The sequence below is a fragment of the Gavia stellata genome, chromosome Z (genome assembly GCF_030936135.1).
Source record: "Gavia stellata isolate bGavSte3 chromosome Z, bGavSte3.hap2, whole genome shotgun sequence".
NCBI classification, from domain to species: Eukaryota; Metazoa; Chordata; class Aves; order Gaviiformes; family Gaviidae; genus Gavia; species Gavia stellata.
In genome coordinates this window covers 29,474,893-29,763,250 of record NC_082637.1, presented here as the reverse complement: position 1 = coordinate 29,763,250, position 288,358 = coordinate 29,474,893, and the positions used below count along the sequence as shown (strand labels likewise).

The 288,358-nt window shown below is 41.8% G+C and overlaps 3 protein-coding genes across 3 annotated transcripts; 2 read left to right on the top strand and 1 right to left on the bottom strand.

Moving 5' to 3' along the window:
- The first annotated feature begins 114,387 nt into the window (after positions 1-114,387).
- MAP1B (microtubule associated protein 1B) lies at positions 114,388-186,771 on the top strand. The gene is made up of 8 exons (XM_059833346.1): positions 114,388-114,565; positions 119,380-119,481; positions 164,477-164,559; positions 168,540-168,680; positions 173,018-178,363; positions 178,415-179,660; positions 181,780-182,018; positions 186,152-186,771. The coding sequence occupies exons 1-8, from the start codon at positions 114,388-114,390 to the stop codon at positions 186,305-186,307; spliced, it is 7,491 nt and encodes a 2,496-aa protein (XP_059689329.1). The 3' UTR covers positions 186,308-186,771.
- Positions 186,772-198,826: 12,055 nt separating this feature from the next.
- MRPS27 (mitochondrial ribosomal protein S27) lies at positions 198,827-247,253 on the bottom strand. The gene is made up of 11 exons (XM_059833593.1): positions 247,175-247,253; positions 245,075-245,152; positions 238,360-238,430; positions 236,343-236,401; positions 214,364-214,478; positions 213,771-213,849; positions 212,341-212,456; positions 209,377-209,479; positions 206,985-207,127; positions 203,443-203,589; positions 198,827-199,251 (listed from the first exon to the last, which is right to left on the bottom strand). The coding sequence occupies exons 1-11, from the start codon at positions 247,236-247,238 to the stop codon at positions 199,012-199,014; spliced, it is 1,215 nt and encodes a 404-aa protein (XP_059689576.1). The 5' UTR covers positions 247,239-247,253; the 3' UTR covers positions 198,827-199,011.
- Positions 247,237-263,634, top strand: PTCD2 (pentatricopeptide repeat domain 2). Its single transcript, XM_059833592.1, is given in 11 exon segments — positions 247,237-247,308; positions 247,310-247,430; positions 249,553-249,645; positions 251,991-252,120; positions 252,946-253,075; positions 254,521-254,599; positions 255,793-255,884; positions 259,102-259,215; positions 260,772-260,846; positions 261,645-261,758; positions 263,092-263,634. Coding segments are annotated over 11 exon segments (1,245 nt in total). The 3' UTR covers positions 263,317-263,634.
- The last annotated feature ends 24,724 nt before the right edge of the window (positions 263,635-288,358 follow it).

Here is a 288,358-nt window from a genome sequence, read left to right as displayed (position 1 = left end):
TCTTTTTTAAATTGCATGCTTTCCTGGTGATGGACCTACAGCCCTGGAGTTTAGCTATGTTCAACTTCTGTGGCTCAATCCAGCTCTGGATTTTTGCTTCAGAAAACTCAGAAGTGCCAGTCTTTCACTGACACCTGTGGATATAAGGCAGAATTGCACACAGGCTCTCACTGGAAGTCAGCAGCTTCAGCTCCCAGAGTTGCTGGATGAGAGTATCCAGCCTCTCAAAGACTTTTGCCTGAGGAGGACTCAGTTCTATGCAAGGTTCATGGCACTGCAATGATTAAGGCAAAGTGGCACGTGTTAACCTGCAAGATTAACATTTGTCAGTCTTCCACTCTTTCCCAGTGGAGAATTCTCTGTGCAAAGTGATTTAGGGTTTTTGATTTTTCCAGGTGCACACCTAGCCATGTGTTTTACAAGACCAAAAGCAGGGCAAAGCAGTAGTTGGAGCAGAAAGGCACGAGGCACCGCTGCCCATGAGCAAGCTGTCTGGCCTACCTGTGGCTTTGCTGCTGAGCAGGACAGAGGGGTGGGAAGAGGGGACACCTCATGGTTCCCACTCTGCGTTGATACTCCAGTACTGCCAAAATAGCTGTAACACTGCTAACATCCCGCCCTAGACCTCCTTAGGCTAACACAGGCTCACACTTTAGCACAGGCTGAGGCACAGACTTCATCATGTACCTTTGCGTGCAGCATAAACTTTTAAAGGTTTGTTTTGCTGGTACTTATAGGTGTGGAAAGACTTTTGCTGACATACAGGATTCTGAGAACGTTACTGGCTTCTTGAAGGGAAGCTGCTGTTTGTATGAAAACTTTGATATGGAACTAGGATAAATTGACCTTAAACTAGGATGATTTCAGTGCCAAATATATGTATTTTGATAAGGCCTATCATGCACTGCCACGTTCATGGAGAAACTAATAGGAGTTAATGTATAGATAGCAGAACAGGGTCATTATAAGAGAATTAAAAGAAAGGAAAAGAACCAGCCATCACTGTCCTGTCTCTCCCACCGATGAGGGCCACCCCTGGTCATGGACTTGCTGGAGTCAAATGAGTAAGTGAGCGGGTGCATTAATCACTGATGTAAGGTATCATCTCTTACGTCTTAACTGTGTTTTGCTATACTTGTATATAGCATATGCTCATTAAGAAACGTTTCTCATTTCCTTGCCTCTGTCCTCTGTGGTCGTCTTGATTATTGTGACAAAACAACAGCTCTTGTAAGATCAGTTTTGCCCCTGATGCAAAGCTCTGCACTAAAATTAGCTCCAGCTGAAGCCGAACCTAGGAAGAGGGTGGCAGTCATTTGACAATCATTTGGGTTCAGATTGATTAACGGCAGGAATACCTTTCCCTGTCTTGGGAGTACCCTCTCCCCGTCCTTCTTGCACAGTGATTTGTGTGCTTTATTGAAGGTTTGATTTGTAAACTCTTTATCGCAAAGTTTCATAGTGCAATGGGTTTTGAACGAGCTGGTTACTATCTGATATGTGGGGCTTCTGCTGCACAGCTGCTACACAGCTGGACAAACGAACTTTTTGAAACCATTTTCTAAGCATTGAAGTGACCTTTGTGGTCTTTAGGAAACAAGTAGTGTCTGATCTATAGCAATACTGGAGATAAGAGGAAAAGAAAGTTGTTTTGCATTGCTGAGGGATCTCCTTGGGAACACTAAAGATTAAACAAAGAGGTTTGCTTAATGGTGGGGCCTTGCTACCTTACTGACAGAGAGCCATGCACCTTCATGACTTTCGATAGATAAGGGTCTGTGAGCAGCCCTCTAGCAGGGAAGACTTGGGAGAGGGAAAATCTCTTGGTGGTAGGACTCTCTTTGCTTGCAATTGTCATGATAAACCCTGATCACACACTTTGTTAATTTTTTTCTTAAAACCTACTTCAAGACCCTGAACTAGATACAGACCTCTCTTGCAGGAGCTCTTCCTATTTGGCAGTGCTGGCACCTTTTTTTGCATGCTGTTCCAGTGTTATATCAGTAACTCCCACTGAAGGGCAGCACTAGCTTGCTCATGTAATTCTGCCATGAGTACTTAAAATGCCAAGTATTAAATTAAGTGTTCACAATAAAACCATTCAAATGTTACACTGCTCTGAGCTAATTTGGACATCTCCCCAGGACTTTATAGATACATGCTGAATTTACACTTTTGTGGTTACATTGAAGTAACCTATTATCATAATGACAGTAATCACCCTGAATACTGAGTATGTTAGAAACAACAATAGAAGACACAGAGCATAAAGTGATATCTTTCTCCTTAAATAAGGGCTCTTGTTGTAAACCTGTGCTGTGGAAACTACCGCTAATCTTCTCTGATACCTGTGGTTTATATGTAACATCTTTGTACGTGGGTGGTGTAGTCCTTGTACACATTTCATACAGTTCACACCAGACACCAGGGGCAGCAAATGCAGTGATAATACTCCTCGATTAAGGTTCCAAAAGAATGTCAATAGACATATGGGTCTATGGTTTATAGCTTAAGAAGAAGGCATTCCTCAGTCCTTTGTGTGATCTGTACGCACACAGAGTTGATGGAACCAAAACTTACCATTTTGTGCGCTTGTGGTCATTTGTGCTCAATGCAGAAAAATTCCTTTGTCTTTCCAACCCTTATTTATAGGAATCAGCCCAAGGATATCAAAGGCCAGAGTTTACCACCTCTGGTTATGCTAAAGAATTTTAGAGCAGTACCCCCTGATATCACTAGTGCCCTCCTATTCCATACGAATTTCTCATTTAGCTTGAATAACACCGTGAGGTGGGGTAGCTCTTCGCTGCGATACCTCTGCTCAGATTGCAATATTGAGATACACTTTCATGCCCTTTACGTAACAGAGCTGCCACATTCAGCAGCTCAGGAGCCTTATTTGGACTCCATTACTGATTTCAGGTAATAAAACAATCTGGAATTAATTCTGTGTCTGACAAATTTTGCCTCTGAAGTTAGACAACGAAAGAAGTCAAAGGGAATCGTAAGTCTAGTTTGTCTGGAATCACATCAAAACTGCAGCTTATCACTGCTGGAAGATCGCCAAATAAGCAGTGCTGCCATTTTGTAAGTAGTTAGGTTGCATGTTAGAAGTGGTCGTTGCTGAACTGATTGTTACCAGCAGCACACAGGCCTATTGAATCTAACACTTCATTTAAAAATATGTTTTAATAATTAGCCCTTTTAAGCCACTTTAAAGTGCCTCCTTGGTATTATGACTACCTAAATATGTTTTCTCAAATAGTAATTGCAAACTGAATAATTGCTAGAAGCATATAATGCATAGAAGCATCGCTGATATGCAGTTGATACCCATTAGGACAAAATGGAGTTACAGGTATTTCTGCTGCCACTAAATTAAGTAACAACACATGTTTCTGGAGCTATTAAAGCTCCTTTGCAAAATCTGATGGTTTGGGTAGCCATTCTTCTTTTGCGCTTTTAAATCTCAGCGGAGTAAGGAATGCAATTTTAATGCTGATTGCTCGATAAAGCCTGCACAGAAAAGGAAATGGATATTTTAAAGAAAGCTGATTTTTCCTCTTATCCAGGACATGACTGATGGTTAGGAAGATGAAGCAAACATCATAATAAGCCCCAATTACTTTAATGCACAAAGAGCTGTCATAGTTAATTATTCTTCATGTCTCATACAGCTGGAATATAATTACTGTTTTCTGACCTAAGCATTGCTGTGGGTAGCACACTGAAACATCTACTCTACGAGTTTTAGTCATTCAAAGGGTGTAAGAGATGGTAAGGTAATGTTGAGAAGACATTAGTTCTGTGAGAGGATTGGGTGACACAACTTCAGGTCAAGCACTATCTGCACTTCTGGTCATGGTGACCTTGTAAAGGGAGTCGAGGCTGTGGAAAACAAAGACCAAAAGGAATAACTTGAGGTACTGGCATGTGAGGCTAAAAAGAAAAGCTCTTTGAGCTCTGCATACCACACAGCAGTATCTCAGGTGTTGGGGACTGTGGTAGGGTCATGGAGGAGAGTGAAGGGGGGAGTCAGGCTGGAGAGGGGTTATTAACGGGGGGCTTGAAAAAGGAAAAGGCAGAGGTGGTTGGGATGGAAGGAGGTGTTTTAGCAACTTTAGCAGTTTCAGCAGTGTGTATGTAAGAGTGCCTGAAGATGAACAAAGGAGAAAGAAAGAAAGAGGAGCACAGCCAGAGAGCCATGGAGATCAAGGAGCTCCCTGCCCACAGCCCCAGGCTGAGCTCTGACCACGGTGAGAGCAAGCAGCAAGTTAACTTCTGGTCTGTTACAGCTTGAAGATGGTATTTTTCTTGGAATCAAGCAGCTGCCAAATCCAGTCAACAAGATGTTTTTTCTTAAAATACAAACAGCCCCTCCCAACCCCCCCCCAAAATAAAAATCTACATGTTGTCTTACCCCTCCCCATCAGCCCTACAGTTTGTCTTGTGGCTGTTGACTGAAGAGCTGACAACAGAGGGGCTGAGCCCTGCTGTGTCTGGATGCTGCTGGTGTGCCTTTGTCCCAAAGAGGTTGAGCACGTGCTGATGGGACATCGCATTGAAGCACAACTGGTGCTCGCTTCAGTGCATGTCAGGGGAGACTACAGAGGATGGCTTGGGAATCAAGTCAGAAAAATGCCCTGGGGCAATGTGGGGAACCAGACGGAGGAGTTGGAGCCACAGCAGACTTCAGGCTGGAGAACACCAGGGGTCTGCGATCCAACCCCTGTGCAAAGCACATCAGTGGGTTGCTCCAGACCTCTCCACGGATGGACATTTCACAGCTTCTTTGGGCAACCTGTTCTGGCGTTTGACCAAATGTGATCTGGGGAAACTGCTGTAATAAAGGCCAGCTAGAGGAGAAGCAGAATTTTCTGGAGCTGCAGAGCTTTAGGTTAGAGATTGATCTCAAGTGCAAACTGAGATCAAATCCCAGAGTGACCTAACTCTGTGGGTTTCTGAATGCAGCATTTTGAATTTGGTCTAATTCTTGTTCTGACCTTTCTAAAGATCTCTGCATCTATAGATGCCCTAAGAAAGAAAACTGACCCACTGGCATGTCTGTGTGTTACTTAACTGGGCACTTGCACTGCAAAACATGAGTAGGTGGTGACGTTGAAAAATGGACATTTTTGAAAGGTTACCTACCATATTGCCTGTGCTGCACTGTTGTTTAGTGGGCACTGTTGTAATTCACCTGTGCTTTTAAAGAAGCTTAAGTAAAAGAAAGAGCTACAAAGGAGATGAGGGTGAAATGATGCCCATTTTGAGAAGACTGTTGGTACCTAATTTTGTCTATCAAGTGCCAAAGAGGGCATGGGTGTGTATTACTGTCATTTCCATGAGACATCAGGCGTTTGCGAGGAAAAATACAACTAATTGTTCAAGGGGTGTAAGGGTGGGAAGTCCCCAGCGTAGGTGCCATGGTGGAATGTGGCTGTTGCTCACGCCAGCCAGGAGTGTGTTGGCCCAGGAAGCCATCCTGGGCCCATGCGAAGGGGAGGTGGGAGGTGAGGGCTACCTGTGCTCAGTGATTTTCAATGCACTTGCCCACTTGTGTGATCAGCGAAGGCACAGAGAATGCAAACAGAAAGTCTTTAGAACAGCTATGTCCCAAAAGTTGCCTAGTGAGCTTTTTCATCTCCTCTTGAAAATTATGATCACTGGTATTACAACCAGGTTTTTTCTTTTTTTTCTTTCTTTTAAGGGATCACAGTGGAAACATCTGAAAAAGCTGGAGGAATCCAATCCCTGTGGCATTTACAACAGAGGGAGCAGTGCATACAGCTGATGCAGAGAAGCCACAGCTCTCATCTGTTCTAAGTTAAACATGGGAAGAGGCCCATGTTCATAACCCACTGTTAAAATTAGCAGGATTTCTTTTGAAGGGGGTGCTGAGCCATTGATGGCTCTGAGTGCAAGATGAGGGTTTTTTTCATACGTGGTTTTTTCATACGTGTCTAGTCATACAACTACTTCTTTATGAATCCCTTGCTTAAGATCTGACAGCCTGCTTGGTACTATATGGAAAGTACAAGAAAGGCAGTCCTTTCTCCAAAAGGCTTATAAATTAAGTGCCCAGGTTTTTTCTCAGGGTGTTTCCCCACTGAGGCATGCAAAAGCAGGACGAGGTCAATACTGGTGTAGAGAAAGCACAAGCTGCGTTGAAACACCCCAGAGCTGTTTTTCCGTCCGGAACCACATCTCCTTCGCCTGGCAGCCTCACGGGGTGGCCCCATCCCTGGAGAAACTCACTGTTTCCTGGGTTTGGCTGAGCTGGAAGCTGCACAAATTACGGTGTTTTGCGCTCTGCCTGTTTTGCTGCTCCTGATGTGGGGCCGGAATAGGAATCATGGATATAGATGAAAATAGTCAACCTTTAAAATCAAACTCCCTGAAAGTCAGCAGTAATTAGAAGTTGGCATTGAAAAGGCAGGTTTGGGTGAATTAAAATATGTTTCTTCTCATCTCAGAGAACACTTCACCTGAGTGAGTCCTCTGTTAGGGCCCAGGCATGGGATAATGCATCCAAATTTGCCTCTCCTGGATGGTGAGACTGAGACAACTGAGTTCAGCTGGGAGGTAAAAAGCCTAAAGGGGGATTTACTTGCTGTTTCCAGGTGCCTAATGGGGGGTTATGGAGGAGACGGAGCTAGAGTCTTTTCCAAGATATAAAGGTAAAAGGACACAATTTGCAACAAGGGAAATTCTGAGCAGATATTAGGAAAGAGTTCCTCATGATGACAACAGTTACACTGAAACAGGTTGTTGAGGGATGCTGTGGGGTCTCTGTCCTTGAAGATATGCAAAACCTGACTGGGTGAGGCCATGAACAACCTCATTTAATTTTGGTGTCAACTCTGTTTTGATCAGGGGCTTGGATTAGAGACCTCCATGCTTTTCTTTCAATCTACAAGACTAATAAATCTGTGAGGTAAATTGATAAGTTAGGATAAATTATTCTATGAGATCCTTAGAGTCCCAGAGATGATATTACTTTTCAGAGATGAAAATAAATCAGCCAGTTACTACAGAATATGGGAAAGCATGTTTGATGAGACTCCTCTCAGGCAAAGGCTTAAGGGAAGCCTGTTTTATCTCCAGCACATCCTCTCCCTAAATATTCTTCTCATGTCAAACTCTTGCAAATAAAGCAGTATGTGTATTTGTGGGGTGACTACAATGACTGTTGATATGTTTAATGATGCACAACATAGCACGATATATTGTAATTATCTATCCTGAACAAATATAAGCAAGCTCTGCAATAACAATTGATGGTGAATATGTTATTTGATTGTATCTATTTTTATATAATGATACACATCCTTGATAAGCTGAGCAAGAAGCCAAGAGATTGTGCATCTAATATTGTCTCCTGTGAGCAAACCCCTTGCTGCTGTGCTCCTGTGCCACTTCTGAAAACATCTGTGATACTGGAAGTAGTCTGAGAGACATGATCCCTTCCCAATGGGGCTGTCGGTGGCACTGCAGTGTCTGGTTGCAATGGTGACCTGTTAGGATCCTTTTTTTATTTGGATTTCATTGTATGTGCCAAATGAAGCTGTCTTTGCTGTGTACACTTCTCCTGCAACACAGTGATCTAGCATAAATATGTATGTATTGCGGTCTCTAAGGGTTGGGAATCACTATTCATTTTCCCTTCGGGCTATGGTAAATCTGCAGGAATATGCTCTGAGGTTGGCAGCTCCCTTCATGTTAGTCATGCCTGGTGATTCTTGTCTGAGCAGGATGATCAGGACTTGCCCCCAGGCTATATAGCCACAGCCCCAGCCACCCCAGGACAAGGCCCGTAAGAAGTGGAGGAGGTGAAGGTGTTAGCCTCCCCTGCTATCCTCCTTCCAGAGACACCCCTTGTGGGCATTAGGTGATGAATATTATCTCCCCATGGAGAAATGGTGAGGCTTGGCAATGCCAGTGTCTGCATGACAGACAGCTGTGTCCCTTGCCAGGCGCTGGCAGCAATGCAAACAAGGGGTCAGACTAAGCGCATCGACTTAAAATCTTAACTTCAATATTTAATCAACATTTCCAAAGTTTCTTGGATCCTTACGAGACTTTTTCCCTTTCTGTTGAGCATCAGCCAGTATTGTTATTGGGCAGATGCCAAAGCCCTTGGCTTTAAAGTTTGTAAGTCTGAACCACATTAGCTTTTTTCCAAGTTTTATGTCTTGATCTCTGATAACAAATATCCTATTCACTTCTGAGATGGAAATAGCAAGTCTTGACAGAACTCCTCAGATTTTATCCATGCAAGTGTGTGTCTGTGCACATACCCTGCAGCCAATTTGCTTGAAACTCAAGTCCAAGAAATGCACCAAGATTTGAAATCAGTGCTTGCAATAAAAAAATCTCTTTAACAAAAATAAAAAATACCCTTATCAGATGATATTAAATAATACATCTATGGCTGATTGCTGGGAAGGGTGGCTTACAGCTACAGCAAGTGTGACAAATGGGAAAAAGAAAATGGTGGAGTGAAAGTTGAGTAAAAGGATCAAAAAAAAAATTGGTAAAGAAGGGGCTGGCACTAAGCAGTGAGACTTTAGAAAGGCTTGGGGTGAATGCCACTAGAAATCTCCCTAATGAACACAACACCCGGGTCTGGACAGAAAAGGTTACAGGACAGAAATCCAGAAAGAGTGCTTGGAGGGTTTGCCCTGCTGATGTAATGGTATGTCTGACATCAGGCAAGCCACAGTCTTGCACTCCTGGTTAGAGGAGTGAAAAACACCAGGAAGTTATCACACTTGCTTAGAGATCCTTGCTTAAAGAACACTGCTTAAGGGAAAAGTCACAGGTATTCTGTATTGCCATATTGGCATGGGCGGTATGGCAGATACGGCATATTTGATTTGCTAAGACAAGTACGGTTTCATTGCCTCTTCTGATTTCTTTTGGGAGAAAATATGTGTTAGAAGCATTATTTGGAAAAGACAAATGTCTGAAGGAGCAATGAGGAAATCCAGATACTTTGTGAAGTTTTAGTTTGTTGTAAAAAGCTTCTTCTCATTCCCGCTCTGTTTTCTAATTCAGACGCTGAAACCCTGCAAACGGAGCAACTTGCACACACAGCAGTGAGTGCATGGCCTTGACCGCTCCTGTTTGCTCAAGCCACTGCTTGTCTTATCTCAGGTGCACGGACACCCGAAGGAGGTGGACACGTGGCCCTGCTCTTCTCACGCTCATCCCAGGGGGGAAATTCATAAGTAGTGACCAGGAAAACTTTTTCCAGGTTAGTGCATTCCTGCCCAGTCCTTGTCAGGAGATGTCTGTTATGGGCTTACTTGAAAAATATCATTAAACACCAAATCAACCAAACAAAACCAACCCTTTCCTAAATAAGAACATGTCTTACTAAAGCAGACATGCTTCAGCTGGCAGCATCATCTGGGTGACGTGTTCCACCTTGATCAACAGAGGGCACGATTCCCATTAAAATCACCCTGACTCGTCATTTAAATGAGGCCCAGGCAAATCTTAGCTGATAACGCTCTGAGCCTTCAGGTCTTAAAGAGAAAAGCATCTGCTGCTGCTGGTCCCCCACCCAGTGTCTAGGCGGTTTTGGGTGGGCATTTTGTATGTTGCAAGGGGATTTGTGCATGTATTAGCATAAATGGGCATTATCCAGGCTAATTTCCCAGAAACTGGTGAGGCAATAGGTCTCCGGTTTTTTAAACTGATTGTTGGAACCTGACACCAAAAGTCCTTTTAAATGTAGCCTGTCGAAACTCCCCAGCCACCTTTTTTTTCTTTCCTGATGGTTGCCGTGCCTGTGTTCTTTATGGCAGCATCAACAAAGCATTGCTTTTATAAACTTCAGCCTTGGTCAGTACGTTGCTTGATTTTAGACTGATCCTTCTGCTTCAGTAGTTATTTGATAGTAGCCAGGGCTCATGGTTTGCTGTTATAATCCTTGCCGTTATCTCCCCCCCAGCAGGTCTCACCATCTGCTTTAGCTCTGCTGCCTGAGGCACTAAAGTTCCTTCTCGGTCTCTCTCTCTCTCTTTAAAAATTGTATTGTTCCCTTTATTTCTCTAGTCAAGGAGGAGAAGCTAGCTGATTTCAGAAGCAGGACAGGTCTTGCCAGCCTTTGTAGCTTCAGCTGTAGGTTTGGGCTCTTTGATTTAGGTCCATCTCCCATTGTAAAATGACAGTGGTGCTGTGGGCACACCAAGAAGCAGCTGAGTGCCACATGGCTGTTACTGAGCTTGAGGCAGGCAGGAAGGTCCCTGCCAGTGCAGAGAGGGGGGGTGGAGGTTTCTTTTCCCTCTCCCCATCCTATTGCTCAGGGTGGATGATGAACAGGGAAAGATGCAGGGACAGCTCAGCCCTGCTGCCTGTGTTTTGGAGAAGCTACAGAGAAACTCTTGGCACTGATTGGCACGTAGAAATGTGCAAGATGGTACACTAAATGTATCATTGCCTGCACCAGCTCCTGGCAAGGAATATGCTTTATAAGAGAACCGCAGCAGCAGAGTCCTTTTTTAAGGCTTCTCAGCATGACCCAAGAGGACACAGTGGTTCTGCATATAGGCAGTGGCAAAGCACGACAGGCTGGCAAACTCTGAAGACCTGTTATCCAAAGAGACTCAGCGGGGTAGTAGGAGCCCAGCCGTGGCTTTCAGCGATTGCTGTTGTCTTGGGCATCTGGCTATGGCCACTGGTAATGCAAAACAGAGGCTGGTGGAAGCTATGTGTCACCAAGATCTGTCATGGAGGAGGCCTGAGATGTGACTCTCATTCTGAAAACGTATGTCAAAAAATAAAGGAACAATCCTGTAAATGATTTCCTCACGCTTGTGCTTTCTTTTGCTCTTCTGGGTAGAGTAGGTGGTCTCTCCCATCTTAGAGTTCATTACTCAAAACTCTAAGCAAAAAGTAATAGCTTAAAAGACAGTGAGCAAAAAGCAAGAGTTGTGTGCCCAGTGTTACAGACTGCTCTGTACCTGGGTGGGAAACAACCGTGTCTCACAGTGGGCTCCCAGTTCCTGACTTAGGTACTGCTGAAATAGGAATATCCTAAAACATAATGTTTAGACATTGAAGCACTTAGTGTTTTAAACCTTGCACTAACTTCCCCATTCACCCCTTACACTACAGCTCTCCTTGAACAGGCAGCAGTGGTGGAGAATGTCACACTCTGATCCAATTAATGTTCCCTTGAGAGCCTTTAGAAGGCAGATCCTCAGTTGGTATAGGTCAGAGTGGCTTGCAGGCGCTGACATCTTGAGATTCCCTTTCCACTGAGACTAATTAGATAGTTCATGGGAGTAAGTCGCATGTTTTGCTGCGTGGGGTGATGTCTGTGCTGCTTTTGGTAAGAGGAAGCTCTGGAAGAAGCTGATGGCTGGGAACACCAGGCTGGTCTGGCCTTACACCCTCCCAGTGTGCGTGGAAACCCTTTTGGCTTCTGCAGAGTCCAGAAGTGAAGCTCCCCAAGTAATGCAATCATGAATGTTTCCACTTCGCTGCCTTTGAGGCTTGCTATGGGCTCAGAGGTTTCCAACCGACCCGTGAGAGGAAGGATAAACCACAGATTCTGTGTGAGTCCACTCTCTCCTTGGTCTCTTCTGATTTGCTAAGGTGGTCAGAGAAGGGGAAGGTTAAAACAGTCTCACTGCCTGGAAGCTATCTGAAACCAGGAATGAGCCGAAGTCTCCAAGTTGGGAATTTTACGGGGTAGCTGACAGGCTGACCAAAGGCAGGCTCAAATAAAGCCTGCACATTAAGAAGCTTTTAGAGAGAGAAATCTTGGGCTGACAGGAACAATACATTGTAAAAATCAAGCACTAATACATTTTTTATCTATTTGAAGCTTGTTGTGCATGTAAGAAGAAAGAAGAAACGGTAGCATCTGAGATATTGATGAGTTCATAGCTGGTTTTATTTTAACTGCTGTAACAGCTGGTGATAGATTATGCCATTTTAACCAAGAGCATCCTTCCGTAGAAAAGTGGTGGTTTTCTTTGATGTTTATTGTCCTTTGGGGTTAGAGTTAGTTGAGGTTTACTCTTTGTGTTGCATATTATATTCTTTTCTGGTTTGATTGGCATTTTGCTGAGTCACAGCTTTGTTTTTAATTTCCCAGTGACTCAGGCGCTGGCAGCAGTCGTGTGGGCATATGCACTGCAGTGCCGGGCAGCAGTGCAGATCAAAATACAAGGGGCACAGCAGCAACAAAAGAACAGCTTGTGCTTGGCTGTAGTGTTTGGATTTGGCTATGGTGAGCTTCTGATTACTGGGTTGTAGGGAATAACAACAGAGGAGAAAAGCCCCCAACATCAAAGGCCCTCCTTCCCTTCCTCCAGAAAGATATTTTACCTGTAAAAATTCAATTTTCAATTAGTTGTAACAGAAACCTCTGAGGAAAACAAATTGATCTATTGATATAGTGTGCTTCTGCCAGGAGGGAGCATCTTTTCTAAAATGCCATTAGACCTAAAGCAGAAAAGGAAGGCCTCAATTTCTGCTTTAACTTTAGAGAAAGCAAATAAGGCAACTGCTACATCAGGTGTAGTCTTTGCCAAGCTGTTTGCTGATAAATGAGGGGAGATGTTCTAATGTCATGATTCAGTAACTCTCTCAAACATCATACTGTCCATGATTTAAGTGAAGAAGTCTGTAGGAACATGGTCATTGCAATTTTGCTGACTCAAGTCCTCCATGTTCCAGGGTCAAAAGTGAGTTGCTAAATTCAATTCTGACTAAGCTTTTCCAAGACATCCCCTTCAGGGACATATTTTGAAAATTCAGGCTGGGAAAAAGATGAGTGACTGTGGCTGTGATTGCTGTGGCAGTGACATCACGGCTGGCCCACTGGAAGCCATCTCATGGAGGGTGGAGGGAAAAAAGCCTGTCATGTAAGGTTTGCATAGGAAAATGTCCCTATGTCTATAAAATTCATAAATTAATGAACTATGTCTACTGGCGACAAGCAGTGTTGTATCAGAAAGAGCAGAGCGCTTTGTGTCCTGCACAGCAGATGTGGAGTACAATGTTCTCCTCTTGCAACCTTCTGCCTGCCTGCTTTTGACCGTGAGTGCACAGTTTTGCATTTCAAAAGATACCAGCTAAAGAAAAATTTGTGGAAACACTCAAGAAGTAATGTTTGCAGAAGGTAAATCTTACTGATTCTCCCATCTGGGAGAATGATCAAGATGCCAGCTGACCAGCCCAAAGCCCAGAAGCCAGATCCACAGCTGTAATTTAGCGCCTATTGAGCTCTCTTTGAGGTAAACACAGGGCAATATTTTCTACCAGTTCTAGTTCTCAGGACCCAGTCATTGCCCAGTACAGTGTCTTGAACTGCTGTCGCTGTGCAACTAGTGCAGCATCTTCTGTTTCAAAGGCAGGTATTTATTCCATGGGGTTTAGGAGGAAAGTGGGAACATGCCACCTGAGCATAACTGATGCAGCAAAAGGTCTGCACGGACCTGGAGATGCTCTGAGACAACAATTTGCAGGTATCCCACGTATCCCAGCTATCCCAGGCCTCCCAGCAGGGTGTTAATGGGAGAAGAGACATGGGAAGCATTCACGGATGAGAGAGCATGCTGTTGGTGGAGCCTGTGGGGTTGCAGTCTGCCTTGGGGAGGAAGGGCCATGTACCCCAGCCACAGAAAAGGGATACCTGATGCTTCTGGGGGCACGAAAGGGATCATGGCCTGACCCCTTCACTTTGGAGAGGGGATTTCATGTTCCTGCTGTGGACTGATTGAATTCAGACTATGTCTGCCCTGGGTGCCGAATAAGGAAGGTCCAGAGACGAGGATGGTGTGTCAGATACACCCCCCACATTGAGTGTGATGGGGTGAATGCATATATTTTATATGTCATTAGCTTTAAGGTGAATTATTAATCCTTCCTCGCTCTGTGTTCCAAAGTGCATCTTAGCAAGGTATACTTTCTGCATTCCAAAATGAAAATTCAGTCATTGCAATTTTCAGATTATTGTTTAAAATGGTACCTTGATGGAGTACAAATGGTACAAAGATCTTAAAAGTTGCGTATACAAACTCCTGTGTTTCTCAGCCTACAATATTATTGATATAAATAAATGGTACCTAGCCTGCCGGCCTTGAATTGGCAGCATCATTTTCTGCAAAATAAAAAATAGGTAAGAATAGAGCAAGATTAGCCAGTTTCAATTGCTAATTCAGTTTTGTAATCTGCAGTCAGGTCTGAGATTGAATATATGATGGAATGAAATCACTTTCCAATTCCCTGCTTGACTATAAAGTGTTTCCAGACAAATACTTTCTTGACTATAGAACAAATTGTATAGTTTGCTGAAGCAAACTCCGGGCTCCAACTTTTTCTTCAAGAAATGCATTGTTTGTATATGTCAGTGCATGTAAGATCAGATTTTTCTAACTGACCTGATATTCAGAAGTAAATTGTAATAGATGATAAGTATGTTTAGCCTTTCAGCAGCAGGATGTAGGCATAATTGTTTTGTGAGAGGATGCTTTGGTATTTGTGTATGTTCACATTTGACAAAATTAATTTTTTATAAGTCTGAAACCATTTTGGCAGATGAAGAAAAGTGAATCAGAATTTGTTGTAGTCTTTAGAATCAAATTATGACTATCTATGGTGTATTTTGCTGCATAATTTAGTATCTGAACTGAACAATTATCTAGAAGAAAATTTCACCCCAGTTTCTATTAATATTTAAATGGAAAGTTTGTTCATGTTATGTTCCAAAATAATCTGCAAAAGACAATATGTTGTCAAGGTTCAAACTGTTTGGCTGTAGCGTACTTTTTGCAGATACAAAAGATCATAATGCAGTTCTCCTGTCTCAGAAAAAACCCTTGGATTATTTATTTTTGAATTCTGTAATAAGAAACAGCTAGGAAAAAACTTGGTTACTTCCAGGGTTTCAGACAACTGTGCCCATAGAGACAATTATGTGCACCTGAGCCAAGTCTCCAGTTTTATCCGCAGCTGGAAGAGGGAGTACTATATGACAGGCAATATGTGAAATTTTTGTGTTATCAAAATGTGTCATACACCTATGTGCAAATCTTGAAAAAAATTAATTTATCACCAAGGGAATGACTATGAATAGCATTATAATCTACTCTTTCTGCTTTATTCACTTTGCCGTATTCTGAATTTTCACATTTAGCAACAACCCATTCACAAGCTTTGCTAGAAGCTAGACTGGAATGTCTTTTATGATCTGCTCTATTTGCATGGTGCCTTATAGTTGACCAGTTACAGGAAAGCCTTACGGTAGTTATTATCTTCATAGATCTGTGCAGAACCACTTCTCTGCTCCTTCCAGGAAATGTAGTATCTCCTTTAAAGAGTTTGGTTTGAACTGCTATGGCATATTAGTGACTGTCACACTCAAGATGTACACGCAGATCACTTGATCACTTGAAAATATATAAATAGAACTTATGTTTAACCTTCGGTCATTGTCACTCTCTCTGCTCTCTACATCCATCATACCAGACTAATACTGGCTTAATGCAAGCAGTATTTAGTTCGGGATAAATGTATGGGATATAACTAGCCTGAGATGCCAAAAGGTGGAATTATATAGGTTAGTCCTCAGGGATTTATTTTAGGCAGTCAGCAACTATTTGGAAAATACTTTTCTGATGTTGGGGTTTCGGAGATTGAAGTTATTTCTATACAAAGTATGCCCTCAGTTACTTGTGACCCCAGCACCATCCTGGTGCTTGCCAGAGACCTCCACACAAACTGGAAGCCGGCTCCCTCTGCCCCCAAATTAATTTGTCTTTGCAGCCCAGCAGTACAACAGCAATGTAACAGGACAGCGGTGCAATGCGGTGAGCCCCTGTGGCTCCAGCTCTCCTCTCCTTTCGGGCTGCTGCACCTGGGCAAACGTTTGCACCAACCTCTGGGAAAATGTTTCCCCAAAAGCTTGCGAGGCTGCTGGAAGCAGCTGGCTGCAGCAGTGTTCACAGTCCTGCCCAGCACCCTCTGAGTCATTTCAACTGAGTGCCCATATCCACAAGCCCCTGGTACTCACCTTGCCACCAGTGACCCATCCCAGAAGTCATCTTCTCTGCATACTTTTTCATTATGAGTATCACAGGTGTGAAAGCAGAGGTACCATGTTTTAATAGACAAAATCACAAATATGAAGTTTTAATTTCAGATGTGCAATTTAGCTCTGCTCTGGGAATCAATTTCTTATCAGTGAAAATTTTTCATCTTGAGAAATAAATCAAATAAATAGGAAACAATCACGCAAGATAGGGGACGACTTATTTGCTAATTGAAGCTTAAGGTTTGCCACCAGCATCCTTCAAACTGACCTTTTGTCAGTTGATGGCAAATATATCTCTGTTTCCATACGTAACAATCATCAGTGCTGCTGTAGAAAACAATCTGCCTTTCAGGCTCCCCTATATGGACATCCCACAAAATGAACTTTAAATGAAGGCACAACTGTATGCAATCAGAGCAAAGGTTTAAACTCTTGATGACCAAGTTGTAAAGACAGTTGCAACAGATAAGCGGCAAATAATAAAATGCAGTGCAGGTACTTCATTAATTTCCTCAAAGAATTTCCCTTCCCTTCCCTCTCCTCCAACAGCCTTTAGTAATTTTAGGGGTCTCACCTCAGCAATCCCTGTTGCTGTGTTTTCCCCACTATTGCAGCATGATGGAAGTTGCAACCTTCCCGAGGCAGACAACAGCAAAGCTCTTGTGGATTCTGGCACCAGGAGGACCAGCACTGCAGCTGGGTAGTGCTTGGTATCACAACTGTACGTGGCCCATTGTCCAAACCAGCACAAATTCTGCACCACAGCACAAATTCCGCACCACAGCACTAATGGGAAAAAAATGATATCCACGAAGGAGTCAGTTTAATGAATAAAGAGGAGCTGAATGGCTTGAAATGTGTAAAATCCATGCACTACCAGTTCAAGAATGGAAACTGAAAATAGAGATTCTTTTTTTTTCAAACTTACCTACAAATACTTCAGGCCAGGAAGACTCGGAACTGAGAGAAGTTTTGTGTTTTAAATGTAACATTAATGCCTTCAAATGGAGTTTTGGGGTGGTTTACTTTGTGAAATTTAAAACCAGCTATGCTAAGCATGGAGTAAAATAAGTAAGCAATATTTTCTGTGATAATTATGCCTGTACAGAAATAACATTCTGCAAAAGTTTAAAGGTCTTATAAATATTTGATTTATGCAAGAACACTAATTAATGCTTTGAATGGTAGAAGTATTGAATGAAGCACTGGGAATTGTTTATGAAGTCTTTATACAGAGGACTATATACTCAGCATGAGCGTTTTTGCGTCATCTGGTACATTAATAAATGCGTTCTGTTCTGGGTGAACTAATCTGTTCATTATCCATTTTGCCACTAGGATTTCATTACTTCGGTGTTAAATTGTCAAGTATCAAAGAAAGTGTAATTTTTGTTATTGCACATTTTTCAAATTTCTGCAGAACTGAAGATTGAAGCACAACGAATGCTCTCACACATTCCCTGTCATTCACATGGCCAAGGCAAGGATCTTGTAACAACTACATTGATAATAACATGAATTACCATATGATTACCTAGTTAAGCCACTAAAGTAGCTTCAGTTGAAATGGATGTTTCACTGTTGACTGATAACTTTAAAATAACTCCCTTGTTAGGGGACCACATTCTGGGATGGACAAAGGAAGGAGAATTTATTGGTTGACTATATGGTTACTAATCCAAGCTGGTTAAATATGTAAAAAAAAATCAGTTTCTTTAAGCAGAATCTAAGTTGGTTTTGCATTCCTTTTTAACGTACTTGCTTGGAATAGGAGCTTGGGAATTGCCATAGTGGATGAAGTTGTCAATCTAATCCAGTATTCAGCGATGACTGAAGAAGCTTTGAGACACAAATCAAAAGGTCCTGAAATGGGCAATCATAAATTAACCAGTCCAGAAGAGAAGTTTCTTTATAGTCCCATTTGATGGGAAGTTGTCATGTGCCCTGAATAATGGAAGCTTATAACATTGCCAAAACTCATGGCTCTTTAAATTAAATGTTTTACTGTAACTGCAGCTTTTATCTTCGTTCACAATGTGCTTCAGTTATTCTTTTGGATCTTGCAAAGCTGTTTCTTTTAATGGTGGAGGAATATGTAGCTCCTGGATAATGCCTTTTTCCAGTAATTTTCAAAGCAGTTCCAAAGAAGGTCACTATAATTGAAATAGTCTCCTTTTTAAACTTAAGCTGTGTAATGAGTTTTGTAAGTTAAACTGTGCTTAAGAAATGGTTTCACAATTTAAAGTGTGCCATTCTTCATCTAAGCATATGGGGGAATAAGGAGAAAATCTTATCCTGCTTTCTTTTTAGTCTTCCTTTGGTTCTTTCTTATGACCCATCACTTGTTTTCCATTATGTTTCCTGAGCTTTTCATCATGGCCAGGTAGATCCCAGCAGTGTCGCACTGTTTCTCAGCCTGGCCCCGAGACACCCTACAGCTGCAAACCGTGGGTCTGGCAAGTGTCCCCTGAGCTAAGCATCTGCGCTTTGGGCTTTCCTGTTGTTTGGTGATAGCTGGACATGGAGCAGGAGTGTGTGTTATCCCCCCTATTCTGTGACCATCCGATGAGCTTTCGGGTCTGTGCTCAGGGGATCAGCTGGGCAACTCACAACCATTCGGGCATTGCACTGGCAACACCGTCTTCCCTCTTCCCAGCTCCAGCAGTCCCACTGGTCCGTTGAGCAGAGGTCCTCGTGATGCGGGCAGAGACATCCAGACTGTGAGGCTTGGAGATGGGCTGCCATGGCGTCTGTCTGATGGTCCTAAGCAGCACTGTTTGTCTCTGAAAACAGAGGTTATGCTCTGCACTGCAGATGTGCAGGGATTATGTTAATGTATTGCCAGAGTGTTGGGAAAATGTTTTTGAAATTATTAGATGAATGAATTTACTCAATCTGAGCAATCTGAGTCTAAACCTTGCCATGACCAAAGCAATGATTTGGGCTCATTAGCCAGATGAAACAGAGCAAAACAATTTTGAATGCCATACAGTCATTGCAAACGCTTTGTGAGAACAAAGACCATTTGCAGAACTTACTTCAGGATTTATTTCTGAGTAACACATATTTCACATGAGTCCTGGACTTCTTGTTGACCGCATTAAAAAAGGTGGTATTTGTGAATCACTTAGCTGTATGATTTAGGTATTTCCAGCCTGAAGGTGTTCCCCAATACGTTCTTCTTCCTCCTGTTTTCCTGGTACGATAAAACTTTGGTGACAGGTGTCAAACAATTATATATTCCCATCAAACACAGCTTCGCGTTTCTCAGTTCTTCTGTGTTACTGAGTTGTATATTTAGTTTTTCAGTATCTTACTTGCCCTCAGGGAAAGTAAAAGCTCTCACCTTGCATTTTAAAGTAAATCTGAAAGTGAAATGGTTTGCAGTACGTGGGATCAGGTGCGCTGCTGTGATGAGATGCAGTCTGTAAAGGGACCACATTTACTATGGACGTGTGGGTCTTGGTTCAGTGAAATGCTTAAATGTATGCCCCGCTTTGAACCTCCTGGACGTGTTTGGCTGTGCCAGGCTGTGGGATCTGGGCTGCCAGTGCTGCTGCTGGTCAGTACACACACCGACCCGGCAGAGATCCAGCAGTGAGCCGCAGGAGAGGAGACATCTTGCATTGCCCGTGTTGGGGAGGCAGCAGCTCCTGTACCCTGGCTCAGCCTGCCCCATCCCCGAACATTTAGTGCAGATGTCGTTCCCTGGCCAGCACCTGTCCTTGGGGTCCATGGGTGCTACTGGAGCCACAAACCATGAGCAGCAAGAAGGGCCACTGAGGCAATGCCTCACCTTTGCTGGTGCAAAGGCATCATGCCTGATTATGCAGCGAGAGGTGTGTTTTATTTGCCCCCCACAGCCTTGCTGGAGGAGTGCAAGTCTGTGCATTAAAATAACAATAATAAGAGCATGACACTGTTTTCCCATTGATAAAAGTGCTGAATTAGGCAACGTATGAATGAAAGGGGCAGTGCTGAAGAAAGAAATCTTGCGAGGAATCAGTGCTCTGCCCTGACAGCAATCAGATGGTTAACTTGTATTATATTTCATTCTCCAGACAACTCTGCTCCAGCACTGTAATTCTGACTTAATGTCTGGTATCTAATGCTTTATTCATTTTGAATTTTTTCAGTCCCTTCAGTGCAAATGACCAGCTATCACTGGGGAAAAATAGAAAATTCTTTCTGTTGCCTCACACACTTCATTAACCTTCCCTCTGCCCTCTGACACTTCTGCTTCTAAAAAATGTCTTTCTGAGGCTTCATTGCCATGTCAGGCTTTTTTTTTTCCCTTTTCTGGAGACAAAGGTGTATTTAAAATACGACACTCCCAAAATGTGTGTGCTCAAGCATGTCCAGCCAACAGATGACAGGCACCGCGGGCCCATGGCATGACAGTTTGGGAGATCATTGAGATGTAGTAGCCAAGTTTAAATCAAGCAATTATCTGCAACTGTAGCCTTGTGTGTGGGTACCAGAAATTACTTCTATACCTGAGGCTAAGCATAAAAACTCTGCGATGGGCCAGATTTCAGAAAGACAGTCTTCTTCCCTGCCTCTCATTTCCTTTTTCTTTATCCTTGAGAAAGGCAATGCTTAAGAACAGAGATAAAGGGAAGAAAAGTGGGCCAGATACTACAGTGCCCTCTGAGGTGAAGGCCTAATCATATGGTTTCTGTCTGTCTAAATGTCCTCATTATCAATCCGTTGTTGAAGGCAGCAAATACAGAGGGAAGTAAGAGGATGATTGATTTACATGAAGAAGGTTAATATGGGTCACTGCACTTGACAGGATAAAAATACAGTAACTTTGGATGTCTGAAAGCATCAATGGAAACAATAACCAAGCACAACAAACTTGTCAGCGAAAACCTCCCTCCCTGCCTGTGGTGGGAAGCCTGTGTGTTGCTGCTATGGGAAGTATGTCCAAAACGCAGTGGAGTGCATGTGGGGCTGATGGTCCCACGTACGGCACTGTGGCTCCTTCTGGGGAGGAGGCCCATGGAAGAGGCTAGGTGTCTGGCCTCCTTGTTGGCCCAGAATGAAGACATTATTTGCGTGGCAATGTGGAGCTTCAAAAATTATGAAAATAAACTTCAGTTTGGGAAAACAGTGGTACCGTTTTCATACGGCCAATGCATAAATGGCTCCCCATGGTTCTGCAGTGATATGCTAACTTCATTCCCCAGCTGCTGTTTGAATGTCCTCGAGACAAGAGCCTGCTGCGTCATTCACCTCCTTCCTCTGCCAGCCCTAGCATCACGCCACAATGGTGGACCTGGTGAGACCACGCGAACCATCCCCATCCCAAGCCTGCTGCCACTGCTGGTGGCTCCAGCAAGGGACTGCATCAGAGGCCACACATCAGGGTCCTTAAACTGGCAGGGAAGTTGTGGGAATAGAGCAGGACCAGAGAGAGCCTGTGCTTTTACAGCAAAAGTGCTGCTGAAAGGTGTGGTGATTGGGGTGAAAACATTATTTTTGCAGATGATAAAGAAAGAGCATTCCTCCTCTACCCCTGGAGCATCTGCCCAGAGTCCTGGGTAAACTGGAGCCTTGGCCTCACAGGTGTGCATGGGTGGACACCAGATCTCTTCTGGTTTTGCTCTAATCTCATGGTGAATGCTCTGGTCCTCCATTTCAGTTAGGACAGGTCAAAGATGGGAAGCTCTGTGCTGGGGCACCACCCTTGGCACTACCATGGTTGACCCAAAACCCAGCGCTCGTTCCTGAGCAAGAGAGATTTTAAAATTTCATGGAGGACAGAGAAGACAACACTTGTGTTGAGATGTCTCTGAGGCCATGTGTAAAGCCCTCTTCCTCCCAGCAGTAGCCTGCAGAAAGGCAGCTGTCATCCTCTGCTCGCTATAATTTCTCAGCAGCCTCCAAGTGCTATTTCTGGCCACCCTCTTTACGTTGCGCAGGTGTCAATACTCCTGTATTTCACTTCCTATTGCCATCTGCCCAGGAGCAATGCCCAGCATTACAAACGTGGAGAAACTTTTGCTGGGGCTAGGTATGGATAACAGGGTATGATGGTCTTTTATGGAGGTAGGAGATTATATAGGCAAACAGTAATGACATATTAGCCTCCAATACCAGGATAAGGGTGCCTTTGTCCATTTGTACATAATTCCTTCTGGCTGCCACTTATGAAAGAGATGCAAATTTTACTTTTGCAGCTGTCACTGAGCATGAGACATCACTGCTATAGTGCCACAGGGTAAGGCATCACTAGCCTGTCTCCTCAGAAATATTGAATCATAATGCAGGGGCACAAAATCTGTAATTATAAGTACCTTGGTTTCCCTGGATGCTTCTGTACTGATTTGGTCCACTGCTATTTCCTTCCTCAGAAAAGCAACCTGTACAACACAAGTTGGACCATTGCAAAATACAGCTGTAAAAGAAGAGATGCCAATATGAAATGTCCATAGGGAAAGGAACGTTTACTCCCTAGTGGTTCCCTCCTTCACCCTAACGTGATCCAAATGCATGATGCCATCTCGATCAAGTGTTACGTCTGGAGCAGGGAAGATCTTTCATTTTGATTAAACTAGTCTTAGCAGAGATTGTTGCTTACTGTTTTGTCTTCACTGATTAGTTCATGTTTGCTGCTGCTCAGTTCTGCAATCCCACTCTTCTTAGTCCCTGAACCTTCTAACATCTCTGAGGGAAAAGCTCCAGCATGCAGTGCAAAGACCCCAGTGCCCCTTGTGAGTTAACTTCTGAATGTTTTGGAGCAGCTGGAATATTTGACCTATTTGGGGTCACAGATAATGCATGGTACCTGGGGATGGGGCAAGGAAAGGCAATATTGGAAGCTTGCACACGTAACTTACATTGAGGGGTTATTAGCTTTGTGGGAAACAAACTGTAGTATAGCTGTGGGATATGAATATTAGATTTCTTGACTAGGGAAAGGCTTTCTGTCTCCCAGTTGTTCACTGTTTCAAAACTGGAACCTGCTCACAAGTATTAAGCATGAAAGCGAAGGTGAGTGGTGATGCAGGGGGGTGACAAAGGGTTACAACAGGTATGAGAAGATAGAGACACCCTCAGGTTTCTTTCTGAACATGCTGACTGTAAGGCGATTTAGAAGGTTGAATTACCTGAGTTATTTTTATCTGGTTTTTACAGGATTTCTCTTCCGGGGCCGAGCATCCAAGCAAGCGGGAAGCGCTTATGGGCGGGGACCGTCTTGCCCAGAAACGATCTCGTGCTTCAGCTGCGCTGTGGTCTGCGCTCCCTCCGAGCGCAGCACTTTGCAAACCGAGCCCTTGGTGAAGCCTGGCAGGGAAAACGCTCAGCATACGGTGTGTTTGCTTTGGGAACTTGGCGGGGGAGGGGGTTGCACATGGGTCCACAGATGAAAGCACAGGCCACCAGTGAAAGGTTTCTACAGTAACTAGCGGGGAGCTGCGGCTGCTCCACAGTCCCCTGGCACGTCTTCCAGTCCAGTTTTAATTGGCTGCAGCGTGAATTTGAATTCTGCTTTTCCGACGTTCATTATGTGGATAATAGATGCACACACAGTCTGTCCTCATACAACAAAGACGGCGCGGAGCTAATTTACAAGCGCTTGTGAAAACTCCAAGGTCAGCGGCCTTATTAAAACAAAAGCCCCAAAACTGCTGGGTGTACCTTGCTGCAGTGAACCTGATTATTGCTGATATTCACCCACTTTAACACAAGCTGACTTTTGCCTTCCTTCTTCAACGTACATCTTTCTGTAAGGGAAACACTGCCATAGCATCACACGAGCACTTTCCAAATGCTTAGCCTACACAAAAATATGTGGGTTTTATTTCAGGCTTTAACCTATCCTTTCATACAGTTATTCTTTCAGTCTTTGAGTATATTTTCCCCACGGCAACGTATTTGTTTCATTTCTTTCTTTCAGCAGCTGGGTTATTCGTACTTCTGTTTTTAATTGCAAAAGTCAATACAGCGGGCCAAATTCAGCTGTGGTGTAACTGTATTGAAGTAAATGTATTTATTTATGTGCAGCATTGCCACATTTTTATATTGCTTTTCAATATTAAATATTAATGCATGTACCTGGCACATTGATTTAAAGGGCACTGCAGCAGTTAAATGTTCGTCTATGAGATTAAAGTCATTACTGTCCAGACTGGGTGACATTGGAGAAGCATTGCTGCTACCCTCACCAGAATCCTTGGCAATTGCAATGCCATTTGTCAGACACTGGGACAAAAAACTGTAAAACAAACAAACAAAACTCAACAAACAGCAGTGTGAATAAATGCAGCTTTCCTCACGCTCTGGCACTTGTTATGTATGTGTAACTACCGATAGGAATGGGGGAGGAAATCGAAACTGTGAGCCACATATGGACAGAAATATACATTTTCATACATATAATGCCATTCTTCAATGTACCTTTTTACTTTTGTTGCACTTCTCAGTGACCCTACCTGATTTTATAATCTGCAGAAAAAGAATTGCATAGGCAGCCATTTACAATTTGGAGAAACCTGCGTGTTGACGCGAGGATTTTTTCCCCACCGTGTGTTTTGTGAAGGGCTGCATGTGAGATGCTTGAGCCCAACCCCTTGCTTTACTGCAGCTTCGCCGGGTGCTCAGCAAGCCCCGCTCCCCCGGGGAGCACGCAGGTCCAAGGCCAGCAGCCTTTCCAAGGGCTGTTCTGCAAGGCCCAGTATTTGTTCTCCCTGTCTGGGTGGCAGACCCTGAAGCTGAAAGGTAAAAAGGTGTTAATTCCTCAGCAAAATGCTGCGGCAGTGTTGGCAGCTCTGGGTGCAGCCACCGTGGGGGAGCGATGTCCCCGTCCCCTGTGCCAGCTCTGGGGTCCTGAAATATTTCCTCTGTCAGACTGTGACAATGCCAGTAAATTGTCACCAGCGTGAATTATTTCTGAGACGCTTGGCAGCTTTCTGATGCCGGCACTTGTATCAGTAATAGTGATGTTGTCATTGGCATCAGAAATCAATATTATTGTGGGCTGCTTGTTTGTGATTATCAGTAAAGTGTCTGGGTGCGTCTCAAGTGTTAGGGCTTAGCCCATCAGTATCAACAGAGTGCTCCTCAGGGACTGCTGGACTCAGTCCATAAGCTACCGGTACAATAAACCTGCAGGTATATTTTTTGGTTTCCAGGCCTAGCAAGCTTGTGGAATAAACAGTTGGCTTAAAGCAGTCCTTTAAGAGTGTTGTCAAAACATCATTTAGCACTTTACCACTATCTGTTCTGCAAGAAAAAAAAATGCATGGCTGCGTTTGTCAGCAAAGCTTGTTTTTCTACTGAGTTGCCCAAGATACAGGGTTCCTTTATACAGCTCAGCTGTATGGGAGTGAGCTGCCAGGGCCCTGCAGCCTGTGTGGTAACGTGCAGAGAGCCCGAATCCTGTTCTCACAAGTGGCAAGATCTGAGGCTCAGGCCATTAAACCTGCACCTGATGGCTTGTGATGGGTGGTGTTGGGTAAAGTCACTTTTGCAGCTCAAAAAACCCCAGGGTAAGTAGGCATATATCTCTATGGAGTTTCTCTCTAGTAATTTCTCCCCAGGGTTTTGTATGTGAAATACATTTGTGCTGTTGACAGAATATAAAGATGTGAAATGTCCTCTGGTTGTATGCTGTGTGAGGTGGTAGGAAAAAAAATTTTTTCTGCCTCACTTGCTTTTAATGCTGTGCTTTTCTTTTGCTTTCTCTGCATTGCCGTATTTTGTCTACATCCAGTTTCCAAAGAGAAAGAGTATATTTATATTTTCTTCTGTGATGAATAAAAAACCAAGAGCCAAAGCTCCCTATCACAGAGACACTAATTTATACCAGATGGATAGATTTACAGGAAGACAGGAGGTTTACTATGCACAAAATATGGGACTGTCACAGCTTGTGCTCCATAAGAAAGGAACTGGTCTACAGATGACATGCTAGATACTGCAGTTAAATAACAGAAAATGTTTTTAAAGTTTGGTGCGGATGGCTGACCAATTAAACCAGTTCTGTTGCTCTCTGAAAGGCTGACAGGGAGACCACAGCATGTTTCACTGGCCAAATTGCTTGACGTTCTTTAAAGACAGAATTTGCTACTTCCCTTTTTGGTTATATGCCTGCATACTGTGATATAGTTATATATAAGATATTTTTCAGCTGTTCCTCCAGAAGGATATATGCAGCAAAGCTTCTGAAATGGATGAAGACAAATAAGATTTTTTGCATACTTACGCATGAAAAGCTTGGTATCCAACCTGTGCTGAATCCTGTGCATGCATTTACCTTGTTGCATCCATGTGCTTTTATTTGTGTGTTCAGTTACATGGACAACACACATATATGCAAACATCCACTTTTCTGTGTGGATATAGGGCAATATTCACATTATGCTGCCAGTATAGCCTCAATGTATTGCCTAATTCATCAGTGTAGGGTATAAATTTCATAATTTCTTGGGTAGGTTTTCTGCACAAGAGTGTATAAAAAGAAACCCTAGTTAGACTGCTAGGAAGGGCTTCGCCCTGTATAGCATTACTTTTGTTTCAGCAGTTTTTAGAATGGCAATAACAGCTTTGCTTGCTATTAGTGGCTTCATCTGAGAGGCTCTGAGCTTTTTAAAATCAATTACATTTATAAACAACGCATCAATTACAATACTCGCGTTTTGCTGCAGGACATAAAACAGCTCAGAGAGGTCAGGCTCTTGCCCGCAGTCTCGGATCAATGCAGTGACCTAGGGCTGAACCAAGCTGGAGATTTCTGACCCTCAGGCCATTTTTTCAGCCATTAAACCTTTTAGTCCGCATAAACTGGGACTTAAGCAAATGCTACCAGATGGAAAACAGAGGCGTTTTTGAAAAGAAAGGAAGGGGAGGCCTGGAGTAAAGTGGTAACCTGCACCTTCAGACACCTGCAGGTTCAAACTGCTGTTTCATGACCAATTTTCTACATCACTGTGAGCAAGGCACTGATGGCAGTATTTTCGAAAAGCACCTGCATTTCCATTTTCAAAAGAGCTGGCTTCAATGGGACAAGGCCCTATTTATGAAGGATGTAACTCTTTGCGTTTAAATTTGCTGTCTAAGTTGAAGCTTGGTGCATGATATTGCCTTGTAACTGAGGGTTTTCTATGCCTCAGTTCCTCTGGTTGTAGAAGAGGACTAAGTGATGGCACAGTATTGCGAGTGTCATCAGATGCCGTGGCGACGGTGATAGCCTATGCATCTTAGGCAGGGAAAAGAACATTGTGAGCTCTCGGGAGACAGGTAGCTGACACTGTTCGTCGTACTATATTGGCTGTGATGAACGTTCTTGATGAGAATTTCTGTGCTGTTGACTTACAGATGATACAAGGTGAGTTGGTACCATTTGAGCACAGTAGTTTCCCACATACCAGCCTAACAAACAGGCTGAGGATTCACCAAAGCACTGGTCTTATTCAAAGAAACTATGGTCTCAAATGTGCTTGCTGTGGCAAATGTGTGGCTTGATTTCCCACGTTGCCGTATAAGGCAGGCAATAGCTACTGAAGAAGCCCCTGCTTCGGCCTTCATCTTCACCTCAAAGGTATAAGGCTTGCAATCCGTCTATACCTTGGTCTACTTTACTGGTCTAGTAGCACTGCAAGACCAAGGAAACAAAGTGACTGTTTTCTCGGTTGCACCTCAGCCCTTCCTGAACCACCCAAAAAATCAATGTGACTTTATTGTCCTTTGCTGCTGCTGCATTGCATGGCACGTCTTCCTGAGGCCATAGAAATTTCTGAATCATCAACATGTAATGCAAAGCGGTTCATAAAATATTGTATTTCTAAAGCACGTGCATGAGATGGGCTTCCAGTCTAGGATTTCACATGTATTTAGAATGGGAGAGTTCTGTATATCCATAAAGAGCTCACTGTCCAGCTCCCAGCTGTCCCATGGATTTTCTGGGTGACCTGGGGAAAGCCAAGTATGCTCAGAAATCTTCCGTGAGCTTGAGTCTCACACTGAACAGGGAAATCTGTGCTTAAGTGCAGTGGTGTGTGTTTGAAGTTAGGCATGCTTGGGCATTAACCTCACACACTTTCTCTCTTCCAAGAGAAAACATTACAGCAAATCCCCTCCTATATAAAACTTTCCTCACCCTTGCAGAAAAGCAGCACGAAGCTAATTGGGTCTAAGTTTATGATCCATACTGGTGAGATACATAAGGAGTTGTGCAGGCACCTTTACCAAGGTAATATTCACGTTGAACCTATAGGGGAGTTGCTGTGAAAAGGAATGGGGAGCTTAGCTGCCCCCAGGCTTGGTCCAGAACCTGCTGGACAGACTTGCATGGAATGCGGGTACCACCCCACAACCCCTGTCTACCCCATTGGATGGATGTCCTTACTCTATGCCATGTATCAGCACGCAGCCTTTGGGTTTCTGTTGTTATCTGACACATGTTCTGGTGCCTCACATGGTGGTGCTGTCCATGTCTCCCAGAGGAGCGCACCATCTTTTCCTGGAAGTCATTTAGCAGCGTGATTGTGGGGATCTGCTGAACTGGGCTGTGTCTTCTGTGGTATGGCAGTTTGGAAGCTTTGCAGCTGGTAAGGAAGATGCTCACAGCAGAGCCTGTACCTGTTTGTCTTTCAGAGGTTCCCACTGTGAGCTCAGCAGTTGCCTAATCAGATACTTTAAGAAAAAATGTAGTATTTGGATTTCACTCATTTTCAAAGGCTCAGTGTGTTTTATAACATTGCCTGAGTCTCTGCAGATTGACAAAATGGCAGCAATTGGTTTCAGGGGACATAGGGTGAACTTGGCTTCTGCATCCTGTCTTTGGATGAGTTGTTCCAATGTCAGGAAAGCCAGACAGTCGCCTTGAAGAGTTAAGATTTTAGGAGGGATGTAACGCATGCTGCAGTGTCTCACTGTAAATAATTCACAAAATGTCAGCTGGTGTCAAGAAATGGAAACCTTTTGAACACAACTCAGATGATCAGTCATGTATTTGCTTCCAAAGCAAGGCTGGAGTTATGCAGGAACAACACAATGTGCATTAAATATGCAGACCTTATAAACTGCTTGTTCTCAGACATAAAATTGAAGAACACTGCCCTCCTTTTTCCTTTTGCCTTCAAGCAAATCCTCTGGCAGAACTTCCCGCTTTGGTATCACACACTGTTGGCAAAATCCTGGAGCTGTGAAAATCTGAAAGTGCAGAAAAAATAAAATCAAAGGCTGCAAAAACACATGAAAGTGACTGTTTAAACCTTCTGCCTGGTTTTCAGAGCAATGCTGCCAGGCACCGTCTCCCACCTCTGCCTTTCACCCAAGTGAAGAATTCCTTATCTTTTTTTATACCTGGGACAAGAAATCAGCTCCCTGCTCTCAGGCCTCTGCTTTCTCTCTTGGGTGCCCTGTAGCTGAGTGCTCCAGATGACTTGGGGCTGCAGCAGCAAGAGAGAGGGCAGTGCGTTTTCCCACAGCCGGGACTCAGCAGCCGAAGAACATGGGGAATGTCTCTGCAATCAGCATAAATGCAGAATTGATCTGGTTTGTAATATTGCCACTTAGATGTTCAGCATATTTTACCAACCGTATCCACACCAATTACTAATTCTTAAGCCTTGTCTTCCCTGCATGTCTCTGAAAACTGTCAGCCCTCCAAATGGCTGGTACTGTAGGGGCTGGGCAGCGGATTTCATTCTGCCTCTTGATACCCCTTCGACGCCGAAGTAAAAATATATTTTAAAAACATGTATTATTTTCTCCCTTTCAATATCAGGGGACAGTGGCAACTTGGTGAAGTAAGGACCATAATGTAAGGCAATTTTGAAGTACTGGCGGAAGAAGGAATACTTTCGGTGAAGCCCCAGCAATCCCAACGTAGAAGTGGGTTTTATCAGGTCTTTATTATGTGTCTGCCACCTGCTCTGATAATATACTGCTGTACATTATTTATGCATTCAATTTCTGGAAATTCTTCAAAAGGTTTTCCTATAACTGGAGCCGAGTGCTTATTGCCCAGAAGGGAAAAACTTGAACCCACTCCTGGGCCGAGCTCTGTCTCTGCAGCGTGCTTCGTGCCAGCTGCTGCGAGACTAGCCCAAGGCTGCGCCAGTGTTTGCCCCGGTCCTCCAGTGCCTGCCTTCACCCGGGGATGGGGGCACTGCCATTGCCCTCCTCCCCTGAAAGGACAGGCATGTGGGGGCTCCAAGGCCAGGTAGAGAAGCTGTGAGATCCTTTGGCCCATCTTGGACCTTGCATTGTAAATGAGTAATTGTAAATGAGCTGCCTGGGAGGAAAAAGGATCACTGACTTACTGACCCACTCATTCGGTGTTAGCAAATACTTGCCATAAGGACGATGCATAGAGTGATGCTTTGTCCTGAGAAAATGGGCCAATTCTGCTTGTCTGGAAAATAGAAAATATGTTTGACAAGAGGATCCTCTGTCTAGGCTGAGCCGCTAGCACTCAGGAAGCTGTTGCAGCCTGGAGAGGCTGTGTTTCCCCTGTCCTGGCCGGCTGGAGATCGTGCAGGAGGGACCCACGATGTGGGGGGCTGGCTCTGCAGCCTTGCCCGGGGGTCCTGGGGCAAACAGAGAGCAGCCGAGGCAGAAACAAAACTCTTCTGATGGCTTCTAATGTGACTTGAAAGGTGCTATTTCTCAGAAGGAGGTGATGCCAAATACTCCCTACAAGACATGTAACACCCTTGTGGGTGTGGGTGAGGGTGAGGATGGCAGCACTGGCAGACTCAGGGGAAGTCAAGAGACCAAAGAGGGTACCTGGGACTTGGAGCATCGCTGCCTGCCTCAGGCGAGGAGCAGGAGCCATGCCATCCCCACGCGCCCTCACAGCTTTTTAAGAAAGCGTAGACTGGTGCGAGAGTGCGTGTGCTGCATCTGCAGCAGCAGCTGCAGGCCTAATGGTGTTATGGTACCAGAAGATGTTGCTCAACAATACGCTGCATTATTTACAGCTTTTTTGTAAGGCCCGATACCACTCTGATCAATGGGTATCAAGCAAAATTGCAGAAACTCCTTCAGGGAAAAAAAAGAAGGATCTGCATAGAAGCGTATAGGTAAGTATGATGGAGCTGGCAGTAATTTCAGCAGAGTTTCTCAGAAACTAAATGTTACTGGATTAAACTCTTATTCCAATTAAATGTCTGGTAGGAACTGCCAGACCCAAATCTGATTCAGAAGAAATTTGAAATGTTTAATTCATGTATAGATTTAATAGTAAAGAAGGAGTAGGGAGAGGATTTTATTGTGCCTTTTGTTTCTAGTTATCAGAAAAGCACCAAATCCCCAAGAGCTACAGTCTGTGTAAAATCAGTTGCATTTCTGTATCTGTGTGATACATAATTGCCCATCTGGAAGAGACATTACCTTCTATGTAGGTGCTGTCAAGGTAACAGACATATAATCGTTCCTTATTTTTTTACAAATGACCTTTTGATTTCACTTGAAAATTTGGCTCATTATGTTCAAAATGGAAAATATGGAATGATACTATTTTTGGATATTTGGTTTAATAGAACAAACTAATAGGTAGAAGACAAAACATTTTATGGACTCACACTGGGGAAGGTTTCCTCACTGTTTCAGAAACGTATCAGAAAATTTGCTTAAACCCCTGAATTTGACACATAGCTATTTTCTTGCATTAACAGCGTAATGATTTTCCATTTGCAAATGTCTGTTAGAGCAAAGCAGCATTTAGATCGTATTCCAATTTTTTGCAGTTTGGGAGGCCAAACAGATTTTGTGATTTGACATTTGCTTCTAAAACCATTTGCTTTAATTTGCTCTTACCTCAAGCTCTACCTGTTAATCTTTTCATAAACTAGCAAATGATCTGCAGTCGCTAGGCGTGGTGGGACCAATATTAAATCCATTACACATCAGCGACCCTTTTCCAGTTTTTACATGAGTATTTGTTAATAAATATTGGTTGTAGACTAGAGGAAAGGCACATCACAGTGACTGCAGTAAGGAACAAGCTGGCACCAAAAAGCACTGGTGTACTCTTCAGTGCCCTACACCGTCTCACACTTGGGCCGATAGAGAAAAGGCCCTGGAGACCACCCTACTGCCATATGAGTGGGCTTAACGCTGGGCACTTAGTGACTTAATGCTTAATCTTTACAAAAGCTTGAGCTTTTAAAATTCCCACTTGTCTTGAAGGCTGAAGACAGACAAACGAGAGAAATTTTTGCTGTGCAACTGGTCTGTAGCAAGACACTACAGTGCCACGAAATCCCTCTCCTACTTTGCTCTCCTTCCTTTTTGTGCTTTCCTGACCCTTCTCTTTCTCACCTGCCCGAACTGTGTTCTTCCTCCTGCCCTTAGGCAGCACTGTCTTATTTTCACCCTGTTGCTGAGTCCATCATCACCCTTCCTTTGCTGTCCTGGTGCAGCGTGGCGTATTTGCCCTTATCTGATGTATGTCTTGCTTTTTTCTTGCTGTGGTTTTGCTGGGGTCCCTGCTGTGGTTTTTTATCACCTTGCTCTACATGTGTGCAGCCTTCACCATGTTACGGTTGGAGTATGCTGTGGGATGCTTAGTAATTCCTCAAAAGCACTGCAAGTTTATCTGAAGGAGTAGAGTCCTGGGGTGCATTAATTGAGGGCAGTGTGTGATGCGTAGGCGCGTGTCTTCTGAAGGATGAATATTTTCATGGATAAATGAGAATGATCAGTGCTCACAGAGTGTATATTCCTGTCTGGGGTTTTCTCTGAATGTTTTAGTTTCTCAATTTGTATTCTGTTAATTTTTCTAACCTAATTCTGTGCATTAGGTTCATTGCAAAGAGCAGCGACATTAATAAACATTGACCTTCAAGCTAATTTTTTTCTCCCAGCTTTTCACAGGCTTTTGCCTGATTTCCCACTCTGTTGCTCTCTACCTGTCACTAACTGGTGCCCATCTGCCCTGCAACTGGATGGAGAAAGTAAATTATGGGTTATTTAGCAGAATGGGGCATGCTCGCGGTGACATGGGCTTGGAGCAGGATCTGCCTCCATTCACTGGGTCATAGGATTATGCCACGGGAATCGGCCTGGGAGGAGCTGGCCTGCAAAGGGTGATGATGGCAAGGCAAAGCGTTATGGGCTTCATAAAATCAGGTAGCCAGTTTAGCAGACAAACAGACAAACACTCACTTACAATCAGTTAAAAAACTTGGCAGACCTGTGATGATGAAGATGGTTATAAATAAAAGTCAGAAAGGGATCTTAGCTTTTCCCCTCCCATTTTATAAAGAGTCATAGGACAGAAAATCCACAAGCAAATGCATGGAGATCAAAAATCTTTTCTATCAGAGGTACCCTAAAATTAGCCTTAGGACTGAATATTCTTTGGCTGTTTTCTGTATATTGATATATTGCCTCCAGTCCTGTGGCTTGATCCAAGAGCTAATGTTTTATCAATATTAAGCAACAACGGAAAAAGTCTACAAGGAAGACTCTGCATTTGCTTACTGGGACCCAAATATCCTTCAAATGCGAGTATCTGGCAGATGATGATCACCTATCACTTTCTTCACCTCCTTGAGACAGTAATACTAGGTACATCAATCTTCTAGTACTTTTTCCAGCCAGTGTCACTGTTTTGAATCCATTTCAGTATAGACTGTAGCTGGCTGACATTGGAATACTTGTTCTTTCAGTTAAATGCAGAATTTTGAGGTCACAGGAAGTTTTTGCATGTGCCTGTGTTGCTTACACATAGCACAAAACATGGAACAAATATGAGAAAAACGTATCTCTCAGTCTGAAGTCTTTTTGACATGCATAGAGTGGAAGATCTGTAATGTGAGATTTCTAATGCAGCTCCTCATATAACTAATCCCCTTTCAGAAACAGAGGGGTTTGGAAAGACTGTGATACCTAGGTTAATGAAAACCTAATAGGAAGCTTGTGTTCATGAAGACCCTCCATGGAGTACAGACCATCTGTCATGGCAAAGCATGACCAGGGATAGTTAGAAATTTTCATCCTAGGATTTTCATTTCTGCTTAATAGAGATACAGTAAAGTGGTTTTGTTTTGAAAGATTTTTTTGTAAGGGAAGATATTATTTTCACACAATAAAAGAAAATGGAAATGGATAGTACTTGATCTGTCTTCCTATACCATTTTTGCATCTGTTTAATGTATTGGTATTAGATTTTATTCATAAATTAAGTTTCAGAATTACAAGAAATGTGGAAAAAAGATGCAGACTCTGCATCTAACTTATATGGGGCCTGGATTGATTGCTAGTGATTGATTTAATTTCTTTGGTAATCTTAATTTGGATTCATTATTTATGTGCCTATCTAATTTAGAAATGTGAATAATTCAGTTTAGAGGACTACTCACATATTTAAAGTTAGTCTTGTGCCAAGGTATCATATAGAACTGAGGCCATAATTTTAAAACTGTGACCTAGGATTTTTTCTCATTAAAAAAGTATTTTCAGTGGGGATATAAAATGTCGCAAAGAACTTCTTGATTTCCACCATTTGAACTACATATAAAAGTCTGAAACAGGATTGTTGCTTTTACTTACAAAGGCTTTCTCCAAGAATTTGTTCTTGTATCATTTTGTTAGAATGTAAAATTGCTAGAATGTACCAAGGAAATGAAGCTCCAGTATTTCTGTATTGCCAGAAATGAAGAAAATGAGATATTCAATTAAAAGAAAAGCCAATTTTTTTGAGCAGTGGGAGACAGAAGAAGGTTTACATAAGCGTCCAAACTGACCATCCAAAGTTCCTGAGACATGCATTTATTAGGATGTAGCAAAGTGCCATTTTATTCATGCAATCTCATTATTTTCCTTTGGCTAGTTTCCAAGGGGGTTGTAATGATAGAGCCCAGGCCTGGGTCCATAGCGTGCTGTTCTATCCATTTCCTGGGTTATATCCATAATAAATCAAATAATAGTGATGTCAGGTTTTGTTAGATGTGTTGTTTTAAATCACAAGCATCAAATAACAAAAACTAGCATTTTAGTAATATAATTCAGTAGTCCATTCTGCAAATTGATACCTAAACTTGCACCTATGAGACCTAAAAATTCATGTTATTCTGCTACCTGCTTAGTTTGCACAGAAACACTGTCTGCACTTGTAACACAGATATTTTTATATTCACACATAGGCACAAGATAAACAATATTTTCATAATTCATTACTTTGCTCAATTGATAACACGATATTGAGGAATTATTCTAAACTAAGTGACCACGTGACTATGACCTTGAAGTATTTTTCTCATTAAAATAGCTGCTATTGCTAACAAAATCTCTGTATTTTGAAATATTTCTTCATTATTTGCAGTTGCTGACAGCTGTCTTCAGGCTGATCTTGAAGTACTCTTTTAAGCTCTTAGTGGTTGAGGAAGTGTGTGGGGTTGGATATAACCACATCTGTCAAAGACCTGAAATTTCAAAGCTGATGACTACCTTTTTATAGCACTAGAAGAACTGCAGAAGTACAAGTTACAGATATGTGACTGTATTTATTACAAAGTTTCTGTTCAGCAAGAGCTTACTGTTTTCTTCGACGTTTTATTCCCAAGATACTATAAGTTGTATTAGTAGCCTGGTCATTAATTGAAACTAAATGCTGTCAGATGTTAAAACTGCCGCTCTATTTTAATCACTGCCTGCAGTTCTTCCTTGCTCAGTTGGTTTTGCTTTGTCTGCTTTCACAAATTCAAACAGTTGTTTTTTGCTTTATCCCTTTCAGGTCATGTTTGCAAAAAATTATATGGTACATTGACTTATCTTGTCTCCCTGGCATTAACAAATGAACTTTCAAATACCACCCCTTTGTGTTTCTCAAATAAAATTTTAATAGCCCAAATTGCAGGAAGAAATAGAAATCGTAGTGCAGTCCTGCCTCGGTCACCTCCTACAGAGCGTTTCAGCCACACGCATGGTGCCCCTGGATGCATCTTTGAGAAATGATCACTCTTTATGTGTATTGGGTTTGTATGGCAAGGTTTTGGAAGTGGGGGGGCTACAGGGGTGGCTTCTGTGAGAAGCTGCTAGAAGCTTCCCCCATGTCCGATAAAGCCAATGCCAGCCGGCTCCAAGATGGACCCACCGCTGGCCAAGGCCGAGCAAATCAGCGATGGTGGTAGCGCCTCTGTGATAACATATTTAAGAAGGGGAAAAACCTGCTGCCCAACAGCAGCCAGAGGAGAGAAGTGAGAATATGTGAAAGAAACAACTCTGCAGACACCAAGGTCAGTGAAGAGGGAGGGGCAGGAGATTCCCCTGCAGCCTGTGGTGAAGACCATGGTGAGGAAGGCTGTCCCTCTGCAGCACGTGGAGGTTGACGGTGGAGCAGATATCCACCTGCAACCTGTGGAGGTCCATGGTGGAGCAGATATCCACCTGCAGCACATGGAGGTTGAGGGTGGAGCAGATATCCACCTGCAGCCCGTGGAGGACCCCACGCCAGAGCAGGTGGGTGCACCTGAAGGAGGCTGTGATCCTGTGGGAAGCCCACGCTGGAGCAGACTCCTTTCAGGACCTGTGAACCCATGGAGAGAGGACCCCACGCTGGAGCAGGTTTGCTGGCAGGACTTGTGACTCCGTGGGGAAGCAGTCTGTTCCTGAAGGACTGCACCCTGTGGAAAGGACCCAGACTGGAGCAGTGCATGAAGAACTGTAGCCCATGGGAAGGACTTATGTTGGAGAAGTTCGTGGAGGACTGTCTCCTGTGGGAGGAACCCCATGCTGGAGCAGTGGAAGAGTGTGGGGAGGAAGGCGTGATGAGCTGACTCATCAACCAGAGACGACGGGTGATGAGCTGACTGCAACCCCCATTCCCCATCGTCCTGCACTGCTTGCAGGGAGGAGGTAGAGAATTTGGGAGTGAAGTCGAGCCTAGGAAGAAAGGTGGGGTAGGGGAAAGGCATTTTAAGATTTGGGCTTGTTTCTCATTACCCTACTCTGACTTTTGATTAGTAATAAATTAAACTAATTTCCCCAAGTCGAGTCTGTTTTGCCCGTGACAGTAACTGGTGAGTGACCTCCCTGTCCTTATCTTGACCCATGAGCCTTTTGTTGTATTTTCTCTCCCCTGTCCAGCTGAGGAAGGCGAGTGACAGAGCTTTGGTGGGCATCTGGTGTCCAGCCAGGGTCAACCCACCACATTATGTTAAGCATGATCTCTGCTGTTCAGGTGGAGGCTGTGGGGAGGTGCTGGGTTTTGGGGAGGGGGTGTGCTCCGGGGGGCAGTCAAGCAGCCTTTGTAGAGTCTCTCAGGGCACAGGTGCTTCTGCCCTTTCTGCACGGAGGGCATCTACTGCCGGTGTTTTTATTGCCATAGTCCCAAGCACCATCAGGGGGTTAGCACTCCCCGATGAGATTTGACTTGCTAATTCTTTCTGATTTTGTGTCAAGCTTGGGATATCTTGTGCAGTGACATTTATTGGCTGGGTGGGTAGGTTTAAAAAACGAATTGCTGATTACATTTACTGCAGCATCGGCAGGAGACTGCAGAACATATCTGAGTTGTGCAAAAGCTTGTGAGTGTTTCTGCTGAAATCCAGACCAAATATGGGTTGTTTCACCCATATCCAATTGGAGGTGAATCAGAAGACAGAGTCTGGATCCAAACGCATCCATGAAGTTACCCAAAGTCCAGAGACAAAGATCTGCAACTGCAAAACTCATTGTTTCAGAGTGAGGTAAAGAGAAAACAGGTTCAAAAAACTCTAGCATAGCAATGTTCAGGAAGTTTTGAGATTCAGGTGTGAACTACATAACTGAAGTACATTTCTGTTTCTGATAATGCTGCTTTATTTCACAGCAGTGTTCACAGTACATGTCCACTGTATGCTGATGGCGGTGGTGAGCTTTCCTGCCATTACATGTGTCAGTGTTTGCTTTCAGATGGCACACAAAAAACACAGACAGTCCAGTGTGGGGCTGTTATCCTCTTTCTTGGTGTGAATCCTGACTTCATGTATTCCCTTACAATTGGCAGTCAGAAAAAAGGGAAAAATATGATGAATGGCTGATAAATAAAAGACTGTATTCTTTCTTTTAAAGCAGAAAACTTCATTGCCTGCTTTTCCTTGTAAATAACAAGATAATCACATGGAGATAGATAATAACTGTCTTATTACTAGGACCTCACATTGTGCCCTAGACATTTTGATAGCAGGAGCCTCCCGTCAGGATCAGCTGCTGCTCCTTTGTCTTCACCCCCCGCAGCTCCTGCTCCTGCCAAGCAGCTGAAATCCCAGTGCACAGAGGGGCCGAGGCTGCTCCCCACCTGACATCCCTGCCGAGCATCTGGGTGCCTTCACCCGCAGGCTGGCAGCTCTGCCGGCATGCAGTCACTGGGAAGAACTGGCAGAGGAAAGTTTCCTGATCTTCAAAAAGCAGATGAGGAACAATGCCGTTGCCCATTCCTCAGCTGCCCCTTCCAGGCTGGGATGTACTGGTGAACCAGGAGCACAACGGGTGATGGGAGTGTGCTGGAAGTGCCCACATTGTTTCCCTTGTGTCCATTGCACTATGGTAGCAGCAGTAAATCTCAGCAGAGCTTTGGTTTTGGCTTTGGGGTCTTTTATTTTGATATTTGCTCTAACATGTTTGCTACCTGAGCCAACTACCAGCCATTTTTTGGCAAGGCGTGTAATGATTGAATGACATGACATCTTCAGAAATCCCTGGAAATATATTCTCATTACTGTAGTAATTAATGTTTATGCCCCAGTGGACAACAATTCTGCATTTGCCAATTTATCAATCAGCTCTTTTTTAATCTGATTATTGCAGGTTCTGTGATACAATACCAATATTCAACACTGCAACATCCTTGCTATTCGATCTGCAAGCTTCTACTATGTAGTTAACTTTACCTACAGCGTCACTGTGATGTTTTGTCTTTGAGTTACTAATGTGTACTTAAAGCCTATATGCAAGCACAGATAAGGTTACCTGTGGAAATAATTGCAAAGTAGGGAAAGGGAGGAAGAAAGACATAGTACTTGCAGAAGGAATTGAGCTAAGGGTGGTAAAATACTCCACTCATCTCTTAGGTCCATAGAAGCCATGTAGTTGTTGTTGCACTGCTGGTAGAATAGCCAGCCCTGGCATGAATATTGCAATTGAAGCCCCACTGTTACAAAAAATAAATTCAGTTCGTGTTTATCACTGTTTTGCATTCACGTGATGGTCTATCTTTCTCCTATTAAATCTACAGACTGAAGCACTTACTGTAAACAGTCTCATCTAATGTCATCCATGTGCCAGGCTTTCTTGCTTTATAACTTAAATGGACAACTTCTATTGTCACAGTGGAAATCAGTCCTTCATTATTTACAAATTTTTTGGGAGTTGTGCCAATCTTCTGCGTGAAAGAAGTCTACGTAGGATAAATAAAAGACTACAGAGATTCAGCAAGGCAGTTGTTACACTGGTTAATATTTGAACAAATTAATGATAAATATTTGAACAAATAAATGAAGAAATACCAAGGAAAGTTATTAGGAGGTGAAGGCATTAAGATACCACTGGTACCCGTGTGTAAAAGCCAGCCTGCTGGAACTGTAAAAGCTTCTGAAAACTGCCTTCTGCAGACGTTACCATAGGAAACATTGTCTGGGAGTGGCTGAGCTTCTTTCTGTACACATCTCTTGTTTCTGTCTTGATGCAGATACTCTGGGAGCAAATGAGTCAGCACTAGTATAAACTCTGACAAATTGCTCGTGAGTTTGGGTGCCACAAGTTGTCCAACCCCACATGTTGCAGAAGTCTGATTTCACATAGGGTAGGTACGTGATGAGTCCAAAAGACAGATCTTTTTAAGAAAGACACCCAAAACAACACATCCTCCTAGATGACCAAGGTGAATGTTCTCTATTTTCTCAGAAGGGTCAGGCATGGACATGACCATCCTCATGAGACAAGATCCATCCAACATCAGTGCCACAGAGGTTCACACAGCTGGGGGAGTGGGGTCCTGCCACACTGCCAGGCAGCATTGCTTTTCTGCAGCACAAGGTGTTATGGCTACTGCAGGGTCAGCTGAGTGATGGAAGGCAGATTTAAGAATGCCACAAATGGTATGACAGCCAAAAAAAAGAACACAGCCATTCTCCTGCTGAACTGCAATGCACTCTTATCCTGGGAGCTCTGTGTACCCATGTGATTAATAGTTGGGTGCTACAGCTATCATGTAGATCACATACCTTCCTTCTGTATTGTCATGTAAGTTGCAGAGTGACAGGCCTTTGGCACTGGCATATGACCTGCCGCCTTGACAGCTGCCGAGTCTGACAGTCCTGAGTCATGTCTGGCTGTGCCCAGCCACTGATTCTGTGGTGTGCACAGAAGAGCTGTGACTTCTTCTGATGAGGCCAATGGTGCATCATTGCCATGTCACAGCACTGCATTTTTTTGCCCCAGGCTGTTTACATATATGTAAATAACTTGAGAGCACCATTTTGAAGATGACTACCTGCAGCAGCTCTTTCTCTGTCTGTTCAGGCACTGAGATGGAAAACTTCTCTGTTAGAGAAAATTTGCTGTGATGTAGCATCTCAAGTTGGTGGGGTTTCCTTCTAGAACAGCATGTTGATGGCTGCTGGTACACATGACTGATTGGCCTGGGTGTCAAGAGTACATGGCTCTCAGTGCATGTAACAAGCCTGTGTGGTATTGCTGCTTACAACATATCCCTCATCATTCCTCATGCACCTTACACCCTGAGCTAGGGATTGCTGTATTTACCTGCATCCAACCTAGCCAGAGAATAGCCTTCTACTTTTAATGGTCTGAAAAATGAGGCACTTAAGTTAAGATCCAGCAGCTCAATTCCAAGAGAGACTGTAAAGAGCTTGCATGTCCTCGGGTGAGAGACTTGCTCTCCTCTGCTTCAATGCTTGTTTGCAAAGTGAAGCCTAGTATGTTTCTATGCCCCAAGAGGATTATAAGGGTGTATGTGAGGCACTTGGAAGCTATTGTCTTGGGAATCAGTTAAAGAAATCTTCCAGCAGCCCACTTGAGACCCAGATGTGATGAGTTGTGCTGCACAGAGACATGGGGATGTATTAAGGGTGCAAGGAGTTCCTGGTGGGATCAGGCTGGCAGCCCCCTGCCCTGAAGTCTGACTCCTGCCACAGCAGTGGGATAGGTTTTTTGGGGCACAAATGTAAGCCCCAGCCCTCCCTGAGACCTATTTGCCTCCTACAACTCTACAGCCATAGCTCTTGCATTAGATATGTTGGTGAATACATCTCTGAGCAGTTCTGTCCAGATCCATTTGTAGAACTGTAGTCTATGCATTAATCTAAACCATTTCTGACCATACTGATGCCATCTGCCCCAGACCCCTGTGACAGCAAATTACAGAAGTTACTAATTGCTGGCTAGAGAAGGACTGTATTTTATATGGTTTAGGTTTACCTCCTACTGATTTAATTGCATGCCCCTTAATTGTCTGACTGCAGGATTTAGTGAACAGTGGTTCCCCATTCAGCTTACCCTTTCACTGTTTTGGAAACACAGCTCATATTCCCCTCAGCCTTCTCCCTCAAGGGTTGCAGCCTTCCCGGTCTCCCCTCATAGACAGCTGCACCATCCCCTTACTTGCTGTATTCATCTTTCTCTGTACTTCCCCCAGCTACTGAACCTCCTTGAGACGCTGAAAACCGCTGTGCAGAGCTGTCAAGAAGTGGGTGCACAAGCGTTTCATATAGCAGCAAAACCGCACCTTCTCCCTTAGTGTCAGCACACTTCCCTATGATGACCTGTGTTTTTGTTGGCTATTTTAGCTCCCCTGGAACACTGAGCCAAAGATTTCAGGGGGCTGCCCATGGAGACTTCAAGACCTCTTGCCTGAATAGTAACTGCCAGTCCCAGGTTCACTATCATGTAGACATGGTTCAGATCTACTACCTTACAATTACCCACATGGATGCCCATCTGCCCACACATTAATTTGCCTAAAGTCATTCTGGAGCATCTCACCATCGGCACAGCCAGTGACTGACTGAAGGAGCTCAGCTGCCATCGACAAACCTAAGTATTTCACTGTTCAACTCATTCTGTAGGTCACTAAAGAAAGTGTTGAATAAAAATTATTCCAGCGCCTTCCTCCATGGGTTACCACCACTGACTCTTCTCCATCCCAAGGTGTGAGATTAGGCCCTGCACTTTGCTTCTTATCCTTCAACCAGCTTTCAATCCTTAGAAGGGCATTTCCTCCCACCCTGGCAACACGGCTTCTTTAATAACCTTTGATGTGAAATCCTGTCAAAGGCTTTTTGAAAACCCAAATATAAGGTGTCCTCTGGATTCCCTTTATCCACAAGGTTACCAGCACCCTTGAGAAGCCAGCCAAGCGTGGCATGGCTGCCTGAGACCCCTCTGCAGCACGAGGCTGTGCAGGCAGCCTGCCTGGCACACAGGCTGCTCTCGGGGAAAAGTCGTGCTGCAGTGGGACCTCTGCACCACAAAACCAGGCACCAGAAAGCAAGCACCTCCCAGCCAAACCAGCCTCTGGCAACCTGAGTGGGGTTGAAGTCAAGCTGCTGATAAATCCTTTCTGCCCCTTCTGCGGTTGGCCCCAGGCATCTTCTAGGAGGCACAGCAGCTATCTGGTCTTCTTGGTGCTGCTCAGAAGGTGTTTTTGCAAAGGTACACGGTCCTCTCCTAAAGATGCCTGGGCAAGCAGGAAGCACAGGGTGGAGTTTCCCAACTGGGCATGCCAGTTGGGTTGTCTCATATCTCACATGGAGGAACTGAGATGGCTGGTGAGCGCTCCATGATCAAGACCCAGCTAGGAAATCCTAGTCAATGCTTTCATTTTCAGACCTTCATTTTGTCTGTCTTTCTACTTCAACCAGTACTGTGGGCACTTCAGTTTAATTTTTCATTTTTTTTCAGCAGCTTATGCTAACTGAAGCATATAATGGAAGGGCTTTGCAAGACTTTCTAACCTGCTCATTCAGTGTTTCAGCCAGCACAAGAAACACAGTTTCCTTAAAGCTCCGGAATGTCCCTTGGGCATAGGTCAAAAATGTCTAAGGTGTCTGGGATGCTTTTCCTAGAATTTTTTTTTCTCTCTGCCTGATAACATCTTGTTCGTTGCTGAAAACACATCTCCTAATCAAACCATTTTCCTTACAGCCACTGGTCTCCCCGATCAGGTAATTCTGTTTATCAGGCGATCTTCCTTGCTGCCTCTGAGGATTTGGGGTGGGGAAACTGCTTTGCGCATCACTGCCACAAGAACCTGGACGTCCACCAAACTCAGCATGCTGTAGGTGGAGCAGGTCTGAAATTTGAAAAGGAGAGCATCTGTGCTCCCAGTGCTCAGCTAGAAGGTAGGCCAAGAATCACCAGGTCACCTCTCTTCTTCCCTCTTTTAATCTAAGCAAATGAAAGGAAACATGAAAGCAAATTTGTCAAGCAATGGTGTGTGAATTCTGCAAGCTTTGCCGATACTTGCTCTTCTCACCCCGGTTAATTCAGCTGAGGAAAACCACCTGAACTTGAAAATGAGTCTTGCCCAATGTGTTGGCATTAGTCCAACGGCCATGGAGTTTTGCTGACTCCACAGTCCTGGTGACACCAAGGGTTTATCACTGTAGTCCAAGAGGTGTTTCCTTGTGTTATTGCATTGTTTTATGTTTGGGAAGGTTTAAACATGTACTTATTCTTATTTGGAATAGCTGTGTTTATTCTGCTTTGCAAAGAATTTGTGACGGTGGCCGTGGCTTTCCGACCCGTGTTTGCGGGTACAGGCGTTTCTGTTGCTTGCAGTGACATCACCAAATGAGATCAGCATGTCCTTAACGTGGAACCTGTAATTACAGGGTTGCTTCAGATTGCCCACAGAGCAATGCTGCCCTGGCCATGCTTACTTATGATCACCTTGTTGTCGGCAATGGAAAGCTGCATTTAAAGTACAATAAATGAGTGTCTATTTCTGCAGTATAAAACTCATTAGAAGTCTGTAAAGAAACCCTTGCTATCCTTGTTTCAAAATCAAGGATACTCATTTGCAAATGTGGTATTTTCTGTTATAGCAAGAGGTTCCATGTTATCTACTGATTCACTGTCTAAAGACATTTCCAAAAGGTTTAGGCTTTTGCTAGTGGGCTGGTGACTTGGAGTCTCCATAAAGCCAATCCCAGCTGCACCCACACCTGAGCAAAAGGTTTTTCTGAAGATGGAGGGTACGAATGTGCTTCTGAGGCCTGTTTCCCCATGGACATTGATTTTGTGATGTGCCCCATTTTGTACTAACAGCAGTGGCATGTTGGGCACAAGCAACCACAGCTGCAGCAAGAGGGAATGTCTGTAAACCGCAGGAGTGGTGCTGGTGGTGATAGACTAAAACCTCTCTGAAACATACTGTCGCAATGGGCTCTGCTCCCTCCGAAGAGAGGTCAGCAGGGAAGTAGAAAAGATTGAAGAGTTTGCCATGCATCTCCAAAGTGTGCAGAAATCTGATCCCATGAAGGCTGCAGTTGTTTTGGCTGGATTGAGAAATGCACATATGCATAATTGCAGAGCAAACTCTAGCTGTTTTAAAAGATACTGAAATGCAATGGTCTTGTGAAAGGCCTGATACAAAACAGATGAATGAGACAGTCATAGTAGATGAGGAATGAATGAAACCACAGACAGCAGCAGCAGCAGCAGGGCTTTTGCAAAAAGCTACAGCAATATCTTTTAAACTGTCTTCACTGGACTGCTAGAAGAGCGATAGCCCTAAAAGTGTGCAGATGTAAAATTTGCATGGAAATTTTCAGCAAGCCATTCAATAGCTGTACCATGTTGCAAATAGGCTGTTCCTTTATGTTCAGACTTGTGGCTCGCTCACACAACACTGAAGGTTACCAGGTGCCCCACAGGAGATGCCCCTGCACCCCTGTGTCTCACCGCTAGGCAAATGGCAAAGGCTACCAGGGTTGCCCCCGGGGACTTCCAGCATCTGGTGCCAATTGGATAAAGTATATGGGAGCTTTTGGTTGTGGCCACATCTACACTGACACACAGACGTGCCAGGGCTGGGCAGCACATGGAGAGGGCAGACGTGCTTTTGTCTCTGTCACTTCTGAACTTCAGCAAGTTTTAACCTTTCCACTCCAGCTCAGAAGCAAGTCCCATATTGTAACACCTCAATCTGGGGTAATGTGGGAATGAACCAAGTTGGGATGTCTGATTTCTGTCTGTGTGGAAGGGCACTGATGCTGTGCCTGGGCAATAGACACAGACCTTTGTGCTGGTGCATTCTTTTCCCCCCAGCTTTTCCTGGGGTGCTCTACAATCTCAGGAATTCCGGCTATGTCTTGGCCTTTGTGCAATGAGTTGGGTGGTTAAGCATCCCTTGACTGTACCAGGAACTCTTGCATGGCTAAGGAGGGGAGCAGCACTGACCCTACCAAGCACTCCTATTACCCAACTCAAGGTGGATAACAAGAGCAGGAATAATCAGTCATCCCCTGACAGCCTTGGAACATCCCTTACCTGGACCGTAGCCCAAGTGGAACAGTACCAGTGTTACTGGAATTCCAGTAACTTTCCAGTAACTTGCTGATGACTAAAGCCAATCATCTTATGAACCTATAAACAGCGGTTCAAAGTGAGACCCTTTGAGCTCTCCTGCACCACAGCAGGCTGCGACCAGCATCTCCCTCTGAGTGGGATGCCTCTCAGAGTTTCACGAACTCTTCAGTTTGTGAAATTTGGAGGACTGCCACCGAAAGCTGGTGACGGGACCTGGGCTGAAACCCTCTCCTCCTCAAGGCTCAACCCTTGCCTGTTGAGAAATGCTGAGACATTGAAGTGAGTATTTTCACAGCACTCAAGGGGAATTTTTAACAAGTACCTTTGTACATATAGCTAGGTCTTTGTGTCTGTGTGCGTGTGTGCGTGAATCATTTGAATACTCGATAGCAAGTATAATACTATCATTCCAAACCTGTAATCAAGCCACTGTTGTGACTGTAGTACATTCTATTAACTCGCTTTATAAATCTTAAGACCAATCCATGATTAAGTGTTGCTAAGATCTTATGATTTACCTTAAACTGTGAATGAACTTTAGATGGCTGCTAAATACATGTAATCCTTTAGATATAAACTGTTCTCGAAGTCTGAGACTAGGATTAGACCTAGCCGCACCTAGACTCCTCTCTGAGAAGGAGTTTAGAAAGCAAAGGGGTCTCCTCTGAATCTTGTGACACAACGGGAGGGTCTTCCCTACTCTTTGTGTTTCCTCCACTAGACATAAACAGTTGTCCAAGTCTGGGACTAGGAGCAGACCTAGCCGGTCTCCTCTGAACCTCGTGACTCAACAGGAGGATTTCTTTGTTCCTTGTAACCTTTTCCTTTCCCTTGTATGTGAACCATTGACGAAGTCTGAGACTAAGTCTGAATTCAGCCGCACCTAAACTCCCCTTGGAGAAGTTTAGAAAGGAAGGGGGTCCATTCTGAACCTCGTGACTCAACAGGAGGGTCTTCTTTACCCTTTTGTTTCTCCAGTCTCTCTGTAGAAACCAAATCTAATTTGATTTTCCTTTGTGTGTTTTAGTAAGTAATAGAGTGAACCTTGCCATCGAATTCTGTTGTCACATTTTTTTATAAACTTCTACAAAAATCACTTTTGCCAATACCCTTCACAGTGATTCTTTAAGCGGTCTAAGCCACTCATTCACAACAACCTCTCAGCTTTAAATGCTGCTGGTTGCCCATTCTTCACCTTCAGATATTTAAGCAATAAAATGTAATTCAAGCTTGAATCCATATATGACAGGTGAGATAAAGAAAATGAAAGATGTCCTTCATCATTCTAGTAAATCAGATCTGACCCAGGACTACAAATATTGAAATAATCAAAAAAGATGTCCCTAAAGTCTTTTGGCAGATAAGGATGACAATTTGGCTCAACTGCTTTGTGTATGATTACAGTAAGCACAGTACACTGTGGTGCTGTATTCATGAGCATGTCTGCAGAACTGAGAAGTTTTACAAGGCCAATCGCAAATGACATCCATTTGAAAATTCATACCCAAATGTTCCCTATTTCCAGTTCCAGACTCATGATTAGTTAATAACCTGTTCTAAAGTTTGCTCTTCAGGCAGGGGAAGGAAGCCAGACCCTGTCACTACTGCGATCAGTCACATCCTGGGAAATGAATGGCTTAACATAGACAGATCTTGAACCCCTGAAGTGGAGCTGAATTTGCCCAGAGCCCTGACGCCCCAGGTCAGAGACAAAGAGTGTGACAGTCTCCCTCCCTTCATCCCGAATAGCGACACCGTGCAGGCTGCGGGCAGTGGAAGTGCCTCCTGAAATCAAATGGAAATGAAGCGAAGGCAACAGGTGATGGAGATTTGCTGTTAAGCAAGAGGTGGGCACCTGCTATGCTCTCTGACTAATGACTGTGCTGAAGGAAAATGTATCCTGAGTTGCCGGAGGCTGAATTTACAACTTCCCAGGAAGGTCTCAGGCTTCAGAGAAGCAGGATTTGGTGGAAGTCAGGGACCAAATGCTCCTGCAGGACTGCAGAGCATTAGTGACCTTCACTGGTGCCTTGGGGACAGAGCATGGGAGAGAGACCTTTAGGCTGTTCTCTCCTTTAGAAACCGTGTTTACCATCACCTGAATCTTCAAGTGAAAAAGAATGTATGTCCTTTTTTGTTTTGAAACATATTCTTGTTTTACAGCAATATTAATTTCAGTAAAAAAGGTAAAACATACATAATGTCTGAAATACAAATGGAAAAGCTGTTCAGTGATGGAAACGGAAAATGTTTCAGTTGACCTAGATCAAAATCGCTTCTGGAGTTCCAGTTTGTGGAAACTTGTGAGATTTTAATTTTTCGCTTGGAAAACTCTACAGCATCACTAAAGGTTTAAGAGACTGGAGGAACTACTCCCTGTCCCACTGTCCTAGGATCCCATCCACCTAAGAGCAGAGGTAGTTCTGGAACCATGTGGTGTGACATGCGTGACATGCCCAGAGCCTCCTCCTCCAGCAAACAGGATGGAGAAGCAGCGCAGCTTGCCCTGCAAGCATTCCCCTCGTTTCTGTGCTGATCTGTTCAGTAACAATGCCAGTGTGCAGCCAGGGAAGAGAGAGTGTATTGCCTTTACCTGTTTCCACAGCACCTCAGAGCAGAATCTAAGTATGTGAAGCCTCCTTGCATTTTGATATATATAAAACTGTATTTGATAGGAAGGACACCCATAACTACCTTTACAAGACAGAAGAGAACCAATTGAAATTCAACCTTTTTCTTTCTGGTTTACCACAGGTGGCAAGATTTGTGCTACATAGAAACACTGCAAACCGGAGCTGCTCCTTTGTTTGGTAGATTAACTTATGTGGGAAGTGGATTTTGACTGCACCCAGTCTGACACTGGCAAAACAACAGGCTGTTTGTTTAACAAGACTAAACCCATGTCTGTTTTCCTGCCCAAAAATATCTCTCACAACTTATCTTGTGACTGAGGTCAGCCTCAGATAACTGAGTCCTTGTCTGTGGCCTGCTATGGCATGAGTGAACAGCCAGGGAGGAAGGTTTGCATTTATTCCCTAGGTTCACACCAGGCTCCCTGTGGCCTGTGCAAAGCAAGAAACGTGTTATGTGTCTCCAAACCCCATGGAGAAATTCTGCACTACTCTTATTTGCCTAAGGCCCCACTTCATTTCAAACATCACTCGCACTGACTTCAACAAAAAAAAAACCACGGGAAGCCTATAGCTCTTGCATTTTAACAGTGCTGCATTACCACAGGGTTATTATAAGCACAGTAAAAAATGAGGCACCAGCAAAATACATGGGTTGCTTTACAGTTCTGCAGCCACTATAACCTGAATGGAGATAATATTTTTTCATGTTGCAATAGCAATAACAGTATAGAATAAGTCGATGTATGGAACTTGGATCCTGTTTAAAGAAATCACATTGTAGGTCACTGTAGCATACTTTGCCTAACTACATAAAGTTTGCAAACTTAGACCAGGATTGTAAGTAACTTAGAGCAGTACTGTAAGTCTTTGGAAGCTTGAAAATAGCTTGAAAGACTACTGAAGTTTTGGATCTCCATGCATTTCTTACCCTTAGTATCATACCCAGTCATCTAGTTTAATGGCAGTCATGTGTTGCTATGCCTTTGAGGTAGTCACCAAAGACATTGTCTGGTATGCTTTAGCTGACCGTACATTTGTATTGGCATCTGGAAGTAACTGTGGAGAAAAGACATCTTGAAGCTGATCAATAAACAGGAGGAGTCTCTTCCTAAGCAAGTTGTGTCTTGGCATGTAGCATAAAGGGTGGTGGCTGGAGAGGTCTTTGCCTCAATTAGCCCTCTCTAGTTGCAGCTGGATTTAAAATAATTGCAACAGAGATGCTCTGACATACCTTAAACTCCTCGCCTCATTCACGTCTGCAGGTGGCTAAATGGCATCTGCATTTTGCTCACTATGAAGGAAATACGGCTGCAATCTACCACTGGCATAATTGGCATGGCTCCCTTGGCTCTTGCAGAGGTACTGGGAGGATGCAGTCCGTGGGACCTAGACAGGCTGATTTTTCAGTTGAATGTGATTGAACTGCAACTTGAATTAGTGATGTCACGTTTTCTGAAACACAGGTACAGTGCTGTGCTACATTCAGTGCTCAATATCAAGCAGTGCATGACAGTTCCTATGAATAGAATAAATGCTAATCTTCTGCTAACTAGCACATGTTCATGCAATATGTTTGCCATACTTTATGAATTAGTTTGGTCCAGCTTCTGATGTCCTCATTTTTTTAATGATGTAATGGTCACTCAGACAAGGCTGGAAACTTTTCCGAGGAGATGGGGGTTTATTAAAAAGGGGCAAGGCTGTTCCTGGGATTTAAAGGGAAATCTAGAGCTCAGGTCACTCCCTTTCATTTCAGAAAAAAGCAAGTGTTGTCTTCTAGGAAGCTATTTCTACCTGCTTTTTCAACCAACATTTCTTTTGCACAGCAACTGTTGAACAAACAACTTTAAATCCTGCACAAGATGAAAATTGCTCTGAGATTATTTGAAGACCTCTGCTCCAGAATTTGCTCAAAAAAAAGGCTATTGAAAATTATATAAAGGCCTCAGGATTTGACCCCTCATTTCTTAATGCATTGGAAATGGTCAGCAGCGAATCTTCGATGAATGAAAGGGAATGTTTCAAATCCCCCTCATTACTATTCACAGGCAGTTTGGAAAGATAAGTACACAGCGGCTTGCTGTCCAGAAGGGCACATGCCCTTATTTCTCTTGCAAATTTGCCCAGGGAGCATTTCACAGGACACCAGCCTGAATTATATTGCTCCTGACAGTGATGTCAGAATGAGCAAATGCTGAGGTCATCTACAAGAAATGCTGCCAGCATGGTACAGCAGTCTTAGGTGTGAGGACCGATAGTTTCCCTGTCTTAAGAAAAACTAAAGACAGCAGAATAACTGCCTTTCAGCTGCACAGTCTGATTTCATGAGCCTTTGCCTCTGGGTGCCAACAGGCAGGGCTCCCTGAACACCTGCCTGGGTCCGGGGCTGCCTCCTCCAGGCACTGCCAAAGGAGCCAGCTGCCTGTGGGGACAAGTGGCAGGGATGGGGGCAGCCTCCGGCCCCCGGCAAGGCTGTCTACAGCCCTGCTGCCTGCGCTGCCTCTCCCGGACTTCCCTCCTGATCACTGTTGATGCCTTATGTCTGCAGGAATCAGACCCACAGTGGCCTGCTTCGTTTTTTTCTGTTATTTCCTACGTATTCCGTCTCCCCTGAATTTCAAAGAAATACCTGCTTTGATCCTTCTATGACACGGGGCCCCGCTCTGTAAGCGGCCACCAATAAACATGAAGTTTGCCATTCGGGCCAGACCTCAGTCACTTTAAAATCTCCTCTTCGCAACATCATACTCCATACTTTGCCACATTGCTGGTGGCAAACAGCTTACAGACACTGCGCATCCATACGTAGCTGGTATTGCAATACTCAAAGCTCAGTAAAGCAAAAGCTAGGTGAGGCTGAGCATCTGGGTGGAGGTGTATGGTCATGGGGACAGAGCTGGCTGCAAACTGACTGGTTCCCATCAGGCGATGGCTGCTTCAAAAAGCAGGGTGCCTTGGCAGAGAGGGGCATGATTTCTCTGAAGCCAGACAGGAGAAGACCCATGGTAGAGCAGGAGCTCCAGCAGCGTCCTCCTCTCAGTTTCAGCTACTGCAGAGCAATGGAGGCGAGGCACCGTGTGAGAAGAGAGAAGGGGTTTTAATCCCATCTTCCCCACCTCTGCCTGGTTTCATTCACCACCAGGGTCACTTCTGACTCAAGCACTGTGTCGTGGTTTAGTCCCAGCCGGCAACTAAGCACCACACAGCCGCTCACTCACTCCCCCCAGGTGGGATGGGCAGAGAATTGGAAGAGTAAAAGCGAGAAAACTCGTGGGTTGAGATAAAGACAGTTTAATAGGTGAAGCAAAAGCCACGCATGCAAGCAAAGCAAAACAAGGAATTCACTCACCACTTCCCATTGGCAGGCAGGTGTTCAGCCATCTCCAGGAAAGCAGGGCTCCATCATGCGTAACGGTTACTTGGGAAGACAAACGCCATCACTCTGAATGTCCCCCCCTTCCTTCTTCTTCCCCCAGCTTTATACGCTGAGCATGATGTCATATGGTATGGAATATCCCTTTGGTCAGCTGGGGTCAGCTGTCCCGGCTGTGTCCCCTCCCAACTCCTTGTGCACCCCCAGCCTACTCGCTGGTGGGGCGGTGTGAGGAGCAGAAAAGGCCTTGGTGCTGTGTGAGCCCTGCTCAGCAGTGACTAAAACATCCCTGTCCTATCAACACTGTTTTCACCACAAATGGAAAACACAGCCCCATACTAGCTAGTATGAAGAAAATTAACTCTACCCCAGCCAAAACCAGCACAAACCACCATGTGGTACTCAGTGTTGGCAAGGAGCTGCTGACATGAAGATGAACCATCAAATTGTTGCCCTCTGCTGCTGCCTGCTCGCCCGTCTCTATTTCACTGTTTCTTTCCCCCGCCGGTCAGGGTGAGGGTCAGTGGGAAGTGCAGCCCCCCTGGCTGGGGAAGGTGTTGTGAAGGACAGCCATACAGCAAGCTCATCTTTTCTGCGCAGCTGGCCTACTTGGGAAGGGTGGGTGTGTACATTGCATTTGGGTGGGGTTTTTTCGTTATCCCAGAAAGGAGAGGAATTTTCATCATAACTGCAAAGCTCAACTCTCTACTGACAAAGGGAGAGGGGTGGATCGGTTGTCCTTGTGGAAAGTGGGTGGTAAACATTGCTGGCAGCCGCTAACTGCAGTGAAAATGCTCAGCATCTCCAATTGACCTGCTTTGCATGTCTCAGATTGCGTTCCCCAAAACCTGCAGCATAGAAATTTCGACTGCCAACTCCAGTGAACCCAGTTATACTGCTTCCAATATTTTTTCAGAGTTACTTTTTATACTGGAGAGATCTTGTCTGCTTCCTGTAGTTCTTTGCTTTCCAGCCTCTCCAGCATTTCCTTGCTGCTTCCATAGCACCAGGGCTAAATTAATCCTTGTTCCACCTAATGCAAAGCTGGTCCCTGAGCACACCTGTGTCTCTCCCTGCTTCTGTTGCGCAGTCCTGGGTCACAGCAGGGCGCTGCTATTTTGCTGTAGGGGAAAGTTAAAAGCTTTGCCCTCCCTAGTGAGTCTAGCATTGCCTGCTGTGAGTTTGAGATCTACCTAGGGATGCTCTGAAGGCAGAACTCCTCACGTATGGCATTTACAAGTAATAACAAAAATGTCTTTAGGGAAAATAATTGCTAAAATTTGTAAAAGAAACAAGAGTGGATGCATTTCGAGGTTTGTGCATAGTGCTATCAGACGTGTGAGAGCAACATAGATTTAGGGACCAAAGCCTGCTCTGGCCTGGTGAGATTAGGTATCTGTATCAGCGAAGGAGGAACAGCACCTAGCTCAGGACATGCGGTCTGCAGTACTCTGCAGACTCTGCAGTTGAGAAAGGGTTTTACTAGCTGAGCTAAGCAGCACAGTGCTGTGACCACTCTGGTAAAAAGACACAAACTAAGCCATTTGTGTGTCTACACCGGAGCACCCAGTATGCAGTGCTGGGACTTGCTTTTCTGGAGCTGTAAACTGCTCTGCCAGCAGTTGTCCCACTGGTGTCCTCTGCCAGAAGCCACTCACTGCCTCCATCCTCAGTTGAACTAACAGGAACAGGCATGGTAATATTCTGCTTTACATGGGGATTTTTTTTCTGCCTTTGACAAGAAAACAGCACTACAGTATTGAGTATCCTCTCTAAATTTAGTACAAGGACCTGGAGCACTAGTGCATTACAGCTCTTTGAACTGAGTCAAGTCATGTAATAGAAGATTCATGCCAAACTGAAGCCGCTGTTGAAGTAGAAGAATTGAGTGGAATAAATATCCCCATATACTGGGGAACTCAAAGCCACTGTCTTCCATTCTTCATGTTAGAGGTAAATGCAGAAATTCACAGAGAAAAATATGCTGTCCATGCGTATCTAATGTGCTGTTGAACTGTTTTGTACACTGTTTTGAATTCATGAATGTAGAAAAGTGAGACCAGAGAAAGATAACCACTTTTTTTTTTTTCTGTTGATAAGATACGACCAGCAGCTCCTTGTTCCTCACAGCATTGTGGGTCACCTATGACCTTCAGCCAAGGTCAGGCTCTCTGCTACCTGCTGTACAAACACATAGTAAGTAACAGCATCTGTTCTGATAAATTTACAGTGTAAATAAAGAAGTTCAGTAAAGAATTTAGAATGAGAGCATAATTTTACAGCTGGCTATCTGAGGCGCAGAGGAATTAAGTTATTTGCCTGAGGTCACATCCCAAGTCAGCTGGAAGGTGAGGACTTGCTGCAGCTCTTGGAGGTACACATACAGATCCTCTGGAGTGCACCCAAAGAGAGCAACTGGCCTGTTTTGCTGCATCTTCAGTCCCTACTGTACTTTGTGATTGTATGTGTGGAAACTGTTTATCAAACACATAATTTTATAAGTACTGTTAACAGTATAGGGTTAGTTGTTTGTGGGTTGTTTGTTGTTTTTTTTTTCCATTTGCATGCTGAACTGTAGTGTGTGAAAGCAAAACTCTTGGTTTTGCTTTTACAGCCCAGAGATCATTAGCAATGTGAAGTCAGATTTTATTTCTGTAGGTAACTGTGATGAGTTTGGAGTTATTGCTGAATCTCAAGATCTACTTACAGTCTTTTTGTTCACTGTTACCAGCCCACAACCAGGACCTTGCAGGTTAGTAGAGGACTGCCCCGTGGAGTTGCTGGGTCTCCTAAACCTGCAAAGTGTGCATGGCACTTCACAAGCCGTCCACCCCTTGCCGACACATTTGCCACCTTCTGAGTGTGGAGCAGTCTGTGTTCAGTTTCCTGGGGACAAATGAAAGAGAGAAAAGACTAAGTGTGCTGCTTTCTATCAAAAAGGGTCAAAACTTATGCTGACAATCACAGAAATAGGTATAAAAACAAGGAGCTTCATTAGGATTGTACTCACCAAGAAGGGTCTTCCCCACCGCCCGGTCTACAGGTGGCTGTCTGCCGGAGGAAATCCAGGGGGCGCCATACCCGGGGGGCAGGCAGGGGTAGCACTATGTCGCTCATGCTGCATTGCCTCCAAACCAGCTCCCTTTTCTCACAATAGAATTTCTCATTCCTATTTTCCTACCCAGTGGTTGTGCTGGCTGGATGCTGGGACGGGCATATCTGCTTCTTGTATTTAGGTTTGCTCTGTGTGGTTTGCTTTGTGCTTTGCTTTGCTTATACCTCTTATTTCTCCCTGGCCTCTCCTAGCACTATCATCTGATGATAAAGATCTCATTTGTACATTTGATAATTTCTTTTATAAACTCTACCGGTTTCATTCTTATACAAACTTCACATAAAGATGTAATGTGAAATAACTGATGGTGAGTTTGCTTAGCTGCTGCATACATGGTGCTCATCTTACAGGGAGGCTTCTTCTGGGGCTGTGTCCCAGCACAGAGATTATACACGGCAACAAATTTTTTGTGGAAACATTTCTGTTCAGTGTGGAAGACTATTTCTGAAGCATCTCTGTAACACCCTGACTATAAACTCTACTTGTGAGGCTAATATTTCTCTCCCTCCTTGCCAAGCCTGGAGACCTGCTGCCACAAATGAGTCTGTGTAGCAACAGTGCAGCAAAGCTTGGACCGACGATTACACAGGTTGGTAATCTTTTCCAAAATGGCATAAACTCAAAGCTAACACTACCATGTAGCCCCTAAGGACCTTGGTCTTCTGGGGAGTGGGGTGGGTTGCTAGCACAATTGCTTTCCCTTTCTCTCTTCTTGATGACTTCTCTTCAAAATTAACTCCTTTATTCTGGATATTCAATAAGCGAGGCTGATAGCAATCCTTCTTGCATGATGGACTTGATGATCTTAAAGGTCTTTTCCAGCACAAAGGATTCTATGATTCTATGTTATGCTACCAGTCAATGTCATTGTCTACAAAAGGAACAGGTTCAATAACTTCTCTCCCCTCCACCATGTGTTGATTAAAGAAAGGGGATAAATGATCTGACTCCATCTGGTGTGGATGTTGCTTCTGTTTTTGATTCAGGATCACCGTGTCTGTAAGACCAGTACAAATCTTTTAGGCAGTAAGTGCAAAAAAATGGACCACTTCAAAGCCCCTGTTGCAGTTCACCTTGGCTCTGTAGAGGATTATATGATGTGTGAGCGAGTTCCTTTGGATCCAAGATGAAGCCATCTTCTACAAAAGTGCCTATGTCTCAGGTCCTATTTCAATGTTGACGTGTACTGATTTTCTTCACCCTCATTGCTTCACTGTTACCGCTTTGGCATACCCAATTTTTTGCACCGATGTATGTCACGAAGTATTTTACTTAGTGGTATTATTAATATTAATTTATAATTGTATTCTAGAAACAGTAGGCATTCCCAGACATCTAGCAGAGGCCAACTCTGATCTAGAAAAGCTGCCAGGTTAAGGGAAGAAAGTCAAGTTTATGACACCAGGCAAACAATGCCCTCACTTAGCAGATCATATATGTAGTTGACACGTGGAAACAAATTACAACTCACAAAGAGTTATAAAGCAGGCATGTTTATTGCGGTGCTGGGTGCAAGGGGATTTCTCCTCAAAGCTTGCACACCGGGTTAAAATCATGACAGGTATTTAAAACAGTTAACAAAGTTAGTTATGCCTACTGGTTCTACCCCTTAATTAACTATTGGTTAGTATTTTTCTTACTTCATCTTAAAGTTACAGTTCTCTTTTAATTCACCATGCATGCTCAGAGACTAGGGGGCTTAATTGGGCTGGGGGCTTTTCTAGCTAGGAGGTGTGTTCCTTAGCATTATAAATGGATTATAATGAGACAAGTTAATTCTAGGGCACTGTTTTGGCAGTCCATTCTATTTTTTAAGATTCATCCTTGTGTTAATCATTATTGCTAGTTAGCAGAGAGTTAGTGAAGACAGTCTTTATCTCTAATATGTCTAAGTGCCAGGTGCAGTTGTTATGAAGCATCTTCTTTACATTCTTCTAATTCTTCTTACTTGCTTTTAACACTTGTTTTTCAAGATGTCCTGTAATATAGTGTTTGAGCTGGCACATTTCATGAACGTGTTCAGCTGTATAGAAATACCTGTGTGTGCTGAATGGCATATACACATTGGCATAGGCACAGCAGCTAACACTACAGAAGTGTGCATTTCAGAGAGTCTTAAAATTCACAATCTTACTGAAAACTAATCCTGCATTTCAGTCTGGATTTAGTAAATAAAGTGTTAGTCTGGCAGAATGGTAATGGTGAGTAGGCTTCCTGCTCATAAAAATGGGTGTATTTCGGTGAATTATATATTAAACATTCCAGTTTATGGGATAAATACTAAACTATCAATCCTTTTGGCCCCACAAAGATCAAGAAAGAAAGATATTGCTGTCTGCTTTTCTAGATTGGCTTGGAGAAAGGTGCCAAATCAGAGAAAATGTATGTGTCAGAAACATATATATTACATATATTCATAAGAATTGATAGAATTTTTATATTCCGTCTGTGTGACATGTACTTACTTAATAAACCATATATTTTGTACCTGATATGGCATTTAAGAAATGTGTTAAGACATGTGTAAGTACCTGTGTAAGCTGGATGACACTCATTCACATCTATATAAACACGCATACACAGAGCTAGGTAGATAGATATAATATGGCAGAATGACTGCAGTGGCAAACTGTTACAGAAATATCCAATGCACAATGTGAAACAAAGTAAAAATGTAAATGAGACATTTTAGGAAAATCATGAATGCCTTCTATTTCTGCCTTTGGAAGTTGAATGCTGCCTTGCTCTGGGTCTGTTTTTCCCAAAGGTTAGCAAAGTACTAATTACAAAGTGTGAGGAACAATCAATTTCCTAACAGAATTTATTTTGAAACCATTTTTAGTCTGAGCCTCCTGTCCACTGTCTCCACTATTTACCCTCTTCAGTATTGTCCCTTCATGTTTTTTGGAAACAGTCTTTTAAAACCTAGAAAAGTTTCGGCGAAAGAAACCCATTCAGAGAAAGGGTATTTCTGAAGTAGTAAAACAGTGTAACATTTCTGTTCAAAGAAATACACAACTGAATCAATCAATAGGGGATGAAAAGCATGGCAAAAATAGCCTAAAAAGAAAAACTGTCAGGGGTTAAGCCCATCCTTATTCAGTTAGGTAGCAGATTTTGGTGACTGAAACAGGAGCAGGAACAGGCCCAGTAAATCAAATCATGATGGTGAATGAAGGAAATATCTAGGTCTACAGATTGTAGGTGACATTTTTAGCCTGAAATGAATTTTCTAGCCTGGAAAAGCTCTCCCACAAAATCTCTAAGTTTAAAAAGTGATAACATTTTGCAAGCAGACTAATAAATCTTTTAAAAAGGTTTTTTTGATAGGCCATAGAATATAAAGTGAGGTTAATGAATCAGAGGCCAGTCTGGTCTCATGAAGGATGTTACCTGTGTCAGATGTCACCTGGGCATCAGGGGAAGGTTGAGTTCTCCAGGGACAGCAAGCGCACACTCAGTAAGAGGAAGAAACTGCAGGTCTTTGAATCCTAATCCTAATTAAAATACTGAATGCTATAATAATTTACCTGTTATTGCTAACAATGGTTACTGAAGGCAGGAGATGTGGCAATTCACATGTGATGTGGAAAATGATAAGTACGAGAGAGGAAAACCCCCAGGACATACGTACAGTTACACAACAGGGAAAAGACATGTACAAAGCAGATCATGCTATACCAAGGTTTATAAGCAAAGCTGTGGAAATAACTGAAGATATGGAGCAAGACACTTTTAAGATATGAATAAATTAATTATTGAAGACACATGCTAAAAGATGACAGGATAATATCACAAAGCTTTCAATTATCTACACTTTATTGCACTGAATCTGTAAGCAATGTGTCACAATTTGTCTCATATTGCGACTGCGTAGAGAGAGCAACCACGGGAATAACGCCACCAGCAATTTGTCTCCCATCAAATTTATGGTCATATAGATCCAATTCCTCATTTACAAGTGAGATTTCACACAGGAACGACTTACTGAAAAGTTACCTGCTGGGAAAATAGCTTCATGATCACTGGTCTGAGCATGAATAGGCATAGCAGGCAGCTAAAAGGGTGTCGTTCAGAAATATCCTTTATTATTAAAAGAAAACAAGGTTTATGCAATCTTTGTCATTGTGAAACATGGTACTGTTTATCTGGCTTCTTATTTTTAAGTAGTATCCTGATAGCTTGTTAGGTATACTTCATTCTGTTGAATTGGGCTATGATTTCGTGGACTCTGACAAAATGTCTGATTTTTTTTCCACTGATGGCTCTCACACGTGCGCTTTCTCTCTCCCCCCCGTACACTTTGAGGTAAACCCTACATAATTGCAGTATGCCAGCAATGTTTGGCTTTGCACAGAGAGCGGCATATCTCATTTGTGTTAAGGAGATACACCCACTGCAATCATTTGTATTTTACCGGTATACTTATGCATATGTTTAGAGTAGACCAGAGAGAATGTTTTATTCATTATAGAGAAATCAGAGCCCAGATGTGATGTTTCAGTTCTTGCCTGAAGTCATGGTGTGTCTGTTGGCTATTTGCTTCTAGCAAGGTGGATGCTTGCCTGGGGGCAAACGTGCCTGAAAGTCAGCACCTGCAGGTATTCCCACTCTCGTCCTTTGCTCCTTACCAGGTCTCAGGCCCCAGCCCTTCCATCCACTGAAAGTATTTTGGGGATCATGTGGCTTTACTGTCCTCATGGAGGCACCGTACCTTAAGCGTGCCCCTTGCACCTTGGCACATCTTTATCCAGGAATCCCAGATGGGAGTGCTTGTTCTTTCTTTGATAAAACAGAAATTGAGGCTTCTAGTTGAAAGTCTAGCAACAAAAGAGTACTAGTAAGATAAAATTTAAATCACAATTCTAGCTTAAATTTAAAATGTGTTTAACAGTCTATTAATTAATGCTTGGCAATGCATGGAGGGTGTTGGACGCTATGGCTGTGTGAGACGCTACGCACTGTTGCTCTTCTATAAGTCCATGAGCAAGCTGCTCCCTGGCCTGACAGCATGACGCCTATCATAGGAGCTAAAAGGCTGTGATTATACATATAGATCGGTAAAGCCATGATTTTTGAGAGGTAACCAGCACAGTATAAAGTCCACACCTGATACGAAAATGACGCTGATGACAGACTGAGTAACAACTTCCTTTGCACTAGCACATTGCATCTTCTAACTTGAAAATGTTGTGAATTCAGGTTGAAGGTTTTACAAAAATATTGAGCGCTTATATGGAACTCTCTTTTAGGGAAAGTGGCAAGTCCTACAATTTTTTTTTACCATACCAGAATCACAAAATTTTAAATGCACTTGTGCACTTAATTCATAAAAAACCCAGCCTAAAACTATTTTTAAAAGCCCCAATATATTTTATTCTGTACTAAACGTGCACTTAATTCAAGCAAACGATCCCTTTCTTCCATGCAGCAGAGAACAGGGATTCAGCCTGCAGGGCTCACCACCTTTTGCGAGCAGCTCTTGGTGTGCCCGCAGCAAGGGAAGTCCATGCTGCCGTCAGATGTGTCCCTATTTCCTGTAACAGGCGACAGTGGAAGCCCCTGAACGTGGGCTGTGACTTGTGGGTATCCCTTCCTCATTGCTGCCCCAGTTTTCTTTTCTTTCATGTTTTCCAGTGTCCTTTCCTTAGGAACAAATGGATTTCTTTAATAAGCACTGGTTTTAGGGAGTCTGTTGTAGCCTCCTCAAAGAGGCTGGAGCCCTGACTTACAGAGGTAGCGACAAGCCCTAATTCATCCTCAATGACCAAGGTACATTGGTCTTTTAGAAAGGAAGTTACAATCTAAATTTAGCTGAAGTAAACAGGAAAAATTATCTGAAGAACCTGCTTAAATGGTGCAAACTCATTTTCTGAACTGTGTGAAGTCTTACTGACATGTCTGGGAGAAAAGAAACCACCAAGATGAGACTCTGAATGTGAAACAGTCATGCTGAGTATTACATTTCATTCAGAAAGTTGCAAACGCATGAAGATGAGTTTCAAGTGAAAACACCTTTCTTTCCACCTTGAAAACATTTCTGGTGAACTGATAAACTCAACGTGTGCAAGTACCTAGTGAATGTTTGCATATGCATGTGCACCCCCCCACACACACACTCGCTCAAAGAATTACCTGACAGCCTTTCATTTCCGACAGGTAATATCAGAATGGATACAGAGCAATTATGACATGCTCACATCTGGCAGGCAGGTCCAGGCAGCTGACATCACATCCACATTTTGCTGGAATGAGGAATGAAGGAAGTGATTTTTTCTGTCTCGATGAATTGCTTTTTGACGGGGAGGCTTTTCTCCAGTGGGGGTGTGGGCTCAGTCCATAACACCTAGCACGAGTGCATGCCTAAAAAATACTGTCAAAGATTTTATGTCTTGCTGCTGGTGCTTAGGTCTTCCATACACACAAATACTGTGATTACATGTCATTTGAATAGCACCTGTACATCAGTCAGGGCTGCTGTTTCTGCCAGGCAACCACAAAGGTCAATCAGCAATGCACAGGAATTGCACAATTATCATAGGAATCTTCATGAGCTCTTGCTGAAGATAATGAAATACTATGATCTTTTCCTATCATGTGCACCATATTATTTGCAGAGATGCTGGCATTTTGCAAACTTGTAAGCATGTCCAATGCCAACTCACGCATGCGATCGCCTAGCTCTGCCTTTGAGAACGGCAGCCTCCTGCACCTTCAGCAACCCTGGGATTAAGCGTTTCAAACAGTGCTTTCCAAGCTCCCTCTATTCTCCTCCAAAGCTCCCAGACTCTGCGACTGAAATCATTCACCAGTTAGGGATCGTTCACTAGAGAAATATATAAATGCCTTTTCTACACAAAATCTTTAAAAACAATTGTAGGTGGTATTTTTGCTTCAGCTATGGATTGTAATTCCCATGCCCTTGTAGTTTGGACTCCCTTGAGCACTGTCTGGCTGAAGGATTTTGGTTTTTAGAAGTCATGTCAATGCATGCTCCACGATTATTTAAAAATACAGTGGAAAGATAGCTGTGAATGGTTTTATCTGTGATTCTCACAAGTCTTAGAGGACTGTGTACATTCCCACACTCCTTATCAATCCTGTAAAGACAGTTTGTTGTCTTTGTCCCGTGTCTGGTGAAATTTGGGAAGAAAGCAGGTGGCAGCAGCACAAACATGCTTGTCAGCAAATACTGCTTGCATGAAAATAACTCTTAATCCTGCTAAATATCTTCCTTTCTCTCAGATTTTTCCTACTGTGCTTTCCAGTGGGCACTAAATGATGAAGGCACCCCGTGTACTGGTAGCATGGCCAGTGCACCACAGGGAGTGATGACCTCCCTCTCCACAGCCCTGGCTGAGGCTGCGGCTGGGGTGCTGTGCAGGGGGTTTAGCCCCCTGTTCAAGAGGGATGTAAGGAGCCTGGCGAGGTTCCTCCAGCAGAGACCCTCTGAGACTTCAGGTCCTAAGGGACACGGAGAGGCTGAGGGAGCTGGGCTTTCTTGGTCTGCAAGGAGGACTCTAAAGTACAGTCTAAAAGTTGCCGGCTGTTGTGCAAGCAGTGACTGCCAAGGTGGTGGGGCTGAGAGTGTTGGGGCAGCGGCAGCCGGTGAGATGAGGCCACAGCGCTGCAGCTTGAGAGCTCGGACCGGGAACCCTACTCACTAGGAGGTGGTGCAGCACTGGCACAGACCCCCACAGAGGGGTCTCTCTCCTCGGAGGCTTTCAAGGCTTGGCTAGGCAAAGCCCCAGCAGCCTGTCAGAGAGCTGGAGAAAGTCCTGCCTCAAGTGGGAGGTTAGAGAAAAGATCTCCAGGGTGCCATCCCAGAGCACACTTCTGTGATTCTCTGATATTTGAACCTACAAGCCATGCCGTTGTGCTTCAGACCTTAAATGCTCAAAATATTTTGCTGCCTTATAAATTCACGCATGTTTTCTGCTTGTTGCTCTGCAGTCCTCGGTGCAGGAGGAGTACAGCAAACTGACCCGCTGCCCCTCCGCAGGACTGCATGCGTTCAAATAGATGTCCCGGACAGAGAGGCTTTCTGGGGGTGAGGTTTGCTGTTCGTGCAAGGCTCACTCTCTCTGATCTGCCAGCTCGTAGTTGTGGAGCTGGATTTTAGCACTTCAAATGCAGCTGAAGACAAATCACGGATACAGCGTGGGTGCAATTTTTGCTTTGGAGCAATAACTTATCTGAAGCAGCTGGATGTCTCAGCAGCAGAATTCAAGGCCTTGCTTTTTCAATCTGAGAGTTCGTGCAGCTGTGAGACAAGGGCAACAGGCCTGAGTTTCTCAAGCAGGCTTGAGTCCTTTGTGTGGACTAGGAAAGAATATTTCCCCAAGAGAGCAAGTAAAGAGGATATTGTGAAATAGCGGAGAAGCATGTAGTAGGCTTTCTGCCTCTCTTTAACTTCACAAAACCATGTTTACTCAAGTATTCTGAGGTCCAGAAATTAACCTACAGGGAAAGTGATGAACCGAGACCACACTGACCCACAGGTTGAAATACCTCAAATACAAGTACAGGAGTATCTATATGTCTATTTAAATCTGTCTGTTTATCTGTTAATCATCTTACAATGATACTTTCATAGCAACATCGGAATTACATCTGAAATCAGTCCGCCTAATGCCTGCACCTTGACTGCTAAAAATCACTCTCACTTCAATCAGTCAGCTTTTGCAACTGCCACTGGCATCAGCCACTTAACAAAGACAAGCCATGGTGGTTATCCGCATGTGAATCTCTCCATCCAGGCATTTGTTCATTTACTTTCATAATTTTTATGGCTTTTTTGTCATGGGAAAGTCCTCTGTTAAGACATGTTAGCTAAACTTATGATGACAAAGGAAATGTGTAAGTAATCCCCAATGGGCAACATTTCAGCTTCCACTGTAAAAAGGGATTAATTCAATTACATTAAATATATGGCATACAAGAAGAGGGGTTAGGGTCAGTGACAGGAACAAAGTGGCAGGAGGTAGTCTTTTATTAGCATAGCAGTGGTGAGACAGAGGACAAAATCTATGTCGAAGACATAGGAAGTAAAAAACAACCCTTCAGACAAGTATTTGGGACTGACCTACCTTTAAGATTGTTGCTGTGTAACCTTCGAAGTGATTTATAATCACTTAAGAATCTCCCATCTTACTTAGCTTCTATTTTTGATGCTGCTTTTCAGTTACTTCCTAAACTGATGTGGTGGTTTGCTGCCCTTCTTGTTTGCCAGTGTTGCCAGTCTATCTCCTCTTTATCATACTGTGTTTTCTTGATAATTGTTAATAAACATTAATGTTTCAAATTAGATCCAAGTAACCCACTGACTTCCATCTTTTGCAGTAGGAGTAGATTCACATCCAGTACTTTTTTCTAAGGCTTAACCTTAAAACCTACCTCACAATGGAAAGCAACAATAACCCATCATGATTGAAATCTATGCATTTTCTCATGCATAACACATGTGAACTTTTGCAATTCCACCTGCATTTAAGCACCTAACTATCATCACAAATCTTACCCAGTCCTGCAGGAAATGCCAGAAGAAAGAAAAAAGATCCTTTTCCCATACTTTATCTCTGCTAATATAGTCAGCCATTTCTCTTGCCTTTTTCATCCTTGTTATTAGCTCTGACATGAACTGTTAGAAAATTCTAGACTGCTGCTTAGAACTCACACCTTTCTCAGAAAAATTGTCCTTTCACAGGCTAACACATGTGGATTCACAGCATCAGGCTTTTGCTACAAAATTTACTTCAATTTCCCATTGCAAAGTAAGAAGTATCCCAGATGTGACCATAAGGACACCTCAGCTTTAACCTTGTTTTTACCCTAAGTTATTCTTTACCCATCAGATAATTTTCTCTCTAGCTTTTGATTACACTTCTTGTCCACAGCTACCTTGAGAGCAGGAGTTGACATACTCTTTTTGCAGGGATGTGATTGAAATGAGACACCTGCAGTTTCTGCATAGTGTGTGCTCTTAAGATGGAATTTCAGTATGTGCAAAAAATACTGTCTCAGTTGAGGGGTATGGAAAAAACTCCCTGTCTTTTTAAGTGGATGGCTATTTTAGCTCTGACTGCTGTCACTAAAAGGGTCCAGCAAATGTGTCTCTAAAAATACGGAGATTATTTTTCAGCTATAAATAGACTCTTTGAGAAATGAATACAAACCTCAGAGATATTTTAGCGGTTGCAGACACATGTAATGGCTTGCCCCATGGTAGATGCAAGGCACCTTGCACTTAGAGCAAGAGGTAAGAATGTGCAGCTGGGTGATGGATAACCACTGATGAGCTGCATGTTCAGCCCTTTGCCCAGTATTGTTTGTCTGGGTATCTGGCCTGAGTCTTGAATACAATACAGCTACAAGCTTCCAGTTAAAGATGTCATGAAGGCAGGGGCAAACTGACATCCGTCATGTCAGCCCAGCTGGTAGGCTGGTGAAGGCCAACTCCACCAGGCCAAGAGGGTTCAGGCCCATGGTCCACCCACCCTTGCAAAACCTACAGGAAAGTCTGGGGGATGCACAAGGGCAGTGCTTGTCCCTTGCCCTGTGAGGTCTCCTTTACAGCAGAGGTCAAATAAATAAACCGGTCACAACCTGAACTGTATTTGTCATCTCTGCCGTGGTTTAGAACATGCACAAATTTTCATAAGCATGTATCTGGCAAGGTAATGACCAGTATTATCTCTCGAGCATGACACAGTCCCCAGACAATGACAGCTTAGTATTTGTTCATTTCCTTTTTATTTCTCTAACAACAACAACAACAAAACCACCAAGGAACTAATAATGCTCCTCATTAGCAAAACTGAAACAACCAAAATTCCAAAAATGCCCATTGAAGTGGTCTGCTATTTTTACAGAAAATGAAGATGTGCCAGAAACTCCTGAAAGTGCATGAGGGACTTTGCTAAAACTTGTTGATTTACGTGGAAAGCACTGAAATGGCAGAGTCTTACAAACACCTCAGATCGATACTGAGCTTGGCTTGCCGAAGCCCACAAAGGATGCTGGGCTGGAAATCAGGAGCCACTGACTTGCCTGTCTCTTGCTAAACTGCTAGCTCATGTCTTTCTATTAATGTCGGTAGTATTTTTAGAAATGCTCCATGTTACTTTTTTCACTTACCCATTCAAATGTACTTGTTTTCTCTTGACCTATTGGCTGAACTGTAGTTATTCTTTTCATCTTTTACAGCAAAAGTGACTGACTTGTGGAGATGCATCATTCCTCTTGATGTCTCCTGACTGTAAACTAAGGGCAGGCTACCATAAAAACAGCACCTGCTGTCCTTGCTTCTGTTTATCACTGTTTCTTAGTCCTTGCTTCTGTTTATCAGTGTTTCTTAATTCTCAACTTTTACTAGGCCAATTAATTTTCCATGTTTCGTCTGGTGCAGTTTGTTGAGAGAGGATGTTTTGTACTTACAAAGATTTTAATTAAAGGCTAGCTCAAATACCAGGTTTTAACAGCCTCTAGAACGCAATTTACAATATGCTGATCTGTCTGATGTGGCTAATCACGCTGTGGGCTAACTAGCGCCGTGACGGGTGCAATGCTAGCGGGGGCACGATGGGAGAGACTGGAGCTGCGCCCCTGCATAGGGAACCCATTTTGCTCTGCGGTGCTGGGAGGAGCACAGCTCTTTCACACAGTTTTGCTCAGGGTAGAAGCCAGTGCTGTGAAAGATCAGATTACAGTGAGCCTCACAGCTTAGCCTGATGCCTGTGGAAGACAGAGGTTTCTTCCCTGAACCGGCTGGGAATTTTTTTCAGCAAACCCTCCCCTTTTTTATGAACTTCTGATGGATTGCCAAAACTGCAGCTTTCATGGGGAAGGGGCAGTTTCCCTTAGTTTCTGGATTGAAGACACTACTGCTATGTCCACTTGGAAATGAGATCATGATGTTGTACTAGATCTGTTAAAGCATAAAAACCCAGGAGCAATCCAGAAAACAAACTGAATTACTAGGACAGAGGACAGGAAGAATATACTTGTGATGCTATGTAAATCCCTGGTGTGCCCACGTACCGGATGATCTGTGCAATTCTGTTTCTGTGTCTCAAAGGGGACATGGCAGATGTCAGAAAAGCCCAGTCACAGGCAGGGGATGACCAGAGGCAAGGCACAGCCTGTGCCCAAGGAATGAGAGGGGTTTACCTTGGAGCAGAGCTGACAGGGTGTAGGTGAGAGGGCCCTGTAGACACCCGAGAGCAGCAGGTGCATGGGGAGAGGAACAACAGCTCAGTGCCTTTTCCATCACGTGCTGTGCCACAGGGACACGGATCTTCACCCGACCTGTGGCTGAGTCGGGGAACTCCTGAGCACAGCATACAGTAGGTGCTAAAATCCCACAGCTATGTAGAAGGCACTGAGCTTCTCAAAGCAAAAGCCACTGGGAGCTGCTAATTACAAACCCAACTGCCCTGGCTGAGGAAGTCCTGGGCTGCCGGCTGCTGACGGGGCAGCATTCAGGGGCAGCTTCACAACACACTTGCTCTGCCCTGCCCCAGGCACCGCCTTTTAGCAGCTGCCGGTGATGGGACACAAGGTGAGATGAAGATTTGGTCTAACCTGGTACAGCACTTCCTATGCAATAACTTCTTGAAATTCCTTACCTGCTTTGTTTTGATGCCTCCTCAGCAGGAAGTGTAAGTTTTCTAGCGAGAAAGGTTTTGTTTCAAAGAACAAGGCAGGTTCAAAGGACAAAAATAAATAATTGCTGATATCTCAATGAATTGTTTAAGAAATATTCTTTGCACATGTTTCTTCAGTTTCAGGGAGATGCTTTGTAACCCAGCTGAGCAGGGCTGTGTGAGATGCTCAGTCAGGCATGTTGGAGGTTTCTCAAGTCCTAAACACTTATGTTTTAAAAGTCTATTAAAAACTGTTTGAGCACTTCTTAGTAAGAAAGGTTTCTGCACAAAGGACTATAGTTTGCTTCAATGCGAAATGAAAATAAACAATTCTCCCTTTAAAGAGCTCTGCTTTTTCAATGCACATACCTTTTTCTACATGCACCGGAACTGCTACTGGCTGAACTGCCCCTCAGACATACAAATATAAAACATACCAAGCATTAAACCAACAATTGTGTAAACTGGAGAATACAAGGTTTATATTCTTCTCAAAAAGTTGAACTTACAGGATACCCAGTCAAGAATTTTGCACTGATTGACTGTAAAAGATAAAAGATACAAATGCCAAAATGGGAAATCCTGTATGCCCATAGAATCAAAACTTTTTCTGAAACTCAGCATGCACAGAGGAGGTAAGGCTCTAACTGCTGTTACACTGAGGTAAAAGAGAGTTTACTATAAAGAATGTTAATGACGCTATCAAGGGTGCAACCTCATAAACCCATGTCAGGCTACCTTTGTGGCAATGGGCACAGCTCAGGGTCTGAGATGAAGCGCAGTTAGGGAAGACTGTTGGAAGCGGCTGTGGGTACCTATAAACTGTAACTTGCTAGATTCAGCTAAAGCATCTCTCAAACTGGTAAGAGAGGACACAGAGACAGGATCACATGCTCATATCCTTATCAACATGTTGCCTACTGGCCTTGTTCAAGGAGGCTGCTACAGAGTTATTTTCCGTTAGGAAAAATCCTGAGGGAGTGTAAGCAGGGTAAACAGCACCTGCCTCACCAAGGCGATGGACAAGGCAATCCCTGTGGAGTACAGCCTGCAATTAAAAGCCTCTGTGACTAGTGAAGGGGAACAGAAATTGGACTATAAACTGCCTCCTGTCATCCATCTATAGAAAGCATCCTGCTTTCACAGATTACAAGAAACAGGGCCACCCGTCTTTTAATTGCTGAAGGATACTGCATGGCTTTTAACTGCAGGGATGTGAACAGTTGAGGCTGTTGTTTCTCACCCACCCAGGGTAGGCTCTGGTGGGAATCAGTCCCATGATGACTGTAGCACAGGTCACTTGGTAAGGTATGGAGATGACCTAGGAGCCCAACTAACAAACCTCCTGGGATTTACCGCAGTGAGGTTGTCTGTGGAAGAATCTTCTGCAAACGCCATCCAGGTTTGAATGTGCAGATCAATGATGAAAATTTTGGTGGTGGATGGCGGGATTCACTGCTACTGTGAGGGCTGGTGGCCAGCTGCCCAGAGAAGCACAAGGCTATGGTCTGGTCAATGAGATTTATGGTTTTACATGACACCCTTCTGAACTGAAGACAGATAGTTGCCAATTGCAAAAGGAAGGTGAAACGCCCTCCTTCCTAATGGAGGTGGAATTTTCTTCTGATAACATTTTGCAAGAAATAATGATGCATGAACAGACATTTTCTAGACAACTCTCCCGAGCACTTGCCTGCTCTTTCGTGAGCTATGCAGAACATTTTGTTACTCTAGTTAATTACTGAGTCCCAACAGTGTTTCATGTTTACATGCAAGCAGTCTTTGCTCTGCAGAGCTGATGGGTTTATATATGGACAGTGCAAACATTCATCTTCCCTAGTGAAGTAGGACACTCAGCTGTAATGCTTCCTAGGTACGCTCTGTGACTGGGCCCATAGTTCTGGTAACTGCTACAGTCTTCTGGTTATCTACAATATCCCTTGTTGCTTGTATTCTAAGCCGCTGTTTCTCCCTTTGTTTGCTGGTTAAACCTTATCTTTTTTCTCACATAGCTCTTGCTTTGAAACTCTTCTTTTTTTGTCCTCTGTGCTTTTTTTTTTTTTTTTTTTTAACAGCACTGGACAATTTCTAGTTTCTTATCCCAGGCATTGACTGTACTTTCCTTTTTATGGATTTTCATGGTATTTGTTATGTTAGGTTTTTTGGAAGTTCTGTGCTAAGCTCTCACCTTGCCAGAAGTCCCTGCTGGCAAGACTCCTATTGGAAACACTCCAGATCCTTGAAGGAACATGGCTTTGTCCAACAAGAGTCCACCTACTCCTGGTGGCCACACAGCAGGGACAAGTTGTGCTTAAGGATTTGCATACTGGAGCCTTCATCACACTGCACATCACTAAGATGTTTGGGGAAAAGGAATAAAACTGGGATGATGAAGAAGGACAGTGATAAGGAGCAGAAGATGAAGCAGAGCTCATAGGTGATAATGTCTGGTAGCATTAGAGCATGAATGAGGGAAGAGGTAACAAATAAGGGAGCATATGGAGATGGACTGATGTCTTTGCAGCAGCTGGGTGCTGCCAGGGCAAACAGGACCCAAGGGACCACAGCAGCAGCTGCTGGCCATGGGGGGCAGGTGGCCTCAGGGGAGGAGGAAAGTGGCGGAGCTGTGCAATGCCCTTGGCCTAAGGCCCCAGTGGGGAGGGTGCTCTTTCCCAGACCTCTCACTGCCTTTGGATGCCTTTCCGAGGCTTGCTGGTTTGGTCTTTCTCCTGGTGGCATTTCTGTTCACTGCCTGCACTGGTTTCCAGGGGGTTGGTCACCACATCTCTTCTTATGGTGCAACAGAGGCTAGCAGCTTGCCCCAAGGATGTGCAGCTCTCTTCAGGCTGGTTCCTGGCACTGCCAACCACGGGGACTGGGCAGCCTGTCCTGTGGAAGCACTGCGCCGTGCCTGGCCCCTCTCATAGCCCTCCCTGGGCACCGGCACTGGCATCTCTTGGAGAGAGGTGGGTTACATGGATCTTTAAGTCAGACCTGCAGTGGCTGCTGTTATGGTTTTGTAACTAGGCCATAGGGGTTAACAGAGTTATTCCTACCTCCAAAGCTTAACTCCTGACACATCTTTAAAGAAAGACAAGGAGTTTTGATTTAAAACACTGAGGTGAGAGCATTGGCCTAGAAAATTGCTCTATTGGTTAATTACATTTACTGATTTTTAAAAAGGAACTTTGTTTTACTATGAATTCATCTGGCTTCTGATTCTAGCCATTTGATCTTGTTGGGTCTCTGTCTGCTAGTAGTTGTCACCTCTACTCCTGGACAGGGAGCAAGTCACCTCTTAACCCTTCTTTGGCTAAACTGACTAGACAGTTCTTCTTTGGCAAATAGCTTTTCCTGGGCTTCCCATCATTCTCCTTGTTTTCCTCTGAGCAATTTTCAATGCTGCAGTGTGTCCATGATGGAGGCTCCCGGCAGAGGTGTGGGCTTCCATAGGGGCTGTGCAAATGCCATGTACAGCCACAGGGTAACACCTCCCTACTTCTTCTGGTCATAGTCCTGTGCTTACCACTTAGTTAGGCACTCTGGCAGGGCAGGGTCAGTGAGTTAACCTGCTTGACTCTGAACCTTTTTGAACCCTGGCTTTCCAAAGCATGACTCTCTTTGTGTGTCCTATTGCTTTCACTCCTACATGCATATCTACAGACGTAATGCAACATATTAATATGAAGTTGCCTTACCATTGGCATACAGATCTGACAGGAGTCATGACCTGATCTATTCACCATTCCACCAGTTCCGCCTCATCTTCCAACTTTTCCAGCTCTATGTTTGTCATCATCTAGAGGAAAATACATCAAATAGCACTGGACTGTGAACAGACTCCTTTGGCCCACCAGAAATGCCTCCATTTATCATCTATCTTTGTAACTTTGAGATCTAACAGCAGGCAGACATCTGAATATGGGTCTGCCAAGGTGATACACAAAGGTATCTTCTGGCCAATTTCGTACTGGTGGGTAGGGTTTATCCAGTGTCTGACTCAAAACTGGACTGAAAACGCTGCTGAAGTAATGCTTGGTAGAGATCCAGGATCTGTGTACTTCATAATTCATTCCAGTCTTCAGACCATGGCCAGTCCCCTGTGGCTGATTAACAGTAATTTTCCAGGAGTTAAACTACGAAGTACGTTATGAAGGCACACTTTAAAAAAAAAAAAAGGAAAAATCCCCAAATCAAAAATGGAGAAACCAAAACCCCGAAAAGGGCCCTTCCTGAAGTTGGTAGCAGCAGGGTGAGAGCTGTGGTGCTCTAAGGAAGAGATGAACACAGAAATGCAAGCTTGCTAGGCTTGTGTCTCTTTGCAGGACAGAGACACAAATTAGGCCAGCTGTTGCCAGCTCCGTGGGGTGGGTTTGTTGGTTTGGTTGTTTTTACGCCTACTGATCTGAGCTCCTTGCCCAGCTCCTGGAACTGCTGCCACCCAGGTATCTGGGGCCAGGAGGGGCGGTTAGTGGTGTCCCCTCTGCCCTCCGGCCCCATGATGTGGTCGTGAAGCGCCCAGCCCAGCCCCAGGCAGGCATCTCCTTCTGCCTGCTGCTCTCTGCACTGGGCACAGAGGGTGCAGAGGGCAGCCTGAAACTTTTCCTGAAAGTAAAGGCTTGGTAGCTCTGGCAGAGCTAAGCAGGCAAAAGTCTGCTTTGAGGCAAGAAGGGCAGCTGGCACACCAGAGAGTTTCAAGATAGAGAGGGGCTGGGAAAGATAAACAGGTAGCAATATGGGTGGGGACAGTAGCACCTGAGGATGAGCAAAGGTGCTGGAGCCTGTGTGATGAAGCAGCAGGACATGGGGCTGAGGGAGCCGGCCTGGGGTTGGTGGAAGAGGTTGTTTTGAGCTGGAGGCTGTGCTGAAGGAGTGGAAAACATCCAGAGCATCTCGTGAAATAATCCCACACCGGAATACGTAATGCTTTTATTCATGCAAATGTCCCAAGAAGCACTTGACAGAAAAAAGGCATTCACTGCGGGAAAGAGGGAGTCCAGGCAGCACATACTTCAGCCAAAAGTCCTCCATCCTTTCAGTGGGGAGAAATAAAAGAAAAACTAGACCTGGGTACTGAGAGGTGAGCATTTGAACAAAGGGGAAGTTCAATGGGTTTGTGCCATTGAATGATTTTTATCTTCTCAGCTTTATTGTGGTGAAGATAATAAAATAGAAATAGGTCACTGTGGTTTGGAGGTGAATGACCACTGGGAGGTTACATATACTGTGTTTTTCTTAACGAATTTACTGAGAACTTCACTGACTCTAGGTATTTTGCACGTATCAGTGCTTTTTGTGAGGCCTTATCTTTTATGTGACAGCTCAATTATCTATAAAGTCAATGCAAACAGCTAAGGCTTTTTTCTCTGTAGAAATTTAGTTTCAAATTACTGGTCATCAAACTGGGACCTGCTGGACTTTTGTGTATGTAATGTCTTCACATCTCCTTCTTCTCAATGACCTGTGGATTGACTGCTTAAATACACATATTTTTGTCTTCTCTTTTTTTTACACCTATCCTGCAACCTGAGTTCTTCCACAGTGATAAGAACTCATATTGCTGCTAAAATGAAGCTCAAACAGTCTGATATGATTGTTCATTTATCACTTGTGGAAATTAATTTCCAAATAAAGCCTTGTATATTGTCATCCATTCAATGGTGAAAAAGCAAACCTGAAGAAATAATAGTTTTTTTTAAAAAAAAAAACAGTACACAAACCCACACAACAAAGCGCACCTATTTATTGTGGCGTGTTTCCTAAAGGCAGCAAAAAATACAAATGTTTCATTAAAAAGATATTCCGTATCTCAGAGGCAGCATAAATAACCATATGATGTGGCAGTTTCTATAGTGACTACTCGCTTTCCTTTGAAAGCTCGCTAAGAAGTCAGACAAAATCAGAGCAACTGGCTGAGGTGTTGTGTAATTATTTCCCCCCGCCCTCCCAAAAAAATACTGAATACACAGATTTTCTACCCTTGAACTGGAAGTGCCCCTCCCTGCGAAAGAGCCTTTGTTGCATGGTAGGAAGAAGGGGGAGTCTTCAGAAGCAGCTCAGCAGTGGTGTGGAGAGCAGAAAATTAGTCAACTAGCTGAACTGGCTTCTGGCTGTAGTCTGGCATTTGGCTGGCTCTAGCGGGACCCTTGTGTGGTACCACTGCCCACAAGGCATGCCATCCCTGCCTCTGAGGCATTGCAGCTGTCTCAGCATCTCTGTCGTTGGAGGCAAATCACGAAGAAGAATAATGTAAAGAACATTAACTGAAGCACAATGTTACATTTGGGCTTCCTGTAAACCTCTGGGCTGTGCTGTGGGGTGACACAGAGCACAGTTATGGACCTTGGGATAGAGATACATGCTGGTAGTTTCAAGGAAAAAGAAAAGAAAAGCTGTTTGTTTTTTTTTTTTCCTTGAAGCCCTTTGTTCTTTTCCAGCATCTTTGCCCTACTTTAACTTGATCAGGGTTTAACAGCAACACATTTTTGCTTTGTGATATCAGCACTTTATGGCAGAGCACTGAGTGAAATCACGTGCTTGATTCCTGCTGTAAGTTTTCAGCTGATTTTTCTGAATGCCTTGTTGAGCACTAATTCCTAGAGAATGAAGAATCAGAGACAGGCTCAGCAGAAGTTTAATTTTTTTTTTCCCTTGAGGCTGCTCCTACTATATTAGTAGTGTCTCCCTTGACATTGTCTCTCAGCGCTTCAAGAGCTGCCAGACAATCCCCCATGGCTAACTGACAAGACGTGGGTATAAGAGCCTTAGTCATGGGGAAAAACACCAAACCACTCAATGTCTACAGAAATATGACTCACCTGACAGCAGGCTGCAACAACATTGAGTTTAACCTCACCTCTAAAGCAATACTGATCCAAATATGTCCTGGCTAGTTCTGAGTAAATAATTCAGTGGTGCATGTTTTACTTGATTTGTTTCAGCTCTCCTGCTTACAGAATGGTGGTGAGACAACGCTGATTTCCTATCCTTGAGTTTCTCAGTAAAATTTCCCCCTTCTTCCTGAACTCTGGTTTTATGGCAAATATTTTGCTGTGAGAATTCAGTGCTTAAGACTGGAGGCACATTGACTAGAGCATCGATCACATGGTGTTGCTCTGTTGTGTTTTGGATTTCATGCCTTTTCTCTATGGATATAGCTTGTGATCAAATGCCTGGGAGATGCTTCTGTTCGGAGACGGGTGTTTCGAGTATCAAACCTGTGAATTTAAAATTTGCTCTCTGCAGGTACCATGGGAATAAAGTGAAATTGCACCAATAATCATGGGAAATGAGCACAAAAGGGCAGAGTGTATTTCAAGGAATAATCAGAGAAAAACATGTGCATACCTTTGCTAGTGGCACTTTAAAAGATAAGTTGGCACACTGATCGTGAACTGTTCTTGTGGTAATTAGTTTTATTGTTGCTGAATGATGTTCTGCTAAAACTGAGTACAATTATGCTGTGCCTTTGGAAGGACAGTCCAGTTTTTGATGTATTAATATTCCAATACACAGTAAGACAAAACCTTTGAAAAGGAAAAAGGGATGCTGCAGGGTGGATTTTTGGCAAGAGAAGCATCATCAAAATTGTTGCTGCTCTTAACATACAATGCACTTAGATAATGTTTTAATTAAAAAAAGAAGTGTGCTGTATCAGTAGATCTTAACTGCCTTTGAATTGAGGAGTTTGAGTTGTGGATGAGATTATGATCTCAGTAACTCATCTTCAGCCTGATGTGGTATTTTGCTTCTGCATCTGTGACGAAACCAGCTGTTCTAGACACACTTCATAAAGAAGCACCATAAATTAGCATGATGTCCACACATGAATACTGAAGAAAGGGTGACAAGCTGGTAAAAATGGTAGTTGCAGCAGTGCTTCAGAAATTAGAAAAGCTGATTTTAATGTCTGACTCTGCCACAGACTTTCTCTGAGACTTTAAACAGACCCTTGAATCCTGGTCAACATGACGGATTCTTGGTGCATGGTCTGAGCTGCAATACTCTCACTGATGTAGCAGTCCATAGGGCTGGGTCCAAAGTTAGGCCAACATAAGGTGCTATATACTGCAATTGCTTATTGCCCTCTCAGGGGGGAATATACTTTATGGGTACGAACAATAGTGTTCATGGCTGGGATTCTCAGTATTTCTCAAAGTTGACCTCATTTTCTTCTGTGGGATCAGAATCAAGGCAATGCGAGCTAGCTTTGAAAATGTAGCCTTACAATGTCATTTCAACATTATGGCTAGCATTAACTGGTTTGTTTGCAACAGCAACAGAAAATGCCATCCGCATAATTCCGCAACTTCTATATTGTCATTATAAAGATGTTCAAAGAATATAAATAAATAATTTCATACCAATGTTTGTTGGTTTACTACCTGCCAGGGTTTGTTTACAGATTGTAAATGGATATGTGAGAGAAGAAGTCAGCCATGTGATTTACTGAAATGTTTATCACCTCAGCTGATTTTACTTGAGCACAGATGCATTTGTGAGATTTACATGCAGGCTGGAGAGGAGCTTGGAGAGACCTTGCATTTTTTTTCAAGATGCGCAGGCAGGCTTTTATGTGAAACAAGAGTGTTTGTTTTAGAAATCACCTTCCTAATACGTATCCAGTCTTCTCAGGAGACAAAAGCAGCGACAGACCTTGCTGCTGTGACTCATTTGATGGCTTTGTAAACCCATGCTCTCTGCTGCATGGGAGCAAGGTGCCACTTCAGCATTTTCTGCACCTGTAAGGAGTGGGGTTTCCCAGCTTGTTTCCTCCTTGGTCTCAGCCTGAGTCTCTCTCACACAGTGTAGTGCTCTGTCACCCACCAGTGCCCACGCAAGTAGTGGACTGGGCTAGTTTTTCTCCTGGTATTTGAGCCTGGCCATGCTGACGACAAACGCATCCACACATTTCTAACACCTAGGGGAGGAGTGTTGGCGACTTTAAACCCTCGCATCTCCCTAGGTCTAGGGTCTGCTTTGTTCCACCCCAGGTAATGCCTTATCCATTGCATTTTCACATCTTTCATGCTTCATTTTGTAAGTACAAGTGCTTGCTTTCAATGAAAGCTCCCTTGTTTCCGTGGTGCAGAACTGAGTTTTGAATCGCTAACAAGGTTTTGTCATCAGCTGAAATCAGAAGAAATAAAAATGGTAACAGGATTTTTCAACTTACTAAATGCACCTTTGCAGGTTGCCCTGTGCAAATATGTCCCTTTACAGGGCAGAATAAGGTTGCAGTGAACTTACAGGCAGGTCAGATGGGATGCAAAACAGGCAGCACTTGCTTCAGGCAAGGGCAGGAGAAGGTTGTATACACGGTCTTGACTGATCTATATCTGGTGGGGAGAGGAAAGTTCATTAAAAGAGCACTTTCCTGAGCCGCAGGTGAGCCGTTGGGGCCCCTCTGAGCTAATTGCTGTGCCCTGTTGTATGTCACGAGGAGGAGCCTGAAGCCTGAGGGTCATCAAATGATAAACTGGTAAGAGACAACAGCCACACTCACTGCTATGAAAGCTCCCACCTCAGCAAAATCTTACTTGTTGCAGAGAATAGCCTGCACCAAAATCTGAGATGTGAGTGTTTGTGAGTGCAGAGGAAATATGGAACCAAAGGTTGTGGCTAGCCCATCAGTAGGAGTGTAGGAAGTAGCATACAGGACCAGCCTGCAGGTACAGTACCCAAAGATGTCATGTCCCAAAGCTCTCTTTCCTGAAGTATTACAAGAAACTCTGATATATCTGGCATTAAAGAAATACCCAGTATTATAAGAAACTGCTTGCAATGACATTTGCATCATGTGAGAGGTTAAAATGCCCTGCCCACAAAACCAGTTAATTTTTAGCATTGGAAAACACTTGTGTTCCAAACAAGAAAGCAGAAGTATTTGTCTTGCATTAGATGGAAAGATGCAGTAGCTGAAAATATCCTGGTATCAAAAGAGCGAGTTCCCAAATTGTTAATGAGTCATGATTTGTCTCAGCCTATAATACTTCCAAAAACTGTTTACACACTGAATTAGCAAGGAAGTTTTATAGCTAACTCTGGCTCGCTGTAGATACTTTTACTTTTTTAACAATGAAAAAAATATTTTTCTGTGTTGTTGAAGATACTAAAAACCTGATGGGACATGCTCTGGGGCAACCTGCTGCCCCTGACCCTGCTGGGGCAGAGGGTGGGACTAGAGGATTTCCAGAGGTGCCAGCCAGTCCCCACAATTTTGTGATTTTTTTTTCCCTAATGCTAAAGCTGCTATTGATTCCCCCCCTACCCCTGCAGAAATAAACAGATTTGATAGGTGCATCTGTCATTTGGTTTTAGTGAGCAATTATCAATTAAATAGAAAATTTAAAGAGGCACAAATAGGATTTTAAATTTAAAAATATAGGGACTGGAAAGAAAACCAAGGCTGAAAACAGTAGGTTAAAGCAAAAAGACCTGAAATGAGATTATTCATTCATTGAAAAACACATCAGAATATTCTAACAGTAAGTCAAGGGAAACTGAGGCAGCCCAGGATGGGACCAGGTTGCTAAAGCTGAGGCCAGAGCTTTTTTTAAAAGAAGGCAATGCTCCCATGTAGACAGAGGGCATCCCACTGAGCCCCAGTGGGGTGCTGCAAGCCATCTGCTTTGTCTCCATCTCAAGCTTTGAGATACTGACCCAACTGTCCAGTTCATTCTTTTTCATTGGCTTGTCAGACTGGCCACTTCCACATATGGGGGAAAACCCTGACAGCAGGTCATGGCTAGAGGTCCAGGGCAGATTGACCTACTGGTCCTTGAAGCGGCAAAGCTGCTGTTGGATGCAGGGGTCCTTCCTTCAGTAAAGGCATTGGTGGGATGGCTGGGGGAAGGGAGAGTGAGTCCCACCAGGCCATCAGTTAGCATGAGTTAATTGTACTGTTGCTCTGCTGCTGCTAATGCTCAATTAGCACTTGTTGGAACTATATACTATGCTAGACCTTAGCCCAGGTGATAAAGGCAACCAAAATTAAAATTAAACATTGCTTTTAGTTCAACATTTTCAGTTGTCAAAAGAAATGTACCATTCTTCACAGGTAGGTGCTGATTATAGGACTACCAAAGGAGTAAATGGAGTAAGATTTATAAGCAATTATCCTGATTGTTAGAGAGGCAAATGCTCACTGAGCCACTTCTGAAGTCACCGGGACCAAAGGAACAGGAGTTAAATATATAACTCTTCTTGCCAATGGAATGGGAGATCTGTAATTTTCCTTAAGTGTGTTAAAAGACAAGTGGCTTTGACAGTCTTGATTAAAATCCTACCCTGAAGCAAAAAGGTAGGGTTCAGACACTTGAGTTGGTGATTTCACCCTGACCAATCTCTCTGTAAGGCCACCAGTTCTTTTATCCTTTCTCAGTTACACAGGACACTTTGGCTGCAGTAGCCACGTGAGAAATGTCCTTGCATGAATGCTCTGTACGGTGAAAAGCTGCAGAACTGTAATAGTTGTAGTAACTGTAGTGAAACTTCATCTTCACTTGTTGGAAATAGATCCATGCCCTGGAATAAATGCTACATGGGATGAAATTTCCAGCTGTCCATGACAAAACAGCCAGCAACAAGTCTAATGCAGCAATGTCTTGCAGTGAGATTTTGTTGTGACCAGATGTACACAGTAGTGATTTTATAATGAAAAATATGCAGGAAGAGGACAAAAATCAAAATGGCACTCTGTTGTTCTTGATGTCTGAAGGATGTTTGCAAGAAAAAAAAAAAATCCTTTGTGGGAATTAAATTAGAAAACACTGACAAGCATCATTAAATTTTAACACTTAACCCTAATAAAAAGGAGAATGCTAAAGGAAATTGAGCAAGTGATTGATGCAGGGCTGGTACACCTCAGTTTTATTAAGGCAGTGAGATGACTGGTAAGCCTGAAATGCTCTGTCAATGCTACTTGAATTAACTTGCCAACTCCAGCCCTTCTCTTGCTCCTGCAGCTGTGCCAAGTCCAGTAGCCAGAGTGTGGATGCTGCTGCCATGGGAAGAAGCAATGCTGGTGGGTGCTTTGAGGACTTGGTTTGTGACCATTCCTCCTGCAAGGCAAGATGTCCTGCTTCCCTCTGAAGAGGGTGGTGGGAAGTGGAGGGGAGGCAGTGAAAATGCTCTTCTGTTCAGATAGCAAGATTTATTGATTCTCGAGAATATTGCATTTTACAGTGATCTACCTTTTCCAGTTAATGCAACTTGAATCTGAACCTGGAAAATTTATGATTGCTTTTTAGATCAATACAAGCCTGCTCAGAAGCACATTGTTTACGCAGTGACCAAAAAAAGGAGGAAAGACAAGGTTAGGTATTTCAGCCACAGAGAAAGGAACAATAAATATGCTTTGAAGATGAAGCCTAATTTTGCTACGAGGTGATCCAGCTGTTGGAGACTCCAAGAAGAGATCACAAAATATAGCACAGTCTACAAGTAATCTTGTTTAACTGCAAACAAAAATTTTGAGCGAGGACAGCACTGAAATAATACCCTTTACCAAAAAAAAAAAAAAAAAAGGCATCTCATCTCTTTCAAACAGTGTCAGAAGCAACCTGCACAGTTTTCTACGAGAAGGCAAGCATTGGCCCTAAAAGCACAGTTGAGTTCTAAGGATGGATTTTCTGCATAAGCCTGCAGTTTACACATTTCAGAAATCTGGTCTGCTACTGTGATCTCAATCCTTCTTTGTTAATGGGCCAGATTAGGTAACTTGTCTAGGTCTGTACCAGACTTCCCTTCATCCTTGAGGCTGCATCTCAGGATCTGAGAGGTAAGAATACATGTCCATGTAAGACAAGTTTTATCATAATTGTCTATTATGTTTTGGGGTGGGGTGGTTTTTTTGGGGGTGTGTGTTTAGATCAGACCATTGCCTGAGATAGCCTGCCGAGGCAAATGAGAACTCATATGAACAGCTTGAAGAGTCCTGAAGGCTCCAAACATTTTTTAGTTCAATTATTTTGTTTTAACAGGGTGCCATATTACAGCCATAAAAATAAATGCACTCCAATGGGAAATACTGCAGTATAGGAGTAATGATTACATATGGTAACACTCCATGGTATCTAATACCAGATGGAGTTGCCTGAACAATGGTGTGTGATCAACAAATTTTTGAGCAGTATTCTTTCTTAATCTTCTTTTTTTTTTTTTCCTTTTCCTTTCATAGCGATAATGATGGGCATCGAAATTTTGAATATCTCTTATCAAGGGTGTAAAATCAAGTGACACCCTCTTGCTACTCCTCCCTCTCCCCACTCCCCACCCCAGCTTAATCTTGATGCACTGGTGTTGCTCTGAGCCTCCAATAAACTCTGGTAGGCATGAATTGCATGTTTTACTAGGATGCAAACTTAACTTTCAGTTGCATGGACCACACATAAATGACACTGTCAACTTCTTCACCGTGGTTCCTGATTTTTTTTTTTATTTTTTTTTCAGAAACGTGTTCCAAACATACCTATCACAGAATCTCAAAGCCCTCTGCCTCCAAACCTTCAGGTTTGGTAAAAATGATGTTGTTGTTCTGACCAGTGCCAAGGTCATTAGAACTTGTGTGAGTTGTCAATACTTGGCATATAGCTAGCAGGAGAGCCTAAGAACCAGCTCAGTAGCCATGTAAATAAAAGGTGTGTGCCACTGACCTCATTACCCATTTTTTGTGTTTCAGCCCTTTGCCACTCTGAAGGCTGTGCCCATTTAGGGGAAGCCACCACAAGGTTTCTGTTCTGCTGCACCCAGAAAAACAAAGATACCAATCTGTGGCCCGTGATGGGGGCAGCTGCACGTGGCCTTGTCACTGCACACTTCCAGAGCATTTCCAGTGGGGTGGGGGGCAGCAGGCAGAAGATTGGCTTAACCTGTGGTTGACCTCCACGAATTATTTAATCCAGTGTTGGCTTCCACCTAAAATCCTGGAAAACTGTGCAGTCTCCTAAATGGCGCTCTCAGGTAGAACGTCCTTAGCTCCAAGTCTGGGTGTGAAGAGGCTTTTGTTAGGGGAATATCTGCAGCAACGGCATACACACACAAGCAGCCTCATATCCATCCTATCCTCCTCCTGGTAAGCATGTTAAACCCTTCCCCTTGTCAGGGGTACTGGTGCAGAGCTCACCCTGCTCTGCTCTGAACACAAGACGTGTGCATTTCTTAAACTGAGAGCATCCTTTGGGTTGCTGGGAAACAATGCAGATGTAAGATCCTGAGTGGCTGGGGTTTAATGAATTACTGAAATAAAAGCAAAATGGCTTTTTGCCTCTGTTTTGTAACATGCGATGCGCCAGTGCTGCGGTCAGGTCCTTGCCGCCAAACACTGCTGAGTTCTGGAAGTCACCCAGTCCCCGTTTGGCTTCTGAAAAGCTTTGTTCAAGCACCTAGGATCCACTGAGGAGGAATGTGAGTTGCATGAGCAGTAAAGATATGAAAAAAAGAACAGAAATACTTTTAGAAAACTGGAAAGTCAACAAAGAAATGTGTTAGGGAAGCATCAAGATGTCCGTTCCCAACAGGCCTTTGCTTTTATTTTGGTGTTTGAAATGTGCTTGGCCTTCCAAAGGAAAGTTAGAGTCCTCCAGAATAAACTTCTACTCTCAGGCAGTTTATGGTTTTCCATCACTGCTTTCCCGATACAGCTGCAGTGGATTGCAAAGCATTTCACAGATTCCAAGCCCCTGTGATTCAACCCTTTCGCCTGACAGTCTGCAGACAAATGCGTTCATTTTCAATAAAGGTCATAAGCTAAAGGGAAGCAGGAGGGCTATAAAATGAAAATGTATGCTATCTGAAACACTGTGACAGAAACAATATAGAGCAGATATTGGTAATGCAATGTAAACATCGGATGCAAGGCCAGTAACAAAGCTAGAAAAGCAGCATTTCAGCTAGCAAAACCCTGAAAGAAGAACTGGAATCATCGGAAAGAGTTTTAAGCTTGTCTTCCTCTGTCTTGCCCTGACGGTTTGAAATTTCAGCAGCAGGGGTCCTTGTTTAGAAAAGACATCTTTCATGTCCATGCTGCCAGGGACAGTGAAAGGCATCACACACTTTTTCCATGGCCACTTTGAACGGTGAGGCACATCAGAAGGGAAGGTGTAGCAAGGACCTTTGTGAAAGTAACGGTGAAATGATGTGGGATAATAGGTAGTGAGCTGGAAATGGGCTTGCAGGCCACTCTCTGCAGAGCCGGATCTGCTTTCATTTGTTGCTGCTTTGTCCTGGAGGGGCATGTCCCCAGGGAAATGTCGCGCGCGCGCGCGCATGTGTGTGTGTGTGTCTGTCTGTCTGTGTCTGTGTGTCTGTCTCTGTCTGTGTCTGTGTGTGTGTGTGTGTGTGTGTGTCTGTGTGTGTGTCTGTGTGTGTGTGTCTGTGTGTCTGTGTGTCTGTGTCTGTGTCTGTGTGTGTGTCTGTGTCTGTGTGTCTGTGTGTGTGTGTCTGTGTGTGTGTGTGTGTGTGTCTGTGTGTGTCTGTGTCTGTGTCTGTGTGTCTGTGTGTGTCTGTGTGTGTCTGTGTGTGTCTGTGTGCGTGCGTGCGTGTGTGTGTGTGTAGATCCTGGTTGGTGGCCCCAATTGTGATTCTGGATGCTCACTTGCCAAGTTTAGAGTTTATTTAATGTTTGATCTAGAGGTTGGCCACAACAACCCCAGGCAACGCTACAGGCTTGGGGACGAGTGGCTGGAAAGCTCCCCTGCAGAAAAGGACCTGGGGGTGTTGATTGACAGCCGTCTGAATATGAGCCAGCAGTGTGCCCAGGTGGCCAAGAAGGCCAACGGCATCCTGGCCTGTATCAGAAATAGTGTGGCCAGCAGGAGCAGGGAGGTGATCGTGCCCCTGTACTCGGTGCTGGTGAGGCCGCACCTCGAATACAGAGTTCAGTTTTGGGTCCCTCCCTACAAGAAAGACATTGAGGTGCTGGAGTGTGTCCAGAGAAGGGCGACGAAGCTTGTGAGGGGTCTGGAGCACAAGTCTTATAAGGAGCAGCTGCAGGAACTGGGGTTGTTCAGCCTGGAGAAGAGGAGGCTGAGGGGAGACCTTATCGCTCTCTACAACTACCTGAAAGGAGGTTGTAGAGAGGTGGGTGTTGGTCTCTTCTCCCAAGTGACTAGTGACGGGACAAGAGGAAATGGCCTCAAGTTGCGCCAGGGGAGGTTCAGACTGGATATTAGGAAAAAGTTCTTTACTGAGAGAGTGGTGAAACACTGGAACAGGCTGCCCAGGGAGGTAGTGGAGTCACCCTCCCTGGAGGTATTCAAGGAGCGTGTAGATATGGCATTGTGGGATGTGGCTTGATGGGCATGGTGCTGTGTGGTGTGGGTGGGTTGTTTTGGTGTGGGTTGTGGTGTGTTTTGTGGTTTGTGGGTGGTTTTGTTGTTTTTTTTAATGGTTGGACTTGATGATCTTACAGGTCTTTTCCAACCTTAGTGATTCTGTGATTCTGTGATTCTGTTATTTGCTGCTTATTAACGGTTAGACACTATGAGGTGAGTATTTGGACTCAGTTGCAAAAGGTTAGTGTAGGATTATTAATTGTCCTTGGTTTGTAAAAAAAAATTGGTAAATTTTCAATTTTATCTCTCCAAATGAACGGTAATTGCATCTGCTCTGTTTCAGTTGGGATTAGTAACACTCTGTGATTTCATCCAAAATAAATCTTAAATAGCTTCACTCTCTCAGTGCTTAAATGATTGCCCAGTTTCAGTTGTGTCACTCATTGCTCATATTTTGGATGAAAACAGAGCCTCCCCCTCTTCTTATTTTTGTACATTCCTGCCTCCGAATTTGAGCTGGTGAGTGGTAGAAGTCAAAATGCTGGTGAGATTAAAACTGATGTTTGAGTTCACCTGTGCATATGCTGAACCTTCCTTTATTTCTGCTTTCAGAATTAGCATTTCTGTATGTGTGCAAAGGCTAACTAGGAAGTATCTAACAATGAATGTATGAATTTGAATGAATGAATATCCACTTGCACGCAAAAATACATGCCTGTATGTTTCACGTACAGTTTTAGAGGCAGGAGTTTAAAAACTAGTACTGAAAATAGAACTTTAAAGAAGGCAGAAGTGACAGGAGGCTGGAGGCAACTTGATGTGATGACTATAAAGAATCACAGAATCTCACAGAATCACAGAATCACTAAGATTGGAAAAGATCTGTAAGATCATTAAGTCCAACCATAAACTAACTGCAGAGCTGTCATGAAACAACATCTATGGTACCAACGTTGACTTGCGTAAGGGTGAGCAATAGCAAAATTACTATGGGTGGTTCATTGGGCAGTGAATTTCAAGTTTTTAGTGCTATGTCAGTTATGGAATATACTATTACATGGCCAAAGAGGGAGTGATATGAACAGTGATTAAATCTTATGACCCTTTAAGCAAATTCAGTATTAGAGATGCAAGCCAAATCTGTCACTGAGTGTTACGCTAATCTCCCATTGAATTCTGTGGCAGTTCCACTTTCAGGGTGATGGCAAATGGCCAAGGGCTCTGAGGCAGGTGGCAGTGTCCCAAAAAATATTAGAAATGGAAAAACAAAAATATTTTGTTATCAAGCAACTTTAGGCATTTTGGGATTCAAATCCTGCTGCTATCTTTTAATGGGTCTTTGTGAGGGTTACTCTAGGAAGTTACTTCATCTTCAGTTTTAAGATTCCCCAACAATGGAAAGCAAGCAAACCTGAGAGTCTCCAAAGATTCTGGTAGATGACACTAAATACATTGATGGAAAAAGAGCCCAGAACATCGGAAGTTAAGTACAATGCTTTTGAAATGAGAGGGGGAGAGTATCTGAGAAAACTTTAGAGGTCAGGGCAGGCAATAGGACTCATCTTCTTGTCACTCCATCCAGGCAGTGTTTGAGCGCTGCCTGGGCAGTGTCTTCTCTGAAGCCCTACAGTATGAATGCCCTTACCTGCAGCAACAGGCTTAAGAGCCTCCCTTTTCATTAATCCGTTTTTGCATCTTGTCCTGAGATGCTATTTATCTGTTGATTTTGTTTCATGCAAGTAGGGCCTCCATTGCCCTGATTAGCTGATTTTGTAGAGCTCAAGGGCTCCTCCCATGCGGCGCTAGGGCAGAGGGTGCCATTTTGTTACAGATCCACCTTGACTTGCAGTTTCCTGTTTCTTGCATTGCTCCTGAGGGCTGTGTTGCTGATTATTTAAATGTCCTCTCATTAGCAAATGTCTTCTTGTGTTGAGCAAGCAGATACCAGCTTTATTAAACAAAATTTCCTCTACAAATTTTGGCAATTAGAAAGTCATTAGAAAGCATAAACAGCAAAAAGTAAGTTTAAAAGCTCATTTAGCAAAATGGAAATATTAAAATAATCATTAAAAAATGAGAAGAGGTTTGATCAATTTTGAAAGTCCCTGATTCATCACAAATGTTTTTGTGCTCACATTCTCCCTACAGTAAGCATGCAAAGTAATAGATAGTGGTTGGAGATGACAGTGTAGACAGTATCTAAGGCTGTTAAAAAAAATGCATGTTGGAAGCATCTGGTTAGCAAAGAAAAAAGGAAAAAGAGAGGAAAGCAGCATTGAGAGGATATGAAAGATGGATTGAACAAGGTAAAAATCAAACACAGCAAGACAGAAGAAAGCAGCAGAGGTGGGGAAGGTGGCATTTACAAAACCCAAACCTGAGGCTTTTCTGAAGGCAGGGGCCATCTAGGAGGCTGCTGGAGTCAAGAAGGGCGTCCCTGCATTCTATCACTGAGCTCACCTGTGTATTTATAAGCAAGTGATGGACTCTGCTCCTCTCCGGCTGTTAAGCGATGAGCAAGGGGACCAGCTCCCAACGCTCAGCCGAAATCCACACAGGCCTGCGCAGGTATTGCATCCCCTGTAGTCTTTCGGAAGGAGGACCATTAACAAACCATTGTACAGGACATAGCCATTTCAGCCAAATGCATCAGGCAAATTCTCACTCCTTTGTGAAACCCAGTGCTATCTTGAACATGCAGGTCAGGACGAGGCAGGTGGTGAGTTAAACTGTGCACAGCTAATCTACCTGAACACATGCTCAGGTTATCCCTGCTTTATCCTCCTCCCCATGCATCTATTTGTTTGGGGCAATTGTTTAATTCTATTGTTGGTGGAAAAACATTGGCCTTGAATACTGCATAGTTCATGCTTTTATAGGAAGAGCCAAGACTGAGCCAGAGAAAGACATTTTAATCTGTCTAAAGTAGTCACTGTTTTTCCCTTTCAGATTTCTGTAGCACCCAGCACCAAGCTGTTCACCCTGGATTTGGGCTAGAGGGTAATGATGTAACACAAATTGATAATGACAATAATGATAAAGTATCCCTGAGTGTAGATGAATCAAAACTGAATTATACAACAAAAAAATAAAAAAGAAAGATTTTCCAAGGAAAACATACACTTCTAGCCAGGTGGAATAAATATGGGCTTGTGACCTCCGTTGAGTGTGCCTTTGCTCTATATAGCACAATGTGCTTGTTTCTTACATTGAGAAACTGTATCTTTATCCTGGCAGACTTTCTTGAAGACTGGGGAATTAGGAGTTTTATGACTTCAGTGTAGCTATGAAAGTAAGGTGAACTTCACTGGGAATTTTTGTTTCCAGCCCCTTTGCAGTGTTTCAGGGATGAATTCTCTGCTGCATCTGAGCTTTCCCAGGACATTGGGTGGGCAACTTCCACAGACATATACACACTAGACTGGGAGCTGGTCAGGTCCAGCCTCTTGTCCCAAAAAACCCCAGGCAAGCACTGCCTGGAGGTGTTACTCAGATTTCCAAACTCCCACTGGCCCCCTGGGTGCACATCCAGGGAGCCCACAATATACCATGCATCAGGCATCACTCAGTATTCATGCCTGATACTCTATTGTTGCCACGGGTGGAGCTTCAGCAGGGATCCTGTGGGGAAGAAAGGCTATTGTCCAGCCTGGCTGCAGCTGCGGGATGAAGGCAAGGGGGATGGGCAGGGGGCTGCGTGGCCACTGGGGTCTTCCCGTGCTCCCAGACATGTGTGAGGCTAGTGTGCATGGGTGTCTGGCAACACAGCACACGTTTCCATACCTCTCCCTCCTCATCCAGTAGAACAAAGGACGTGCCTGGCTTCAGGCATGTAGCCACTCAGAGGGTGGGGAAAAAGGGATATCCTTGGAAGGCTGCAGAATAAAATGTGTCTAATACAGAAGATCAATGTGCAGTGGGAAAAAAGTGCATATACGACTGCTATTTCCTTATCTTTAGAACCACACTGCAAATGTTTTAAGTTAGTATACTACATACAAGATCCAGGCAAATGAGCTCGCTTCTGATTTTTTTTTTTTTTTTTTTTGTAAATGAGATAATTTCTGTGCTATAGAAGCCGCTTTGAAGAGAATCAAACTGTATATAAAAGGCTGGTACATGTTTCATTTTAATATGTTATCCTATTCTATATTTACAGTAGCTTCACATACAGCAGGCAGGATGCTGATCTCATTTCTACCAGTACAAATCCAGAATTACTCCACTGGCTTTGATGTCAACACATGTCAATGAGAATCTGACAGTGCAGTGTGCTCATTTATTTACCAGCTGTCACCTATTAATTGTTAGTCGCATGCTCCTAAGATATTGCTTAACCTTAAGAGCAGCAGGGCCATCGTAGTCAATCCTATGGCCTTGGGCCCAGGTTTTGCACATGTGCAATGTCATGTATATGCAGCAGTACCTCTGATGGGACTTATGTGCCTATGCAGAGCTGCCCTGTGATCTTCTCAGCGAGAGCTGGTTCAGGGTAGCTTGTCAAGCTGAGCTGCTCTACCCATACCAGGCTCATCGACACTGCCTGCTGTGGGCGATGCAGCTAGCATCAGAGCAAAAGCTAGGCACTTTCTGTAGGGCAAGCTTCAAACTGTTGGTTTTCTTTTTTTTATGGGGTATGCACGGAGATGAGATGGCACTGAGTAGAAAAGGCTCCTTACCAAAGAAGAAGTTATTTTAACATAGCAAACAGCTAAATGCATGTTATCTTGCCTGATGGTTCAAAAGGCCATTCTTGTCTGAAGCCCTTAAATTCTGAAGGGCAGGGATCAGTCAGCTCTTCAGAAATCTCTAAGTCACTTCAGAGCCCTTGAGACCCCCTTTTTAAAAATCCTCGCAGATGGGTTTTCTCTGCCCCGTATCCTAAACTTTGCTGCACCACTTCTGGCAGCTCAACATAGCCTCAGGATAGCAACACAAAGTGGAAACTCTGCACAGTTTCTTATTTCATGAATATGAATTTGACAAGCTGTGTAAATATTAGGATCAAAATCAGCCCCATCATGATTCCTCCATGAATTTTCTGACCTGACTGCTAGTAAAGTTTGTCTGTGTGCACAATTAAATAACACCGGCTCAAGGGATGGGATTAATAAATTAGTATAGATCACTGTGATGTCTTTTGAAAGCAGTGCCCGGTCTCACACTGATGCGATTGGCTCTGGACAATAAGACAGTGGCAACATTTTTTCTGACAGAAGAAAGACTGCTCTGTAATTCTGCTCCTGGTGTTTCATTCTGGTGCATCCAAATGCCCACCAGCCTCCTCCTGCATCCGCTAAAAAGCAAGTTTTTTGTACATAAATGAACAAATAAAAGATCTAGCCAGTATTTTGGAATCCAAACATTTATGTTATTTTCTGTTACTTTAATGCAGAAGCATGGCACAGAAGCTGTAGCTGCCATGAATCAGTGTGTCACTACTGTGATACGAAGCATATGTGTCTGCTTTGAAAGAAAGCACCATTCCTTTATACTTTTTTTCCTTTTGGCAGTTGTAACATTTAAAAAACCATAATTTTTTATACCACATGCATTAAATATGAAAGGTAAACACCATTTATCAGTAAACCACAATATGATTTTCCATTTTGACAGCCAAAGAATATCTCTTATTTATAGGAAGATCTCTGTATGCATCTAACTTTTTTTGTTATTGCATTCCCAGCATTGCCAGCTGAGGCAGGAATGTGAACCCCAGTGAAATGAAGATGATGGTTTTGGCAAATCAAGTGAAAGTCTTTGCTACATTGGTACTGAATAAGAAATCATACCATTGAAGAGTTTGTGTTAATGGGGTACTTTTGAGTGAGGGAAAGCAAAGTCCATAAGGTAATGATTAAAGAAATAAGGAAAAAGCACAAAGTTATCATCAAAAATGAACAAATAGTGAGCCTTCACCACATCTGTGAACTATTTGTTGTGTGAATTGACAAGCACCACATATACCAACTCCAGAACATGTATGCAAGAAAGTGCTAAATGACATGCAAAAATGCAAGTAAAATGACAATGCAAAGGCCGTGATGCTATCTTAAAAGGAAAGAAAAAAGGGACCTATAAAGGCAGGAGTATGGAACTGTTCCTTTCCAGGACCATACCCAGATCATAAGCTCATGACTGCAGGGTATAAAAATCAAAGTTGCAAGGAGTGACATGCCACAACCGTAAGAAATCCAATCATCAGCCTCCTGGGATATCATTAAACTGATTGAGGACAAGATCAAAATGGTCTGGATAGTCATTTTCAGAGTTATCCTGATGACATCCATCCAACAGCTCCAGCATCACCTAGGTTGCAAATTAAAGGGGAGCTGTCAAAAAACATCTTATGGAATCTTAGACCATTATTTTGTGTTAAAAGCCTATACTTAAAGTAAACTTTATGTCGCATAATTTTTTCAAATGTTGGATGCTGTTGTACACACATATCAAGCATGCAGACAGCCTTAAACCATATCTTACCTCAGCCATCACCAGCATATCCCATTTTTTTTTCGTTTCAGAGGAAGACAGGGAATAATGAATATGATGGGTTTAAGTGAAGGCAAAATGATACCCATGGCATATGCCACTTGTTTGGTAAATGCAAAAGAAGGATTGGAATATTTCTTCTATATGTATATTGCTACTGTAGTATAAATTCTATATTCTATTCTATAAATACATCAGCAACAAAAAGAGGGCTAGAAGAGAATCTCCATCCTTTATTGGATGCGGTGGGAAACATAGTCATAAAGGATGAGGAAAAAGGCTGAGGTACTTAATGCCTTCTTTGCCTCAGTCTTTAATAGTAAGACCAGTTGTTCTCCGGGTACCCAGCCCCCTGAGCTGGAAGGCAGAGATGAGAAGCAGAATGAAGACCCCATAATCCAAAGGGAAACAGTTAGTGACCTTCTACACACACAGGTCTCTGGGGACAGATGGGATCCATCCAAGGGTACTGAGGGAGCTGGCAGAAGTGCTCAGCAAGACACTTTCCATCATTTATCAGCAGTCCTGGCTAACTGGGGAGGCCCCAGTTGACTGGAGGTTTGCAAATGTGATGCCCATCTACAAGAAGGGCTGGAAGGAGGATCAGGGAAACTACAGGCCTGTCAGCCTGACCTTGGTGCCAGGGAAGGTTATGGAGCAGATCATCTTGAGTGCCATCATGTGGCACATACAGGACAACCAGGCAATCTGGCCCATTCGGCATGGGTTTATGAAAGGCAGGTCCTGCCTGACTAACCTGATCTTCCACGACCAGACGACTCGCTTAGTGGATGAGGGAAAGGCTGTGGATGTTGTCTACCTGGACTTTATCAAAGCCTTTGACACTGTTTCCCACAGTATTCTCCTGGAGAAGCGGGTGGCTCATGGCTTAGACAGGTGCACTCTTCACTGGGTAAAAACCTGGCTGGATGGCCGAGCCCAGAGAGTTGTGGTGAATGGGGTGAAATCCAGTTGGTGGTCGGTCATAAGCAGAGTCCCCCAGGGCTCAGTTTTGGAGTCAGTTCTGTTTACTGTCTTTATCAATGATCTGGATGAGGGGATTGAGTGCTCCCTCAGTAAGTTTGCAGATGACACCAAGTTGGGTAGGAGTGTTGATCTGGATAGGAGGATAGGAAGGCTCTGCAGAGGGATCTGGACAGGCTGGATCGATGGGCCCAGGCTGTGAGGTTCAGCAAGGCCAAGTGCCTGGTCCTGCACTTCGGCCACAACAACCCCACACAACGCTACAGGCTTGGGGACAAGTGGCTGGAAAGCTGCCCAGCGGAAAAGGACCTGGGGGAGTTGATTGACAGCCGGCTGAAGAAGAGCCAGCAGTGTGCCCAGATGGGCATCCTGGCTTGTATCAGAAATAGTGTGGCCAGCGGCAGTAGGGAGGTGATCATGCCCCTGTACTTGGCACTGGTGAGGCCACACCTCAAACACTGTGTTCAGTTTTGGGCCCCTCACTACAAGAAAGACATGGAGGTGCTGGAGCGTGTCCAGAGAAGGGCGACAAAGCTGGTGAGGGGTCTGGAGCACAAGTCTTATGAGGAGCAGCTGAGGGAACTGGGGTTGTTCAGTGTGGAGAAGAGGAGGCTGAGGGGAGGCCTTATCGCTCTCTACAACTACCTGAAAGGAGGTTGTAGTGAGGTGGGTGCTGGTCTCTTTTCCCAAGTGACAAGTGATAGAAAGGAGAAAATGGCCTCAAGTTGTGCCAGGGGAGGTTTAGACTGGATATTTGGAAAAATTTCTTCACCGAAAGGGTTGTCAAGCATTTGAACAGGCTGTCCAGGGAAGTGTTTGAGTCACCATCCCTGGAGTAATTTAAAAGAGGTGTAGATGTGGCACTTACTTAGGGACATGGTTTAGTGGTGGACTTGACATTATTAGGCTAACAGTTGGACTTGATGATCTTAAAGATCTTTTGCAACTTAAACGATTCTATTATTCTATGTATTTTCCAGTTTCAAGTACCAGCAGTGAGAGGTAGACTACTGAATCACTCTTCTGGATATCATGTGTCCTGATTACCAAATACTGTGCTTGGGTAAGGGATTACAAAGGTATACATTGGGTATCATACTGGAAAATAGAAGGGAACAAACATGCTTTCAAAACAATATAGAGACCATTCCGGTCATTTATCTCATAAAAAACATTTCAATTAATGTCCCTTTGCAACGTCCCTTCCAAACCATTTCCATCTGAAGCAGAATAATTCCATTGATCACCATGCCATTGCTCTTATTTTCACTAATGGACCTGTGGCTAGCTCTGGTCCAATCTATAGTTGTACTTACCCAAGCCTGCAAGAACTGTTTCAGAAGCTCAAAGCTGTTATTTGACCAGTTGATTCTTAGCCAAAAGTTGATTCATCAAAGTGGTTGCTGTGCTTTGATTAGGAAAAAATAAGACCCAGTAACTGAAACATTCCAGGATGAGAGATCAGAGTTAAAGATATTATTCATTCTTTTTTGGGGATGATAGTGTCCATGACAGTACCAAAAAGGCTGTATGGCTCTTACTTTATGTCTGTTCTCATTCTCCTGTTTTGGCAGAATTTGGCCCTTGGTTATCCATTAAATTCAAGAGGCTACAGCAGCATTACCAAAGAGAGATATTTGGCCCCAAACAGATAGGGTATTCCTAAGTGAAGGGGTTTGGGGGTTTATGTACTTATTCATTTTGGGGGTGCATGGATTTGAGACTTTTTTGCTTGTTGGGGGGTTGCATGTAATCCACAACTTTGGCTTGAATATTCTTTATTGTTGCTTATTAGCCTATGAAGCCATGCAATGTCAAAGCTGTGCAGTGCCTCCTTAGGTACAGAGTGAGGTTCAGGTCCCATCTTGGGGCTGTTCATGTGAGGTAGTCCAAGAGCGATGATATTGTTGTGTGCATTGTACAGGCTGTGTGCTTCATCAAGGACATGTTATAATGATTCTTTCTGTATTAGCTGCAATAATCTAAATAAAGCCATTCAGACTAAAAGCATGTGTGAGCTGTGAAGATGCATAATACTGGGTTTCATGGAATAACGTAACAGTGTTGGGCTGGAATTTCCAATGCAAGTGGGGACTGTCGAAAAGTAGAGAGTAAACTGTTTTCAGTGAAGTAGTGCAATAAACCATGAGAATTGTTCTAGCTATAGAGCAAACAAGGAGCAAACTTTACTATCAGGCTCTGCGAATGTTCTTTGTCAAAACCCACATAGTTTGAATTACCAGACGAGCCTCTTTTTATGGTAAGCCTGATGTCAGGATTGCTTTGATTTTTCTCATGTGTTGAAATAAACAGACAATATTCCTGGCTGCTAGTGACTACGAGGGAGCTATAAGCTCCTTGAATAAGCCTCAAAAAGCCCTTTGGCCAAGTTCTGCTTTAGAAAAATACACTGAATTAAAAAATTGGAAGGAAAAAAAAAAGAATTTTAAAGTTTATTTTAATTTGGTAATCTTTAGTCTTTCCTTAAAATTTCAGCTAATTAGTTGGCTTTTAAGATTTCTGCATTGCTCTGAATGTGGTATTTCTGTTCTCACACTTACTGGTGACCTTACCCTTAAAGTTACCCTTACATCTATTTTGTCATCTTGACTCTCTGCTATGTTCAGGAGTAACCTGGGGGCTACTTGTCCAGTCTCAGATCCCTTCAACAGTCTGATGGAGATGATAGAATTTACCACTGTTGTAACACTTCTCAGAGTGTTTTACCAATGGTGAATTAAACTAGCAGCACTGAAAATGATGACATTTGAAAAATCCAAGAGAAAGGGCTGAAGAAATCGGCTCTTGCGGGAGAAAATCTGTAAGTCATGGCAAAGTGTTTTCTCATTTAAAGTATAGGATATTGGGAATTTAATTATCATCTAGGATTCACCTAAATGCATTTATCTTAACAGCTCATTTCACAGGGGTGGGTATGTGATCTTTGTATGGAGATGGATTTTAGGTTGGTCCCTGTGTGATAAATATAGTGCAGGAAAAGCGGGTGGGAGACAATGGCAATCTGTAGTTCATCAACCATTTCTATTTTTCAGGACTACAAAAACAGTGATTCCCTCTATTGTGCCTCAGAAAAAGCTGAAGCTTGACTTCTTGTTTCACCTTTTAGGCCGTAAATGGATGCTGACAGTAATCAGCAGACAGTGGGTGGCTTCTGAGCATGCCTAGTGGGGAGGCTTGTTTTTTCCAAAGCACAGTTTCTATCTTGAGGAGAGGAGGGACCTGAGTTGTGCTGCATCACTCTCCTTGCAATCTGTTCTGGCACAAGTCCCTGTGCTGTGCAAGGGAGTTCAGCCATCCTCCAGCATTCCCTTCAGATAAGTGTTAGGACTAACGAAGACTGAACGCACTACAGCAGAAAGAGGTGGAAATATTTGCATGCTTTTAGGAGGCGAAAGATGAAAATATTTTAATATATAGCCCCTTGTTTTGTACAAGACTGATGCTGGAATGCAATACTAACCTATTTTCATAGCAAGGTACACGTGAGAAACCTCAAGGTCCCCCATATCGCTGGTCCAGATAAAATGTGAGAAAAGAAATGATACAAAGGAAATTTTAAGTGCTGTTGTTTGAGACAAGCAATCTTCCTTGCCTGCATCAAAGAGACTACTCTTCGTCTAGCTTAGCTGATTGTAAGCTTTGCTTTATCATCACTCCAGTTGGATGGTGTCCTAGAGCTAAAAGCCTGAAACTTCCAGAGAAGGAGCACATTTGGCAGCAATTGCTGATGGTATAACACCTATCAGGGCAACTTGCTTCTGAGCAATCAAACTGGAAATTTCTTCAGAACCTGGTGGTGCAGACTGTGCTTGTCTTCTGCAGCCACCTGCAGAGGTCTGGTTGTAAACCAGCTTTGGAGCCCATCGCACCACCAAGGAGAGTAGCACAGTGGGAAAATCTTCACTTGTCTTCTTTTTTTCCACTCTGTTCCCCATTTATGATTTGTGGAAAACTTTTTGGATGGCGCTTTCCCTTGGCTTACAACAGCAAATTAAAGCTTAAAGCAGCAGGTTTGCTGTGTTTGTCTGTGCTCTCCAGTGTTACACACCATGCCAAATGTTCTGATAACAAGGAGAAGGCACGGCAGCAGTATAGTCACAGGCTACGTTTCTTCTAAGCTGCCAAGGAAGCAAAAGAGGCAGCGCAGCTATTCAGGGCAGGTCCAAAGCTGGGAAAAGGGGAGCTGTGATACCTCCACTTATCTTGTGCAGCTCTGCTTTTGGAAACAGTTCGCAAGCCTCTGGTGATGGTGTTACTATAGAGACAATGCCCTGTGCCACTCGCCCTTTCACTGCAGTCAGCAACTTGCATGAATAAAGTCTGCCAAAAGATTTCTGCTAAGTTTTTTCTCTAAAATGCAAGGTTTATATGACATGTAAATATACATTCAGACACTCTCCATAATAATCGTTACACAGAAATTTTGCAGGTTCCTGATTTTGCAAAGCAGAATGTCAGCTCTGTTTGAATTTTTTCTTTCACAAGATTGGTTTAAATGACAGGTTAATACTGTACTCCCCCAACCTGTGTATGGGTTCACAAGTCTCTGCCTGCAGCACTTACTTATTTTTACCATGGCCCAATTATTGATCACAGTTATGCTGATTTTTTTTTCTCCAGGTGATTATTTTACTAAGTGCTACATCGAGTACAATACAAGCAAACCAACAGACCATATGGTCACAAGTAAGAAACCAAATGGCATCTTCTGTCCCCAGCTGGTCCCTCTGCTGTAATCTACCTGACCAAAGCACGTGCAAGAGCAAGCCATTGTTAGACGGCTACATAAGCTGGACTGCCGCTCAGCCAGGCAACCAAAATTATCATTGCATGTTACGAATTCCCTACTGTGTCACAGCGAATTGCAGAGACTCGTGGAATTTGAGCTGTATTTCCTGCCGGGTTTTGAAGGGCGTAGGACTGGAGTGATCACACAGTCTGTCTGTCTGTCTGTCTGTCTCTCGGCTTCCCTCTTTCCTCATCCCTGTGACTTCTGGACTTATGGACAGGTTTCAAGTAAGTTTGAGAGAGCAGATGATGTCGCAAATACAATTAAGTTCTTGCACATATTATACACATCAGTGGCAGGGTAGAGAGAGACAAATTAGCATGCCTATTTCAGAGAAAGGCAGCAAAATGTGATTATTATACCCTGTTTGGTAGTAATCTGTGGCTAGCCTGTGGCTGTATCCTGCTCAGCTGTATGTGTAACACTTGGCTAAACTCAGTAGGTGTACTCAGGTGGCAGTACCACAGAAAACATAGCGAGGGAAAGCCAGGCTCATTGTAGTAGGATTGAAATAAAGGAGGCAAAAGATGCCAACAAGGGCTGAAATCATCCTTCTTTGAATATTTGGCAACTTGTAAAAGAAAGTGCCTGCTCCTCCAATCCTGTGAACATGAGACTCTGCTTTCATTTAACAACAGTTTCTAGCTTACATGTTTTTTGAGAAAAACTTAGAATCAAGACCGATGAGTTTCAAAAGGCAAATTAAAAAAATACAAATACAATGAACTTCAAAAGTTTCTCTTTTAAAACCTCATAATATTTAAAAAAATCTTTTGTTCTGGGGTGAGAGGAGAGAACATATTCCTAATGCCGCAAATACACTTGTTTTAACTTCTTAAGACAAGATCTTTAGCTAATCCTCTGTCTAGTACAGCAATCAAACTGTTTGCCCATTTACTTCCTTGAGCTGAAACCTCCTATCCTGTGTGCTGCTCTACAAGTAGAATAGTTGACATCCAAGGAGCTGAGAAGAAAAATTTAAAGCAAGTTGTGAGCTTGTTTTTTCAGACAATGTGTTTCTTCTCAAAAAAAAAAAAAAAAAGTCTACTGGGTTGGTGGGAAAGTAAGTCAATAAAACTTACACATAAAATACTGGCATAATGCTTATGGTTACCAAATACTGTATATAGATGTAATAATTAACTAAAAGATGAGCAATTTTGGCTCTAGAGGTAGAAACAATATTTTACTATATTTAAGCTTCATTTAACTTCATGTTTGGAAAAAATATTTTTCTTGTATGTGGGCTGCTTTTAAGTTACAAATTTTAAAAACTTTTCCAGTTTTTATAGTGTGTTAGACTGAAGTTGCTGAAAAGTGTATGTCTTTTTTACGGATTTTATGTATTCTTAGAAACAAAAAGCCATAAAAGCAAAGTTCATAAAAGCTTAGAATCAGTGAAAAAAAGTTCACTTTTAATATTATTATTGCAGTGTGAAGTTCTCATTAATAACTTGAAGACAGTTGAGTCAGATTCCCAAAACACTGCAGGTGCACAAACCCCATAGACACAAACCTGTTCCCCTTTTCACTGATAATCCCTTCACAGCTATGGTCGTGCAGAGGTTTGTCAGTGACTGCCCATACTGCAGGTTGGGCTTTCCTTGAGCCTCACTGACCATGCAGATAGTTAAGCACACAGAGAATATGTTAGAAGACCAGGGCTTCAGTCAGCAACTAAGTACTTTTATATTTTATTAGATTATGTGTCAAACATCAGGGAGGCTGTATACCAAATGGAGGACAATTGCAAAATGCTTCGATGCTTGGGTTGAATATGTGACCAAGAAGGTGTTGGGACTCGTGAAGGTTCAAAAGTTGCTCTACACTTCAGTTGCACAGAATTGTCTAATGAGTAGGAATTTATATTTATCTACATTTTATATGGGAATTATCTTAGAGTCATAGAATCATAGAATTATTTAGGTTGGAAAAGACCTCTAAGATCATTGAGTCCAACCGTAAACGTAACACTGCCAAGTCCACCACTAAATCATGTCCCTAAGTAAGTGCCACATCTACACCTCTTTTAAATTACTCCAGGGATGGTGACTCAAACACTTCCCTAGGCAGCCTGTTCAAATGCTTGACAACCCTTTCGGTGAAGAAATTTTTCCAAATATCCAGTCTAAACCTCCCCTGGCACAACTTGAGGCCATTTCCTTTTGCCCTATCACTTGTTACTTGGGAAAAGAGACCAGCACCCACCTCTCTACAACCCCCTTTCAGGTAGTTGTAGAGAGCGATAAGGTCTCCCCTCAGCCTCCTCTTCTCCAGGCTGAACAACCCCAGTTCCCTCAGCTGCTCCTCATAAGACTTGTGCTCCAGACCCCTCACCAGCTTCATTGCTCTTCTCTGGACACACTCCAGCACCTCCATGTCTTTCTTGTAGGGAGGGGCCCAAACCTGAACACAGTGTTTGAGGTGCGGCCTCACCAGCACCAAGTACAGGGGCATGATCACCTCCCTGCTCCTGCTGGCCACACTATTTCTGATACAGGCCAGGATGCCATTGGCCTTCTTGGCCACCTGGGCACACTGCTGGCTCATCTTCAGCCGGCTGTCAATCAACACCCCCACGTTCTTTTCCGCTGGGCAGCTTTCCAGCCACTCGTCCCCAAGCCTGTAGCGTTGTGTGGGGCTGTTGTGACCCAAGTGCAGGACCCGGCACTTGGCCTTGTTGAACCTCATACAATTGGCCTGGGCCCATCGATCCAGCCTGTCCAGATCCCTCTGCAGAGCATTCCTACCCTCAAGCAGATCAACACTCCCGCCCAATTTGGTGTCATCTGCAAACTGCTGAGAGTGCACTCGACCCCCTTGTCCAGATCATTGATAAAGGCATTAAACAGAACTAACCCCAATGCTGAGCCCTTGGGAACACCACTTGTGACCAGCCACCAACTGGATTTAACTCCATTCACCACAACTCTTTGGGCCTGGCCGTCCAGCCAGTTTTTTACCCAGCGAAGACTATGCCTGTCCAAGCCATGAGCAGCCAGTTTCTCTAGAATAATGCTGTGGGAAACACCTTCAAGAAAAAAATCTTGATTTACTATACAATCCTCTGTGCATCTATGGCATACCTATTATTGATCAGTTACTTAGTCTGTGTTCATTTAAACCTGTATAACAGAGTTACAAGACTCCAAGGACAAAAAAACATTAGAGAATATAATGCAGGGAGGCAACAATATTGGCAGTGGGGTATGTTAGATGCCTGGACTTTTCTGCTTTCAGTGTCTATAACAGAAATACACGTTGGCATATGTACAGCCAGGATTTTTTTTTTTTTTTTTTAAATAGGTGTCTCCAGTAAGATTCCTTTGCCTATAGTATACCAGTGGGGAAACTCCACTTAAAAATTAGATTATGCTTTAAATACAGATATGGGTCTCTAGCTTCAGGAGCACATCTTTCAAAATCTGTGCTTTCATGCTCACAGAATTTGACATAGGCCTGACTTGCATCAGTTTATAGCAATATATTCAGAAAACATGATCCTTTTTAGACTGACATGAAAGCACAGTAAACCCTCTTGGTGCACACATGTCTGTGGGTGTCCACACACATACTTGCATTTGCAGATACTCACCATTTTCCTTGTCCTGTGCATGAGGCTCAGAGCATGGGAGCAGGTGTCAAGCTGAGGTTGCAGCCAAATGCCATCTCTTCACAAAGCTGCTGGCTCCTGCCTCGTCAAGGATTGCATGTGCAGACCCATGGGACAACAGGCTGATCGGCGAGGTTGGCCCCATCTGTCCCAGGGCTGGAGAGAGCTGGGGACACTGCCTGGAATCCAAACCCTTACATAAAACAGGTGAAATATTCCCAGGAAATACAACCACACTGCTTGGCTATTTGTGACTATGCCTGAATACAGCCCTATTAGTCTGAGACTGCATATGAATTAAACTTGGTACATATAGCCTGACATTTATTAATATTGTACTGTGACCTTGGAATATGTAACTATATTAGGACCTGCCAGCAGGACTCTCAGGATAGAAATAATGAAGAAAAATGATGCAATGAGGATGAAAGACCTGCCCACAAACTCTTAGGAATTTGTTCAAAGATGACTTGGTGATCCAAAGGGCTTGGCTTGACCTCCTGTGAAGTTCAGAAAATAGGTGATGAACGGCGGGTAAGGAGCAGAAAACTGCCAAGACAAAACTTTGCTATGTAAAAAGTGACTAATTTGCAAGAGTTGTTTGGAAGCTCTTTCAGGAATTAGCTTGTCTAGAGGTTTTTCTCTTCTTTTATATCCTGCTCTGTTCCTACCATCAGATTGATCAATACATTGTTTTAAGGAATCTACCATATTCACCATCACACACAGACTCACAAAGGAAATAACGTCAATACTGGACCCAGGCAGGCCTCCTGGGTAAGGATGATCACTGGTCTCATTTGGCACTTAGCATAAAAATGGGAAAAGAGCATGATGGGTTTTCTGAAGGGATAACATTGTAGAAAGGAGAAGAAGCTGAGGTGCAGCTATTTGCCCAGCCATGAACACTGTTAATTTATGAAACACCCCCATTCCAATTTTAGTTAGAAATATTTTTAAAGAAAATAAACCTAGTTTGTAACTGGTGCATAGAATTTTGTGTTAATGCATTTACTGAATTTGCATTCTGAAGTGTAGAAAAAGTTATACAAAATGATGTTCGAGAGGCAGCACTCAAGGTAAAACTGCTTATAGGCCCTTGACTTATCAATTTTCCTTCAAACACCTTACTGGACAGTACTTGTAAGCATCCAAATAATGGCATTATTAATGATTTTGTACTGTGACTCACTGGTTCATTGTACAGATCTGGAGAGAGCTGAAAGTTTACTAAAGTCCCATTGAGCTTTTTTCGTTGAGAAAGTAAAAACGCATGGCACAATCTGCCCCTCTTCTGGACTAACTTTGCTTTTCATGCTCCAAGGCAAAGATTTTTAGAAATCCATCATAATTTGTGTACTAGTCGGTACATATTCACTGTAGGCATTTATATCAAAGACTGTTGTTAGAAGGCTTTTCTTTCTCACCTTCCAGTATAGTCAACGCAGTGGAGGGCAGGGGAGCTCTTGCAGAGTTTGATTCAACTCCCTGACCTCCGCAATTGCAAATAAGACTTAAGTAACCTGCCTTGCTACTCGGGTTGTCCTATGCACCGTAATGATGTCAGAGTGGTGGTGCAGATCCCACCTTGTAAACAGGAGGAACTAAACTGCAGTGCTGGTATGTCTGTGGGAAATAATTTTTATTGAAGAGATATGAATGCAGTAATGAATTATTCAGTCATTGTTTGAACATTTGAGGTACCTTCCATTATTCCATTAAATTTCAGTTTCAATACCAGTGAAATTTATTTGATAGAAACCAAACCTTTTATAGAATGACCTGCCTTACAAAATGTCTGTGACCTGCGTGTGTTGCTAGAGAACTATGTGATAGCTGGCGAGAACAAATCCAAATCAATATTATAGGATGAGGTTATGGGTCAGCATCTACCAATATGACACAGACACAGAGGAAAAAAGGCAAAGTAAATGAGCATTCTTTCATCTAAAGTATACATCAATGTTTGTTCCCTCAGGGCATCCTGACAATCAATGAATATTTCAAGAAGCAAAATCAGGAGGTTCATCTCCAGTCGTTTCATTAGCTACCTTTTTGTTTGGACAGTTAAGTTTAGATGAAACTCAGCAATGAGACCACTGAACAAGTGACAAAGTGTTCATTCACTTCAGCTGGGCTTCCTTTACACACCAATGGTGGATATTCAGTATCTTCGAAGAACCTGTGAGTTGTTTTCAGCTGAGCACCCAAAAATACTTTAGCCTTCATTTGAAATTAGTAACCCAGTCACTTTCCACATACAGTATAAAATTTTAATGTTATAAACCGAAGTTACTGCAGTTAATTTTTTAGGCATCTAATTTAGTGTCCTGAATGGAAAAGTTCAGCATCCTCAGTACCCACTGCAATGAACAGAGGAAAAGGGGCACTCCCATGGAGTGCTGCTCACAGCACCCCAGTTAGGGTCCTGCTCTGAACACCATCTCGTCCTCTCCTGATGATACAGGGAGCAGACAGAGATTTCCTTCCTAAACTAGAAACACAAGTTTGGTGTCATTCTTAGAGAGCATGACTGTTCCCAATATTCACGGTGCAGTTTTCAAACTTAACTTGTAATGGCTATTGTGAGGAAATCCTGATGTGATAATTAGCCAATGCACATATATGCAGCGTAAGTAGTAATGCACCAGGGCAGACTGTTATGTTATTAAGGCTGCAATGAAGACAAGAGATGTAGTTATTGTGCTGTGGACCAGAGAAATGCTACACATTTTAACCTGCTAGTACCCTGAAGCTGTAAAACAACCAGGCCTCAATTCTCATCCCATTAAAACAACTGAGATTTTTGCGGTGACTTCATTATGCCCCAGATTATACGCAGTGTGAGCTAAGGCTTGGAAAGGTGCACAAACAAATTTGAAAATCAAAGCAATAATTGATTAAACTGAACATCAGAGGAAGAAGTGTCCATATTGAGGATATCCCATTTTCTGGAAATATAACCTTTTAGGACAGGTTAAGCCTACTGAATGCAAAAATCTTAAGTATTTTAAAAAAAAAAAGACTAGAAGCTATTCAGATCAATTTACACATTGTTTCAGCCCTTATGAAATGTTGAGCACACATTTAAATCATGTGGCTTATGCACACCTTATTCCTTAGGCATACCCTACACTTACCCAAGGACGCTGCCTTATTTCTGGCCCTTCCTCCAAACTTGAAACACCTGCAGTTTCAGCTTATAATAACACCCACAGCTGCAATTTGGGGCTCTTCTTGGGGACTAAGGGCCTATTGTTATGCCTTGGGCCATGTGTTTATCCCCATCAGCCATTAAACCAACAGCAATATTCACCCCTGATCATTATTACTTAAGTCAATATCAGTCTAGTTACTCAGCAGATGAGCTCTTACCAGGGTGATTAGGATGTGATAACTGTATAGTTGCAAGCAAATCAGATCATTCCCTACCCCTATCCATGATATGTGTAAAAATAATTCTTCCAAGTGGTTCAAAGCAGTTGGCCGTGTGCCTAACAACTCACCTAGGCATTCTGGGATTGCATAATAAAATACTACTTGTCATGTCTTACTGCTTAATTATTGTTATCGGCTTCCAGAATTTCAGTAAACTGCGTAATAAGGTTATACTAAGCCAGAGGCATTGTATCACAAGTACAAAGAGAGCTATACTACTATATTTTACTGCATATACTATTACCCCAACACAGTAAACTTTTCAGTCTCTTACTTTTTCCAAGTGAAAAAAAACCCCACAGTTTACAGTAGACTTTTCTTCAGTGTCCCTGGATCTTAAATTCTCTAAGAACGATAAACTCTCTGATATGATAAACTCCCTTTATTAATATTATCACAGCATGCTTAAAACTTATCTGTAGACTAGATGAGGAGACCCCTTAGGCTAGGAGACAGCAAAAGGGAAAGCGAAAGAATGATTATCCTCTCTTATTATGAAATCTCACCTTCACTCATTTGCATAGTGACAACATCTCCCTGCTTTTTGAATCAATGTCATCAAAACCATAAATGTTCAAGGTAAAAATACCACAATCAACTGAGTAACATTAGCAGAAAATTCCTTAAAAGCAAAATATACATGTAGGAAGTCAAGCAGAAGAAAACAAATGTAAACAAAAATCCAGAGAAGAAATACCTCTGTTTTGCTGTCCTCTAAGAACTTACATCTACCTTTTCTTCTGTGTATTTCAAACAGCTTTCCAAAACCAAGCAAATCTGCAGTTTAGAAATGAGAAAACAGAAGGATAATGAAGGTCAAATACATGATTTAATATAAATACATCTATGTGACAAATGTAAAATACATTATTTCCCTTGGTAGGTGGGCTCCTCTCATTCTTTCAGAATTACATGAGCTTACTATCCTCACTAAGATAAGTTTTTATTCATTTTTACAGCCTTTAGCAGCAGAGAACAAATTCAGACCTTGGAAGATGAGCTGGATTTTATTCTGGTTTATTTATCATAAAAAGAACTGTTAATTAAATTCTCAGTGCAAAATATCACTGTAGATGCATCAACCCAAAATAACCCAGCTTGGCTTTCAGTGTTTATTAGATTCTGGTGTATGTTTTCCTGCTCATGCTCAGGAAAAAGTAGGAAAAGAAAACAAAACCCTAAAAAAAGCTTTTAAATGGAAATTTGTCTAGAAGCCACTGGAAAACAATTCTCATGGAATGAAAATTTTAGAGGCTATCCCTGGTCAGACAGCAAGGCAACACGAAGTTGGAGATAGGTTAGATGCCCCTGATTAGTCTTTGCTCACTTGCTGCTGGTGCAATAGTGGATGGACCAGCCAAGTCACCAGTGGCACAATGCAGAGATAGAGGGAGGCAGGGGTCTGCAAGCAATCTTGAGAAATTTCTCCCCAAAGATGTGGAGTTCAGAGAGATCACAGTGCACTCAGTCTGGAAAATGCTTACTCATGGGAGCATCCCATTAGCTTTTGGAGTTAGAGCCAGAGCATGTTGGCAGTGCTTGAAAAGAAGTCGAAGAGGAGCACGCTGTACAGCAATTCTGCAACGTGATGATGTACCTCTGCTTTGGACCAATAGTCCTGTTGGTTATAGCAGGGGTTTTAGTGTGGGGTTTTACTGTGGTCTGTAGGTGCACGGGAATCTGCAGGTGCCCTCTCAGGAGCTGTAGAAGGCAGCTCAGAAAATCTAGTCTGTTGTCAATAAGTTTAAATTCTCACTGTGGCAGTCTGCACCTCTGCAGGCCAGCCCATAGATTTGATAAAGGCTGAAATTGGATTAAAATCTTGAAGAGTTGTTTGCTCAGTCTGAAAATCCTGGAGCCGGTTGGTGAGTGCAGTCAGTATCAGTCCCCTTTCATAAGTGCCCAGAGGAGAAAATGAGAGCTGTTGCAGGGATCCTGAGAGTCAGGAGACGCCAAAGGTGCTGATTGCATGGCCGGTGCTCTGCTCCATGGGGAATGCAGATGACCATCGCTGCAAGAAATTGTTCTGCTTGTCTGAGGGGATGAAGTGACTCTTTTGGCCAGTGCCCACCTTGACTTACCCTTTGTGCAATGCCTTGGATTTTGCAGGGTTGAGGCTGAAGGGGAACTGTGCCAGAATCAACCCTCTCCTCCTTTTTTCCCCCAAATGATGAATACCCGTCCCACATCTGGAACACTGATTCTCGAGAAGAGTGCATGGGAACAGAAGTGATCAGGTTTAATGTTTGTTTAGATTCCTACTACATCTGTCCAAATCTCTTCCTACAGCTGCCCATCATTTATTCATGTAATTACTTTCCAAATTCAATGACAATGCCATGGCCCTCTTGCCAGTTACCTCTCTACTTTTAGTCTATTTTTCCCCCAGTGCCCACAGCCTGAAAGCAGGTACTAATAGGTATTATGACAGAAAGTTGCACAGTATCTGGGGCATCTTTCTCAGCCAAAATAAACATGACTCTCTCTTGATTTAATGTTGTTCTTAGTCAGAAACTTTTCCTCTTAAAAATATTTCACAGTCCTTGATGCTTACCCCTTTTCAGTGCTGGATGCTAGCAGAACATGGGCTTTGCCAGTCAGCAATGCCCTTCAGAGCCAGACCAGCACGCTAGCCACCTAACTTGAGTTTCTGAAAAGACAATGGCAAAAAAGCTTATCTTCAACCCTGATCATGCTTGGAGCATAAAACCAAAACCTAGACTTCAGAGAATATTTCTGAGGGAGAAAATAGCTCTTTATCCATTTTGTTATAACTTCACCAATGTCATTTGTACTTTGTCTCTCAATCTTTTCTTCTTGTATTCATGACTCTCCTCAGTACTTTGCACCGTAAGGTGGTTTTAGCATTTTTTTTCTAGGTATAGTTTTATTGGTCCTGCTACCACTGTCTTAATTTAGTTTTCTATAAAAGTGGCCATGGACAGCTGCTTTATACTCCCCACTGATATTGTTAATATCAAATGAGATTGAGACACTAATTGAACCCAAGGAAAATCCTGTGGTCAAACTGGAAGCCTGAGCTTTGAGATGTCGGAAAATGAAAAGGTAATCAGAGACTCTTCTGGAGATAAGCGAAACTTTTCATTGAATGAACCATCTACAATGATTTTAATGCTGTTAAAAATAGAACATGTGAATGCAGAAATATAACAACAAATAATTTTATGGCCCATGGGTCATAAAGAGTTGGTTGGGTGCTTTTTCTCAATGATGACGAAAACCACTGTGACTGAACTTAGCCAGTGCAAATCCTCCAAAGAAAACATGTGGTGCCTGTGGTAAGGATGTCCAGATAAATAACACTGTTTCCTCAATTTATGCTAAACCTATATCTTATTACAGAGTTGACACATTATGGTTTGCGGAACTGGGATTTTCTCACTGAAACATGAAAAAACAGCTCTGACCACATGTTGCTAAAATCCAGAGCCTTTGTATTGCCCAAAAATGGATATTACATTCTGTCTGTGCAATGTAATTCTATGACTTTGCTTGGGAAGGATATATTCGTTCACATCTTTTCACAAAACTGACTGCAACTGCAGCATACTGTGTGTTATCCCAGAAATAGCTGCATTTCAGTGCTGGAAAATATTATTCCTGTATCTAAAAAGTTGTAGTTGCAGAATTACTGGGAGGAGAAAGAGGCTTTACATACATCATGAACATGATATAAATACCTATTATTGTGCCACACGATAATATAATAGCTGCTATCTCAAAAGTGTGTATGCAGGGTGACTGCAGTAAAATACGTCAGATCTGGCTAATATATATCTTGCCTTCCTTGAGTTTTGAAGACTAAACCATGACCTTTTAAATGTGGAATTCGAAAGGTTATTGGAACCAGCATAAAAAGAAGTTGGGAAAAAAACACAACCAAAGAAGCTCAAGCTATCTTGGGTAAACTGAATGGAATATTTGGAAAAGAACATTAAAAATAATGCCCCTTTTCTGCATTTTGAAATTTGCTTGGTAATGGATCTATATTTTTGCATTGGAAATCATACTTTTCAGCAGTGGCTCTACCATTGTTGCTTTACTGCCTTTGCAAGTAAAGAAGAACAAAACTTCTCTGTCTTTCAGAAATATGATAACAGCACTCTAGCATTACCCAAAGAAGTTATCATGCAACATCTGGCAAATAGGATACCTGACACAAATCAGGACAATTCTTGGAGAGAAATCATGGCAGACCCTTACCTGTCCCATGGCATGGTTCCAACTCCACAAGGACTCTTGGGGCACTGTTGTGGCAGGACCAGTAGAGACTCCCATGGGTGCCAGGCAAACGTTGACAGTGACCCCCTGTATATCAGAATGCACAGTGGTGGTGGTCTCTGCCCACTCGCAAAACAGGGGCTCTTTAGCAAGATGCTCAGCTTGCTGCCCTCTCTGGGCAGCCCTGCTGCACGCTCTCCACTCAGGCCATTCACTAAATTCTGCAGTGTGACCCTTAGTCAGCACATCCCAACCTACTGCAAAATACTGATGACTAGGACTGACTTATTAAATTAAAGAGCAGATAAAGTAGAAAGAAAGAAAAGTTCAGAGGAAAAACATCCTTAAATCATCTTTACTTTGTATCAGCCTATTGGAGTGCATGGAGCAGACAGATAAATAGTAGACAGAAACCAAAGCGAAGCCAAAAAAAAGCCAAAATGATGCTGCAAAATTGTACAAATAGTAATGTTGCTATTAAGGCACAACAGGAAGTGCAAGGACGTGGAAAGGAAGCAAATGCTCAGTCTTGTAGGTGGTCTGAATGAACAACTCTGGAATTTGTTTTGAGAGACATGTAAAATGAAGTTAACTGTTCCTACTGTTTATTCTGTAAGAGTATCAAGTTCCATGCAAAAAGTGTGAGTTTTTGTTGTAGTTGAAATGGTTAAAGAACTGGATTATTGTGGGAGTAAGACTAAAGGGTACATCAGTAGAATGACTAAAACCTGTCTAGGCAATATCAGAGTCACAAATTATTCTCATAGGAATAGGCCACATTTCATTGTAACTTACTACTCATATTTAGGTGAAATCCAGAGTCTCTGAAAAAGAACTAGAATGAAAGACCCCATCAAGACCCTTGCAGACATGTAGTTTGCATGCATGAAAAATCCTGGGCAAGGGTGCAAAATGATGCATCACCCTGGTTGCAGCTATGAAATATGTGAAATCACTGGGGCCTTGAAGAGCTGGGATGTTCCTAGTGCAGGATCGTGGTCTGCTGGATCTCTGCAGTAGGCAGATCCAGCAGTTCCACAGTTTCCATGTCCAGAAGCCTGTCAGTGCACTCTAGGAAATATTGCTTGCCTGGATTTCTTGCTTCCTATTCTCTATGCAGTAGCAATATGCCATTTCTATTGTAGTGTGCTCAAGAGAACACGAGAATGGGCCCTTGTAAAATAGTAATAATCAGTTTTAAATTCAACAGAACTAGCAGAGCCAGGCAACCTCTGCAAAGTATTTTAAGGCATGTCTTAAAGCTAGATGAGAATATCATGTAAAATATCTGCCTGCTGTTGGGTTCTCAGAGGCAGCTTTAGATGATGCAGCCTGGGGGGCGGGGGGGAACCAAAAAAGATGCTAGAGGACCTCCATGTGCTTTTGCCACCTGAGTAGCTAGGATGCAGCAGTGTGTGACCCAACAGCCCATCGAAATTTTTCTCCTCTGTGCTTGCAGTGAGTTGCAAGACTAACACCTGGCATACAAGACAGCTGATGGTCTTCCAGCGGGGCTGTGGACAGGGTGTGTTGCCAGGGCAGAGAGGTTTCAGGCAGCCTGCGCCCAGACTGAACGTAGGTGGTACAGCAGCCAACACCACCTTGCGGGAACTCTCAGCTTCCAGCTACCCCCCCAAATTAAGCAGATGGTAGTGCACATACAGTCATGCAAAACCTGTGGCTTGATTTGCCCCACCTCTTAAGTTAAGAGAGAGCTCTAAAAATGGCTTGAAAGGAAGTGTATGTTGAGCCTCTGGACTGCAGAGCTCCTCAGGTTGGTGTGATAGGAGATAAATTGCATCTTGTCCCTAGAAGCCAAATGTAATTCTGTAACTTGCAGTCCTTCAACAAGAATGAAAAACCTGCAGAACCCACTTCCTGAAGTCCAAACTATACCCCGTATCAACAGACCATTCTCTCTCTCTTGTTCAGAAGGGTTCAAAACTGCTCAAAGGAAGCTCAAAACTACTGCCTGATGCCCATTCACATTGCCTTACCATTGTTTTTGCTGCTGCTGCTGTTTTAATTATACATCCAGCTTTGCGGTACAATGGGTGTCATTGCTTTCAATGTCTTTCTTATCATTTATTCCTGAATTTTAAGTGTCATCCTAATTGGTAAACAGGATCTAATTACTTAAATCTGCTCTATTTTCTCTCCAACAGTGGAGAACCAGTAATTTTATTTTCATGCAAAACTATGTGGTTTTTCATAGCAAATTTCAGCATGTTTATTCAAAATCATTAACTACAAATTTGTCTTTTTTTAATAGTCAGGAGTAAATTCCTTTTTTTTCATTTCATTCTCACTGAAATGAAATGAAGTATTTTTCCTTTTTTTACTTCTCACTTCTTTTTCCACCAAACAAAAAGACGGAAATTACTCTGATAAAAAAATAATTAACTTTTTCCATTGGGAACTAAAGCAAAACATTACTTGGTGTTATTTTTCTCTCACTCCAAGAGAGAAAGTTGAAAGTGAGAGAAAATGTTATTTTTAAAAGCAATAGTGTTTCTTTCCTCACTTTTTTGAATTTAGTATTTAGGTCCCCCTTTTCTATGGGGAAGTGACAGGAGTGGGAAACAGCTGAAATACCGACTGAAATGGGTATTTCACCACAAGCAAATAAAAACTTTCTTTGTTTTGCTGTTTAAAAAGTAATCATTAGAATTGGAGTAGTACAATTTAAAATACTTGAAATGAATGTCAGACAAGTAGTTTTTATTTTGTGTGTAGTTAAATGTAAAGCTTGCCATCTTAAGAAGTAAAGTGAGTATTTCCCCTCGTAAAGAATCTCTGTGGGAGTCCAAGTCCCTGGCTGCTCACTCAGGTACAGCTCTCTCTGGTGCCTCTGGCCTTTGCCATATCACTGCTGCAGGAGATGCTCCTCCAGCAGTGCCAGCTTGAGGATGTTGGGGATGAGGACGCCTCCCTGCCTAAAAAAATGGGGCAAGGCAAGAGGAGTTGTCTTTATGAACCACACGGATGGGTTCTTGCAGGGACATGCAGGGCTCCTGACTAATCATGTCATGGCCAGTGGCTGCAGGATGACACTGGGGTCAGGGCGACCTGCTGACGGCCCCTCTGTGCCTGCGCTGCTGCTGCGTGCTCTGCTGAGTTGCCCTAAAGGAGCAACGCACAGAGGAGACTCTGGGAGGTACCATGTGGGGATGGTGAAGCTGCTGACTGCAGGAAATGGGGAACATGGGGTCACGCATGGGGGAGTGGGAGTATTGGGAGTGACAGTAGGTCACGTTGGGAAGGCACCATGTGAGGCGCAAAATATAATGGGTATTATTTGCTATAATATTGGTGGCATATTCTTGACTTCATCATGCATCAGGAAACACATTTTCACTGCGAGGGTGACAGAGCACTGGCACAGGTTGCCCAGAGAGGTGGTGGAGTCTCTGTCCATGGAGATACTCAAACCCGACCGAACACAGCTCTGAGCAACCTACTGTAGGTGGCCCTTCTTGAGCAGGGGCATTAGACAAGATGACCTCCAGAGGTCCCTTCCAACCTCAGCCATTCTGTGATTCTGTCACCTCTGGTGTAGGCTGGCAAAGCTTCATCTATAAATTAAGTTATGCCTTACTGCCTCTTCTTATGAAAGCCTACCCGCTTTAGGAACCTGCTTCACGACACATTGTGCAGTCCTCAGATTGACATTTCTCTCAGTGAAGACAGCCTTCTGAACCACTTCACTTTCAGTAAAGTTCTTAAATTGGTCTGAAGTAATGCACATGGGTATGTATTTCTTTTATGCTAGGGGTGACATTTGGCCTCGGACAAAGGGCCAGCCTAAAGGTTTGTGCATCACTGAAACCTCATTTAAAACTTGAAGATAGGACTTGAACGAAACCTGAATATTAGTGGGTAACAAATGGCACACACCACCAAGAACTATATGCTAGTTTTAGACTGCAAGTGCTTTATTTAAAACTGCCTGTTTACTTTAAAAAATACCAGATCCACAAGAAAAATACAGCTTTACATGTAATGTTTGACTATATTCAATTGGAGGACACCAATTTGGTATTGAATATACTAAAGGAACAAAACCAAACCAAAACAAAGCAAACAAAACCCAGAGAGCAGCAGGTATCAATCATTGTCTCTTTAAAACATCAAGACATATTTCATAGTCCCCATGAGTTTTGCTGTTTCTTCTACTGAAGTGGTGTATCTATGCAATTTAGCTGCAGCTAGGAAGCTGGTATCACTTTCGAACAGTAAGGGTCACATGGCACTTGGTCAGCTTTATACAGCACATCTCCACATTTCACCCAGCAGCGGATCTGTTGATATGCTCCATATTGCAGAATATAAACGGGTTTCCAGATAGGGAAAGGTGATGACAAACACAACTACCTGAGTGAGATCCTGACAGGGCAAGTCACAGTGTGAACACTGACCATGGAGCTGGGAACCTGCAGCTTCCTCAGAGACACATCCAGGAGGTTAAAACATCTTTTCTTGTCTAACTTCCATCTCAGATGAAGCAGCATATGCTTGTGAATAGATGAGGGCAGAGGTCTGCATCCCTTGAAGAGTTTGGCGCAAGACCATTTTCTTCCAAAGGCAGCCTCTTGTCCGTAGGGCTTTAATGTGTGACACATCTCCCATCACAAGACAGTTGGACTGTAACAGTTCACCTTTTATCAAACCATGTTCTAGCTGCATATTATTTTACAGCAGAATATAAAAGAGAGGACTACCTCAGCAGGCTATTTCAAACATATCTGTATTACCTACCTGTATGCAAGCATTTTCTTCTTTGATATAAGATATTCTTTTCACCTCTTACTTTTCAAATTCACAGGCATTTTTCCAGTTAGGTATGTCTTAATTTTTTCTTAAAATAAGAAAGTGCTCAAAGGCACATATAATGCATTTTAAGTACTGGTGTGCATTTCTCAGAGTAATGCATTTAACATGTTGTGCTTGTGAGGCAAGTAATTGTTTTACCTTCATGTCCCGGAACCACTACCAGCCTATTCTGCAACCAGTTAGCAAGTCCCCTTGGCAAGCCCCTTCCATGGTCCAGAGACCAGCTGCTCTTGTCGATGACTGAAATAAAGGCATATCCCAAAGCTACATATTGCAGTGGGAGAAGCCACAAGCTGGCTTTCTCCAGTGGGCACCATGTGGCAAGTCTTGAGGGTATCTATAATCAGAATAGATTATTTGGGTGGAGGTCATATAGGACATGGCCACAGGGGAGCGGACATTTTTCCTAGGTAGCCATCTATACTACCCCATGGAAACTGCCAGGATCAGCGAGGAAACACCAAAGTCACAGCTGGGCTCAGACGAATGGGGATACCCAAAGAGCAACACTCTGTATCTATGAATACCTTGCCAACTTTTGCTAGTTCTTCTGCATCTATGCCATTGCATTTGTTCTATCGGCACTGTCAGCTCTAGTGAAGAATGGGCACCATTGCTCTTTACCACTGTGTCATCTCAGCCACCTGACATGGCTGTAAAAATGCTTGTCTGCACTCTACAACCTTCAGACTAATGACAGCTCAGAAAATAATCTACTTTGGATGCAACATCCAAACACATCACGCCGTATTAGGCAACGGTCTCAGTGCTGTATTTATGCAGAGGAATTATTCATATTAAAAACATTAGGTGCTATAAGCAGATACAGTATTATGGACCAGCACCTACAACAATGGTGTTTCAATCTTTGTGGCCACCTCTAGGCAAGTGAGACAAATAACTTATCAGTGACAACCTGAAATGCATGTTAATTAGAATGAGTCCAGTGTGCCCTGGAACAAAGTACATATTCTAAGAAAACAGGACGGATGTTATCAGTTCATCCAGGCGAGCACTCTGTGTTTCTATGCAGCAGGCAGAGAATTTGGGCAGTCAGTACTGGAAGGAGCTGCACACAGAGGAAGTGTCTTCTCAGCCAGGGACCAGAGGATATCTTAAAAACCGGGCTATAGAAGTTTATATCCTTTCCTAGGTCACAGTGAGATTTCTCCCACATCACTTTAGCCATATAAACAAGAGGCTTAGCGTAAACCAGTGCCTTGCTTCTGTCAGAACAGCTCAGAGGCTGATTTATCTGACTGCTCTATCCCATTTTAGGAGGGGATAAAACACTTTTAGGAGGTGACTGGGTTTCTCTCTTGAGTGGGTCTCAGTGAGTATTGGGGAGCAGATGTCTAACTGTTATGTGGAGAGGAATGAAACCTTTGTTTTTGTAATTGTAGATGTTTTCCAATAGCATTGCTCCCTGGAGCTGCTTGAGCCCAGTCAAAATCAGTTACCCAAAGCTCTTTGAACTTCTGGAGCCTTAAGAGTATGGGTTTGAGCAGCTTGTCCAAACCCAGCGCTTTTCTGGCATAAGTCATACAGCCGTGGGTCTTGAATATGTGCAGAAAGGCTATGCTTGAAGCATCTTATTAAGTGAACTTCTTTTAAATGAAAAAAGGCAGCAAGAATACTTAGATTGCTGGCTGGGGGGGGGGTGGGGGTGGGCAGTATGACTCAAAATTTGCTTCAGTGCTACAGCGAGATGCAGGAGACAGGACCCTTGGCCTTGGACAGTGGAACTGCTTTTTCATCCCTCGGCGCCAGGGGTGCAGCTGGAGCCCCGATGCCGGCTTTCCCCGATGAGCTCCCCAGGTCTGCCAGGGCATCACCTGCGGCTCCTCGCCGCCGTGCTTCAAGGCTGGGAGGCCTGGAGGGCCTCGGGGAGCCGAGGCAGCGGACCCAGACCCCGGGGCTGCCCAGCCCGGCAGGGTGACGCCCCGGAAGGACACGGGAGCAAGGGACGCGGGATGACCGAGGGGCGCGGGACCTGCGCCGGCCGGGGCAGCGCGGGCCCAGGGGTCCCGCCGCGGGGCCGGGAGCCGGGCCCGGGGCGCACCCCTTGGCGTCCCCTCGGGGCGTTGTTCGCCCCCCGCGTCCTTCCTGCTTCCGGGGGCCGCGGCGGGGAGGATTTGCCGCAGATGACATCAGCTGTGGATGCTGGAAACGCGGCGGCGGCGGCGCGGGGATGCGCCGGCTCCCCCCCTTCCTCCTCCTCCTCCTCCTCGCCAGGTCCCTGCCCTGCACCGTCTCCGTATAAAAGCGCCGCCGCCTCCCCGCCCGCCCTCACTCCCTCCCTGCCCGCCTGCGGAGCCGCCGCTGAGCGGCCCTTCTCCCCTCAGCGCCCCGGAGCCGCGGGGCGGAGCGGAGCGGGGCGGCGACCATGGCCACCGTGGTGGTGGAAGTGGACTCGGAGCCCTCCTGCAGCATCCCCAACCCCACCTCCCCCTCGCCTAGCCTTTCTCACCGCTTCCTGGACAGCAAGTTTTACCTGCTGGTGGTCATCGGCGAGCTGGTGACCGAGGAGCACCTGCGGCGGGCCATCGCCAACATCGAGCGAGGTGAGGCGGCGGAGAGCGGGGACGCCGCAGGCAGCGCCGCGGCACCGCCCGCCGGCGCCTTCCCCCTCCTCGGACGCGGATGGGGCTCACCCCCCACCACCACACCCGCCCCACGCAGGGCACGGGCACACGAGCCGCCAAGCCGCGGCCTCAGCTCTTTATTCCACGAGGGTCCCGCCGCAGCCCCCCCATCCTCCCCCGGTGGGGTGCGGGCGCTGCGGAGCAACGGCTGCGGGCCGGGCGCCGCTGCCGCCCGCGCAGAGAGCCGCAGCGGGCGGGTCGCCTGACGAGCCAGCCCGGCAGCGAACCCCCTGCCCGCCATTGCTGGGGCGGAGGGTCCGGGTCCGGGGCGGCAGCCCAGCGCCCGCGGCGCCGCTGCCGCCGCCGAGCCCGTCTGCCCGGAGACACCGGCGGGTGGGCGTGGCGCAGTCCGCACTGCGGTCCCTATGGCAGCCCGGAGCGGACAAAGGGCGGCCGCGGCGCCGGCGGCAAACACGGCTGGGGATGGGGATGGGGATGGGGATAGGGACAGGGACGAGTTGGGCTGGGGCTGGGGCTGCGGCTGTGGGGCGGCTGCTCCCCGCAAACCCCCGTCCCCTGCCGCCAAACCAAGCCGGCGGGATGCGGGGCGTTTTCCTCCTCGGCGGCAAAGGCTGCCCGAGCGGGAGCGCAGCCGTGCCTTTGTGTCTAACTTTGGGCGGTGAGACTTTTCTCTTGGCTGGAGAATTCTTCAGGACCCAAGCTTTATATGCGTATATATGTATATTTCAATAAAGAAAAAAACATGTGGGTAACAAAGCTAATACCTGAGTGCTCAGCCTCATTATTGTCTGTCTACGGGTTGCTTTGACTCGCTGTTTATTTGTCCTTTTCTTAAGACGGTGATACAGGAGGGTATTGCAAGTGAAATGACAGTTTTGTAAGTTCTGGATGTGTTTTCTGATACAATAGATTGCAGTGTACATGCAGAGGGGAAAAAAAGCCCCGTTGCAGTAATAGTGATATGAAGCACAAAGAAAATTATTGCCAGACCCTATAGTTTGTTAAACTCAATTGATACCTGATTTTGTAACATATATTTTTGTTCTGGGCTGGTGAAAGCAGAGGTTTCAAAAACCTGCCATTGTTAGAGGGGAGGAGGAGACCCTGGAACCGGGAACTGGTAGCAGCCTTGTCATGTAGGTGTGGTTCAGCAGTCCAGCTAGGAGTTCGTTTGTCTCTATTGTTGCTTTCTCAAGCATTGTTGCTTTACTTGCCTATTTATCTTGATTCTTTTTCACAACTATTTGTGGTAAAGGGATGCCAGCTGAAGTTAACCAGCTTCACCATGACCTGTTCATTTTTATTGCTACCATTGTCTCCTAGGGAGAACTACTGAGGCAGATGCTTTGTCATTCAGAGTCTCTTCAGCATTGCACTTTCCTAATTCTATCTAATTTTCGGTTGTGTCAGAAGTGAATTGGCTGCATTTTAATTAAATTATTAAAAATTATAGAGCAAATGGATAAAACTTCTGCCCTCAAGACAGCTGATGTCATCCTTCCTCTGAAGAAATGCTCCTCAGTCTCTTCTTGAATCTTCTATTGTACAGTTGCTGCTGCATAGCTCTGTTGCTGCTACCTCCTGCCACTAAGCATAACACCCACTTACAGTTTTAGATGTTCAGAGGGAACGCTTTGGCCTTTTTATTCATCATTTTGGATTAGAAGTCGCCTTGCTGCTCCTGGTATCAGCTGATCTGATTGAGATTTTGCCTGCTAGGAAAAAACCTTGATCGAATTTTGAGGTGCATTGTTCTGGATGAGTACACTGGGAGTCTGAATCTCTATCTCCGTGAGGCAAATATGGGCTCGACTAATCTTTTTCTCTTTGCAAGTGTGCTGTAGTCTGGAAGAACCCACTTCTTTTAACCTTTATTCTCAACAGACCCTTAAATGCGTTTTGGGTTCTTGATAACTCTGCCTCACTGTCCTCTCTGGTACATCTCCTGAGTACCATCACTGAAAACTGTGGGTTCATGCGCCAAACTGCAGAGCAACGTGTCAAAGAAAACATCTGCTGATAACACATCAGTGGCGTGATACTACGCAACCTGGTGGAATGCAGAGTCATTTCTTAATATATCATGAAGAAGGAATGGCATGGTGAGATGCATTTTCAGTAATTACATTTGGGATGTGACTTTGCTAATGGGGCAATCCTCCAACCCACTGTCCACCAAAAAGAAGAGGGGAGTGAAGAGAAAGCTTCAAGATTTTTCCACTGATTTGGCGTATGCTACTGGGTGTGCCCTGCCTGTTATCTGATTAGTCCTGTGTCTAGTGGCATTGCACTCCTAAGACTGCAGAAAGAAAGAAACGGCTCCAGTTCAGCCATGCTTCCAGTAGTTACGTCCATGCTGTACATCATTGGACTGACCTTGGATTTTAGTTCCAGATTTACCTCTGTTCTACTCAAACTTGATTTGGTTATATAAAGTATATAATAAATTTTGCTACTTTATAATGTGCATGTGTAATTTTTGCATCCAGACTGCTGAATCATGCAGCTGCAGATTTGGGATGTTCTATCCAAATCCCAGCTTCAGCTTCTAGGACTGCTGTGTGCATGGGATGTTTAGGTTTTGGGGTTTTTTGCTATTTATTTTGCATTGAGTCCTGTATTTTGGACATTGCCTGGCTCAGCAGTCTTGACTATGCCTAATCAGAATCTTATTCCTACAGCAAATTTGGATTCACGACAAAAGCAGCTAGGAATGGTGGACAGGCCCTGACATTAGCAGCATTGCTGAATCATAGTCCATATTGCTTAGCTGACCTCCAGAAAGCTTTGTAGTCTTGCCACACAAGCTGGCTGTCAGAGGCCAGCGAGCTGTTTATCTTCTAGCTTCTTGAAGTTCAGCACTCATTTATTCAACGTACTTCAGCTTCATGATCGATGTCGGTTTACTAGTCATAGTTTTCATATGCACTGTACATGCATGGTATTATATCATCTTTACTTTCTTGCTCTTAAATATTCCAACACCTGGAAAACATTAAGGCCTGCTGAGTTGTATTTGTCTGCCAAAACTACGCCCCAAAAATGCACCATATGGCCAAGGGATTTTTGAGAAATGAAAATAAGGAGACTTGCAGAAGAGACTCACTGCTTATGCCTCTGAACAATGATACATCAATCAGGAAGTGGAGGTGGCTGGTTATAGCTCAGTTATTTTTCTCTTGAGTAGTTATGAAACACACAGGCAATACTGTATTTTCAAATTTTTTTAGAGTTTCAAATGGCAGCTACTTAATAGCTGGTAGCATATGCCAGTAGTAAGCATGCTTCTGCCTGGACTGGGATGCTGACAAGGAAAAGCCCTGCATGAATTCTCCCTGAAGAGGCTTCAGGCTCTTGAAATGCAGATGTTCATATTTGCATGGAGAACATACCCAGAGCTGCAATGGGAGACCAGCACTGCAGATCTTGTTTCTCTGCAGTTCCCTCTCTTAGTTTTCCTCCTCCTCCTCCAGCCCTACAACATGGCTTCTGCCAACAGGAGTCCTGACGTTTCTGCTGCCTTGAGAGACAATATAGCATGGGAGGTGGCGTTGACAGTAACGTTCACAGCCTGAAACCCTGACAGAGTTACCAGCAACAGTGTTAGTGCTAGTCTCATGGTGACGGTTGGCCACACACCTCTTCAGCATCTCCTCGAGAAACCCCAAAGTGATTTAACTCAACAACTTAATGCAAAGGCATGGTCAGGCATGTGGGGAGGGGTCACCAGACACTTCCTCACTTGCAGTCCCTTCTGCGTTTGCCAGCTAATTTGTGTAAGTCTAATGAATTCTTTTAGGAAAATAAAACACTGTAATGTTGGTGTTCAAAATTGCAGCAGTGCCTGGACTTACCTGTAGTGCAACTGTGTGCTCATTATTTTTCAAAACTAAAAGATTTTTCAGAACATTTCAAAACAAGAAAATTACAGAAAAATGTTAAGCATGTTCTCCTGGATTTTTTTTGTTTTTTTATTTAGTCATCACATTTCTTGTGGAAGAAAACTATAAATTTGTCTTTTGGCTGCATCATCATCAAATTTCATTCCTTAAACATATTTTGGAATAATACATTTTTTTTAATCATATATGTGCCAAGTGCCTCACTTTCTAAGTAGCTGGGGGGAAAAAACAGTATGGAATAGAGATGTGCTGTTTTTAAAAGAAAAAAGATCAAACATAGCATTTTTAAAATCTCAAAACTAGAATTTTGATACTTCATAAATAAAAGATCACTTAAATTGTAATTTAAAATACGGGATGCTTCAAAGCTTTTGAATGAGGAAGTTAGCAATTTAATACTTTGTATTTAAATATTAATTTGCAACATGCTAGGTGATGCTGTCTTGTTTTTTTTTTTTTTTCCTCAGAGGGACAAGTACACTGGTCCTGCAATGTGACTAAAGTGTCCTCTGAGTGATTCACTCTTTCAGTTTCGTAAATCAGTGTATTGCTATTTTAAAGTCAATTCAGGGACATCAGTAACTTCTTGTAATGTAACTACTAGGATGTGGGACCAGCAGTCCTGACGCTGGGGCCTTAAAGGATAGTCACCCTTTGGAAAGGCAGATGTCCTCTTGCTTGTGACCAATTCCCGTCCAGAGTGCTTCTGAGCACTCAGCACTTTTCAAGGCACACAGCTTGGAAAGGAAGAGCAGTTGAGTTTGGAATTTAGAAATGTGCAAATATCATGAATGCAAATGGAGAAGTAATCAGTTAAAAATTCCAGTGCTCATGTATCAAGCTAGATGTGTTTTGTGTTTTGAATTTTAGGAATCCGATCATGGGACACAAACTTGATTGAATGCAACTTGGATCAAGAACTGAAGCTTTTTGTGTCTCGCCATTCAGCTCGATTCTCCCCTGAAGTTCGAGGTGAGTTTTTGGAAGTGTTTGACAAAGGTTTTTTCCTTTGTTTTTTTAAGAGCAGAATTAATAAATACACTCTGGAATTGTATGGCCCACCTTCCTTTGTGGTTCTTTACAATGAAGAATTTTTTTCCTTTATTTTAAAATATGGCTTGAAAATTATAATTTTTTTTAACTTTATCACAACTTAACTTTAAAATAATCAACCTTTTAGGTTAGCTTCATGTGTATCACCATGATTATTTTGGTAGTAGGGCCACATTAAAGCTAAGTAAAACTCACTTTTTGACTGAACAGTTTGCTAATGTAGCACCAATCTAGTAGTCCCAGAGACTGAAGCTTATTGTGGTAGGTAAAGCACATACAAAAAAATAACCTGAAAGGTTAGCTCTACAGTTTGATAGAGCCAGAGATGGTGTCACTGCTGTTACGCAAGCGTGGCTCAAGCCCTGTGTTTCTTTCCAAAGGGGCTTGGACTTTTCTCTTTCTTGGTATGAAAAATTAAGGTGTGGAGGGTCTACTTTGACTCACAGGAACTTGGCTTGTATGAGGAAATTAAAATTTATAGGACTCATAGGACTAAATCTCTCTTGCTGCCTTTTCTTCAAGCCTGTCCTTCCTTTAGAGGATTCATACAATAAAACAAAACAAAAAAAATCCGGTTTTGTGAAGTGTAAAATTTGGTTTTGTTCTGGTTGCATGGGAATCAAGTGTTTGGTAAGTTTTCTAACATCTCATTACTTTAACACAAATGCTGGGTGAGCATGGGTGAAATTAATCATGGTTTTCATGTAAAAATAGATAACCTTCTCAAAGGAGTAGAGGTTGCTTTCCTTGGTGAAATCGTTGTGGCCACATGCACATTGACTAGTGCAACCTACTACTGATGAGTGTTATAAACTCCAGCTTCAGGAACACCTCTTAAGTGTGGTGAAAAAGGGCTATGAAATGTTGTATCATGCTACTACATCACATTCCTAGGGTCAGTTGCTATACACTGTTGACAAAGAGATCCTGATGTCTTGCTAGCATGACAGCATTGACCTGATGGTTTTGAATAATGTACCAAAATGTCTAATTCTTCCTCTTGCAGCATAGGTTATAGCAGATTGTGCCATATCTCTCCATATCTATAGAGAGTAAAATATTGCCAGAGTTAAGAAAAAAGAAAATACACCTCTGATTCTTCCCCTGGTTTGAAAATCAACAGAAGCAATACAACAATACTCAGTGTGAAGATTTAGAGTCAAGGCATGTAGTTCCTGATCTGCATGGAAGTAAACTCAGGCCTGGAATATGTATCTTTCATTTCAGTTTAAATGTCATGAAGCCAATTCAACTTCTCAGTGACACTAGTTGCTTTGTTTTACAGAGAGGGTATTCTAAGAAGTGAAATTAGCAGAATTTATCTTTAAGGAATACAAGATGCAATGCATCCCATTTTTAACATGTATGTGTTACTTTAAAACTTCAGGGAGAAAAAAGATCCTGCGCTTCTCCTTTAGCAAAAATATTCGAACATGTCTCATACTTTTTGCTGTCTTGTTTAGATGATACATCCTGACACCATTGCATGAATTAAAATAAAGCAAATATTCTGCTTTCATATGATAAATAAAATAAGATTATGCACCCCTTTTTTCAACAGATAGATTATAGAATCCTCTAGGAATTTTTCTCAAGGAATTGTATTTTTGGTTGATTTTTTTATCTTGTTTGTCTAGACTTGCCTGTTTAGTCTGTCATTGTGTTGAATTACAGCTTAATTGCATGTGACTGGAATTCATCAGCATCTCTATGACAAGCAGTAATGAATGTGTTTTTCAGCACTGCTCAATCTTTAAACAATAAACTGCCAAAATCTATGTTGAAAGAGCAGTAAGGGAGCCTGAAACTTGGATAAAGGGAACATCCAGGAATAAAGCTAGCCCTCTTGTCCTATTTCTTGTCTGAAATTTTGTGGGGAAGCCCACTGGCACCTCCAGAATCTCGTTGCACGGATCAGAGGATCATTTATTTTAGTTTCTCTCTGTGGTTCTCTGATGTCTAATCTGCATGAGGCTCCTTTGTATCCTCTCCACTGTTTGGTAGGGAGAAGGGTTTTTGTTGCCATTTGTTAATAAAATTTCAGAATGTTTGATTTCTGGTAAAACACACAAATGTTGAATTTTGAGTGTTTAACCAGTGAAATGGCCGATGTTTGTACTAAAGACATGATTGTAAATACGTATCTCCTTATGGTCCCAAACTCAGAAATTCTGTGGAATTTGGGTAACTAGGTGACCTTTTGTCCAAGGAAAGTATTCATCCAAGGTGACGGGGTAGTCTGTGGGACGTAATTAAACAGCCTTTTTTTCAGCCCTTTGAGACTGAACTCTTTGTGCGGCTCACATATAGGGACAGTTTACTCTTGAGTAAGAGTAGAGTCCTCTAGTGTGTCTGCGTAGCTCCTAGTCTAGTCAGGTCTGACTGCTGACTGAAGCCTGTTTGATTATAATGTTTAATTATGGTAATTGTAGTGCTGGTTCCGTAGATGCTTGTATGCTTCTCAAAGCAGCTTAAGGATATGCACAGCAGCAATGTGAAGGGTACGACTCTTTCTCCAAAAGGAAGCTTGGAGGAAATGGGGCCAACACCATATACCTGTGATCTCGAAGGAGAGACATGCAAGGGAATATATCTGTCAAAGCATTCATGTGTTTTTACTTGAGGAATTTGAGGTCTAATCATTCTCCCTGTGTAGTGAATAGCAGTGTACATATTGATACTGCAGGGAGCATGATCGGATCCCAACACTCCTTTTGTGTTCTTTTCAAGGGAACGGGCTGTCACAGTGGTATTTGTACATACTATATTCAGCTGCTGGGCGATTTATGGATGATTTATGGTTCCTGAAAAACAGGATTCAGAATGGAAATGCCAGCAGATCTTTTCTGATACCTTGTAAAGTAGCTGAGTTAGCAGACTCCTTAATACCAAATTTTGCAGAGATGGTGTTGTCAGGTGCTGGTGAAAAATGAGTAACAGAGCTTATTAACTGGTTGCCAAGACAACAGGCAACATGACTTAAAATGGGTACTCCAGCACTTGCCTCTGTTTTCTCTGTCGTGTACTGATAACTTCCATCTTATGTTAACATCACAAGGACAAAAAATTCAAACAATGAATTGTAACATGTACATGCTAGAAAAGGAACTGTGTATCTGGTAGTGAGGCAGAGCAAGTGGAGAGTCTTGGAAAGAGCTCTGTTGGAATTGCAGCTGTGCCTACTAATCTTTTCTTAATTAAAAAAAAAGTTAAGTTTTAGCTGCATGAAGCAGCTTCACAAAAGACCAAGGAACTGGGTTTTGGGGTGGGGGTGTGGGAGGGTGAAGCCATTGAGGACCTTTCTGCAAGGCTTCCACATCTACTGTTTTGTCTCTCAGCTTCCACCTGGGGACACTTGACTGTTGCACTGGTGCATATTCAAGCCCCTGTCTAGATGAAATCGGTTTTATTTAAATAGCTGTTCAGTAGCTAGTGACCCCTAACCTTCTAAGAAATACTGCTCAAGCAATGCACTGTGGCTACTTTGTACTTTGTCCTGTTGCGAAGAACGCGTATCTGTGGAAGATGTGTTTCCTATCCAAGCAGTACCAGGAGGTATCCAGTTGCCCATAAGTCAGCAATTGGTGACTGCACTGGCTTAAGTGAGTCCTTCCTTACCTGTGCTCATGACTTTATCTTTGTCAGCCTGCCTGCGGCCAGGCAAAGATGCAAGACATCTTTGGTGTCTCCTCAGCAGCCACCTGCATCATCATCAGCAGTGAGCTTGCTTCCTTCAGGCTTCCTAAAGAAGGTCATTGTTCACTGAAACTGTCATTATCCCAAACAGCCTTAACAGCTTTCATTCTGAAACTTACCGTTTCAAAAGTTACTGTTTAGGACTGTTAGTATCCTGTGGAGAATTTTTGGATCTGGGAATTTTGGTCATCAGTGCCCACAGCTCCATACTTTGCCAAAGTGGTGTATAGTCCCATTGCCTTTGTCAAAGCAGATCTAAACCCAGTTAATATCACACCTAGTAGCTTGCAGCGTGAGCTTGTAGAGTCGCTGATAAAATCCTAAACACGGTTTTAGTGCTGTCTTACTGAAAACTGCAGTTCGTCAAAATTTGTCAAGTAAGAGGACGTGGGTACTTAAGCAAAACCTATCAGTTAAAATGAAAGAAAGGGAAAAGAGCCAAGAAGTCAAGATGGGATTTCTCAGCTGGTATCAGAGCACCGTCACTAAGTGCCTAGGAATTAATTTGGCTTAAAATCTCAAGTAGTTTAGTATGCACATTTAGGGACATCCTATAAATATGATTCTTCAGCTATTACAGACTGTGATAGCTGGAATAGCTATCGAGTGGAGTAATTTTCGCTCGTTACATGTTTGGAGAGGTTAATTTTAGTTGGCTGCCAGACTTGTTTTGTGTCTCGAAGTATTTGTGCCTTGGAAGAAAGAAAATGGAGGCAGAATAGGGCTTGAATAGGGAATTGAGCTGACTCACACTGCTGCGGCTGTGAATGGTGTCCCTGCAGGGTGTTGCTGCCCGTGGTCCAGGGCTTCAGTGGTGGGGCTGCCTGGCCTCACACCGCCTGGTAGGGTGTGAGTGTCCTCGTGGGGGCAATCGGCTGGGGGGCATGCACAGCGCTCCCATCCGCTTGCGAGCTTTTTTTGTGGGGGATGCTAGGGTTTTGGTGGCTCAGAAGAGGATTACAGTGTAACAGCCTATGTGTTCGGATACATGAATTGCCAAAGCCTTCCTTTCTTAGTGCTAATCAAAATTCCAGAGATGGGCTAATAAGTGACTTTATCTTTTTTTCAGTGAATAAATTGTTGCACTTATGTGACAATCATCCTGGCACTGACTTCCATTTCTGCTTTTTTAGGCATAATCTCAAAGACAATTAGCATGAATTTACATTGCTGCCAAAACACCAGTACCTGCTGATGCTAAGCTGTTAGCATGAATCAGCAAAATGACTGAGAGGTTATTTTTAAATGCCTTATGTCACAAGTACATACAATGAGTTCAGTGGTCTTAGAATAGCCTGTATTTTATGGGAACAGGTTTTTGACCTGTGTGAGGCAGCTACCAGAGGCATGGGATTAAGTTAGTAGTGAATAATGACAGAATTTTAACTCCATTATGAAATTTGAATCCCCATTCCTCTTTATTAGAATAATAATTCAGCATACCTAATGGTATATTTACAAGGGTTATTGTGTTAAGGGTTATTTGACAAAAACTTACAGAATTATAATTCTTAATTTGTCTCTTATGAGACTCCTCAATCTTTCTTTCCTAACATTTTGTCTGTGTGGGACGTCTAAAACTGAAGACTTATACAATATTTTATTTTTGACCTTTGCCCAGTATCATTTATAGATGACCTGCCTCTCATCTCTTCCATCATGGACTTATGATAAATGTGTAACTAGAATATCATTGCCACTTTTTTAATCTAGTTTCTGGTTGTCATGGGCAACATTTTTCTCATACCTGTTTTTCTTAATTTTGTTAAGACTTAACTTTTTTAATTGCCTGGATTTTCTATTACTTTCTTGTACAGTTTATCAATCACTTGAAGGTAATATTAAATGTTTGTAATTGGACTTTATAATGAGAAAAAGACTTGATCCAAAGGCCACGAAAATAATTGGACTGGACTTTGGATTAGAGGAAATAATATCTAGTATTTTTAAGGTAGAAGAAAGACAAAATTTTCACATAGCGAGGGAGAAAGTGAACATTTTAACTTCTTTCTTGCCAGATAAAAATGGTGCTTTGTTTGCAGTGAGTTGCCTACCACTGTATTCAGTAATAGGACCAGACTGAGGGAATAAGAGTTGAGACACTCCTTGTCTCTAGACTGAGTGGAATGGGGAGCACGTGTTCATCCCTTTGCCAACTGTAGAATCAGAGTCGCCATTGTGGCTGCTGCTATCAGCCTTGCAACAGCATGAGGAGCTCTGGCTGTCATCTGCCTTGTAGAAACAAACACAGGAGATGCCATAGTACTGGCCACAGATCCAGGTGCTCCTGTCTGTAGACTGCTGGGAGTATCCTATAGTACCTCACAGTCCCTATTAGTAGGTAGGGAAGATACGCACTTTAGACAGAAATAGTCATAAATAGAAAGCTGGATAGTTCTGTAACAGTGGCCCATGCTTTTGCATCAAACCCCCCGATGGTCCCACCAAAAAGACGTGATGGTTACTTCTGGCTTGTAGTGGTTGGTGGCAATCTGTTTCTAGAGTGGAGAAGAAACGCCAGTGCTCCTGATGACCTGGGTTTGCATGCTGTCTGTGTGTGCAGCACAGACTCATAAATGTAAGGACATAACTCTTCTGGTTCCTGGCTTTTCTACTGGTTGGAATTAGTCTCTTCATGATTCAAAACTAGTTGCTGATACAAGACAAAATTAAGTTAAAAAAAAATTGTATCAAAATAATAACTAATTCAGAAACAAAATTATGTGAATTTCAGTATTATTTGATGTTGCAGCTTCATGTATTTTGGTACTTGAGAGCTTCTCTGTAGTGGTGAGATGAGTCACTGTCCTATGTCCCTATGTCCCCATCTCCTGCATAGCTGTATGTGGGAGATTCTGCCCATCAGAACTCTGGGAAGCTTAGGGTTTTATTTAAAACAAAAAACCCCAAAACCCACAAAAAACCCCCGAAATAAAAAACTTTTCCAATGAGATAAGCCCTATTCTTAGGTTATGTAATCTTTCAGTGATTCTAATGAGCTACGGAGACTTTCACGTGGAAGTCAACTCCCCCCTACCAAAGTCAGCCTTTGGAAGCTGACCCAGTTTCATGGCAGTTCTGTAGCTCTTCTGGAGAAAAGACTGATCCCAGCTTCAGCTACCATGTCCTGAGTCACAAATAAGCTTTTCTAGGACTTGTAAGGTCTTTATGGCAGATTGTGTTCCCCCCTACCCCTGAGAGACTAGAAAGAGCAAAAGCAAGAAAACTCATGGGTCAAGATAAAGATGATTTAATAGGTGAAGGAAAGAGGAAAAAAACAACAAGCAAAGCAGATGAAATCTGTCACCACCTCACACAGGCAGACTAATGCCCAGCCAGACTCTGAACAACAGTCACCTTGGAAACTAAAAACCCCACTTTCTTCCTCTACTCCAGCTTTTGTTGCTGAGCATTATATTATATGGGATGGAACATCCCTTTGGCCAACTTGTGTTAGCTGTCCCAGCTTTGGCTCCTCTCAGACTCTTGTCCACCTCCAGCCTACTCGCTGGCGGGCAGAGTGGGCCAAAAGAAAGCCTTGATGCTGTGCAGGCACGCACTGCTCAGTAATAGCCAAAACATTGGTATGTTATCAACACTGTTCTAGTCATAAATCCAATATACAGCACCTTACCAGCTGCTGTGGAGAAAGTTAAGTCCACCCCAGTCAGAGTCAGTAAACTCTTCTAGAAAGGGTTGTTTCTTAATATTCATATGTGTATCCATTAACAAGAGCAGGACTCCAGTCTTGGATAAGTCCTTTCAAAATACCATCAGGAAAGGACTTAAGTTTCCTGGATCACTGTAAGTGAGGCAATTGGCATCATGAAAACTGTCCTGGACATATGGCACAGACAAGACAGACTAGAAAAATATTAAAACAAGGAAGAGGGAAACCTTGCTTTCATCTTTTTGTGTTCAAGTTATGTTTTTTTGCTGGCACCATTGTTGAACTTCTGGGAATAAATATGGGATGACATCTGACAGACCCCTAAGAACAGAGCCCAGCTAGAGGGGTCTTGCTTCTGATCTTGGGCCTTTGAAACATCCAGCTCACATCCTGGCATGAGTATTATGGCCATCCAGCATACTTTCTTAACCTCAGGCTGTGTCCTGAGGTTTTGTTGGTCTTCCAGAACCTGCCCAGAGTTTAGACAAACTAAAAAAAAAAAGGAATAAAAAATTATTTTCATGTGACCGATACTTTAAACAGATACAGAAGGCAATGCCTTCAAGATTATCTCTGGATAGGATTTAACGCTGGTTGCAAGCTAATAATTTAATGTCATTACTCATAATCAGTTTTCTAGCACTATTGAATTTTTCAAACTTATCATTACTAGCTGCAAAGCTCAGATTCTAAAAGTTCATTAAACTTGGAAGATTGGAATATTTTTCAGTACTAATTGATCCAATACTACATTTCCTAGCAACTTCATAAATTTTAATCTTTCTGTCCACTTTTTCAATAACTGTATTACAGAATGCCATTCTTTTTACATTTCAATCCACTACATAAAAAAAAAAGCTTCAAATGGTCTTTTGTTTGTTTTTTATTGTGTCCTACAACGTGACTTGCTGGATCAAATGAAAAACATACCACCTTTCAACATAACATATGGAAGACATGGAAGTCACCAAAAAGAAATCCAAATGGAGATGGTGTATTATTTAAAATTAAAGGATATGCTTCTTTGGTCATAGCACTGTCTCAACTGCATAAATAGTTTGGCTGCACCAATTGTATTCCTGAAGAGTCCCTAGTGGGAATAGTTGCTCTGCACCTAACAGCCCTCTATACCTATTAAAGCCTGTAATTACAACAAGAATTACAATTTGTCTCCGGCTTAGGTGGGATAATGTCATTGTATGTCAAGTAGGGGATTATCATGTGGAAGGAGACCTTGCCGACATCCTCATTTTGTGTTGAACAGGAGGATCTGATAGTATTAATCTGTTAGGAGGAGCTGTTGAGTGGGGGAAACCCATTTACTGGTATATGCTAATGGGTGTGGGTCTTCCACAACCATTTATAGACAGTGATCACAGGAAAGAGAAGATGCAAAGCATTCAGATTTCCTTAAACAGTATAGACTTACTATTCAGTCCATTAAACAGTATGATACAATCATGCATTAGAGCTGTACTTACCTAAAAAGGTATAGTTTTGACTTCTGGATTGTTTTGTGGCCTGTGTGCTCTGTTTGTAATTAAATTGGTTTAAACTCAAAGCAAATTCCAGGAGAAGGAATCAGTTTCTTGTAGAGAATCTGGAAGAAACTTAAAGATTTACTTTATTTTACAGGTCCCTACTTTTTTTTAGTTTCACACAGCATGTTATATATTTGCAGAGTTGATGCTACTCTAACTTTCAGTCCATTCCTAACTTGAGTCTTTTTCCCTGCTGATGTTGGAGACAGCTGGGCATCTATGAAATTACCTGTGTCCTACTGTGTTTTTCAGGCTTTCTTAGAGGGCTGTGAGAATCAAATGAGCTTTTAACACAGTGCCTGCTGCTTTCCAGGGGGGTAGTAGTTAGTATGGTATGTTCAGCTCAGGGCAATGTTTTGGTCCTGGCATGGTAACACTTTCTCCCTTCTTATCTTGACTTGTAGTCACAAAAAAGCAGGGATGACTTTAAAAGAAGGGCCCACTCTAAAAGCTTTCTTTAGCTATCGGAAGTGAAAGAGCGGTGATGCAAGGCAGCCCTATGTGGAGCTACTCTACTTTCGGCCGGGCCCAAAGGGTTGTGGTGAATGAAGTTAAATCCAGTTGGCAGCCGGTCACAAGTGGTGTTCCCCATGGCTCAGTATTGGGGCCAGTTCTGTTTAATATCTTTATCAATGATCTGGACGAGGGGATCGAGTGCACCCTCAGTAAGTTTGCAGATGACACCAAGTTGGGCAGGAGTGTTGATCTGCTTGAGGGTAGGAAGGCTCTGCAGAGGGATCTGGACAGGCTGGATCGATGGGCCCAGGCCAATTGTATGAGGTTCAACAAGGCCAAGTGCCGGGTCCTGCACTTGGGTCACAACAACCCCATGCAACGCTACAGGCTTGGGGACGAGTGGCTGGAAAGCTGCCCAGCGGAAAAGGACCTGGGGGTGTTCGTCGACAGCTGGTTGAGCCAGCAGTGTGTCCAGGTGGCCAAGAAGGCCAATGGCATCCTGGCCTGTATCAGAAATAGTGTGGCCAGCAGGAGCAGGGAGGTGATCGTGCCTCTGTACTCGGCTCTGGTAAGGCCGCACCTTGAATCCTGTGTTCAGTTTTGGGCCCCTCACTCCAAGAAGGATATTGAGGTGCTGGAGCGTGTCCAGAGAAGGGCAACAAAACTGGTGAGGGGTCTGGAACACAAGTCTTATGAGGAGCGGTTGAGAGAGCTGGGGTTGTTCAGCCTGGAGAAGAGGAGGCTGAGGGGAGACCTTATCGCTCTCTACAACTACCTGAAAGGAGGTTGTAGAGAGGTGGGTCCTGGTCTCTTTTCCCAAGTAACAAGTGATAGGACAAGAGGAAACCGTCTCAAGTTGTGCCAGGGGAGGTTTAGACTGGATATTAGGAAAAATTTCTTCACTGAAGGGGTTGTCAGATATTTGAACAGGCTGCCCAGGGAGGCATCACCATCCCTGGAGGTATTTAAAAGAGGTGTAGATGTGGCACTTACGGACGTGGTTTAGTGGTGGACTTAGCAGGGTTAGGTTTACGGTTGGACTTGATGAAGTTAAAGGTCTTTTCCAACCTAAATGATTCTATGATTCTACTCTACCAGCTCCAGATGAGCTGCTACCTCTACCAAGGACAGTGTAGCCCCATGCAGGTGCAGTCCCAGACTTCAGTCCCTGGGAGCAGAATGATCTCATTAGTGATGGGCCTCTCAGAAGACCATCAAAAGGGTCTCATCACCTCAGTATTTAGCTTTGCCACAGCTCTGAGTTGGCAGGGCTCTGACTGCCGTGTTTCAGAGACAGATTTGTTGTCTCTGCAAGGGCAGTTTTTGCATGGACAAAGCATAGCTCAAAGGCTTTATTATGTGACACGTGTCCAAAACTATTTTTCCCATTTTCCTGATTTATTTTTTTATTTCTTCAGCTTATTTTAAACATTGTATCCTATTCACTTCTGGTTTCCTAAAATGAGTGAAATGCTGAGTTTTTATATTAGCAGATGTTTTCAAGACTGCAGAGAAGCTTGTGTTCATTCTAGATGACACTTACTTTTCTTCCTTTCCCCATCCTGTTCCTCCTGCAGTCTTCCTATGTGTCCAGTAAGTCACAGTAATTTAGTGGTAAAATGTGAATGGCATCTTTTCAGTACTGGCACTTCCAGGATTGCTGCCTTTCTCGGAGCCACACCACAGCTAACAACAAAGGAATGTTTACTTTTTTAAGAGATGAGTTTAGAAAAAGCTGTGGTCAGGGATGTCTCTGTTGATGAATGATGTTTTGTAGTTTTTCCTCCTTCTACTGCTGGCTTCAACATTAAATATGTTGAAGTGCACTTCTGGCGCTTCCAACTTCATTGTTGGTTTTCCTTTTGAGCAGATTGCTGTCTCTTTGTCAGTGACTGTTACCTTAATCTAGGCAATGATCAAATTAAATTTAGATCAAAATCATAGAATCATAGAATAATTTGGGTTGGAAAGGACCTTAAAGATTATCTAGTTCCAATGCCCCTGTCATGGGCAGGGACATCTTCCACTAGAACAGGTTGCTCAAAGCCCCATCCAGCCTGGTCTTGAACACTTCCACGGTTGAGGCAAGGCCTTGCTGAACCCCACCAAATATTAGTCCCTGTATTATTCCATGTCTGTGATTTACTTGCAAAGATGGGACACTCTCAGAGAATATTAGGTCAATATTAGACCAACAGTTTTTTGTTAAATAGTCTAGGTAGCCTGGTTGTTGGCTAGGTGTGGACTGGACACAATAAAAAATCTCATCAATAAACATTGGGGGGAAAAAAAAAGGAGATGTGTTCAAACCAGTGGAGATGGTTCTCAAACCAGCAAAGATGTAGCTTATGTGGATCTGCTTTGCCATAGTACTATGAGAAGAGTTACTGCTTTGTAAGTGGCGTTAACAGGACAGATATTCTCCACTGAGATGACTATTTGTGATCAAATCACAAATTGGCTGCGTAAAGCTTGGAGTCATGGTTGCTATAGCTGACGGCACAATAACAAACAGATTCACTGCTGATTTTGATGCTTCTTCAGATTTCAGTGTCAAAGGTTTAGACACTGAATATTCTCACCAAATATTTGAAGAACTCTTGAGAGTAATTTTTGAGATCCTGTGAAGTAAGAGGAAGCATAGCAAAGTACGAGCAATCTCACTCTTGCAGCTCTATTCATATTTTGTCATTATCTCTGATGTCTTTTAAATTGTTACTATTTTCAAACATTATCCTTTTCCAGTACAAAATTAAGTTGTAGTAATGTACTACAGGTTCAAAACTCATTCCACCAAAGTTTCTACATAAAATTCAGCATCATATCATGCAGTTACAGCTACTTGATTTAAAAAACTTGAAACGAGCAATTGAAAAAAACCCCAGAACCAAACAAACTAACAACCCACATCATGTTTTCTTACCCTTTCCCATTTTTGGAAATCGCCTGCCGTGGAATTACGCTCCCTCGTGCTTTTTGGCCAGTAGATGGCATTCTCAATGCCCATACTCACTGCCGTGCAGTAAACGAGCACATACTAAAGTCAGTAGGAATACTTCTGCACTGTTTTTAGGTCATAGTACTTAACATGAGACATATGTTTCTATTTTGCTCTGAGATCTTGCTTGAAGTTTAAATTTCAGACAATTCAGCTCTGTTAACTGTGAAGGACAAATCCCTCAATGTGAAACGAGCTCAGCCAACTTCAGATCTCTCATAGCCAACGGAGAAAAAGCAGAGTACAGCTCGTGGAGGGCGGGAGCTGTCTCAGTTTGAAGACCACAGATAGTGATCATTTATGAAAATGCTTAACATTACATTAACTGTGCAGAGCCAGGAGGGAGAAAAGCAAGACCATTATACATCCAGCTATATTTGTGCATAAATTGACACATGCTGTAGATACAGCTGAGGAAGTCAGCCTTACAGATCATGTAGTCTCTGTATTTTAACGGTGTCTCTAACAGACCTGAGCTTCCCCTGTTTTGAAGTTGCAGTATAACCATACCAAGATATATAGTAGTGCCTCCTTTCCCATGCTGAATTTACAGCACAGCATGGATTAAGGGACCTGAGACCTAAGCAAGTAGACTCTGACTCACTTGTCAACTTTAGTATATCTCAGGTTTTTTCCCCTGTCTCAGTCTGTGCTATGACTCTCTGTTAGGAATATAGGAATACAATAGCATGTAGTTTGACCAAGCATTTCAGTATTGTCTGTCTAAAAATACTTGTTCATACAAATTAAATCCCAGTGTGGCCTTTTGCCTTTCTTAGGGATGGGAAAAAAGAAAAAAAAAATCATGGCTTTTTAAATGACTGTAGAACACATCATGCATCCTCAACCAAGAGACCTGAAGTTTAGTCCTTCACTTTGCCCCTGAACTACATAAATACTGACTGTGGCTGTCACACACAGATGCTGTGGACAATCCTTGATCTGGATTATTCAGTTGCAGGGACATAATGACATTTAATTCTTTTTGTCTTGCTTCAGCTTCCCGTCGGGGACTGCTCTGCCAAGTGTGCTAGTAGGGAATCTAATGTCAGTGATTTATGCAGCGTGGTCTTCATTAGAATTCAAAATGAGGCCACCAGCTCTTTTCAAATAAGCTACCAGCCAGATGTTAGAAAGTGATCACTACAGGGATCACTCAGCTTGATTTGAAAGTAACACTAAAGATGGAAAGCAGAGATTAGCCATTCTCCAATTTGTGTAACTCCTTCAGATTTCTGAGTCATATTAAAAAAAACAAAAGTGAGGACCATTTTATAAAACTGAATACCTGCATACAGCTGCATGGGCAAAACCTTTTGATATATGCAGATACTGGTAAATGGACATTCAAATACTTTTCAGTTGATTTAATTGTGGGCAAAGTAGCAGGGCTCTGGATACTCGCTGGGATCAGCTGTCTGTTACCACTTATTAAAAAAAAACAACTCAAACAACAAACAAAAAACCAAAAATGCCCAAAAACATACCCAGGAGTTTATCTTAATTTGTGATTACTACATCACTTTGACAAATGCTGCCTTTAACAAGTGTAAATTATGAGTAATTTTACTGAAAACAAAAGAGTCTCTCCAGATCTATCCCATTATATGTTATGGCAGCATTGGAATGCTGTTGAAGACTTGCCATTTGTAGATACCATCTATAGACATTTGAAGGGAAATGGTTGCGGGGAGCTGGTGTGTAGTTTGTAACAGGGTTCCACATAAAGTGAAATGCAGCACTGCTGGGTTGCTGTGGCACCACTCGAAATAAAGCCCAGCAATTCTCTTCTACGGTTTCCTTGTGCGCCTGGGCAGTGCTGGAGCTGGCATTAAATCGGCTGACTTCCATTAGACCTAAACCTTTGTAGGAAGCTGAGAGTGCAAAGCACAAGCCAAGATGGTGAAATATTGTCTACCATCTCTAACAGAGCTCCATGTCAAGTGGGAGTGAAATGCTTTTGAGCGCTGCCACGTGCCTGTGGAAATGTGTGCTTTATTATTACTGAAATGTTCTTGGCAGTCCTAAATCCAGGAATGCTTACAGGGTAAAAGTTAAAATGCCATGGGGAGATGAAGTAAATGACATTTTGATTACCCCTCCAAGTTTGGCTTAGTGACTGACACAACCTTCAAATCCTGGGGGAAGAGAAGTGGCAAGGAGTAGTCTTTTGCCTTTTGTCACCTCTGCTATGCCATCCCTGCCTCTGCACAGCTGCTTATCTCATGGGTGAGGGTTAATTAGAAGACTTTCAGGCTAAAGTTGTGGAAGGGAATTTAAATTGCATCTGTATGGATTACAATCTGGTGGAGTTCATTAGCATGCAGGCGGAGTTCATGCGTCTCTCTGCCTTTCTTCCCAGAGCTCATGACTTCCAGGCATTTCCACACTCCAGCAGATCTGTTGTGCTTGGCCCGCATTTTCGTGTTAGCACAGTTTAATTAGGCAAGGAGAGATTGCTGTGTCTCCAGAATAATCTATGGATACAATAGATCAATATTTATTACAAAGATTCTTTCAAATAAATGTCTGCTCTTTTAGACAGGTTTGCTTATTGAGACGCTCTAGAGCCATTTAAGAAACAATTAAATCCTCTCTGGTGTGAAGCAGAATATTAAAAAGGATTAACACTGACAGACCATGTATTCTTTCTAGTTTCAGCTGCATTCCTATGCGTTGCTATTCTCATCTGATACGTAGGTTTGATAGAGGCAGTTGGATTCAGGGACCACTGCCCATCCCTTGCAGCAGTGTAGAGTGCAAGGGAGGATGTAAAATGGGTCAAGGCATTGGCTAAAAATGATGAAGTCCAAACAGAAATATGTAGCTATAGAGGAATATGTAGCTATAGATGAATATACAACCGCTGTGCTGGAAAGAACTTTCAATAGCTTAATTCCATAAAATTTATCCTGGTTATCCAAATTTGATGTGAAAGGCGAGCATGAAGTGGTCCAGTTTTCTAAACATTCATGTGAGTAGGCAGGTTTACAGTGGCCATCCTGTAAATGCCACATGAGGAGAGTTTGCATGATCAGGTCATTGTTGATCTTTTTTTTTCCCTGATTTTTCTTTTTTTTTTCAAATTAATTTTAGTGTTCTGTGCAAGGGAAGCAGTTTTCCCTTTAGGGAGCATGTTGGAATAATATGCAAAATCCGCTCATTTGTGAGGATTCATAAAGGACCTGAAACAGAAGCCATAAATCAAAACTTTTCAATGGAAAAAGTCAAGGTGAAAGACTTTGTGATGTCAACTAATAAGGAATTATACAATTTGTACAGAAAGCAAACATTTCCCTAAGTTTTGTGCAATTTGGATTTATTTACATGGTTGAGTTTGCTACTCATGTTATTGTGCATATTGCTTATATATAACTTCATTTAATATATGTTTATAATACTATCTATTATAAATATTCCTATTTTTAAATTTGCATTTTTCAGGTTAATGTCTTACGAACTACACAGTAATGTAACTTTGTAGAAGTGTAACCATCTCAGAAAAATGCAGTAAGCATCACAGTCACCAAGTTAAAAAGTATTCTCAGACTGGCAAATACAGCTGATTTGACTAGTTCAGCGTAAATGAACCTCCTTTTTATTTGATGGAGTCTTCAAATATAGACTGAATTTGTAGCAAGAAAAGCCTTGTATGTGAAATTGCTGCTTTTGGAAATCAGTCAGAGTTTTGCTCTTGATCCCAGTGAAGGCAGGAACAATTATTTATTATTCCTGTTCTCCTCAGGTAAGTACTTTTTTCTTAAGTTAAGAAAGAATACTTGTGCATTTGCACAACTTAGAACTACCATCAGACATAGATAGATCAGTTGATTAACATCTAGTAAGAGTTCTCCTTTTAGTGTAACTCCCTTAGAAAATTAAGTGTGCCAGTCCTAAAATGTATCATGGTTCATACGGAGAAAAGAAAAATAATGCAACTCTGCCTATCATGCAAGACAGTGGAAGCTTCCAATGGAAATCTAATGGCAATCTTTACATTTCTTTGTCAAGAGAAAATATTAAAACTCACAGAATTTCTTTTCCCAAAAAAGAGAAAATAAATTAAATACTGACTTATTTTAATCTTTGGGGTAAAAAATGCAACTATATTGGTGTCACGTTCCTTAAGCATCCCCCTGCATTGTTTTTTTCAAATGATGATGATCCTTAAAAGTGTACTTGAGTTGTGTTCATTTAATACTGGCTGGGTTAAATGTCTCACCAATGCTGACACTTTGTCATTCTAATGAAGTACAATTCATGAGTGTCTGTAATTACACAGCCTGTGTGCAATCAGCAAGATCTCTGAAGGGAGTGTATCGCATCTAAAATAACATTTTCTTCATTGCATAGTCTAATTTCACCTGACATTTTGCCAGCCATGGCACAAGCATTCTGCAGGAAGCAGCAGAGTATCTCTGGTCTCCTTTAGACAAAAGAAGGTGGAAAATTAAGTTATAAATCTTCTTCAAATTATGTTAATGAAATATTACATCATGTAGATGGACCTGCTGTAGATCTTAGATATTTCTTTTATTGTTTTAGTGATTTGCTCTATTTGTTATGCATGAAAAATGCTTTTGATAATCCATGTTGATCATACTTGCTAATGAACCAATGCCTACAATTATTGCATTTAAGGATATATCTTCAGAACATACAATGTTAGAGGGTTGATAATGAGCACAGCAGTAGCTGAAGACACTGATTAATTTAATCAGGGTTATTTTGCCTGCTGCCAAAGTATAGGAGGATGGATGCTACTACTGGAAAATGGTGGAGCATTTAACCTGTGGCTATGTATTTAGGGAAAAAATCAATTCAGTCAGTCTGTTTCAGAACATTGGTAATGCAAAATGCTTTCTCCATTATAAAGGCAGTAGGTATTTACTACCTTGTTCAGATCAATTTATTATGAAGCAGCATGACACTTTGTACTGTGAATCTTAATAATGCCCGGAGGCATTCACATGAAAATTGCTCATTTAATTTTCACTGGATTGCTTTTCTCATTTAAACAACAATAATAACATAAAGTTAAATGGAGAGCTCCAATAGTTTGCAAAGGTCCTTTCCCAATATTCTCAACCTAATTTTGAAAGATGAATCTTCTAAAATACAACTCAGATTTCAAAGAAAATTTATTTTCTTTTATTTTTTTGGGCCTTATGTGGAAAGCTGAGTATTTGTTACTAGTTCTATTAGTTCAGCCAAAGCAGCGTGCTTGTCACCAAAGGATACAGGCCATTTTTTAAGCCAAAACTTCTGTCAACCCAGCTGATTGAAAGAAAATGGGTAATAAACACAACCTGCACTATGTCAGTGAATTCCATTGTCAAAAAAAGGGGCCCAGCGCAACACTTACATCTATGTGGTGGGAAACCAGACACCTAAAAGACGTACTTTGTCATTGAGATGGATATTGCTAATGGAATTACCTGTGAGAGCGTTGTCTGCCAGATGATGAATAGACCAGCACTAGCACAGCCTCTCAGAGGCTGCAGATACCATCCTCTGAGGCAGAGGAGGAGTGATGTCTTAGTGACAGCAGCTCTCAGGAGAGGAACAATAGGGAATGAGGAATATATCAAGGGGAAGGTCAGTGGTAAACAGACAGACTGGATGGCTTTTACTCACCTTCTATGAAATCTCTGGATGTCCCCCATGGCCATAAAAGAATAAAATGCCAGAAATTTACAGTCATTATATCGTTCACTAATATGTGGGCTGAAAGAATGTCTTTCAATTCCTTTAGATTTACTTATGTCCAGTTTTCCAATATTTTCATGTCAAAACACCATCAAGAATTTTTTTTTTTTTTTTTTTTGGTGGCTGCTGCTAGCAGAAGCTCTGAAGAGAGAGGGAGGGATTTTTTGCTTCCTTTTCTAGCCTTTAGCATTCTCTTTCCAGCAAAATGTTCTCAGTCACCTCCCTGTGGGGCAGGGGCTGTGGTCTGCTCAGACCTCTTGCGGTACCTGATCACGAACCTTCTGCCAGGCTCAAGCACTTAATGAGAATGGCCAACCGCCTAAGATGGGGTTGGCCAGACACCCTTCAGTTTACACAGCTACCAGCTGCTTTCTTGATCTCTCAGTGGTAAGTACAGATCACAGAAGCCAAAGCTGATGCAGGCATTAAAATGAGAGCCAAGTTTGCCCACTGCTTTTCTGCATTTTCTGATTGAACATCATCCAGGTAAGGCTTCAAGAAAAGAGCTCCAGAATCACTCTGGATGTTATAGAAAAGGCTTGGATTTGTTTCTTGTGCCAGCTTTGTTCTGAGATAGCTTTTAAAAGAAGACCACCCCAAAGTGCTAGACTTGGTACATCCATCCACCCTGTGGCCAGCCGTAGAAGAGAATTGGGCTAATGCTGACTGAGAAGAAGAGGAGAAGCAGGTGATGAGGGAAACTAGAGGTAACTTTCTTTTCCGGGATATTACGCAGAGGCTCACTGAGGGGGCTTTATTCCTTACGAGGGAAAATGGTTTTTTGGTTATATCAAACTGCAATGTAACTAGTATTGTCTTCATTTTAGTTTTATTTTAAAAAGCTATTTAAAAAAATATGTTGAGTCTAGACCTTTAAAAAGCTTGTTATTTCCCTTATATCAGCCCAAGGGAAATCTTGCTGTTTCCAAAGTAATACAATTTTTTCCCTGGAGGCAATAGTTATTAATAGCCTATACTGAAATTCAGACCTGGAAATTGCTTTTGTGTTCTCATGAAAAAAAATCAGTGCAGTACATACTCTATGTTACATGTGCTCTTCAAACATCATTTTCAGGTTAATCAGTGCTAAAGGACAATTCTTATAAAGCTTAAACCTTTAAAATTTTACTAGGTGAGTGGCTCTTCACTAGTCGGACAACCTGTTCAGACCAGTCATCAGCGTAATAATATTTGAGGGTAGAGATAATTCACTACTGTGTTTCTCTATAGTTGTTTTTTTTGTTACCCCATTCCTTTGCTAAGAGCTCCCTTCTACTGTACCTGATAATTGGGGATAAATGGCAGCAAATCTTGACATGGTCACATACTTCAGAACTTTAAATGGTCAGTTTAATTATGAAGAAATCTGCATTTGTTAACAAAGTAATAAAATGCAGAAATAGGGAATAAGTCCCCAGGTGGGAAACCATACATGCTACTACTAATCTTGCACAGGAGTGCTTACTCTGCACAAATAGGTAGCCGTTTATATGTGTATGTATAATTTGCATAAACATTGTAAAAGCCAAAGTTGACACAAGAGGCTTTGAAAAATTATTTTAATATAAATTTTTCTTTCCCTTCCTCATTAATGAAACATAAAAGATGGGAAGCCAAGCCTTCCCTCTGTGCCTCATTTAAACAGATTTCCATTCTGAATTTCTGAAGAAAGAACACTGAGAATATTGTCATTAATATCAGAGGAACTCAGTATAGTCTATGCGTTATGAAATATGACTAGTCAGTGCTGCTACAAGCTGTTATACCTACAGATAAATCTGCTGATGTCACATCGGTTATATGGCCCATATGGCTATGGGGACCACAGTGTAGTGCACGCTAACAGAAATGAAGGCATACAGGGGAGTTGATCCCCCTGTGGAGCATCCAGGTGTGCCCTTGTTCTGGATGCAGGAGTCGGGGACCCCGGGTGCCTATGGTGTGTGCTTGTCCTCTTGGAAACCCTTGGTACTCCCAGACTGTCGGATCTGTCTCCCGGCAGCTGCCAACCTAGTTCCTCTTCGGTGGAGAAGGATCCCCAGTCTGCAGTGCTCTCTATCTGTGCTACTCTTTCTCAACGCTTCCTTGGACTCTCTCATATGTTTCTTATGTTACTCTACTTCCTTTGTGGGTTTCCCATTTAGTTAGACTCTAAGCCTGTCAGCACAGGAAATATATAGTTTTCATAAAAGAAAAGACCACCAGATTATTATAAAGGCCAGAACTAGATGATTCAGAGAAAAAATTTAAGCTGAGGGAGATGATTTTAAATGAGAGTTTGTCTTTTCTTTATTTGTAGAAGAAACAAAAACAATCTGGGCTCTAGAAATGTAACTAAAACCCCATGGTTTTGTGAACTTTCATTACTCATTTAAAAACAGTGCAATAGACTTTTATCTTCCCATGCTTTTTTCTGAGGGAAGCAAATTACAATTGTCAAATTATAAATCACTCAAAACCAATAGCTTATGAAAAAAAACCCGAAAACATCTGATTTGTATCTATACTCCTGGGCCATTCCTCTGATGAGGTTACAACCTAGCTTTGACAGGTATACTACAAAGGATCTTATACTGTCAGATGAATTCTGAGTAGAAATATACCCAGATCCTGAGATGAAATGCAAGAAAACAATTTTTTGTCGGGAAATTACATTATGGTTGTATCTCATTCTGTCAACTTCCTTTGCTAGACGATGTCACATATATAGACATGGATCCAGACATTGTCCTACACTTGTTCCTACTCCACACAGAAAGTAGAGATGGCAGCTTATAATAGGTCTACATGCAAGTCTCACTAAAACTATTTGATGTATTATTATAAAAGGTAGCCAGGATTTTTTAGAAGAATCATGCAGTAATATGATACACAGTGAACATGAGATAACAGTGCAAGAAGCTCAAGCCTTGTTTCAAGAGAACACTTAAAGAATTCTTAAATCTTTCTTTGATTAGGAAGGTGCTGAAGTGTAAGCCTTAGTTTTAAGCCTTAAGCTGCAATGTTCAAAACCACAAAGGTATGCAAAAAGATCCATTTTCCACGCATCAAGTCCCTAGGCTTTAAAGGATAGAATTTTAATGTTTTCTCCATTGCTGCCAAGTGATCAATCTGAAGTTAATAGCTATTACTACTGTCATTGTTAACTTTATTAATTTTCTACTGTATTATCACTGAGCTGAACTAGTCAAATTAGACAGACAGTACTTAATTTTGTATCTTCAGCTGAAGACATCAATGTGGATTTGGTGCTCTGCAAGTAGGGAGTGTGAGATGAGAGTCCCTAAGGACCAAATGCCACTGCTAGTTTGAATAGGTGATTAAAAACTATCTTTTATATTAATGGAAAGGGAAACTTGTACACCATAATGTATTTCAGATCTTCCAATTCAAAGATGTTTGCACAGTCTCTAATTTGGGGGGGCTTTGTTTTTACATGTCTTCAAACAGGATGGGAAATCAGATTTCTTTTCCTTTTTCAAGTACTTGCACTCTGATGTACTAAAATGCTATTACCTTGTAACTTAAAAGTCCTTTTCAGAGGTAGTGAAAGATCCGTGATCAGAAGCTCAAGGCTTTGGAGGCCTTGTGTGTCTTACTAACTGTAAGGTCCTTTCCACTCCTCTTCAGACTCCCAAGCAGCAGTGGCATGAGTAGAGTGGTCATCCTTGGTCTTGTGCTGACAGCTGCCCATGCGAGGTCTGACTGCATTGAAAATTCACACTCCAGCTGGAAAGTCTGTTGGCTCCTTCACAGATTGTCCCTGGGGTCTGGCTGGCACCAGAAGCAGCATGTCCTCACACATCCCTCAACCCATCCAGAACTACGCCAGACCTCAAATAGTGGCAGGTGGTATCCTGGAGATAACTGACCAGTGCTCTCTTCTCTTCAAGGAGGTATTTCATGCCCTAGAAGGTCTTTTCTTCTGGCTAATCTCATGGGAAAAATCAGGCCTGGTGATTTTTAGAATAAATGTTGGTGATGCTAAATAATATTTTATTTATGCTGCAGATAAAATGTCTTTGTATTTCTGGAGTCCCTTGCTCTATTGGTACCTTGGACTTTGTAGCTCTGCTTTAGTATGTAGGAGAACAGTTACTGACCGTAAATACAATGAGACCGAATGATATATTTTCGTTGACCAAAACCACATGAAAAGTACAGAAACAGTGAGGAGTATTTTTAACTATCTCTAGTCTTAAAAGTTGTCCAAGGTCTTTTCTTAAGTGGCTTTTCTGGAAGGCTGAGCAGCAGCGCAGATAACTTTCTTACAGTAATGGTAATAGCAAAGATATGTAATGTAGAAAAATAGCAGAATGAAAACTGAGGTTTTGTTTCCTTAAAAATTACTAACGTTCCCAGTGGTTTCATCCCACTTGTTTTATTCTCCCTCAGAATAACACTTATGAATAATAATACTTATGAATATATTCTTAATCCAAGATATGATTTCTATGGCAAATCTAAATCTTGCTTATTTAACTTTAGAAATAATAAATTTGTGTCAATGTGTGCTCTCGTAAGCCAAATATGGGTGTAAATATGTTTCCATTTCAATCAATTATTTGGAAAATGCTACCTTCAGGCTGTTCCCAGTCTAGAAATATTACAGCTGTCACTATCCAAGGACTTGAATCGTTGTGTGCTCCATTGCAAGGTGCAAGTATATAAACTGAAAGGAAGGCTTAAACCATCAGGAAGATATTGGATCTCTTTTTGTTATCTCAGCCCTCTGCAAAATATGTTAAATGTTCCTATTTCTGTAAATCACATTTCACCTATTAGTAATAGCCAGACAGAAGAGAGCATCTTCTCCTTTGTTAAGGTCAGCTGGAAAAAGAAAACAAGAAATGGGAGAACATACAAAAATGGAAAATTGAAATGGAAAAATGTCTTGAATTCTTTAACTCAAGCTTTTTCCTTCTGATGTTTCCCCCAAGCCTTAGGGCAAAGGCAGGTGCCCTTGGCTGGTTGTTAGGGCAAGAAAAAGCCACTTGAAAGTCAAATTCACTCTGCAGTCAGTGTTCATTGAACCTTTGATAGGACAAGTAAGGAAAAAAGACTGTTAATATACATTTATGGTATTTTTCTTTTTTCACTGAATCGGATGACTTCTCCTCTCCCAGATATCACTCTCTTCATCTGGGCCTCATGTCTCTTACTTGAACTGACACTGCGTATAAGATGCTTGAGGCTTCTGCCAAGCCAGCTCTCTTCCATGCCTGGAGCAGCTGCTTATCCTTATGTTTCTGGTATGCTGCTGCTACACCAGCACATTAAAACATTACAAGCAATTTATTAAATATTAGAACTGAAGCAGTTGATTTTAAATCACTCTGTGTAGGAATTGTTGCCTTTTTTCTCTATTGACACTCAAGGCATCTGAGAACTAGACTAATTACTAGTTGCTAGTAGCACTTGAGATGTCGCTGCAAGAAGTTGAGAGATGTGAGAAGACAACAGTATTTACCCTTAGGGACGAGGGTAGAAGTCTGACCAGGCAGCTTGTTTATATTTAGCAAAGCCCTTTCTTTGCTCTTCTAGAATATTTATTATGCATTTATTTTTGTGTCAGTTGATAAGCTGTGTGCTGTGGAACAGGAGATCACAAAAGACAGGCATGAATATACTCAAACATGCTAGGAGGTAAGAGAGGGAAGTGAAATAACTTTTCTTTTCATCTTTCACTTGTCCTTAAGTTGTCACTGGATAAGTATCTGATATGATAGGACTTGTCTTCAACAGCAAAAGAGAATATAAACTAGAAGGTGCTGTTTCTTTGTGGACCAAAGAAGGGTGGCAATCTGGGTGGTGATTTGTACATACACTTAGAGAAATAAGCACCTGTGTACGGAGTTAAAAAGTAATGATTTAAAATAGTTAGGAGCTTTCCAAATATAGTTCTTAAAAATGCATTTTGAACATTATCATGAGACACAATAAAAAGCTAATACATGGGATGAATAGATATGAAAGCGAGAGATTGCCTTCTGAAATTTTTAGAATAACTTTAGTGTCACAATAGCCATACTACTACATGGTTGGGTCTACTGGTGAACTTCTTACTCATGTGACTCATTCAGTGGACTTAACAGATTTGGGTGGATCCTGTCCTTCAAAGATTTAAGCACTTGCTTATGTTTTAGCATAATCATTTTATAGAGATTTAAAAAATAGCACTTTGAACAGTGGACTTCTTTTAACTTTCCCTTTGTCTTCTGATTTGTCTCCTTAGTCTGATTTTGTTAAGAAAAGCTTGGATGAGATGGTAAAAAAAGGACACACATATCTCCAGGTGCTTGGACCTAAATTAGTAAAATTAGACCAATGCTTTTAGTTTAAGTTGGTTTTAAGCATGATACTGACATACTGATTTTTCTTTGTACTGTCTACTACAACTCTTAATCCATCTGGTAGACGAACCAGAGAGTTTATGCTGGGACCACTGCTGCACGCGTATGTTGCAAAACTCAGTCCACAAGAGCTGTTTAGTTACTGAAGACATTCTCGAGTAACATTTCTTAGGCCTATTGCTAAATGCGTGCTAAACACAGGATAACTGTGAATTCACTGTTGCTATGCCAATTTACATTAGGTGGAATGTGAGCTGGGGGGTAATTTCCATATAACTTCCAGATGGGATATATAATTCTGTGAGAGAGGATGAATAATTTATGTCTGAGTTCACAATATTAGACCAAGAACAAACTCACAATTAACCTATTCTTGAAGCCATGGGAAAATTCACATTGTGGTGCATGGTGAATGTATTAATTCATTGAAAATCTGGCAATGTTAAGTTTCCTTGTGATTGCTAATTAGCAAGTTAAAATATTTTTGGCAGTGTGAAAAATCCTGTATTTTTATCTTGTAAAACGTATTTTCTAGACGGTTGTTTTTAATTACTCTATCTCTGTAGTGAGTTTGTCCAGCTCCCGCTGAAGTCAGTGGGAAAAGTTCTGTTGTCTGAAGGCCGGTTGGATCAGCCCTTAGTCTTGTGTAACTTAGGATATTTCTTCTGTTTCCAGCATCTGTGATAGATGGTGCATGAGAAATATACACAGTCGAATTATCTCTATACAGAAGAACAATTATCTTATATTCCGTAGTACTTCTGTTATTTTTATTACAAATCATGCACAATAGCCATAACTGGAACAAAGACACTTATGCACAGCAAGTTATAAAGTACAAGTATTTCCAAGATATTCATTAAACAACTTCACAAATAGAAATGCAAACAGTAAACAGATGTTGCCTTATTTGAAGCGCAGCTGTGGGACAACATGTGTGATGACTTTATTAACAGCACCCAGAAAATTATCACAAAAACTAGCAAATATATTAGCCAGGGAGATACTAAGCAGATGGAAAACAAACTACTTCTGGGTAGGAATTCATTTGTGACACATGAACTACTTTGCAAGACGTCAAGAGCTGCTTTGTGGACAGGACCTTCGTTTTGTGTCTAGCTGAGTCACCACAGCTGCAAGTGCATCCTAACATCTACAAAGAGATGAGATGAGTCCCTGCAGGATCTAGCTATCCTTCGAACATTTCCCATCACAGACTGGAAGGCAGAATAGTAAGCTTGATTCCGCCACTGTTTTGCAAAGATGATTTCTCTAGGCCTACCTCAAAGCTGAAGAGAAAAGGGAAAGACAGTTGATGGGAGGACTAATGCCTAACTAGTCACACTGAGGGTGCACTGAGGAACGCAGAGGTCCATTAAGAAACAAAGTACTCTTGCTATTAGTGTGCCAGCCATCAGCTTAAGAGGTCTGATGTCATAGGCATAGGCTCAATGTGGCCATTTCAAATCCCAGTGCTCCCACACTGCCCTGCTTCCCAGGGAATAGGGTTTTTTTCCCCAGATATGTTCATTGGTATTCAGAGGCAATGCTGTATATCATTTGGAGGTACAGTGGGGTATGATGACAGTGCTGTTCGCAAGTAGGAGAGAGCGAACGGGATTAAATAACAATCAAGGCTGTTACAAGGAGCCAGACTGAATGCTTCCTTTACAGCAGGAGTGGCTGGACTGGTTAGCTGCGGTGAAGGAAGGAGAGTGCTCTTCATTCTGCTCCGCACAGAAGATCTGCCTGCTTGCAGGCATGCTAAGCGCAGTAGGAACACCTTGCAGAAGTGCTGCCGTGCCACAATGAAGCATATAAACTGAGGTTGTGTTCGACCGTTGTTATAGACAACATCCATGGAGTTTGCATAGGGATGTTGCAGCTTCTCTCTGATTTTGCTGCCTTTTTTATTTCCATCTAGAATCTCAATTTATAATACTGCCTGCAGTTATTCTGTTATATCTGACACTAGCCTCCAAAGTAAGTTTTCAAATTCTGGATCAGTGCAAGTGAGAAATGACCTAAATGACATGGGAATAGGGATGAGATAGGTATCAATATTTGAATTGCAAATCAAACTTCCAGCTAGGAAATGCAGTCTTCTATAGCATGTGAAACTTTTGGTAGAACAGCATAAAATACTTGGGGGAAGAAAGGGAAGAGTTATTAAGCCTCAGTTTCTTTTCTATTGCACTGTTTTTGGAATTGTATTTTAATGCGTTTAAGCTGGGCAACAGAGGTGATTACCTATCAAAAACTAGGTTACCACCAGCTGTAGAAAAAGTTTCCTTTTTAAATTACAGGTTTTGGCCTATAAATACTGTTGATCTCACCTGAAATGGTACTCAGCATTAGGGACTGTACAATCTTAAAAAGTTTTCCATATTTCAATATTTTGGCAGCTGGGTCAGATTAATAAAAGGCATTTGTTTTCTATGCAGAACTTAAATTTATTTGGTAGTTCATTGCTGCCATTGATTCTGTTTGAAATGCAAATAATGACAGAAACAGTAGGTTAACAGCTGCAGCTGTGAAATATGGCACTCCCTCCAAATGTAAATGCAGCACACAGAGACTACCCCCCCCCCCCTCCCCTCCCCTCCCCTCCATCCCCCCATCCCCCCATCCCTGTGGCCTGGAGGGGTTTTGTCAGGAATAAAGCAAGCAAGTGCTCCCAGGAGCCAGGAGCTAGGGAAGTGAGCTGGAAGGAGCACTGAAAGGAAACCAAAAGTAGAATTTTGACTTCTGTCACTAAAAATAAAGCTTGCAAAGCTGGTCAAAGATTTTAGCTAAGCATATTTTAATTGAAAATACCCTTTCAATAAAATTCACGTCCTACTAAAATGCCTTTTTATTTTTCCTTAGATGAAGGATTTTTCAGATATAAGCAAAATGTGTCAGATCTTACCTTCCTTTTGCTGCTCCCACAATATCCAAATTGAACATGGTATAAAAATTCAGTTCCATTTAAAAAATAGTACCAGAAAAGCATTGTTTTCCATGCAGTGTAGGACTGTCATTATGAGGGACATTAGTACAAAGGCTTCCTTTCCCCCGTCTATTCAGGGAGCAGGGTGAAGGAGGAAGGTCTGCACAGCTGAGGCATATGCACTTATTCCACAGCAACAGCTGTGGCCTGATGTGCTGATACAACCCATGTCCATTAGTTTTGTAACTAATTAGGACAAATATAGTCAACATTTTGCAATGCTGGTGGTGCAAAGGAAATTAAATTCCACAGTGTAAAGTAGGGGGGCCACCTCAGCCTCGTTGTAAGGTAAGAAAGCCAAACCTTCCCAGGGGATTTGGTTTCTTACCACTTTCCTATTTCCTTCTGAGTCACCAGGAGCTGCAGGTAGCCAGCACTGGATTTGGCCAGTGAAGACAGATCCTTGCAAGCTGCCACACTGCAACTGAATGGCAATGATTCCTCTGACTGGTGTTAGGCCTTGGGTTTATGAACAGGAAAGAGGCAAATGCTGGAATTAAGTTGTTCAGAGCCAGAATTAACATCTTCCGTGATTCAAAAAGGTCTAGATTTACTCCCATACAAGCTGTGAAAATGTACTGCGATCCGTAATTAAAATGAACCTATTGTTTAATATATTATCTGATGCTAAGATGAGCAATGAGTATTTTTCTTGGAGATTAAAGTGACAGGAAGGAGGATGCTAGAGAAGCTGTGAGTATGTATGTGGCTGTAGAATGGCCTATGTAGTAAGTCTGACAATGGTAGGGTGATAAGTGCTCAGATATTTGGAGAGGGTAGGGAAAATGTGGGCATGTTAATGTTGGCATAGAACAACTTTCAGAGAAATGAGAATGAAGCACCGTCTTATAGGTATGTTAATATGTAGGAATGTCAAGTGGGGGAAAAGAAATTCTGGTAATAGCGGGGACCAAACTGTATCAGTGTAATTAAAACTTCAAGTCAGACCTACTAATTGATTTTGTGCTCGTGAATATATCCTTTGCCAAACACAGCTTGCATACACAACTCACGTGGCTCGAAAACTAACGCATACTCTGGAGATATAAATGAGCCCTTAATATTTTTAAGAACTGTCTGGTCTGACTTAGTTGAATGTTATAAAGTGTTTCTGAGAGTTTCATGCATTAAATGAAATACTAAAATGCCAGCTGAATTCTCGGTGTACCTTAATGGATCATGAAAGCGATTTCTAGCATTCAAAGGAGAGTGGCATGGGACATTTTATAAATATATTGAAATAACAGCAAACATGCTGGGACTTGATGATACATCTATAAAATATAAGTCCACATTCTTTGACCTGAGGGAACAGCAGAGATGTGTTTACAGTTGCATATCAAGATCTCATATTCACTAACAGCAAATAGATCTAATCTATATGCAATGAGAGCTGTGCCAGAGAACTTGTGTGTTTGTTTTATAGCAACCAAGCCAAGGACAGTTTGTAAATAAATATGCCAATTTTCTTGGGATCCTTCAATATTTTTTTTTTTGTTCTTTGGCATATGAAAGAGAAAAGATTTCCCTCAATTGTAACTATCATTGTGAGGGTTTTATTGATAAATATAGGAAATATTAGTGTCAGGGTCTAATATTCATACCAGGCAATATCTGTGCTTAGAATTTGATTGGACTCTAGCTTGTGCTTCATTGCCTTCTAAATTAAAAAAAAAAAAAGCACATGTACTGTCTCACAATATTTGGGGAAAACAGGGCAAAGAAGAGCTGTTGGAAATCCAGTAATCTTGCCTAGACCTTCAAGCTGGGAAGTAAGGACTGCTAGGGAGGGGGCCAGAGACATTGTTTTGAAATTTAAATTGGATTTTTTCCTACCCTGTTAGTGATGACTTAAAGCACCGGAAAGTGTGGCTCTGACCCACCAGGTTTTTCCTGGAAGTGATGGGGAAGCAAATTTACCCACCTTGGCAAATCTCTCTGGTCTCAGCTGAGCCCAGTGCCCATCATCACAGAGGATGGGTCCTAAAACCGGGATGCAATCTCCCCGTGGATTCCCTGTGTGAACTACCCTGAGGTAGTGACAAGGCCCTCTCATGTCTGGGTGATACTGCTGTCCTTGAGGGTCACCTTGCTTTGTTTCTAAAATCCCCATGCCTCGCAGATCAGTAAATGGGTCTTCTTCTGGTTCTGTCCTTTAAGCTTTAGGTTAAGTTCCAAATGTTCCCAGCAGTGCAGTCCCAGTGTAAGGATAAACATATGTGTTTTCCTTTTTATCTTTCTTAGCTATATGCAAAGAATAAATAACCTCTGTATGTAAAGATACAATTGCTTACCCCATGCCTACTGGCAGTCATACCAGTTTTTCCTCAAGCATTCATAAAAAATGAATGAAATTTTGCCCAATGACCTATTAAAAATTGAATAGCAGTGTATGGGATTTAGCCCACACTGCTAGGCTTATGTGGGGAAAGACTCTGTAACCAACAGCTCTTTTTATAATCAGTGGGTATTTATTTTTTCCAGGTGCTTAAAAATCGGCTATTTCAGTGTTGTGCTGTGCCAGTTCTTTTCAAATGAGGAAGGTACACGGTTCTCAGGACTGGGTGAGGTTTTCATCAGCCTAGGTAGAACAGTGTAGCAATGAGGAGTGTGGGATATGGAGCACATCCTGCGGCACTGTGTGGGCTGCAAGTTGAAAAAGAGAGTCATTTTATGTATCAGCTGAAAATTAAAAAAAAAAAAACCCTGTGCACTAACTGTTCTTCAAAAAGGAGGTCTCCAGAAATTACCTTTAAGTTAAGAGATTCAGGCAATATAGAATGCTCTTTTTCTTAGGAGAACCCTTTGTGCAAAGGGGATGTTGCCTTGCTTTCTTCCATGTGTGCAGACCTAGTGCATAGTGTTCACCATAAGACAGATGTGGCTTGAGGCACATTCAGTCTCAATTTGTACAGTGCTCGACTGTCCTAATGCTACTTCTGGACTTGACTTCCTTCATTTACCCTGTAGATATCTGTCCTTAGACAATGCACAATGTTACACCATTCTATCTGAATTGGGAAAATGTTTTTCTCTTCATTTTTCCAGCAGTCGTCTTCATGGTGTCTTGGAACGGGCCTCCTTTTGTGCCTGTCTGTCCAAGGGCATGCTGTTAAATCCTATGAATATCCACACACTATATAAGCCAAATGCTATAAAATTCCCACTTTTGCCTCTCTAGATTCTTCAGAATTTTGGGGGCGAAACCCTACAGGAATTTTTGAGATTAGCTGGATCAAAATGAAGCTGTTGGTTATTGATAAATGATTTATACTTACAAAATTTCAACAAAGTGTCCTTACTCTATCTGCTGAATTTACCACACTCCCTCATTTTCATCTACATGAGAGCTGAGATTTTTTTCCCTGTTATCTGGATTTTTCTGCACCTGTTCATCACCTTCTTTTAAGAAACTCCCAAAACCTGTTTTTTTTCTGGCTTTCATGTTCCCCAGTTGTTTTACCTAGGGAACCACAGCATGAAGATAATTTCAACAGTATGACCCCTGGGGCTACAGGTAAGACACTCCGGACTTGAGGGCTCCTGGAGCAAGTTTCCAGGGGCAATCAGTGCACAGAGATAAAGGCAAAGCCTGGAGCCTGCTTGGGAGAGAGGCCAGAGGCTTGAAGGGACCATCTTTATAAATGAGAAAGTGGGCTGGCTCTTTTTAAAAATCTGAACTGTTCTAGATCCCCTGATTTAAAAAGAACCTTTACATCTCTAGGATCCACCCAGTATTGCTCAAGAGCTACCACTTTACTAAATTATCATTGTCAATTGTTATGAAATCCCCAGATGTTTGTTTCTTCAGTGTTTCTGTTTTAATTGCAGCCCTCATTTCTTTATGTCCATATCAACACATCAGCTCTATTAATAATACTCTGCCAACACATGTCTAGATTTCAGTTTTGACACATTTGTAAGTGCATCTTCTCTAAGTGTATTTGAAGTCTCAACTTGGCAATCCATTGCTGGTGTCAATTGCCAAAAGTAAACAGAAAGATGAAATTTGTTTAAAAAGTCAGTGATCACCATTATTCCTGCTGGAACCCTAAAGCATCACAACTGGATGCAAGCCAGAGGGATTAATTCTAATACAGAGCCTACTGTGAACGAGTCTCTTTCTTAAGTTTGATTTTTGTAAATGTCTAGATTTCAGATACAGAGACAGGCGTTGCCAATGGTAGATTTTTTTTTACAGCATGATGAAATCTGTGTGATGAAACCAGCTTTAATTATTCAGTTTGTGCCTGCAAACAGTTGCTTAGTGATTGGTGGCCTTTCTGTTCAAATCTGCAGTAAAACTGATTTGTGGTCTAGATCACTAGCTGGTTTAAGTTGGCATGACTCTGCTGATTCAATTGGTTTGCACAAAGTCAACCTAGTTAAAAATATCTCTGTATATTTAAGAATAGTATGGATAGCTTCTGTAGACAAGACTATGCTGACTGATAAAAGAGACATCTCATACGGTTTTTAGTGTACTAGTTTCTCTTTTACAGATGTCTTTATTTTCTCTGATTGCTGTCTTGAAGAGTACTTAAAATCAGCTGTGCAGCAATTTCACTTTTGGAAAGTACTAGGTGAAGTCGATCATATGGTAGCTCAAGAAGACAAGCCTCTGTGAAGTTTGCACTGAAAAGCATCACAATATATTCAGTCCTAACTAAACACCTTTGTATCTGAATCCATGATATTCTTCAAAAAATATTTTTTTAAGGATTTGTGTAGTTAAAAATTAATTTAAATGCTCTATTGTTTCATAAAAAATATTCAAACTGAAGATAAAAACACATGTTGTTCTCAGTGGGGGAGAAAGTGTCAGGAGAATAGGTTCATAGCAGCTTACAGATTAATCTCATAAGCAGAGACTGGTCTGTGCATGTGTTGTGGAAGCAGCTTTCCAGTTACAGGGCACCAGGTGGTCACCTATGGTTGATTTAAGAAGCAAACGCTGCCACAAATGCTATTAGTAGTGTGTAATGAGATTAACTCCCCATGGTACTTGCAATATCCTTGAGATTTTTCCCTAAAGCAGCACAGGGCTGATCACCACCTCTTAAACAATGAAGAGTTTAATCTTTCATTGTTGTATGCACATAACTCTCATCGGCTTTAATAGGAGTTAAGCATGCACATAAAGGGAAGAATAGGCCTTAAAGTTTTAAGTAATCATGGCATGCTAAAGGTTTCCAACAATTTCACAAAGGACCAGGCCAAAATTGTACAACTATTTCCACTGGGTGCCATAAAGTATTTTCAGGGATTTGTATTTTTGAGTCATAAAGGGTGATTAGAGGTTCCGAAATAACAACAGAGATTTAGGAAATGTAAGAAGACTTAGCTGCAAGAGACAGAACCTGAGGCAGAGCTCATATTTAATTAAATATTTTTCCTTTCCATGACAGGGTGAGCTTTTGCTTTCTTTCATTTTAAAGTAACTGGTTTTGATGTATACTGAGCATTGTGGTGGACTTCCTGGGAGTTTGGTGTACGTTTATGTAGTTAGAGATGACACAGTTCTCTTCGGCAGTTCTTGCATATGCAGGAGGAAACTATTTCACTAGGTGCAAATTCTGTGCCCTCCTGTAAAAGCTTGCTGTGGCTGTGTAAGCAGAAAGGATCCTCCCATTACAGGTCAGCAAGAGAAGTCCTCTGCTTCTCAGCTCAGAGGCCACCTGAACTATTTCTAGGGGCTGAACTTCTTCCTAGGAAGAAGAATGGGAGTACTAAAGGGTATCAGAAAAGGTAACTCAAACACTTGAAGATTGTAATCGGTGTTTTCAGAACTAGATCCGTTCCTCACTTATTTTTCCATACAGAAGTTGGTGCAGGGAGAGTGTGCAGGGCCAGTAAAGAAAAAAAATAATCCAAGCTAGACTCTTGACTGGCATCTGGAATCTGCCCACTTTGTCATTTAGAGGGCCCGCATTCATTGATTTCTGATTTCCAAGCCCTTTGACTGCTGTTAGTGGGTATTTTTTTCTTGTGTCATATCAGTGGATATGAGCTATCACTATTTGTTGTTCACACATTGCTTTTGAAACTATAGTTTCACCACTGATTAGGGTAATTGCTTTGTTAAATTTTAGAGTTTAGGTATTAAAAGATACTGACTTTTCAAGACAATATTTGGATATGGGTTTGTATTTCCTGAAGATACTTGCTGTTTTTTCCCTCCCGCCCTGGTATTGATGTTCTAATTACAGGATAGCATTGACTTTATCAGTCTTCTAATGTAGTCCAATTGGTTGTGCTTAAGCACATCATCAGAAAATTCAAGGCCAAAGACTGGAGGGACTACTTTATGGCTTGTTTTAATTCCAGAAATGGAAGCCAAAAGAATGTTCCCTTTTTGCTGGAACATTTAGCTGGCAGGTGTGCCTTCTCATTTTCTTCTTTGTAAAACCTAGAATTAATTAATAGTACCTGCCTGTATTGTACGCAGAGGCAATTGGTTTCATATTACATTTGCAATTTGTGTAAAACCATCACGGTGAAGAATTGCACACATCCAGCAAAGAATCAGAGGATGAAGGCGTTCTGAGGCTTTCAAGTGATTCTCTGTCTTGGCAGAGCAAGATCTCTGCCTTCGGGTAGAACAGTTGCTCTGCTCTTTCAGACCAGGAAAGCGGTTGCTGCTAGAATAGGACAGTGAATTCACCTCCAGAAACTGATTAGCAACACTGCTTATCGTTGTGGCTTTTTTCACTGCCTATATGTAAAGCAAAATAAAAGCTTTGGGCAAGTTGTCCTATGGAGCTGGAAAGCCACATGGTTGCCAGGGATAAAGCTTAAACCCGGTTCTCATTAAAGGCTTACAAACAGAGCATCTTGTTAGGTTTTGCAGTCGTTGCAGAGACTCAGGGATATTCCACAGCTGGTAAATTACTTGATAGTAATAATACATTTAACAGAATGAGAAGTTTCTAAAGCACACAAAAGTAAACCCAAGTATTAAAAAGTATAACTTTTCCACTGTAATACAGCTATTATGATTGTGTGATTTGTTCAGGAAACAGCAATAAAGCTGTGATGTTACTTGTGAAAGAAGAACTTCACAGTTCTTCAAAGAGCACCACTACATAAATTATGTTTAAGGAGGTATTTTGGCAAACAACCTGGGATTTTTATTGTACATAATAAAAGTTACAGTACAAGTATCAAGGGTAGGTTATAAACTGTGGGGGTTTTCCCAAGAAAACTATTGTTTGCTAGACTGTAGGAAGATTCAACTATAAATAGTTTTATATACTGTGAAGTTAAGTGTCTAACCTGGAGTGCAAGGCTCCCTGCTACTGCCCTTAGGGCTTGCAAACATATCTATCATTCATTATTCATGGGCTACCAAGGCAATGAAATCCTTTTCTGACTTGAACTAGGAGGAAGGATAGAAATTATATATAAACTGAGAAACTTTAATAAATACAGGTCACAGAAAATATGCTTGAGGGAAAGGATTCCCCACATATGAAAACCCTATAGGTTGTATTGACTTATCTGACTTTTGGCAGAGGTGGCAGATGAACTTAAAACTAAGTTGTGTATGCAGTAATGACCCCAAGATGAGAAATATCCCCCAGAGGATTTTAATTGGAGCTTTGGGTTTGGTTTCAGCTGCCATGGTGATGAAAACCCATTAGTAAGTAGGCTGTGGCAATTTGGAAACATTAACAGAGACCTCCTGAAATGATCAAAATTCAGAGACTTCTCCCTGAAGGAAGGGAGTAAAAGACTAAAAATGTATTCAGGTAGGGATGTCTGGGAAAAGGAAAGGCAGACTTCCAAAATAATTTTTTTCTGAAATATTAATTTCAGTATTTATTCTTTTGTTATAAGAAATCATTAAAATAAATCTGATGTTTGTTTTCCATAAAAAAGAGCACTTGGAAAAAGTCCCAAGCACTTTTCCTTTGATGCACAAATTTGCTTAGCATCCCTAACAGCCCAGTAAATGGTTTTGTTTGTAACATGACTATATCAGGCACTTGGTATAACAAAATAACACTTGAGCTTCTAACCAGTCCTGTGAATTATGATATATGGTGCTGTTCAATAAACAGTGGAGTATGAGGTAATGAGCCACAGAGGTATTGAGAAAGAAGTAGTATTTTTTCCAAATAAGATTTTATTTGGCAGTTTGACAGTTAACACCGAGTTGGGATGTGAAAGAGAGATTGCTCTTCTGAATAGCTGAACAAAGTTAAAATACCACATTGTGGGCACTATTGCAAATAAATTATACTGGGAAATGGTCTGCTCTGCTCAGAATTATTTTAGTTTCCAGGTCCAAGACGTTTTCCAGTGGTAAAAGAAGAGATTTCCTTCTTTCTAGACAGAGAAGGTTGTTTCCGGAAGACATCTGATGCTGCACAGCTTTTTCTCTTCTCTGGTTAGTAATACTCCCAAATGCAGGCTCAGAAGAGGACTTCCATTGACCTTCAGGACTGATGAGTCAGCTCTGCACCACTGCAGTCTCCCATCGTGGTGTGTGTTGGCTGCCAGTTTCTATGCAGTACCGGGGCAATGTGCTGTGCAGCTGAAAACTAAAGCTCCAGATCCATGGATCAGTTCTGCAGCGTATCGTAGAGCTGCCCTTGCCATTTTGTATGCATTTGAGATTTAAGGATAGGAGAGAGATTAATGTGAGACAATGAAAGGATTACACCATAAAAATACAGGGCTGACCATAGTATACATACCATTAATTTACTAACTTGCTGTTAACAGCTTTTTAAGGTTATTACTTGTAATGGAGATGTGTAACTGAAGACAACTGCTTACAGAGAATCTCACATTTGCCTACCTGCCTGCCTCAAGTTTATGAAATACAAAAACTAAGAGAGGAAAAGATTAAATTGCTTTGTTGGTTTCTGTTTTCTGTTGCCATTTGTAGCTAGAGTTTCAAGGTCTGCAATGATAACATTATTATTTGTTAAATAATATAGGTATCTTAATAGCCAGGCAAGTGGTTTATGGAAGAATTTCAGCTCTGGGAAGTAGTTAAAGGTGACTTAGAGGGTCTGTCTAAAAAAAAATAATCCATTATGCATACTTTAAGTATTCAGAATTTTCTAATGCACAACATAGTGATGTGCCTTGTAGAACCAAAAGGTTTGTGTAGCTGCAGCATTCTGGTTGGCTTCTAAAGACTCAGGTTTCTGTTTCTGTATGACCTTGGAAATTGTTTCCTTATCTCTATTTCATGGGGTTAAAATCCTTTCACATGTATCAGATGTGTTCTAAAGATAAAATTCATTGTGAAAGTAGTTGTTCAGAGATTACAGCATCTCTAGAGCTTTAATCTACAAATCCAATATGTGGAAATATTGCTAAATAAGGTTAAAATACACATTTTGGGAAACCACTCTGAACTGTGAATATTTTGGAGGAAGATCCTAAGTTTTGTTTATATGGAGCATTAATAACTGCTATGTATTGCCTTGAAAATAATGGAAAAGACTATACAATTTATATAAAAAGGCTTTAAGGGCAAAACAACTGAAGAATAAGACCTAAAGGTACATATGAAGGTTTCCATGTTGATGAGTGCAGCAGTCTTCTAGCTGTCTCAGAAAGGTCTTGTTTCAAGGTTGGAAGGGTGATTCCTGAGGGAGATGGTGACTTCAGGTAAAGGAATTGTTGGTGAAAGCCCATATCAGACACTTGGGATGGGATGGGGTTTTTGCTTCTCAAAGCCACACTGACTACAGCCATACTATTGAACAAGGCAGTTCTCATGACTAGGGACATTGCATGGCCCTCTGGTAAACAACCATCACTCTTCCCTGTTTGTCTGCCCAGATATTAAACTGCTCTGCTCTCTCAACGCTCTTTTTTTTTTTCCTTCCTATAATTACAGGAGATAATTTCTTGGAGTAGGGTCATAAAGCTGCACTCACCTGTCTGCAAAGCATAATTCCAGCTGTGCCAGTTCAGATCTATTTCCTTTGCTTTGAACCCATTTATCAGGAGCATTGGATTCCACTGCTGTTGTAAGTTCAGTATATAAACAGGAGGTGTATTCTTGTTCTCCTGACTCTGATTTTATTGAGGTCTTGAGCAATTGGTTTTAAATTTTACTCTGTCAAGACTCTCAGTGAAACTGACAATGAAGTCCCTAGGGTACTTGGTTCAGTTTTTGTGGCACATCCTCTTTTTGGGAGATAAACCTATTTTAGTAGGCATTAAAAATATAAAATATAAACTTTTATTGTTATTGTGCTTTAGACTGATTTCCTTCAACTTTTTTTTTTGAGTACTTTTTGTAGTACTACTTTGTTCGGAAGAAATTTTAATGCTTTAGCAGTCCTTCAAAGAGCCCTGAAATTGTAAAACATCAAGAATTATGCGAAAAATACTGTTTCTGAAGGTGAGGAATGATGATTGAGGGTAATAATTTGCCCCTGACAGTAACAGAGGGGAGTGAAAGGCCAGCAGTTTGCTTCCACTTAGTAAATGGCTGTATTTTGACAGCAAATGGGATGTGACACGAAGTTGGCAAATAGTGCACAAAATCAATATTTAGTGTGAAAAGTTGATACAATTAGTCTGTGGATCAACAGGGTGTGTGAAAACATGGTTTAGTGGCTTGAATTTTCTTCAGGAGATTTCAGTGGGAATGGGTTGCAGAGCAATGAAGTTCCCTGAGATCACTTGTAGTTCTTGCAGCAGCTCTTACCACAGCTCAGTTCATAAGTCTGCAAGTATTAGAGATTAAAGTTTGAGGCAGAAGATATGAATCCAGCTATGAATATTAGTGCAAACAGGTCGGCTTGCATTCCCTCACTGCTGTTCAAGAATCCTGAGCAAGGATTGGTGGACTGGGTTCGTGTACAGTAACTGGAGGCTGAATCTTGCAGTTACTGTTCAGGCTGCATCACCATCTTCTGTCTAGCCTTCCACTTTCAGGGCTCCGTTGTTACCTGGTAGTATAAACCCAAATGAGATCTGACGGATAAGGACTTACTCAAGAACTAAAATGAAATTATATGCAACTAGCCTTATTTCATTAAACAAACGTGAGCATAAAAATTCTAAAATACAGTACACTGCAGCACATTGCCTCTCAGGACTTGTAGTTAATAAATTGTTTCAAGTTAGATGAGAGTAGGATAAATGTTTAACTATCACCAGGCTGCAGCTGAACCATAGGAAACTTGAATATGAATTCCATTTATGCAGGGAGAGGGAGAAGATAAAACAGGGATTTATGCTTTCTGCAGACTCACAACACAGTTCAGTATTCCAGCAGATCAGATGCAAGAAAGATTAACCTAACTTTGTGGAGACAACACATAATTCTCCATAAAAAGCACGTAACATTAGATATGAATCTGGACTAACCATTGTGTTCAGAGCAAGCAGGTTTGAATAATTACAAGGAAAACAGTCAAACTTTTTAGTCAATGTCTCTCTTCCAAATCTTTGTCACCATCAGAGGGCTCAGCAGTGTTAGTAGAGCTGACTTTTTGTTCACAGCTGTCACACCAATTCAGCATCCTAGCAGGTATGGATTTTATTTTCACCTAGAAATGTGTAAAGTACTCTGATATTCGTACATATATAAAAGTTGTGCTGCAAAAAATGACTATACCTTCCTTCCACCCAGCTTAAATTTAAGAAGTCATTGGGCTGGAGTGAGCCCTGGAGGCAGTGAATCTATCTTCTCTGACGTAAATGGAGTTATGCCTGTGTTATGCACTCCCCATCATGTCAGCTAGTTACAGGACTGACTGATTAGCCTCTGCAGCCCCCAGCATCACCTGCAGGGCTTTCAGAGCATGCCTGGAAGGGGCTTTCTGAAGTTCTGCTCTCGTAGTCCAGTGCCTGGACATTATACAGCCATTTCTCCATCAAGTCTGCAAATCATTCTCTTCTTACTTGAAGATACAGTACTCCAGATTTTTACAACATCAGAATTTGCTTTGGCAAAAAACCCACTACCTTGCTTAATGCTTACGTATTTCTCCAGCTTGCAGCTTAGGTCAGCAGGAAACTTCACATGCTCTGGTGGCCCCATCTCAATGGAGAAGATGAAGGGGATGGAGTGCTCCATATCATTTATGCAAGATTTCTTCAGATAATTGATAATCTCCTGTAAAAGGGGATCTTGATCCTTTCTCCTTGGTCTGGAATTGTTGCAGTGTAGTGCCTCCAGGTTTACAGTGGGGAGGTTTGGGGGCTGGTCACAATTACAGCAGTATTTGACAATTTTGCCCATTGATCTTTGTGTTGAAAACAAGGAAAAACAGATTTATTCAGTTAGTATAAGAAACAGCAACCATCAGATGACCAGTCATCCAGAACTCTGAACACTCTGTTGATAACATAGAACAACCATGCTGAACACAAGGTTAACATGTCTTTTTGGAGGACAAATTTGAAGTCCCCACTAGCAAAAGAAGGTGAAACAATGAGCAGTTTAAAGTTATTTAAAATGTATGGGTTATTGCATTACTGTTGGCTAGGCAAAAAGCTCCTTTTTTTCCAAAGAAATTTATTGCTTTAAATATACCACATGCAAGGGATCTGATAACCTTCTGATAACCTTCATCAGACATGATAAATCTGAAACAGATGTAGTTGAGACGATTCTTGAACATCGGTTATTGCTTTCCAGCATAGAGACTGACAAACCACAATACTGTCTTTCAGAGTCTTAGCAGCTCAAAGACCGTGCTCCAGTGCTTGTCCTATGTTCCTTCTACCAAATTAATTAAATGTAAAAGAGTCTCTGATTTGCCCGTGCCTTGACCTTTAGGGCTTGGATGCATAGAAATGCAGCATAAAACCCCTTCTCTCTTCCCCCATCTCGCCTCCAAGCCCCCTATATACTCAAATATATGAAATCCTTAGTCAGTAATATTTTTCAGTCATCCAGCTCTTGTGTACCATGGATCTAAAGGCAACGAGGACTAAAGCTTTTAAGAAGTTACTGTGTGTGGAGATCAATAAACAGGCTATTGTCCTGAGTAGGAATTAAAATACACCAATCCTTTTCTGCCATATATACCCAGAAACGTCGAGGAAGAAGGTTGCACATTGCTGTTTCTCAAACGCAGCGTTGCCCTGTCGGGAAAATGTCTTTTCCTCAGTGATTGTACTTGTCTGTTAAAGACATCTTCTCACAGTTGAAGAAAGAACTCTAGGAATGGATGGCTTATGGTTCATTTTGAAGGATTTTTCTCCCCTCAATGTCCAGAAATTCCTCCACAAGACAGGGGCAGCTGGGAGGGCCCTGGGCATTGGAGCTACTTGCAAGTGCAAAGCACTGAACGTTTCCAGCTGCGGAGAGTTCACTGCCTAGTCATGGCTTGTGGGAAATTTTGTTAGCAAGCCTTGCAAGCTGTGCCATCTGCTAATGCCACCTAGCACAGTTACTGGCGTAACAGGGCAGTCATGCCTTCTGACAGTGAAACGATACTTTGAAGTTCTTTACAATGAAAAAGAAAAGGTGTTTAAACTTGCTGAAGAGTTGTGTTTGAATGCCAGCTCAGGTGTCAAAAAGTTATCATCTTCAGGGAGAAGGTATTCTCCCTTTACCCTTTCTGCCAAGAATCATCCCAGGAAAGATTTGCCTCCTTCCTCTGTGTTTACTTTCTGTGTGAATGGCATTGATGGGGAGCAAGTGAGTGCTGGTGTCCATCTGGGGTGGTGGGAAGGGCTGATGGGAACCCCTCTGTTGAGTAGCTTGTTGCCTACAGCATGCACCCCCATGGGCTGGTGTTGCACAGGCGTGTCCAGTAAGAAGTGTGTCACTAGTGGTCCTTGGTTAAACAAGACTTGAAGGAGGGCTTGCTTTCTTTCCCTTGCCACTCATTTACATTTTGTGTTTGCACAAATTTGACATAATCACTGTCAAAAGTGGGCCTCATGATCATGCTGCTTGATGGGCCTGAAAAGATCAACTGTGAAAATCGGAAATCTGTTCAGTCACTTCTCTAGGAAATGTTACTGACACGATCCCCATCTCAATAATCCTACTATAAATATAATTGATATTTGGCTGAGTAGGGGAGCAATAGGATCCTATGGCCATAGGAACTGGGAGTATGGATGTGGAAATCACCCTTTAAGCAATTGTCACATGCTGTTTACTTCTCTCTGTTCTGAATCAAACAGCTGCCAAGACTCTTTATTCATATCTGGTTTTAATTTGAAGCTTCGCTTAATAAAATCAAGGATGAGCAGATTTCTTCCAAACGCAATTAATACTTATTTCTGAAAGTCTTTAGATAGGACTTCGACTTGCTTTCCAGAAACTATAAGCAGGTAAAATCCATCCACCCAACCGCTTCTGTGCAGCCTGGAAGTTTCCTCCTTTCTTCCTCTGACATGTCACAGATATGTTCTGTCAAATGTGTAAAGATGGGCTGCAAAAATCCAGTAGAGTTAATTGAAAGCAACCCCAGATCTTCCACACAAGTCTCAGATTCTCCCACTCCATCTGTAGTTTAGTAAGTTGCAGTCTCTTGCCAGTTTGTGAAATGCTGTTGCTGCTTTCTGCTCCCTCACTGTGATAGTTGTTTCTGTTTGATAGAACTGTTCCTGTGGGACACTTTCCTTCATTCCAGCTGAGCATCTCAGAGTATCAACCTGGGCAGTAAGCCTGTGTTGCTCTTACAAAATTTTGAGTAGTTTTTAAAAAGATGTAGTTTTAAATTTCTTAAACAGTGACACGGGACCATGTTACAGATAGCAGTGAGTAGCCACAAACGTGCCAAGTTTTACATGGGATGGAAGCCCTCGTAGTGACTCGCACCCTGCCAGTTCTGGGTCCCCAGCCTGTATGATAAGCAGTAACACATGTTGATGCTGAGGAGCCGAAGAGGGAGGCAGTCACGCGTGCAGCTCTGAACAGGCACCGTGTACACGGTGCAGACCTCTACACTTGCCTCTGGAAATCATTCTCAAGGTGCATGAAACCATGCAGCCACTGGAGCTGGGTGTCTGGCCCACAGGAGCATAGGATGTGAGGAACCACCATCGGTGCTGGTCAGCAGGAGTTATGACTCCTCAGCTCAAATCCCTTCCAGCTACACAGATACATGACTTGGAGCAGCCTCAGTGAAGTTCGAAGTGGGTGCTTTGAGTCAGGTGTACACTACGAATCTTTGTCGAACTTTGCACGTGGCTAATTGCATTTCTTTTCTACCTGTGTTTAATGTGTTTATGTCTAATTAGTCTGGCCTGAAGCAAAGTGTGTGCTCTGTGTCACCAACTATTAAGTGAGAAATTTCTGTGGCAACTAGAGGGTGACGATTTCTTTTGTTTCCTTACCAAGGGTAAAGACTAGATTCAATAAACTCTGTCTAATCGCTTAATTTGAAGGAAATCTGCAGAATAACTAAAATATCGAATTGCAGAGCATCTTCTGAAGGAGTCTGTGGTAACAGAGCCATCTGGATGTTTTATTGAATGTAGCCTTGTATATGCATTCCTGTTAGGGAAGGAAGCAGAACTATGAAAATAAATTTAATTACAAAGGGTACTGCCAGAACTGGATGCTGGAGAGGGACACCTGCCCACCTCCCTTTCGTAATAAACAGTCTGCCTCCTCTCTGAAGAAAGTATAGCAAGAAGAATGTATGTTAAGAAAACTAGGTTTCTTCAGACAAATTAGATTATTATCCACAAGTCTGTAGACACTGCCATGCAGAGGAGAGTAAACTACAACCCCGTCTCACGTTTTACTTGAGAACATTGGGTTTTTTCCCTTCTCCTTCACTTTCTATCACTTGATTGTAAGCTCTTAGGCTTATAAATGCAGAGCTTCCCCAGAGCAACAGCAATAGACATTAGCACATTGCGAGCTCTGTGAGCGAGGAGGAGGAGGAGGAGGAGGAGGAGGAGGAGGAGGAGGAGGAGGAAGAGGGGGGGGGGGGGGGGGGGGCGAGGGCAGGAGGGGTGCAGGCAGGGCAAGGAGGAGGAGGAGGGCATCGCTGGCGCAGGCAGGGCTGGCTGCCGGGGCGGGGGGGCGCTGCCCGCGGCGGGGCCGGGGGCAGCACCGAGCCTGCCCCGAGGCGGGGGCGGTGCGGGAAAGGCGGGCGGCCCCCCCGCGCGGGCTGCGCCCCCCCCGCCTGGCGCTCGCCGGAGCGCGGGGCCCCCGTCAGCGTGGCCGTTCTCGGCCTCCTTGTTCCACGTCTCGTTACAGGGGAGTTTTTCGAAGCTGGCAAGCAGGTGGCTTGTTCTGTGTCCCTCGTACTTCCTTTTAAGCGCAATTAATTATTTTAATTGATTAATATTGCACGGAGCAGTTTGCTCGGAAGGGACAGCTCTTCTGGTTTGTTGGACTAATTACCAGTCTGGATTTCTGAATGACAATACGACTGCTAATTAATCTCACTGCAGTTCTCACAGAAAGAGACCCTGATAAGAACTTGCCAATTAACACAGGAAAAAAAACATGTCAAGAGTCCTGTTGTGTTTTTCTGGCATCCACTCCCAATCAGATGAATATCACTATTAAATACAGAGACAGACTAACTACCAAGTACGAAAGCCAGTGGCTGCGAGGCTGCTCCAAACTTGCCCAGACGCTATTAATTCAGGAGCTAGCTGTTATTTGTATGCCCTTTCACTCTTGTTGCCTAACATTGCTTGCTGCGGTTTTTGTAAGCAGGAGGAAGATGAAGCAGGGCAGCGCGGCAAGTGCCCAACCATCCCCACAGGGAATTTCTCGCAGTGTCCTTGATGTTAATCAATATTAGCGGAAGGCTGAAAGGGGAGTTTTGGCAGGGTGGGTCCCGGCCTTCACCTGGTTCATCTGGTGCGCCCCGGGACCTGGGGTCTGCACGGGGCGCTGCCTGGCTCTGGAGCGCTCCTGCCGCGCGTGCCAGGGCGCATCTGAGTGCCATGTGGGACAGTGCTGGTGGTGGTGGGCAGCGGGGACACCCCTGGGCTCCTTTGCTGGTCTCACAAATTGTGCTCGTTAGCCGTGGTGGGCAGCGCCAGCGTACGGCCCAAGTATTCACTTTGCTTCTTGCAGGGGAGGTTTGCAGCCTGTGCTGACTTTCCTGCTGCTGTGGCTGAGTCGCTAATAGTTCCTGGAAAAGCTCGTTTAAAATCACCTGGGCATGTTACAGGACTGTGTAGTCTCAGCTGTATCTGTGGTGTAGATAGGCCCATGAAAATACAGGGCCAGACACTCAGCTGGTGACGGTTACTCCAGTCCCTGATCCGCACCAGCTCTGTGAGACCAAGGTGAGTTACAGGGACTTCTCCGGCCAGGGGGAAGGACAGGACCTGGTGCTGTTGCCAATTCATTTTGATTACCTTGAATTTTCTGGAGCAGTGTTTCTGGCCCACAGGACCACATGCCACAGGTGTTTCTGAAGAGTTGAGTAGCGCAGCAGTTACTGTGGCCGACATGCGCTGCTCTGGGTGACCAGAGAGCTGTTGCACAGCGGGACATACAACAAGCTCATGGAAAGTCCTGGTTTCAACCATGCTGGTTGGATGTAATTTATTTTATTTTTTTCCTCTCTGTGCTTGCAGGTCAGAAGATTCTTCATCACAGAAGTGAAGTCCTAGAAACTGTAGTCCTGATCAATCCCTCAGATGAAGCAGTTAGTACTGAGGTAAGTCAGAAATGCTTCATTGGGTGTGTCATAAAAGCTCCATTAAGTGGACAGGATGAGGGCAGTGAAGCAGATGTAGCTGAGATGATTCTTGAGTATCAGTTACTGCCTTCCAGCTTAGTGACTGACAAACCCCGATACCATCTTTCAGAGTCTTAGCGGACTAAGAGCAGGTCCTAAATGTGGACAAATGACATGTTAGGAGCAAATATCATGAAAAACATCAGCCATCCCTTGATTTTCTCCCTGTTTTCCCAGACTCCTGACAAAATAGCAGAGGCATAGGGCAGGAACACACCTCTGATCCCAGCATTCCTTTTCTCATAATGCATAAAATTCCCTTCTTGATGAAGTGGAGGCAAGTGTTTTTCTTCTGCTTCTCCATTGTTTGGTAGCTCTGGATGCCTATTTCACACATGAAAAAGGTTCCTGAAGGTGCCCTGAGACGAATTTAAGTCTTTGAGAAGAATTACCAGCTATGTGGTGGTGACTCTAGGTTGATCTATCTGTCCTTCAAAAAGCATGTGACATGATCAATGGACTCTGGAGAGTGCCCCAGAAGAGGACTGCCAATCCTGATGAACTCACTGGAGCAGAGTCAAAGAACTGAGTGTGTAGCTCAAAGACAAAATTGACAAATTTAGCTAGTGGGACTGAAGGTTGAAAAAATAGGGATAATTGCATTCCTATCCTGTGCTGGGAGGCACTGACATAGCACCATTTCTGTTGGGAAATCAAGCGGCTCTGCTTGTAGTACACAGTGAAAAATCTATTTTGTTGCCAACCTTAAGTAATATGAAACACAAACAGGAGAAAGGACTCTGAAACAAATGACATGTCTGAAGTTGTAAAAGTTTAAATAGTCATCTTAGTTAATGGCAGCTCATTCACTAAAAAACTATGTGTGAAACTCTCTTACAAGGCATTAGAGGTACTTGGTGAGGAGCAAGGGCATCAGCTGGGAGGCAGCTCTTAATACACTCAGACATTCAGAGCAAAAAGCTGTAAATTGTGTGTGTGTGGAGGGGGGGAAGAGCCGAAGTAACTGCCAAAAGTAGGGAAATGCCGTTTCTGTCACTGTTGTTTGTCACCTTTGATGGATGACCACGTGGAAGAACATGGTCTGAGGCCCATTAATGACTTCTGAACCCTGGCTCTACTCCTTTGGCTCTGGAAGATGTTTGGCTAGGTTACTGTTAATTTGCTCTCGCTAGACTGTGGGAGGCAATCTTTGCTTTGCTTTCATCTTGGTCACAGCCAGAAGTTACAAGCTGAGATTTACCTTGGCTGGCTAAGCAAGACTCTGACTGGACACAAGCCAGAGAAAGACAATAAGAAAGAGGCAGGAGAATTAAATTGGAGGTTGGAATAGAGATGCTCTGCCCATTATGGCAAATAGAAAACTTAGTTTCATATATCAAGAGATGTCCAGGTGGCATCTGGGGAGACAGTGATATACCATGGAGCTCTGACTTCACCAGAAGAAGAACTTGAATCTAGTGTTCAGGAAAAACAAAGGAAAATTACATTAAAAGACATTCCTGCTAATCTGGCTGGTAATAGCCATACTGGTGGTAGTCTGAGAATGGTTCTGCCCAAAGCTCCTGCCAGGTAGGGTCAAATGCTAAAGTACCTTCCAGAAGAGGGAGGCCCAAAGGGAGAGAGACTGTAGTTTCCCAGAGAAAACAAGTTTCTGAAACCACCATGAACAGTTACTTCCTTCTTACAAAGACCCCACTCTGTTGCCCTAATGCTTCTGTCACTGTACCCTAAGTCTGGGAAACCTCTGGTCTGCTGATGCTTCTGTCTCTGTTCACACTCCATCTTTACCTCCGTTTTGACTGAGGCTACATCTTGCTGTTTGCTTCCTTCAAACAATTTGGGACTTCAACCAAGGGTAAAGCTGAACAGAATCTTCACCTTGCAGTATTTCTTCTGAAATGGAATAGTCTTGAAATCAGGAGACGAGTAGCTGGTAGTCCTTCAGAAAGCCTTGATTGTACCCCCCAGACACAGAATTTATGTGTCTCTTGAAGGTCTTCCACGTGTATCATACATTATGCTCTGTAATCTGCAAGCATTTATTTACTTTTTTTCTTGCCATAGTTTGCTAGCTCTGCAGAATGTATTTCATCATCAATTAATAAAATAGGTTGAAGGGGAATTATGTGACAGTCACATATCAGTGATTCATAAGTCAGGAAATAATTTTGCTGTTGGAAATCTGGTGAGTTTACACATAAGTTGGCAGACTGCCCAGCACTGTTGCCAGCAACGAGAGAAAACATAGAAGAGGAAGCCAGTTCTTCTATGGTTTTAATACAGCTAAAACAGACAAGATTTGAGCCACACACATCAGACAGCCGGCTGCACTTTATCTGTATTTTTGTCTGAAATAGAAATAGATACACTTGATCCAGCAAGGATATTGCTGAATTTATAATTATTTGGTGCAATAGTGACAGACCAGCATTAGTCCTGCTTTTAATTAAAGAAACTTCCTGCTGCTCAGCATCAGGGTCAATTATTTAATAAAATAACAATGAAAATGTAGTAGAGTTGGGATCTTCTTTCAGATACATACTCTTCAGTGCCTCTTTTCTACTTGTCCTGAAAACATGAGTTGTTCAGCAGAGATTCAGGTCAAGCCTTCCTGGCTCAGCCTCCCTGGTGTGAGCGGGAATTATTTAGAACAACTGATTGCTTAACAATCAATACAAAAATTTGAAAGAATAGCTTGCTAGGAGAGCTGAGGTGATTATGTCATCTCCATGGAGATGGAGCTTGGATGAAATATCATGTGGAGTTGTTCCAGATGGACTCTGCTCATTTAGTTTAACACATGGATAGTCTTGTTCTGGAATCACTATTCTGGTTTAACTTAATTCCTCCTTAAACAGAGGAATTAGTGCACTTGAAATTCATACCTTACCGTTGGTCAGTGTTGGACAAGACTTTTGAAGTATTTGTAAAAAATTTACTCACCAGTACAGAATCTTACACAGGTTTTGTTTGGTTTTATTCTTAAATTTAAGTTGAATTCAGCCAACAGAAGTATACTGAATATCTGGATTTCTCTTTGTATGCAAGTAAATCTCCCCCTGTGGGAGAAACAGGAATTATTAGTAGCTGTAGTGAGTGTCAAGTTAAGTAACGAGCATCTACTTTAAAATAGTTAAGAGTTATTTCAAAATGCAGAAGAAGGTTATTTCTCAGTAGCAAGCTCATTTGTGCCATCAGGTATCGACTTAATTTCCTATTGTATATTGAAAAAGGTCTTGGGTTGGCACACTTTAAAAACTTACACTGTCCATAGCTAGTGACATTATGAGATGTAAATGGTGCATGTGACTGTATCTGAGTGCTTGAAGTTCAAGTTTATGATTATGGTGAAGCAGAATCGTCCCTTAACTTTCTAGATGATTCGGGTCACAACAGAATGACAGTGTAAAATATGACAATTTTTCGTGTGATTTGTGGCTGTTACTTTTCAGTGACGTTTTCGCAATTGAATGGCAAGTAATGCTGTACTCTAGGAAAAGAACAGCTTTCCAAAAGCTGAGTCTGACACATGCAGTTGTCCCTCTTTAGCATGTGGGACACAGTTCGCCAAGGCTGTCTTCATACAGTGCTGTTAAAATTCACGAAGAGTTATACAAAGAGTATGTTTGTTCATTGAAAATACTATTTTTTTGATTCAAATTTTATACTGTTCTGCTCCTTGCTCTTTTTTCCATGTCATTAGCTTGGTTTATTCATCAGACCTTCTCTAATTGCTTCTTGTCCCTCCTTTCTTCCCTTTTGCACCATTCTCATTGTCTTTTGTAAACAGCACGATAACTTCATAATGTTTCAACTGTCCTGGGAGACTCTGGTGCAAAATATGTTTTAAATTAGGAGAGATAAACTGCACGTTCTCAGTGGAATATAGAAACACATGGTAACTCCCATTATTGATGTATTTCTCTCCTTCACTCTAGGTGCGCTTAATGATCACAGATGCTGCAAGACACAAGCTCCTTGTACTAACTGGACAGTGCTTTGAAAACACAGGAGAACTCATTCTTCAGTCAGGATCTTTCTCCTTCCAGAACTTTATTGAGATCTTCACGGATCAGGAGGTGTGTTCAGAAAAGTGTTTTCCATACATTGTCATGTGATGGCAGAGATTTCTAGAAGACTAAAAATGGTCCTCTGTGTTGTTAGAGTTAGCATCGGCAGCCTGATGCTGATGGTCTTTACTCTTCATTGTAGGCTTTCTTTCAAAACATTTATTTAATTTATTTTAGATTTGATGTAAATTGCTTAACAAAATTTTAAATTTTAATTTGGGAATTAAATTGTAACTTCCAGAAACAGAAAATCAAGGAACCTTTTGACAATGGAAGGAGATAGTGCTGTGTTTAAAATATACAGGTTGTTTATCTAAGGTGTACATACAAAGCAGTCAAATTGAACTTGACAGCAGGTTCTTGCCTTTTGGCAGCTAAGTAATAAGTGACGTTAAGTAAGACAGAGGCTGTCTGTTGGAATAGCTGTAATTTTTTCTACCACCTACCTGCTTGGCTTCTTTACAGTAGTGTTTAAAATTTGGCCAGTGAAATCTGTAAATCTTGTGATTTTTACGTACCAAAAAGATAAGTATGAGGTATACCAGTGTTTAATGCCATTTGTTTCATGACTTGTTATTTTGCTGTCTTGCTTAATGTACTGTGTCTGAAAGCTCCCATAGGGCAGGAACCCATAGTAAACAAGCTGTCACACTTAATTTGGCTGCTGGGTAAAGTATATATTTAAATAAACTATATGGCTGCATCCCTAGGAATTTGATTTCCAAAATTAATTAGGAACATGTCAGTGGAGTGAGATTTGAAAGTTCAGCACTGAAAAAGCAAAGTTTGCATGAGCTCCAGTGTGAGCTTATTGTATCCATTTGATCCTATTCTCAAAGCCTCTTTGTTCAGCATATGGTTCTAGGGTTGGGGAAAGAGCTGGATTCCTGCTCTCTGAAAGATGCGTGACACCTAAAACTCACTGGCAGTTCGCAGAGTTACTTTTCTATGAAATTGCAAACCCAAGCTCCTTGCACCTCTGGTTAATTAGTGACACATAATTACTTTATGGCTACATGCAAAACTAGGGACAAATCCTACTATTACTGTTAGGAAGAGAAATTGTTGGCTGGAAAGCAGCAGGGTGGTGGTTGGCCATGAGTTACAGCCACCAAGGGATTGCCGCAGTGGTGCGCGTGCAGGGCGTACTCCCATGGGCTATGAATAAGGCTCACTTGGCTCGTCTCTGTGGCTGGCAGCAGGCTCACCAGCCAGCGGGCATGGCTCTTTGAAAGTGTTGGCTTCCAGCTTATTGTTTCTGAAGCCTTGGGCTCTCACTGCTTCTACAAGATTTCGCAAAAGCTAAGAAAGATCACATTTGCCATACTGCAGTCTGTGTATGTGACATTTTTTAAAGGGTCCCATTACTGGGAAAGTTTCAGGTGGTCTACAAATTGGAAAAAAGGTTAGAAAAAAGGGCTAGAAAAAAGTCATTAGTGGTTTTTTACATGGTGATCAGAAGAAAGAATTCCTGTGCTGTCCTGACCCTGGTGGACTTGGCAGTGTTAGGTTTTCAGTTGGACTCAATGATTTTAAGGGTCTTTTCCAATCTGAATGATTCTATGATTCTATAAGCATGTGACGTTTGATGAGTACTGTGTAGAGTTGGTGTTTCTGGCCTCTGCCCATTTTTACTTCACTGGAGCAAACCTGAACTATGGTCAAGGAATGTGCTTACAAATAAGTAAATACCCTTTGGGGAATACTCTTACAAAGACTAATTCAGACATCCATCTCTAGCCTGCAGAACTCCCTGCATGCAATGCCTAAAAGTGGTGTTTTCAACTTCTGCCTTGGCAGAAGATTGAAAATGTCCCGTTCCACTGCCTCTGCAACAACAGCTAGCAGAGGAAAAACTTTCTTTTTACCTTTGTGGTCCGGTGTAGGAAACAATCTTATGTTTTCTATGAGCAGCCAACTTGCTGTTTGCCTTCAATAGCTGTGACACCTTTAAAACCTGAGGATTCCCCAACAAATGTCTCTCGGTGCTTGAAAAGATGATCAGGTTCACAGATACATTTCTTTGCTCCCACAGTGACTTTGAATCTGGATAAGAGAAGGAGCAGGTACATCTCTGTGTTATCAAATAGCATAAGCAGTGGAACTGTCGATATGCTTGGTGTCACCATTTGAAATGCAAATCCATTGAGGCCTTTTCTAGGGCATTCCTGAACTTGCTATTCCTAACGGATATGATCTATGTCTGGAATAATTTTTCTCCAACTTTTCATTGGCCTGCACTAGTGGTGGCTTAACACTGTCTGCATTATGCGTGCCAACTTTTAGGAGCAAAGAAAGTCAGAATTTAGGAGTATGAAGCAGAAATCCAAATATGGTATAATATACACTGGAGAGGACTGACCCCAAACCTTGGCCCAGTATATTCATTAGCCCAGTGTATTACCATATGATTTTTTTATCTAGCCAGAAAATTGCCCCTAAATGAGAAACAGTCAGTACTCAAGTTATCTCCTTATGTGTGGAACAAACTTGGATTTATTCATCCAGAGGAAGAGATCTTTTACTACTTTTGTCTCTCTCTAATAATGTGTTTTCAACCCTCGTAAGAGACACAGCATAAGGAGTACACTTGAGATCCTAAATCCATTTCAGAGCTGTGGTCTGTGCTGCCCCTCTTTTCTTATTTCTGCAGTAAACAACAGGAATGGTTCTTCTATCTTCCTTATCTTTCAGCCTTTTCTCCTTTTATTTTGTTTTGCTTTGGTTTTTTCCTTTGCTCCTTTTCCGACAAAGCCACGTCTGACATATGAGTGAGATTTATTTATGCTCCTGTCAAATGGTTTGGATACTAAGTAAGGCTGACAAAGGAAGATATAAAATATTTATTTTCTCCTTTATTTAGTTATTGGTTGGATTATTTTTTTTTGGATAACAGCCACTGCATCTTTATTGAGTTTTATTTTTGGTAAATGCTGAAAATAAATTATGTAACACAAAGAAAGGAAGTGAGACACATGGAGGCCCAAAGAGATCTAATGCAATCAAACATCATTAATTTTTTAACTATTCATTTCTTCTGCTGATTCAGCTTATGGTCCAAGAATTTCAAATTATTCAGCTGTAGCATAATCTATATCATCTTTATGAAAACTGTTCTTACAGCTTGAACAGACAACTGAGTCTCTGCAAAGAAGGTTGTGGTATTTTGCATGATGATGTGCTGGCATATTTTGCACTGACATTTTATGTCTGAATTACTTCTTTAAAGAAGTTTACATAATTTGGTGGTTTCTTTGTTAAGAGCAAATAGAACAGAAATGGGCTATATTTAACCTCATTGTCAGTTAAAAAAAAGTCAAATGAAAGTATCTGTGGAACTGGGAGAAGGTATTAAACGTGTCATACTTTTTCATGTTCGTTTGTCTACTGATCTGGGACCATCAAATATTGTTTTTTAATTCAGACTGGAACAGAACAACAGCTATTCATACTATGGCATAGAAGTTCTTGTTTTCTGTGCCTTTATTTCAGCAGCTGGTTTTGTTACTACCATGTTATCAAACACTGCCAAAATTAATGGTGTTATTCTAGATTTCAACTTTTGTGGTCCATGAGTTTAAAATCAAAATAATGACAAGAGCATTTTTAACACTAACACTTTTTTTTCTGGCTCTTTCTCTAGCCCTTTACCTCGTAGTCTCAGAAATACAAAACTTGTAGCTGTTTGCGTTTGTGAGGCAATAACTCATTTCTTAGTGTTCTGGAAAAGTCTCCTGCAGTCAGTCATGCTAATCTGGGAATGATACTGGCTTTTCAGGAGCCAGCCTGCAGAAAGACCTGCAGTAACGATGGTGTGGTGCAATATATCCCATGAGAGAATGGGTGAGGGAGGCAGCTGCCTTTGGGAGGATGCTGGCCTCCTCTGGGTTGCAGTTACTCTCTGCCTGTTAAGAGGATGTGCTTTGTCCCTTAGATGTTTGGCTGACTTTTCTGGATGGACTGGGGCAGCAGGGATACTCATGAGCCGGTAGTAGAGATAGTGGCAGCTCTGGCAGCGTTAGCCTCATAGTCCTCATACCCTCTCAATATAAAAGCTTGTACCATCCTCCTGTAAAGGGTGAGGGAGGGAAGGGGGAAGCTTGGGATACTGTCGGCCTCTGGGCAATAAGGGGGACCAGGAATAAGGTCCTTCTTTGTATTTAAAAAAATACACTAGTGAACTAATTATGGTAACAGGTTCCTTTAGCTTCTAGGACAGATACTCACCAGTGCAGAATCAAATGAAAATGGTTTTATCTATCTCATCAAGAAATATTATGTTCTGACATTGTCATTAAAAAATTAATTTAAATGCATTTTCTTGTGGTTTTGTTTTACAACCCTAGATTGGTGAATTATTGAGCACCACACACCCTGCCAACAAAGCCAGCCTAACTCTTTTCTGCCCTGAGGAAGGGGACTGGAAAAATTCCAACCTTGACAGACACAACCTTCAAGACTTTATTAACATTAAACTCAACTCCGCTTCCATATTGCCCGAAATGGAAGGACTCTCCGAATTCACAGAGTATCTGTCAGAATCAGTAGAAGTACCATCACCTTTTGACATTTTGGAACCTCCAACCTCAGGAGGCTTCCTGAAACTCTCCAAACCCTGCTGTTATATTTTCCCAGGGGGAAGGGGGGACTCTGCATTGTTTGCAGTGAATGGATTCAACATGCTTATCAATGGAGGATCTGAAAGAAAATCTTGCTTTTGGAAACTTATCCGGCACTTGGACAGGGTAGATTCCATTCTGCTCACTCACATCGGAGATGACAACCTCCCAGGAATTAATAGCATGCTTCAGCGGAAGATAGCTGAACTAGAAGAGGAACAATCCCAAGGGTCTACTACCAACAGTGACTGGATGAAAAATCTGATCTCACCTGAGTTAGGAGTTGTATTCCTTAATGTACCTGAGAACCTGAAGAACCTGGATCCTAACTTTAGAGTAAAAAGGAGTGTAGAAGAAGCTTGTTTTACTCTCCAATATTTAAATAAATTGTCTCTGAAACCAGAACCACTTTTCAGAAATATGGGAAATACCATTGACCCCATCATTTTATTTCAGAAAATGGGAGTTGGCAAACTTGAGATGTATGTGCTTAATCCTGTCAAAAATAGCAAAGAGATGCAATACTTTATGCAGCAGTGGACCGGTACTAACAAAGATAAAGCTGAATTCCTGCTACCAAATGGCCAAGAACTAGACATTCCGTTATCCTACTTCACCTCTGTCTCGTCCCTGATTGTGTGGCATCCAGATAATCCTGCAGAAAAAATAATCCGAGTTCTGTTTCCTGGAAACAGCACCCAATATAATATTCTAGAAGGACTGGAAAAACTCAAACACTTAGACTTCCTTAAACAACCAATGGTTACACAAAAAGACCTAACTGGTAACATTGCTGGTCCGGCTGTGAAACAAGCAAAGTTGAAACAACGAACAGACAGCAAGGAGAGTCTCAAGCCTGCTGCAAAGACACCACCAAGCAAGCCTGTCAGAAAAGAATCTAAAGAAGAAACACCAGAGCCTGCGAAGCCTAGTCCAGCACCGGAAAAGCCTCAGAAGTTGGAAAGCAAAGAAAAAGTTCCAGTTAAAAAAGAGAAACCGGCAAAAGTGGAGACCAAACCTGTAGTGTCGGAAAAAGAGATAACAAGTAAAGAAGAACAATTGGTAAAATCTGAAACTCCTGAAAAACAAACTACAGATGTAAAACCAAAAGTGTCAAAGGAGAAGCCAGTGAAAAAGGAAGTCAAAGCAAAACCGGAAGAAAAGAAAGAGGAAAAAGAAAAAACAAAGAAAGAGGTTTCTAAAAAAGAGGAGAAAACACCCATCAAAAAAGAGGAGAAAACACCCATCAAAAAAGAGGAGAAAACACCCATCAAAAAAGAGGAAAAACCCAAAAAAGAAGACATCAAGAAAGAAGTTAAAAAAGAGGTGAAAAAGGAAGAGAAGAAGGAGACTAAGAAGGAAGTAAAGAAAGAAAGTCCACCAAAGGAAGCAAAAAAAGAAGCTAAAAAAGAAGAGAAGAAGGAAATTAAGAAGGAAGAAAAAGAAGAGAAGAAGGAAATTAAGAAGGAAGAAAAAGAAGCCAAAAAGGACATCAAAAAGGTTCCTAAAGAAACAAAGAAGACAGCTACTCCTTCAACTGAAGCCAAAAAGCCAGCAGCAAAGCCTAAACCACAAAAGAAGGAGGAATCTGCTAAAAAAGAAGCAGTACCTGCTGGAAAGCCAAAGGAAAAAGGAAAAGTTAAGGCTGTGAAGAAGGAGATCAAAGTCAGTGGAGCACAAGGTGCCCTTGCAGCAGTTGGAGTCTCTGCCACAACTGTAGCAGCTGTAGCAGCTGCAGAAATTACAGCCGGTGGAAAGGAACTTGAAGCAGAGAGATCCCTTATGTCTTCACCAGAGGATTTAACAAAGGATTTTGAGGAATTAAAAGCTGAAGAAGTAGAAACAATAAAAGAAACAAAACCTCAAGATGCACTTATAGAGGATGAACTGAAACTCACTGGCACAGTACAAAAAGAGGCCTTTGAAGTACAAAAAGAAAAATTAGATAATGAAGGACCTGCTGAGTCGTCTGATGAAGGCATAACTACCACAGAGGCTGAGGGTGAGTGTGAACAGACACCCGAAGAATTGGAAGCTGCGGAAAAGCACAGAGTTGATGACAATGAAAAGTTTGAAGATGAGGGAACTGGCTTGGAAGAATCATCCGAAGCAGGAGATTATGAGGAAAAGGCAGAGACAGAAGAAGCTGAAGAACGAGGTGAAGATGAAGAAGAAAAGACACCACTGTACACCACAAAACCATATATGGAAGATCCAAGAAAAATTGCAGGGAGCTCAGAAGAAATAATGGCTGAAGCAGATGCTAACATTAGAGATGAAAAGTATATTGAAAAGGCAGATTATGAGGCATCAGATGAACGGGCTGAGGAAGACAGGGAAGAAGCAATAGAAAAGGCAGAAACTGAAGAGACTGAAGAAGATGAGGAAGACAAAGTAGAAGACATCAGAGATGAAGAGGAAACTGAAAAAATAGAAGCTGAAGAAGATTATGTGGCAGCTGTGGTAGACAAAGCTGCAGAAGCTGGTGAAGTTGAAGATAAATATGGCCTACTCATAATTACACCGACAAAACGTTCAGAGCCTCAGTCTCCAGCAGTTGAACTAGCCTCTTCGATCCATGATGAGACATTACCTGGTGGTTCAGAAAGTGAAGCCACTGTTTCTGATGAAGAAAACAAAGAAGATCAACCTGAGGAATTCACTGCTACTTCGGGTTACACACAGTCTACCATCGAAATATCCAGTGAACCAACTCCAATGGATGAAATGTCGACACCCCGGGATGTCATGAGTGATGAAACTAACAATGAGGAAAGCGAGTCACCTTCTCAGGAGTATGTGAACATTACCAAGTATGAGACATCACTGTACTCTCAAGAGTTTGGCAGACCTAAGCTTTGTCCACTTCCGGATGCTTTTAATGGATTATCTGAAGGATCCAAAACAGAGGCCACGGAAGGTAAAGACTATAATGCCTCAGCTTCCACCATCTCACCACCTTCTTCATTAGAGGAAGACAAATTCTGCAAATCTGCATTCCAAGTTGTATACCAGCAAAAAGAAAGTGAAATCCAAGGCACTGCCAAATTAGAAATCAAAGAACCCTATCAAGAAGATGTTGGTGGAAAACTTAGTCCAGCCAAGAGTCCAGCTGACAGTTTGTCCCCTCCATCACCTGTTGCCAAAACACCACTGAGTGAACGTAGTGTGAACTTTTCACTCACTCCCAATGAGATCACGGTCTCATCTGAGCCTGTTCCCATTGCTACATTGCCTGATGTACATCAAGAAGTTGCTGAAGAGCACTGTGCAAGCCCTGAAGATAAAACATTAGAAGTAGCATCTCCCTCACAGTCTGCTGCGGGTAGTGCTGGCCACACACCTTATTATCAGTCTCCCACTGATGAAAAGTCCAGTCAGCTTCCGTCTGAAACTAGTGAAAAGTCAACAGAAGCTCCTGTTAGCTTTGAATTCAGTGAAGTCAAAGATGAGTCTGCAAAACCCAGAATAAGCCCTATGGATGAGCCTGTGCCAGATTCAGAATCTCCTATTGAAAAGGTTCTCTCTCCTCTACGAAGTCCACCACTGATAGGTTCAGAGGCCTCTTATGATACATTTTTGAGTGCTGATTTAAAGTCTCCCACCAGAGATTACGGAACTGCTTCTGACGGGAAACCTGAAAAAGAAAAAACACCTGTTCAGATGAGCCCAGCTTCTGAAGCCAGCTCTGGGGGCCTTTTCCAAGAAAAACAAGATGAAAAAAGCATGGAGTTTATGGTAATTAAGGAAAGCTTCAGCCTAGAAAGGAAAATGGAGGATACAGAACCCAGCAGCTCCCAGTCTTCACTGGTCTTGGATGAACGGAAGTTAGCAGGTGATCTCTCACCTACTCAAATAGATATCAGTCAGTTCGGTTCCTTAAAAGAAGATATGAAAATGTCAATTTCTGAAGGCACTGTTTCTGACAAGTCTGCAACTCCTGTTGATGATGTTGTAGCAGAGGACACCTATTCCCATATAGAAGGAGTAGCTTCTGTCTCTACAGCATCTGTTGCTACTAGTTCATTTCCAGAGCCAACTACTGATGATGTATCTCCTTCTTTGCATGCTGAGGTTGGATCTCCCCACTCTACCGAAGTTGATGATTCCCTTTCAGTGTCAGTTGTACAAACACCAACAACTTTTCAGGAAACAGAAATGTCTCCATCTAAGGAAGAGTGCCCAAGGCCCATGTCAATTTCTCCACCAGATTTCTCACCTAAAACTGCAAGATCAAGAATGCTGGTGCCTGATCACAGATCTCCTGAGCAGTCAACTATGTCAGTAGAATTTGGTCAGGAGTCCCCTGAGCAGTCTTTAGCAATGGACTTCAGTAGGCAATCTCCAGAATATCCTACTGTAGGCACTGGTATACACCATATATCTGAAAATGGACCAACAGAAGTAGATTATAGCCCTTCAGATATACAGGAGCCTACTTTTGCACAGAAGATTTCCCCTGTGGAGCAGTCATCTTACTCTCAGGAGAAAGATATTTCAGAAATTATTTCAGTTTCTCAGATTGAAGCTTCATCTTCAACTTCATCAGCTCATACACCTTCCCAGGTTACTTCACCACTGCCAGAGGAAACTTTTTCAGGTGCTGTTCCACCCCGAGATATGTCACTACATTCTTCTTTTACCTCAGAAAAAGTGCAGAGCGTAGGAGAAAAGCTGTCACCAAAGTCTGACCTATCTCCATTAACTCCAAGGGAATCTTCTCCTCTGTACTCTCCTAGTTTTCCAGATTCACCTCCTGCAATCACAGAAGCAGTGTCAGCTAGTCACACACCTTCATTGTCACTGCAAGTGTCCTCTGTCAAAGCATTTGGTTACCAGGAACACCTAACAAAGGACAGTCCAGAACCTTTACTCAGCCCAGAAAAAGAAGATTCAGAGAAAAGCAGCAGGTCTCCAGAAGAACTTAGTTATTCTTATGAGGCCACAGAAAAAACCACTAGGTCACCAGAGGATATTAGCTACTCCTATGAGTCAGTTGGGAAATCTACTGGATCACCTCAGGCCACGGATTATTCCTATGAGACAACCAGGAAAACTACTAGGTCACCTGAGGCCACAGACTATTCCTATGAGATAATTGTGAAAAATATGAGGTCATCTGAGACCAGAGATTATTCTTATGAGACGACAGGGAAAACCACCAGGTCACCAGGGGCCGTGGATTATTCCTATGAGATGACTGGGAAAACCACCAGGTCACCTGTGGTCCCAGATTATTCCTACGAGACAACAGGGAAAACCACCAAATCACCTGAGGCCACAGATTATTCCTATGAGAGAATTGGGAAAGCTACCAGATCACCCGATACTATGGATTACTCCCATGAGACAACAGGAAAAACCACTAAGTCACCAGAAGCCATTAGCTACTGCTATGAGACAGCTGGGAGAACCAGCAGGTCACCAGAGGCCATGGCATACTCCTATGAGACAACTGGGAAAGCCTCCAGTTCACCTGAAGCCACAGATTACTCATTTGAGACAACTGGCAGAGCCACCAGGTCACCTGAAGCTACTAGCTATTCCTATGAAGCAAGTGCACATTTCACGCCAGGAAAATCATTAGCAGAATCCCGTCAAGATGTTGATTTATGCCTTGTGTCCTCTTGTGAATATAAACATCCCAAAACTGAACTTTCACCCTCATTTATCAACCCAAACCCCCTTGAGTGGTTTGCAAGTGAGGAACAGTCTCAAGATCAAGAGAAGCCATTAACTCAATCCGGGGGAGCTCAGCCACCTTCTGGGGGAAAGCAGCAAGGGCGGCAGTGTGATGAAACACCTCCCACATCTGTGAGTGAGTCTGCCCCATCTCAGACTGATTCGGATGTTCCCCCAGAGACTGAGGAATGTCCTTCCATCACTGCAGATGCTAACATTGACTCGGAAGATGAGTCAGAAACCATTCCGACAGACAAGACAATTACGTACAAACACATTGATCCGCCGCCTGTCCCGATGCAGGATCGCAGCCCTTCCCCTAGGCACCCTGATGTTTCCATGGTTGATCCAGAGGCTCTGCCTGTTGATCAGAATTTAGGTAAACCTTTGAAGAAGGACCTCAAAGAAAAGACAAAGACAAAAAAGCAGGGTACTAAGACCAAGTCATCTTCTCCTGTTAAAAAAAGTGATGGTAAATCAAAACAAGTGGCTTCACCAAAGCCAGCTATAAAAGAATCTTTAGACAAAATTTCCAAAATAGCTTCTCCAAAAAAGAGGGAGTCTGTAGAAAAGGCAACCAAATATATCTCTACTCCAGAAGTAAAGTCTCGAGTGGAAGAAAAAGATAAGGACACCAAGAATGCAGCAAATACAACAACATCCAAGTCGGCAAAGACTGCAACCACAGGTAAAGACAGATAGCAAGTTCCCTAGTGTTAAGATTTTCTTGGCTGTTGCAGTGAAGTTAGTTTGCCTTTATATCAGCTGAGAATGTAGTTTGTAGCAAATCCCCAAAGAAAGTCCAGGTTTTAAATATCAATCGAGCATGTAAAGGCCACATTTAAATGCATGAAATTCACTAATTTAACTTTTGTAATCTAAGAAATTTGATGTGTCAATTTGCTCAGAGAGTACATGAAATATAAAGAACTTACTTAATACCAGCTGTCTAAACTGTTAACCAACTAATAGAATTAAAAGTACCATTTTTGTAGGTGAAGTGAAATCGGTAGCAAAGTGAACCAGGTAGGCACAATTCTCTTAACATAAATTAATGCAATTTAAAATTGTGGGAGGCAAAGCTACTATCAGCCATTGGATGCTCTTATTACTTTGCTGCATTAATTTTAAAAGGAGTATTTTTAAAAAATTATAACAGTAGTAAGAGCATTTTCAGTGAACTAAGCATGTACATCACATAGTCTGGTTAAAGCCTTATGCCATCGGTGATGACTAAATATACAGAAAGTTAATATAATTTTGAATGACTACTTTGTACTCTAAGTAGTAATTAAATATGAATTAAGATTATTGAAGGAGGCATTGTGCTAATCTGTTGTTTCCAGCAGATCTTTAGAGAGTGTTTGGGGGATACTCTGATTTTGCTGTTGCCAGGACTGATGTTCTCTTGAAAGCTTTTTTACAAGGAGCAGGTCCAGGATTCAGTACAAACCAACCAGCTTTCAACTGTCTTTAGCTTCCCCATTTTAAGCAGTCCACTGTTCCTTTCTTACATCATCGTTTGCATGTCTCTGTTAATAGATGTGTTTCAAAGCAGCAGTATAGTTCCTCATGCTGTACATTTCTCCAGCACTTTAGCTCTATATGAGATTCTTCTTCCTTAAAATATACTTCTCAGGTATATGCTAGAGCAGGAGACAAGTCTCTATTTGATAATGACATTTAAGTGTAAAATTTTATCCAGTGTTGGTATCTACAGTTCAGAAAGATCTATCACAGATTTTTTAATGATAAAAGATGATAAAAGATTTTGCAACACAACCAATAGTAAAAACTCTGTAATTCAGAAAATCTTATAATATCATGGTGCTTATTTGGCATATTGCCCTATGATGAATGCTAGACAACTGTAATGGACTTTGCTGGCCTTACAGTGTGTGACCCTAAATAGAGTGCATTGCTCAGATAATTGTTTACCGAGCTTCGTCCTCTGTAATAACATTAGAAGGCTAATAGAACATAAATGGTGATCATTTGGATGAAATTACTGGTTGAATCCTGATCTTCGGTTCATACCATGATCCAGTGTGTAGCAAAAGCTGCTTTTCTTGGGTAGTATTTTTAATGTGAGTGTTTAAACTTTGAAATTCCTTTTGACTGAAGCTTTTCTTAGAATAAGTACTATACTATGCACAGCACCAAAAACATGCTTCCCCCTACTTTTTGTGATAAGTGGCTAATTTGTGTATGCAACTAAGGATCCAGCAGGCAAACAAACACTTGTTCTGAGTTCCCTGAAGTAATTGCTTTACAGGTTTCTCTGTCCTCCCAAGTTCCTCTTTGACCCTCTTTCTGCTCACGTGTAGTATCTTCCTGATGCACTTGTAAGGCAGTCTGAGCATGTCAACAGCTACCATGTCGTGCTATGTGCTGATATCCCAAATCACAGGACTGCTTCGAGTCCGCATGGCTCTCTGTGTGACCCTAGGTTTTATAATCATGCATACCTGGGACTTTCAAAGAGCTGTACTTCTTAACCTGGAGTATAATGCCACCGTTTATTCAATGGTAATTCAGTAATCACAGCCCTGCATAGTAATTGTTGGGTGTATTACTGGGAAAAGTTCAATCAATTTTTGATTATGTGGTAGTGAGTTTTTATTGTATTATATAGTTACAGCTATTCAGGTTCTTCCTTCCATTACAGTAGTAATTGGGATACAACAAAGCTGGAACATGTCATTAGATGTAGGAGGGTATCTCACCTCAGCGGTTATAACAGTAATTAATAAATGCATGTTTCTAACCAGCCTGTGATACGTTCTTTCGTTGTTTAATTTGCAAAGGACCTGGGAGTACTAAGGTGGCAAAATCTACAGCAGTGCCTCCAGGACCTCCGGTGTATTTGGATCTGGTGTACATTCCCAACCACAGCAATAGCAAGAATGTTGACGTTGAGTTTTTCAAGAGGGTGCGGTCATCCTACTACGTGGTGAGCGGGAATGATTCTGCAGCCGAGGAGCCAAGCAGGGCTGTTTTGGACTCCCTGCTGGAGGGCAAGGCACAGTGGGAGAGTAACATGCAGGTAGGCTTTTCAATGGCATCTTTACCTGGAAATGTAACCTTCTCTGGGAAGCAACTACGGGAAGCTGGAGCACCTCTGGAGTGGACAGCGGCTGCTGGGGAACAGGTTCTCCAGGCTGGGCACCTCGTTTCACTGATCATAGAATCATAGAATCACAGAATACTTTAGGTTGGAAAAGACCTTTAACTTCATCAAGTCCAACCGTAAACCTAACCCTGCTAAGTCCACCACTAAACCATGTCCCGAAGCACCTCAGCCACACGTGCTTTAAAAAACTCCAGGGATGGTGACTCAACCGCCTCCCTGGGCAGCCTGTTCCAACGCTTGACAACCCTTTCAGTGAAGGAATTTCTCCTAATATCCAGTCTAAACCTCTCCTGGCACAACTTGTGGCCATTTCCTCTTGTCCTACCACTTGTTACTTGGGAGAAGAGACCATCCACCTCTCGACAACCTCCTTTCAGGTAGTTGTAGAGAGCAGTAAGGTCTCCCCTGAACCTTCTCTTCTCCAGGCTAAACAACCCCAGTTCTCTCAACCACTCCTCACAAGACTTCTACTCCAGACCCCTCACTAGCTTCGCTGCTCTTCTCTGGACATGCTCCAGCACCTCAATGTCTTTCTTGCAGTGAGGGGCCCAAAACTGAATACAGGATTCAAGGTGCGGCCTCACCAGTGCCGAGTACAGAGGCACGATCACCTCCCTGCTCCTGCTGGCCACACCATTTCTGATACAGGCCAGGATGCTGTTGGCCTTCTTGGCCACCTGGGCACACTGCTGGCTCATATTCAGCCGGCTGTCAATCAACACCCCCACGTTCTTTTCCGCTGGGCAGCTTTCCAGCCACTCATCCCCAAGCCTGTAGCATTGCATGGGGTTGTTGTGGCCAAAGTGCAGGACCCGGCACTTGGCCTTATTGAACCTCATACAATTGGCCTGGGCCCATTGATGCAGCCTGTCCAGATCCCTCTGCAGAGCATTCCTATCCTCAAGCAGATCAACACTCCCGCCCAGCCTGGTGTCTGCAAACTTGCTGAGGGTGCACTCAATCCCCTCGTCCAGATCATTGATAAAGATATTAAACAGAACTGGCCCCAATACTGAGCCCTTGGGAACACCACTTGTGACCGGCCGCCAATTGGATTTCACCCCATTCACCACAACTCTTTAGGCCTGGCCGTCCAGCCAGTTTTTTAATCAACGAAGAGTATGCCTGTTGAAGCCATGAGCAGCCAGTTTCTCAAGAAGAATGCTGTGGGAAACGGTGTCAAAGGCTTTAATAAAGTCTGGGTAGACTACATCCACAGCCTTTCCCTCATCCACTAAGTGGGTCACTTTGTCACAGAAGGAGATCTGGTTAGTCAGGCAGGACTTGCCTTTCATAAACCCGTGCTGAATGGGCCTGATCGCCTGGTTGTTGTGTACGTGCTACGTGATGGCACTCAAGATGATCTGCTCCATAACCTTCCCTGGCACCAAGGTCAGACTGACAGGCCTGTAGTTCTCCAGATCCTCCTTCCAGCCCTTCTTGTAGATGGGCATCACATTTGCAAACCTCCAGTCAACTGGGACCTCCCTGATTAGCCAGGACTGCTGATAAATGATGGAAAGTGTCTTGCTGAGCACTTCTGCCAGCTCCCTCAGTACCCTTGGATGGATCCCACATGGGTCCATAGACTTGTGGATGTCTAAGTGTTATAGCAGGTCACTAACCATTTCCCCTTGGATTGCGGGGGCTTCATTCTGTCCCCCATCACTACCTACCATCACAGGGGGCTGGGTACCCGGAGAACAACTGGTCTTACTGTTAAAGACTGAGACAAAGAAGGCATTAAGTACCTCAGACTTTTTGTTATCCATTGTGACTATGTTTCCCCCCCGCATCTAGTAGAGGATGAAGATTCTCCTTAGCCCTCCTTCTGTTGTATAAACATTTATATAAACATTTTTTACCGCCTTTTATGGCAAAGGCCAGGTTAAGTTCTAGTTGGGCTTTCACAGAATCACAGAATCACAGAATCACACAGAATCACTAAGGTTGGAAAAGACCTGTAAGATCATCAAGTCCAAACGTTACAAAAAAAAAAAACAAAAACAAACCACCACCCACCCACCCATGAAAACCACCACACAAAAACCCACCCAACACCACACAGCACTATGCGCATCAAGCCACGTCCCACAATGCCACATCCACACACTCCGTGAATACCTCCAGGGAGGGTGACTCCACTACCTCCCTGGGCAGTCTATTCCACTGTGTCACCACTCTCTCAGTAAAGAAATTTTTCCTAATATCCAACCTGAACCTCCCCTGGCGCAACTTGAGGCCATTTCCTCTAATCCTGTCACTAGTCACTTGGGAGAAGAGACCAACACCCACCTCTCTGCAACCCCCTTCCAGGTAGTTGTAGAGAGCGATGAGGTCTCCCCTCAGCCTTCTCTTCTCCAGACTGAACAACCCCAGTTCCCTCAGCCGCTCCTCATCAGACTTGTGCTCCAGACCCCTCACCAGCTTCATCGCCCTTCTCTGGACACGCTCCAGCACCTCAATGTCTTTCTTGTAGTGAGGAGCCCAAAACTTAACACAGTATTCGAGGTGTGGCCTCACCAGAGGTGAGTACAGGGGCACGATCACCTCCCTACTCCTGCTGGCCACACTATTTCTGATACAGGCCAGGATGCCATTGGCCTTCTTGGCCACCTGGGCACACTGCTGGCTCATATTCAGCCGGCTGTCGATCAACACCCCCAGGTCCTTTTCTGCGGGGGAGCTTTCCAGCCACTCGTCCCCAAGCCTGTAGCGTTGCATGGGGTTGTTGTGGCCAAAGTGCAGGACCCGGCCCTGGGTCTTGTTGAACTTCATCCAATTGGCCTCGGCCCATCGATCCAGCCTGTCCAGATCCCTCTGCAGAGCCTTCTGACCCTCGAGCAGACCAACACACCTGCCCAACTTGGTGTCATCTGCAAACTTACTGAGGGAGCACTCTATCCCCTCATCCAGATCATCAATAATGATATTAAACAAGGCCGGCCCCAAAACTGAGCCCTGGGGCACTCCGCTTGTGACCGGCCGCCAACTGGATTTCACTCCATTCACCACAACTCTCTGGGCTCGGCCATCCAGACAGTTTTTACCCAGCAAAGAGTGTACCTGTCTAAGCCACGAGTCACCAGCTTTGTCCCTTCTATTTTTCTCCCTACAAAACCTCACACACAACATCCTTGTAGTCTTCCTGAGTTGTCTTCCCCTTCTTCCAAAGGTCATGAACTGTCCTTTTTTTCCTGAGTTCTATCCAAAGCTCTCTGTTCAGCCAGGCTGGTCTTCTTCCCCGCCAGCTTGTCTTCCAGTACATGAGGATGGCCTGCTCCTGTGCCTTTAAAACTTCCTTCTTGAAGAATGTCCAGCCTCCCTGGACTCCTCTGCCCTTTAGGACTGCCTCCCAAGGAACTCTGTCAACCAGGCTACTAAACAGGCCAAAGTCAGCCCTCTGGAAGCTCAAGGTAGCAGTTCTGCTGACCCCCCCTCCTTACTTCTCCGATCATGTGAGAGGACACCCGAGTAAAGCACAGAGCTGCACTGCACTCAGCTGCTCCCCCATTTCTGGCCCTTCTGACCTGTTCCTGGTGAATAAAGCAGTTGGGAGCTGGTTTACACGGCCATTTGGCTGTTTCATCTTGTTACTATACCACTTATGATCCAAGTTTGGAAACATTGCTATTTGTAAGTAGGAAAGGAAAGTGGATGTTTCATGGTTTATATGGTAATCATGTACACTTGGAAACTTCATGTGCCTTTCCATCATGATCAGTAAGTAAACAAAATTTTTGGGCATAATCTGAAGAGCTATCATTGCAGACTACAGACTGCAACTTCTCTGGAAAGCTGCATCTGAGCACTTTACAAAACCAAGGTTTTATTTTGATAAACTACTTCTTTGCAGTCATTTTACCTTACCTACATGTTTATTTATTTACTTTTGTCCATCCATTTATTCAAGTATTTATTGCATAAAGACCCACTGTTTCCAAAAGGGAAACATATTTGTTGGCCGGGCCTTCTTACAATGACAGTTTTCTTATCAGCTGTTTCTGTTGTCCATTCCTCAGGACTTCTCCTGTTTTGTGTTGCAGGTGACTTTAATCCCAACCCATGACTCAGAAGTGATGAGGGAATGGTACCAAGAGACCCATGAGAAACAGCAGGACCTCAACATCATGGTTTTGGCAAGCAGCAGCACTGTTGTTATGCAAGATGAATCTTTTCCCGCATGCAAGATTGAATTGTAAGAACAAGACCCTGCACCACAAGATTAAACTTTGTTTCCAGAAATTCTTCAGTTTGAAAACACCTTTTCTAAAAATTCAACCCATCTATTTCAACTTCTGAACTATATACCTGCCAAATGCTATACTGTGTCACAGTGATGCAAGTCACTAATATTTTTCAGTCTTTGCTGATTGCTAAGGGAAATAACAGTATTCCCATAGTAGGGTTCAAATTACTGCAAAAATACAGATCCAGTTTCATCTCTGCTGAACGTTTGGAAACCATGCACTAGCAGCCCCAACTGACTTCTGCCAGGTAGAGGCATTTGCCCTCTAAAGAAACACAGAGAGAGAGAAAGAGAGGGAGGGGTAGGAGGAGAAAGTAATAAATAATTAGATCTGCTTTAGTCTCATGGCAATAGATGTATCGCTTACTGCAATCTGCTTATGCTTTCACACAAAAATAAAGTTTACTTTTGTAACAATCTGAGCTATCGCAAAGGGGATCCTTTTTTTACAGAATTAAGTTAGCTGGAAAATAAAAAGAAACAGAACGTGGCTAGGAAGGGACGTACAACCTAAACACTCATCAGCAGTTTTCCACTTTAGGTTGAACTCTGCATACTAACATACCATAACAATCATAAACCAAATATGCACGTAGTCTGCACCCCATCCAGAAGTCTAAAACCTTTCTTTCAACATGCAGAATTGTTGGTCTAAGGCATGCTCCCAGTGAAAGGCCACTCACTCCAGCCAGAACTGACCAGTCCACATGCTTGAACACCTATGTCCACTGTCGATTAACTGAAGCAAAATACCAAAGCGGTTGGGAGTACACACAGTAGACAATTTGCCTTAGAAAGTGACTTGAATGTACAAAGAAACTTGATGCACTTATTTTTTAATGTTGAGACAGCAAATTTATAAAACATCTGTGTAGGATCATAGTTACACCAGTTAAGAAGCGTGAGTGTGCGTGTGTGTTACTAGAAACCTATCTGACTGGTCAAATGGCTTGGTGCTATGAGTTACGTGTGTTAGTTATGATGCACCTGGACAGCTCAACAAGGCAAGATGAGCATTTTTTTGAAAGCTTCTTTTGTACTGTGGAAGCAAGATTGAAGTGGTGTCCAGTATCAGAGTTACAAAATTTAGTGAAACATTCAGAATGATGAAAAAGGTTACCTGCGAGCCTGTACAATATTCAACCTTCCTTTCTCTTACCTTATTTTATTTGTTTAATTTTAGAGTGACTATGGGAACAAATGTACAGAAACCTTTTTTTTAGTGCTATGTGAACTTTTAATAGATGAATTTTTAACAAACGTTTTCATTTACAGGAAAATGCAAAGAAAAATTTTCCAGGTGAAGGCAAGTTTTTTATTAGTTTTGTAAGATAAATGAATAATGTTGTTTAAGGTTCTAGTGAGAACGGATATTGAGGTAAAATTTATTGAAAATAGTCAACTGCCAATATCGTTTGGGGGTGGGGGGTGGAAGGGCACCATGGTGGTAAAATTAATCTATTGATGATGACAGAAAATGGGATTTGAAAACTTAATTGCCTAATACATACAAGCATATAATACATACAAGCATACAATACATACATACATTCTCAACCCTCACAAAATCTTGAAAAAAGATAGAATAAGCAATAAGCTAAAATAAGTCTCCCTTCCCTTCCCTTCCCTTCCCTTCCCTTCCCTTCCCTTCCCTTCCCTTCCCTTCCCTTCCCTTCCCTTCCCTTCCCTTCCCTTCCCTTCCCTTCCCTTCCCTTCCCTTCCCTTCCCTTCCCTTCCCTTCCCTTCCCTTCCCTTCCCTTCCCTTCCCTTCCCTTCCCTTCCCTTCCCTTCCCTTCCCTTCCCTTCCCTTCCCTTCCCTTCCCTTCCCTTCCCTCTTCCCTTCCCTTCCCTTCCCTTCCCTCTTCCCTTCCCTTCCCTTCCCTCTTCCCTTCCCTCTTCCCTTCCCTCTTCCCTTTCTTCTTCCCTTTCCTCCTCTTTCATCCTCTTTCATCCTCTCATTTCCTCTCCTTTTCCTCTTCCTTTCTTCTTCCTTTCCTCTTCCTTTCCTTGCCTCTTCTTTTACTCTTCTTTTACCTTTCCTTTTGTCCTTCCTCTCCCCCTTCCTTTCCTTCTCTAGACTGCTTGCAGAGGAACAGCATCACTGTTCTGTGATTTAAGACAGTTTGGATTTTTTAGTCTCAGAAGTTTTACCCCAGTTAAAAAAATCTTGTTACATTGTAGAAGGTTTGCAAATCTCAGTTTAAAGAAGGTGTTTGCAAATCTCAGTTTAAAGAAGGTGTAAAGGCCTCCAGAATGGAGAGATGTGCTGGTCTGTATGATTCACCATTATGGCTGGTATTGAGTTTCACAATGTAGTGAACTATGACCTCATTTTATTTTATTTACTTATAATTTATTTCAATTTTACATTGTTAGGATATTTTTCTTTAATAGGTATATGTTTGCACTCCTGATTTTTATGAGGGGTTTTTTTATACTGCTTTAGGGTCCTTTAAACGTGGGCTCCTGAGGCCTATTTAATGCTGTGAATTACTGTTTGTCAGTTGTTGGGGGTTTTGATTTATTTTTAATGTCTTCTCTTTTTTTTAGGTATCATCTCTAGCAATGCTGTTTTATTTATTGCTATACCTTTTAAGTCGTTAAGAATAACAGAATGACTATGGCACGAAAGGCAGATGGAAATGTATTGTAAAAAAAAGCATGTTTGCTGGGCTCATAATCATTCACTTAAAATTGCTTTTGTAAAACATAGTCTACGAAGTTATAGGCAAAATGTTTGGCAGAATAGTTGTACTATTTCCACAATTCTTTCTGCTTTGTCTACTTTCTTATATAGGTCAGATTTCAAACTTTTTGAGTAGGTGGGAACGGATTTTCTGATTTTCTGACAATGTCTGAAATGGTTTGTATCTCTGCTTTGGTAGCAAATCTGGTTTAAGTACAGCAGTGGTCCTGAGACTAATCTCACTTATGCCACTTACTCCTGTGAATCAGGAGAAATTTCACTACAGTCAGGGAAGTTACAGTAATTTGGTCCTACTGTAAATGAAATTGGAATCAAGCCTTAAGTCTCCCCAAGCAAGTTTGTGATGGCTCAAGCATTTCTTTTACTTTTAAAATAATAACAATTAGACAGTTAGAGCTGATCTTAAAATGTACATTTGCTTTTTTGCTGCTACAAAAATATTAAAATCCCAGTCTGGCTATTCTGAGGTATTGTAATGCCTGTTCCATCCATTCCCTTTCAAATGGCAGCGGTGCCTGGGTGCAACACAGCAATGAACTCCTCCATTAGCTCCTCTTGCCCTTAATGTCTTTCCTGCCTGCGGAACTAATCTAACTGTGTTAGTCCTAGTACTACACAATTAGTTTAGTGTAACAGTCATCAAAATGTACCGTGTACATTAACAATGAGTGCTGTTGATCAGCATAGATTTCTAGGAGCATGGTTTGTTATTGATTACTCTAATTATAAAGATTCAATATCTGAGTGTAAAGGACACTCCATTTAAATGACGGTATTACCGTAACAGCATCCCCAATCATGATCTTTATGCTATTACTATACAGCTTCATATAATTCAATGAAGAATGAACTCTGGAGATCCCACCCCACTCCTGAACTTGGACAGGGCCTCTCTTGCATGCCTTCCCAAAGTCCTGTGGTGGGCCCGACTTTATTGACCTCTGTTTTCACCCCATCTTTCACAGAAATGACTTTTGATTTTATTTTTTTTTTTACTTACTTTACACACTGTGGTGAATGGAGCTAACTGTGTATATGAATGTGGGGTTTTTTTAATTGTCTATGATAGATTATGCATTTTAGTAGAGCTCCAGTACTCATTTACTAAGATTTAATCAATTTGTTAATTGAATTTTCAATCCCTCCCACCACAACCAAGTCAGCTCCAAAAAGCGCTTCCTGTGCATTTGGGACATTCCTGCCATACGCTTCTCTTTGTTCAACTGTCGCCAGAGGTTCTTGCTCAGTAATGATGTTTTGAGAGAAATAGTGATTTTGTTGGTCTGGATTTATTAGAAAAGGAAAAAGTATAATGTTTACACTTGGAAGAAATTGTAAGCTTTCATCTTTTCACTTAATAATTGAACGAAACACTAAAAGCATCTAGAGGTAAGCATTTCTTAGAATGCAATTATATTATTCACCTGGTTTAAAAATGTTTGCTATTTAAAATAAAAAAAAGAAAAAAGTCTGTTTGTTGTGACTTTACAAAAAAAATCTAAAAAAGTTAAGTAACTAAATAAAGCAATGGCATAAAAATATAGAAAGAAAAAAAAAAAAAAGATTATAAAAGCAGCTTCTCTGCACTAGACTAGCTAGGAGCTCCAGATGGCAGGAGCTACCTCTTCAAGACTGGGCTGTAATCACAACTATAAAAGAGGAAATCTGAAATATGCTTTCACGCATTTGCATGCAGCCATTATCTTCCAAACTATGGAAAGAAACAGTCTTGTGGCTGGCTGAGAAGCACCTCACACACCTCCTCTCTCTTGTTCTGAATGGTGTTTGTGTCAGTCTGCAGCTGTGTATGGTATTATGTCTTATAATCCTGCATCACTTCTATTCTATCCAGTCATATCTAATGTAGAAAATTAGTTTCCAGTGAAAGTAATATGTAGTGCTTTTATGATATTTGTGTGCAATATCCCCTCTTCCATTGAGGATATTTGATGTAAAGGAAACAAACTCAGTTCCACAATAAAATACAAAAGTGGTAAAGTGGTGTTGACATGTTTCTTGTCTTTGTGTATGTATGTATTTTTAAGTTTTCCCTTTCCTTCAACCACGATTACCTACTATACGGGGCTTTTTCTCAAAAGGTCTATAACTCTTTAAATGCTAGGAAAGAACAAATCTCTATTTAGAAATTGGAAAATAAATGCAGATTACTTTTATCTCTTGTGTCGTAAAACATTACCATGATGTACCATGACATGGCTTCTTTTTGTTCTCATTTCTGTATCCCTCAGCAGCATGAGAAAACACTTCATTTTCAGTAAGTACACGTTCAAGGGTATGTGTCAGAGGTGATCCCCAATAAAGTTACATCAAACTGAGCCCATCCTGGTTTAGAAAAGAGGTCTTTTCCAAAGTTATTGCCATTTAACAAGAGTGCACAGCTTGTCTCCAGTGGACATGCCACTGCCACTGCTCAGTAATCCTGGTGAGAGGGGACAGAGCATTTGGGGAAGCAGGGCTCTCAGTTTAGTTTTTTACTTAATAAACATCAGACTTTTCCTCTACTGCTGTTAAAGGGACACTGTAAGATCAGGCTTTCTACCTTTGTAGTTTTTCTTGCCACTGCGACGCCTGTCATGGCGAGATGCAGCAGTCAACACATTTTTTAGCTCGGGGAGATGGTAATGACATGAACACAGGTAAAGGCTGGGGCAGCAGGGAGGAAGGGGTGCTCACTCCCAGGAGAAGCAGTGGCCCTGCAGGATTTCCTTTATGCTCAGACAGCAGCCTTTTTTATGGGCCCTTATCCATCTCCAACAGCTAAGGTTTCATTTGTAACTTCTAATGACATTAATAAGAAACACTGTGCTTGGCTTGAATAAAGCTGAGCATGGCAAACTAGGGAAAAATTAAGACCAGATGAGGGGAGTCAACTGCTGCTAATCTTATCTCTCAAGTATAATCCTGCATATGTCTACATCAAGGTTTTTTGAGCTGCTGTGGTAGAGTAGCCTGATGCTACTTAAAATAAATTAAAATGATTGTGCGAAGCAGACCAGGTCAGGCTTCAACCCCAATTATTCACCTGCAGTTGCAGGGTGAAGTTCTGGATTTGCACAGGCAGGACCACCCATGGTAACTGTGGATAGGGCAGGCCAGCCTGGTCTGTTAGTGTTTGGTTTGCTGCTTGCAGATGCCAAATGAAAGCTCCTTTCTTCAACACAGCTGCTGAGGAGGAGAAATTTTCTTTCCACTAGTGTTGTTAATGAACAAATTCAGTCAGGTTATGAATTATTTCAGACAGCATGGGAAAATAGTAGTCCCTCAGACCTTTTTGGTCTATCTAAAATGAGGGATGTGTCTTGTGGCATCCTAGACCTGGAGGCTGTTTAATACTGATTTCTAGTGTTCTACGGTTGGGAAGAAATTGTAGCTTTTCATGGTTCCTAGGATGGGGTGAAAAGAGGTGTCCAGTGGTCTCTTGAGTGATAGCCATGGTGACACCTCATAGATACAGCTCATTCCCAGCATTGCAGCAAGGCTCCTTGGCTTCCTAGAGGGTATCTCAGGGCATGCGGTACGTCTGCTACATGAGCATTGCGCATGTCCTTCACTCAGCAAACAGGTTTTGACCACTGCCTACTGCTGTGGTCCCTACTGTCATCTCCCACAGGCACGACCAGTCCACACTAGCATGAAGCTCCCAGGTCCCTGTCCTCTCTTGTGCTGCATGTGCTTTCTTCAGATTCAGCCCAAAGCCACCAGAGGCTGAGTAATGCTGAGTGCCCTCAGCTTGCGAGGGCATTTGCTGCTTTTTGATTGGATGCTCAGCATCATTTCCACCAGAAATGAAATACTGATGAGAACTAAAGAACTAAATCATCAGGCCCTGTAGTCTGCACCAGCTCTGTTTGCTGGTTCTCATGGATCCTTACCACTTGATGTAGCTGCTTCTCCGCAGTTCAACAACTCCAGCACTACGAGCTCCAGTGTGAACAGCTGGCAAGGCAGGGGTGGAAGCTGACCGTGCATCTGCTGCCAGCTTCACTGCCAAAACAATTGCGTATGCCACGGTTTACACATCATACTGCAGCTCGGCCCATCACCTGTGCTTGTCCATTGCACAGAGAAGGTAAGTAAAATAGATGGAACTTACGTCCGAATACAAACAAAGCTAAATATACCTAACAATGTCTATATACACTGAGGTTACACCCTGTATACCTGTTAAGGTCCAGAAATTGATTTTGACTGAGCTTTTACAAACCTCATGTTATCTCAGCCCGCCTGTGTTACTTTGTGAGCTGAAAGAGTTGAAGGTAAACTGAGCCACTGAGCCACTTAAATACTTAATATGAACTCCCCAGAGTGCAAGTCAGTATTTCCAGGAAGAGTTTACAGTTTCCAAAGATGTAATTATAGCAGCAGTTGCTATGTGTAAGGACCAGAACAGGCTTGAAAGGTTCTTTCCCAATTCATTTAAGGGAGGAATTGTCAGGATTTGCAATAAACAAGATACATTGAAAGTTGAATTTTGTCCTGATAATCTAATGTGCTTGTCAATGGGGCTCTAATGCTATTTCTGTGCCTGGGGCATCTGCAATTTAGAATGGGTTGAGTGGACTTGAGTTTATCAGAAAGGTTTAAGGGCAGCAACAGAGTTAGTACTATGCAATTGCTAGCTGAGTTCAGTGACAACTTACTTTGTGATTACTGAAAGATACACATATTTCCGTGGGGAGATTGACCCAGAGTAGATGGCACAGTTTTCTATCACGTTTAGGATCTTAAGTTACTCTTGAATTAATGTTTTGTGGCTAATTCTTGACCTATACTTCATTCTCCACAGTTTTATTTTGAAAGAGTCACTGTCCCAAGTTCAGGTTGTTTGTCACATCAGCAGTAGTTTCTCTTCTACAGTTGAAGAGCCTTGTCCGTATCTCAACATTTCGTATCATTAAATTTCTGGAAAGGTAAATTTCACTTTACTTTCCACTTACTCAAATACTCACCAGAAATACATTTTGCAAGGTCTAACTGTAGTTTCTACATAAACAGCCCCAGCAAACCCAGCAGCAGTACTTGCAGAATTGGGCGCACATCTTGCATCACTTGAAGTCAAGGGTGCAATTCCCTTTTGTAACTATAACTCCAGCTTCCTGAGGAGGTGAGTGAAGAGAGGACACTTGCCAACCTGTGCCCCACGCTGTCTTCTGCCTGTTTCAGCAGCATAGTGCGGCTGCTCGGGTCAGAAACCCAGGCTGGCACCAGCCAACTTTCATTTGCAGCTGGGGTAGGTCATCGTCCTGGTTCCAGTTTTAGGGTGACCAGAAAGCCCTGGGACAGGCAGGCCACCAGCTGGGACAGGCCACTGGGGGAGGGAGTGGGTGCTTGAAGCTGTGGGAAGGGGCTCGATACCAGTGCTGTGTGTAGGACACAGCGTCTGATCGGGTTTGAGAGCATCTAGTAACCTTATCTTGGCAAGGTTGGGTGTTACCATAAATAGGGCCCATCTGTGCAAGGCTTCAGGCAACGTTTATTTGAGCTGCAAGGGAATATATATATAATTTTCCTCTTCTGAATAATGGATAATGACCTTCAGTGCTTCGCTGCAAGTGTTCTGCCATTGACACTTGTGGGAGGAAGAGTTACGTATTTGCTCGCCTAACCAGCAGCGTATTTGGTGTCTGCCATGGATTTGAATTGGGAAGCTGCTTTTTGAATTAAAAGGAAGATTTAACCTTTAAAGTGCTGTTTTTTTCTCCTAACAGCAGCTGAATTCATGCCAACATACCAAACAGGCTTTGCATTTGTACTGGTTACTGTTTCTTTTCGCTAGTATTGTTGAGAGAAGGGTCTCTCCCAGACCTGGGGAAACACAGGAGAGCTGTTAACACTGCCTAGCATGTGCAAGTCTGGCAATGCTGTACCATGAGCATTAGTGCAGGCAGGTATTATTTAGGCTGCTGGTCACCTTGTTTGCAGGCACAGCTCAGTGACTGCACTTGCAAATGTATTGCTTCTAGCACTGGGAGATTTTCCTCTGCCTTTAGCTATACAGACACCAGGATAATGAGTAGAGAAACTATTCAAAAACTTTCACTGAGAAAGATGCATTCCTGTTATTTACAAATATACTGACAAGGGAGAAAGTGCAATACCTTTAATTCAAATCACTGCTGTAGTCACAAACGAAAGCAGGATGTGAAGGAAGGAACATTTCTAGGAGAGGTGATCCAAAAAAAGGAGACAGTGTTACTATCAAGAAAGATTTTGGTCTGTCCCCGCCAGGAAATATTTTGCCAGCCCCTCCACATATAAACAGGTCTAGGCAGCTGTCTGGAACAGTGCAGCAAGGAGCTGCAACATTTCAAAAAGCTTGCATGTACTAGTGAGGAAGCTCTCTTGGGTTGTGAGCTCGCATCGAAGGAGTACCAGGGTGCAGGACTGGATAAACTCAGCAGCTTTTTGTGCTTGTAGAGCACAAAAGTATTTTCTTTTTTTATATATGCATATATACACACATCCACATTCTTCCCTTAGCATCAGAGCTCACGTTTAAGCAGTAGCAGATCAAAAGCTGCTGTATGGCTTCCCTGCCCCCCTTCTAAATGCGGCTGACTGCCTCAGAGCGGGTGATGGCTATCACAGAAATGCACAGAAAGCCGTGGGCGTCCGGACAGAAGGGCTTTTGGCTACCTGGGGCCCAGTTTCACTCCTAGGTCTTCCTACAAGTGCTCTTCAAACTTCTTTTTAAGAGTAATCCAGCAAGCAGCTGAAAAACAGGTTGTGTGTGCAACATGATTTATGCAAGGCAGCAAACAGTCAAGTCTATCTTAGTTTTCCTGGAGCAGGAAGGAGAAAAGCAGGTAAGTCAAGCTGAGTCGGTTGATACTCCATTGATTTTTGATGCTGCTGTGTTTGTGGTGCACAGCTACTGTCCCTGTCTCCCTTAGGAAGCCGAGCACATGCCTGAACAGCACTGATCTGTCAATTACCCTCTCACAATTTGTGTGTCTCACTGTTGACCTTGCTCAAAGCTAGTAGGTAGCAGAGAGCACCAAAGGGGAGAGTACCTTCCTCCCCTCCCTCAAGCTCCAGTTGCTAATTCGTATTTCCAACCTCTTGAGACTGAGCTGTGTCCAGGGGCCTCAAACCTCAGGGTGCCCGAGCCCTTGGTACCCTGGGCTGCTTGCTGTCTGCAGAGCCAGGGGCACATTGCTGTCTGAGATGGGGGTGCGGGGCAAAGAGACATGGCTGGCCTTCTTGGAGAAGGGGAAGAAATAAATGTGAGATGATATACGGGAGGAACTTGAAGGGGATCAAGGGTGAGGTCTGAGGGGAAGCAGTGATGAGGATTGCTGGAAAATTCAAGAGGGTGCAGGTAGGCTTGTGGGAAATACGAGGATTTGCTAAGTGAGAAAACACTGGTTTGGCAGAAGCTGGTTGCTGTTGAGTGAGACAGTAGTGAGACTGAGACAGTAGTGAGACCTGGGGCGGAGAGAAGCAAGATGGAGGCTAGTGGACCATGGAGAAATACTTGGCTGGGGTATGAGGGGGAGGGAAGAGGGGCCCTGGTGTGCAGCTGGCCCAGCTGGTGGAAGTGTCAGAAGTGGTGTCTTGCTCAGGGTGATACCGAGAGGACAGATAAATGAGAGGGCTTGGCAAAACTTTTGGCTCCTTAAGGCACAAATGATCTGGACCCTCTGCTGCAGGTCTTGGGTTTGGTGTCCTTCGCCTGGCCCCCACCTCCCAAAGGCAGAGGGGTATATGGGAGCAGATTTGGGCAAAGGCAGAGAAAGGTCCTATCTGCACTGTTTAAGCTTTGGACTGGGATCAGAGCATTCAAACCCACAGTGCCTGGAGTAAAACAAGGAGGCAACCTGTAACAGTCATTAACAGGCTACTCAGAGCTTAGAGGAGGATTTTTTTTCTCCTATTGCTGTGATAGTTTAGTCTAAATAAATGGAAAGGGGGGGGGGGTTAGTTGTGGGGGAAGTGAAGAGAGAGCGAAGGGCATGGCAGCTAGCAGTTCGCTGGAGCTCAATTAGCATTAGCAGCCTGGCATATCTAGCGAGCAGGGTGAGGGAGGGTGGAGGTGGGGCCAGAAACAGGCTCCTTGTCCTGCCAAGAAACAGATGCTGACAAGAAACAGAAATGTGGCAGTGCCCTTTGTGGCCTAGCCAGTGCCTCATAAGCAACGGGATCAGCAGCTTCAGTCGCTAGAGACCATGTGTCAGCATGGAGGGTCTTAAAACTGTGATGGTGTAGAAGAGATCCCAGGAGGGAGAAGTAGTATCTGTAGACAGAAGCTGAGAAAGGAATCAGGATGCAGGAGTGATTGTGAACCTTTGGAGGTTCTCTTCCGATAGTGAAGAACTGAAATACGTGGTCAGGGAAGGGGCACTTCATTCTCCTGTGACTGGACTAGCAATGATGACCTCTTTAAAGCCACCAGTTTTAAGGAAATTGTTCTTAAAGAGTGTGTTTGTCCTACTGTCCCTTAAGGCTCCCTAACTTATCCTAGTAATCAGAAAGCATTTAGATCAAGAAAGAGGAAAAAAATCTTCAGAAGACTTGAGAAGAGTTGACCAGGAAAGTCCACTGCTGGTTTCATTAGGCCAAGCTACAAAACCATCCACTTACCTGGAGACACCACTCTCTTACTGCAGTATGGGAGAAACTATGAGACATGCTACAAGATGGGGTCAACGACCTTACTGCCAAGTTTTTGTGTATGTAAAAGAGCAATCAGGCTCTGAGTGCATTTGCTGAGAATAAGAGGGGTATTTGGTACATGCAGATTAGATGCTTCTTTCCTACACTTAAAACAAATTCACTTCACAGATTTGCAGCGTGTTCTCACTCAATTTACAGTGAGTTTGTGATGCGAGTTTTATCACTGTAAGACTAGACAGGTGCACGATAAAACTCGAAATGCTTATCAGACCCTATGGTAAAGCACAGTGAGACAACACTATTTTTGCCATAACAAGCTGCAATACAGCAGGGTTGTTGCTAGGGTCTCACTGTTTTCAAGGAACTTGCCGTGCCATGAGCTGCATAAAGTCGATGGCTGCAGCTGATGAGTGACAGGGAATGTAAGCAGGGATGGATTCCAATGCATGCCACAACCAATGCACTATGATCCTTTCCTCCCTTGCCGTTTCCTTGTGCTCTGTGTGAATAGCTATGTTGTTTTACCAATGTGAAGAATGGGGCATGGCACCAGGTACACAGCTGAGACAAGAAGGGAATTAGGTCAAAAGCCCCGTGAAACAGCGCCCAAAATATAAAAGGAAACTGCACAGCAGTATGAGGATCCTCAGTGTGTGCTCAGGTGATTGTGTGTGTTTCTCTACTGACCTTAAAAATGGAGCAGAGCAGCACTAGTGAAATCAGAAATTTCTAACTTCCTTACAGGCAAGGCACATCTGAGTGCCTGTACAAGTGCTAACTGACTAGGCTGAAACTCTCTAAAAGTAGTTTTAAAAACAGTCTAAAATTAGGCTTCCAACTCCGTGTATAGTAGCCTGAATTTTCCAAATGGGTTGGGAAAAAAAAAAGCAATCAATATATGTTAATCCTCTTAGTGTCTGAAGTTCTGAGTAGCCAAGGCATTCTTTCCTGTGAGAAACCCCTACTGAAACAACTTGTGTTTGAAATTCTTCCCTCCTCTTTTGTTCATGCCACCCTCTACACCTTTTATCATAAGCAAGCTACTTCTTACGCCTTTGTTCCGTTGTGTTGCCTCCATTCCCCCCCCTGCCTGGCTGATGCTAGGAGGAAAATACATCATATACAGGATGAAGATTTCTAAACCACATGTGCTTTACTTCAGGAAACAGGCAAAATGGAAAATGTTTAATTTGCATATAGCAGTCACATATAGTCACACTTGCAGCAGGATTGAAGTGAAATATTAATAATGGTGAGCACTTCAGTTCACTGACAGAGGAATGCATATCTCTATGGTAGTCTGAGTTCCAGTACTAAGCAGATGCTTTAGCTAGTTTCCTAGCTTCCATTTCCTGCTTGGCCTTTTCTCTCAACTCTCTTTCTCGCTCAATGAGAAGTGCTTGTTCTTGCTCCCACTCCTTTAGCTTCTGCTCATGTTTTGCAATGTCTTCCACTTCACATGCTGGCAGCTTTTCCTTGACAAGTTGGGTGGTCAGGGTTAACAGGCTTTCAGATTCAACCTTGCCAAGTGAATGCAGCTTAGAGTACAGCTCCTGTCATAAAAAGGGATTTTGGTGGGGAGTGAGAAGGAGAGAGCCAGTCAGTCACAAAATAATCAGCCACAAAATACTTCCCTATAACAACCAATACATCACTGATTGAATCTAACTATTAGCTGGGCTATACAGGCCAGGTAACTGTTTTATCCTAGCAAAGTGTTTTGAGTGTGGTAGCTGGTACCATTTCTTGAAATGCTAAACTCTAGAATAATTTTTTTGAGCAACAATGATGTTTCATTTTCATTAACCATTGAAATTCTCTTTATTTTTCCAAGTTCAGTTATCTGGTATTAACAAAGATCAGCTGACTGGTCAACTACAATAAATATAATCTAAACACCTTGGCTTTGTGTCTTACCTCAAAACCGATTAAATGATTTGCTTCATGGTGCCTATATTAGCATCCCTCTCAGCAGATGCACATCAGTTTAAATGCTCTCTTGCTAACAGCATGCTAAGTAACTCCCATGATTCTTCTTCCCAACAGTTATGTGATCTGAGGCTTTGCTATGCTTACACAGACTGTGCAACAGTGCTAAAGCAAGGGATATTTTTTCAGGGATATTCTACAATGAAATTAAGAGCAGAGCTTCAGTAAGAAACTGCGCAGTATTTCTTTCTTGAGCTTTACTTATCTAGATTTCATGCAGCATAAAAATGTTAATTCACTTAAGATGATGAATCATCCAGTGATACTATTTCTGGCGTTCTGGAATCTTTAGCCTGATGGCTGACTAACAATCTGATTAATTGCCTTAAAAGTGCAGATACAGAACCAAGAGGAGTTTCCTGGGGGAGAAAGATGATATGGCACTGGCAGATTCTTTACCTCTTGCTCACTTGTTAGATAGCAACACATTTTCCTGATTGTTCTTTTAAATAAAACATTTTACTGAGCCCAGCACTTACAGAAATGTTAAAAGTAAGTAAGTATGTGTCCTAAAGAAAGGTACATCCATGCTTCTTTCCTGGGCCCTTTGAATAAAGCCTACTGTTTTGCATTGCAGGATGATGGAAAGAACATGTGGGGATCATTCACCTCCAGACAAAATGGCAATTCTGGGGCCATGCAGATAATCTGGACTTCCACTTCCGTTATCACTGGAAGCTTGTGTGCTGTGCTGCTGGCCCACAGTGTTCCTCTTATCCCAGCCCACGCTGCCAATAATCTGCAAAGGCACTGCCCCTCAACTCCTGCCTTGAAGCTCTGCCTTGTTCTCACACAGGAAACTATGATGTCCCCTCTGAGGCCACTCCACTTCTCTCTGCCTTACCCAACACAACTGCAGGCTTTGCTGTGTTTTGCCAGACCCTTGAAGGTTTGAACTGGACAGAGAGCAGATTAAAGACACTTTAAAATGCTAGGCATGCAGGTCTGAGGGGCTTAGGTATTTGCCTTTGTGTGGTTTTTGATTTTACGATAAAGAATGAAAACAAACCCAATGGCTTTGAAGCTAATGGACTAAAACCGAACTCTGTAATATTTAAGTGTATTCATCTCTATTTTGTTTGAGATGTCAGTAAGTATACAATGCACCAGTGAGAAACACGAAGAGACCATACAGCTTGGGTCTGGGAAGGAACTTGACAACTATACTCATGTTTACAGATTAGATACTCAGTTTAAACATAACTGGTTTAGATCCTCAACACTCTCCCTACTAACCACTACCAAGGATGTGCTGAAACGGGGGTTTATGCACTGAACCCAAACAGTATGAAATTGAACTAGAGAAAGGCAACAAACTGGAAACTAGCAGCAATTCCATCCTATGCCATTACCGGTACCACTGAACTCCAGGAATCTTCCCTGCTTTGCTGTGATACATTAGTGAAACTAATGTAGGAAAGCACCAGGCTCTATGTCCTGCAGGTACCAAAAGGGAAGGTTCTTAAGTGGCTAAATCACTGACTTTTATAAGCAGTCTCCAGGGCTCTGAAAGCACACAGTTAGAGAAGGAGCACTGCTTTTAGAGAGGGTGTTCCCAGCTTTTATGTGATGAAATTCTTGCCCACTGATCATTGACACAGATGGAAGTAATTGCCTGAGGAACACCGTATGAGTAGTGAGCCTCAGCATACGGGATCTGAAAACAGGTAATTACAACACGAATGACAGTGTCAGACAAGAGTCTAAATTACAGCTCTGAAGGCTTTATCTGGAAAGAGCCAAATGCCCTTAAGACCTGTTTGTTTTAGTGGAACTGAAGGCCATGCTGCCACTCACACATCATACCTGTTAGGCTGCCGTGGCTTTTTCAGGTACTTCCACAAATAGCTGTTCTGAAGGTTGGTATGAGACATGGAGTCCAAGTACATGTATAAAAGCCATGCAGAACAAGCTACAGTTCTAGACAGAACTGTATGTCTGGAGCAAATCCACATGCTTTTCCTTGCATACCCAGGTGTATGACTTGTGAAAGAGAACTGGGCAAGCAGAACACAGGAGCAATTGGTTTTGAGCTCAAGGAGAAAGATTGGAACATGCTGGCTAATGCAGGGCTGGACAAAGTGCAACCAAAGAGTTCTCAGAAGCAGCAGTGCAAATCCTGTGTTGGGGTTACATCACACGAGGGGCAGATGATCTGTGTTGGGACAGCTGCTGTGAATGCCAACATCACCAGGTTGCTTCAGAGCTGCCACCTTGCCTTAGACTCCTATGGATTTCTAGTGAACTTTTCTGCCCTGTGAACTATGCCCACAGGCATCCAGGGGTTCAACTGGGAAGACTGGCTGGGGCTGGCCTAATGGATTTGAGAGAAGAGTCCAAGAGCTCTTTCAGGCTTAGCTGAAATGGCATTCTGACTTGAGAGCTCCTTTTCTCATACAGACAACCAGAAATTGTGGCTTATTTATATATAAATTACTGTTGGATGCCTAGACTTCACATTAGGGCTATGTCTTTCTCGCATTCAGACTCTTCTCGTGAAAGCTTAGTGGTAAGTATTGGGACTATAGTTTGTTGGCTCAAAGTCAGGGCGCTCACTGCCACACCAGGGAATGCCTGAACTGCGGTTAATTATGGAACTTGTGGAAAGGTTGAGGTGAGAAGAAAACCACCCTCTTGGCACTGGTCTGTCCCCAATTTGACATTTAGGCCTTGTTTTGAGCACTCTGCATTATTTTCTTCAAGGCTAGACAATGGATACACAATGAGAGTCTCATAAAAATGTCTCACTCCCTCCTTCAAAGGGCACTTGTGTTTACTTAATTCACTGTAATTCATCCAGGCATTAATCATCACCTGCTGAGCACCCACCCAAACACTTTAATTAAAAAGTTCTAAGTGCCTACAAAGCAAGTTTAATATCTAAAGATTAGTGGCAAATAATTTATGTAAATAAAAATTAAAGAAAGGAAAAGTGTGTGTATGTGAGGTGAAACCATAGGATACTAGTCTTTTAACTTCTGAAATTTCTTTAGAAGAACAACGGTCTGTATCCAGAACAACTGTCCAAGGTCGTGACATCAATAATGGAAACTGATGGACTATGGCAAGAGTACTGCTCCTGGAACTAGAAGCCGGATTAGTTTCAATCTGGGGTATTTGATTTTTACCACAGCACAAATCAGAGATGATAAAATAAAATGAGCTCATTATATAGCTATGAGATGATCAAATAAAATACACTCATTATACAGCTGTGCCCTAATGAACAACTGTTTGTGTTTCATATTGTTATCATCAGCGTGACGACCTAAAGATAAAAGGGAGGCGATATGGCCTTACTTAATTCCCCAGGCTGAAAGTATAGGATGCAACATTCCTGCTTAATCATACCATACACAAATGGACAGTAAATTCAGGATGGTCTTATGCCTATTACAATTTATTTTAATGAGCAAGAGCCCACACAAGGTCAGATAATGGATCTCTAATGACATACCACTTTCACAAACAGGATTGGATTTATCATTTTCATGTATGAAAAGTGAAGATAAAATCCCAGCAGACAGACAAAAGACAAGTGGTCTTGAGCATTTATGTCTTTGTAGGTTGCTGCTTCCTGTTTGAAGAAGTGAAAATGTAGGGTGACATCAGTTTCAAAAATGCCAGGTAGGACTCCTGATGCACTGAAGGGGTGTCAGTCTACTAGCCATAATAAGCCAGCATATGTATTTTCTAGTATATATTATGGAGATCTACTACAGCTTAGAATATTTAGATAAATGTAACTTTCCTACCTTGAATCGGCTGTAGTACTTGGGTGCTTTAGAATGCTCTGTTTCTTCTGATTCTGCACACTGTGACTTCTGCTTGACTTCTTCAGCTTCTTCCGGACCAGGTTTTGCTTCAAGGACAGACTGCAAAATGGTCTCCAGAGCATCAATCTGAACAATCACATTTGTCTTTGTTAGCATGAACAGTTTGGAAATACAATCTGAGTAACACTGCTGTCACGTTTACAAACAACTTCATGAGTTACCATGTATTTTGAGATTACTTCTGTGTATGATAAAAAGAAAACCAAATTATAAAAGGAAATGGGACTTACTCTTGGAAGAATTTTGTACTGTACTTGGGACCTCCAAAGTTGGACATTAAATCTCTGCAACAGAACAACTCTGCCACCCCCTGTCAACAGTAAAACTTCCCCTGACTCAGATGCTCACTAGTATTTGCAGATCTGTCAGGCATTAGGCTAATGTCTCCTCTTGGCCTGATATCCGGTTATAATACTAACGCTAAATCATAGTCACAGTGATAACAGCACTAGCGTGATACACAATCACAGATACATCTAAATAAACTATTACTATGGAATGTTTGAACAATATAATCTCTAATAGATCATCTCAATACCTCTTTGGTGAAAAGAAGCAGGAAATTACCTTTTCAGCAACAAGAATGTTCATTCCTATCATCGGTTTGACAAGACAATTTAACAAGAAAAATGGAAATGTAGGCATATAAAATATTGGTATAAAGTATAATCTGTGACACCTCTGTTCTCTTAATGCTTTTGTCTTTCGAGGTAGCAAGAGAACCACCCTCTCCCTAATCTAATTGCAGTTGTATCAAAAGAATGCATTAGCTTCACTAAGGGACTCTGTAAATTACTTCTGTATGTATTATTGATACAAAAGATGGAGCTGCTATATGGATGCTGCTGCTGTTTTGGGAATAACATGATCTCCATAACTAGAATCGTTGGACGCAGGTTGCCTGTATTTTAAAGTTCAGCTTTTACAAATGCAAAGAGCTATTATCCTTCCATGAATCCTAATTCTGAGTGTTCATCAGTAGGATGAAGTAACTGTGTAACCTTTGAATCTGTGAAAAAGCAAAAGGGATCTTGACACTTAAGGTTTCATTTTCCTAGCATAAGTATATAATGCTAAAGGAATAAAAATTAGGCTTATTTGAAATAACATTCTTGACGCTGAAATGTAATGTTCAAACTAGCAGTACTGAAACAGGATGAAATAAGCAATGAAATAATAACTATGTGCTTGAAAATACATACACTCATTTAGAGACTTTCTCAGACAATTGAAAAAAACAAAACTTGTCTTGCTTGTTCACAGTTAAAACAATATAGCACAATACTAAAACAGTACTTCTATTACGTTGTTAAGATATAACGGCAGAGAGAAAAGAGACACCTTTCTAGTCAGAAATGAATGGAAGCTTAAAGCCTGCAAGAAAAGTAAGTGACTAATAATGATTGGGCAAATCACTTGAAAATATTTACACCAAAACTGCACAGTTAAAAAAGTTCATTTGAAAACCTCCCTTTTACATAATAAAATTTATTCAGCCAGAATATAATATTACATTTTGGAAAAGAACCAAGTTCGCAAAACCAGGGGTGTGTCTTTCTCAAGTACTTATTGTGTGATTGTGCCGGCATGCAAGGACAATGATTTATAACACAGCCCATACTTCTCAGTGCTATGATACAGATTTACAAGAACTGCATAATGGTCAACTTAGTCCTGCCCAAGAGAGGCCCAGGATACTACAGGTAAAAAGGGTTTACAGGACTTGAGGTTGTTTCCATCGCATCTGCTGCTGAATTCAGTAGAAGCTGATTGACCCTAATATTAACCTGCTTAGTGCTCTTAGTCCTTCATCCTTAGGAATACTGCATTTTAGTTGAAAATAGTGATTAAAAATATCTTGTATGGATTTTAACAGTAAAATCTTAATAAGCATTTTAGGTAGATAAGGCCAGATGATGCAAATCAATACACTGTAATTACTTTACACCAGATAAGCATATGGACCAACGTATTCTCCTTGTTCTCCTTTCTGCATTGGGGTCACAAAAATGCATTACAGAAAAATTATTTTGGTAATAACAAACCATCCACAGCTGCTCTTGGTCCTCAGCTTGGTGAAACTTATGTGACTTGCACTATTGTTTATATACTGCCACCTAAAATCCAAATGAGGCCAGGCATCTCTTCAGGAAAGTTTCTGTGTGGCTCTCACAGTCATTGCTTTTTGGGCTCTACTACTGGATTTGTACAGAGACACTTGCGGCATTAGTGAGTAATCAGTAACAACCTTATAAAGTAAGTTCTTAGTTGTTCACTGAACAAAGTAAAAAGTGTCTCTGCAAAGAAAGCATTGCTAGATACTACTAGTATCAGTATAGAGAAGGATGGGATATTCTATGGACCTGCTGTACCACAGACAGATACAGACTTGTTTCAACACTAGGATGTTCATTAACAACACAAAGCAAGCTGAGGAGTTCCTTAATTTGCCTAGGGTTTGTAAGCAGAAAAAAAATCACAAGCATATTAGGCTGAATTCTTCAGACTTGGAGCAAGGAAGAAATCTCCAAAACCACACACACAAAGAGGTAACTCAAAATGGTGGAAGTTGCAGATGTGATACTTCCTTCCTTGCACTGTTCAGTATTACAGAGCTGCTTCCAAGCATGGAGCAACAGACAGCAGAACGTGCTGAGCAGTGCCCTGGCCTTTGTCAAGAGAAATGCAGAGACTTCAAGCCTAGCAGTGACATTAGCAAAAGGAAGACTCCCATCACCAGAGACATCTTCAGCAAAGAGTACCAAGAAGTGGAAGTGAGACATCAGTGCTGTTTCTGTGGTTCAGCCCATGTGGTGGTGGTTTCCTAAGATGCTCCTCCTAAACCGTTTGATTCCAGGATCAGCCTGATGCCCCAGAGCACGCCTAAGCCCCAAGTCCCTTAGTCAGTGCTGACCTCACAAATGGACCAAATCTATCCATCCTCCCCAACTTACTACAACCCTTCTAGAAATCACTCTGTATTGTTTTTGGATCAGTATCACTCAGGACAATAGCATCTTGGAGGGCACAGAATACATAGAATTAGCTGGGAGAGGAATAAGAGGTGATCTTTCATCCTCACTGCTAAGAAGTAGGTCTCTGAGTGAGTTAAAAAGCTTGGAAAACAAAGGTGTCTTCTCATCCCCACAGACATGTGCTTCCTGTGACACAGACCCAGGTGTCTCTATAGGGAGGGGAAGGCTTAGGAAACATACTTAAATAGTTTGTGGCAATAACAGACACTCATTCCCAAAGACATGCCAGTAGACATCATCGCTGGCTCATCAGCCAAAGCAATGATGAGCCGTTCTATAACATTACTTCTTCTCCTGTCTTCCAAAGACCTCTGAAGTATTGCTGGCCCTCTTCTCAATTAGCAAGGTACAGACTTCACAGGTTTTACTCAAGTTTGGCTTCTATGAAATTCCCTCTGTTCAGCAGGTAATAGACTTCATACTTACTGCTTCTTTGCAGATTTTGCTGTCCTCTGACAATGAAGCCACGTTCTCCATCACTTGCAAGGCTCTATTCAAGTATCCAGGTGTCCACATCAGTGGCATTAGATTGTATACAGCTCTCAGCCCTTTATTCAGCTCCACTTTCCCTGTGATAAAAAAAATACTTTAGGACTAGTACTTAAACACTTGAGTCTTAAGAGAATCCATATGGACTGGCTCTGTTTTTTAAAAGTGACAGCAAGTGTCTTGGCTTCTGTGGTAAAAACAACACACTACTCTACAAAGCTGCTCTGGCAGAACTGCTATTACCTTATCTTGTTAAGGTGCCTTCTTTTTGCCCAACTTCATGGCTATTACATGTTTGTTTCTGGTTCCTCCCCATTCCCCCTCCCCTAGAAATTTTGTCCAGATGGAAAAGAGGAAAAGTGGTCAGGTTTTTCTGGTTGTCTGGCAGTTGTAACAGCAGCTCAGAGCAAGATGTCTGAAGATCTCAGACAAATGTCTCCTCAGCCTTCAGGGACTGACTATGCAGCATGTGTGCACGAAATCTGAGGCTCTGGACTCATCTCTGTGGACTTTAGGGTCTACTCACACATGTGTCACGGCCAGACTGTACAGTATTTACAGCATGCTCCGGCTAACTATACAGCTTAGTACCCCTGTTTCTGCTGGAGCTTCCTGAGAGGAAATACGGGAGGCCTGCCAAAATGAAATTTCGGTTCTTGATTTAGGACATTCTGTGCAACAAGGTCTTTGCTGACTTTAGCAAGACTTGTGATATGCAGCACCACTGACAATGTGGCTTTTCTTCTGACGATAATTACTAGAGAACACAAAACTCCTACATAATAGAGGAAATGTACAAAACTACAATGTGTTGCAGTTGGTGAGTACTAATTTACAATTATTGTCACTCTAAGGTTTTGATTTTGTCATTGTCAATGTAACAAATAATACCACTTCAGTGTAGCTTACGAGAGTTGTATCCAAGCTCTCAATCTAATTTGCGCTCCGGCTATAGTGACACAAAACTATGAAACACACCTTATTCTTCTTTACATGGAAGAGAACAGTTTAGGAAAAGCAAAGCAGTAAGTGCACAGACAAAGCTTACAGACTATGGCTAAATTAAAATAGCTGAGGTGCTTGAGGCCACTCTGTGCCCATAGACATCTTTCACTCTCTCAGAGGTCGGTTCCATTAGTGTTGGCAAGACTATGGAATACGTGACATAACAGTAAATAGCTTTTGATCTACTGAATGCCAATGTCATGGAACGAGTACTACTGCTCACAGACAACAGTGAAGTGCATTTTTGAAATACAGCCACTACTCAACCAATCTATATGACATAAAAAGCACCCCAAACTGAATGCCAACTGGACAGCCAAGTCCCTATTTGTATCAGTATCTCCACTGGATAACAAACTACAGCTCTATGGAAAATTCTGCTTTCAAATTAATTTTCATGTTTATCCCCCTTTTTGACTGAAAAAGAGTTTTTGTCTTAGAGTCATGATAAATCTGAATCGGCATCCTAACTCTGCCACTACATAGCATATTTTGAGGCCACATTTTAAGAACAAGTCCACTTTTTATTACCTTCAATAAATTCCAGAATAAAATATAATGCAGTAATGGAACAACTGCATAACTGTAAATTTTAAATTAATTAATTACTTTCAAGTAAATAATCATTTTGTAGAGAAGGACAAAACCCATGTGCACTATATTTCTCTAAAGGTTAGAAGAAATTCAAGAATTACTTACCCCATTCCCCTTCCCTCCAATTCTGGATATACTCTGATCTAACTGCTCTTTAGTAATACAGCATATCATTAGCAGTGAAGACTCCTTAACAGATACAATATAAAGGCACTGCTATCTGCTGTTCTCAACAGAAACATTAACTTTACAGTGAGTAGTAAATGTTCTAAACATAGTGTTTTTCAGGCTGTGCTCTCTGAACTTCTTGATGTTTAAGGATTATTTTAAGAAGCTCACTAACTAGAAAAATAGCCTCTTGTCCATAACTTAAAATTGTGTTACGGAACTCTGTACTTTTGTGGTTTTTTTAAAATCTGTTGGTCCACAAACAAACCAACCCTACTGTTTAAGAACATCTTCTTTCTTTCAGCTGCCAATCCAAACCTGCAGGGAGCCCTAAAGGAGTTTCTGAAGCTGTCTGACAAAGGGCATACAGTTCAAATCCATACTACCCTCTAGGCTTACAAAACAGACGCAGTCTTAACTCTGAAATTGTTCCTTTCACTATTTCTGCCTTTTTTTTCCTTCGCCTTCTCCTTGATTACATTTTAATAAAGCAAAGATGCCAATTTAATTCAGCCATTGAAGACAAGAGGGAAAAGACGACCGTGAGGGAGGTCAGACTTACCAAGCAATGCATAGCCATACAGCTGGGAGCTATAACCCACAGCGTTTGTTTGCTTTAGACCCGTAAGCACTAACGACGCTCCAAGATTTCTCTCCTCTTCCCACTGCAAATAATGTAAACTAAGTAAGTGCTTCTTGACAAACACAAACAAAAACAGCAGCAGCCAAAGACAGCACACCTGGCTTTCATCAGATGTCTTAGCAATAAAGTAAAGAATCATCTGTCTGATGTTCAGAGTGTCTAATGGTCAGAGTTACAGTATGTATATCCTGAGGAATAGTACACATTATACTGAGAAACACCTCTCTTTCCAGAAGACAGTAAAATGTGAGTGGTTGAGATTTTGCATGGAAGTCAGTCAGTGCATTTCCTTCAGGACAGAGGGTTACACTGATTTATATTGGCCAAGCTCTGTCTCTGTCCTTTATGTCCTACCACTTGCTTCAGGCTAACACTGCTGAAGAAAAAAAACTACATGGCTTCTGTACTAAAGCAGCCTTTTCTTTTAAGTATGTGGTAAGATAAATGCTCCACTAACCCTCACTAGAATAGGAAAATGATGAGAGAAGAATACGCTGCTAATGGCTGCTCTGAGTCCAAAATCTGCACTGCAAAAAGAACATATGCAACTCACCAAGACCACTGTATGCCCCTGGCTTAAAAGTATAGCTGTCTCTCCAGCCAGAGAGAAGTACCATCTGTCTGAGCCAGACCACCAATGATGGCTAAAGAAGGGCACCCAATCAGAAGTACATGAAAACCACAAGAGTATTGTGAATTTTGTTTTGCTATGGGATAGTACAGTACATTTTTCAAGACCAGAGAAGCACAAACATCAAGGGTAAATGTCTCTTTACTGCAAGCGAAAGGAGATGAGGAAAGAAGATGAGGAAAAGGAAGCTATAAAAGGCAATAGATTAGAGGAAGTCTGACTCTCTAACACATGGTTTTTGTGGCAGGGTACTTCAGTGTCTTGTTTATTACCTTATGACCTGAAACAAATATCCCTGGTGAAAGGAAGACGCCTTCTGAAAAATTCCCTGAGGTACACTGAGTCTTAAAAATCACAAAGGTTCAACCTTCTGGTTTAATGCCTTATTCAGAGATGTCTTTTCAAGGTATGGCATGTTTTTGTGTCTCCTTTTTGAGTGCTACAAAAATTTGCGTGTTATCACCTGACACAAAATACCATCACCTGACAGCCAGCCAAGGTATTTGCCTGACCCATAAAAGGGATACAAGGAGATAGGGCTGTTCCGTGCTGAATTAAGCACTCCAGCTGAACATTATAGGAAAATCAGATGCAACTGAAAAACGGGGCTTTTAGTGGTCTAGGTTCTTTTGGGAGCTAGCCCATTTGGCTCCAAGAGCTGGAGGAACTGCAAGAACTTAACACCTTTGCAGTGGAAGGTAGCAATCATACTGATTGCTTGCAGCAGTCAAGGAAGAAACTTCCTGGGGACAGCCAAGACCAGTCAAAGATTTCAGTGGTGTTTACAACAGCAGAAAAATGGAAGCTCTGTAACACCACTGCTATACACACTAAGGACTAACACAGTCAGATTGCCCAAGGTTCAGCTCTCAAAGTTAAAAAACATTTCATCAGGCTGCTGGACCCTAAGCTACAGCCAAGGGCCTGTCTGCAACAGGACACTGGCCGACCTGTCTCAAACCTTAGTAAAAGGGAATGGGATTTTCAGGAGTTGCTGAGCAAATCTCGTAACTCTGTCTACCACCATTTCTTAAATCAAACACAGAAAATTGGTACTGAGCATTATGAGGTGTTGAATGGTACTCTGTATGGTGTATACATATAAAAATATGGCTTATTGCTGTCTTTGGATAGGGTTGTTTCAAAATGCACATTAGTAAGCCACAGCTATATAAACATGCTTGCCTTAAAGGTGTCATATGTCCACACCACCCTTGTTTGCATATTCAGCTTTCATGAAACACTACACATATTGACAAGTGCTTGTCTTTGCAGTGAGGGTACACAAACATGGACAAACAAAATGAGAAAATGAGATTTTGGTCCCTCTGCTTTTCATATTCAAGTGATCAAGCATACTTGACTTCTGGGGAATGGAAGAGAATACAGAACAAGGCAAATGCACATCTGTTTTCTATAGTGAAAACTGAAATTGCAACCCAACTGAGTAAAGCCTTAAGGCATCTGTAATATGCATTTTGGAAGATGCTTCATGTAAGACAAATGGAGGTTTCAAGCATTTTCCTTACAGATGATAACACGCTATTGAAGGCTTTTGCGAAACTATGTGAAAAGTAGCTGCCTAAAATGATAGACATGGAAGAGCCCTTTGCTGATACCTACTCAAGACCCTTCTGCAAAGGTAGAATAATGCCACTTCCAGGACCCTGAACTGTCATGTTGGCCTTAAGTAAGCAAGATGTGAATAAGAAACCCCTAATCCTTGGAGACAGGAAAGATGTAACGAATTTAATTTTAAAACAAATATATACTAGAAACAACACACCCAAAGCCAAATGAGATAGTAAAAATCCTAGTGAAAATGTTTTATGATTCTGCAACATCACCATTACCAAGCTCTAATGGTGAGCAATACTCACTGTAATAGGGTCCTATACAAGAGGCAACACAGGTTTTTTGTGTTCACTGACAGAGCCCTCTTTGAACTGAACTGAAATGTCATTTCATAACCTTCCAATGGGCATATATTACATTTGAAAATCCCAACACACCTTCCCTTTCAGAGAAAGGGGCAAAAGGGGCAACAAGTTATTTGATGGCTTTCCTATTTTGTTCTTTTTTTTTTTCCTTTCTTCTGCAGTTGTAAAAATAATAAAAAAAAAATGAGTACTTATTTTTTCCAGGTGAACTTAGGGGAAATAAAATATATTCAAGATTGAATGCCTAACTGACTGCACCATGACACTCAGAAACGCAGGCTTTTTGTATCATTTTGAGTGTGGTCAGCTTACCGTATGTTCAGACTTGGTTGCCAGGTACTGGTATAAAACATAGAGAGAAAGAAGCTGTGTTGAGAATTCATCAAAACTTTCTTGCAGCATGATCTCTGTTACTACTGACATAGCATCTACAGAGGTAAAAAATACATCATCAGCAAGTGTAAATTTCCACAGCTCCCTTTCACACCCACTCACGTTCACTGATAGTTTATTGCTGTAGTATGTTTTGAAGTAGTTAGGGAGAAAGTTAAAGATTTCTTATGACTAGTAGTATAGAGTTAGTCTTACTTGTTGAGTTATTCAAACACACTGTGAGAAGGAAGAATGGGTTGAATAGCACGAGACCACAGCAAAGGAGCTTTCCAAACTCATCTTAGCTCTACACTCTTCATTTGGCTCTTCTTTGCTCAGCCTTTCAATCATTAACATTTTTTTTAAAATCTCTAAAAATTACTTCTTTGTTCTTGTGTTTAGATTACAAACAAGAGAAGACTGGCTTAAATTCACTGCCCTTAAGGTGACAGGAGAGTACAGTGGAGCAGAAACGTTGTCACAGATCACCCACAGCACTCACTGTATTCAGCAAACAGTGCTCTGGAGGAGCTCCACACAGAGTTCCAGTGGCACTCCCTGTCAGGAAGGACAGTTTGTTAAACAAGAGGCCTTGAGCCTGTCACAGAAAAGAAATATGGATGGAATAAGGGGGAATTCACAGATAGGGGGGCTCTCAAAATAAAATAAATATATGTATTAATTTGCCATTTAGCAAAACCTGCATGATAAAAGCTATAGACAAGTCCTGCAATTCTATTGTCCCTTTCAGTTATTTTTTTAACAAGAGGCTTATGCAAAGAAAACCTCACTGCAAGTCTACAGTACCAGAAAACCTGCAGTGAAATGAAAATCTTAAATATTTGTCATCAAACATGAGAGGATTATTCATCTCAACACTTAAACAGTCAATAGTGAAAGACAGGCACCTTAACATGGCATTTCAGCATAGCTGGCTCTCTCCAGTGACAGACAGGAAGTCTAGACAAACAGTTTAGATATGTAGCTTTTTGAATAGCTAAATGTAAGTAAGATGAACTCTACCAACAGGCATTTTGATTCTTCTAACACTCTAATTGTCACTAATAACTCCTATGATGTCGTTAGCATTTAAGTCAGACTTGTAAAAACTGGAGAAGTCGGTTTACATTTGGAATGGGATTAATCACAGTAGAAACTGGGAATTGCACATGTTTTCAAAATTATGTAATGAATAAAAACCCAACAGAAATGAGACATAAACATGCAGACAAGTAGCTTAAAGGAAGGAGAAGGTGTGTTTTTAAAGTGACTTCAGAGAAAATATGGCTAAAAGTTTTAAATTCAAAGAAAGCCCCTGCCGATGGAAGAGCATACAACTAAACATGCAGAATTGGTACATGTTTTCTTACCTTCATATTTCTTCTGCTTTATAAAACAATCCAACAAAATATTGAATGTAAAATTATCTGGGAAAATTCCATACTGAACCTGAAGAGAAGAAGGAAAAAAAAATCAGTGTGAAAATCTGCTGTTCAAATCTTCCCAAGCATGGCGCTGCAGGTATCAGAAATATCAGAACCATGGCATTACACACCACTGCAATGTGACAGTTAGTCAAGCAACACAAGGAGATTAGTACAGCTCCTGTGATGTAGGTCTTCTAACTTTTGATGTACTGGATTTGTTTTAGCATTTTATCTGAGCCTTTGGGACCAGGAGGGGCTTTGCCTATCAGGTTTTTATACCTCTCCTGCATCTAGCATGTTTTGAACATCAACACTGTTTAAAAACAAAAAGCTTCCGGGGAAAGAAGAGGAAATAAAAGCTGTAAAAAGCTTTAGCTAAAATTCACATGCAACATTGATTTTTGTTCTGACAAAGAAATATCTGAACTTAAAACCACAGTCTAGAGGACCTGGCTGCAATGGGAATTCCAGATAAGCCACACTTGTCTCAAAAAGCTGATCAAATGTATTAATGGCTTTTCCTTGTAAAAACTTACCTTGTTTTTTAATGTGTATAAGGCTTTATCTTGTGCACCATATTTTAAGCACTGTCTGATCCAGCTGTGGATGGTCCAGTCTCTCAAGTACCAGCAATTTGGACTATGCCGAAACCTAAAGGATGATAGTCGAGGGGACAACATGACTCTCTGTTATCACAGAAGAAAATTCTGTAATCAACAAACTACAAGTTTCAGAACCCCCACCTTTCATGATCTCAAGTATAAATCTGTCTGTATTTTACTTTGCAGTCAATCAACAACAAAACTTTGATACACTTTAATAGTGTGTACGAAGGGGGAATCTGGCATTTTCACAAATGCGTAATATTTTAAACTTCTCACTTTCCAGAAAGCCTACTGATTTTCCCCTTTAAAGATTAATACCATGAAATAATAGCTTGGTATATTTACAAAGGCCAACTGAGATTGCTATAAACACTGTAGTACTTTTTAACCTCGTGCTTCTGATTGTACAACGTTGTATTGTTGCTGGTCTCATCAAAGAGCAACTCCGCTACATTACTGATGACATCAACAAGCATCGGAATTGCATCAAAATACAGCTGGGTCTGAACCTTTGGAGCTTGTGTAATCTGGTGTCTCCCACACTTTCTAACTCCCGCCTCACTTCAACCACGTAAGAATTCATTGTGCCTCAGCACAGGCCATCCCCCAGCTGCTGCATGCTTCATTTATTTTAGAAATGCTTCATCAGTGAGGCATGCCTCATGCAAGGGGAGACTCTGCTGGAGAGCCCTCTCCTGCCTCGATGCACTGGCTGCCTTGTTCTTTAACTGTTCTTGTTTCTTTAACCTGTTCTGAGACACCTCATGGCATGGCTTCAACAGTCTTCCCAGGCAACCTACTCCAGTGCTCAAGCAATTTGTAAAATCAAATACTTTTAAGTTCAGCCTCTTTTATTTTGTCCTTATTCAGACATATACACTTTGCTCTGTATTTGGAGAAGTGGTGACAAAAAGCATATGGAGCTTTACCTTTGGCAAAGACTCAAAAAGCAATTAGGAGTCCAGTGGCAGGAGCTGCTGCCTTGGTCGTGGGCTGAATTTCACACCCTAGTGTGAAGAGATGCACGCAACCTTTCTCTCAATTCAAACTGTATGCATGAAAAATGGGCTCAGTCCCCAGCACAGAAGTGACTGTCACTTCCTGCAGAAAATGATCTTACAGGTCTTTTCCAACCTTAATGATTCTGTGATTCCGTGTGACTGAGCTGGGCTCATGTGCAGATGCTTGCAGCCTCAAGCCAAGCTGCAGCACCATTTAGAGGCAGGGTTGGCTCTTCCATCTGAGTGAGCATGCTTTCCAGAACATTTATCAGATTAACGTGGCCACCAACTAACTCTCTTTCCCCCTCAGTGAATCTCTGTGTATTGCATCCCACGGCTGAGGGCTACACAGATGACCAAGCCTGGAAAAGTACTGCAGCTTAGACAACCTTCAGAATGAAGAAGACATCCGTGCCAAAAGTGGAGCTAAATAACTACACAAAGTCTAAATATACCATTTTGTAAGTGACACATGAAATCTCCCCATTAAATTCTAACAGAAAAAGAAAAGCATGCTTTGAATACTAAATTCCAAACATCCGTTTTGTTTCTCTAATTGCTTTCCACTTTCTTCCCTCTGGAGTTCAAATATTGGGAACAGCAAGAATGTGTATTTCCTTTCATTGCAGTCCTGTTTCAATAATACTTACCGAAAGCATCAATTACAGGCATTTGGATTTAATCATATTTTGATGAAACAATTATCTAATTGCTACAGACTGTTTCACCAGCCATTTAAGATGGGTCAGAGTGCAACACCAGCACCCAGCAATAAAGCTGCCAGCACCTTTTAAAGTTGCTTCATTAAATGGTTAATATTGTTTCACAAGTGGAAAACAACAGACTTGTCTTATAAAAACATGACACTGATGCTCTCAAAAACTTCGGCCTTTCTTTTGACAAAATCTTTGGCATCCTTCCTACTAATTAGTCACACAGGATGGAAGCAAACATTAAAAAAAAAAAAAACAACCCAGACCCCGAAGGTTTTAATGAGTTTGAATATTCACCTTTCTGCAGAGCTGTATTTATTCTCTTGAGTATACCACAGTGAGAGAGAGCACTCCAATACCTCCTGCACCTTGGGAATGCTACAGCCTACTGTAATGGTGAGATGTTTTCAGGCTTCAAAGTCAAATTGCTCTTGGACAGTAAAAGGCCTAACAGGGATGTGATGTGGTCTAGAAACAGGATGAAACTGATCCTAAATCAACACAAGTTTCTGGAATCAACAGGCACAAAATTCAGAGCCATGTTATAAAAACTCTTTTAAAAAAAATCTTCACATGAGCTTTGTAGGGCTGGGACTGATTCGAGTGTGTGTGTGTGTCTGTGTGTATGGACAACCACAGGATCTACCAGATATAATTACTGTATGTTACTATTAAGATCTTTATGCTTGGAACAGGTCTCCACTGCGCTATGTACTATGCAAATCAAAAAAACCCAGCTTCTCAGCTAAAGAATTTTCTAGTTAATTCTAATAATTAATTACAAAACAGTTGCCTGGGAATGAAGAGAGGGGACTGGTGCCAAAACTCTTCTGTCTCCATGCCAACAATGCAATACATGTGCATGTACACGATCCCTCAACACTACACACTTCCCTTAATCCATGATATGGTAGGAGTATTGGAAGTGAAAGGGAAACAAGTACCATGCAATCTTTAATTGTTTCTGACTCATAAAATGCTAGGATGAGCTCTGTCTTTATTCTACTAGCTGAGAAGAGAAGCCAACAGAGTATCTGTTTTTACAGCTAACCTAGACAAACCAACCAAATGTTGTGGCAGGCATTTTTATTTGAAAGCGAATCAGGGAAAAGAGGAGATTGCTGGTCATTTTTACAAGCATTAACATCTCCCCCCTTCTCTCTCTCTGTGAAACACAAAACAGGATATAATTAAGCCAGGCAGTATGTTCAGGGACAGATGAAAAGACAGAAGGAAGCTAAAACTACAGAAAGCAGAGGATTCAGCGTGAATTAAATAAAGGAAGCTTCTAGCAATTGCTGTGTGTTTAATGGAAAGACCAGGAGGTTATCTTGCAGATGTCTGCTGCTGAAATTCATTTTTCTGAGAACTAATAAAAACCTGAGAAGCACAAAATTCTTATAATGCGTTCAGAAAAGACAAGGAGAAGCATCCATAACAGTATTAGGGGAGGTCCCTGTTGGTACACTTTAATGTTAATGGCTAAAGAATCAATATGGTCATCCTTCCAGTCACTGAACTGAGAACATCTTCCCCCACAGGGAACAAGAAGAGGAATATCTGTAAGACAAGGAATTCCTGAAATATCAAGGTCATTGTGAATCTAACAGCACACAGTGCAATGGTACTAGAATTCCCCTTAATTTGGAAAATTGTTCAAATGATGCAGTCAGAAACCTGATTTTCATTAAGCCATTGCTTTGTACTTGCAAAATGATTGTAACTTGGAAGAGATACGGTGAATGTACAGCCTCAGTACAAAGCAGCCAGAACATTCTTAGCCAAACAAGTGCGCACTCCCTCTTGCTCACAAACTGGCCAGTGCATTGGGCTAAGAATACATTTTTAGTTTAATAATTTTCTGCACAAGGCCCTGTTGCTCATTATTTACAACAGTGCTGAAGTATTCATGCTGTGTTAAAGAAACTGAACAATGGAAAAGTTTATCAGATGCTCAGAGTACTTTATGGAGTGCTCTACTAATACAGCAAGCATGACTTACTTCTATTGGTGCCCTCCCACACTGCAGAAAAGCTGAGTTGCTTCCCTTCTTTATTTATTTTAATTTTTTCTTTCTTTCAAATTTGTTTGGTGCCATCAAGTGGTGATGCACTCTAGTGCTGCTTTCACATACCTTGTATTCTCAAGGGAAGTAATACGTAATACCCTGAGAGCATATAGAAGCACCAATATGCTAGACCATATTCTTTTCCCTAGGTTTGGTAGAGGGCAGTTCATTGCTTTGGGGACAGTCACAAATGAGGAATACAGTGAAGAAAAATTCACTGGATTACAGAAGAGCAAGTGCTGCAGAAGTAATATACTACCATGAACAGCTCTGCTCTATGGACGGAAAGCCAGCTCAGCAGATCTGTTCTAATTCTTTGCTAAGCTGTACTCTGTGGCTTTCTTAAGGGTTGATCCAATTTCTGGTACCGCCAGGAGCTATCCTTGTGCAATACACAATTTTTTTCTCCCTGCCCCTCACCCACTTCCCCCCCCCAACCAGGAAGAAGAGTCCCTTTCCTTTCTCCAACTTTGTGTGATGTAACAAGTATTTTGTAATGATCTACACATCCAGTGCACAGAACTGTATGATCTCTTAGGCCTCCAGATTTCTTCAAGACATTCTAAATTTCACTTGCATTTTGCTTTGCTAATTTTGCATTACCATACATAAAACCAAGTCTTTAAATAAAACCTTTTGTACTATAATGTTTTTCTTTGTTCTTATGCTTTAGAGATTCCTGTACCAACTTCTGCCACATTGCAAGGAAGTGGAAAAATTACCAGCAGAAGGACACTGAGCAATCTCCATTCTTTCATTATTTCTAATATACATAATTTAGATGTGTTAGTGTGCTTTCCTCAGAGTTAAAACCAAAAAGGTTTCATATGTTGCTAGTCTGCTTGTAGGATCTAGTCCAGGAAAGGAAGGAACCTACCTAGTGGTAGTCAGTGCAACAAATTTCTTCCACCTATACTTCAGGTTTCTCTTACTTCTTCTAGAACTAGAGAGAAATACAGGTTTGCATGTTCATTTGCTTTAATCAGGAGGGGAGAGTGCCAGATTTCTTCTCATCCACTTAAAATTCTAAACAGTCCTGAAGCAAAATGTAAGGAGACTTAAAATGAATAAATATCGTAAGAAGTGTCTCTGAAAGCCAGGGAGAAGCTGTCTCAATGGAATGAATCCAAAGCCACTCCACATTTACACAAGTCATACAGGGCTGTAAAGCTCCTTGGCAATGCCATGTTTTTTTCTTCCCAGGCACATTTTTTAAGCTACAGTGCATAATGATAAAATGGATTCCAGGCAGGCTTAGCTTGGAAACGGGAAGGCTAAGGAAACAGTCACCCAAAGCTCTTCCTTTGTTTGTCATTTCAAGCCACAGGCCTTGGGAAAAATCATCTGCATTTTAAATGGACCCAGAGACATTGCTCATGTGTCAGCATTAAAAGCAACAGCCATGAAAAAAAATCTTTGTTGATTTAAATTTCCTTTTAAACATGAACAAAACTTTATTTTTCCATCTCTTCCTTGCCTGCATCTTAGCCCACACCTTTCTTTGTATGCATGCTTTTCAAAAATGTCACACATAAGCATATCAGTCCTATGGGAAATACCTCATGCATTAACAGCCTACACTCAAGCAAAAGCAGAGGGAACACTTCCCTTTTGTGTTGAAATAAAAAACTCAGCTAGCATATGTAGTATATGTAGTATAAGAAACCAACTATCAAAAGCAGTAACAGGACAGGTTTAAAAAGGACAGGTTTAAAAAATTAGACAAGTCAACTATAACAGAGGATAGTCTAATGCTGAGGCAGAATTGTGCTCTTACACAAGAAGAGAAGCAGTTTGCAGACTCCCTGAAGAAAGCCCACATTCAGCCCTTATTCTGTTTTAATTTTTATTGACTTTCCCTGATCTTCAATTCTAAACTAATTTAGCTCTTGATTGCTTTGACCACAAAATTAATTCTTCTAAATTAGGCTCACTCCACCTCCACATGAATGCATATTTCTTGCACAATATCTTTTGTTCAGGAGTTGCACAGAGCTGTAACACCACTGATGAATGTGGCCTCAAAACAGGCCTAAATGATCAGGTTTTAGATATAGAGAAACTACAGTACAGAAGCACAGTCAAACATCAAGACTGAACAGGAGACTTAAATAATACTTTTAGTATCGGGACTTGCTTTCCAGTTATAACACATTCATCTTTTATTTTTGTCTACCCCAATGTTACATGTTTACCTGTTTCTTAACCCTTATGCTTGGTAAAAGGGCCAGATCTCATAGAGGAGGTATTTGGGGTGGAAGTGCATATTACACAAGTCATTTAGGAAGTCTCAAGATATCACCCTGGTAACCACCCTCTCCTAACAACTGAAGGGACTGAATTCACCATTCAGTAGTCTCAGAGTAGCTACTGCATTGCTCAAAACCACACTCCTGCACAGAAAGCTCAGCTTTGCAAAGTCTCTAACAATGATTATCACATACAGCAACCAACCAAATAGCAGCTAGGATCTAGTTTATCCTTTACTCACCTAGCCAGTTATTAGAGTTGATTAACAAATGGCAAGCTGAATTTCTGAAACAGGCATTTCTGCCCATTTTCAATTGCTTGTATCACTAAATGCTTTTATTCCTTTTAATGGGTTTAAGGCACCTTTGTGAGTAAAACACAAGGAACATCCTTATTATGTTAAAAAGAAAAAATAGTATCATCAAGTAGTTGCAAAATCCTAGAGAAATGTTACAGATTTCAAAACAATGTATGAATGGAGAAGCAGTTTACAACAGCACAAAAGAAATGCTTTGCTTAGAGATAAATAGGCATAAGAACCACCACAAAAGAAACCGTAACAGCAACAGATTCAGAGCCTACAGCAAAGTTTGAAGCAATTTACTGGGATTCCATTCACAGGCAGTGAACATAACAGAACCGGAGCGGAGCAGCTCTTCCAAGCTTCTGCCATCAGGTTGCACCAAGCAGCCTCGAACCCCTCTAGAAGCATTTGCAAAGCACAGAGAGGAGGAATCCTTCAGAGAACTCCATGAACTTAAGTATCTCACAGGCTCGCCTTGAATGCCTCGAACCTTTATACTAAGTAGTTCACAACCAGACTGAAAAAGCAAAGCCCAGGCTCAAACAACATACTGCTGCTCAGTGCACACTTTGTCCCCGGGAAAACTCTTGCAGGCTGTTAAATGCATTTCCTAAAAAGCTCCTCTAGCCATGTAGATTCAAAATACTCCAGAACTATGCACTCCCCAGCAGGACACCAATGGAATTTCACTTCTCAAAAGAACACAGGTCAGGATTTCTTCTATATCAGCTTGGTTGAAGGTGCTCTGTATGCCTCAATCTGATAATCGGACACCAGCCACAGGCCTTGTCTGGCTAGAAACTAAAGGTCTTTAGTTCTAAGCATAACATTTAAACAAGACAGGTTAACGGGAAGGTTGCCAGCTAGATCACTAAAGCTAAAACTGGCCATTTGGGGATCCCTAGTGTGACTGGTGGAGAAAAGAACATTGTGATGGTACAAATATTGCTACTGAGAAAAGGTGGTGGTACCCAGTTTAGTTTCATGCAGAAAATAAAAATGCGTCATTTCATCAATATTCATAAGTTTTACCTCATATGCGAACTATGAAACAAGCAATCCCCCTTTTTAGCTTTACTCCTTTATGGTCAAGACAGCATGATGAAGTGAACAGCATGGGAGATTTGCTTCACTTCTTGTTTCTTAGAGATATATCCCCAATGAAAGAAACCAAGTAAGCAGACACTTTAATGTAGTATTTCTATTTTTCTCCTCCTCCTAGGATAATAGCATCTTGTTACCCAACACCCTCCACCTCTCCCGCTCCTTTTGGAAAAGACAAGCAGGAAAATCAGATTTTCTTCTCACACACATGAAGAATCTGTACTGCTTTCACCATAAAGCTGAAATTCACTCAAAGAGCAACAGTTAACAAGAAAAAGCAAAAGTCTTGTCATAATAATAACAACAATAATAAAAAGCCCAACTTTTCCCCAAACTATTGACTGTAAAGGACACAGGTCCTAGAATTTCTCTCTGTTAAAAATACTTCTGGGCTTACAGCTGAAATGGCTGCTTTTGAATATAAATGCCATTAATAATCTAGTGATTGAATAGAGAGTATCATAGGCTGAGGAAAACACGGGGAATGATGGGGTAAGCTGTTGCTATAGTGATTCTGTTTAAGATACTCTCTAGTGCCTTTCCTTGTCCCATGCAACCACAATAAAGTCTAATTTAAAACCAACTCTTCCATTAATTATATCTTTTCCTGGTATCCTGGCACACAAAAACATATGGAGAGAAATTAAGAACTGTACAACACACTACATTTCTTCCTTTGGGGAGATTTTTGAATCTCAGCAATTTCTAAGTGTGTCAGGCTAAAACTTGCTGTATTAAAGTTCAACAAAGGGTTAAGTTCTGCTGGAATCTTTACTCATGTCTCCAAAAACTAATTAACACTAAGGCTGTAAAAAATGGCATATATAAGTGAAGTACTGCTTTGACTGTTACCATTTTACTAGCCCAGCTATGCCCGTCATTACTCCACCTGTCTGAAAGCTGGTACACAAGTTACCAACTAGATTAATTTTTCAAAATGAAAAAGAAGTGTTTGTGAACGCCCATTTGCAATTCGTAATTGCTGAAATCACCTTTGTACCTGGTTCACTTTGCAGAATGAGAGAGTTCTCTTGCTAAAGACTTCCAGAAAGTCCATTTCTAGCAGAAAGCTAGTTCACACTAGCTGCATAATGGAAGTAAGTTTAAAACCTTCTGGGTACCAAGCAGTACTTAAGTCATGGCCTTTCTTCAGCCAGGGCTATCTGTAATATTATTTGATTTTAGGGAATAAATTGCTTCAAAGCTAGCTGGATGTTTCATTTTTTAAAATAAATAAATGACTTCAGATGCTTTAGAAACCTCCATCTCTTAGCCTACTGCAGGAATGCCACAGCAAAGCCTGCATTTCAGTAACCATTAACCAAGCTGGACAGAGATGTAGCACCAAAGGCTTTGCAAGCCGACATTCAGTGACTCCAAGTTTTATAATAGTTGATTCAGTGCTGGAGGGAACTGAATCAGAGTTAGGACAAACAGTCAGGAGTTTCTGCCTTCTAGTGCTAACCTTAAACTATGACAGTACACCCCTTTCACACTGTATAAAGAAGGAACACTTTACAGGTATGCATAAAAACCACAGCCAACAAAAGCCAGTAACGACTTCTTATTTTAAGAGCAGGAAAAAAACCCAGCCTGTAACTAAACACTGCTATTACAGTATTTGCACACAGCAACTTTTTCAAGGTGCCTAATATACAGCCTAAATTTAACCTGAGACAAAATCAAAATAATTTTGTGGGAGACCTAATTCACTGAGAGCTGGAGTCTACATTGTAACGTTGCATTTTCTATTTATTCTACTCAAATTCTTTATGCTACACAAAATACGTCCCAGAAATACATTACCCACTAGCTTCAAACTACTGTAACGTTATACCCACTGACACAACCCTTGACATTTTTCAGTTTGATTGCAGTTGAACTTGCACAGATTACAAGTCATGTATTCCTCCGACTTAAGTATCAAAGGCTGCAATACAGAAACATATGAGACAAACCATTTATTCTACAAAGTTGTTCAGTTTTGCACCACATGCAACCTAATCGAAAAGAAGGTGCTGGCAAGAGAGTGCTGCAGGAATACAAATACTGAATGGATCTCAGTAGCCAGCTTAAGCAAGGGAAGAGCCAAACCTTAAATTTGCTGCCAAACACTTCAAAAACTGGATTTGCACAGTTCAGGTTTCACCTTTTCAGATTTGCTGAAAGTCCCACAGTCCAAGTTAACCTAGTTTTGACCTACTACCTGTGTCCTTTTCATTCTTCACTGCTAGAGTCTGACTTCCTTGTACATTGCTGTCCTTCTGCAACCTGTGAGCAAAGGGGAGGCAGAGCTACATGATAACCTGTCAAGGTAAACAAATAAGCTTTTCATATTAAGCATAAACATCTCCAACAGAGGTGACAAAACACCTGATGCTCACCTCTAGTTTCAGCCATAGCCACTGTCAAAAAGGCAACCATTTCCAAAAAGTAAACCATAGGTGCGTAGCCAGGTCTTGGCTACTGGGCAGTCCACCACGAAACCATCTACATTTCATGTCATGTCTCAATGAGCAACAGCTTATTGATATTTTTTTGTTCTTCCAACCATGCATTCTCCTGAGAAAAATATTTTTAGCAATGAAAAACAAAAATCCTTGAGTCCTTCATGATACATTTTTGTTTCCTAACCACAGTAAGCTACCCAATCGCAGTACTTCAGAAACTAACTTCTCTTAGTATATCTAACTTCTTCCAAGCCCAGTGGGACAGAAACATCCTTTCTTCCATTGCATATGATGTCAAGCACATGGACCAGTAAGCAAATCAAGGATAAACATGGCGAAACTGACTCAAGCACTTTGTCAGGCAGTTTGAAATTTGTGGGCTTTTACCAGCTTTGTGATTGTTTTACTCTTATTCTTGTCAGAAAAATACTGTACTATCAGATCTGTTATTTAAAGACAGAGACAGCAGGTACCTCACTTTAAGTACTCCATGTACTGGACGACAAATGTTCCCTTGTGTAGGTATGTACAAACTGCACAGTAAAATGAGGTTGTGCTACTCAAAACAGGCAGAGGATTTCAAAATGCAAGGGCTATTTTGTAGTTCCTCCCCTTTTAAGATAGAAATACAACCAAGACTCTTAACTATAAATGTAACCCATTACTGGCTTTGCTTCTGCTGATGAGTGTCAGTGCACGATGCAAGGCCAGGACGCCCTGCCATTTTGCCTTGGCGCAATGATCTACTCAGATCTTGTATTCAGGCTCTGAACTGACATTTACAAGCATCCAGTTCTCCAAGGCACTTAACAGTATAGGAGGCTCATATATGTCATGTTACCCACTGCACAGGAGAACAGAGAAGACAGAAGAGGGGGGAAAACACTGCAACTATGTGCAATTATGTAGCAGTTGTGTTTCAGTCTGACTTTTATTTTATTCCTCCGAAGAATCATTACTTTCAAACAACACAACACATCTTACATAAGATGAACTTGCTGCTTTAGGATTTAACCTGGACAACGAAAACTCCGCGAAAAGGTGTCATCACTGCAGGACAGTAACTTCAATGGAAGACAAAAAAAGAAACCCCTTTGCAGAGAAAGCGGAGTGTACCACTCCTGCTGTGAATGTTCCTCTTGTCATGCTCTCACAGTAGCTGCTATACTTTGTCCACCCTGAGTTACAAGCACCAGCAGCCAGTCTGGTTTATCAGAGCTTTGGCATAGGCAGTGTAGGCAAGGGAGGGGGGTGGGTTGTTCATTTTACTCCCAGCTGCCTGCTGCCAGAGGCCATCTATTTTGCTTGTGGCTGGATTTCGCCCTGTTCTGCTCACTCCCTAATGGAACTAAGTAGAAAGTGGCTGATTAGACTGAAGAAAGGAGTATTTTTCCCCTTTGTTAAATGAAAACAGTAGTGAAAGAGAAGAGATAAGAATTAAATAAATGACAATTTAAAGAGGATCATCATAAAGTTGACTTTAGAGATTAAAACCAGCTTTTATCCACCTCAATTCTTGGAAAAATATATTACTCATAAAGGTGCAAATCTGCTTGCAAAGCCAGTTGCCAAAATCCATGCACTGTCAGCTTGACAAGCTCTACAGTGAAGGGGGGGAAATAAAAACCCCCATTCATTTTTCAGCAAGAGAAAGAAGGAATGTTTATTGTGTCTACATTTACAGCTGAGAAAACAGGAGTTTCCACCAGCTGCTCTTTTGTATACCCCTTCCGAATTTTAACAACAAACCCAAGAAAGCATTCTTTGTTGGCTGTTTAAATGCTCTCTGAACTAGAACCTGGGTCAAATCCTCACCTGGTCCAAAGAGACAACACATGGTTCCCCCAGCTACCAGGGACCTGCCTCAATCTGCTGAGCACCTGACACACCACACATGTGCATGGATCATTAATTAGACTGAAGCTGGGAGGCAAGGACAACTCCAGCACCTTTCAAGGATGTGCAGCCCAGCATCCCACAAAATCTGTCAGGGTGGTGAAGATGGAAACCAACTGCCAAGAGCTGCTGCAGCGTTATTTCTGAAATGACCAACTCCACATCTAACAGAGCCCCTCAGGCTTTCAAACTGATGTAGCAAAGGGGAGACAGGGAGGCAGCTGAAAAGCCTGGGGACATTCTCCTTCAGGGACAGGGGATATGCCAGGATTTTAGGAAATAGGCAAGGGGCCATCATCAGCTGATAGGAAGGACTTGGGCTTCTATCTAAGCTTCCCCAGCCCCATCCTGTCCTACCCCCCATTCTACTCCCCTCCAAGAAAACCCCTAAACCAGTAAGGAAGGGATTATTCTGCCTAGGAACCAAAGATTTACCAAGTAGAGGACAGAAATAGAAAAAGAGGTAATGGGGACTCTGCCAGAAAGAACAAGTTGCAGGTAGCTTAGCAGAGTGACTGGAGTGCTTGGTACAGAGAAGCACTGAAAATGCAACTAGCCTCATTCCAGCAGACAGTATAGATATGTTAACTGGAGCATGCAGCTTTAAAAATAGCTCACTATTAAAGCAGCATTAAAACAACCAGAAAAAAAAACCCAACACCCACCCAAAAAAATAGTAGGCACCCTCAATAACCGTTTTTTTCACTTTGCTACTGGGCATCATACCTTCAGAAATCTGCATCTTCATTTCCCATTTCTGGAAAACAAAGAAAGTAATAACCTCAGAAATCACCCCAAGAAAATGTTAAACTATGACCTTTGCTTATCAGGACCTCTACTCAATTACAGCAAAGCATTGTTTTGTGGGTCTGTTTGCAATACAAGTTTCTTCTCCCCTTAGAGAGTAGAACTCTTTTTCACAGGCATGAATGTATATGCAGAAATAAGCAGCCATACAAGTTGAATAAATGTACCTGCTTATTTTCATTTTTGTTCTGCACTCTAACGTTTTTGGACATTTCTGAAGAAGATGGACATATTTAGAAAAAATGAACCATTGCAGTCAAGCATCTTATGCTGGCTTTTCAAATTTCTTTATTACTGGGGTCAAAAAGAAATCTACAGCCTGATGGGTATAATCAGATAATTTTCTAAATGTCTCAGTAACTGACTGTTGACCAAACATTTTCAGTCCTACAAAAGCATAAACATCCATTTCTGTAAATAAAAACAGCCAGCTATTTGAAAATTAACATTCCGAATCATACATAAGCTAAAGAAAGATGTATGCTAAAGTAGGTCTCTCTCCTCCCTGTCACAGTAATTTTGATTTTGTTATAACCATTTTGTCTATAATGGTGTATAATAGAACAAAAGAGGATCAGATCTATACCTGTGGTGCATTATTTCATCCTTTACAATGGTCGTCTTAATGTTCTTTCCATTTCCAAAGGCTTTCACCTCCTAGAACCTACATCATACCTGTTACTACATACTATGCAGCAACATGCATCAAAACCACAGATAACTCTCACAGCACAACACAACAGATACTCTAGTGGATCATATTACTAAGTTCAATGTCTTCACTGTTACCAGCAAAGCACTTTTCTTGACTACTAGGAAGTCCAGTAAGATGGTGTAGGCCTTTTTTATGTGCTTGATCAGACTGTGTTCATCTCAAATGCCCTGTGGAACACAGCAAGCTTATATACAACAATGATTTGTTTCAAATTAAGATCATATGGATTTTTCCTGGTATACAGTAAAATGAAGGAAAGTTCTCACTGAAAATGGACATGAGCCTTGTATTTCATGTTGGCTGAGGTAATACAGGAAAAAATATTCTAGTGCCTTTGTCCCATCAGTCTACACTATAAAACCAGCACATGACTTGCCATCATTCAACCATACTGAAATCTCGTTAATAAATGTGGTGCAGAACAGGAATTCTCACTCAGTGGAACATCAGAGAGATGCTTTGGTTCCGGCTCTGCTTCCTTGCACCCTGCAAGAGCTGATACAGTTTCCATGGTAGAAAACCAACACTGTCATGAAACTGCCTGTATAGATATTATTAGCACTCATGTTAGTCTCTGGAAAAACTTTTCTTCAAACATTGTAAAGGAAAAAAAACACCAAACTCTATAGAAAGACAGATAGACACAAATCCCTTTCCATGCTAACCTACAGTGCAATATGGCCTGGAACATTTCGAAACATTTCACATTCTTAGTGCATCTGCAGTCCCACTTTCTTATAAGCATTACCTTTAGCCACAAATAAGAGAAAAACAATCAAAACAGAAAATCCTGAGTAAACCCAGGTAAATGGATCAGCTTTGCAGCATGTACATTCAACCCAAGACGTATTTTCAACATAACAGCTGTTGCAGGCTATGCAACTCTTATACCCAACATCAGGACACTAGACAGCCAACACTACTTTCAGCGTATCTTTCCTCTTCAGCTCCTCAATTTTTCCAGAATAAAACTGACAAAGTCAAAACCATGTCCAAGCTCTAAATACTCATCCTGTTCTTAAAAATCCATTTTCAATAAAATACTTGCCCTCATCTTATCAGGAGCTCATCCACAGTTGCTTGCACAGTCCATCTAAGCCATGAACACCCTGATTCACCCCATAGAAAACTATCACTAATGGCAACAAATAAACACCGTAACTTAGCAAGTTAAAGCTAACAAAAAATTTACAGACTTTCTATTTTAAATAAACTGCTCACCAAAAAAACCCCTGAATTCAACAATTTGCATTAAATATCTTTTTCTTCCTCAAGGAACATATATTTTACAGCTAATTTTACCAGCAGGATACCACAGACTACAGAAAAGTTACTAGCTAAGCAACTGAAACCAGAATTTTCAATGACTGCTGCCGCTTCTACAGGTGTAATCACAATATATTCCTTATTCTCCTATGTTGTGTTTAGTTCAGCTCAATAATGAGTAACTTGTGACTGAAAACAGCAGGAATGCATGCTTATCTCTTCTAAATAAAAGAGGAATAAAAATTGGCACCTACAAATACTAAAATCCTGACATGTTGAGAATCTGTTAATTTCACCAGACAAAAACAACATTTCCTGTAGTTGATAAGTTTTAGATGCAAAACATGCTCTGAGAAATGCTTTTCATATTGTATCTAATATAATTAATGTTTACATAACCATTAAAATGTATACATTTGCAGAAAAGTAATACTTTCAATTCAATGTTCTTTCTCAAGAGATTTGTCCACATCAATGAAAAATAGCACTCTGGTAAACACTTCTCTCTTTTTTTGAAGATATTCAAATATATAAATTAAACCTGTAAGTAAGTACCTGTTAACCTTGTAAGTATCTACACAAGACTTCTCCTTGCTCAGTAAAAACATGGTTCCAAATTTAGTACAATCGTTCCAAAGAAAATCAAAATGGCTTAAAGGGTTACCAAAAAACAACAAGGCTTTCTTTAGAAAGAAAAATAAAATTATAAACATGAAACATAATTAAAGTCTTTTATTTGAATTAAGGTTTCTTACTTGCTGATTTATAACTGAGATGAAATTCCACAATTAAAATAATTCTAATTCTAATCAACCTATCTGTAATAAGGCAGCTCTGGTCTACAGCATGTCAAGATTATTCCTTAACAATTTAGTTCATCATTATTTTTTCTGCTGTATTTATTTTGATTCAAAAAAGAATAAATACTTGCACCACAAAGAAATGATTTAGGTTGATGGATACAATAAACACAAAGTTAGCAGTTCCCAAAGAAGGGATCATGGTAGCTCTGGGTATGGTTGTAAGCCTAGTAAAAATTCAGGTTTTTATCCTAGTAGTTGCCATCATCAACATTACTTAAATGGAAAAGATCGCTGTACTGTTTAACACTACTTAGGAAAGCTGTAAGAGAGGGAACTCAATAGAAACAGTAACTTGATATGTTTTTTTCTTCTGTTTACGTGGGTTTGGAGCTGCTGCCTGGCTCTGCCTGCCATTACTGCTCAGGGGCTGCAATGGAACCTGAAGTTCCTTTCAGGAGAAGCCAGATGGGGTTAATTCTCAAGTGTATTTTTACAATTATTAGTCATAAAAGCTAGCAAAGGAATAAATCTCTTCATGTGTTTGTGTTTTAAATTCTGACACTTATAAAAGGCTTTACTCTGTCCTGGTCATTTGTATTCATATGAACAGCTCAATCTTTACATTTTTGGCTGCAATTTAACCTCTGTCTAGACTTTCAGCTTTTCTAAAATATAATGCAAGATCTGCCTCCAGACAGGCTTTTTGCTGGTGCAGGAATTTACAAAACCACCTTTAGAATGCCACTGGATACAGTGAAATTGACCTTTATGGGGAGTATGAGCCAAATTCTGAGATAAAATTGCCTTTTCTCCTTCAACATATAATGAGTACAACACTGGAGATCTGGTCCCAAAACTTACTGCTCACATTGTCCTTCAGTCTACTTCCACCACTATCTACTAGACAGAATGCTTTGAGCTGTTGGCAAGAAAGATGCTGGTTGAAAGATAGGAAAATTCTGCTAATATTCTTTTCTTGCAAGAATAGTAATGAAAGTCTTTCTCCCAATACTAAATGAAAAATGTATCTACATGGGGTGTGGAGTGAGTCAGTTCTTCGCATTTCTGAATCTGACTGGCTTTATCTATCTACTCCAGAAATACTGAGGGGGAGTGCCCCCTAAAGGTTGATATATGTGTTCTGTTTGTAGAAGAATCATTCTTCTTCCCTTGTTTTAAATAGAAAGGTTTTTAAAACCCAAACACTTATTCCTTTAGTGTTGGCAACATGAAAAGAATAGTGTTGAAGGAAAGCCTTCCATTTTTTCCTGCTTTTATATGCAGTGAATGAATGCTTTAAATAAAAGCGTATGCAAAAGGACAGATGAACTACGAAAAGCAGATGACTGAAAAGGCCTGTGTTAAAGGAAGAGGTCTTTCTGAATGCTTTTCAGTATTGTATTTTTACGACGTTTCTCCCCCACTTTACAGCACAGTTACACTGACTGAGCACACCTACATGAATGAGATGTGGTTACAGGATTAGGCTTGCTGAAATTTGGCTCTGGGTTCTGAAATGTAATTGGTAGTCATTTTTTTCAAAGATTCCTATAGCTCAGACTCTGACAAACCACAGACAGACAATGACAACAGAGGAACCATTAAAGATGACAGGGAGAGTTATGCACATGTGCCCCTCTGTGCAGAAATGACTGAATCCTGAAGCCAGAAAAGCGGTGGAGTCTCCAAGACCAGAACACTTACATCTGACAGCACTGGCTTGGACAGTGACCAATAGTTCTTCCCATGAAGCAGCATCACACACTGGCCACCATAATGCAATAGCATTAAACATGGGTATTTCTGAAATTCACATGCAAATTACTGGAACGCTTTAATAAGGTACATCTCTGGTGCTTCCCTTGTGTCTCCCAACCTGCCAAAGAGCAGCCTAGATCTTTCGCAAATGGAATTATTTTGGACTTCTCAGCTGAGGCACGTGTCCAAACCGGTAAAGCATACCATTCTGGCTATGAAGTGTGTTTTTCTCTCAGATGCTTCCATCACTTTTCAGTACAATTTCAAAATGTAACTGCTGCATAACTTAAACAATAGGCAGATGTTTCCGACTCATTTATTTTTACATCTCTTTTTTTTTTTTAACCCACATATTTCTCTGGAGGGAGCGAAAGCTAAGACCCGATGAACTGATGAAGTCTATGTCAGCTACAGCCTTAGGACAATGAAAACATCCCAAAGAAAGAATTAAATACGTTGTAGGATTGTGTCTATGTCTCTTCTCCTTTTTCTGTTTGTGCTGGAACAGGTTAATGGTATTCACTACGTTCTGTAGATTCATATACAGAAACAAAATATCATATTAGTGGGAATGAATACCATGCAAAGTGTATTTCAGGATTAAATTTCTTTTTTTGATCCATTGTGATCATTTATTACAAGCAATACTTTAGAGTAACTGCACATTTTCAGACGCTAAACTGCTTGATTGGCATGAAAGTATCCAAAACAGCAACTTCTGCACCCATGGAGCAGACATGCAGATATAGACAGTGCAGGTGAAACTTCTTTTGCATGTGATGTTGGACTAGTTACTGATACTGCGTGTGGATGTGGCATTGTGGGATGTAGCTTGATGGGCATGGTGCTGTGTGGTGTTGGGTGGGTTGGTTTTTGGTGTGTTGTGGTTTGTTGTTGTTGTGTGGTGTGGTGTGGTTTTTTTTTTTTTTTTTCAGGTTGGACTTGATGATCTTATAGGTCTTTTCCAACCGTAGTGATTCTGTGATTCTGTGATACACTGATGTTATAAAGAATAAGCACAACTTCATATATATGGAGACCACTATAGTCTCAAAATGATTTAATGGCTGAAATCAGGCCTCAAAACTGTAACTTGCTACCATGAAAGATATAACAGCATATCTATGAATAACTTCTAATAGTTTGCTATCGTCCCATTTTGCGATTATAACTAAGTACTGACCCCAGATAATAAATCCTGAAATCTGCAGAAATAACTCCACTTCCAAAAAAGCAATTAGCAATCAAGGAAAGGCAATGAAAAAATCTAGGCAGGTTGTGCAAGAATTTGCAGAGCACATGCACACACAAGTGTTTACATTTTACAGACAGTATGTATACTTTTTTTCTACACAGTGGGTCATGGGTTTAATGCAATTAAAAATCCTCCTGAGGAATCTCAACATAAAACTTCCACAATTGCTTTCAAACACATTGAAAACCTACATACAGAATCAGCAGTTACCTCACCACAAAACCTCTCTGCATTATGCTAATGTTTCTATCATGCAAAAAACACCCTGATGACATCTCAGTGAGACAGGACAAAGTAAGGCGAACTTCAGGTCTTTGATCTGGCTGAAAGTGCTCTGCATTCTGATTAGAATTTCTGCTGCGATTCTAGGAGATGAAAGGATTTTTTTTAAGTCTGACAGTTAACGGGGTGGGGGAGGTATTCAGAAGAGAACAAAAAGAGGAGCACTGAAAGCAGATGATGTCATGCCTCAAAATGGCCTTTACCATCCTACTGACACGTTCCACAATGTAGCGTGGCAGTTTCCACACAGCTATTCTTGAGAGCTCAAGATCCTCTGTGGAGACAGTATGGCTGGAGATCCACTGCTTTAAAAGGATGGAAAGTTGAAACAGGTCTAAATATAATATGTATATTGTATTTTGGGACCCTGAATGCATTATGGTAATGCTCTAGAATACTACTTTTTGAAACTATGTTCTGCCTGACACACTACAAGGAAAGTCTCCAGTCTACAAAGCTTACAAGCTCTGGCACTCCCATCTTCAGGAAAACCCCACACAGTGAGCATGGAAATGCCATTTACTGCCCTCTGATTCTTCCCACAGGCACAGTTTGCCCTTTTGTACCAGAACATCTTCCAACCTTGTAGGGGCCTTGGAACTGACCACCCTTCACCTCAGATTGCCAGAGGCACCCGACATTAGGGACAGACATCAAAATCTCCCCCTTAAACTCTACAAGCAGTTAAGGGGAAAAACACAGGACTCTGACCATTCTGCTTGTTTATGTTCAGGGAAATGCACATATGGCCAACTTACCAGGGCATGTACATGCTCTTTGCTCACAAACTGTATACCTTAGAAGATACAAAAAAGTTTTTTGCTGATACTGCCTTTCTCTTTTTTAGAAGCTTACTCTCCTTATATAAAGTACAAAAATTGTGCTTTGAAGTGTTTCTCATTAAGCCAGAAAGAGATTTCTTGTCAAAGCTTCTCTGCTTCTTAACTCTCCCTCTCTACCACCTCCTCCATGTCTCATGGTGTGGCCACTTCTGCAGGACTTTTTCTGCATCAAAAATCCTCCCAGCTGCAAAGAGATATCTTTATCAACACATCCTTCATTTGAACTCCAGCCTAAATGCAAAATGTAAAGAACAATAAAAGGCACCTTGTGGATACCAACCACATCTCTTATTTCCTGAAGCTAACACACTTATTTTCATTTGAAAGGGAAACTGATGATATAATTGGGATTTTTACATTTTCACATGAATTACAGACCTCTCTACGCTGTTTCACTACCTGTATATACATGCATTTTGAGAATAGTTTCACAGATCATGCTTGAATGAAGCCTCCTGGAAAACTGATGCTAACATCACCAAAAGACCTTAGCATTGTGCAACACCAAAACTAAGCAGCATTACAGGGACACACACAAGAAAAATTCCAACAAAAGCATGTCTGACAAGCCATGTGACACATCAGTACCTCTCTATTCTCTCAACACAGGCTACTAAAATCTGCAATTACAAATGATCATATTTGATGTGTGCATAACTACTCTCACCAGCTGCAGAAGAATTATTTCTTAGATAAATGGTAAATAACTAATTATTTTGAACGGCAAATCTCTCCTTTAGAATGTGTTTTTAAGGATAAAACCTCTGCATTTTAAACACAGATGAAGAGTGGGGAGGGTATTTACATGTTAGAGAATCCCATTCCATTCTCTCCCTCTTACTATGGAATGTTTTCTGTGCTTCTAATTTTTTGTCACTCTCTCTGAACCTCTTCTTTTCAAAAAAGAATGAACCTGTAAGGTACATTACATATAAACATCTCACTTTGCCTACCTGGATTTTATTTGTACCATTTTGAGACTCAGATATTAAACTAGCACGCTTTCCTCTTTGTGTCAGGGCATTCAGAGATCTCTTGGCATCCCTTACCCTACAGGGCCTGACTCCATTGGAGAGAACTTAAGTCTGTGTGTCACAATGTACCTTACAATCTTCAAGGATGTTAGCAAAAGTACGAATAGCACATTTTACAGATGCAGAGAAACAAGGGCTTGCCTTAATCTGGCTTTACTTTCTCCTGTTTCCATCTCACCTGTTGCAAGATACAAAACTGATTTCTGACTACAGATTCTGACAGGAATAATGAAATCTTGATCAGAAGGAGTGAAAGCGCCACTAACCACCTCTTTGTGAAAGATTCTTCTTCCTCCTTTTATTTTTTCATTACAAGATATTGCTAGTATAAGCAAACTGGGTTTTTCTTGTTTCCATCTTGAAGCTCTGAGGTTCAGATACCGCCCCAGTAGTACCAGAGAATCACAGAGATCTGAAGTCTAATGCAGTCATGCACTTACAACTATGCATATACTTAAAAATATACGCATATACACATACTTAAACCAGCCATCCAGTAAAGTTCTTCATTAAAATAACAATCATTATTATTTACAAATAACAACCTGACATCATTTGTAAAGATGGTCTCTCATGTACTTTGACAGGATGAGTTACTTTCAGAAAACCTAGCTCTCAAAATATGTATGCAATCATCCTCTAAAAGAACTAATTTATTTTAGTGATCAGCAAGATCAGCAAGAATTAGCGCCCACTTAAAGTCAATATTGAGATGTATTGCCGTGAAGCAAACAAGCATTCAACCTGACACTAGCAGAAAAGGTACCCAATACAATTCACTCAACACAAAAATAGTTGCAGAAAACCCTAACAACCCATGCATAACGTGAACTACACAGCTTACCTGGGGAACTTAAAGTACTAAGGGCATAAAACCCAAAACTATACTTCATTTAGCCTTGCTAACTTGATCCACAGCATGCCTGTTCTCATTTCTGTTCATTCTAAGGAAGCAAGTTTCCTTGAGTCCTACACTTAGACTGCAAATATGCATATAAGCAAATCAATTAAATTATGACTTAGAGAACAAAAAAGTGTCAGAAGGAGAAACTGTAAACAAACGTAATTCCTTACAATTTCAGCACCTCTAATGTAAAACACAGCTGGAGGTTGTATTGGCTGTTCAGTGGCTCAGACTAACATGCTTGACAGGAGTCAATGCCAGAGGTCCAGAAGGAGTGTAGCCATAACGATACCAAGAATGCCCTTAGCTGTGAGTTATAAGACAATCAGATGTACATGTTTTGCAAAAGAGAAATCAAAGCCAGTAAGCTGGACAGGGTCAGAGTCTTAAAAGGGCAAGACTTCATGGTATTTACTTGCATGTCTCAAAGTTCACGTTGGGGGGGAAAAGATGCTTACTTGTAAAGGTAATATTCGGCTTGATCCACTTCCTCTCGTGAAGAAATGTTGTCAACAAACTGATTAAAAAATAAGAAATAAAAGCTTCAGAGGGAGCACTCACAAAGCATATTAGAAGAAAATGCCACTTCAATAAACAAAATACATTTGCTTGTCATATTTAGGTATCTGATGGTACTGGAGGTCTTCAAGTCTTTGCTTGCTCCTACTCAGGTTTCTTCCAGACTGCCAGAAGTCAGATCTTTTTAAACTCAGACAACTCCCCTCCTCACCTCAAAGAAAAGTTATGCACCTTGAAAACAAGGAGATGACCTAAGAATTATGTCCATATAGCTCAGTACCCTGTATTTTTGCTGCTCCTCTCTGAATTTTTTGCTCTTTAATGATACCTTTTAATTTGAGAATACATTCAGATCCTTACTTTTTCTCCCCAATTTTGAGTGAGTCTCAACACGCCTTACTTCTCTTTCTAAAAAGTATTCTTCTCCCTAATGTTTGCCTGTTGTGCCTATTCATACTATAAATTCTGAAGGACAGGGGCAACAGCTTTTTGTGTTTCACCACACATATAAATAATGGTAAGAAAAAAATCACCCCCCATGCTTTTCCTCTCATTTAAAACCTTGTCTACCTCAAGCAATCTTCCAAAATTCCCAGTGCTATCAACTATTTAAATAAAAGCCAAGTTTTCAGCCAGACTTTGTCTTACGGTAACAACGAGTCCTGTTTTCCTGTAGGTTTTACTAAAATAAGCATAAAGATGCTGGAACACTCCAGAGTGTTCCCAACATAATACCTTTAGCTCAGAATATATAAACATGTTCTCAAGGTCAGTACTTCTCTTTATCCTAAGCATAAGCTAAAAGTAACAGTTGCAGCTGACTGGTACTTGCTTTCCAGTTTCTTAACTCTCCTTGCATGCTGTATACATGTAGGTCTCACCTTTTGAGTGTGGCAATAGCCTGCCTCTGCGCTTTATTGACATTTTAGAAAATAAGAATCTGATGTGAGATTCAGGTATTGGAAAGTGTGGCTGTTTGACAACCTAGAAATGCTAGTCCTCCAAGAGTTCAGCCCAAAGAAGGAACATGAAGGAAAGGAATAAAGTTGATTAAGAAATAAAAGGGAGAGCAAGACCCATTTCCCCCATGGATGCTGTCTCAGAAACAATGATCAAGAATGGTTGATCTGTATAAATGCTTGATCTTGTAACTGCACAAAATGTGCTGTGACTCCTCAGTTAGTGGTGCCAATGATCCTAATTAGTGGGGTTACTGAGGTACCAGCGTGGTGACTCAGCCTTTTTTGGTAATTTTGAAGACTGAAATTTGTTTGTTTGGTCTTTTAAAACAATGACATATTTATTCTCCTTCTTCAGTACAAACACTCATTTACACAGGGAACTTAAAAGCACATCTCACATCTCCGTCTTCACTCCCCCTCCCCAGATTAACCCATCCAGAGGATGGAACTGATTACTAATTCCAGTAAAAATAATGGCTTCACTTATCCCATGCATTTGTCCTGCCTCAGTATGCTGAGGCAAGGAAAGAAAACTATAGAGGCAAAATGTATGCACCGCTGCCTCACTCTGAAAGGAGCCTGGAAGTGGAGGAAGATGCATGCAGACAGGCAGTGTGCTAATTTATTGCATTCCCTTAGCAGCCTGGGTTCTTATAAAGTGCCTGAGGGGACATTAAAGCTCTCACTAAGACAGAAGCCATAGGAAGGCAGGGAACATATATTAGGGAAATACATAGTCCAGTAACAGTGAGGCCCAGTTTTACTGAGAAAAAAACCTATTTCTGTTCCGAAAACCCTACAGTCCAGGTACTAACTGATGAGTACAAAGTAACAATAAAACAGCTCTACACAGCAATTTAACACTATAACAAGACATTTACGATCCCAGAACTCCCAGCAGAGGTGATATCATTTATCCCCTCTCAGCTCATTTGATTTCATGAGCATTCCACTGTCATTTCCATCACTTTAAGATTGGGATTTATTTCCTTACCCGGGCTATTGTCAAAGAGCTGACAGGCAGCTTTCTTTCATAGGTTCTGTCCATTAAGTGGGCTAAGTCAGCTGGAGAAAACAGAAAAAGAGTATGTTTAATCAACTGGCATTACAGGAAAATCTGCAGAGCCATCATACAGCCTAGAAGAGAATCTCTGTCCATGAAATCAAAGTTAACATCTCATTTTGAAGTTGTATGAAAACAATACTTTAACAGAAAAAATACATGGAAAGGTTCTCAAGATGATGATTTTAACTTATTAGAAAGAAGGGGGGAAAAAAGCAAACTACCCTATAACGTATTGGATGAAATTACTATAACTAATAAAACTCATGTAAAAAAACTGAGAAGATGTCCTTAAAATTCACACTTGCTTTCAAGCTTAGCATATGCTGGACAGTGCTTTTAGTATGGGTTTGTCCTTTATTTTACAGTAAAACAATGAGACACAGAAACAAGCAGTACCATACTGACAAATCCTACAGTCACAAACAATTCAAAACAACCCTGTTAATCAAACTGGGCACTGTGCCAGCACCTTATTAACTTTATAGCATTCTGCTCCAGCGGTCGTATAACAATATTAATTTGACCTTACAGGAACTTCAAGCTTCTGATTGTTGAACAGGTAGCCAACCATTGCATTAATGAATTTAATTGGAAGTCAAATTACTTTAATTTGGAGTTTTAGTTTTGTACTGTTCCTGGAAAATAATGATGACTCAGGAAGAGTAAGCTGTTTATTGTATGCTTAATGGCAGCTGTTTGATTCTTAGCTGAGACATGAACTGATGATATCCAATCTATAAAATTTAGAGACTTCAATCATACTCTTTCATTCTATTCTCCTGCATGTTCCAGGACGCGGAATCCAACATATTCTCTCTGCATCACTACCACCTTGCTTCACCCTTTGCACCCCAAGACTACAACTGTTACTAACTGTTACAGCCTCTCCTTTGACACCTCTCTGTTAGTCCCATTCACCATCTTTCAAGAGCTGATGGGTTGGCTCGTTTTACAATTAATTTTCAAAAAAGGTCATCTGACCTCCACACCTGTCGATGAAATGTGAGCATGAAAGCAAAGGGAAATGTGGGGCAAAATTACTGAGGCAAGTGCCAGCTCTTACAAAATACAACACAGGATGCTGAGCTGATGTGGGCCACCAAGGCCAGAAGTCAACTGTGATCCAGTGTTCTTCATCTGCATTTCGAGATAGCTGGAAGAAAGTATTCACTCCAAAATCTGCTACGTTTGATGACATAGCAACATGGACCTGAGACAGACAACTGCACAGGTTGTGAGTTCACTTATCTATTCCAGAACTATTTTTGGTATGCATCACCTTCTGAAAACTGGAATGTGATACCTAAGACCATTCTGGGCCATACTGAACCCCTGAGCTTGACACTTCTTTTGTCTAAGTGCTCATGAAGAGCTCCTTTCAGGAAACACTGAGCACTTAAGTAGAATACAAACCAAATTAATACAATGCTATGAGTGCAAGGTTCCAAGACTGTTAGCCATTTACACATAGGACTCTCCCTGGAGAGTTCACACACAGAATTTTAATGATTGACCTTTATGTTGTCTACAAAGCCAGAACTCTCCATCAGAACTTTAGCATGGAAAGCAACATAAAGCATTTATTTATCAGCTCCGGTATAAGAGTCACAATAAAATGAAAGCTGATTAAACCTCAAAGAAGAGAATACAAATTAAGTTAATGGGAAATTTAGCGTTGTATTCAGACAAATTGCCATTTCTGCTGTAATTTCTAGATATGAATAATTTGCAGTGAGTAATTCTTTCCTGGTTTGTTTTCTCTGAAAAGCACCTAAAACTAGACTTTTTTTCTCATATTCATGATCTGAAATAATTCAGCTACCTTTGTAAACCAAGTTCGGTCCAGAAGTTGCTATTCAATAATCAAGATTAAAGCGTCTTCTTAATTAAAAACATCCCAACAGAAGTACTAGAATGCAAGAATGTGAATGCCCAAGTCTCCTAGCACTGTTGGTAGTAAAACTTGAGTGCTAACATTGGTGTATAAACCAAATAAATGTTTTAATGGCCAAAGCAAAATTCTATGTACATTCTACAGATATATGTTGCAAGTGCTTTTATCTGACAGTCATTATCAAAGAGGACACTAGTATATATAATCTCTCATAGACATTGCCTAAAAACACATTTCTACAAGATGAACTTTTACAAAACTTTAATTTCTCTAAAAACATATTTCTGCATATTGCAGAATCTCATGGATTTAAACAAACTAACAAAACAAAACCTAAGTCTGAGCTGAGGTAATTTAACTTCTGGATGGTGATTTCACAGTTATCTCTAGCATATTGGTATCTGAGATTTCATGTTCACTTTTATTTTCATTTGTTCATACAGACTCATTGTCTTGCTGCCTGAAACAGAGTGATTCAGGTCAGACTGACCTCAGTGCCGGGGAAGATTATGGAGCAGATTGTTTTGAGTGCCATCACGTGGCACGTACAGGACAATCAGGCAATCAGGCCCTGTCAACATGGGTTTATGAAAGGCAAGTCCTGCCTGACTAACCAGATCTCCTTCTATGACAAAGTAACCCACTTAGTGGATGAGGAAAAGACTGTGGATATGGTCTACCTAGACTTCAGTGAAACCTGTGATGCTGTTTCCCACAGCACTCTCCTGGAGAAACTGGCTGCTCATGGCTTGGACAGGCATACTCTTCACTGGATAAAAAAACTGGCTGGGTGGCTGGGCCCAAAGGGTTGTGGGGAATGGAGTTAAATCCAGTTGGCAGCCGGTCACAAGGGGTGTTCCCAACGGCTCAGTTTTGGGGCCAGTCTTGTTTAATATCTTTATTGATGATCTGGATGAGGGGATTGAGTGCACCCTCAGTAAGTTTGCAGACAACACCAAGTTGGGTGGGAGTGTTGATCTGCTCGAGGGTAGGAAGGCTCTGCAGTGGGATCTGGACAGGCTGGATAGATGGGCCGAGGCCAGTTGTGTGAGGTTCAACAAAGCCAAGTGCCAAGTCCTACACCTGGGTCACAACAACCCCATGCAACGCTACAGGCTTGGGGAAGAGTGGCTAGAAAGCTCCCCCACAGAAAAGGACCTGGGGGTGTTGATCGACAGCTGGCTGAGTATGAGCCAGCAGTGTGACCAGTGGCCAAGAAGGCCGATGGCATCCTGGCTTGTGTCAGAAACAGTGTGGCCAGCAGCACTAGGGAAGTGATTGTAACCTCGTACTCAGCAGTGGTGAGGCCACACCTCGAATATTGTGTTCAGTTTTGGGCCCCTCACTACAAGAAAGATGTTGAGATACTGGAGCACATCCAGAGAAGAGCAATGAAGCTAGTGAAGGGTCTGGAGCACAGTCTTATGAGGAGCAGCTGAGAGAACCGGGGTTGTTTAGTCTACAGGAGGTTCACGGGAGACCTATTGCTTTCTACATCTACCTGAAAGGAGGTTGTAGAGAGTGTGTGCTAGTGTCTTCTCCCAAGTAACAAGAGATAGGACAAGAGGAAATGGTCTCAAGTTGCACCAGGAGAGGTTTAGGTTGGATAGCAGGAAAAACTTCTTCACTGAAACGGTTGTCAGACATTGGAACATACTGCCCAGGGAGGTGGTTGAGTCACCATCCCTGGAGGTATTTAAAAGACGTGTGGATGAGGCACTTAGGGACATGGTTTAGTGGTGGACTTAGCAGTGCTAGGTTAATGGTTGGACTTGATGACCTTAAAGGTCTTTTCCAACCTAAACGATTCTATGATTCAGGACAATGACTAGGAAAATATTGACTCTCACCCTCCAACTATGACATGGCATTGTGGGATGTAGCTTGATGGACATGGTGCTGTGTGGTGTTGGGTGGGTTGTGGCTTGTTATTGTTGTTGTGTGGCGTGGGTTTTGTGGGTTTTTTTTTTGTGGGTTTTTTGGTGTTGTGTTTTTTGGGGTTTTTTTTGTTGGTTTTTTTTTTTTTTCAGGTTGGACTCGATGATCTTACAGGTCTTTTCCAACCGTACTGATTCTGTGATTCTGTGATTCTGTATATATCATGTTATGACATGTACTATCAGCTTGGTGGCCTAGGAAATCAACACAGTTTCAGTTTGATTCACAGTGTATACCTATCCACAGCATGTAGACGCATAAACAAGTGGCACATTTGGCTACCATGTAAGGTCACTACTCTCTTATTCTTAGAAGTGGTCCATCCAGGAGAGGGTTGAGTGATGGTGCAGCAACAGGAAAGTGGATACAACTGTGAAGAAAAGTTTACCTGTCCTGGCAATGATAGCCAGAGCTAATATCTTAACTCACAGGCTAACATTTAATTTTCTATATAAAGAAAGCCTTGATTTATTTTAAAGACCCAATTAAAATATAAAGGAAGGCTGAGGCAAGTAATGTGCCTTACAAATTTACATGTTTCACGTTTTTCAGTACTTCCACAACCCTAGCAGCTTCTGGAAAGAACTACAGCTTTGTACCGAAGAAGGCTTTGACTGGAAATTATTCAAGTCTGTAAAGGCAGCACTGCCACCTGGTGTTGCGGATGAGCCATTTTGGGTACCATGAGTTTTTCTAACAAAAAGAGACATTTCCTGTCTCACTTGGATTCTGCCATCCCCTGAGACTCTGGTAATTGCTATTCTTCTCATCAAGATGCTTACTGACACTTAATTTTACCCTTGTTAGTGATGAACCAACTGAAACATTGGAGAACTTAAGTCCAGCCATGCCTCCCGTTTCCTTGATATCTCATTTTTAATAAGTGGAGTCCAAATTACTTGTAGACAGGTATCTTCCTACCAGCAAGCAGTTTGTAAATTCCAAATTAATACATGTTCAATTCCTACCTTTTACAAGAAATACGCTTCTGTACACAAAAAACAGTCTTGTTCTTTCCCACGCTTTTTTTAGTACTGAAGTTTGCTAAACTCATTCATGCTTGGAATGCTAAACTGAGACTACAGAGAGGAGAATGAAGCGTATCATATATGGACACAGTAAGTGAGTTTGAGTCTGGGATGGCACCACATCACTGCAGCAGAGAAAGGGAACTGACTTTAAATCAAAAATACTTCTTTTTCCTTTAAATGTATTCTCACAAAATAGTTCTGCAGAATAACAGTTCTGAAACAGTGTTTGAAATACACAAATAAAAGAGCATCTCCTCAATGCAAGGAATCCACTCTAGCTACAATCACCAGTTATTGCACACAAGATTATATGTGCAACCATACAACTGACAGCTACAGAGCAGACTTCTGCATAGCTGTCTCCTCTTTGAAAATGCTAATACAGCTGACACCGTGTTAACTTCTTTTCTCTTTTCTGTGAGCACAAAATGAAACGGCAAAGCAGTTCTTTGAAAAGCACAGAACAGACATCTGCTTTGGATCAAGGTCATCAGCAGAGCAGCAGCTAGAACTGTGCTTGCCAAACAGTCACAAAAAGTCTTGCCAGGCCTGGGGAAAGCCAAACGTGGACCATACCAGCACTTGCACAACAATGTTTTCTTCTACCGTGGATTTCTATTGCCTATGACATTCGTCAAAGTAAGAACCCTTCTTCATCTAGAGCTGACTCATTCAAATGCATCCCAGGGCACTAGCCTGTGGCTCCAGCCCAAAAAACACTGCATGAGCAGTCCTATTGACAGTAAAGGGTTAGAAGGTATTAACAGTCTCTGCAGGATCCAAGCTACAGTCATGAGCATCCACCAGCTGTTTCTGGCCCACGTACAGTAAAACATGTTGACAATACCAACCTAGTTGTTTATAGGCAAATAACAGAAACAAATTAGAGCATAAAAAACATTACTCTGATCATTTTGTCTCTCTTCCTGCCTCACAAAAGTCCTTGAATTTCACCTGCTGATTCTTCTTTCAACCTCATAATCTGTGTTACCCGTTAACAAACACAGTTCAGGGGCCCAGGAATGAAAAATGGGAGACAAAGATTATGCATTAAGGGGTCTCCAAACCACTCGTGGTACAAAATAATGGATATGTATCTTTAGCATGGAAAAATGTTTTGCATGATGCTTTCTATTTAACATAGTCACCAAAAATATGGGAGAATGTCAATTCAAATGTAATGTAGCCAAATAATTTAGCTATGAAATTCACATGAGAGATCTCAGTACCATATGCAGATACAGTTTAATGTACAACTTCTCAGAAATAAAACGTTTAGTTTCATTTTTCACCAAAAGAAAAATCTAAAATTTCAACAAGAAATTTAACTTTCCCTCCTGCAAAGCCCTGATGAAAACATTCTTTTAAAAAAAAGTTTTTAAACAGGAATGCCCTGTAACACTTATAGAATAGGTCTTCTTTCGCACTGCATTACAATTAAAACAATGTCAATGAAGAGGACAGTCAGAGACAGTCTTAACTGTCAGACACAAAACTATGACATTCATAAAAGCTTTGGATTTTATGAAAGAAAAAAATCAGCTTGTAGAAACCAAACATTAATTAAATAGGCAAATTCTAACTTGTTTCTGCATTATAGCTTTGAATATATATGACAGATTTTTAACACGTTGAGCAGATTTTGACACAGAACCTCAGTAGCATTTTGCTCCACACATGTATTTATTTTGAAGCATTTATAGATGATGAGCTAGTCTAAAATGAGTTCAGGTTGCAAATAATTAATCAAAGTGGAAAAAAAGAAACAAACTTTTCTCACCCAGGCTATGCTCCTCTTTTTGTCTCTTTTCCCATTTTGAGCTGTCCACATAGGCTGCAGAAAGAAGAGATCTTCTACCTAATGAAGAAAGAAATCAATACGTAAGCCAGGTTGCTTAGACATCTCTAAACAAACACTTTATTAGATATCACCTTTTTCTGTCACACGTACTGAGTTGGATGCATTAAACCATCTTTATGACACAGCTGTCAGCAGCAGCTACCGTAACAGTTCAGATTCCTTGTATGTGGATGAGCCATTACCTCATGATTTTTAAAACAGAAAAGCCTTCCCCTATGTTTTTTTCCAGCATGAAACAAATCTTCCCTTCCCAAACCTGAACTCTGTATTTAAGAAAACGACAAATTTGTGAAGGCAGAGAAAACCCCAAACAATAAAAGATAGCTTCTTTGTGCACACAGACCTTTTTCATCAAATGCTAGCAATTAGCTAATTTAGGCATAAAAGCATAAGCAATAAAGATGAATACACACAAAAAGGCTTTTCTGTTGTTGTTGGATGGTTATTTTTTCTACCTGTAAAGATCTGTCTCACTGGAAATGAAAGGTAGATGCTCATGACGAAATACTCCGGTTTTAATCATCTCCTTTTTTTTGCGTCTCCTGTGAACTGCAGAGTTCATTCAAATGTTTTTGAAAGTTTTTTCGAAACACTTTTTGTACCACCTTTGAAATCTGCTAAAGACGCTGTTCTACCTTTTGAAACAAAATGGAAAATGCTTCAGTTGGAAGAACAGAGCATGTTTGTGCATCCCTCACAGATGATGAGGCCTTGAAGATGCATGAGGAACATCTGGATAAAATTTGTTGAAGGAAGTTATAGAAATACATGCAGAAAGTTGCAGAAATTAATGTTAAGAAACATGAAATATTTAAAAAACAGACATTACTATGCTACACAGAGTTCTCAGCAACTACCTTAAAGCGTTTATCTGAAAATCTATCTGGTACCACTACAGGTTTGTTATTCTTGGATGTGAAATAATTTTTCTCCTTATCATCCTTCTGACATGCAATTATATACACACATCCAGCTCTGAACTTATTTGGAAATTTTTGTCACAAAGCCCTGGTACACAGAATTCCACAGTCAGAATATGAGAATATATACAACGCTTTAACAAACAGTTAGAAAATAAGAAAAAGAGGTATTTTTGGTTGGTTGGTGGGGTTTCTTTTAAAGGTATTTTTCATTATGTTGATAAAAGATAAACACAAAAGATCTGGGGTTTGGGGTTTTTTTTTAAGATAAACTTCTGCATGCTTATTCACAGCTAAGGATGCCACTAGCAAGCATGAGGGTTTAAAGAACTACTTTCTATAGCACAAGCAACTGTCTGCATGACAGTGCTTTGCTCAGGTAAGCTGGAGGTTAGGTTTGAGCTCTTCACACAGTTCACTGCTGAGTGCTCCAGTGCCAGAGGAAAGTGCAGTGTTTTTGAGACATGGGCATCTAGCTACCAGGAAGCAGCACAGAGAAATTTCTGCTCGGGGAAACTGAAAAGGCACAATACAGCTACCCATCATCACCACACTTTTAACTAAATATTAAGGACTTCAGTTCTTCCCAAAGGTCAGGATTTTTGGAAAGGCAGCTTTTCAAAAACACCTGTCTTGCTTGTGCTTCTGTCACCCGAGTTATTAGGTTTTGCTGAACACTTACTGCCGCGGGTTTGGCGGCCTCCGTACAACCCCGTGTGGCTTCCCGCGACCCAAAAAGGCAGGTCCTAAGACATCAAGCTATGAAATCGGCAAGGTGGAATAGCTATAAAAAGCAAATTAAGAATGCTCTCCCGCACCGCATGCTAGTTATACGCCGTTCTCAGAGCTGTCTCCAATTCTATATATACATGTACGAAGGCGAAGGGAAAGTGCCCACACAGCACCCCGTCCCTCACCGCGGCGGCCACCGCAGCCAGCGGCGACCACGGCGACTCGAGGGCCTGCCCCGCCAGGGCCTGTCCCCTGCGGCCCGGCCCGGCCCGGCCTGGCCCGGCCCGGCCCCCGCCGTCCCTCAGCACGGCCCCCCCACCCCCGCCGCTGTAGGGGCCCCGCTGCCGCCCGCCAACGGACCACTGACCTGCCGCAGCGCCGAGGGCCCTCCCGCTCCAGAGCACGGCTCGCCTGAGCACGGGGGCGGCCATGGCGCCGAGGGAGGAGGTGAGGGGCGGCGCGGGGCAGGCCTGCGAGCGCCCCGCCCCCAGCCGCCGCCGGCAGGCCCGGGCGCAAGATGGCGGCGGTGCTCGCTGGCGGCTCCCAGCGGGTGGCGCGGGAGGCGGTGCGGCGCTCGGCGGTCCGCCCGCCCGCCTCGGGCTGCTGGGGCTACGCGCCTGGAGGTACTGCGGGCTGCGCGGCGAGGGCGGGCGGCGGGATGCCCGCCTGGGGCCCGGAGCTGCCCGCCGGTTAGGGGGCCGACGGGAGTACTACAACTCCCGGCAGGCCCGGCGACCGCCGCCTGCCTTGTGCCTGAGGGGAGTTGTAGTTCCTACGGGAATGCCCCTCTCGGCGCGGGGTATGGCGGGGGGAGCGCCGAGGGGCTCTCGGTGGGCTTCAGAGCGGGCCCGTTTGTGCTGCTGTGGGCAGGCCGAGCTGGTGCGGCAGAGTTATCCGGCGGGGAGGGTTGGCAGCAGCGTTACTCAATTTATCCTGTGCTTTCCGCTGGCTGGATACGAGGCATAAACCCCCCCCAAACATGCAGCTTAATAAATGTGCATTTATTCTGGGAGGACAACAACGTTATCCAGACGCTGGGCTGCGCCTGCTGGTTGTCACCTCCACTGCGCCCGGGCTTCAGTGGCTTTTCGAGGGTGCTCCCTCACCCAGAGAACAAAACGGGGAAATGTGGAAAGGTGGTGTATGGCAGAGGGCTCAGGCCTCTGGCCTGCTGCACCAACATCAGTGGAGATTTTGCTCAGTTTATGGCTCTGTTAGACCCCTCAGAGACATGAAGATCCCCCGCTGTGTGGCGATCTGCCCACCGCTCTTCACTGGCCTACTTTTTAAAGGGTTGCGGCACGTCTGAGGTAAAGCAGGTTGGTTGGTTAAGTTCTCCAGGATGGCCTGCACGGCCTGCACATGCCAGCCATTGTCTCAATCTCCCTCCTTTTTCCTTGGAGGCCCTCTTATTTGGTTTTGCACTGGTTTGTTTCTATAACACCGTAAGGTGTGAATTTAAGGAAGTGGTAGAATTCAGCAAATTGAATTCAAGAAGGGTAAAATTCTGCTACCCCAAACTCCCTACTGACACCTCAAGTGTGAACACTGAGTGTCCGTGTGGTGTGGTGTGCCTGTCCCACCCCAGGCACTGGCATGATTCCCACATCAGCTCTGGAGAGGCCCAGGGCAGGGTTGGTTTTTCAGTGTTAGACCAGCTGAGGAGGTCTGTGGGAAGTAAATGGGATGAGAAGGTCTGTGGGAAATAAATGGCCAATTTCATGCTGGATAAAGTGTATTTGTTTACTCATTGGAACTGTTTCTGTTAAATTTAATGGCTAAAGGTGCCATTTAATGGATTTTTTCTTCAGATTTCATGAAGTGTGTCATTATCATGCTTCTCTTGCATAGAAAACAAGTGTTTTTATTTGCATATCCTGTTACATTTTGCTAGGGAAATGCAGAAGGAGAATAAATAACCTAACTCAGGTTAATACTTGCTCTTGTCCCTTCATGACTAGAATCATTAAGATGCCAAAAACTTAAGAGATTAGATTGTGACAGTGTAACCATTACAGTGACTCTCGGTGACAAAATCATTGGTTGAAAATAAAAATCTACTGGAGAGCTGGTTTTGTAACAGCAAAAACTTCGCAAATAGCATTTGCATGACACTTTTGTTAAAGGGGCTTACAACACAGTACAGTTGAGGTCAGCAGCCAAAGTTAATTTTGAGATTCTGGACTCAATGACTGTCTTATCTGTGATGTCTGTACTGCACCAGAACTTTACTAGGTCTCCTGAGTCTTACTACAATCCAAATAACAAGCTTTGTGTTTTTTTCCTTTTGTCTTCCTACTGCATTTGGAGCTTCCAGAACTATGCATTCTACAATAGCGGCGACAGCATATGTGAGGAAAGGAAGCTGTGCCACTAGTGAATTGTGGTGAACAAAGAGATGACAAGACAAATCATAAAAGCATGAAAGCGGAGAAGGATCTTATTCATGTGCAGAATCCTCTTCTACCTTGGCTAGGTGGAGAGGAATGATGTCTCCAGTTTTTCTTTTGCACATCCAATAAATATATACTTCTACTTCCTCATACACATTAACTCTGGAAAGCTGTGACATAGTGCTCGGGTTCTTTTGTCAGTGACACGAGCAACTGCAATTTGTGCAGTGTCATGCTACCAGTGGTCTGGCAGCACACAATAATTAACAGCAGGAATTTGTAAGTGCAAAGTTCAGTAGTATTAAAACAGTGTGATGTAAAACTCAACCTTCCTCTTTTTTTCTTATGGTAGGGAAGCGGTATCTGCTAACAGAAGATGATATAAAGTTACAAGAATTTCAGCAGATGAAAATGGCAATTAGAAATGAAGTTCATGGCAATAAAGGTATTAGTATTTATTTCATAATCACCATTCTCAATTTTAGCATGAGACCTAGGAAACAAGACAGTCAGAGTCATTATAATATGAACACCAGTTGACCCCATTTAAAGCAACAATGTATATCTTCCTCTTGCACATTTTTTGTAGCTAAAATTGGACTATCTGAGGCTTTGTAGAATGAAACAATATTAGTTATGCTGTGTTGGAAAACGGGGAGAAGCTTTCGAGCACGCAAGGTGTTCACTTAAGACCTGGAATGTTTGTGTCTTTGCTTTTCCAACTTTGTCAGATAGTCTAATAGAAAATACTGTTTCAGCCTACAAATCTTGCTTCAAATATATCATCCTCAGAGAAAGTTAATACAAAGCTTAATAGCTACTTAACTATCCAGAGAAGGCCTATGCCAGTAATTCTGTTTTAATCCACTCTGTGAATTTAGTTAGCTTATTTTGGATTTTTTTCCTTTTACCTAATATAAGTTCTCAGTTGTACACCTAATTGCAGAGGACGTATGCATACTCAGAATATGAAAAACAAATTCAGGTTTTCTAAACTAACGAAGGAGCAAGATAAGTGGATTTTTTTCTGATGAGGATTTTGTCATGCTGTTTAAAGTGTATACAAATTCCTTTATTTAGGGAACATAAATATAAAAATAAATCTGCCCGTAATATTTAAGAAAGATTAGGTGAAACTCCATTTCCTGCACCTGTTTAATCATGTGCAGGTGTTCTAGTGATACAGATTGACAATTGTTCCAAAGGATGTAGTTAATCTTTGTGTGTGTGTGTGTGTGTGATAAGGAAGACACAAATAATCAAATTTAGTTTTATATAAACCAGTCATCTGGGACGGAGAGGGAGGTAAAGTCAACATGACAGTTTTTCTATATTAAGTAAAAGCAGAATTTAAATCGGGCAGTGGCAAGTCATAATGTTATTATATTTTGCTGTGATGATGACGTACTCATATTGGGGATTATTCATCCTGTACTTGAGATACATTGAGTTTATTGCTATGGGTCAATCACTCTTGATAAAACAGGTTTGTAGAACCCAAATGTTTAGTTTTACAGGTCACAGTTGACCTTTTTGTTTTTCCAAATAGTAGCCTCTGAGAACTGATGAAAACAATACGCTAACCACCTATTTGTGTGTATGGTTTCTGTACTCAGTGTTTAGTCTAATACTTGAAAGGCGAAAAGAAGTAATTAGGGCTAGTAATAAACTTGGTTTAGAGATTAAAAAAGCAGTAATAACTGTTCTGTTACACAGAATATATAATAGCTATTATTTATTATAGTTATAATGCAACTATTAGCTATAGTAGTTATACTATTAACTACAGCAGTTAAACAATTACCTACAGAAGTTATAATAACTATTATGTGTTCTTTACAAATACAGTTCGGATCCCAGGTGGTTTTTAAATTTCTGCACACCTTTGAACACATCACAACCGTTATATATGCATACATATATATACACATTCTTCTGACTTCACAGGATTCAGGTCTGCATCTCAGTCTTGAGTAAGGACTTGCATTTGCATGTAGGAACAGATATGCATCCAGTAGCGGAATATTTTGTTCTCTGGGATGCTCGCTTTGCACCTCTTGTGTACGCTACTGGCTTGGAAACAGCAGCAACCCAGCAACTGCTACAAAAAAGTTCATTCCCTGCCCTAGACGGAAGGCAGCCCCATTAGAGGAATGGGGCTGCCAGGTGGTACACGTGATTTTAATCTTGTGTGTGTCTGAATCAGAGCCTTGAGGTTACCAACTGAAGGACTCATCTTTGTGCTTGCTTTGTCATAGGAAAATGTGCTGGATAGAGAAACCTCTCTTTTGGGGGAGAAGGGAAGTAACTCTAAGTTTATGGTTATGTATAGAAATACATAGACTATGTATGAGACTCTTTGTGTTTGCTTTAGTTGTGAAGGAATTTAAGTCTTCTGTATGAACGGTGTTGAGTAGAACTTCTTATGCTCGTTTGAATGCTGAGTGGGATTGGTTTTGTTTATTTGCATGCTTTTTAAAAAAAGAACATAAGGCAGAAAATGTCACTTAAAAAACTTCCTTCCTTTTTAAAATTTTTGTATTACCTGATATAGCCCGTAACATATGCAATGAAATTAAGTTCACAGTAAGCATCTTCTTGGTTTTCCAAGTCCAACATGAATTCATGGGGACACCTAGGCATGCTTGTCTGTGAGAAGCTTTATGCATTTTTCTTCGTGACAAAAACAAACTTTCTGCTTCACTGAATCTCCAAGTTTCAGGTGCAAAATATGCAATACAGGTAATGGAATTGTCTATAGACTGCTGCGATAATGTGTTCTATTTTCAGATCCGTATTTTAAAAGTATTAAAGAAAAATTAAGGAAAAATGGAATGATTCTCAAAAATGAATTAAAAATTTTACTGCATTTATGTCAGACTTCATCTGATGTGGAACTAGCCAGAAAAGTTATTTACAGGTATTTTTAACAATCCAGGTAACACTCTTTTCTGTCTTTACTTTTTTGCTTTTATTAGGTCATAGAAGGTTATGCCTGCAGTTGAGGGCTTGCCCTAATTCAGTGGCTATATGCGTCGTTAATCCCCTAAACTAAGGGGGCATTTTCATTTAGTTTGGATTTTCCAACTCTTCAGGGACTCTCAGATCAAAGGAGAGTCAAGCTACAGGAGCAAAGTGGTGTCCTATTGTATGCAGAATGAATAGCGAGCCACATAGAAACGTCATCTCTCAGCTAAGAGATAGTGGTGTGTTTAACGGCATTTTCCAGCCAAGACACGCCTGGTTATAGACTGGTCTGGACCCAGCAGTGGCAGGTCAGGAGGTTTTGAATGAAAGCCTTCCCAGCAATTACAGTGTAGGAGCTATAAAGAAAAAAGTGAAATACTTTATTTTTACTCTTTATTTATTTTTTAGTGTAGGAGAGAAAAAGTTAAGGTATTTTAGCAGGTACTGCTGATAAAATAGACTGCTGCAACTTCCAGTGCTATTGCTCTGTGAATAGAAGGTAAAGTAGCTGGGAATTTTCGAGGCAGAGACCCGTTCTATTACTAATCCAATGCAGGTTACTTTTTACTGGAAATAGAAGAGATTTCATGTTACTAGTTCATTTATTAGTTTGATCAAAACAATATTTTTTTCCTTAAAATAATCTTCTGTTATCTAAATGTCAGTGGCTGGTGCAGATAGACAAGTGTGCCTCTGTCATTGCACATACAGATCTTGCTGTCTATTTAAAGCTGTTTCCCTTGACAAATTCCATGCCCTGTGTGATTGACTTTTTTAATCTTTCTAATAGGTACCATGAACAGCATGGAATCACAGCCTTACGTAATTTTAAATTTGGGCCCCTCTTTATGAGGCTATGTTATGAGCTGGACCTTGAAAGACCTGCAGTAGAACTTATCAAAGATCAGGTAATTCCCCTATATATTTGGAAAATACTGTTATTATGTCCAATATGAGTAATTGACATGCTACGCATGAGCCTTGCATGAGCTCATAGACTTGAAGTGTATGTGTTGCAGTAGCAAGGATGTCTATGACATTAATGTAAGGATGCACGTTACATAGGTTTTATTTAAAAACAGCAAAACGCTGATTAAAAGAAAATTAAATGCTAGTTTGACTGATAACTTTAATATTGTACTTCCGTGTAATTGCATCATTTGAATGAAGAGTATTGATTAGAAAATAATTCCTCAGATGAACACAGCTGATGCATGTTTTCCTGCATCCTGTGTTGCATTAGATCATTCTTGGAAATGAGCACTTTGGAGTTTTTATGTAGTAGTCCTCTGAAATCCCTTGGGTTATTTGCACCAACAGACCTATCATGTTATTCTGTACTTCAAACTCCCTCTGAACCCTGTAGAGGTGGTATGATACTCATCAGCTCAGGAACTTGGCCATTTTAGTGTTGAAGAAGCTTAAGGACTTGTCTTTGAACATCTGTAAAATGCTACGTGGACTACTATGACAAGATATGAATCATGCCCAGTGTATAATCAATTAAAAAGATTCTGTGCCATGATGTGTCTTCAAAAATCTCTGTCAGCCAGTGGAAAGTCATCTCTATGATGATGGTTCATTATGGCATGAGATACACCTAGCCAGAAATGAGAGAAGTCTTGCTTGGGCTACTATTCTTAAATTAGGCATGTGTAAGAGTATGTGTAGTTTTTGGTTTGGTTTGGTTTTTTTTTTGATTGAGATCTATGCATGACAGGTCCTGCAGTACTTGCAGGACTTAGTAATTGATGGATAGTAAGGTACAGTACCACTTCTTCAGACTCTGCTGCAGAAAATTAGACTTAATACCTCTGGCATTTTATTTGGCTATTCCCAACACAGTGTGATTCAAGTGGAATGTAAAATATACTTGCTCTTTCTTCTGCTACTCTGCTTGTCATCACTCAAGCCCTTGTGCTGATCTGTTCATCACTGGATATTGTGATTAGCAAAAAATTCTTTCAGTTTTATGGTGGTGGTACTTTAGCCCAAAGATATTGTTAATCAGCTGCAAGCTGTATTTCTGCTGAGATTTCGGAGTTGCCATTAGTTAGTGACTTTTGCATGTATTAACTGGGAAGTCACAGTCTGTCATTAAAAAAAAAAACGATAGTGGGAATCTCTGGGAAATTTCTCTTTAATTTTAGTGAGCTTTTGACCATACTGAGTCATTGGTATTTTAGAGGTTATTTGACACAGGGACAGTCAGGGAACCCAGAGAGTTAAATGCTGAACTTGTGAAGATGGGGCTTATTTCAGTAGGAAGACCTGCTAAATGCTCTGCACAATAAGAATGCTCACCGTTCTAACTTTCTTTACACTTGCTCTGTTTTGTATGTTTCTTCTCCAGAATTTGCATGGTTTTTTCTCAGAGAGTACGTCATTCCATATTTTGATGACTATGTTGTTTAAAAAGGGCCATTTTGAAAGTAAGTACTGTGTTTGCTAAGGCAAATGCATTTTGAGGAGGATGCTTCTCACTGTAAGTGTGTATGTATAAACATATGTATTTTTAATAAATGTTGCTGATTGGTTTATGGTTTTAGAAGGCCAGACATCATGTATATCAGTGTAGATGTGAATGAGCTGCACCGTAGTGTGTCATAAAAGTGGAAGGCAGTATTTGTTTCATACTTCCAATGGTATTCTTGCCATTCTCGGTTGCACAGAATTGTGATTATCCAGGGGCCTTGTTTCCTAAACCCTTTTCTCTGAAGACTTAACTTCCCTTTGGTTTGTAATTTCCCCTAGCTTTTTGTTTACTCTATTTAGTGTTTGTTCAACACTAAATTTTTTTTGTTCAGTAAGTCGTTCAACAATTTTTTTGGCAGTTCTGCATTTGTGTCAGAGCAGGGAAGAGTAGCCTTTTTCCTTTGATAACAAAACCAGACTGTATTCTCCTCTTGGTTTGTCTTACTAGTGTGCCCACACAGAGTGGCTACTGCAATATTTAAGTTAAATGCTTCAGTTTGGCCCTTTATGAGGATAAGGGGAAATCACCTGATGTGACTGAAAAGACTTTCCATGAGAAAATCTTAAATTGAGTATGGAGTAAGCTTTTCAAGCAAATCCCTTTATTTGAAATTTGTTGAACACGCAGCGCTTGCTCTCTTGATGTTTGGCAAATCTACGTCCAGCGGTTATCCTAAAAGTTGAGACTGGGCCACTGTAAAAATAACTAGATCAGAGCCTGAATGCCGTGTTCTGGTGTAGTGGAGCATGTACATTATTGAGGAGCTGTTAGATAGTTTGCCTAAAATGCTGGAAGCTTTGATCATGTGTTTAAAAGGCTTGCTTTCTGGGCAGTTAGGAAGAATGAGAGTGGCTTTGTCAAGTGTCTAGAATTTAGATTTTTAGATTTGTATGAAAATAATAGAACAGCAAGGCCAGATGCTAATGTAGATTGAAAACCTCCTTGCTGGGAAGAAATGTTTACATCCAACTGACCCTAAATTAAACTTCTTGAAATGCAGTAATTTTTTAAAAAATAACAAATTTCAGTTTACATTCTTATTTTGAAATAGACTTATTGAGCTCATACCACGCTGAATTTTTTTTTTTTCGGTTACTAAATGTACAGCCTTGAATTTGTGAAGTGAGTAACACTGATGTATTTTGATAGGTGCTTTGGAAATTCTGGTAGAAATGAAAAAACAAGGTATACCTTTCAACAAAGAAACCTATCTACTTGCATTTGCAATATGCTACAAACTGGTAAGTATTTTCAGTTTACATGATGAAAAAGTATGTGAAATGCCTTCTCTATGGCTTCCTTTTTTTTGGATTTAAAAATTTCCATATGTTCCCAGTCACGATTTCTTACCTAGCGCAATATTTTAGACATATTTAAGTCCTAAATTGCTTCATTGTGTATGAGATGGTGCCCATATATAGCTTCCCATACAAACTAATGTCACAAGGCAAATCTTTAAAAAAACACGTGAGCATAAGCACTACGGAACAAATTTGATACAGCCTTTGATTAGCTGATAGTATGCTTTGTCTGGGATCTGTGCATCTTTTCAGACTATATTCTGTGCTTGAGCCTTAATATTGGTTTTATAGTCTGGCTTCCGTAACAGACAAGACAGATATATATAAGACGTTCTGCTTGTCAGACATCTCCCATCCATTTCTCCCCTCCCCCTCCAAGTAACCTTGAACCATTTCTGTAGTCGCACCCAAATTTGACAAAGATTAGAGTTCTTAGAGGTAGTCTGTTCCTACATGTCTGATGAAAATGGGCAGCTGAGTGGAGAAAGGAAATCTAAATGAACACCTTCAGTGAGAGACAGGCTGCCCCTTGAACTTAACTGTATTTTTAGATCAGAGAAAAAGAGCATGAATACGGCAAGAAACTAGGCTTCATAGGTTCTACGAGTGTTTCCTTAGAATTGTTTCCCTTTTGTAGCAAAGTGAGATCCCCAAACTTTTTTATTTTGATCTTCCTCTCCAGATTTGAATCAGTTCTGCAATTTGAAGTATTAACATAGACCCTTCCCAAACTCAGTAGGAAATTCTTCTTCAATTTCCCCATGTTTTTAGGAAGAAAGACAGTAGCTGAGGAAAAATTATGCCACTAGACTAAACTTCCTTAGGTTTCTCAATTAACCATACAATGAAATTGAGTGCATATGTGATGAAGAGGATTTGGCCTAAAATGGCAGCTCAGCAGTAATTTATGTGGTGCTTCTGAAATTCTCAGTTCTAATGAATCAGGGCTGCCTTTAGGTCGGGGGAAATAGAAATAGCCATGTGGCTTTGGTGTTTGGAGGGTGGGGCAGTAGCCAAAGCTGAGAAAGAGCTGTGGAAATTGGCTGCTGTTAAAAACAGCTAGAGATTGATGCTTACAGTCAGTTTGGGGTGTTACCAGTCCCACGTAGAAGACACCTTTTTTAGAAAGTTATGAATGTACAAAGACTCTGACACTCTGCTACAACCCAAGTTTATAAGCTGGTGTTTGCTACTAGCATCCACTGAGGCAATATTTGCCACTTCAAGGTTGCTCCTTGGGCTGTACTCTGCCAGTTTAGGTAAAGGCTTTCACAGAAACCCACTGTATTTCTCTGAGGTATCCTTTACTCCCTCTGCTATACCTTCGTCCCTAAAACCTTTACATGGTTCTTCCCATGGCCTGCTGTCAGAAGTCTTGGATCCATGGCATGCGCAACAGGAAGGGGTTCCCAAGACTTCTGTTTTCTACTACTTCTGGCCCTGTCTGTGTTTTCAATAGGGAATCTGGTCCATCATTGCTTGTTTAGCAAATTGATAAAAATACAGGGAAATGATTCTAAACTGTCCCTGGTTGTTTTAACAACCAAAATAAATTTGTGGGTTTTTTTTCATCAAGATAAAATACTATCAGTAAGGGAATAAGCTGTAGTAACCCCTTGTGCACTAAAGAGGATTAGGTGGAGCTCTTCAAAAGTTTATTCTGTCGATTCAGCGGTCAGTGGTAGGAGGAGGAACCGTGAAGCTCAAAAGTGGTTTTGCTCATGATGCAACATAAAAAACTTCAGAAAAAATCTGTAAGGGAAATAACTTCAAGATGCACTACTGGAAATAATGGTGGTGGTCTCATTAAGAACAGTGCCGGATTTTTACCAGGTTATTTCTTGGTTTCTTTTGAACAATGATGCCAGAGACTAATACAGGAAAATGCACAAGGCTTAAAGCTCAAATTATTGCTAGTGGATAAAGAAAGGAATTAATGTTTAATCTTTTTACAGAAGTGTTTTAGAGGTCAACTCTAAAACAGTTTCCGGGATGTTTTAAATCATTGTAAGGCACTGCTATCCTCTAAGGTAACAGGTGGTCCTTCTTTTAGTGCAGGAAGGGGCTATAGGCCTTTTGATGACAATAAAATATTTATGTAATAATAATCAATCTTCTGGTGGTCAGAATGTTTCTAAATTTTCCAAGAACGTGTTTTAAACCACAGGTTTCTCATGTGGTTTAAAAGATACTTTCACAAGCTGTACAGACCTTTCAGCAGTGGCATGGAAAAGCATCCTTTAAACACCTAAAGGATGACCCTATACCTTAAATCAAGGCCAGTATTTTGCAGGAATGACACTTTGAACAGTAGGAATAGAAATCAACACCAAATACTAGGAAGGAATATGAAGGCTCTTATCCGTATTGGTGGTACCAGTTGTTACAAAACCTTCTTGCTGCCAGCTTTTAAGTTTGGCAGGTATTATTTTGTCTGGGGTCCGGTCAGCTCTACTCATAATTTCTAGTGAGAGGAGCATTGTTTTTGAGAGTTGGTGGTTTGTGAGATAACACACAGGTAAACTCATCACCTTTTACTATAGACTCCTATTGAAAATAGTCCCAGCAATAATGGAAGCCCTATGTGTTGGAAAACAGGCAAATGTCTAAGCTATCATATTAGAATATATACTTTGGAAATGTCTTGCAAGATTTAGTCCATAAGAGAGGCTAAAAATTGCTGAATGTTCAAATTTGCACATACACAGATTTCTTTAGTGTAACGGTACTGAGTAGTTCAATTCTTAGAAAATACTGATTTTCATTAACTGTCTAATGTAGCTTTTAGAATAAAGTAAGGGCAAAAAGACAGCTTTCTTCCTGATTTGGGAAGATTGGAAAGTCAAATGGAAAGTGTTGGTTTTAGCGTACTGCCGGGATTGTTTTATCTCTTGTAGAAATCAAAACAGTTAGGGCAAAGTGTAGTTGTTAAAATAATGGAAGTTATTTTTACCCTTTTCTGAAGTCTGTAGCTTTGAATATCTTATTTTGACGCTGTGTTTCTCAAGAAGTGCTGCACAGAATCTGGTTGGGTTCAGATATGGATTGCCTTGGTGATCTTACAGCATGTTGACTTCTGAATGTGATTGCAATTGCCTACAGTCCTTTCAGATCACAAGAATAACAAGTGCAACTTAGGTTTGAAATTTCTATGCAGGACAACCTGGAGTCTTGCAAAATCTCTGTGAAACTTCTTGAAGAAGCACAGCTAAAAGGTGACACATTACCACTGCGAGTGTTCTGCTTTGCTGTGGCAACTGCTCTGAAGCAGGTAACGGTACCTTTTGTTTTGATTTGTGTATAATTTTATTGTAGTAAGATAGTCAGTGAAAGGAAGCTAACACAGAGGAAGCGCAATTGATCTATGTAATAACTTCAAGTACCAGAACTTTTAGGCCCCTGAAAGAGTAGGATTAGAGACAACTCCCATACAAAGTCAATGTGGAAATTCTGAAATCTAAAATATGTCTTGAGTCTAATGCACAGGTATTTTGTGCTAGTGATAATGCCATATAGAATATTTTTAGAAAATGAAAGACAGTTGGGCCAGCAGGATAGATGTAACCGTGGACCCAGTCCTGCAGATACTGCTATTTAGTGATATTTTCCTTTAAACAGAATTAAAAGGATAATTTAAAATATTTGCACAACCATGTCTTCAAAATGTTTATCTTGGGAGGCAAACTCAAAGGCTATGATGTGTATTGCCCTACTGCCAGGGAGATAGCCTGTCTTTCTCCGCAACATGTTTCTTCAGGGGGAGGTTTTCGTATACCTCATGTGCCTAAGCACTGATATGAAGAGGCTCGGAGGCAGTACAGGGTGAAAGATTCAGCAGGAGAATAACAATTAGGAAATTCTACAGTCTAGTATTTAATCTGCCATTAATTTGTGTATACAGCTTGAGGAAATTCTGAACCTTCTCTGTTTCATGTCTAAACAGAGGTCAGTGGCACCGTAAGAGCTAGCGATTTGACGTTGTTCACAGATTTGAATAAATGAAGTAGAATTGTTAAAATTTTCTCATGCATTCTGTGGCTTTTTTTGCACTGTCTCGGTGAACAGAGGCACTGAACAATAGCATCATTGAAATTATTCATGTGAATGATGGCATGACAGGGCTTCTCATTGGCATTGAGGTTAAAAAACAAAATCTGTCTCTGAAACAACATGAAATATGCTTGATACTGTTGCTTTATGTAAAAATCAGTGAAAATTCTTGTTTTGCAAACAGAATAATGCTCCACATTACATTTAACTATTCCTTAAGCTGCATAACCTTTGACAGTTCATCTTGCTGTGAGTAAGATGTTTCTTGATGCCATGTAACAATGGTTGGTCTAGTAAATGTCAGTGTAACATTTACTGTCCATACAAATCGGTTGATGGCATAGATACAGTACTGTAAATGTGTGTGTCGAAAAGGTTAAAAGTGCAGGGCAGGATAAATACCCACATTAACATATGCTGCACTTCATTTAAGTACTCTGACGTGCCAAACTGAGCATGCGTGTAGATCTTTTACCTTTTAGGTGCTGTCATGCTCCATGTTCGTTACATGCTTCCTTTCCCTGCTGATCTGAGGCAGGGATTACTGTCTGATGTGCTAAAGAGCCAGATGACGTGGGAACTCCAGTGTTCCTGGGGGTGTTCCTTTCACAGGCTGGATGCTCTTTGGAGTCTGTGGGTCTTTGTGAAGGGAATCTAGATGCTGGTTTGTGATTCATTGAAAAGTTGTGAAAGTCTGTTGGTTTTCTTGAACTTTTATTGTGAAAGTGTGTCACGCATGTTTAACCGTACTTTTTATTATTTATAATTCCTTCCTAGAATGATGTAGCGCAAGCCAAATTTTATTGTTCCCAGATAATGAAAACAGAGAACAAACTATACAATAATCTTAAAGTAAGTATGCTTGCTTTATATTAGAATCCTGCAGAGAAGTATGATATACTGGACAAAAAACTCGCATGTGCAAAGTAACAGAAGGCCAGCTTCTTAGTAGCACAGGCGTGTATCAGTACTGTTGCTGAGGGTTTTTTTGAGCCAACAGACAATTTCTGTCAGTTGGATGAGTTACATTCTGAATTGTTAACAACCTCCCCCCATTTTTTAAAGTAACTTTCTACCATAGATGGGAATGGAAAGTAGACCGGTCCTACATCTGTGAGTATAGACCTGTGAAGAATTTCTAGTTAGGACATTGTGACTTTTTGCTTTCTTGCTATAAGAGATTTAAAAAAGCACAGCTCCAAGTAAATGCCTTCCTTAGCTGTGCTCTGCCCACTTCAGGCTTCCTCAGCCCCATGAACCTTAACCACGTATGTACATGCAACAGTTTTTTTCTGTAATTGCATCGTCTGCAACCTGAGAGGAAGTCTACTGCATGTGCCCTGTAAGTGACCTTTCAAAGCTATGGAAAAAACCGCTTTATTCAAGAACAGCTACTGGAGCTCCATGAGAGGAGCTCTGCCTCCAGGCTCACCCTTCCTTTCCAGGTCCCAGCTGGGAAAAAAACCCAGACCTCTGTGGAAATTGATAATTCCCTCTGCTTTCTTCATGATTAATGGATTTTTATCAGCACAGCACCTAGAAATGTATTTTGTCCTGCTTTGCTTCATGTCTTCCTCAAACACTTTTTTTAAAATTTGCATTCTGATGATAAGTACTATTTGTGTGGTGTGGTTTTATTATGTTTTTAAGGTTCTTGTCCAGCTCAGGTCTGGTTCGCTAGAAGAAGTAATAAAGACATTAGAGGCAGCAGTGGAAGTAGATACCCCTCCCTTTGTGAAAAAAATTGAGTTTTCTGAGCAGGTGGTAAGTATACAGTAAAGAGAGGAAATCTACGGTGTCTGGCTGAGCCATGATGAGGGTTGTTCAGCTACAGAGCTTCAGGTGCCTTAGTTCACCCTACTAAAGTTGTTTGGGTTCTGATGCATTCAGATGCCAAAGCAGCTGGCTGGCTTTCTGTACTGTTGGACAAAGCACTTAGCTGTCCGCTTAACTTTTTTTGTTGTGGATCTTGCTCTTAGAAGCTCAAATTTCATCGGAATGTAGATGAAGCGTTCCCCAGTGTCGTTAAATAATTTAATCCCTTACTTCTATCCTTTTTCATTTGATGTAAAAATGAGAATAAAGTTCTGATCACAGCGATATTATTAGGTTGGTAATATTTGCAAAGACCTGTGATGCTATACAGGGAAGTGTCATATGGGAAGTAATAGCTTTTGTTATTTTACTATAAAAAAAAGCTTTTACAGTATTGATCACCAAGGTGGTTTCCTTCAGAGCACATATGTACACTTATCAGCTTGGCAGCATTGCTCCTGCTTTTCCTGAAACTTACGAGTGTATTCGTTTTGAATGTGTCTATGGAACAAGATATTTTAAGACTGTGTTAATAATTAGATACTTAGCCTTTCACTGCTGCCTATTAGACAAAATGAATAACTGATATGTAAAGTAACAAATACTGGGTAGAAGTATATATAACTTTCAAAACATAGCCCATTTATATTAACTGCTATGTTGAAAAAACGTTTTTTTAATCAGCATTTCATTTTGTAAATTCATTGCAATAAATGTTGCATGTGTCAATGTTGTATTTTGATTTAAGACACAGCATTAGTCCTAACCCATTCCTTCCACAAAAGCTTATTGATCAGTAACAATTTTTAAGAGATTTACTTATACTTGAGCTTATACTATGTGTATGGCATACAGAACTTCTCAGTGTTCTATAGTCTGACTTCTATTGATTTGTACTGTACTGTACATTTAGTCTGATACATAATAGTAATTAAAATTGTGCTGATCTGGAAAGTAGACTACAGAAAGCAATTACGTTTCCTGGGTTTAAATAGAAAATAATTGTGTTAGTCCGTACTAGGACTGAAAATAGAGTTGTACAACTTTGAGGAAGTTTTAAATCTAATAAACTGTATCTAATAGGTATCCAGTTCATTTCCACCATTGGTGAGGTATAACGTGTGCTGTGTAAAATTCTCTTCTTATAAGTCATTGGGTTAGACACATATCTTACGTTGCGTACTTCTATTTTTCCTTTGAGTGATTGCTTGTCTTCAATATGGTGGTTGAATGAGATCTTCCCTTGCTGAACTGTGACAGTATGTCATTTTCTCCTCCTTAGCTGGCTACAGTCAGGGAAAAGATAGAAGAAAATTCCGAACTTTCTGCCAAATTAGGAGTTATTTATACAAAACTACAGGCTTCAGGACGGATAACCATGTGCACGCTGGAAGACATGCTTTTCCAGATTCCTAGTTCAAAGAAGACCCCTGCAAAGCTTTTAAATCAGAAGCAATTGGGCTACCAGGCTGCTACACCACTTCGGTCAAATCTATTGTTGGAGTAGTTCAATATTTGATGGCAAACTGAACTGCTGTTAGCATCTCTTAGAAGCCAGGTTCAAATAAAGTGTCTTCTCCCCTCCTCCACAATGTACAATTGTTTAAGTAGTTTGTGTGAAACTGCATTTTAAATACAGATTATGTAGCTTCCACGTTTCAATTTTTATGCTAAAAACAAGCCGTGACGGTGGGTATTTGTGTGTTGTTCAGCAATGGAGTGATAGAATGGTTTGAAGTTTTTCCTCGGGCACTTAAAACAGAATTTTCCTGTGTTTAACATCCTGATGGAAGCGAACAAAATAGTATGCGTATCTGACCTGACTTCCGTGGTTCATGAGAAGAAAATTCAGTCTTCATCAGATGTAATGTTCTGACTGAAACGATAGATGCATTCCAGAGTCTAGATAAAAGAGTACGGAAGTGCTTTAACTGTTTATTCAAATTCTGTACATCTCAAGAGAATCAGAGAAAAGCAAGCATCTTTTGTTCCCTTTAATATCTTTTTCTTCAGAAGCAATATATTAGTATGTTTTTCCGTATCAAATGGGATCATGGAAGTGCTATGGGAGGTAGCATGGTAACCAGCTGGTTATTTTCTCACTTGAAGGAGATTCCTGAACGAAGGAGTCTCGGAGTGAGTGGCCCCACATACTGCTTCCGTCAAATTTTCTGATATTAAGCCTCCCAGGATAAGCAGATCTTGATACAAATTTGCAACTAAGTCCTAACAAGTTTAGAGCAAGTAAGATCACTTTTTTAGACTAGAATTACATATCATCTGCATAATTCACTCATAGTAGAGCAAGTGATCATCAAAACAGTACAAAGAAGCTTCATGATGACCCAGCTTTAATGACTCCAGGCCAAATGTGCTTGGTTCTAGTAATGAAAAGCTCTTTGTAGGTATGAGTCCTGTATACCGAAAAATCTTTTCTCATTCACCATCCGGAATAGAAGGAATTGGAAACAGCTATACCTTGGCTGGCACTCAGGTACTTTTGACTCACTTCCACATATGAAGTGATGAGCCTGTTGGTACAGAACTTAGCAGTCCTGGGAGTACAAGAGTAGGTGGAGCCTGGCTTGGTACTCTCCAAGTTGGGCCACCTTATCTCTCCTTTGGCTTCTGTTCTTCTTTTTTTTATTTTGTCTCTCCCCACCTTAAGCAAATGTCAGAACTCAAAGGATATTTTCTGTGAATGAATCTGTGCATGCTATATGAAACTTCGTTGAAGCCAGTGAGTCACTGTGAAGAAACAAGAACCCATCCATGCAGAAACACATCTTTAGCCATCAAAGCAAACGTGGCTATGGCAGGTCAGAGGTTTCTTTCTGAGCCTCTAACACTGTACCTGGTTTCTGTCACCAATGTGTCTTGTTAATATTAAAATGCACAAAACTGTTACACAGTGGATGGAATTTCATGCAAGCGTAAGTGAAGAATAATTTGAAGTTTGTATCACATTTTTGTGAAATGTGTGCACGCTTTTTATGGGTGGTTGCATAGGTTAAAGTACTATATGCATTAGTCTAAGAACACAGCTAAATACTTGTTCTGTAATATTGCATAGCATGTAATTTCACACATAATTCAGGAGTACAGATTTTTAACAGTTTTCTTTTCCCTCAGTTGGAAATTCTTTCAACACTTCCAATACAATATGGACCCTTAAGTAGCTCCCAATCTTTTCTCCACAAATAAATTTGATACATTTGCAGTGTGGCAAGGATTAGTTTCAAAAAAATTACTCTGTTGGTACTACCAGGACAACTATTTGATGTAAAGCTACATTTTTATAGGCAGTAGAAGATAGTTTGACTCATTTAGCCTGTTATATAGCAAATATGTAAGGTCAATGCTGCTTAATTTCCTTGTTTGGCATTTTCAAACTTGTATTAATTGCAAGAAGTTGGTTCATCCTAGGACTGAGGTGCACATGTATGTTTGTTTGTTTTAATCTGAATTGGTTAGGTTCCTGACTGAGGCTTTATCCTACCTGCAACTGAAGTAATGATAACTTCTGTTACCATTGTCAACAATAGCAGGTGTTTTCCATTCTTTGTTCTCTTGACTACTTCTTGTCTTAAGGCTGATTTACTCAAATTAAGTCGATAATCTGTTTTAAAGAAACACCATTTCTTCGTCTTGAAAGAGAAAGGGGGTGCCCTTAAATAACTAACAACTAACTAGAAAAAGCAGGGACCCAAGAAGGATTGAAGGGTAGGTTCAAAGAAACACACACAAAATTCAGACCGTTAAACATTAGAATGTTGAAGGTTGCTCTGGAAGTGTTGTAGAAGACTGGTATCATCCTCCCTTAGAAAAAAAAGGTAGGAGAAAAGAGCAACCTCTAATATTTATGCAACTGATTTCAAAGTCTGGTTTGTTTCATACGAGTTGCACAAAGGCTTGTTAATCAGGAAAGCTTGGATTTGAATGCATATTTATAAATTTACCTTTTGGTGCATCCAGGTCCTGAGGACACTGGCTTTTATGCAGAAGTCTTCAGCCATGTGCTTGGTTTAGTGTATTTACGTGTGGTTGGCTTCTGGTTTCCCAGTGCCCAAGATCAGGAAACCAAACTTGTCTAAAGTTAAGCAAATACTTCGGGGTTTTGCTGGGTCAGAGTGGCTGGAATGTCAAGGGCTGAATTATTTGAGAGCATTTCTTGCAGGCAGCCTCAGAGAATAGGATGTGCATTATATTATTGCAGCCAGTGGAATAATTATACTTTGCTTATATGGAGTTTTAATCAAGGATGAACTGTGAAATTAAAGAGAAGCCAGCATTGTGAAATTCAGTTAATAGATTTTTTTTTTTCCCCCCAAACAATCTGGAAAAAAAACAAGGCATTTGCATTTTAAAGTGAATCGCTGCATTTTTTTCTGGGTTTCACTGCAAGAGACTTCTGTAGGAAATGCTGCTTAAAGCTTTATGTAGTAAGTAGCTGGGACAAGGATCTGAGGGCTCTTCTGGGTACTGTTGTGTGGGAAGGGATTGCTGTTTATCATATTAAAATATTGTTCCTGCAATAAAACAAAACATGTCCTTGCACTCCAGCGGCTTTTTGGAACAGTGATGCCGAAGACAGCAGGTGGCGTTTCTTGATCAGACTTTCCTACTGACGCGATTTCCACGGATAACTTTTACCTGCGGTGTCAGTTATGCCAAGGCAGGGCGGAATGAACGGTTTGCCCTATGTTTAATGCGTGCCATCTTAAAATGAAAAATTCAGGCATTAGTCAGCAGCCTCAAATGGTTGGTGATGGGCATAGACTGCAAAACTACAGATTTACAGCATTTAATTTGAAAGTTACTGCTTTTATTGAAACAACTCATCTTTGCCAATGATCACAATGCAGTTTTTACAGTATTCTGTGGAAATACTAATCAATGACCTAGGAGACAGGCTGCTGATGTTAATTCTAGTACAACAGTGACAATTACAAAGGCTTACTTTGCTAAACCTTAAGAGAAAGTTGGGCATCTTTTCCGAATTGAATTGTAAAAGCATTCATTTTTACATTCACGTGGGAGCTGGATTGTGTGCAGTCTTCAAAGGACTGATATTCTTCTGCTATAGATGCTTCTGCTTTTCTCCATGGGTTAATACCTCTTTCTTTTTCATATTCTTTTCCACAAGCATCTTGAGTCTTGGTAAGGAAGGATCACTTCCTCTGTGCTTCTCCCAAGTTAATTTTCTGCTTCAAAACAATAAAAATGAAGGTGAAAGCCTTACTAATTGCAGAGGAGCATAGGAATGCTTCCAGGCCTCAAGAAGTGTTTTTGCATATTTAATGAACCTTCTGCACAAGTTTAAATAACTTTTGAAACAAAGACTTGTTAGAACTTTGCAGCACTATAGAAAGTAGGGAGACCTACAGTGTATAGGTCTAGAGCTATTCAACTTTGGGTTTGCTTTTTTCTTTTTCTCTCAGGGTTGTTTCAGATTGCATTCTTCTATAAATTTTTATTGCAAAATAAGCAAAGACTTATTAATTAATTTGTTTTAAAGCTACATCTGCTGTGGCTGCTTACATGCCTTTGTGCTGCCACATACTCCTTAGCAAGTTTATTAAAAGTAGATGTTGCTCATACACCTCCTTCCTCCTCTGTTTCTTTTCTTCTGCTGCTTATGAATGGTGTTTTGAGCTCAGCAAATGTTGAATGTCTGCTCCCCTTCCAGGCTACTTTTTAAGTCACCTTATTTTCATCTGATAAATTTAAGCAGTGAGAGGGACTAGGAAGGCTTGAAACTGCTACTGCTACAGGCCCCATGTTCTGTAATGTGAAACATAATGCTATTTCCATATCTATCTTTGCTTGTGGTATTGAAGATAGTTGGCTGAAGACCTTCAGGAGCTTTTGGTATGTCTTTGCTGTGTGCAGTTGTCTGTACCTCCTAATAATTCCAGCAGCACGTGCAGTGAAAACCAAGATAGCCTCACTTCACTTCTGCAGGCATAGATGCTCGTTTTTGAAAATACTGATGCTCTCACTGACTACAAACCCTTTTATATGCTGTCAGGTAAGGTCAGCTCCCAAGTCCCTATGCCAACCAGAAACTCAAAACAAATGCAGGAGCGCTGATATCAGAGGGAAGTTGAGTTAGGGACCATCTGCACAAATCAGACATGCGGGATCAGAGCCAGCTGAGCCCGAACCTGGTGTCCACATTAAGGGCAAAAGTGGTGTGATAGTTACAGGAGACTCCCTCCTATGGAGATGAAGGCAGCAATCTGACAACCAGTCTGGAAGTTGTGGAGGTGCTGCCCAGGCTTGTTCATCCTTTGGACTATTACCACTTGCTGATCTTCCATGTGGGCACCAGTGATGCTGCCGGGAGTAATCTGGAGTGCATTACAGGTGGCTACAGAGCACTGGGGAAGAGGGTGAAGGGCAAGGGGGGCTGGTGGTGTCTCCTCAATTCTGTCAGTGAGAGAGGGAAAGGCCTAAGCAGAAGGACTCATCCAGGGTGTCACCGCTTGGCTGAATGGCTGGTGTCACAGGTAGGACTTTGGCTTCTGCGACCACAGTCACAGCGAGGGCTGCTGAGCTGGGATGGGGTATGCTTGACAAAGCGTGGCAAGGGTGTCTTTGCAAACAGGCTTCCTAACCTAATGAGGAGGGCTTTACATGAGGTATGCCAGCGAGGGTTACCATAACCTGGAGAGAACTGAGGGCACAAGAGGCAGAGCAGATGCATCTGGGAGACAGCATGACAGGGGAGGCTCTCACCCTTCCCCTGTAAAAGCAGCACAACTTGGGACCCATCTCAAATGCCTGTACACAAATCCACACAGCATGAGGAACAATCAGTAGGCCAGCCTATGCACAGCTGCAGAGCTAAGACCCTTTTAGGATCATGGTGATGTGGTGGGATAGCTCTCATTACTAGAGTGCTGCAATGGAGGGATGCAGGAAAGACAGGGTGGGCAGGGATGGCAGGGAGGGTGAGCTCTGTATAAAGGAGTCATATGCATGGAGCTTTGCCTTGGGACAGGTGATGAGCCAGTAGTGAGCTTGTGGGTAAGGGTGAGAGGACAGACCAGCACAGGTGATGCTGCAATGGGTATCTGCTACATCCCATCTGTTAAAGAAGAGGGGGCAGGTGAAGCATTCTTTAAGCATCTGGAAAAAGTCTCAGTCACAGACCCTAGTGTTCATCAGGGACTTCAATCACCCACTGGAAGGGCAACATGGCTGGGCACAACTGATCCAGGAGATTTCTGGAATGTATTGAAGGTAATTTCTTGATGCACGTGACTGATGAACTGGTGAGGGAAGGTGCTCTTGTAACTCACAAGTGAGCAACAACTGGTGGATAGCATAAAGGGCAAGCAGCATTGTTGCTGCAGCAACAATGAGACTGGTGGAGTTTAAGATCCTGAGAGGAGTAGGCCAGATCCAGGACTTCAGAAAAGTAGGTTTTGGCTTGTTCAGGGACCTGCTTGCAGGATCTTGTAGGAATATTTCCTGGAAGGAAAGGTGCCTGGGACACCTGGTCGATCTTCAAGGACAGCCTCCTCAGAGCACAGGAATGATCCATCTCAATGTGCAGAAAGTCAAGCAAGCTGGCAAAAGGCCAGAATGAATAAACACAGAGCTCCTGGCTGAGATAAAACATAAAAAAGATGCACACAGAAGGTGGAAGCAGGGGTAGGCTACCCAGGAGAAATGTAAAGACGTTGCCCACGCATGCAGAAATGGAGTCAGGAAAGCCAAAGCTTAGCTGGAGTTGAAACTATCAAGGGAGGTGAAGAATGGCAAGAAAGGTTTTTCTAAGTACGCTGGCAGCAAAAAAAAGGTTAAAGAGAATGTCGGTTAAAGAGAATGTCAGTGGGTCACGGGAACTAGTGACAAGTGACAGGGAAAAGTCTGAGGTATTCTGTCTTTTTGCCACCAAGCTGGTCAGGGGAAGAAAGGCTGAGAGAAATGGGTTTGCTCAGCCTTAATAAGAGAAGGCTCAGCAAAAACCTTATTCCTGACTACAACAACCTGATCAGAGGACAGAGAGAAAGTGGAGCCAGACTCTTCTCAGAGATGCATGATGATAGGACAGGGGGCAATGGACACGAGTTGAAACATGGGACATTCTGATCAGGTATTAGGATAAAGGGGTAATCAAACCCTGGAACGGGTTGCCCAGAGAGGATGTAAAATCTCTATTCTTGGAGGTCTTCAAGACTCAACTGGATATGGCCCTAAGCAACCTGAGCTGATTAGACGTGATCTGAGCTGGGGTTTGGACTAGGCGACCTTTGGAGGTTCATTCCAAACTGAATTGTTCTGTTATACACCCGGGTGAGCTACTGACTATCCTGGATTGTATTCCCCCATTGTCCTGTGAGAAACAAATGCACGTGAAGATTTCAAACTCCCAGTATGCCACCATGTAGCTGGCTTAGTGGTCAGCTTCTACACATTTGTATAGACAAGGGTCTCTTTTTAGTCTCTTCCGTACTGAAGATGGTGATCACCCAGCTAGGGGGTTGCCTGATCCCCATGCTCACTTGGGATGTCAGGGTTATGAGTTACAACGAAAGTTCTGGACTCAGACCTGGCCTCTCTGCTGCCCCTTTGCTATCCAGAGCATAGCAGTGCAAATTTCCAAATCATATGTCAATCATGTCCTGTACAAATAGGCAAGATGATAACTAGTCTGGCTAATTCCACCCTTCAGGCTGGAAATCACCAGATTTAGCTAGATGTGATATACTAAGAACAAGGTGGCCTTGGGAACCCAATAGTCAGCAATGATCTGGTAGACATGCTGAACAGGCATAAATAGTCTTTTCATCAGTTCTTTATAGGACTTGTGTTATGTGGTAAAACATTACTCTTTTTTGGTGGTAAACAACTCTAAAATCGAATATCCAAAATTTTTTGGAGGGGGATTTGAAATGACTTCAAGAACACTGTCAGATACTTTCATCTACAGTGGAACTGTATTCCTTTTCCACAGCTTGTCTGATTCATATTGTAAAATCCAAGATTGAAAGGGATAAGATCAACATTGTGCTGCTATCTGGGTTGTTCTAGGCAGAACTGGTGTCCTCAGCCTCTGATTCAAATATTCAGTTGCTAGATTCTCCATTTAGACTCAGAACTATTGCTGCTTCTCTCGTCTGTTTGAATGTGACATACCTCCTGGTATTCTGACTTGAGATACTGGTACAAAGTTTTCACAGACCACTCATGTGTATAGTCTTTTAATTTCACATACTATCAGCCTTTATGTGTCTTCTGAAACTTCACAATTTGCCAGGATAAAAGAAAATACACATCTCAAATGAGCTTTGCTTTACTCTATCAGTAAGAACAGGCCATTAGAGCAATGGTCTTAATGTTTCTTGCCATCTTTGGAGTAATTTAAGGGGACATCTCCTTTCACATACAATATCAAAGCAGATAATGATGTGGACTAACACCATGTTACCAGCAGTCTGCTCTAATTTTCTTACCAAATAATAGCCACAGCTCTAGGTACAAGTCATAGCCACTGCCTACTTCAGGAAAGAGGCAGAAGAAAAAAAGTGCACTCACTTCTGCCAGACACAAAGCTTTGACTTAGCTTCTTGGGCTGATGGTATCCTTGGACAGGCGACGTGACTCTTGTTTGCCTAAATTGGCTGGGGCTCTTTGCTCCTGCAGTCCCTTGGGGATGGGTGCTTGCAGCCACCTGCCCCTGCATCCACTCCAGCACCTACTCCAAAAAAGAGATTGTCCTCTTACTTCACATTAAAGGTGTGTTTTTCAAGGCTTTATACTCAAGGTAGATTGTAAGATGTGCTTTTCATGTCCAATTTCCTAAGTCCTGAGCTAGTCCTTGCTTTCAGTTTCTATGCAGTTAAGGGAAGTTTGTGGGGTCTCAGTCCCATTTACCCTTCTGAGGTGCTTGAAAACAGATCAGGACCGTGGCCATATCCAGCAGAAACTGCAACATCAAAATAAAATAGAAAATTACCCACCTCCAGTCTTGCCTGTGCTAGGTAATTCAGGCTAACTACTACACAAGAAATTACCACATTTACTTTAGGAACAGGAAATGTCTTGTAGCAGGAGATTTGTCAGCACCAATTTTGATGGAAAATTTTAGAAAAGAATAATGGAAAAGGTAACTTAATAGTAACATTTGGAACAGCTGAGGGAGTGCAGTGTAAATTCCCAGGTAACAACTCCCCGCTAATTACTCCATCTATAACTGCTTACAAGTGCCGCAGCACTTCTTTTCAGCTTTATGGCAGTAAATGGACCTTGATCCGTATAGCAGGTTTTTAATGATGATTTTTTGATGCTGGCTTAACCATTAGAAAGAGTGGTCCTGCACTCCTTTCAGGCACCATGTGCTGCAGAACTGGAACTACAGAGTCCAGCATTACTTGTTAGAACAGGAAAGGGAATCGGTTCATAAATTCACTTCATCTAGTTAAAAAAATCCGAAGTGTATGGTTAAACATTAGCAAAATAGTTCGAGAAACTTCTCATCCTCCTTCTCTATAACACCATCACTTGGAGAGGGGTAAAGGGAAGGGAGGAAAAAAAAGGAGAAATAAAAGGCAGAGACATTGTTGAGAACTTCTTCTTTATGTTTGAAGCTTTATCAGTTCTCACATCAGAATGACAGAAAAAGAGAACTGTGATGGAGAAAGGATGATACATCTACAAAATTGCCCTAGTGGTTAAGTACTTTCAGGGGAAATTCAGACCACAGAATCTGCTCTGCTGCACTTTTACTACCCTTTGGAAGGGTTTAAGATTTGTAAGCATTGGCAAATGAAAGCTCTGAAAAATGCCTCACAAAATGCTAGAAAAAGTGCATGCTTGATTTTAGAAAAGAACCTGTGGAGGCTGTTGCCCTAATGCAGCCCTCTATGGCCAGCCACAGGGGTGAAAACAGCATGACAAATTTCAGGCCTGAAAGTTTACACAGCCTGCACTTTTGCATGGGCAGAACTGGTCGGGCCACAAGGCATTTCTCCCTCAAGTTGCCACGTATCTTTCTCTGCTGTGGGTATCCAGACAAAGTAGTTTGCTACCTGATGGAAAAAGTGTGGTGCCTTGTCATATTTGCATTACCAAAGCCAGTTTTAGATTTTTCATTTGTTTTACATATATTTGTAACCATGTTAGTGACACCTATGTCTTGGGTTGATTTTTTTTCTCTTGCAAGCTAATCACAGAACTGTAGAGTAACATACATTGGAAGAGATTTCTGGAGGGCATCTTGTTCCACCCCCCTTTACATATGAGCAGAGAATAGCACTGAAAAGTTAAGTCAGAGAAAGGAAATTCAAATCCCTGCCTCTGCAATTGCAGCCATATGGGTGTAGCTCCCTTTTATTCCAGTGAAACCAAGCTTGTTCTTTCACTTTCTATTCATTTTAAGAGCCATATATTTTCAGTTAATTGTCTTGCTTCATACCTGGTTATAGTTAGCTCTTGTTCCTGCCTACTCCTAAAATGACTGTGCTCCAGACTCAGTAGAGTGTTTTAAGTATGGGCTAACAACCATTCCGAATCAGGGCCTGTATTAGTAACCAGCTTTTTTTGTTTTCTTCCTAAGCAGGGGTGCCTAAAAATACCCTCTGACCTCCAGAGAGTGGAGAAAAGAAGTGTTCTTCCATTGACAGATGATTTTAAATATCTCACTACTGTAGTACTGTTTTATTCTGCCCACAGTCTATTTCTTACCTCCTGGCTAAATATAATTGGTCACTCTCTACTGCAGGTGAATCTTCCCTATCAACTAGCATACAGTTCGAAGTCCAGTTTATTTCATTAAGGTTCTTTTTGTATTTACACTGTTCTTTTAAATGTATTTTTCTTAGGGTCACCGTGAATGTACAACTTCCTGAACCAAGTCAGGACTTTCCATGTCAGTTATTTAGTGGAGTACCTATATAATTAGCCACTTTTATCTCCTATAAGTCCTAGGGATGGGGGTGGTAACGATGTTTTTCCCAAGGACATTTGTCTAAAGACCTCTTGCCAAATCCTGATGACATACCTAGAAATCTCAAGGTCACAGAAAGAGTTTGCATACTGGCAAAATAGCAGCAATAAGAAACAATATCCCAGTATGGCTCTGATCATTTCTGTGTGAGATACATGTTGTGTATCAGGCTTACAAGCAATACTGTGCTGTCTTTTCTCCCCCCCTGCTCAGATGTGGATGTCCAAAGAGCAAGATATTTTCTTCCCAAAGTGAGCTTCAGCAGTCAGATGTTTTCCGTGGTCCCAAGATGACATGTCAGTGTATGTTTCTTCTCCCTTGTGCTCACATATAAAGCCAGGTGTGATTCCCCCCCCGCCACCCCTATCATTTTCGAGATTCCCTATCATTAGCGAGAGGTGTAACACTGTGCTCGATTTGCCAATGAGAATATCATGCATGTTATTATAACATTTTGCTTGCATAAATGCATAGTCTTCCTGTTAGCTGCAGGGAATAATTTACACATGTGGGTTTTGTCGTACAAATATTCAAGGTCAGACTTATAAATAGTGAGTCAGGCCATTAGTGTGTGTTTTGAGCAAGACTGCTCATTTAATTAGTCTGTACATTTATGCAGACAGCCTGGAAGCTGCAAGTTAGAGTTGTACTGTGCTGGTCTTCTGTTTGGTTTCTTAATATTTCTTTCCTTAAACTTGTACATTCAGAAAGGAGACCCATGAAAACAGAGTGGTGGGGAAGAGGAAGCGAGAACTGCTTCTCCATGTTAGAAGAAAATTACATCGGTGGGTCTTTACTTCCTCAGAGCTGTTTTCCTGTCCTGGATGCAGTCACAATTCCTGGTGTGAATTAGGGCAAATCAGAGAAATGAGGAAGGGTAGTAACAAATCAGGTGGTTCATAGGTATACCAAGAATGTTTCCAGCTGTTTCAACACTGATGATATCCTTTTAAATAGCCCAATATGCTTCCAATTAACGTATTCTTTAAAAAGAAAACACATAGAAAATTACTGTGATGCTGAATAATTGAATCAGTTCCACCATGCAATGCAATAACTTAGAAAATTTCCTCTGAATGGCATGAGGGACTGCCATCTCTTTCTGACTCTGAGCATACGTAGAGATATATCCTCTATATGCTGCAGTGACTATAATCAATAACTCGTATGAGAACTGAAATCTGTTCCTTAGGACCACCTGAGATAATTTAGCCAACCTGATTCCTGAGTTGCCAGCAAGAAAGACTGAGGGGCTAAGAAGTAACATTTATGTGAGGGGATTATTCCATGTATTTTGTAGACAAATATGTACTTATAGCCAAACTTTCAATATTTGCCTCAGTTTCAGAGAGACTGTCTCTGGAAATTTAGGGACTGATTTTCAGATGCTGTCTCACATGGATCTTCTGTGCTGTCTGGCAGCTCAGAAAATGAGGTACAAGGTAAAGCATCCCAGAAATGAGGCCCCCCAGGCTGGATGCCTTTTACAAAAGTGCTGTTGACAGTTTGGGCTGGTAGCTATACGGTATCTCAGTGACTTCCAGCTGTGAAGTAAATTAATAGCTACTGGCAGTCAAGTCATATGTCTACTGTAAGTGTTCTTAACCAAGATGTTTTACTTGCAAAGCCCTTCCTTGTGCCAGAAATAGAGGTGCAGGAGGATGATGGGAAGCGATGTGATCTTGTAATTTTCCTACATGCCTTGCAAATCCAAAGATCCTGAAATCTTGACAGTTTTTAAATTCCAGCACAATTAACCTGAAACTTCATAAAACCCAAGGCGTTTGGATGTTTTGATAAAACACACCTTATCTTGGAATAGAAGTACTTTTGTATTACAGCATCCCAATAGACTTCATTCAGATATGTGAAGCTCCTGGGCTTCTGTAGAAACTCAAGAAAATATAGAAGCTAGACCACTTTGCTTCAGCTCAGCTCAGCTCAGCTCTGATTACTTCTGCTGTTAAAGGATTGTCCATTGGGTTCCAACACCAAGCACCCAGTCTGTAGACTTTGTAAATGTGGTTGAAAGGGCAGCTCAGAGAATGCTGTTGTTTAAATAGTAAGCAGAAATATAATGACTGAGAATGCTTCCTGTTTCCCTAAATGACCTTAAGGGAAAAAATGAAGGTATAAAACTGAGAATATCAGACATTTTTTAAAAGTGTCTTTTTGAGTAATAGAGACAAATTCAGTCCAGAAGTGTAGAAAAACCCCCAGCAGATTTGCAATTTATTCCACAAAGCTAATTTTGGCCTTCTGGAATTTAACTGATTTTATTCTTTGCGTAAGTGAATAAACCCCATATTTTTTGTAAGATTTATGCCTCATCATTGGCAAGGTTATTTTAGTATGACCTGACCTGCAAGGAAGCCATTTTCCTTGCACTGATTTTTATCTATGCACATAGTTTTCTCTTTTTCTTGTGGGGCGGTTTTACTGAGTACGCACCTCATGCTCTGCCAGGTAAGACAGGAGGCAGGGACCTTTACCTTTGTTATAGACGGATCTTTCTTTGTGCATCTCACGACTGCTGCTGCTGCTGCCTGTAGCTGCAGCCATTCTTTGTTGTTTCTTGTTCCTTTACATTTATGGAATAAACAGAGACTCCGAATTCACCATTTCTACAACACAACGGTAGCAAAGACGTCTTGCTAAATCTGGACCCACCTATGTTGTGTTTGTGAAGCTAGAGTGAGACTGCAATTATTTTTACTGATGGATTCAAATGTTTGAAAACTAGTAAGGCCAAAGGGCTTTCTGAGAAAAGAAAATGTTCTGTTTGCACACTCCATTGAAAGCCAGCTGGTGCTTTGTGCAGTTCCTTTCGCTAATGATAAATGTGATACTGCTCTTCTGGCATAGAACAACTTTTTGTGTGTAAATTATATATTGTAGTTGTAGGCTATAAATTTCAGCAGCATGGACAGAAACTGGGCAAATACACAGAACAGTATTTTGCTGTTTCATGGGACCAGGTAGTTGCACATGCACTTTGAAGCATGGTAGATGAAATAATGTGAGATCAGCTCACCGAAGTACAAAGCATTTACGGCTGGAATCAGACCTGGTAATACAGATATCATCATGCTGAATCAGCAACAGCAGAAGGCAAATGAAGGCAAGATAAAGCCAGAACTGTTCAAGCATTGCAAAAAGACCTGTATCTCAAAATCCCGTATGTCAGATATAGAGTGACAAATTCAAGCAAACTTTATGTACACAGGAGAAACCTTCTGCAGCTGGAGATCTAGGTAGCAAGTGCTAGTTATACTGGCTATTCTACAAAACAATATTATTAATATACTGCAGAAAAAATAATTTATTACTAGGAGATAATGTTTCGCCTAGGCAATAGTTACTTAAAATTTACTGAGTCCATTGTGTGTGACACATAAATAAAATAAATTCCTTACATACTGTGGATGTAATGAAGTACATAGTTAATGTTTCTGATGTATTAGGAGTTTGTCATTGACCCCATAAGCACTGTTTACCGAAGTCCAACTACTTGCCATATTTTAGGTATTTTCAACATAGTTCTGTGTTCAACATCTGTAAGCCAAAATTTCTGTTATGGATTCTTTGCAAGTAAATATGACTTTTGATTCACATTGCATACCTGCTGAATTCTGTACTGCACTTGCTGGTATTCTTACATAGAACGGACATCCACTGGCTACACTGAACTTGCATGTACTTAAAAGATGCTCTGCTTCAACTCCACCACCATTTTTGCAACTTCATTTTACTATGACCTTAGTTTCAGCTATCAGAAGAGATAAGATTGAGGAAACATCTTGTTGTGTAAAAGGTTTCGTTCACAGAATTAAAATTTGTCTTAGTGTGACACTGACACAATAAAAATATGCCCTCTATCATCTAGCATGAGATGCTAACTCTCAAGAACTTCACAAACTATAATTCTGTCAAAATGTTTGCATCTTTGGAGTGGTTTCAAAGAGTAATGGAAATACAGAATAATGCTAAAGCTATCTATGTATGGGTTTAAAGAAGCCCTGGAGGCCATACTGACCTTCATCCATCCACCTCTACACATAAAAAGAACAATTTGAAGAATTTTGTGGTTAAAGATATTTTCTACTCTTGACTCACAGTACACACATTACCAAATTGCTAAAGAAAAACCAAATATCCCATCATACTTAGTAAATATGATGGACTTTTCTATTCTGAATATGAGTTATACTGTTTTGTATTGGTAGCCCAGGTTTGGCATCTGTGGCTTTCAGTAGCCAGAAGTCTAGTATTCCCTGGACAACACTATATTTAGAAAAACTCCTGGAATGTCTGCAAAATGCCCACATGCTGCACCAACACATTCCAGTGAACACAACTGAAATTGAACTTCACTAAATGCAAAATCAGTCGGAGTTACCTGTTCTTGCACCTTGTCTCTGCATCAGGACTGAAAATAGACCTTCATACATCACTGTAGTTATGAAAGTTTCATCACTGAAGGAATGATGCTCCTTATGCTCTCTCTGAGATCTTACATCATGGTATGAAAATATTGTTTTTCCAGTATGTTTAAGATGCTCAGCCATCAAGGGTGGTGTTATGTGGAATCTGTAGCTTGTTTAGACAGGTGCTGGTGTCCTCCCATGCATTTTCTACAGTGGCAACTAGAGATGCTTTAGACTCCACAACAAAAAGCTTAACCATTCCAACCGCTTTCTACCCATACTTTCAAAATAAGGTTTTTGAAACTTGTCCTCTTAAAGTTATTCCTCTGGAATATGCAATTGAAGGAAAGGTGGTTTCCCTGAAAATAAGCAGCTATGCAAAATAAATACTCATCCTTTCCAATTAAGAGGCAAATAGACACGAAGACACGTTGACTATTTCTACTTGCCTCCACAGCAAATCTTGAAATTTGTCATTATACCATGAAAAAACTTCTAAGTATTCCTGATTATGCACCAAAATTTTACCTTTTCTCATTTTTTTTACCTTCCAGACATGCTGTTAACTGTTTATCTATTACAACATTTGGTAAAGATCACTATGAATTATTTCACTTCTTTTTGTAGCTAGTCAATAACATACATTTGTTACATTTCCTCCAGGTCTGGGTTTATTGTTAGCATTACAGTAGACAGATTTCAGATCAATTTAGTTCATGTGGGCTGGAAGGGCCACTGGTCATCATTCAGCCCAATTTCCTACTTGAAGTAAGACTATTTCTCAGATTAAGTCACATTAGCGACAGCTTTTTCTAGGCAAGTCTTGAAAACCTCCATGGACTGAGACACATCTCTGGGCAACCTGTTCCAGTGCTGCACTAGTTTTTGCTAGCAAAACCGTGCTTTCTAATGCCCCTAATACACAACCTGGACCTCCCAAGCCACAATTTCTGGTCACTGTCTCTATCATCTAGCACCACCAAGAATTGGGTGAAATAGAAATTGTATGTAGACCACGTGCAAAGAAGAACAGTTACCTGTAATTTATGGAAAAATGCCTTTGATAATGAGGGTTGGATTTTTCTCTATAGCAAACTTGGGCACTTGCTAACTCATTTATTATTTATGTGCTTTTCCAATGTACATTAATGTAATTTCCTTTACAAGTTGCACATTCTGGATCTTCTTACTTTTCCTATATGGGAGAACAATAGCAGGAAGGAGAAATATGTGTGCATTATTTAAACTGAGGAAGGGACAGGTGCAAAATTAAGTGACTTCTAGTTCAATAGCACAAAATGTTTACACAAATTCAAACGGGAACCACTTATATATGTGCTAAGAAGATATTTGCAAGAACAGATGTCATGCAAGGATAATGATACATGAGCTACTATTCTAATGCTTTTACTGCAAGGTACAAGGAAGTAACTACAAAATCCTGAGAAAGAACGCAATGGAGATTTGTTAGAGCACGTCAGGCATTTACAAGGTCACATGGATTTTGGAGACAGGGCAAACAGCTCTGAGGTCTGATGAACCAGAGATTTGGGGCAATTATTTCACTTGGGCTCCCCTAACATCACACAACTGTTGTTAACATTTGTAAATCTGTGTGGCTCTCCTTCATTATAGGAATGCTGTAAGGAAAAAAATGGGCTATCCACATTGTTCTATGTGTTTTGTAATAATAATAATTTATGTTGGGTATTCAAACAAACACTTGAAATACTCGTTTGAATCATTTCATCAAAAGTTTCAACAACAGCTTGCAAGCAGGCATTTTATTATTACAGTGTCTTGGGATATTTTACAAAGTGTACATAAGTGTCATTAGTCCTATCTTTACTTTCAAATGACAGGACTCAATTTTCAGCTAGGTTCCAGTGACTCACCACACCTAGCCTTAGCTGACAGATTGGGAATATTTTCTAGCTAAACTGATCTTCAGTGGAAAACTGAATTTTTAATGAAATTTTCCCCCAAAGATTTTCTGTCTTCCATGAAGAAGAATAAACTTTTTTTTGGCCAAATCATAAAATTCCCTGAAATCAGTAAAGCTTTTATTTGTGGTTAAAGTTGATTATATTTCAGCGGAAATTAAAGACTTGTTTTCTGAATGGTGTCTTTGCAAAGTGTTGTCTATATCAGCAATGAATAAACTACACCTTCTATTATATGTCTTGGCTCTGCCAGCACAACACATAATTTTCTTTCTTTTCAGAAGAGGAGAGCACATAGTGCCTTCCCAGTGGCTTCAGCCAGTTAGGGATCCTGGCCAGTAGAGAAAAATAGCATTCTGACTGAAAAATCTGTTTCAAATGCGACTGTGTTTTACCACCTAGCAGGAGCCATAAGACAGTGTAGGTCTCCTTTCATGGGCCCCTGTTCCTCCTTTCACTCATTTGACATGATCTTTGAGTTTTCAAACAGTACCAAGTCAACAGGACAACAGAAACCAGAAGATTTAACTGAGTATAAACAGCAGGGTCAAAACTACTGTCTGAAAAGAAACAGGCAAAAATCAGTAAATCAATAGGAATCTTTAGCAGCTCAAAGGTCACTGCCACTAAACCTGCTGACTTCTATGTTGAGTTGACTGCATCACACTTTGCAAGGCTTTTGACATGGTCTCCCATAGTATCCTAGTACCCAAATTGGTGAGCTAGGGATTGGATATGCAGATGGTCAAGTAGGCGGATATTCGGCAAGATTGCTGGGCTCAAGTCGTTGTGCGACCATGAGTACGAAGTCCAGCTGTTGGCTGGTTACTCACTGTGTCCCTCAGGGACAGATACTGAGACCCATACTGTTTAACATCTCTGTTAATGACCTAGATGATAGGAAGTTCACTCTCAGCAAGCCTGCCAATGATACCGAGCCAGGGGATGGTAGATACTCCGGAGGGCATGCTGAGAGGAACCTGAAATTCTCAACAGGTTGGAGAAATTGGGTGGCAGGAGCTTTAGAAAGTTTAACAAGGACAAGTCCAAAGTCCTGGGACAGAATAACCTCGTGCAACACTACAGAAAGTGGGATGAGTAGTTGGAAATTAATTTTGCAGAGAATATTTGAATGCTATCTGCAACTGCTTCATAGGAAGATATAGAGAAGACTGAGCCAGACTCTTCATGGAAGTGCACAGTGACAGGACCGGAGGCAACAGGCACAAATTAGAACATGGGAATAAGAAACAATTTTTGTCGGAAAATTTCCATTGCACTGGAACAGGTTTCCCTGAGAGAGTGGAGTCTCCATCCTTGGGAGATACTCAAAACTCAGCCAGTCAATATCCTGAACCATCTGACCTAGTTGGACCCATTTTGAACAAGAAGTTGGATGACATAACCTCCATAGGTCCCTTCCAACCACAGTTATCCTGTGATTCTCCAATTCTATAAATATTGTGTCCTCTTCAGCTGCTGAAGTTATTAATACAACAGATCTATTTTCCTTTGTCAGTCAGACAAGTTGTAATTTCCATGGTAACAAGGGGAATTCCGCTTTCTCAATTTTTCCTACTTCTTAGATTTATTACCATATTTTAAGAAGACCTAACTGAAGGTGGAGGAATTCTTGATTACTGCAGGATTACCTTTTTTTTCACCATGCTGTACGATTCAGTTACTCTATCAGATGGGGATTTTGGAAGACAATGTTCCGTAAATTGTTTGCATAGCGGCTGTTGGTGCCAGCAAAAAATGTGGAGACATTTAATCTTCTGCATGTTGCTTATTGCACAAAAGTAGCTAGAGAAAAGGAAACTACTCTCACCTACTTTACCAAAGTCTGATTAACAACCTCCCACATGAGAACAACCCAACTTCAAATGAGTTATTCCTGGTTTAAACCGTAAGACGGCAATCAAGTTCACAATAAGAAGACAATCGAGTTACATTCCTGTATTTAAAACCACTAATAAGAACCAACAAATAATTAAATGTTTAACATGTCGAGGAGCAATTAGGCCTTAGATATCAACTGAAATCTCTTATTCCATTGCTCTGACTTTGTGTTGCTTCTTAACTGATTTAGAAGGATACTCAATTTCAGCAGTGCTGCTGTGCTGTAAAATGAAGCCTTCACTAACTGCTATTTACCTTAATAGTTTTCAGATTGCATCCCACGTAGATACAAAAAGGGAAACATCAGCTGTATTTACAATGTCAAGAAAGACAACATTTTTCCCTTAAGCTTTCATCTTGTTTGCTCCCTTAAAAACACTAAAAATGAATAGAAAAGAATTTCCTGGGGAAAACTCTGAAACACTTAGATAAAATAGAAGGAAATGACAGTGAAAGAGAATGACAGGCCTGTGTGTCATGGATGGGGGTAGGAGACTTCAAATTATGAAGCAGAGGGTAAGAAGCAAAGTGTTATTTCATAGTCAGTGGCTAAAAAGTCATGACATTATTAATCATTTGTATAGGACAAGAAATGTGCATGGCTCTGTACTGTGAAAGATAAACAAATAGATGGATCTGTCATGGGTTTACATTTTAAAGGAAGGGGAAAAGTCAAAGGAACACAGTACTGCACATGTAACCATCACAGCTTTCAAGTTTTAGAGAACAGTTGAAGTTTTTGTAAGGTCAGGAGTGGCTACAGTTGAGAAACACTTTCTGAGTAACTTCTGTCAAAAAAAGCTGTTTCAAATCAATCTATCTCTTTCCTGCAAAACTGTGTTATTTTAGTGAAAATTTCTGCAGTCAGAAAGGGTTTTACTTCAGAAAAGTTTCAGATTGCATTTTGGAATCGATTCTGAAAAAAAAATAATGTTATTTGATGTCATTAGATGATATTACATAAGTAATGGAAGTTGTGCTTGGTAAATGTTTCTGGGCACCTGCTAGCTTATGTTTCTTGCCATCACTAGCTCCTCATTTGTCTAGTGTAACACATGACTTACTTAGATTTGATTTATACTGAAACATTTTGGGGAGAAGTTCGCGTATATGCTACTTACCTTAATCCAGGTAAGTTGGCTGCTCACTAGGAAGCCAGTCTCCTTGCATAGCCAGCAGAGAAAGAGATGTAAGTGCCTTTGTTTTCTGTGATGGTGATTCACAAGAACAGGGGGAGTAGATTTGGAGGCTGAGACAATTACTGCCCTCCATTTGCTAAAAGGGGGTCCTACAAAAGCTTGAGCTCGGAAAGCATTTCTCTAAGGCAATGTGTCAAATTACTTTTCTGTGACACAAAGATCAAACTGCCACTCTCATTAAAGTGGATTTCAGCCAGCTTTAGGACCAGCCAAGCAGCCTGCTCATGCCCCTTTCCCATTGATGAAGTAAATCAGCTTTCCTATTTGATTCCTAAACTGGTCTAGCTAGGGATATGCCACGCTCCCAAGCAGCAAAGCATTTACTAAATCACTGTATTTGTGAGTCACATCTAACAACTGCTGCTGCTAGGAGCAAATTTGGCAGAGGGATCGCATTGTTATGCCCTTCTGTTTTGTTTATCATCAGCTGGAGTTATTTTTCAGAACAATGCCGAATGCCTATTACATACTCCTTCAAGCATGTCAGTATATATTAATATTACACTGACCAGCCATATTTCATTTTCATGGACGTCATGAAAGGAGTAAGGGAGGTAATGTTTATGTTTTAGACATACAAGGTGACCCCCAGGGATGTGAAACCAAATTAATTTTAAACTAGATTAGGTAAACTGCATTTAATTAATTCCTTTTTGCATACTGTTTTTAAGTATTAAATTTTTATGTAGCTTAATTCAAATTCAAAGGAAATTTAATCAAATCAAATTCACGCTACCTTAACATTTAACAATCTAAAGCGGTAAGAATGCTCCACTTTAAATGCACACCTTTATATAATTCAGATTCATCTTCTCAATACCGATCATGTTGTCAACCTGCCAGTTGAATTCCTGCACATTCTAACTTGTTTTCTTTAAATACAACACTTGTAGGCTGGAAGATGCTGGCTGTCAAAGTTCATAATTTTGACATATTGGTGATCTCAAACCTCAGGATAGCTGGCTAACAGACTCTCATATAACCTCACTGAGAAAATAATTAAATACCCTTTTGCTTAGCAGCAAATAAAACAATGGAAACTGCTACCCAAGTCAGAGACCTGCAAGGTGCTAAGGAAAGCCTGTACTGTACCAGTCAAAAAGCTTTCCCTGGGACATTTTGCAAACACAGATGATGGGTTCAAACTAGATCATAAAGGTGCATATGTATGAGTGTGAAGTGAACCTAAGAAAAATGCAGCCAAAAAAGAGCCAGGGCCAGCCAAGGAAGTACCAGCAGCATTGCCCTGGAAGAAATCCAAAGAGGGACAGAAAGTTCTAATTTCGGACAGAATGCTGGCTTAAAACTGATTTGATTTTCTGAACAAAGAAACTGCCTCCTGTTTTTTGTCCCTACTGTATTCCAAGAGACAGAATTCTGTGTACTTTCTGTGTAAACACACACCCCAAATCTCAAACTCTCCAGATTTAACCTGGTTTACATCAAAAGTCTTGTCTGAAAGCAAAATTATATGCCTGGGGCACTTGATATTTGGTTCATAGCCACGGTTTTTCTAAAATCTGCTGCCTTTGTTAACTCTATTCCTTAGCTTCTTTTGCACAGCTAGAAGTGGGTACCGATCTCTGGCAGAAAAAATGGTAAATTCAAGAATCTATACACTACCTGTTTTTTCTCCTTGCATACTGTGCATTGATGCAAATAGCAGAACAAGTCACCATATTTTTCTCTCCGTGCACTGCTTCCTGGACATGCAGAGCACCCCTCCAGAAAGGCACAGAATCATAGTATCATTTTGGTTGGAAAAGACCTTTAAGGTCATCAAGTCCAACCACAAACCTAACACTGGCAAGTCCACCACTAAATCATGTCCCTTCACAACTCATCTACACCTCTTCTAAATAACTCCAGGGATGGTGACCCAAACACTACCCTGGGCAGCCTGTTCCAACGCTTGACAACACTTTCCATGAAGAAATTTTTCCTAATGTCCAATCTAATGGCACAACTTGAGACTGTTTCCTCTTGTCCTATCACTTGTCACTTGGGAGAAGAGACCAACACCCACCTCTTGACAACCTCCTTTCAGGTAGCTGTAGAGAGAGATAAGGTCTCCCCTCAGCCTCCTCTTCTCCAGGCTAAACAACCCCACTTCCCTCAACCGCTCCTCATAAGACTTGTGCTCTAGACCTTTCACCAGCTTCATTGCTCTTCTTTGGATGTGCCCTTTCTTGTAGTGGGGGGCCCAAAACTGAACACAGTGTTCGAGGTGCACCCTCACCACTGCTGGGTACAGAGGGACAACCACTTCCCTAGTGCTGCTGGCCATACTATTTCTGATACGAGCCAGGATGCCATTGACCTTCTTGGCCACCTGGGCACACTGCTGGCTCATCTTCAGCCGGCTGTCAATCAACACCCCCAGGTCCTTTTCCGCTGGGCAGCTTTCCAGCCACTCTTCCCCAAGCCTGTAGCGTTGCATGGGGTTGTTGTGACCCAGATGCAGGACCCGGCATTTGGCCTTGTTGAACCTCATACAATTGGCCTCGGCCCATCGATCCAGCCTGTCCAGATCCCTCTGTAGCGCCTTTCTACCCTCAAGCAGATCAACACTCCTGCCCAAGTTAGTGTCATCTGCAAACTTACTGAGCGTATTACTGAAAATTGCGATGAAGAAAACTCTCCAAACCAAATGATAGTTTAGAAAGCCGACATTGTTTTATTGCAGCACCGGGTGCAAGGGGATTTCTCCTCAAAGCTTGCACACCGGGTTAAAATCATGACAGGTATTTAAAACAGTTAACAAAGTTAGTTACGCCTACTGGTTCTACCCTTTAATTAACTATTGGTTAATACTTTTCTTACTTCATCTTAAAATTACAGTTCTCTTTTAATTCACCACGCATGCTCAGAGAGTAGGGGGCTTAATTGGGTTGGGGGCTTTTCCAGCTAAGAGGTGTGTTCCTTAGCATTATAATGAGATTATAATGAGACAAGTTAACTCTAGGGCACTATTTTGGCAGTCCATTCTATTTTTCTAAGATTCATCCTTGGGTTAATCGTTATTGCTAGTTAGCAGAGAGTTAGTGCAGACAGTCTTTATCTCTAGTATGTCTAAGTGCCAGGTGCAGTTATTATGAAGCATCTTCTTTACATTCTTCTAATTCTTCTTACTTGCTTTTAACACTTATTTTTCAAGATGTCCTGTAACAAGAGGATGGATAGTACAAGGTCCTCATTCCTGGGGGAAGTTCCCTGCATGCTGGCCTAGGCTGTTTTCAGCCAATGTGAACCCACATCATCCTCTGTGACACAGCAGCTTTGTGAGAACACCCCTTGCCTGAGCTCACCTCTCAGTCTTCTGGGAAACTAGTGGAAATGGTCAGCAAGAGGTGAAAGATGATCATGGGGACCTGACTCAAAAACAACACGGTCACACTGATGAAGCAGCTTGGAGGGGAAGTTATTCTGCCTGAAGCATGATATTTTTCTCTGAGTAGTGTTACTGCATTCCTGCTCTGGATTTCTTATCTCTCTGTCTTAGACAAATACATTGTACACCACGGAGCCTACAATTGGGTATTAACAAACTTCCAAAGATTTTAATTTCCCTAAATGCTTTCCTATCGCTGATTTCCAGTTGCTCAGCTGAACAGTATGGTATGTCTCCAACATCTACCACCCTGCTTTCAGGGTTGGGGTGTAAACCAGTCCCACAGCTACACCCATGATACGATGGTGTAACAAACAGTAAGAATGAGTAAAAATTACGAGAGTGTGAGGCTATGAGCGGTAACAGAACATCTTTGTTTCAGTTGGAAACTAGAATATAGGCTCCCCATTTCTCTCCTCCTGCTATTCCAAACCTCTCCTTCCCCTTCAGATAAGGAGCTAAGGAGATCCTTATACAAACACATGGCTTGTGTTGGTGCCTTGGTGTTCTTAGATGGGACAGATAGTTCTTCTAACTTGCTATCCTTCAGGGAGAATATTGGGCATCAGCTCAAGTGACCAGACTAGCGAAACCCATTGCAGGCTGATGTAGCCTTTCAAGAATTAAGAATTTCCATGAGGACGGAAAGGGAGAGGAAGGAAGTGATCTTATATAACCAGTTTAACCCGCAGATGATGAAGTCCGTCCTAATAGGTTGGCATTCTTGACAGCAAGATGAATGTAATCAAATTCTGCAGTGGCACCTTGAATTCCAATTTAGATTACCACCTGCCATGGCCTATTTTATTTACCAAGGATTTCTGGATCACATATTTGTGTCTGAAGATGGAGTAAGTGTTGCTACAGGAGTTGTAACAGCAGTTCTTTATTGCAAGAACTCCTTTCTGTCTTTCCAGGATTTGCCATGGGTAATGATGTTTTTTGCTGCTGGCTAGCACAATGAAGCTGAAGTACAGCCTTGGGTCAAGACCCATATCTTTACAGGGTCCGATTGTTCTTTATCTAGCTCAGCATCTTTGACTGCCTGCACTGCTGCTCAGGCAGAAGAAGAAGGAAGTTTGCATGTCAGGAAGATTGCTTCCTATTGCAGCGTGAATAACCCAAATGGTAGCAAGTTGGCTGTGTGCCATTCAAAATTGAACACCCAAGTCAAACTGGGTCAGGTTTGCACTTTAGCACGGCAAGGCTGTCCAGTCAGACACAGGCACAGGAGCATTTTCAGATCAGAGTCTGCTCAGCCATGGGAGGAGGAAGAGAGAGCAAAGGAAGTTTGGCTGTCAGAAACCTTGTTTTATCTTCTATTGTAAATAGCCAACTGGCAGCTGGTCAGGCATTCAAAGTTGAAAGGTCTAGTGGCACCTTTTTTAGGTACATCCCTTCCTCAGTTAATGGGCTGAAAGCGTAAGCATCAGGCAGCAGCCTCAACTGACAGCTAAAGCTATTTTCCATTTCAGCTGTGTGGTGGTCTGTGTTGATCTGTAAGTTCTGTGTGTATGCCCTGCCTATGGTCAGGGTTGATACTGTCATCACTGGTGGATGAGGCAACCTCTGTTCTGGCTGTCAGGCCCAATCTGCTGCCTGTTAAAGACAGGGAACAGAAGACCTGGGATGCTGTTCATGCATGCTGAACTGGCTCCATGAAGTCCTCTTTACTCTCATATGTGTTACAATTCCTTTGTGGAAAAGTGAAAGTCAGTTCTGAAAGTC

What these genes read in the sequence shown, in the direction of transcription:
- MRPS27 (XM_059833593.1), bottom strand. Translation starts at nt 247,238, where the DNA reads ATGGCCGCCCCCGTGCTCAGGCGAGCCGTGCTCTGGAGCGGGAGGGCC. An exon ending in GCCGAATATTACCTTTACAA is followed by an intron (nt 214,479 to 236,342) that starts GTAAGCATCTTT and finishes ATCATCCTTTAG; the next exon opens with GTTTCGGCATAGTCCAAATT. An exon ending in GCAAAATCTGCAAAGAAGCA is followed by an intron (nt 203,590 to 206,984) that starts GTAAGTATGAAG and finishes GTGATTGTTCAG; the next exon opens with ATTGATGCTCTGGAGACCAT.
- MAP1B (XM_059833346.1), top strand. Translation starts at nt 114,388, where the DNA reads ATGGCCACCGTGGTGGTGGAAGTGGACTCGGAGCCCTCCTGCAGCATC. An exon ending in CATCGCCAACATCGAGCGAG is followed by an intron (nt 114,566 to 119,379) that starts GTGAGGCGGCGG and finishes TTTGAATTTTAG; the next exon opens with GAATCCGATCATGGGACACA. An exon ending in AGTGGGAGAGTAACATGCAG is followed by an intron (nt 182,019 to 186,151) that starts GTAGGCTTTTCA and finishes TTTGTGTTGCAG; the next exon opens with GTGACTTTAATCCCAACCCA.